The following is a 288,358-nucleotide window of genomic DNA, read 5'->3' as shown; positions in this document are numbered from 1 at the left end:
GAGAAACGTTCCTGAGTGATCAGCGGTCAGTACAGGGGATTTTCTCTCACTGTGCTGCAACCTGACCTGTACAATGTCTAAAATCTTGTATTTTTGTGTCATCAAAATAAGATACAAAATAAAACACCACATATATTTTAACAACGGTTGTTTCGATTTTTTAAATGAATCAAGTGTGTCTCCATTCAAGGATGGACGTCAGACATCTGTGCTCCGAATCGGTGAAGGTCAGGTTGCTGTGAAGCAGGGTGGTCACTATCTAAACTAACATAATATATTCTCAATAATGCATGCAGGTATTGAGGACACGTTTGTGGAGATGAACGAGCTATGTGCTTAGTTCAGGCTGGTTCACATGCAGGACAGTGATCGAAGAGGAAGAGTGATGTGTTATATTTATTAGCTGTTGCAAATACCTCTGGAGTTTTCCAGTCAGAGTGGGAACAAGGGTGGGGGCCATGTGCTGTGCGCAGTGAGGCCAAGATGGATTGGAAAGGGGGTACAAAAATGGATGCCCCGTGTCCTGCTCAGTGGTCCCATCTATGCGAATGTCAACCAAAGTTAACATCACATAAGGGCAAGGGGCGAACCCACTAATGGAGGCACTTGGTCCGAGTTTCTACTGAGAAGTAAAGGATGAGAGGGGCCTGATGGCCCCTCGCTCTCACACACTTGCCTGCATGCCCACTGGCCCATCCATCCCACCCCCTCTATCAAAGGCGGTCGGTTCGCACCCGGGGATGAGCGCTGGCATGGGGGGCTGTCACGGGCGCAAACGGCCAAGGTGCCAAACAGCATGTACACTTCAAAAGGTATCCCACGTCCAGGGGCCATCGCTCAAATGGCCTCCTCAGACCCCGTGTCTCCAGGCAGACCTCCCCTGAGGCAGGCCGACCCCTGCAATCCACATAATACCACGACATACACATGTCATTCATTCACAAACACACCCCTGTTTCTAATACTTTATAAACCACTTGATATGTCTCATGAGAACATCTTTGTGCTTTGCAAGTCAACTCCTGAACCTTCTACCTGAAAAGCACTGAGATCTATGCTAATCTGCTCGTCGTCGCGCTGTCTGTGACCGCTTCGAGCAAACTCGTCAGTGTGCTTCCTTTGGCCATCTACCTGTTCTCCTGCAACATACTGCTCGGCCTGCTGAATCCAACTGTTTGTTGGTCAAGGTAAGGCCATGTATCCTAGTCATATTTCGGTCATATTTACATTTCTATCTATTTGCGATTACAGTACCCAATAGAGCTAAGTTCATTGGTCTCATTGCTATTGTCTTGAGTTTCAATTGTTATGCTATCAATAGATCTATTTATTTTCATCTGTGTCAATTGTCATAGAATTGCATCCTTCGGGGGTCCAGTCTATAATGTAAGCATGTTTCCTTTTCGTGCAAGACAGAACATCCAAGGGATGAGTCACATGTTCAGAGTTTAGTCACATAATTTAAAACATTTCTGTAACTTATGCAAATACTAAGCCGCACATGATGAACTGGTATAGTTCCGGCGACCAAAACAAACCTTGCATTGAGCATGGTATGGTTCATTTACTTTTTTATGACATTTTTATTCATCAAGGTTTTATAATAATCTTGATATTTACTTTTCAGAATTTTCAACAATGCCTGCCTGTTCGATTAGCGGTTGCTCTTCGAAGACCCATGCTAAATCTGAAGGCACTACAATGCATGTATTCCCGAAAACTGTTGATCGAATTAGAGAATGGGTCTGACATTGCGGATATCCACTGGATGAGCTGGAAAGTAGAGTCCAACAAGTCTTAGAGGTCAAGAGGGGTGATCGATACCGCATCTGCAGTCGGAACTTTTCCTCGAACATGTACGCCACATCTTGGGTAACAAAGAAGAATAAACGGCGAACGACACGAAAATTGCTCGCAAACGCTATTCCAATTCTATTCATCCACATTCCGCCACTGGTGAGTCAAGTGTCCGGATTTAGCTTTAGTCCTTGCTTTAATTTGTAGGTAGCCGAATGGATTAATTGATATTTTAGGTGTTGTGTCCCTTGTAATACTCCCTTGTAATACTTTCGATATTGATATGAGTGTATAGTTTTTTGAATAATTACATTTATCAATAAATTATTTTTCGATTTTATAACCGCCAAAGGAAATCTATTTATGGGCACAGGGAACTGTACTATATTGCACATTTTCAATAGCATTATCCTCAAGTAATCTGTCTGTTTACATGGCCCTTTTTTAATATTTGCATTTCATCATCAAACAATAATTTACCTTTACAACTGCTTGACTATCCACTGAATCTCAAGCAAGAACATTCTACATCCATGACGTACCCGCAGTTATCAACCACTTCTAGCGCGTATCAGGTAATCATACCTGGCTATTCAGCTACAGACTTGTTTTATGCATGTCAAGTAATAGTTTTTATGTATCGTGCGCTTATTTTACCAATTGTTTGGTTAGTGCTTTCTAATTGATATACACCTTAGTTGTCGTCCCCTGGTGTTTGTTTTCAGTTATAATTAGTGTTATCCATACTAATGCAAGCACTGTCTTTCAGGGAGATGCTGAAGCATCCACCACATTGACAACAGCCCTAGATGTTCTTCAGCAGCAGGAGGTATGGATACTGACAGCTCCATCGACCTTGATCATCAGGACTGGAACACTTGTCGTTTGATTGTTCTACACCATGTTTCATTCGTGGTTAGCCATTGATATGTACCTGTGCGGTCGACCCCAAGTGTGTGTTGTGTTTTCAATATTGTAATCCTTACTAATGCAAATACTATGTTTCAGGCAGCTGTTGAAACGTCAACCCACGCACTTGATGCGGAGCCTGACATTCAAGTAATTCCAGGGGAAGTGGAAGCGGGACCATGCGGATACGAATCAGCGCAACAGCTTTCGGAAGTGCGAACCACATTTACAACATCCATAGATATTCTTCAGCAGCACGAGGTATGGATACTGACAGCTCCATCGAGCGTGATCATATAACGTGATTCCATTTGCTATACTTTCTTCCCTATTTACGCAAGTACTGTGTTTCAGGGAGACGATGGAGCTTCCACTACAATCACAAGATCCCATTTAGATGATGCAGATGTAAAGAAATCGGAGAAATAATTTGATTAAATTTGATCCTATTTAAATATTCCTTGATTCTTTTAGACAATGCAACATTTGTGGTTATCTCTTTATATGCACCTGTGCCGTCGACCCCAAGTGTGTGTTATGTTTACAATATTGAAAACCATACTAATGCAAGTACTGTGTTTCAGGGAGTTGCTGATGCCTCCTCTTCAATACAATCATTCGTGGCAGTCCATGCAGAGCCAGAGGTATGGATACTGACAGCTCCATCGAACTAGGTCATCAGAGCTCGAATACTTGTCGTTTGATTGTTCCACACAATGTTTAAATTGTGTTTGGCTATTGAGATGTACCTGTGTGTTTGTCCTCACGTGTGTTTTATGCTAACAATATTTTGATACACAGTAATGAAAATACTATGTTTCAGGGAGTCGACGGAGCCTCATTCCGTGCTGTCTATGCGGATACAGAAAATATAGTCGTTGCAGCGCAAGAGGAAGGGGAGAAATGCGGATACGAATCGGAGCAACAGCGTGCAGATGTTGAAGGTCGAGTCAAAAAAGTTGCAAAGAAAAGAAACAAAAATAAGGTTAGTTACAAACAGTTCATAACTTTAGAAATGTCTTTGTGCTGGGGACTATTTTATGTTTTTTCCAGTCAATTGTACTATACTTTATCTTGTGTTTAAACTGAACATCCCTTTTCCAATCTGTCCTCTAGTTACCCGTGGGTGTCTGAACTATACATACACAGACAGTGAAGCGAATGAGAGATGTTGCTTGCCAGACCATTTACACTATGGAGGAACTATTAATTCAGACGCCGCGTGTTGAGACTAGAGATGCTCATGTTCAATGGCCAGAACATGAAATGAATGTGTCCGGAGAATCCAGTAAAGTTGTAAAGGACCATTGCTACAGTGCGACCGCACCACAACAACAACATGATACTGGGTGCATTGAAGATAGCTCTGAAGTAGTCGCAGATCAATTCACACAATCTACACCCACCAAAGAATTGCCACCAAAAAAGCTGTCGACATTGTTGTGTTCTCCCATCAATGTTGAAGTAGCAGATGTTGAAATGACAGAGAATGAACCAGCAGCAGCATTCACTGACGCATTAGAACTTGATAGCAGCAATATTTCTTTCAAATGTGGTGATATGTCCTCAACGTCACAGGCCGAACTTTGACGCAGGATGACAGTCTAATGAAAGAGGGCAAATACATAGTATTCGACAGTTGTTTGATGAATATTATAAATATGCTGAAATGTGGGCATTCCGTCAGAGGGAATGTTTGTGGGAAGCCATTGATTCATGTGACTCGTCAAAAACAAGGCAGTAACGTCACAATACATGCCGCCTGTAGATTACATCATACGTTCTTATGGTCTGCACAACCGATGCTGGGGAAACTGCCAGCAGGCAATCTATTGTGTGCAGCTGCATCACTTTTTAGTGGCTCCAGTTTTAGAAAGTTAGAGTCTTTCTTTCAGTTTGTGGGACTCCATTTCATTTAAAAAACACAGTGCTACAAATACCAACATGATTATCTGTTTTCGGCCATTAGTGATGCTTGGAAAATTGAACAATTTTATCTAGCAAGTACATTCGAAGGCAAACTATTCAGGCTAGCCGGCGATGGACAGTGCGACAGCCCTGGATTTTCTGCCAAGTACTGCACCTACCACTTTCCGGACCACTTTCCGGACATCGATAATAAGAAAATTGTGAGTTCGGTGGTCGTGCAGGTAACACAATGTACATCCTCAGTGGCCATGGAGAAACTAGGATTTATAAAATCAGTGGAATATCTACAATCGAGGGGAATGCACATCGACCTCATAGCCACGGACAGACACGTTTCAATTGCTAAAAAAATGAGAGAGCAGTTCCCACATATTAAACTCAATTCGACGTATGGCATCTTGCTAAATCAATCAATAAGAAAATCTCGGCTGCAGGGAAAAAAAAAGGTTTGGAAAGTATTTCAGAGTGGTCCCAGTCTATCAGCAACCATCTTTGGTGGAGCTCCAAAACTTGTGAAGGGTCAGTGGAAATACCACTTGAAAAATGGCGGTCACTGATGCACCACTGTACCAACGTGCACCGCTGGTCAGAAAACCTACATTTCCACCAATGTGAACATGGTCCTTTGTCCCCAGTGGAGGCAGGGAAGAAGAAGTGGTTGAATCCATCTTCACCGACACACAAAGCCATTGAGAAGATTGTTTTCGATAAAACTCTATCAAGAGATTTGAGGGGACTGACAGAATTCTGTCACACAATATGTGCCTAAAGTACAGGCCAAAGCGCTTGCATTTCAGCATACAGGGCATGAGACATAGGACTCTACTTGCCGTCTTGGCCCATAACGAGAATGTCGGCCGTGAACAATCTAGGACTACGGGTAATGTAAGGATGCCTCACTACACTAAGGCCTTTTCAAAAAGAAATAAGCAATGGGTGATCAAACCCGTCTATGAGGAAATGGAGTTCGACTTTGTCAAAAGCCTTATTGTTGCTGTATTAGAGAAGCACAGATATGGAATTTTGAACGTTTCTGTCCAGAGCACTGATCCATTGCCACCCAACATTGCCACTGTGCCATGTCCACCCAAAGGAGAGCTGGTTGTGAAGTACAAATCCCGGTTTAAATAATTGTAATACGATTGTCTTTTTGTAAATTAATGTTATTGTACAGTGTACATACAAAGTGCGCTAAACTTAACCCCTACCTTCACCATCCCGGGTGGCGAACAACCTGGATGTCATCTTTGAATTCTCTCTCTATTCACCTCATATTGCTGACCTTGTCTATATGTGTATGTATATATTTTTGTTGATGTAACTAATTTTCGCAATCTCATGTAAATGCTGCGCACTGTTAACCGAGGTCAGGCTTGCGTATTGCAAATAATAAAACAAACAAACAATAAATCTCACTTTCAACTCAACTCCTCGGGTACTTTATACTTTCCCTGACCTTCCCCAAAAAATTAAAAGTCTCAATAGTTATGGTTCTTTGGGGCTTCAAAGCTCGCAGACAACGAGGACAAAATTGGGGGCCTTAGAATGCGCCAAGCGAGCCGTTGCAGATGGGAGAGAAGCCAGTTCGCATTTGCACATTGAGGCGCAGTACATAGATGGATTCAAAACTTCAAGTTCTCACAGATGGCTTTACTACGGGATGTTGCAAAGAAAGAATGTATGCTCATTTCTAGTGAAGGTCAGTGGCTTTGATTTTCAGCTCGCGCCCTGAAGAGGCCCACAACTCGCACTGGCAGTATAAGGTTCTATTGTTTTTTGACCTTGAGAGACAGGGACCATGCCGAAAGAACTTCATTTGAAGGGGGGGTGCAATAACGTAAGAGATGATAAGGCAGAAAATTCTGAAACTAGACTGAGTTTCATATTAGTTCAGTATACGAAAAATCGTTGTCAAGAGCACAGTGGGATTTACGAGCTGCATTACGCAGAGACACAATGGAAGTTGCAAATATAATGTAAGTAACTCTTTAGACGCTTTTATACCGGAATGAAGAATTAATGAATGGATGCATGAATAAATGAATGAATGAAGAGCTAGGAAAACGTTTGTGGGATCGTCCTTGTAGCGGGCACATGGGCATGCAGGTCCACATTCCACACGCATGTAGACAAAAAGTCCTTTCTCATTGTGTACTAACCTTGATTTATTTAGTTACTTTTCACATTGATTTTAGAGCCGAACATACTCCACTGCACTATCCTTGAAAGCAAATAGTTTCCGCTCGGCCGTAATAAATAAAATGAATAATATTAATAAAGATCGGCTGGCGAGACTAATTATACATTTTATGTTTTCAAAACATGTATATCCTTCCCTACTGCTACTGCCACCAGTTTCAGACCCCGCCAGATGGTTTTTTCAACCGCCAGCTGCAGCTTCTTGTAAACAACTGCACCACTTTGATGATTTTATGAGACGATCGCCAAGGGCCCATATGCCCTTACGCGGTACTAGCGGCTAGAAGCAACATATCAACCTTTACGCTGGTCTAGTGCCTACTTGATGGAACAGCCTTGCGGTTCAACGTGCGACCAAAGTGCTTCTTTTAACGAAAACCAACACCCTGTGTACCATAAAGCAACAGCGCGTGACTCACGATAAACTTTTACGGATTTGCGGATAGAGATAAAAGAAAATAAATGGCATTCGGAGTTCATATGGCAATTGCTGAATATTCTATAAACATTTAATGTCAAATAAATGTACTTTATCAAATGTACCGTGTTGCTGTTTGATTTTAAAGTACAGTTTCATATTCCAAATTGTGGTGCGCTGTGTTGTGAGTTGATCTGTGTTGGTTTCCGGGTTCTGTGTGAAGTCGCGTAGAAGACGACTGGGCGCGTTTGCCTACGCAGCACAGAAACGTCACGGAGAGAGGCGGGGAATATGAATGTTTTGATAATGTCAGGCTCAGGGGCGGGGCATATGATTTAGTGCCGCAAAAGCAGGTCAGCCAGGGCGATGCGGCAAGTGATAGGATTATCACAAAATGGCAGCTCCCTGGTGCCTGTTTTCGCGTGCGTTTAATGGATGAAAACTCGGGTAAGGTCCATAGGAAATTTTTCTAAAATCAAGCGACTTAGGCTTAAAAACACATGGCCGACCCGTAGGGGCAATAAAAAATGTTGACCGAACCATTCCTTTAATATTAATCTAATATGATTAATCAAACTAATGATTATTTTTTGTTTTTTTCTCTTTCGTCCTTTCTCTTCCCGTTTGCATTCTTGAAATAATGTGCATATATGATGTGTGTTTTCTTATACCCTTGAGTCCTCCCTTTCATCAATCCTTGTTTTTCTGCCTTCTTTTTACATTGTTTTCATACTAATCTGCATATTCTTATTGCGGCATGATGGAATAATGCCCGTTCAACATAACTAATTACCAAACTGGTTTTAGGTTAACACCATGTTTTTGTTTGAATTTACACATAATTATGCTAAACAATGTAATACACTTATGGTGGTTTGTTTTTGTTTATTGAATAGCCCTGATTTGAGAAAGGCTCGGAGAGCTGAAACATGTGTTATCGTACATGGGCTTTTACTAAATGTGTGATTTTCCATCAAAATTAAACATATACACATCTTGATGGCGCTGAGTCCTAGAGTCTCTTTCATGTTGCACTGTTTATGGTGATGGTTAGGCTTTATTACCGTCCGGATACAGCGACCTGCGACATCCTTTCTGTTATGTCAATGGCCATAAGGGTATGGCCTCCTATTACTTAAGCAATATGACTCGAGCGGTGGGGGCATTACCGACTCTGGCCCATAGTTATAGGCCTGAGCCACCGCCGCGATGGTCATATTGCTATTAGTACCCCGGCCCGCATTATATGCGTGACCGGGGCACTAAAAGCATTTTTTTCTCTTCCGAAAAGCTGCGATGTTTCGGGACAGAAAAAAATAAATAAAAAAAAACAAGAAAATGGCCGCCGGGAAAGGGAAAACGGGAGTCCGTTTTCTCTTTCCATGGCGGCCTTCGGGAGCAGACGCGCTCGTCCGCTCCCAAAAAAAAAAAGAAGCAGAAGGTAAGTGGGGTTGGGAGGGCTGGAGTGAGGGGAAGGGAGAGAAAAAAACCCCAAAAAAAAACGTACCTTCGTCCCTGCCAGGGGACGATGGAAGCATCCAGCTGTGTGGAGGCACGGAGTCTCCACACTGCTGAAGGCTGCCATCGTCCCCCACCAGGGACGCAAGAGCAAGAAGTTAAGTGGGGTGGGGTAGGGAGGAGGGAGGGAAGTAAAAAAAAAAAAAAGCTAACCCGGGTCTCCAGCGGGGGGGCGGAGGCAGCCTGTCTGCCGTGGGGAGGCTCGGAGCAGGGATGGCCCCCAATTCGAGCCTCCTCATTGGCTGAGGGGCTGCCATGCCCCCCCGCCGAGGACAAGGCAGCTGGAGTCCCGGCCGAGAGCCAATCAGAATGCGTGTTGCATTCTGCTTGACTCTCGCCAGGTACTAATAATCAAAACAGACATTAATTCAAGGGATCGTAAAGCGTCGCCTGCCAGACCATCGTACACAAAAGCCAACCTTTTCCAGTTACTTTTTTTTTTACTTCGACCACTCGATGGAGGACTGTGGCGAGCTGCATTAGTTAGGACCCGGCCCGCAGGCCGCCCTTTTCCTTGGGCTACGGTAGCCCAGTAGGCCTTTGTGTTGCTATTCAGACATAATCTCCTGGTGGTCCAGATAGGCGTACCCATCAGCGATACCTAAATACAAGTAAGTGGGGGAAGGGGTGGGTTACGCTTAGGAAGGCCCATCTGGACCACCAGGAGATTATGTCCGAATAGCAACACAAAGGCCTACTGGTCTGCCCCCAGTAGACCATGGCCATTTATTAACAGGTTAATAAGAGGAAGCTAACTGTGTAGGCGCCCACTAGACCACCCAGGAATTTTGGCAGATAGAGTAGTGGCAAAGGCCCACTAAACCACTGGCTGCATTGTGGGGCACAAAGGTTTGGAGGGAGGTAGTAAGGGGGATAGTGGCCACTGATCCAACAGGAGATGTCTTTGTGGATAAATAAGGCCACATAGTAGGTGACTATGCACCCCTGAAACACATAAGAAGATTTAACTTTCAAAAGATAGGACTCAGGGAGAAAAGCCATGCCCTGAAACAACAATGTGAATTAGGAAGGTTCAGGGAGAAGCAAAAGGAATGGGCGGCGGAGGTGGTAAAGTGAAGAGAGAACGGGCAAGAGACTGATGGAGAGCAAAGAGAAAAAGTGATATGAGAAAAAGAAGAGGGAAAGGGGCAGAGAAAAAGAAAAGAGAAGGTTGATAAGGAGAACAAGAGAGACTGTAAAGGGAGCAAGAGGAAAGCAAGTTGAGGGTTGAGGAAAAGGATGAAGGGTTAGAGGTTAACAGAGGAGCACGAGAATGAAAGGGGAAGGATTGGCAGCGAAGAGCATTTAACAAACCAAGGAAAGGACCCATGATCAAAGAACAGAAGGAAAGTTAATGGTAATTTAATGGTAGTGAAGGCCAATGGGGGTGCTTTTGAGATGGCTGTTTTTGATCCCGCAAAGGAACAAATTGAAGGGATTATGATGGCATCGGACGTGAATGTGGAGCCGCAAGGGCCAAAAATGATCTAAAGTGCCAGATTTCTCTCCGAAGGGCTTCTTCTTTATAGTGTACCAATAAGGTTGCCACCTCGTGGTGATAGACAGGTGTCGCGGTGTGCCAGAAATATGTATATACGGATTCCGTACATGTTATGACTCCTAGTTTTTAGAGGAGTGTAGGGCAGATTGTTCAGGTAATGGGTGGGGGTTTAATGTCATGGCAACCGTGGCAGTACCAGATGAGGCAGCGCATGACACCAACCTACCTGGAGTCAGTAGGCTGTTATTTAGCCACCAGCTACCAGGGTGGGCATGTTAAGCTACCAGAACCGAGAGGTCTCCCAATGCTATTATCTGGTGTCTGTAAACTCTTATTTTGCTAGCAACTATGGTCTGCCTGTTGAGCGGAACAGTACCGAGAAAGGACAGTGAGCTCTGATAATACATGGCAGACTACAATATCAATATAAAAGCCTGGAAATCATTGTCTTATTACAGGCTAGGTGTGACAACACAACTGGTCTGTAATAAGAAAATAACATCACTATTGCTCTGTAATCAGTTGTTATGCTTCAGTTGTGAAGTTGCAATGCCTGCTCCTTGAGCCAGCACGGGACAGAACTGTCAGTATTAAAGGGGATGACAATGGGTCTCATTCCAAATCCGGCGGGTTGCCGCCGTTCTTTAACACTGTTTCCGCCGCCTAAAATCTTGGTGCCACCGGGACAGTACAAGTCCCGCTGGCCCGGGATATCAGGCGGTGGAAAATGTTAGTTCCCATTCCTCTGGAGTCCCATAGGAATGTGGACTCGGAGCACCGGCACCGATAGTAACGGTGCCGCTGCCTCCATGACAACTCTGCCTACCGTGGCCGATGCGCCCGGCAGTTCAGACCTGTTGGGCGCATCTGCTCCGGCAGGCACAGTTGTAGTCTGCCGGTCGGGAAAGTCCGGACCGCCAGACCCGTAATGAGGCCCAATGTGTGGCCATGTATTACAAGGAATAAAATACCCCCTACCGTATATAAAACAGATACAGGGGGTACTTTATCCCATATATTGCAGCGTTGAGCAAACCGCGCCAATTTATAAGTATTGAAAACTGAACCTGAGATAGGCTTGGGGGGAATGATGCTAAACGCAGGAAGGAATGGGGTTTCATCCCAGAAATGGGTCAAACCTCCAGACATCCCTTAGGTGTTCTTCATCTTGGCAGCATGGGAAAGCAGGAGCACTCTTCTAAGGCTGGCTCTTCCACCTCCAACATTGATAATAATGGGCAGGTTGCAACTTAGTTTATACCCAAGCTTAAGCAAGTGGACATATTTTTGGGTCAAAATGTCTGCATGTGCATATGCTATTGTGTGTGGCAGGGCACGGATTGTGAAAGGGTGAAAGGGCGGATGGACATGATCCTATCCCACCCCGCTAGGTGCTTCCAAATCCGGCGAACACCATATGAGACAATATAAACTACAAGGGGGGAGCGATCCCCCCCATCAGATTCTACATATCAGCTTTACAGTGCATAAAAATAGGCACGCAGCACTAGAAAGGCCCAGAATCCGCGACTCCATTTTGTTTTAGGCCCAAACAAGGCATGCTGCAGTCTCATAATGCTCGTGTTCTTGGGTCATGAAGGCTGACAAAGCCCCAAGCCCTGCCCATCAAGTTAGCTCCGTTTGAGCCTTGTTCCCACAACAGTCCACTTCCTTCTCTTCCCCTTAGTGTTGCAAATCATTTGTCTCTTTCACTGGAATGTGCTCTGCGAGAGCGTGAGACAGCAGCAGGCTCTGCGCTGCATCCCACCCATGTCTACCAAACTGCCATCAGGCCACTAACTCCCCGCCCAGCCAGGCCGGAGCCGGCCTCACACCACTGACTCGATCCCCACACCTTTGCATTCTTGATACAACATGAGACCCTTAGTTCCTAACCTCCATAAAATGTCCGCCAACGATCTAAGCCCATGTGACTGTATTTCTTTCTAACATCAACACACATCCTCTGTAACGTGAGGCACTAGAGGAGGTAAATTAAAGATCAAACCGCAGGGGGAGACTTTGGGTGCGGGAACTGCAGTATCAGTGAAGCCCTAAATGTATGGGTCGCCATGACTGTATTTTATCCTCCCTTTTCCCTGGCACCATTACCCGTGCCGCCCAGGTGCCTGCCACCATGAGTTAATATTCTGTCATAGCTTGTTTAGTTTAGATAGGAAACTTTGTAGTTTAAACATGACCTGACCTTCACTGGGAGGATGAGCCCAGCTGACCCCCGTGGATCCAGATCGAGGGGGAAGAACCAGCCAATTACTGCTTGGCATCCCCTATGGAGCAAGCCCATTTGTGGGGTGCCTCCAATCAGTGGCCCCGGATTGAAACCTATGCTGTGATGATTATTTAGTTCATAAGCCATTGTTCATAATTGTAAGACCAGAGCACTGTCGAGCAGCAGATTTCTTTGCTGGCATTTGTATTTTGAATAATTAAACCTTGTTATCCTTGCAAAGCTATCTCTTGGCCTATTTCCCTAGTGGGTTGTATTTACTCTGGAGTGTGCACATAGAGGGACGTGCCTTCATTTGGTGACCCCTGTGATGCGATTCCATAGCTCCCGTACTCGCAGCGATATCCAGGTGGCCTCTCTAGAAGGGACGTGCACACCTACAGTGACCAGTCCCTGAAAATGTGTACGCTGCAGAAGTGGCCTTTGTGGGTGCCGTCTTTGCAGAATTCCCGCCTGCTCGTTGGAGTGGGCTGCGGCCCCAGGGAGAGGCCCAGACCTGTTGTGGATTACCCGCGAACAAAGGCTTTCTAAAAATGTGGACACGTGAGTATAGATTGCAAGGAATAACAATGTTGGGGTTTGGGTATGGAGCGGTATGAAAGAAGGAACACTCAATGAATGGAAGTGAGAGTATAGTTTGTTTGATTGATTGTAGGAGGGTTTTTTCATGGCCATTTTTTCCGTTTTATATACATTTTTATATGTAAGAGATAAAATGAGTAAAAGGACAGGGAGCCCTCACCGAGTGAGGGTGTGAAGGTGGATCCACAGTGCACTGTCCCGACCAGTGCAGGAAATAAAGATAAGAGAAAAAGTAGGTGCTCCATATAATTAGAGAGCTTGGGAAAAAGTAGTGGTTGTTGTTTTCGCTTATTATTTTAGTTTGTTTCGTTATCGTATTTTTTGCCCATGTTAGGAGGCCCAGGAGGGGTGTGTATGGTGTGTGTGCATGTTTATGAAGAGTATTTTTGAGAGTGAAAGAAGGTGCTCTAGTGGGGAGGGAAAGAAATTCAAATAATTGTTTGGTTTTCGTTATGAATATTTCCAACTGTACTGACTGACTCCTTAGATATGGCCAGATTCTGATAGGGCGGGGGTAGAAGTGTTTTGCATTGTTTTTTACCTTGAAGGGGGAGCACACACTTCTGACATGACACTGGCCGAAGATAAACTTGGGGACAGATACGGCAATAGAACATATATGTAAAGTGTTACCCCTACACTGCAACAAGATTAAGAAATACCACAACCAATGGGGGACTGAGATGAAGGGGGAAGGGATGCCTCACTCCTGGCCAGAGGGGGGGGATCCTTCCACAGGTGTGCCCTAGACCACATGTCCACATATCTAACTGCTAAGTATAAGGGGAGACCACTACAGAACAGATGAGAGGTTCTGGACCTCTGGAGGATGTTTGCGGAGACAGTGACCCCAGAGAGTGGAGCGATAGAACCGGACGAGGAGAAGACAAATAGCACAAGGGAAAGTGAGAAGACGCTAGGAGACAACAAAGAGGATCTACCCATTATTAATCCGATCAGCAGAAGGGTATGCAAATCCGACCTACGTGTCAGGGGGAACAATTCTGGCAGACAACAGCACAGCCCCGCCCACTCCGTACATTGTACCTACAGCAGTGTCTACCCACACAGCGGTAAGCGACAGAGATCTAGAAGTTGCGTTAGTTACTACACGCACAGAATTAGCTAGATTGAGAGCTGCTTGTGAGACGGCAAGACAAACAGAGATTCCAATGTTGCCCCCCAGTATCCATCCCATCCCACATGGGGAGGAGGGGAAATCAGGTGACGTTCTGTTCAGGATTGACAGTGCACCCATGAGAGCGGTACATGTGGAAAGAGAGGGGGAGGCGGACAGCTTGGGTTACGAGAATGTAGGGCCCAGAGAGGGGACGGTGAGTATTGGAGGATATAGAGGAAGGGGCGGTGGGGGGAGCCGGACCAGTACCCCCAACCACCCGGAGGGTAGAAAGCTTGTGGGATAGGAGGTTAAGGGACTGGTTTCGTAGAATAGCATTGGCAAAGAAAAAAGGAAGTGGAGTAAAAACTGGCAAAGTGAAAATGAAGTTGCAAATGCCCTTAATCCATAAGGGCGCAGATGGATAAAAACAACCTCCTCAAGGCCCTCCCCCAACTCACTGCGGGGGCGGGGAAATGGATTTATGCTTTTGAGAAGCACACTGCAGGGGTGTCCCTCGCTATAGGAGACATCAACAGCGTGTTGGCAGTGGGAGATCAGGCAGAATCGGTATGCGTGAAAGTGGGTTACCCAGGAGTATCACTGAGTAATGACTCACAAGACGGGGCATCATTTAATAATATCAGGGCCCGTGTTTGGGATGCATTACGGAGGATCTTTCCGGATACTCCCGATTAACAATCGATTATGCAATGTACCATGGGAGATGGGGAGGATGCTGCAGAGTACATTCTTCGGGTTCAGGAGATGTGGAGCCTCCCTAAGGAAGTGCAAAAGGTGCTTGATAAAATAGCGGGGGTGGAAGCAAAAGGTTGGCCTGAAATTCAAAGTATCATTGTGTATTGTAGAAGAATCAAAGAGCACGAAAAGGAAACTATTGAAAGAAGGAAGGCAGAAGGAGCGAAACTAGTCCAAACTAGTCCAAAATAAGGTAGTGAAAGTAGCAGCGGTGTCAGTGGCTCTGCCCCAGAACAGATGGGAGAGGAAGGATATGCCTCAGTTGCCACACAGGAATGGATGGCAGCAGTTTGGGCAGACAACGGGCAAGGACAGTGGGGAGGAAGCCAGCATTATACAGGACCACAGTGACAAGGGAGGCCACAATGAGGATGAGGTGGGTCCCGGGGGCAGAGTGGAGGAGGATTCAGTGGTCAGGGGCCCAGGGATGGAGGACAGGGACAATGTTGGTCATGTGGTAGGTGGTGGCACTTTTCAAGAGACTGTGTAGTAAACAAGGGGAGAACTATACTTATAATCAGCAGGCATATGGAAATCCCCACCCGGGGAGCCCACATGGGCCTATCCAAGGGTCGTCCATGATTCCATATGAAATACACCAAGATTACACTTAGTTACCTTCCCAAATCCCTGGCCCATATCACCATCCACAACAGCAGCAGGCCATGCAGCAACACCAAACCAACCCCTCCCTGGCCAAAGGAAACAGACATCCTTTCGCTACCGCACCCAATGGTGCAGCAGCCCCCTACCAAGGAGCAACTGTGGTTGGAGGGAACCCCTTCTCATTTCCAGGGACTGACACATACCCCGACTAGGACAGCCCACACGGAGCACTTGCGTGTCCAGTACTTTTGATGACCCTGCAACCAGAAGAGGAATCGCTGGTGGGGGCAGATATAGGAAATAAACAATTCATCTTTATGGTGGACTCAGGCACGGAAATGTCATGCATCAGTGAAGGTGACTTCTCGTTATCAGGAAAAATTCTCAACACACAGGGATTCTCTGGGGCTATCGTCATGGTTCCATACACAGACAATTTAGATGTTAAGATAGGAGGGAAGGTTGTGTGGGTGCCCCTCCTCTACTACGAAAGGTCCCCTGGGATGAGACCTGCTTAGCAAATTGAACATGACCATATCATTTACAGACAGAAGGGTTGTCTGTGCCACCCTGGCATGTGTTCCCTCCGAGCGATGCTAGTGTTACATGCAGTAGCCAATGAGATGGTGGTGAAGGGAATACCTGTGAACCCAGATATGTTCAAGTACGGCATTAGAGTACTGGCTACAGCAGTGCCCCAGCTCACTAGGCAGGATTGGAGGGTCCCATCAGATTTCATTTTCTGCCTTGTTGCACTCCCTGAGGTGGTGGCTGGCACTATCCTGTTAATAGACTTAGAGGGTCTGCAAGTGTCCGCCAAGAGGACTGTAGACATACACGGGTGCCAATGGGGCACTGTATTGTGCATAGACCTTAACTGATGAAGAATTGTATGAGGACGCCAATAATGATGGAAAAATAGTACTTGAGATCTGTATACCTTGTGACATCATGGTACAATATAGAAAGGTTCCGAGCCCCCTGATGGCTATTGTTAGTGGGCCACCCCCATTCTGTGAAAGTGATCCACAGCAGGTAGCACCTCACTTATGGACCACTAACCCACATAAACGTTGGGGCTTTAGCTGCTCCATTGGTCCGCGATGGGTTGTCTTTGGCGTGGATTTCTAATCTAATCTAGTTCTGTGTGGGAGGTTCAAAGAGGGGGGAAATGTTATGTACATTTTTGAGTTACTCATCACTGCTTGGTAACGGACATTTTGACACAAAGGGTTAAACATGGAGATATGTTAACTCTGCTAGGAAAAGGGGGGGAGTTTGCTAATTAGTTTAAAGGAGTATGTCTGATGTTACAAATCGGGAAGGGATGAAGAATCTCAGTGTAATTACTTGGAATGTACAGGGCTTGAATTCGCCAATGAAATGAAAACTATGTCAGTCTTGTGCAGGTTATTAGATTTATCCGCTGGTATAGTATGCCTGCAGGAGAAACCTTTATTGAGAACGGCCGAACATCTATTGATACATAAATGGTATTATAGAAGATATTTTGCCTCTGGTAAGAGAAAAAAGGGGAGTGGCAATAGTATTGAGCCGCAAAGTCCAAATCACAGATGTCACAGTAAGGAGCGACTTGTTGGGGAGATATACTCTTGTGAAGGGATTCATATTTGGGCGATGATACACTTTTATATCGATTTAGGCACCCAAAAGCATCCGGGACCAATGTTTTAAAATCACCCACTCCACAAATTGTATCTTTTAGCGAGGGCCACACAATGATTGGGGGGATTTCAATCTGGTGCCTGATCCGGATAGTGACAAAACGTTGGCCCCCTCCAGTACTGACTACAGGAATTTGCCCAATTATCACCGGAATTTGGTGTGGTTGACGTATGGAAACTGTTTAATGGGGAGGTACACCATTTTTCCTTCTACTTTCATGTCCACAGAGGCCTCTCGAGGATAGACTAAATATTAATGTCTGGCCCACTATTTCCATGTCTCAAATAAGTTTATATAGCGTCACGGGTAATCTCGGATCATGCCCCTGTGATAGCACGAATGAGAGTGCATGATGTGCCAAACCCACCAAAGGGTTTGTGGAAATCATATGTTCCGATTTTAAGGAATGCGGTGCTATGTAGAGAGATTTCGGAGGCAATTACAAATTATTTTATGGAGAACACGACATCGGGTTGTTCCTTGACTATGGTCTGGGACGCAATGAAAAAGGTAATCAGGGGCGAGATAATGGCTTGTACTGCTGCCTTTACTAGGACAAATTAGCTCAATCCCAACTCGAGGACTCGGTCCGGGAATTAGAGAGGGAACATAAAACTACGCAATCTCAGAAAATATGGTGGAAATTAAAAGGGACTAGAGCGCAGTTGGATGCTTATTTAGCTGACAAATCAGCACATGCCTTGTCTAAAACTAAGCAGCGCTCTTACGCACACGGAAACAAAGTAAACCGATTATTATTCTATAAACTAAAGAAGATTCACTCCCGAAATAATATCCAAGCAATTATAGGGAAAGATTGAATCCTGCAATATGATGAGAAGGGGAAGATAGATTTGATACATGATTATTTCCAGGAGGTAATGTCATGATTACCCAATAAAATACATTAGCTGAAGGATTACTTGACCAAGGTGGCCTTGCGTCGATTACCAGTAGGATTAGAGGACCCCATCTTGCCTTTGCAGGCGGAATGGGCTATAAAAACCTTGAAGAATACAACTCCTGGTCCGGATGTGTTCATTTTATAAAACATACTGTCATATTTTGGTTCACCATATGACTAAATGATTTAATTAATTTCTGATTATGGGTGGCATAATCGTTAACGGTACTCATTCCTGAGCCAAGGAAAGACCATTGTGACACCTATAGGCTCAGGTCCGCAGAAGCCCCACCACCAGGTGTCACCTGCAGAGTCCCTCAGGGCTCCTGGGTCTCACCGACACTGTATAAAATCTTCACGGAGCCCCTCTTCAACCTACTGGATGAGCAGGGTGTCTCCTATACCAACTACGCGGACAACACCCAAATCCTCCTGCCCATCTCTGGCAACTACAATGCTGACACCGGTACTGTGGATAAAACATACCAAATCATCCAAGCCTGGATGGCCCAACATGGTCTATGCTTAAATGATTAGAAAACAGAGTTACTCCTTGTAGGTACTGAATCATGTCTAAATAAACTACATAATGACTACAAGGCCTTCTTCATAGGCAGCAATCCTATTTCAGTCTCCGAAGAGGTAAAAACCCTGGGAGCCTACCTGGACTCGTCGCCCTCATTAACACGACATGTGAATGCAATTTACTCAGCGGCAGCATACACGACAAAACTCATCAATGCTTGCCGACCGTTCCTCATCCTCCAAGAGCTGCCTCACACTAGCCAGAGCACTGATTCTATATAAAATTGACTATTGCAATTCCCGCTTTGCAGGATCAACCATCCGCAATATCAAAAACTCCAAATAATACAGAACAATGGCCTAAGAGCAGCATTGAACATACCTAAAAAAGAACTTATCTCATCTGCCAGACGGACAGTCCACTGGCTGACTGTTCACGACCGCATTGTGCTTAAAACCCTCTCACTAACACATAAATGCCTGGCCAAAACAGCCCCACCATACATCTCTAACAAATTCTCCAAATCACAATACACTAGACCCACCAGGACGGTCCACGCCCACCTCATCGCTGTTCCCAGATTCAAACATAAAAAGTCTGGCGGCCGCAGCTTCCCAGTGGTAGCAACTAAACACTGGAACTACTCCACCCCATTAGCACTAAGATCAGAGGCATCCATCTGGTCCTTCCGAAAACATCTCAAAACATGGCTTTTTGCACAAGACCAATAATTCTCTGGGAGATTTCCTCTACTGTACACTTATGCTTGCCTTCATCTATGCAACTGCTAGCACTTTGGGATCTGGGCACGCTCCCTTGTAACTAGCCACCACACCCTTGCTATTTGTTAATTTTCGATATCACCTGTCGTTCTGCCTCCAAACTTTGTCTCTATTGTACACAGAACACAGATGCCCCGAGGCTGGGAGCGCTATACAAATGCTAAATAAATAAAAAAATTAAAATTAAAAATAAAATTCCAATCATGACTAATGATTACACAAGAATCCTGGCCCAGAGATTGATTGGAGTGTTGAGGATAATGACTGATCCTGCCCAAACGGGGTTCATAATCAATAGAAACACCCAAGACAATGTACAGAGTGTGCTGAACATTATCGAAATAGCCCCCATCAATAATATTAAGATGGAGATCATATCTTTATATGCGCATAAAGCGCTTGTTAAATTAGATTGGGGTTATACTAGGTCAGCATTGAACCACTTTGGGCTTGTTCCTCACTTCAGTAATGACCACAGTAATTAGGTTTAATGGGGTAATGACACCGACAATATTGATCTCCAGAGAAATCAGACATGGTTGCCCCCTATCTCCCCTGATATTTGCTTTATCTATGGAACTGTTTGCCTCTAGGATCCGGGAAAATAAGGACACACAGGGAATAGAGGTCAAAGGGAAGACATATAAAATATCCCTACAGGCGGACAATGGAATGCTTACAATAATAGAGCTGGAGACGTCTTTAAAAGCAATGATGGCAGAGATCGAGGAGTTTGGTCTTGTTTCCGGCTTCTCAGTGAATTACACTAAATCTAGCACCATTGGGGTCCTGGCTTCTAAACAACGGCAAGGAGAATAGACCAAACTCCAATCAGCTGGGTCAGGATATCTATGAATTCACACTGTCTACCACCCTCCAGGCCCAACAGGAGACTTCCAAGCCTCTCTCAGCCACCTCCTCTCTGACAACCTAAAAAAACAATCAAAAGCCATTTTTCTTGGGGACGTCAACCTAGGTCTCCTGGACAGTAGGGACCCAGCTGCCAAATCCCTTGACTCAGCCCTCAAGGCTCTAGGCTACGAAAACACCATCTTTAGCCCAACTCACACCCAGGGCAGAACTCTCTACTGGATCACACAGCATAATTGCCCACTCACCATCACTGGAAACACTCCCACCCCATTGTCTGACCACCACATCATCACCTTTAGCATCCTCACCACTAGCTCCTCCACCCACTCACCCCAACCCCTGCCACCCTGCTTCGACAGAAGCTCCCGCCAGCTCACTAAGGAAAGGCTACTGCCCTTCTTCCAAGGCCCAGCCTTCAGACCTCCCTTCTCCATAGACCCAGAAACACTAGCAACAGCCTACGATGTTGCCATCAAATCAGCTATAAACTCCATTGCCCCACTCCAACCCCGTAAATCTAAACCCACCAACCACTCCAACTCCTTGTTCACCCCGGACCTCCTCTCACCCCGCAACAAAAAAAAGGCTGCTCTTACACAATGGCAAACGTCCCACTCGGACAAAGATAAGATGATCTTTAAAGCCTGCTCCACTTAATATAAAAAAGCAATCACCCAAGCAAAGGCCAAATCTTTTGAATCCAGAATCTCTGAAGCCCAATCTAGCACAAAAGAAATCTTCGCCATTTTTAGGGAGCTAGAGACACCCACTCCCGCCCCCCAGAACTTCACCAAAGACAAAGCCTGGTGTGATGATATACAAAAAGCCATGCAAACCAAATTGAGCCTTCTCCAAAACAAAATACTAGCCACTAAACAAGCCTTACCCAATACGCACATCCCTGTCCCACCACCAGTCCTGGAACCCCCCAACCTTTTTCCTTCAAACCCATTCAGGAAAAAGACATCATCAACATAATGAGGAACATCAAACCCTCTAACTGCAAAGGTGATGCATGCCCAGCCACCATCATCAAGGACTGCACTGAAGCGCTAGCTCCCTTCCTTACAGCCTTTGTAAATGCCTCCTTTGCCACAGGGAAAGTCCCCGCCTCCCTCAAGGAAGCCTGGGTTCGCCCTCTCTTACTCTCTTAAAAAAAACAACTCTTGATCCCACCTCCCCCAACAGCTATAGACCTATCACCACTGTCCCATTCCTCCTCAAAATACTGGACAAAGCAGCCTACCTGCAGGTTCAACACTTCATTGAAGAGAACAAACTCCTAGGACTACGCCAATCTGGTTTCCGCCCCAGACATGGGACTGAAACCGCCCTACTTGACCTGAAAAACCAGATGGACAATGCCAGAGACATGGGCAAACCAGCACTCCTCTTACTTCTAGACCTATCCGCGGCTTTCGACCTCGTGGATCACAGCGTCCTATGCCACCACCTCTCCTCTACTGCTAAATTCTCCCCTGACGCCACAGCATGGATCACCTCCTTCTTACAAGACAGACCATGCAGGTATTCTATCACCTAGCCTCCGGCTCTCCAACCATCATACTCTGTGGTGTGCCCCAAGGCTCCTGCCTCTCACCCATCCTCTACAACATCTTCACACGACCCCTCTTCCTCATCCTCGATGCTATGGGCATTTCCTACAACGACTACGCCGACGACACACAGATCCTCATCACCCTCATCGGTAACTATGACACTGATTCCTTGACCCTCAACAACCTCTACAACACCATCCAAGCCTGGATGGCAGACAATGGACTATGCCTTAACTCCGCTGAAACTGAACTCCTCCTGGTAGGTTCCCCGGACACGCTAAAAAATCTATATTTCCAATTCAGTCATTTCACCATCGACACCATCAAAATACCTGTCTTAGAATCTGTCAAAACTCTTGGAGTCTACTTGGACTCCAATCTATCCATGGATACAAAGGTCAACGCAATAGCCTCTGCAGCTGCATATCATGCTAAATTAATCAACGCAGTCAGGCCCTTTCTCTCCAAAGAGAACTGCACAAACATAGCCAGAGCCATCACTGGCTCTAGGCTTGATTACTGCAATGTACTCTTTCTAGGCACCTCCAAAAAAACCTAGAGAGGTTACAAGTCATACAGAATAGTGCTCTCCGGGCAGCCCAAGGCATTGCCAAAAGAGAACATATTTCGAAGGCCAGAAAACTAGCCCACTGGCTCCCAATAAAGGAAAGGATCATTTTCAAAGCTCTGACACTGAGCCACAAGTGCATTCACCTCACTGCTCCCGCTTAACTCTCTCAAAGGATCCACCCCGTCTCCTCTTCAAGGCCAACCAAATCACCATATACCAACATGCTCTCTGTGCCACTAGTAAAAAGAGCCAGAGCAGGCGGATCCAGCTTTCCATATCTCGCACCCACTCACTGGAACAGCCCTACCTCCCACAATCCGAGGTGAGGCCTCCCTCAGCGCCTTCCACAAAACTATGAAAACCATCCTCTTCACATAAGGTGCTTCGCATCAGTTAAATACCTATCATATGACCCCCTGCATAAGCTGTAATGTAACGACAAATTGTACCAGCTGTAATATCAGTATAATGCCTGCAGTATTCATATTGTGCCATTGAATGCTACTATTCCTGTGTCCTTGTAACTAAGCTCTTGCAAGTAACAGCGCCTCAATGCCCTTGGGCTGTTTGCGCGCTATATACATATAAACAAATAAATAAATAAATATGAAGTACTGGGGGGTCTTAGGGACCTAGGTGATGATTTGTAGTGGCGGGACAAGCAGGAAATCTCAGGGTTGGGGAGAATAACAACAATACATATAAACTTAATCCCGAGACTGCTCTATCAATGGAAGAAACTGCGGGGTACAATAATGGAGTTCATCTGGGGGTGGAAAACAGCTCCGATTTCCAGAAAGGTGATGCTGAGAGGGGTAAGAAATGGGGGTCCCGGGTGTCTATAAATACAATATGGCAGCACACATATCCCATATTTCATAAATGGTAGCAGGCGCCCCTCTCCAGAACTAACACGGCACGATAACCTGTTCAGTGGTTTTTTTCCCACTATGAGAGTTCGCAGCCATCTGCTGTTTGCTCACTGTACCTTTCACAGATGGGAAATATCCATTTGCATATCAGTCTTTGTCCCACCCACACAGGCAGTCCAGCACCGAAATGCTATGGCAATTCCCTTCTGAACCCACATGGGCAGTCCTCATCAGTGGGGTGGAGCTGTGCTTCTCTGAGCAGAGTGAGCAGGGAGTCCACGTCTGGTTTCCCTCAGGTAACTCAGGGTGACCAACCCCAAGTTCCTTGCAAATATTTCAGTGCTGGACTGCCCATGTGGGCGAGACAAAGACTGATATACAAATGGATATTTCCCATCTGTGAAAGGTACAGTGAGCAAAACGCAATGGCAGCAAACTCTCATTCTCAAAGTGGGAAAAAACCACAGAACAGGTTATCATGCCTTGTTCTTTCTGGAGAAGAGCGCCTGCTACCTTTTTTTTTTAATGTTTTCAGGGAACTTGGGGTTGGTCACCCTAAGTTACCTGGTGGCAACCAGACGTGGACTCCCTGCTCACTGTGCTTAGAGAGGCACAGCAACACCTCACTGATGATACCCAACAAGGCTGAAACACGTGTATGGGGTTGCTGGTGGTACTCTTGTTTAGAAAGGAATTGCCATAGCATTTCGTTACCTGGACTGTCCATGTGGGTGGGACAAAGACTGATATGCAAATGGATATTTCCCATCTGTGAAAGGTACAGTGAGCAAAACGCAATGGCAGCAAACTCTCATTCTCAAAGTGGGAAAAAAAACACAGAACAGGTTATCATGCCATGTTCTTTCTGGAGAGGAGCGCCTGCTACCTTTTTTGAAACACATATCCCATATGTTTGCTTAGAACAGAGAGAGTAGAGGAGCCCAAATGGAAGCATATCGAGAAGACCTGGTCCTCAATGTCTCTTTCCCATCTTCCTCACTTAGATGTGATTTCACGAGATGATAATGATTTGTTATTCATTTAGCGCCTCAAGCCAAAGCGCTTTACAGAGAACATATTTATATACATTTATCACCTCAACCGAAGTTGGTACTCATTTATCGACGGAAGGATGAAAGATTGAGTTGACCTTGCCGGCATTCGAACCTGACACCTGCAGATTACACATAGATCGCAGCTGCGAGTGCTCAACTCGCTGAGATATCTTACCACCTATATTGAGCAAATATCATTTATTATTGGCAAAGCGCCATTCGTAGATGGGGAATAAGGATGGCTGTGGGGCCTCTCACCCCAGTGTGAAACAATTCAGACTTCCTTCCAGGTAATGACAGAACTAGATTTCCAAGCTGGAAAGATGGTGGCCAACAACACTTGGGTGACTTATATGTGAACGGGAGTGCCCTAATGTTTGAGGAATACATGACTTAGTTTCAGGTTTAGGAGATAGAAAGATTCCAGTCTTCCCAATGAAGACATTGGGCAACGCTTCCTAACACTAGAGCATGGGGGGGGGGTGGGCTGGGGGAGACCCTGCAGCATAGGAATTGACAATAGGATCTGACATACTATTAGGAAAAGCCTCCACTCTATAATTTACTAGGAAAACATGAGCCGACGTTTAAAGAGGCATATTTGAAGACATGGAAAGCGGATCTGGGGAAGGAAGTTAGCGAGGAGGGTTGGAATCGTGTCTGGACGCGCACTGTGTGACAAAAATAAAGAATACCTGGTGAAATTGTGTTATGGGTGGCGGAGAAATGACAGTAAATAAACTCCTCCTTTTCGCCATTCTGCTGGAGAGGCTGTCTGGGAACAGGAACTATTCCCTACTTGCTATGGACTTGTTGAAAAGTCCCACAATTTTGGAAAGAGGTGCTATCTCGGTGATTACGATTACGATTGACCCATGATGGGTTGTGTTGCTGGGTGACGCTGGGGGTGGGGGCCTTTCCTATGACGGGTTTAATGACAGCGGCTAAAATCATGATTGCCCGTAACTGGAAACATCCAGAAGGCAGTGATGTGGTGGGTAAAAATGTGGGAATCCGTGGTAGCCGTGAAACTCACTGCCCTGAGTGCAGGGCTATCTGGAAAATGCGTGATAATGTGAGGCCCGTTTTTCCGAATACAAACAACAAGTCTTGGGGGGGGGGGGGGTAGTAAATCCTCTTCTTCCCAGTGGTTCTTGGGTGTATGAAGGGTGTGGACATTTTTGGGGCAAGTGCTATGGTTAGGGATCTCCAAGATTGGGGCGGGGATTCTTGGATTACTTACAGTGACGCTTTTTGTACGAGATCTTTATAGTGTCACGACATTGAAACTATTACAAAATGCAACATCTGTCCTGGCAGTGGTCCCATTTCGCTGAATAAAAATAAAAGGATTTGGTTGAGAAGCAACTACCAAAGGCTGTGTGTGACTCCTCAGGAGCACGATTTGGAAGCAAGACGATGCGGAGCAACACAGGTTCGATCCCCGGGTCCGCCCTCAGAAACCTCTGGGTATTAAGCGTGTTATAAATAACCAATTATCATTATTATTATCAATCTTCACGTCCCATACCATAAGTTTGGGCTTTTAGGCAGTGCTTACAGTGTCACTCAATAATCAAAACCGAAAACATAGGTGACTACTGGCCCACATCACGTGCAGTATGACCAGCCAATCTGTTTCACGGACAGCGCTTTTCATACCAAACTTAAAATGTCAGAAAATGAAACTATAAAGTTACCTTACTCAAGGCTAATACCCTCTAACAAAACCTCCTCTCTCACACGGTCAGAGGTAGACCCAACACATTTATATATAAAGGAGAAAGAGCATAAAAACTAATTCCAGATTTTACAATTTCACTGATCTATACCCAAATAGACATGTGGTTGAAAGCCTCCCTATACTTGTAGTCCTGAAAAAATAGACCAAGTATGCACACTATGTACACAATAGTAAAAATATTTTAATAAAGATTATGAATGAATAAAATACTCATAAAAATGTTCTGAGATGAACATGACCCAACATTTAACACATGGTGAAAACACAATGAAAAACAAATAACCACGAAAATACTTAACAAAAATAAACAGATTAGTACAATATAAATAACATGAATACAATTAATACACTATTTGAGTATGTAACTCAAATGACATAAAATCTCGACATGTTTCAGTTCTTCAAGGCTGTAATTGCATGAACTTTCTTCAGGGGGAAAAACGCACATAATTTCTTGATTGTCACTATGCAATCCTGGGCCACATGTAGGTTTCCAAATTCGAATCGGGGATTACTCCTACAACAACAAACGAAGGGGGCCATCACTAGACACCACTAACCAATTTATCGTATAGTCAGTACTCTGCTCAAATCATAGCATCACATTACTGTCCCTCTACCCCCAAATGTAGAGTACCAGAACATGGTCCAAAGATTGTGTTACAACCCTGCCAGCCAAAGTATCAAAACTAAATACCTCTTAATCAATATTTGTAGTGCTGATGCCTTCGGTATATCCACAAATAGCTCTAAACTTCCTCAGTCAAGTTTATTTCTGTTTCGTAAAAGCTCTTAAATAGCTCAGAGTCTCAATTAGATCTGCAAACAAACACAGAAGAACAAAACACGTTGCATGTGAGAGTGTGTAACCAAAGGTACAAAGGTACAAAAACCCATCACCATCTCCACTTATGGTGCCCTGCTATTCTCTAACATCACCCGTGTAACCAGAAAAAGCCTCATAGGCCACTTCTTACCTCCACACTACCCAACTAAGTAGTTAAAAGTGTGGCTCACAACCAGTAACGGTGAAACACACACCTCCAAATACTCATAGTGTCAAACTCCTTTCTTCCATCACCAAAGTGTACCAGAGAGTGGCAAAGGAATTCCTCATAAAGGCTTCTAATATCCAAAGACTTCAAAGGGATTTTATTCATTCATAATCTTTATTAAAATATTTTTAGTATTGTGTACATAGTGTGCATACTTGGTCTATTTTTTCAGGACTACAAGTATAGGGAGGCTTTCAACCACATGTCTATTTGGGTATAGATCAGTGAATTTGTAAAATCTGGAAATTAGTTTTTATGATCTTTCTCCTTTATATATAAATATAGAAAATGAAACTACACATCCCAGAATGCAAAGTGATTGTTTTGAAAGTAGCGCACAGATACCTCATTATGAGGGGAAGTAGTTTATTCGTAAAGCCCCCGTAGAGCTGCCTCCAGGGTGGACAAGCAAACACAATGGTTCTGGAATGACTGCATTCCGGAACCATTACAGCATTGGATTCCACACACTACGCAGTGACACCGCGTCGCGTGTGGAACTCCTACATAACATCCCCCTTACTTATATTATTAATGTTTAATTAATAGTGAGTATGCAGTGCAACATAACCATGAAATGACCAAAATATTCTGGAACTATAATAAAGGATACACAATGTCAGCAACGTGGTAGGACACTAATAATATATGTAGTCATCTTTGAAATTCTGTATAATTCTGCAGTTTGTTTTCGATAAACCACTACTGGTGGGTATGCTGCTACATCCTGTCTCTTTGACATACATCTCTTGACTTTTGTCCTGTGTTCCATAGTCATTAGCACCCCTTGCAACATTTTTAGTAGAGTTACTGGGGCTAGGGCATTCAGCATCGTTTTGCACCCACACAATGTCATCAATAGACCACATCTTGCCATCATCCAACACAACCGATTTGCCGGAACAACTGTGTACCCTCTGTGGTGGTCTGAATCTGGATTCACCCTTCATTATCTCTTTAGGTTCTTTGACACAGACCAAATCTTCTCAATTACTCCTTTCCTGCGATCATAGTACTCTTTGTACTTCTCTTGTTTTTCACTTACTCTCTTTATGATTTGTTCCATATCCAAATGTACATCTCTTGTTTTAGAAAAGAACCAAGCAGGTCTCAGACGATGGAACGCTTGCCTGCCCCTCATCATGGTAAAGGGTTCAATCTCCGTGGCTGTATGTGGAGTGGTCCTATACGTGCAAAGGGCTTCTTTGAGAGCTTCCTTCCATGGGAGCGAATTTGAAACAGCTAATTGGACCACTCCCTTCACAAACTTGTTCATCCTCTCAATAAGTCAGTTCACAATGGGATGACATAATGATGTTTTTATCTGGTTGATTGCTCGTTCCTTAAGAAATTGTTGGAATTCCAAAGAGGTGAACTGGGGCCCATTATCTGACACTATTTTCTTTGGGTGCCCTTCTCTGTTCATAATTTCACTTAGAAAGTTCAGAATACTTCTGGTAGTGACATTCCCTTCTACAATTCCCCCCTCCACCCACTTTGAGGTGTAATCTACTAAAACTACAATGTATATTTTAACGACCTCCAAATTGTCCTATGGTCCAATGATGCCTATAGCTAATTAGGACCAGACTTTGTCAGGAATTTCCACAGGTTGTAGCAGTGTCTTTCTCACATTCTTGTTTTTGTCACTCGTAGCACATGCAACACAATTCCTAACACTTTCTTCAACTTCTCTCCACAAACCCGGCCACCAGTATGACCTTCTTACCCTTATCTTGGTCACATTTCTACCCAAATGTCCTTCATGGGCTAAGGCAATTATCTTACTTCTCAGTCTCACTGGAGGAATTACTCGGTCTCCTCTATATATGTGTTCTGGGTCTATCCAAATCTCATCTTTGATTTGAGCATAATCTCCAATACTTTGGTCATATTCGTGCCAGTCACTCTTGATCGCCTCTCTGATGTACTCCTGTTCCTGATCAACCTCAGCTATGCTCCTCCAATCCGCCTTAGTCACACCCAGATTTATGGTGGCAATGATGTCTTTATCTCCCAACTCTAACTCTATTTGTGCGTTCTCTATTTCATCACTGGTCCTAGTACATTCGCCTGGCAATCTGGATAAACAATCAGCCACAAAATTCAACTTACCCGGGGTGTAACAAATGCAGATGTTGTACTGCATTTTGTCCAGGATCCACCGTCTGATTCTTGGGGAGATTAAATGTGGCGTTTTGGATTGCAACACATGTACAAGTGGCTTGTGATCAGTCTTGAGGACGATGGGTAGTCCCCATACTAGGTTTCTAAAGTGTTCCAATATCGCACAGACACCTTATTATAAGGGGAAGTAGGTTTATTCGTAAAGCTCCCAGAGAGCTGCCTCCAGGGTGAACAAGCAAACACAATGGTTCTGGAATGACTACATTCCAGAACCATTACAGCATTGGATGCCACACACTACGCAGTGACACCGCATAGCGTTATGCCGTTATGCCGGCTATAAATCCACTACGTGCTCAAGACCTCTTGTCAGCCAGTTTTGGTCACGGCCTGCTTCTGGAAGAGAGAGGGCTTCCATGCACAGTAAGGCGGGAGGCTGCTTCTCCAGCCCTTGATCATGTGACTGAAGCTGCAACCCAGCTGCCCATGGACTCTTGCCCACCTCCTCCCACACCTCCCTGCAGGTGTTAAAGATGTGGGAAGCGGGAAGCACAGGAGTGCGACAGTGGGCGGTTGTGGAGGAAACACAGCACCCGGCTTGCTATAAACCTGACCACAGGCCTGTTGCGGCGGATGAAGAGTGGAATACGTTCCGCAGCTCAATTGCGAGTTCCTTAGAAAAGTTTCTAAACCTGGCGTTAGGGCAGCCTTGACAGTTCCACAGAGGCCTGTAACATTCAATTTTAGAGGCAAGAAACACCCAGCGGTCAATGATCGACCGAAGATTGCCCGCCGTCCAGGCCTTATGAAGCCTTCTTCACGTCCCTTCAGGCCTTGCGCTTCAATAGGGCAGCTCTAGATGGCAGAGGAGGCGATAAAATGACACTTCACCCCAGGTGAAATCAACTCTTGCACTGTCCTGGTGTGTCATGGGCTCACTGACAAGACACTGACAACAAGTGCACCAGGTTAGGTTGTCACAGCAGGCTTGATGGAGGCAGCATTTGGTGCCCGGGTGCAGTGGGCTCCCGAGAGAGCATACTTGCCAACATTCTGTGACCAAAAAGATGTAGGATTTTTCAAGTAAAAAAAAGTATTTGCATAACAATGACACCACAGGAAAATACAAAACACATTGTTGGCACCATTGAAACATTCTAAAACACACAACCCATCAAACAGCACAACATGGAAAGATGCTCAAATGTTAAAAATGTATAATTCTGAATGGTAAGTTAACACCAAATTCAATTACACAGAAGGTATTCACACAGAGCTGGTAGGCAACGTTTGCCACTGCTCTGTAGCAGCAGCCTGGGCAATACATATTTATTACTGCAGTGCAGGTTGAACACTGAATGACATGGAGACTGATGCCCCCCTCAGTCTGATAGGCAGATGCTGTGTGACGGTGTTACACTCTGCCACTTGCCTTCACTGGTGCTTCGCCTAAGGTTTGTAGCGGCAAGAGTGCAGGATAGAGTCATGTAGCTGTCAGGTCAGTGGATTGGTCTGAGCCCAATCTAAGTAATCACCTTCCAGCCCACTGTACAGACAGACTCATTAATGTGTTGCATGCTTTGTCGTCCAGCCTGCCTTAGAGTCACATACATTACCTGCCACTGTAGAAAGCAGTAGGATCTGTCACCCAAATCTGAAGGCGGTAGGACTGCTTAAAAAGCAGTAGCCTACTGCCTCCATCAGTAGGGTTGGCAAGTATGAGAGGGTTCCGGCAGTCTAGATTAGGGCGATCCGTGGCTGTGGATGATGACTTATATGGTGGTGTGTTAATAAATTCCTGAATCGGCTCAAGTGACCGAGCACAGTGTGGGAGTCCTAACCACCCTACAGAGCTTCTCCTCTTGGGATGATTTTGTTGAAAAGTTGAAATGTTCCACTTTCAAGCACACTTTTTGAGAAACATCGGCCAAAAGCCATACAATTTACAATCATGTATGAAGGGTAACACCTGGAAAAATCGAATAAATCCCACATAATCAACAGTACCCCAGAGAATTTGACATGCTTGCCAACCCTACTGATGGAGGCAGTAGGCAACCACTTCTTAAGCAGTCCTACCACCTACAGATTTGGGTGAGAGGTCCTACCACTTTTTAAGTGGCAGGTGATGTATGTGACTCTAAGGAGGCTGCTTGAGACTGGGACTAGGACAAAGCACGCAAGACATGAATTAGTCTGCGCAAGGGGGAGGTGGCCGGGTGCATGACTACTTTGATAACCTCCGATCCACCCGCTGGCCTGACGGCAACCTGGCTGTCCTGCATTCTTGTTGTAGGAGACTTCAAGTGAAGCACCAGCGGCAGCGCGCAAGTCTCCATATCGTACATGGTTGCACTGCAGGGATACATATCTACTGCCCGGGCTGCTGCTACAAAGCAGTGGCAAACGCTGCCCCCCAGCTCTCTGCGACCATCTTCTGTGAAGTTAGGTCATTGATTTCAGTGTTAACTTATTTGAAGACCTTGCCCTTCAAATAAATCACTCACACAAATCATAGACCATAACTTCTCACGCCTATATGTTGTCCTGTCAGTCCTGTCTGCATGGAAGCGCTTTGATGCCTGCGGCCTGCAGCGCTATACAGACATAATAAATAAATAAATAAATAATAACTTAAACATATTTGAACATCTTTCCATGGGGTGATGTCCGATTGGTGGTGTATTGCATTTTAGAATGCTCCAGTGGTGCCAACAATGTTTTTCCGAATTAACCCATAAGGCTAGGCAATGAAGTCAAACCTATTTGAAAAACTGTTGCGAAAATGAAAACAAAGAAATCTGAATACATCAAACACGAAGTGGCTGCAAGGTCCAGAGTGGCCCTCGAGAAGCAGGCTGGTCCAGTCTCTGCAGAGTCCTGCACTGCTACTACTTATCCTGACAGCCTACTGTGCCATGGTGAAGCATCATTAATACATGAGAAATGAGCTAATAGGCACCAGTTTGTATGGACCCATAGGCAACTCACCCCACCAATAACACATTCTCTGGGGCTCAAAGGTTTGGGGCAAGCAGCCTTCAAGCCCCTGTGCTGGCACTAGCATTCCCCCAGCCCCCCATGTTTTCAGGGATGCTGATGTGTGTAAGTCACTGGAGGTCTACCTTTCATTTTCTAATTAAGGATGGAGAATGTGTCCATGCAAGGGAGTTACAGCCCAAGCTCTTTAAATAAAGGTTAAGGCAATGACGTCCTGACAGGGCTCAGCAGGCAGCACACTCGTGTTGCTTCTTTTACGCAGCCCATTTGGCATCTCTTTGTTGCAGGCTGCCGTAGACACCTGTGAAACCATACAACTCGCCGAGCTGGCTCCATGATCATTTCGTGGTATACGGCAGAGTTGCCAAGCAAACGGGTCCACTTTTTTTTTGCAGGTTTGTACATTTTATTCACATCATGCATAGCAAGATGCGTGCCAGGATGAAACATTAACTAAGTGACATCTGTGGTTGTCTCATGGTTGAGGCATGAAATAATTAGCCGGTCCTGCCTTTCAGGCTCGCCTCATATTGCCTTCTGCTACTTGTAGGCCGAATTTTATTATGGCGGAAAACTAAAATATACAGGAATGCAAAATGACATGCACTAAAGAAAGTGGGATTTGCAGTACACAAAGTAAGTGCTCTATCAATCCTTATTTTAGACAACTAAAGGTGTGATAAGACCCACGTTGCTCCATGTTGTGTTCCCCTATTGTAGCTTGTGCCCGATTCTCCCTCTACTGGGACATGAGAGAGCAGGCCAGGGAGGCCCAGCACAAAGGTTATTTTCCAATTAAATGAATCACAGAAAGGAAACATCTATGCCTTTTCCTAAAAACCAAACTTTTTATAAGAAAGGAAAAAGAATCTTGGACACTAAATGGTGGCATTTGTATTTTCAAGTGTAAGGATTTGTAATGGACATCACTAACTCATTGGTTTTAGATGGGGCGGGGGGGGGGGGGAGCGGGGCGTTAAATGACTTTCAGAAACAAGGACATTGGTGCTTTCAAAGAATGAGGATGATGATAGGTACTACCATAGACAGAGTGCCAACCACCGCAGGCTTGATGCTGTAGTGGGAAGCGCTCCTCGAGCCGAGTCTTCCTTACCTGTTCCAGACCTAAACCCCCACATTCCCAGGCCCAAACCCACACATTCCCAGGTGCAAAACCCCACATTACCATGTCTCAATGCATACATGTCTGGCCTGCCTGTTGCCCTTGATTTACTGATAGAGCAAGAAAAGCTAAAATCATACTGCTTTTGCTCAACATTTTTCCATAACGATGTATACTGTCAGGTTGGTTAATTTTGTGATATCTGTACTTTCTAAATTCATCTCTAAAAAACACATGCTATTTTAGCCCTAGGAAGTAACTTGCGTGGTGGAGTTAGAGATAAGGCCGAAAAATTAGGCAGTGGGCAGAAGCTTCAAACATGAGATTGCATCTGCGATTAAAGTCTGCGTTCATACGATGTTGATCAGCTGGAGCAGATTCCCTGGCAGCTCATAACACATGGATTCTCCCGGCACTCTTTTTCAGTGCTTTCATGTCATTTCCAAAACCCCACCAATACATTTGTGAAGTTGACATCCATGAGCTCTGGTGTCTGTCTGCCTTGCGTGTTTAGTGCATAAATGTACTTGTGACAGTGGACAACTAGTATCGTGCCTTCTGGCTCTGTGAGATCCTCTTCTGTGCAAGTTTAGTAAGGTTACTCATTCAATTTTTCATCAAAATCCGGATAACCCAAATTTGAAGCGGTTGCTAGGTCCATATGTCCGGGGATATCATTTCATGTGATGACAAAAAGTCAAAGGCAGCCTGCCACTATGGAGCATTGAATGTAGGCCAGTCTATCCACGTAATAACACTTATCTCTGCTTTACCCATGATGTACAGTTTTTATCCCGTTTTTCATAAAAAGTAATGTAAAATGCACCATTTTGTGATGTAAAATATTTTAAAGGTTTGAATTTAAACCAATAAAATAAAAAAATAAAATAAAAAAATGCACCATTTTAACCCATTATTTTAAAAATGTTCATGGGGGAGAACCACCCCTTTCCCGAAACCCTACTTTTTTGGTTCAGGCTCCCTTGCTGCGCTTGGTCACTCACGCATATTAAGCACATTCATTTAGGCCCCTCCAGTTACAAAATTCACCAGCCACCGCTGATCAAAGTACATGGGCCTCATTACAACCCTGGCGTTTAGGGGTTAACGGCGCCGTAAAAGGCGTTAAAGTCCAACCCGCTAAGGGACCTTGGTGCTAATTACGGAACCGTAATTTACGGTGCCGTAATTAGCGCCTTCCCCATTCCCATTGAGCCCTATGGGCCAAAAATGGGAATGGGGAAGGGGCCATGGTTAATGGGGATTTAGCGCCCCGCCAACCTTGGAATGGGGCGGTAAATCCGCCATCCACCATGGCGGAATCCGGCATGGACCATGGTGTTAATAGCACCATGGTCCAACGCCAGGGTTGTAATGAGGCCCCAAGTGTTGCGTTGTCGTATGATGTCATCGTTATGCAACATTTTTTTCAACTTGCAAAATCCTACCTCTTTTTGGTCACAGAATGTTGGCAAGAATGATTTTACAACATTTGCGTGATGTCTGTAGCCACAATATATGGCAACATTGACATGGTAAAACACACTTTCATGATGTCTGTCCTCACAATATATATGTCAGCATTGCCACTGCAAACAGACTTCATGATGTCTATGCCCGCAATATAATCAACAATTACCATTGTAAAACACTTTCAGGATGTTGCGCCCCCAATATTGCCCAGCATTGCTACTGTGAAACATGTTTATGACCACCTGTCCACAACATATGGCAACATTGCTGCAGTAAAAAAAAATCATGATGCTGTGCCCTCAAGAAAGGCCAGCATGCTGCTGCAGAACCCATTCATGCTGCGGACGCAGCCCTGCCTCCCAGGCAAACAAACACACGCACCTGTATGCATCTCTCACAGTCACTCACTCCTCTCTCACTCGCTAACAACACACACGCATACATGCACACATGCAGACAGACTCGCTCACATGTGAGCAAACTCTCTTGCGCACACATATTGCATACAATTTGCAACCCAAATGCACAATTTTGTTTTGCAAAACATACCTTTCCAAGCGATGATGGGTCATTCATTGATCCCTGTCTGGGGCAACGTTAGCAGTAAGGCCCTGCTAGGCAACTGTAGAGAAAGAGATGTACACGTCACTCGTGGAGCCCGCTCCCCGCACCTTGGTCATATTGGAAGAACAGTAAGAAAGCACCGTGCATGGCACCTAGTATCGTCCCAATACTGCATTGAAGATATGAAAGACGTTATGCGCTCAGACAACCGTATCAAATGTACCCTCAAACTGAAGTGGTAGAAGGAAGTCTGCAGACACCAGCAGACGGCGAAAAGCTCTACGTAAAGTCTGACAGGTGTAAAGTGATGTTATGAGGAGAAGAGATGAGGGCGCACTGAAACGATGTATGAATACTCAAAGAATGAAGGTGTAACTGAAGTAACAAAGTAAATGAACATGTGGATATGAAGACATTATATATACTGAGAAAATAAGTAAGAAGAAATGCAGTAGATGTATATAGGCAGAAACGCAAGGTAGATGAGACATATAGAAGCTTGCTACAGTAGACAATATAACATGAGTAAAGCAGCCATGACGAGAAGATGGATGTTGGTTTTAGTATAATAGTATGCTAAAATCCCCAAGGAGAGAGACTGAGACTGCAGAGCTGACAGGCACTGGAATACAGATTCATGCAAGAACAAAGAATGTTTATTTGGCTAAGGATCAAGGATGCCAAAGTGAGAAGCAACTGTGAAGTACAAAAGGATTAGAAGAAAATAAGCCATGTTCGTAAGACATATTGCTCTCAGATTAGGCAAAGGAGTAAACATATGCGAGTGCCAAGTGTTGGACAGTTAAAAGTGAAGAAAGCATATATAAAACGTAGCAATCAAGTCTACAGAGGCCAAGAAGAGTAATAGCACCCAGTGTACATTAATCAAATAGCACTAAATAGGAGGATAGAATGGACAAATCATGGTCTCCACACACGTGGTGCAAGACCAGAAAACAAGGCCTATTCATAACGCTCCAGACGAAGGTAGCAATGTACTCTCACTCCCTTAAAAGGTCGGGAGAAGAGAACAGTCAGCAAGGTCAACTACAAAGAAGAGGCCTTGGCTTAGTGCTTAAGTGATGAGAGATGGTAAGGCACATTTTCCAAGTGGGAAGTTGTCTGGCATTGTTCCCCGCAACTGGGTTTTGTTTTGCTTACGTGCTGCTAACGAGCCAAATATGCCAGGTTGGAAGAGGATGCCAACCAATCAGGAGGGCCTGTGTGATGATGGACCATACATTGTTGCAGAAGCCAATCTGCTGCTGTTATTCTCCTACTATCTATATTATACGTAGTTAGAGGTTGTTCTCGGCACGTCTATCTGATAAAGGGCAGCCAATGATGTTACTAACACCTAAATAATCTATAGATATATATGTTCCCCTAACCAATCCCTCCGCCCAATAGGTTTTTACTATTTGCCACGTAGGATGACGTCATAGCTGACTCATATTGAGATATAAAGCTGTTGAGTAATGGAAATGTATTTGAGAGTGGGTAAGCTACGACTTGTTATGCCTGCCAGATTTCCCTCCTTCATTGACCTGATACTAAAGTAGTACTTTGCCATATTCTTTGCATCTGTTCGGTTATTAGGACCTGTAGTTAATTGTTATGGTAATCCCATCCAGCACTTGATACACTCCAGATGCTACTGCACGCAACAGAGGGAACATGCATGGGGACCAGAGAAGGTCCAGAAATGAATCCAGAGCTTAGTTGCCAAGTCGCTGAATCTGAAGGCTGGAGTGTACGACACCAATGTGCTGCTGCTCTGCTCATGTGCTCCTGCTGCAGTTTTTGAACATAGTTGGGTGCAGGTTCTGATATGTGGATAGCAGGTGGGGGACAGCAGTACCTAGAGAAGGGGTCTGCAACCTTTGGCTCGCCAGATGTTTTGGAATACAGCTGCCATCCGCCATAGTCTGCATAGTCAATGGTTATGATCAAGAGAGCCATAGTCCAGAATATCTGGAGTGCTGCAGATTGCAGACCCCTGACCTAGAGCGAAGGGACCAAATGTGGTCACCGCCATCACTGCCCCCACTCCCAGATCTTCATTGGGAACTCTGTGCCCAATTAAGGCATCATGAATCCACACATATATTGGTGAATTTTCAAAACTCATGGGAGGGGGGCAAGAGCGAGACCTGGGTTTCGGTGAGAGAGTCAACCCGCTTGGGTTATTGTCCATGTAAAAGGGGGATTAGGGGATTTAATTACCCTACATATATTAAGCATATAAAAATGTCAAGCCAGGAGTTAGCAGAGAATATTTTCAGATATGAATCAATGGTTTCCTTGGAGCTTTCTACTGTAGCTAAAAGGAAACTATGTGCAAGGAAGCCACAGGCTGCAGCCACCTGAACAGCTGAGCTATGGGATCACCCCCATCAGAGGTATTTATTTTGGAATTATGGCCTGGCACCATGAGCAATGCCAGTGGGACAGGTCTTTAAGCTAGCGGCTTATAAACCCAGAAACTGTTCTGCGGTGAGTCTCTATAGCACTATCAGCATGTTTTTGCTCTTAGGTTTGCTAAAGTCACACCAAGGTGGAACTGTATGCCCAGATGAAGGTCCTGAGCCTGGTGTTACTATGGACAAAAGCTACGCCTCACCTATGATGCCCCATGAGGCCGGAATAAGTCTGGGTCACGTGTGGTCTCATACAGAAGATTTGTAACCTAGCAGTTCAGGCTGGACTGCTCCTTTTGGAGAGGGACAAAGCATGATTTCCATACGGTCTTTCCCCTTCTGTACTGGCGCATCAGACTGAAAATTGATGTTTTGGGGTGTGTTGTCCAGGGCAGTGCCCATGGTTATGATTAATTCAAACCCCTTCCGGCCATCACTCATTTTGCTGGAATTGAACCTTTATCAGGAAATATGTGGACAAATCACATCATTCGGGAACTTACGAAAAGCACTGATGTGTGCACCACCCCTGTAGTACAGGATATCCAAGCTACCATCACATGTAACCTCCCCGTCCACCAACCTTTGTTAACCCCAGATTATTTTTAGAGTATTCTGTTTATTCCTATCTAGGTTCACACTCTATAAACCCAAATACAAAAACAAATGGGCCACCCATGGTGGAGAGCATCAATTTTAATCAGCATCACTGGACAATCATCAGCACCTCCTCAGAGGTATTCTTCCTTTCCTCTCCTTCCCCCAGAAGCCCACTGTCTCCAGAGCTCTGCTTCTCTCTAGGCTGGACTATTGCAACAGCCTCTTTCTAAATCTGCCTGCTTCTACTCTCCGCCCGGTGCAACTTATCCAGAACAGAACTGCGAGACTTGTCCTTGGCCTCAAGCCCAGGGATCGTATCTCTCCAGAACTGAAATCTCTGCACTGGCTCCCAGTGGCTGCGAGGATTAAGTTCAAAACCCTCTGCATCGTCCACAAGGCCTTCTGGGGTCTGGGGCCTCAATACCTTCAACTCTCTCTTCCTTCTCGAGCTCTTAGCTCATCTGCCTCCAATTCCCTCATGGTCAGTCGCTTCTCCAAGCAACAAGTTGGTGGTAGATCTTCGGCTGGGGCCTCCCTCTGGAACAGCCTCCCTGCCTCCCTAAAACTTGAGGAGAACCATCTTCGGTTCTGTAAACACATCGAAACCTTTCTCTTCACGTCCGCTTTTTCTCCTCCTCTCCCTTGCTGATTTCCTAACTGACAGGGAAACTGCACTGGTTACCGGTCCACCCTCTGATCTCGGGCCCAGGTCCACTCCCCCGCCAGTCGCACTCCTGCATTGCTTTCCTGGCAACCCCCGCACTTGGTGACTGTTTTCTGTATCCCTATGGTCCCACTCCCTGCACTTACCATCGGACGTCTGCACTTACCCTTTCACTTGACAACTGCTGGCCGTACTTCTATTTATTGTTTATTTATTTATTGTTTTTATTCCATGTACTGCACTGTCCTCATCCCGCCTCGCACTTCTCCTCCATCCCCTTACCATGCACCTGTGCAATCTGAATGACAACTGGCCTAGTAGGATCATTGTCTGTCTTCCCCTTATTCACCCTCCCTTGCCTCGTCGCGCCTTGAAACACTTGTGTATAGGCGCATTATGAATGCCATATCATATCACATAATATCATATCACTGTTAGACTACTAGATCATAAAAGACTCCTAAATTATCAATCCCGAATGGCCATTGTCCTCTCTGCTGAGAAGTGCCAAGCATGTTGCCAACTGTTTCAAGGTTTTGCAGTAGAGATTGGCCTATGACAGGTAGAGAGTCCCTGCTCATTGAACATGGCAAGTGACTCCCCGGGCAAGTTGGGTTCAATCTTGTAGACTGTGTCTATCCAGAAATCAACTAGCACGGGTAGGATATCTTCAAAATTATTAACCCATGAGGACCGTGGCATCCGACACGCAGGTCCATGAAAGATCAGGGGCTTAAGCCAGGTGGAATACATGTGGAGAAAGCCAGAGCATGTCATGGTTACACCAGACGCCTTGGTCTTGTCTTACATTCACTAAGATTGGCAATGGAGAGTTTTCAGGGGAGCCTAAGATTTGCTTAATGTCCCTTTGAAGTTGCTCTGAGTGAGTGAATGAAGCTTTGGATATCTCCAAATGTGACCCACTGCAAATCTTGGAGAATGAGTAAGCCTACTTGAAACAGCTTGAGGAAACCTTGAACCAATCACATTTCTGGTGGTTCAAGGTCCCTCATACCTTTTGTTGTGATTTGGCTTTAAAGATTTGATGGCTCAAACAGGCAAGGCCTCTGAGGATGAGGGTTGGCTGCCATTTCCTGCAGGCCCAATTTCTACAGGGCCCACCCCATTGTCCCACCTAGGTGTAACAGGCACCCACAGGGCATGTTTTTAACCCTGGTATGGAAATACATGCTCCTGTTTCTAGTTCTAGCCGGCCACTCAAGCTGGAATTAGAAAATAATACTTCTTCTATTTCTATTGCACTGAATTTAGAAAAAAGACCACATTTGTTTTTATTTCTAAGGCAAACAGGCCAGTTGGTGCTGAAAAAAGAAACAATTTTTCTATTTCCATTGAAAGAGCTGGATCAAGCTTAAGATAAAACAAACGTGTTTTTAAGTGCTAACGCGGATGAGCATCTAAAACATTTAGTGTTCCTGTTTCTAGCATGGGTTATGCATTAAGGATATAAGACACAGAACGTGTAGGGCCCTAGGCGCCACACCACAATTCGTGCAGGGAGAAATAAAGAAGTGTGGTATTGAGAGTGGTCAGAGGTCTAAGAGGTATTAGTACCCAGCGAGGGTCATTCAGTTTGTAACAATCAGTCTGATTGGCCCTCGCCGGGTGGCGTTACCCAACAGGGAATACCTCTCCCCACTACGTTCCTTCTTTCCCCTGCGGAGGGCGATGTGTGGCAGCCACTCAGCCAATGAGGAGGCTCAGAACGGGGTAAACCCCGCTCCGAGCAACCACACGGCTGGAGGCTGCCATCTTCCCCCACCGGGGTTCGAGGTAAGTGTTGTTCTCCCCCACACCCCATTCCAAACAATTCCCTCGCTGCCCTCCCAACCCCACTTACCTTGTTTTCTGTCCATTTCCAAAGCGGCCATTTTTTTAATTTATATTTTTCCCTATTTTTTGAATGGCTGCCATGGAGATGGATAAGGGGCTATTTGTAGTCCTTTCTCCCTATTCATGCCGCCCATTGAAGATGTTTGTCAAAAAGTAAAGAAACAAAATGGCCACCATGGAAAGCGAAAACGGACTTCCTTTTCCCTTCCCTGTTGAACATTTTTTTTACGTTTCTTTTTTTCTGTTCTGAAATGCCAGAGTGTTTCGGAACAGAAAAAAAAAGGTTTCATTACCCCGGTTTTACGGGCCGGGGTACTAATACCAATTGGCCCCTCGCAGGGGGGCATTTCCAGTTCAGGTAATGTCCGGGGGCTTCATTAACTATGGACCCTGCGGAATTACCTGAAGCGGTAATGTCCCCCCTGGTCGGGGCCTATTGCTTAATTAAACAGGGCACTTGAGTGTTTTGGGGTGAGAAAGCTCTAAGCGCTGTAAATGACCAGCAAAGAATATTCATGCATCAGAGAATAATTTGTCGGTCGTTTTCTGGACAGTTCGAGCTGCACTAGAAATGAGGGATAGGGCAGTGAAAACAAATATTGCCAAATTTTTGGAGTGCATATGCTTATGATTGTTCTTTTATAACGCGCTTAATACCGGAGACCAGTTTCTAAGTGCGAGACCGGGATTTGAACCCGGTTGAACTAAGTTTGAGGTAATATAAATCTTCTACATTTGTGTCGCACTGCAAAAATCTTCATGCATTTGCTCCGTAACACATTTTGCAAGCAACAAAAAAAAGTTTTGTTTCACATATTTGCACTAGTGAAAATTCCACTAGGAATGCTTCGACAATCACCTATTTTGTTCCAGAGCAAGTGTCTGTGAGTTAGCCCCTTCCAAGAGTCATTACATGCATGTATGTAAAATCTAATTTTTATTGTAGTACTTATTTTATTGCTAATAGCGCAAACCCAGCTCAAGCGCAGCAGAGTGCTTTACAACAGGAGGGTACCAGGAGTGGGCGTGGCATTTTATACAGTAACGCAGTACCGCTGGTGGACGGAGAGAGGGATTTTTATCCGCCCAAGAGTTCTTCAACAGAACATCAGCGAGGCATCCCCTTCTCAAACATGAACCTGGAGAACCCTCCTCCCGGTTGGATCCTGACTAATAGCTTCTTGGCTACAGCCCACTGGCAATTCCGATCCCTCACACGGGTCAGGAAGTCTGGCAGCGTGCTCAAAATTAGCGGAATGTTGACATGAGTCCACATTTCCCCGAACTGCTTCACCTGCACTGAACTCTTCTGGTAGATAAACTCTGTGCAGCTTTTATTTTCCCGAATATGCAAAGCTTTTCACCCCCTCTGTTTGCACCGCCATGACCATATGTTGACCCCAACCCCACCTGTTAATCTGGGGTGTTCCTAACATTTCACAAGCACCCGGTGCACTGCAACGTCCTGCCGGACCCGTGCCCTCAACCGGTCGCAGCTCAGATTTCTTTGTATTGATTTTCTTTACAAGTCTATCTTGAAAAATAACATTGATGCCTTCGGGTTTAGTGTGCTTAACAACTTGGACCCAAGGGGGGAATTTAAGGTGCAATTACCATGTGGTAATATCGCCGGTGGTAATTACGCTGTGAGCTGAGCTGGGGGTAAACACGCCAGGCTCGCAATTGGGCAGAGCGGTAAATGCAGCGCTGACCCCATTAACGACGCATTTAAGGGCTACCGGGCAACTCGTCATGAGACTCTATGCGTAAAAAAAAATAAACTAGCAGTGGGGAAAAGAGAGCCATTGGAGTGCAGCCAGAGATGGAGGAAGTAAGCCAAGCAGGAGGACAACAGAATTACAAGTAGACGAGAGAGAATCAAGAACGTAGCCAGGAAGAGCAACAAGAGGAGAAGGCCTACAGCCCGGATGTGGACATTCCAAGGGGTAAGAAACAAGCAAGAGTGGATATGTCATAAGGAAAGGAAAGCTCTGAGCTAAAGATGATGCCTAGAACTGACCCGAAAGTGAAAGAGAAAATGAATCAGGTTAAGAAGTGATAGATGAAGGGAACAAGCATGAGACTTGGCAGGGGTGGGGGGAGACTCACCTTTAGAGGGAGTAAGGTGAAGTGAAAGAGAGAGCATCCAAAACTTAAACCTTGGCAGTCGGAAAGGGGTGTCTGAAGAGAACCAGAGAAGAAAGAGAAAAAGAATCCCTGAGAATCATCAGTGTAAAAGTGAATATAAAAGGGAAAGGTTTGGATGCTAAAAGAGAGAGGAAGAGTGTACACAAAGATGTAGGGGGGTGGGGTGGCAGAGAGAGAACAAGAGGATTTCCCAGCCCATGAGACAGAATATGTGTGATTAGAAAGAAGAGAGGGAACCCAGGACAGCGCAATTCCAGATATACCAGGAACCAAAAGAGAAGAAGCAAGAACGGGGAACCCCGAAGACACACCAGGGATGGAGGGAAAAGATGAGAAGAGGAGAGACATGCGTTCCATTCAGTAGAGGGAGCAGGACAGAACACAGATTGCAAAGGAGGAAGAAGTGAGGAGGCAGCATGTCCCAGAGGTTTAGATAGACAAGGAAGAGGAGGAAGAGGGTGATCATTAGCATGGAGAGAAAGATAGAGTTTTCTTTCAAGAGAATATAGAATAGTAGCATGTTTGAAAGGGGATGGAAAAATACCAGAGTTAAGAGAAGAATTGAAAAGAGAAGTCAAATTAGGAAGAAAAAGGTATATACCAAAAGAATAAGAACAGTGGAAACAGAATCAATGGAAAAGTATTGAAAAGAGTAACAGTAGGGTTAGTAGTAGGGCTTGTAGGAAGCAACAGTAGTATTACTAGGCAGTAGCGGTGGGGTTAGCAGAATGGTTGGTAGGGAGCAGCCATTGTGTTAGCAATAGGGTTAGTAGCGAGCAGCAGTAGGGCTAGTACGGAGCAGCAGTAGGGCTAGTATGGAGCAGCAGTAGGGCTAGTACGGAGCAGCAGTAGGGCTAGTACGGAGCAGCAGTATGGCTAGTACAGAGCAGCAGTAGGGCTAGTACAGAGCAGCAGTAGGGCTAGTACAGAGCAGCAGTAGGGCTAGAACGGAGCAGCAGTAGGGCTAGTACAGAGCAGCGGTAGGGCTAGTACGGAGCATCAGTAGGTCTAGTACAGAGCAGCAGTAGGGCTAGTACAGAGCAGTAGTATGGCTAGTTACAGAGCAGCAGTAGGGCTAGTACAGAGCAGCAGTATGGCTAGTACAGAGCAGCAGTATGGCTAGTACAGAGCAGCAGTAGGGCTAGTACAGAGCAGCAGTATGGCTAGTACAGAGCAGCAGTAGGGCTAGTACAGAGTTGCAGTATGGCTAGCTGTAGGGTTTGAAAAGAGGGATCTATGTGAATACTGTGCATCCTTTACAACAAATCTGTGCGATAATTAATGCGGGGGGCAAGGCCCCTGCATCCCCTTCCCACTTTCCCCGACTTTAATAAATACCTTAACCCAGCCCCCCTATACTTTCAGCTGCGCAGTAATGCTATGCGCAGTAAACGATTGATACCAAAGGGAGCAGCAGTGAGGTTAATAGGGAGTAGAGACAGGTTAGCAGTAGGGTTAGTAGCGAGCTGCATTAACGTTAGCAGTAGGGTTAGTAAGGAGCAGCAGTATGGCTAGTAGGGAGTAACAGTAGAACTAGCATTAGGGTTAGTAAGGAGCAACAGTAGGATAGGGAGTGGCAGTAGGGTTAGCGGTAGGTTTGGTAGGGAGCAACAGTAGGGTTACCAGTAGGGTTAGTATTGAGCTGCAGTAAGGTTACTAGGGAGTAGTAGGTTTAGTAGGGAGCAGCAGTAGGGTTAATAGGAAGTAGGGAAGGGTAGCAGTAGGGTTAGTAGGGAGCAACAGTAGGATTAGCAGTAGGGTTAAAATGGAGCAGCAGTAGGGTTAATATGGAGTAGAGAAGTGTTAGCAGTATGATTAGTAGGGAGCAGCAGTAGGATTAGCAGTAGGGTTAGTAGGAACATCAGTAGGGTTAGTAGAGGGTAGCAGCCAAGCCAAGGGAGGGAACAAGGGAAAATACAATGACATTCTTACAGGCCATGAACAATAAGAATGTGAAATAACTATCGTACTCTGCCTGACGACATTTCAGATAGTGCAAGAGCTAAGACACAGATAAGGAAGGGAGGGGGTGAATGGGAGGGAAATGGGAAACATACAGGCGACTACCGTACTAGGCCTGACGACATTTTTGGTAGAGCCAGAGATTAACAAAAGATGAGGGAGAGGGGAGCAGAAAGGAAGGAGAGGAACAAAAGCAACTTTCGTACTAGGCCGGACGACATTTCTGGTAGAGCCGGAGATTAACAAAAGGTGAGGGAGAGGGGAGCAGAAAGGAAGGAGAGGAACAAAACAAGCAACTTTCGTAATAGGCCTGATGACATTTCAGATAGTGCAGGATGGGGGGGGGGTAACAAGTAAGGGAAGGGGGAGGAGACAAACATGGTTGCCATCATACCAGGTCCAAGGACAATTCTGATAGAGTAAGTGCATAGAAAAAAGGTAAGGAGAGAGGGAGAAGGAAGAAAGGGAGAGGAGAGAACAGACTAGAAACAGTGAAAAGGGAGAGGTGACGCAAGAGGGGAGAGCGAAAACAGTTGCAGAAGTCATGAATAACACATATGTTGAAGAGACAGCAAATACAAGCCAGGATTCAAGATGAAGATGGGCACAGCAAGATTCAGGGCCACCAGGAGTACGAGATGCAGGGGAAGTCCAGCATGAGAGTTGAGAAATGTTGAAGCAACATGAGTCAATGAGTCCATAAAAGTCAAATCCAAGCATTGGCCACCAAGACGGAGATGGTGAAAATATAATGTATCAATACAGACTCCTGCAAAGGTTAGATGTAGGAGGGGGTAGAAGGGGAGGGTTGAAGGGGGGTAGGGAGCAGGGTAGAAAAAACAAGCAACCAGGCAGCACCTGTATGCGAGAGGGGGGGGTACACGAACATCACAGGAAGCCAGAGGGAGGGGCACAAGGGACATCACAGGGGACCAGAGGGTGGGAGGGGGCAAACGGGACATCACAGGCAACAAGAGGAGGGGGTACAAACGGACATCACGAGGAACCAGGAGGGGTTGGGGGGTACAAATGGACATCACAGGGGACAAGAGGGGGTGGAGGGCACAAACGGACATCACAGGCGACCAGAGGGGGGGTGTGGGGTACAAACGGACATCACGGGGGACCAGAGGGGGGTTTGGGGGGTACAAAGTGACATCACGGTGGACCAGAGGGGGGATACAAACAGACATCACGGGGGACCAGAGGGGGCAAGGGGGTACAAAGGGACATCCCGGCAGACCAGAGGGGGGTACAAACGGACATGACAGGGGACCAGAGTGGGATGGGGGTACAGAGGGACATCACGGGAGACCAGAGGGGGGTGGGGTACAAACGGACATCAAGGGGGACCAGAGGGAGGTACAAAGGGACATCACAGGGTCAAGGGGGGTTTGGGGGGTACAGAGGGACATCACAGGGGGGCAGAGGGCGAAGGGGGGAACAAAGGGACAACAAAGGGGACCAGAGGAGGGGGGGGTGGGGGAATCTGATCAAATGCCTGAACGAGGTCTGAGGTCTACGAAGGCCATAAAAGTACTCGGTTTGCCTTCCACAGCTCTACCCTTCAGGATACTAAGAAGTAATATGTTTGCTGCTGTTCCGATCCCTTTAACGAACCCGGTTTGGAAAGGGTCATTACAGTCCTCTTTCTGGTTCCACTCCTGGAATCTCTGCAGTAGTAGGGAAGCAAAGACTTTCCCAATCACTACGAGAAGTGTGATCGGTCTGTAATTTCTCGCGTTTTTCTTCTTTACTTTTTGAAGATAGGACGACTGTAGCTGTTTTCCAAGAGCTCGGAATTGCATGATTTTGGGTGATGTTTTTAATTACTTTATCAATGAAAAGAGCCCATTCCTCCAGATTTTCCTTTAAGGTTGCGTTAGTGAGCCCATCCGGGACTGGGGCTCTTGATGTACTTAGCCTCTGCAATTCTTGACGAATGTCGTCCATTTCATGTGGTATATCCCATGGGATATAACTAGGCCCCATCCTTTGAGCTGGTGAAGATGAAATATTTAGGCAGAGTGACGAAAAGTGCTCTATCCAAGTCTTTTCAGAGTCATTATTTTGTTGAAGGTCCATCTCATTAGTTCTGGTTTCCTTAACTAGAGACCAAAAATCTTTAGATTTTCTCCCAGCAGAGTCTTTCTGGTACAATTTCAGTCGATAACTAATAAGCCATGATCTATTTTTCTTTACAGCAATGTTTGCTTTTTCCACATCCTCAGGAATTTTGTCTTTACAGCTAGTCTTTTAAGTCTTCTCATTTCTCCTCTCCTTACTACCACTAATACGTCAAAAGTATGGATGAACAATTGATGGTTTTAGTTAGTATGGCATAGTAGGGACCAGCAGTAGGCATAGTAGAGATTAGCACTAGGGTTAGTAGGTGGGTTGGTAGGGAGCAGCAGTAGGGTTAATAGGGAGTAGAGACAGGTTAGCAGTAGTGTTATGAGGGATCAGCAGTAGAATTAATAGGAGTACCAGTAGTGTTATGAGGGATCAGCAGTAGAATTAATAGGAGTACCAGTAGTGTTATGAGGGATCAGCAGTAGAATTAATAGGAGTACCAGTAGTGTTATGAGGGATCAGCAGTAGAATTAATAGGAGTACCAGTAGTGTTATGAGGGATCAGCAGTAGAATTAATAGGAGTACCAGTAGTGTTATGAGGGATCAGCAGTAGAATTAATAGGAGTACCAGTAGTGTTATGAGGGATCAGCAGTAGGGTTAATAGGAGTACCAGTAGTGTTATGAGGGATCAGCAGTAGGGTTAATAGGAGTACCAGTAGTGTTATGAGGGATCCGCAGTAGGGTTAATAGGAGTACCAGTAGTGTTATGAGGGATCAGCAGTAGGGTTAATCGGAGTACCAGTAGTGTTATGAGGGATCCGCAGTAGGGTTAATAGGAGTACCAGTAGTGTTATGAGGGATCAGCAGTAGAATTAATAGGAGTACCAGTAGTGTTATGAGGGATCAGCAGTAGGGTTAATAGGAGTACCAGTAGTGTTATGAGGGATCAGCAGTAGGGTTAATAGGAGTACCAGTAGTGTTATGAGGGATCAGCAGTAGGGTTAATAGGAGTACCAGTAGTGTTATGAGGGATCAGCAGTAGGGTTAATAGGAGTACCAGTAGTGTTATGAGGGATCCGCAGTAGGGTTAATAGGAGTACCAGTAGTGTTATGAGGGATCAGCAGTAGGGTTAATAGGAGTACCAGTAGTGTTATGAGGGATCCGCAGTAGGGTTAATAGGAGTACCAGTAGTGTTATGAGGGATCCGCAGTAGGGTTAATAGGAGTACCAGTAGTGTTATGAGGGATCAGCAGTAGGGCTAATAGGAGTACCAGTAGTGTTATGAGGGATCAGCAGTAGGGTTAATAGGAGTACCAGTAGTGTTATGAGGGATCAGCAGTAGAATTAATAGGAGTACCAGTAGTGTTATGAGGGATCAGCAGTAGAATTAATAGGAGTACCAGTAGTGTTATGAGGGATCAGCAGTAGGGTTAATAGGAGTACCAGTAGTGTTATGAGGGATCAGCAGTAGAATTAATAGGAGTACCAGTAGTGTTATGAGGGATCAGCAGTAGAATTAATAGGAGTACCAGTAGTGTTATGAGGGATCAGCAGTAGGGTTAATAGGAGTACCAGTAGTGTTATGAGGGATCCGCAGTAGGGTTACGAGGGAGCATCAGGAGGCTTAACCCATTGGAACAAGAGAGATAATGAGGAGAAGAAGAGGATGAAGAAAAAGAAATTAAAGAAAACAAAGATCGATTATCAATTTAAAAGTAAAATAAGAAACAAAGTTTGTAGCAGCAACTAGAAAATTTGGTGAGGGACCAGGAGAATCGGAGGGTGAAATAGGGCTACGAAGGGAAAATAAACAGCGAGGATGAGATGAAAGAGTAGACATCAGGTACTGGCAGTAAATTGGCCAAACGCTAAATCCAGACCATAAAACACATGAAAGGAAGAAAGAGCAGCACCATCAGAAAGGAGGCGAGGTAGGTTCAGCTCTCTTCACTTCATGTAGCGCTTTCTGAGTGGGCTGTGAAGAGGAGGGAAGTCATGGGATAGAAGGTTTTGGGGAAAGAACAAAGGGGAAAGAAGCACAGTGAGAGTCCAGCATGAGAGACATAGTAGACAACAGGGTAAAACTATCCAAGAGAAAAAAGAAAAGAAATTAGAAGAAAATTAGGGTGTGCTAAACAGACGATGGACGGTACACAGCAAAGAAGCCATGGAACAAGCGGGAGGAATCAGGGATGGGAGGATACAAGCAAAAGAGAGAACACGATGATCAGCAAGAAGAAAAAGAAATACACAAACAGGAGGGTGAAGGGGGTGCAGTGAAAACAAGGTCAAGTAAAAAAACAAAAAATATGAGAAGGAGGAGCTGGAAATTGGGACAAATGAAAAGAATCAGTAATGGTGAGATTAATTCAGAGGAATGAAGATGGAAAGGTGCAAGTTAACGTCAAAAAGAAGAAAGAAGAGAAAGTAAGGAGTCAATATCATCACAGGTCACGGCATCTATAAACTATCAGAAAAGAAAGGAATAAGCAGCCAAATGGCATTCACAGAAAGAGAAAGGCGGTAGGAGAAGTAGAATGAGAAGAAGGGAACTATCGAGAAGGAAGAAGAATCACAGGGCCACCACCAGTGCCGGCTTAAAGGGGAGAGTGAGAAAAAGAAGTGGAGGAAGAGGTCAAACAGCAGGAGCGGCAATTTCAAAAGAAGAAATCCAATGTTATATAATGTAAAAACATTTGTAAAGCTCTAAACTATGGCCCAGAGGCATCTAGGCACTAAGAAACAGCCGGTGAGATAGAGCCTGTATAACAAACAAACAAAAAAGACCTAAATCAAAATTAGAAAAGATAAGTCTTGAGAACTTTCCAGAAGCCCAAGTGGTAACTCACTTCCCTTAATTGAGCCGAGAGAGAGTTCCACATAGAAGGTGCAAGAATTGAGAAAGCTTGGCCCCCTGCCCTTGCTCTGCAGAATCTAGGAACTATTGGAATGTTCTGGGAGGCGATGGAAGAGACCTGGGTGGTATGTAAGGGGTCAGCTTAGCCGGCAGATTCTCAGCGCTAGATTCATGAATTGCACAGTGAGCAATGCAAAGGATCTTAATTGTAATGCGACTGCTGACCGGGAGCCAGTGAAGCTGCTGAACAAGACCCTGAGATTGAGAGAGATGGTTAGCGCCAAGTGCCAGCCAGGCTGCAGCATTTTGAAGTAGCTGCAACCACTGAATTAAGAAGGCTGGTTGGCCCAGGTAGATACCATTGCAGTAATCTAAAGACCCCAAAATCGCCACCGCCACCACTTTAGCTCGGGATTCCAGCGGTAAGAAAGGCAGTGTTATTTTAGAATTTTCAGCAGCAGAAAGCCTGAGTTACATACCGACGAGATTAGTAGGTACTGAGAGCCTAAGGGTAAGAGTTTGACACCCAGACTAACTGATTTGCTAGATTTGGGACAGGGTCCCAAAGAACCTGGCCACAAATCATTGGTCCAAATTGACTGCAGTCCAACAGAGCTAGTTACCATGACCTCTGTTTTCACTCTATTTAACTTGAGCCAATTTGTGGCCATCAAGTACCTTACTGCCGCCAAGCAGCTTCTAAGCTTAGAAGGGGGGTCCATTTCGTGAGAGTCCAGGTGAAAGAGCAGCTGAGCATCATCAGCGTAAGTATAGAACTGTACCTTGTGCTCGTGGATGAGGTCTGCAAGAGGGTACAGATAAAGATTAAAAAGAAGCGAGGACAATGAAGACCCCTGAGGGACACCGCAATAGAGAGCCAGCAGAAGCGATTGGCAAAGGAAATAAAGCCACAGTTTGGGTATGCTCCGAGAGGAAAGACATCAACCAGGCTAAAGAGGGACCATAGATCCCCACTCTCTCGAGGCATCGAAGCAAGATGTTGTGATCAATAGCATCAAAAGCAACAGAGAGGTCAAGGAGGATTAAAACGCTGACCTCTCTGCGGTCCTGGCGTAGGGCAAGATCATCCACAACGAAAATCATTACTGTCTCTGTACCCTTAGCCGTGCGAAAGCCCAATTGAAAATGATGTAAAAGAGCCTGAGATTCCAGGTAATGAGAAAGCTGAGGGGTAACAATAGCTTCCTTGAGCTTCATAATACAAGGTAAAAGTGAGGTAGGCTGATAATTGGCAGCGAGGGCCATGTCACGCTGTGGCTTCTTCAGCAATGGGGGAGAGAAGCACATGGATACTGAAGCCAAGTTTCAGTAAGTCAGAGAAACTCTAAGTAAAGACCCCGGAAAGGGTAAAATGTAGAAGACGCTTTATTCCACAATCAGCGTGTATCCCTAAAACCAAGTGAAACAGTAGGAGGAGGAGAAGAAAAGACCGGGCTAGGTAAGATTGTCGGAATTGCGGCTGTTATAATGAAATGGGGGGGGAGGGAGTAGGATTAGAGGGAGTAAAAGGTCACATGGGAGAAAAGCAAAATAAAAAACATTTTTCAAAAAACAAGAAACTTCAAAAATGAGACACCATAGGAGGCAACCCATAATATCCGACGCGTTCGTTTTCCTCATTATTTGGGGAATTACGTAAAGCGTAGCCTGCCCATGGATTGTGAACATTTGTTTCGAAAATCCGCAAAATAGAGCAAGATGAAGGGGAACATGAGTGAACTAGAACCAGGGAAAGAATAGCAAAACCAAAACATTGTAATCGTCAGGAACAAATCTTGGAGATCCATGTCTGATCACGAGGAGATCATTGGTAACCATGGTGCATTCACTCACAATTACGAACATGGGGTTCCAGGACCGGGCTATTTCCAGTGTGAGTACGTCAAAAATCCTTTTGACACACTCTAAATTGGGGAAGTAGGATATTCCAGAGATTGCTGTCAGCATTTACAAATTACCTTCCTCCCCTAGTGACTCATCAAAGAGACTTTGCTGAAGACAAGGGGCTTTTCAAAATTGGGTTTTGGGGTCCTAACTTTATCTTTCCGAACGACAAGAGCAGGCCCGGTGGATTGAGCCCAAGGGAGATGTCGGTCTCTTTCATTTAAGGTATTTTATTTCAATTTTTTATTCCGACCCAGAGGGTCTCTGAGTGCCTTACAAATATCGAACGTTCAGAAGGTGGGGTGTGAAACAGAAGTTGAAACATTTTTCAGGGCAGGATAGAAAGAAACGATAGCCCGGCGTAAACAGTAGTAGTGGTGTAGCTGGATTAGGTGTGGGGAATGAGGTATGCTTTGAGGGTTTTTTGGGAAAATGACGTTGGAGGGTGCAGTACAGATTTTAAGTGGTAGCGTGTTCCAATCTCTGGATGCCCACAGGGTGCATGCTTTGCTTTTGTGCACATGTTAGTTTGCGTGGTGCTTTTGCCAAAGTGCTGAACATACAGAAAGACACGGTACAATCAAGAAGGTAATGATGGCAATACAATATTACATGTCACGTATTAAGGATCATACAGGTGCGATAGAAGATGAGCTGTGACATGAGTTCAAAAATATGATAGGTAGAGGATGAATGGATGGTAAGAGGGAGATAATTCCAGTGATAGGGCAAGTGAGGAAAAAGAGCGAACACAAGAGGATGCCCAAGGAGATTTGGGCACAACAAGGAGGAAATTGGACTGTGAGCAAAGAGGACGAGAGGGGGAATAGAGGGAAACTAAAGATGGAAGATAATAAGGAGCAATACCACAGACACATTTAAAGATGATAGAGAGAAAATTAAACAGAAGATGTGATTCAAAAGGTAAAATTGAGGCAGAAAGAAGTGAAGATGGAATCGATGCACGAGGAGGAAGGCAGAGGAGAATATTAATGGCAAAGTTATAGATAGAATGAAGGGGGGTGAGTCAGGATGCGGAAGGGCCAATCAAGGGAGCAGCCCAAGAGTGGGAGAAAGGCAGAAGTGGAGTGAATAGAATCAGGATGTAAATTAAAACCACCAAGAATGAATAGTGGGGGGACTGACGGAAGGATGGAAGAGAGCAGGGGATCGAGGTCAGAGATAAAGGTTGAAAGAGGACTGGGAGGGCGGTGAATAATAAGAAATGAAAACAAAAAAGATATCAAGGCTGAAAGAGGACTGGGAGGGCAGTGGATAAGAAAGGAAATTGAGGTCAGAGATAAAGGCTGAAAGAGGACCGGTAGGGTGGTAGATAATAAGAAAGGAAGTTGTGGTCAGAGATAAAGGCTGAAAGAGGACTGGGAGGGCAGTGGATAAGAAAGGAAATTGAGGTCAGAGATAAAGGCTGAAAGAGGACCGGGAGGGTGATGGATAATAATTAAGGTTATTGAGAAAGAGATAAAGGTTGAAAGAGGACCAGGAGTGCGGTGGATAATAAGAAAGGAAATTGAGAAAGGTTTAGAAAAGGATGAGAGATGCCATTCAAAAGTAGGGAATGAAGGGAGAGAGAAGGAAGAAAGGTGCAGAGTCCAAGAGGAAAGAGCCATAATACCAACGCCACTGCCTTTGCCAATGGGACAGAGGCTCTGAAAGAAGTTAGAGAAGGGGGAAGAGAGAGAAGCTGGATTAATAGTATTGGAAGGAGATGTCAAGGTTCCTGTAAGGCAGAGGAATTGAAGATTGAGCCATTGAAAAAGGTCAAGAGTGGAGTGTGAATTGTTGGCGATGGAGTGAGCTTTTCATACTCTGATGGAGATAGGGGAGGAAGGACAGGAAGAGACAGGAGAAAAGATGAGACTTGAAGGAGCGAGAATGTACAAATGCTGATGAGGGGCGAGAAGAAGGATAAGGTGGGGATCAGGGATTCAATTAGAGAGAAAGATATGGAGATGAAAGAGAGAGACTTGATAAGTAGATGTTAGTTAAAGAGTAGATGTTGGCTAGCTTATCTGGTGTTTGTGGGTGATGGGTTTCCGTTAGTTGTGGCGGTGGGATGGCTCTGTATACAATGCAGAGTTATTTGAAAGCAGTTGTATGGTGTATGTCGAGCCAGTGGAGTTGAGCAACAGTTGGGGTAACGTGTAAATGTTTGGGTAGGTGAAGGGTGAGTCTTTCCACAGTTTTTTGTATGGCCTTCATGGGGATGGGGATGCTTTTGGGGAGTCTGGTGAAGATAGTGTTCCCATAGTCCAGCTTCGACAGAACGTGTGCTTCCATTGCAGTGGAGAAGTCTTGAGTAGGAGGTACAGTTGCAGGTTGCAATTTTTGTTGATGGCAACTAGGTGGTGTGTGATGGCAAGGTGGGGTTGATGGTAAATCCTGTGGATTTGACAGGTGTGGAGAGAGATGTGTGGGTTGTCTGTGCTGAGTTCTTTGATCCATGGTGTAAGGTCAGGTTTCTGCCTTGAGGTATCCTGTTTTGGAGGAATTGAGTTTGAAGAAGTGGGTGCTCATCCTGGTGGTGATGGTGGAGAGACAACATTTGTGGTTGCAGAGTTGTGAGGGAGGGGGTGAGATTTGGAAGTATATTTGTGTGTCATCTGCATATTGGTGGAAATGGACGTTGTCTTTGCTAAGGGTCTGTCCAAGGGATTCTACGTATAAATTGAAAGGAATGGCAGACAGGGAGGATCCTTGTGGGATCAATAGGGTGTCATGGAGTCAGTAGGCGCCCTATCAGTATAAAAGGAGGTGATCCAGTTGAGAACAGTGCCTGAGAGTTTCATCCTGTGGTGCAGGATGTTTGAGAGAATCATGTGCTCGATGGTGCTGAAGGCTGCAAAGAGATCGAGGAGTCGAGGAGGGCTGTGCATCCTTTGTCTGTGATGCTGTGAGGGTTATTCGGATGTGAAGGGTAGCAGTTGCGGTGTTGTAATCGGGTTGGGGGCTGGATTGGAAGAGGTTGAGGAGGTCATTGGCTTGTGATGAAGTGTTACACGAGTCTGAGGTATGGGAGGATAGTGATGGAACTGCAGTTTCAGAGAGTCTGGGGTCGAGGGATGGTTTATTGAGGAGTGAGGAGATGTGTCCTGTTTTTTGGAGGGGATTGTATCATGTGTGAGACAGGAGTGTGTGATGTTGTGCCAATGTGGAGTCAGGGTGGGAATGCAGTTGGATGTGGCATCGAGTGGGCAAGCATAGTCCAGGAAGGTTGCTGGTTTTGTCTTTCCTGTGAGAGTGATGAGTGTGTCATGGTGGACGGGTTGGATGGGTCCCATGTTTGCCAGGTTTGGGAGTAGGGGGCGGGAGCAGGACGGATTAGTAGAGGGCTTGTCTTATGTGTATTTTAGAGGTGAAATAGTCCATGAAAGAGTTGCAAACTGTGTTGGATGAAGGTGTGGAAGGTCTGATTTGGAGAGTGACTTGATAATGTTGAAATGTTTCTGTGTGCGACTGGTGGTGGATTGGGGTTCTTGGAGGTGTTGTCTGCTTTAGCGGGGAATATGGCCATATTGCATTTCTTGCAGCAGTGTTTCAGTGGTGTCCTGCTGCCAGGGAGCGCGTTCTTTTGCCAGGCTCTTTCAAGACACCTAGCTTCCTTTTTGGTGGAGAGGAATGAATGTTTGAACCATGGTTTGTGGTGGTGGATGTAATATTTTAGTATTTTGAGAAGACTTTTGTCGAGAGCTTGAATGATGGTGATGTTATAATTGTTGAGGAGCATGGAGGGATTTCTGTGAGGGGAGCATAGGGGTGTCATTAGTGATACTAAGGCTGAGTCTGTAATGTGTTTGACTTGTCTGTTTGGTGGGTGGAGGGATGCCTGGCAGGTGGGGATGATATTGTGTTGCAGAGGGAGTGTGAAGGAGATCACAAAGTGGCCAGACCATGACCCCCGTATTCGACTTTGCCCATAGATGTGACTTTTGCTAGAAATCAGGTCATGGGTTTTGTCTACTATGTGTGTGGGCTAGGTGATGTGTTGGGTGAGGTCATAGGAGTTCCGTGGAGTGGGGATACTGTTCAGTACGGAATTGCTATCTTGAATGGCCCTAACTGGGTTGAAAATGCCAAGGTAGATGTTCGTGCAGGGGGAGCTGTGGTTGCCAGTAGTGAAGGCCGGCCAATCAGTGTGGCAGTTGGGGTTGTGGTAAATGAGGTGGATGAATGTGAGCTGTGGGTGTGATGGAGGGGAGCAGCCGAGAGAGAGGGCTTCAAATGATGTATGGCGGGTGGGATTGCTAAGTGTGAGTGAGTCTTTGGAAATCATGTCATTGTCGTCACCTGTTTTGTGTGTGTGACCCCTGTGGTGGATAAGATAGAGTGGGGTGAGCATGTCAGGGATGATGGATGTGTGGTGTATGTCTGGGGAGTGTGCGGTAATGAGGTGTGTGTGTGTGTGTGTGTGTGTGTGTGTGCGCGCACGCGCAGAGTGGCAGTTGAGTTGAGCAGAATGCATGCATATGTAATTAGTTGTTTCAGTGGTGTGCTGTGCTGAAGTTTTCAATTTTTTTATTTTGTTGAAATAGCGAAAGAAATTAGCTCTTACCTTTAGCTCTATCCAACGTTTGCTCTGTACACTTGGATGACTAGACATCAAAAGGAGTGCGCTTATATTCTCAAATGAACCCGGAAGTAGTTCAACAGGAAACAGATATAAAAAGGCAGTCTGCTTTTCAGTCTCTCTGAAGCAGCAGCAGGATTCCATCATGCAGGTTATGGTGCTGCAGCCAGGGTTGTAGTGGGAGATTCCAGGCCGCGAAACAGTGGCTTCTAAGAAGAGTGGGGGTTAAATGATATCCCTACCCGTTAAGGAGAGAAAGAGAACAATTGCTCTGAGCCAGCTATATATTTTGCAGGTGAATTTTTGGAATAGATGTACTTCAGTAGACAGCATGTTGGCAAGGTCCGCATAGAGGGTGTTCAAGTGCATATTTTGGTAGACGTGCATATAACAATAGACGGCCACCACGAACAAAGACATCTAGGGGTCATAACCAAGTGTTCAAAAGGACAATTGTAACTAATCACACGGTTTCATTGCATCTGGGTTCAAATGTCAAATGTAAAAGGGCGACCTCACGAAAAGCCTCCCGGTAAAGGTACCTTCCCCCCTGGCAAGATCACTCTTTGACTTCCCCTACCATCACCTTTCACCATTTCCAGATGTCACGCCTGGGCCCCTTTTCTGCTGCATGGCCCTTGGAGCCACTTCCCTTTGCCCATTCTACCTCTAATCCTCCACTTCCCTTACTTAACTCACCGGTCCCTTCTCTACCTTCATTCCAGTCTACATTCTGCTGACCCGAAGCGCTACGTACTGTGCGTCGGCCCGCGCGCAGTGGTCTGTGGTGCGTCGCGCTTCGGGTCAGCATTCTGGAGTGCACTGTTGGTTTTCATTAGCCTGCACAGAATTCTCAAGGGAAGGTAGATGCATTCTTGCGTATGGATTATTAGACTATGCCATCAACCTGACGGAGAATATTCAAATATTTAACACTAGCTGCTGTTGTCAAGCACTCAGGGGTTAAGGAGTGCTGCCCCCACTGTTGTGGGGGCGGAGCTATGATACGGCGGGAGGAGGAAGAGAGAAGGGGATTATGGGTAAGGCGCGCTGAGCGCCAGTTAGAGTTTACGTTGGGAGCAATAAAGAAGCAGTTTATAAATCTCCGTGCGTGCGCGTCCTCCTTTACGAGGCCTCCACGAGGCAACACTGGCGACGAGGACCATCCCCGTATGCCCACGGAGTCCTCCTTCGGCAATCCGCCGTCCTCCTGTGGTCCTCCACCGTCTCCTGTGACACGAGCACATCCGCGACATTGCCGCCAGTCCGCCGGCTCTCCTCCGCTTTAAGCTCCTGCCACCTCCGCGCTGCAAGCGCATTTGATGTCGCTCCTGAGCCTCCCACACGGCCGGGAAGCGCAGGCCGCTCCACAGGCACCCTGCAGCTGCGCCAGAGCACATCGTTCGTTGGAGGCTCGTCTGAGCCACACGGTACTGTGAAGAGCCCCCCCCCCAGGAACTGCCCAAGGGAACTTCAGCGCGGCGTGTCGGCACAGCCCGCCCACGCCCACAAAAAGAAAAAAAAAAAGAAAAAAAAAATATATATATTTTTTTTGTTTGTTGCACTGCATCAAGAACAATTGGGGCAAAATTGTAACAAGGACGTACTTATTCGTACACAAGTACCATACCCAGCTCCTGGCACCATGAGCACGCCGGCATCTGCCTCTGGGTCCAACCCTGGATCGCCCACACCAGCCCATATTGTACAGCCAATTCAGCTGCGACTTCCACCGCCTTTCACCATGACTCCACAAGCCACGAAGGGGCCCAGATGGACCGACTGGATGGAAGATTTCCAACACTACGTCAGGGGATCTGGGGATGGAAACTCCCCCAATATCAGAGACATCTTCCTTAATCTGGTGGGGGGCGAGATAAAGACTGTGGTCAAGACTATTCCTGCAGCTGAACAGAACACTTTCAAGGACTTAATAAAGACCCTAGACAAACTCCTCATCATAGAAGTCAATCGCGACTATGAACGCTACCTTTTCAACAAGTGCACTCAAATGCCACAGGAGACAGTTGATGAATTCATAACCCGCCTGAGAGTAAAAGGTGCAAATTGCCAATTCGACGCATTTTCCCTGGAAGAAGCCATTAGATTAAGGGTCATTGAAGGTTGCTTATCCCCTGCCCTCAAGAAACAGCTCTTGAAAAAACCCCTCTAACTTAGGATGAATTTTTTAAGAATCCGCCTTAACATTGTTCACACAAGGGAAGTCCTATTCCGTAGAAAACTGGCCCCGGACGAAGCATGCAGATTCTGCATGAAGGTAGAGATGGCGGAAACCACAAGACACCTCCTGCTCAACTGCTTAGGCGTCACAGGCCCCCGCCAGAGACACCTCGGACATTTGTTTGAAAACCTATACACCTACGAGGAAGAGGAATGGTGGCGCCGGCTCATAAATGGGGAAAAGACTACATGGGTGATTGCAGTGGTAGGGTTCTTTCAAGAGATTGGCCTACTTACCTGACCGCAGTCATGGATGGGCAGGACAGCCAATTGGGTGTTCCTAACCCCCACTTTTGTGGGGGTCGCGGTCCCTATGCATGATCACGGTGTAGAATTGGAGTGGGAACTATGTGCGACAGCAACACAGGTTAAAAGAAGACCTCACGCCACTCTGTTAGTGCTCTTCGAACAAGTGAATGGGAGGATTATACTCTTACTTTGTAAAAATTGTATTATACAATTAAATCAAATAAATAAAAAAAAAAAAAAAAAAAAAAAACCCCTCTCCATCCAGGAAGTGAGCGAGCTCGCTCGCATACATGAGAGGGTCGATGCCCAAGCTACATCCATGGCCAGTCCAAGCAACCCCAAACACGACGCAGCGGAACTGGTCGCAACCATACAACCATCTCGTCCAGGTGACAGGCACAGCCATACAGAACTCAAAACATCCAAACACCCCGCCTACAGAGACAATGCTATCGCTGTGGGATGTCTTTTCCGCATGCAGGATCTTGCCCGGCTCTGTCTCAACGATGCACAAACTGCGGAAGAGAAGGCCATTTGCACTCGGTGTGCAGGGAAGGCGTACCATTTCCTCCCGCGAGACCCCAAACGCCAATCAGGACGTTTGTCCAGCCGCCACCTCCTAGACACTTTCAACCCCGATACTACCAACAAAGCCAAGGACAGAGACGGTACGTCAGAGCCATTGACGAATACCATACGCCAGGGTACCCACCACAGCCAGAGCAGACTGATCGGACCAGATACTTCACCGATGAATATGACCATCCACCAGAAGAATATGGGCCTGAAACTCTCTACCAGGAGGTGCAGGGAGCCGCATATGACATACTGTATGACTCATACGACCAAGATGAGTTTGTCAACCTCATACTCGACACTGAAGAGGCCAGAGAAGCCCCGAAAATCCCCATCAAAATGGGAAATAGACAATTCCAATTCATGATTGACTCAGGCGCTACTGTTAACATCATGGGCGAAAAGGACTATGCCATACTACCGAACCCACCTGCACTTCAACAGTCCCGCTCAAGGATATTTCAGTGGGGCGCCACCACCCCCCTACTGACAGTAGGATGTTTCACACAACGCCTTCTCCTGAATGGCCGGAAAGTGGACACAACAATACACATCATCCGGTCACTTGCTAGAAGCCGATGCCTCCTCAGTTATCACACGGCGTCCCGTTTGGTTTTAATCGAAATACACGTGAGGGCGGGAGACTCCATCACAGCTACCTCAGAGCATAAACACGAGAGATACCGTTGGCGCCATCGCATGCTACCAGCTGCAGAACCTGGTCACACAGGCTGACATCACAAGAGAATTCCCCAACCTTTGCACGGGGCTGGGCAAACTCAAGGCCCCTCCCATCCGACTCCACATTGACACATCGGTGAGGCCGGTACCGCAACATCCCCGGAGAGTGGGTTTCCACCTGCAAGTGGCAGTATCAGACGCACTCCAACAACTGCTGTTTGATGGCATCATTGAACCAGCCACAGGTCCGACACCATGGGTTTCCCCACTCGTGGTTGTACCAAAAGAGGGAGCAAAGATCTGTTTGTGTGTGGACATGAGGGTGGCAAACACTGCCATTCAGCGCGAGAGGCATCCGGGCCCTTGCATCGAGGACATGATAGTGCAACTGAACAACGCCCAGATGTTCTCCAAACTCGACCTCAACCAAGGATACCATCAGCTGGAGCTGCATCCGGAATCCAGACCCATCACGACGTTTGCGACCCATGACGGTCTATACAGATATCGGCGCCTGAACTTCGGCATCTCATCAGCCGCAGAAATCTTCCAAGAGGCCATCCGGCAGGTGATCAGACCCATCAAAGGCACAATGAATTACAGCGACGACATCCTCGTCTTTGGAGCATCGAAAGAGTCTCACGACAAGGCCCTGCTCACTACATGCGCAGCACTCCAAGAAGCAGGCCTCACCCTCAATATTGCAAAATGCCGTTTCAGCAAGACCAAGCTGAAATTTTTTGGACACATCTTTTCCAGCGAGGGTATGATGCCGGACCCTGATAAGGTTGACACTATCACCAACCTAGAAGAACCGCGACAGGTTGCTGACGTCCGCTCGTTTCTCGGCATGGCTGGCTACTGTGCGCGGTATATACCGCACTACGCGTCCCTCACCGACCCTCTACGGAAACTCCTCCAGAAAGAATCGGTGTTTGAATGGACCCCTGCGTGTCTCCGGGCTTTTTCCGACATCAAGCGGGCCCTGATGGAAGCTCACCGCCTGGCATACTTCAATCCCGCATGGCACACTGAAATAGTGGCGGACGCGAGCCCGGTGGGCCTTGGTGCCATCCTAGCCCAAACCAGCGGGGCGGATGTTCCCCCGAGACACGTTGTCGCGTAAGCGAGTAGGGCCCTGTCCACCCCAGAACTGGCCTACTCCCAGGCGGAAAAAGAGAGCTTAGCCGCCGTCTGGGCGTGCGAACATTTCCATGACTTCATCATTGGAAAAAAAGTTTACTTTAATAACGGACCACCAAGCCCTGCTATCGCTCTTTGGCAACCCGCACACCAAGATGCCTCCGAGAATCGAGCAGTGGGGAATCCGTTTACAGGAGTATGACTATGACATCGTGCATCGTCCCGGGGGTGACCTTAACCCCGCTGACTACCTGTCACGTCACCCAGTTGGGGCCCCACTGACCCGTGAGGGAGACATCGCCTATGTACAATACATAGCGTCAAACTCGCTACCACCGGCGCTGTCCCTGGAGAGAGTCGCTGCCGCATCAGCTGCTGACCCCACCATGGCACTCGCCATCAGCCTCACATTGTCCAGCAAATGGAGGGATCACCATAGAGCAACGCTGGCACACCCAGGAGCGTGCAAACAAGAAATTGAAAGGTTGGCCAGGGTACACAGCAAACTGGCCGTCAAGGACAACGACATCCTCCTCAGAGGGTGCAAAATCGTCATCCCCGCCACGCTCAGAAATGAAGTAGTAAGCACGGCCCATGAGGGTCATAGAGGAGCAGAAAACACCAAAAGGCAGCTGAGGCGTCATGTCTGGTTCCCGTTCCTGGACGCGGCAGTAGAAGAATGGGTGAAGAACTGCCACGCCTGTCAGTGCACAGCCCCTGCGGAACATCCACCCCCGCTCCAACACACACAGATACCCGAACGACCATGGGAACGTGTAGCCATGGACTTCTATGGACCCACGGAAGAGGGTGACTACCTCCTGCTCATAATAGATGAACACTCACGTTTCCCAATCGTCAAAACGGTCACCACCACCGCATTCCCCCAAGTAGCAGCGGCAATAGAAGAAGTGTTCAGCGAGTGTGGGATCCCCAAGATAGTCAAATCCGACAATGGGCCCCCGTTCAGTGGACATGAGTTTGGAACACTAGCAGAACACCTTGGGTTTGTACATACGGAGATAACTCCTCGCCACCCTCAAGCGAATGGGATGGCTGAACGATTCATGGCATCAATCAAAAAAACGAGACAAAGAGCCAGAGTAGAAGCGGTCGACCCACACCAAGCGCTGTGCCGACTCCTACGGGACTACAGAAACACTCCTCACGAAGCCACCAACAAGACACCTGCCGAGCTCATGTTTCGCTACAAAGTACGAACCCGCATACCGTACAACCCATCTGATGAGGAGCCGCTTGACATGGACGTGCTCCGAAGGGATGCAGAAGCAAAGGAGAGAGCGAGACGAGAAACAGACGCCCGCCGCCATGCAGTGATACAAGACTTCCACATTGGAGACGAAGTACTCGTACAGCAACCAACGCCCAGAAAGACAGATCCGCGGTTCGCTCCAAGTCCCATGAGAGTAACCGCAGTGAAAGGCACGATGGTGACAGCCGAGGATCAAAGTAGAGCTGTCACTAGGAACTGTCAACAATTTAGACACTACTCCAGACGAGAAGGAACAGAGCCGCCACATCGATCGGCCTCTCCAGAGCCGCGAGAGTCGCGGGACGACTTGTGGGTCCCACCAAGAGGAGACCCAGGAGGGACAAGCAGAGAAGTGAGGACCACGGAACTGCAAGAGGCAGGTGACCAAGAGGAGAGGCCACGGAGAACTGTAAGAAAACCTATGAGACTTGTTGAAGAATGTTGATCTCGATGTTTGAATATATTGTTCGGGGGTGATGTTGTCAAGCACTCAGGGGTTAAGGAGTGCTGCCCCCACCGTTGTGGGGGCGGAGCTATGATACGGCGGGAAGAGGAAGAGAGAAGGGTATTATGGGTAAGGCGCGCTGAGCGCCAGTTAGAGTTTACGTTGGGAGCAATAAAGAAGCAGTTTATAAATCTCCGTGCGTGCGCGTCCTCCTTTACGAGGCCTCCACGAGGCAACAGCTGCCAAACATCGGAAGCGAGTACCAAAGAAATGCGGTCGTTTAATCTGAGATGTTGTAACTGCTCTTAACAAACATCTAGAAACTCAAGCACATGCAGAGCTCAGGGTACTTCTGGTCTGAGCACATCAACACAAAAGGGGATCAAGCAGGGGTGTTGCTAGGGGGGGCTAAGGGGGCTATAGCCCCTGATCTTTTGGTTGTAGCCCCGGATAGAATCTCAGGAGCTACAGCCAAAAGACTAGCTAGCCCCCAGTCCCAACAGTTCCGACATCAGCTTAGCCCCGGGTCTTTTCCAGACCTAGCAACTCCCCTGGGATCAAGCTTGCACTTCCCCTCTCATCCCGACTAATCACTCCCCTAATGCCCTCTTTCAAAACTGCAAGAGTGCTGTGCCTGGAGGCCATGGAAATGGCAGCGGTGCGTGGTATGGATCCTAATAACATAACATGGCCACGTCAAACATTGTGCAAATGGGACGGCTTGGGGAAGAAACATTTCACCCGCAGTAACTCGATCACAATTCAACAAGCGGAAGCAAGACTAACGTGCAGATCCATTATACGCAGAGCACGTACTGCAGGGTCCGCCCCCCACACCGCCGTCATTCCAGAACGTGGGCGTGCACATGCGCATTTCTTAACTTCTTGAGTGGGACTGTGGCCAACAGTAAAGACGTCAGAATAATGGCAAGCGAGTGCCTCAGAAAGCTCCTCCACCTTTCTCTTTTCAGGTGCTATGGAGGGGTCGCGCTGTATTCATGAAGTGGTGGCCCGAACACATCTGGTACAACAGTGTGATTATTTTTACAACAGTGGAAAATAAAAATAACAAAAGGAAATTATTGCAAACCCTTTTGAGCAAACAGATCCCCACCTTTCAGGGTTGCGGGGGCACACGTGAGCATCAAAGAACTAAAAGGACCAAACACATCCCACAAATTCTACTTTAATTAATGTGATGACAACTTCATTGGTTGTTAATTATTAAGGTTCTGGAAGACTGTTTTTTTCTGATTTTAATGCTGCTTGCTTTGTAATTGGTTATTTATAACGCACTTAATACCCAAAGGTTTCTAAGCGAGGACCTGGGGATTGAACCTGTGTTGCTCCATGTTGTCTTGCTTCCAAGACAAATGCGTTACCCCTGAGCTATCCTCCATCTCGTACCTTGTGCAGTTTGCTTCACACGTGAGAGTCTGATTCTGCCCAACACTAAAACAATGAGGCGTCAGAGTTGCGATTGCCTTCACGAGAAGAGTCTTGGCATCCTCCAAGGGCAGTGGTATTCAAACAAATGTATGCTGAGCCCCCCCGGAGTAAAAAAAGTGTTGTCGAGTACCCCCTTGAGTAAAAATAGTGTAGCCGGGCCCCCACCCCCAGATGTCATATCTGCTTATATTGAAAGCAGTCACCATATTGCTTTTGTGAAGATCCTTGGGCCGTGCAACCCACCACCCCGATCCTCCTTTGGGCCCCTTTCACGTGGGGGGCAAGCCCCACAGTTTGAACACCACTGTCCTAGGAAGACTACAAAGGAGCTACAGGAACCTATTATGGGCAGAGTGATGTTGGCTAATATAGAGTAGTTGGACATTACCCCCACATTGAAAACAAAATCAAACACTGAGTAAAACTATAAAAGAGTAGAACAGAGGGAGGTAGATTTGGAAGGTAGTGCGGTGTGGCCTCTACGATACCACAAACCCCTGATAATAGAAAAATTACACTTCTTTAGTCCAACTATTTTCTCTTACATGTGTAAGATGTGCTGTATAATGACTTGATTCAATGTTCTTTTATGCATGTTCATTTTGATATTTGTAATGACAAAAGTGCAACCTAAATTCCCCAACTCTCCTGGCGTGTAAGTTAGATGTGGGATCTATATATTAAAGGGAGACCAAGGTGCAAACGTGTTTTCCTTGACGGACGCGGCGAAACAGATCTCTTACTTTTTTTTTTGTTAGAACATTTTTATTAAGCATTTGAAACATACAATAATAATATACAACTTGAAGTAGTGGATAAAATGATCAAGGTGATTATATGCAGCAATAGAAAGTACAGTTAATAAATGTACACTAAAATTCATATAAATTGAGAACAGTGTATCATGGTTAATAACTACTAAAATACGTTATGTACTTAAAAATTCATACAAGAATAATTAAAACGTATACATCCATTTAACATGAAGAATGTGAATAATGAGTTGTTAAACGACAGCAGTAAACAGACAGGGTAAAGATTCCCTCAATCGGACACCACACATAAGAGAGGGGACATAAAGATATACAAAAGGGGTATATAACATAGTTACCTGACGAAGAGGCATCAAGATAATCAATAAGGCATTCCATGTTTATTTTACTTTTTAACATCACCGTTTTTCAATCCTACGGACATAACAGATATAATTCCACCAAGCAGGGTATGATAGACGATCCAGGCATTTCCAGTTTCAGGATACAATAATAACAAATAAAATAAACAGGCTACAAGAGGAAATTCCAGCAATATCAGATCACCCATGTGGTCCAATAATAAGGTTATCCAAATTCAATAGCGCAGTGAAATTAAATTTCTTTTGTAGTATTATCTAAATCTTTTCCCAAAATGGAAGTATACATTTACATTGAAAAATACAGAGCTTAAAATCACCATTAAAATATTTGCAGGACCAATAAGCACTGTGCAAATTAGGGGCAAATTTCATAGTGCATCTTGGAGTAAGATCACCTCTAGTTTAAAAAAAAGCTGTTTGAGTGAGATTACGGCTCTAAATATTTTTAAAAAACTGTAGCCAAACTTTTCCCCAAATTGCAGAGGAGTAAATGGAAGCAAGGTCTTTCTCCAAACCATTAGTATCGAAGGAATTCAAATGGAGGTTGATTATTGGTGGATATAAGCAATTTATAGACTTCGGCCAATTTAATTAAATTCTTGATGAGAAGACCTTTTTACTTCCTTAGATGTAGCTTTTTAAACTAAGTTTGGTAAGGAGATGCCTACAATGTTAGCAATCTCTTCATATACTTCATAATCTGAATTGTTGAACTTAAAAATGTAAGTCAAGGTATGAAAATGTATTAAGGAGTCTTAATAGACCAAATGGTGAATATATGAAATTCCCTTATTATACCATCTATGAATCATTTTGTAGGTACTTTCATTGGTGAATCTCTATTGAACCACAAACCAATATTAGCACGGTCTAGCATTACTGGAGCAGAGTTAATTAGGTCAATCAATGCAATTTTAAGAAAGGGTAGGGAATAATTCCGAACAAGACCTGGAAGACATGTTCAGAAATTCTAGTACCTGAAAGGGGGCAATTAGATCAAGTTCCATTTTACACCAAGTAGGAGCGAATATCCAATAAATCAATAGTGTGTAAACATACAATTAGCTGCCTCAGCATAAAAGTTTTATGGTAAGTATCAAAATCTGGGAATTTAACTCACCCCCCCCCAATTCTTTCGTAAGCTTATGTTTTTTTTAAAGTCATTTTCAGGTTTTTTTATTCTATAAAAACTTAATAAGTAATGAATCAATTCTTTTAAAGAATGTTTTGGGAAAAGAAATAGGAATCATTGACAAAGCATAAAAAAGTGTAGGTGCCATCATGATTTCATTGGTATCTAGTCTACCCCACCCAGTGAGATTTAATGGAGACCATTTTTGACACATTCTTTATATAGTCTTAACCAGCGTATCTACACTCCTTTTTATGGACTGTGGGATATCTGTTGAAAATAAAATTCCAGGTTATGTGTTTTTTAAGAAATAATGACATCCCATATAGATCAAGATCATCAGGCCTACGTCCATTATCTAGAGGAAGGATCTCTGAGTTATCAAGATTCAGTTTATAACCTAATACTCCTGAAAAGCATTTGATAGAAGCCAGTAGATTAGGAATAAATATGTGCAGCTTCCAAAAGTTGGATAGTTGTTGAATTGATAGATATTCCATAAATGTTATAATTTATTCTGTTTTTCAGAAAAAGTTCTAAAGCTAATACAAATAAAAGTGGTGATAAAGAACAGCCTTGCTGGGTACCTCTTAAGATAGGAAAAGTTGAAATGAACGTTCCATTGATAAAGATTTAAGAAGTGAGAATAGAATAAAGTATGTTGTTAAGGTTTATAAAACATGTTGGAATTCTGTGCCATTTGGGAGATTGGCGCATATAATGCCAATTAACAGGATCAAATGCTTTTTCTGCGTCAAGTGAAATTAGTAAGCGTTGATCTATAGAAGAATTCTTAGAAGCAAATAAATTAAAAAGAAGACGAGTATTGGAGGAACCATACTGTTACTCACCGCACCTTCACAGCCAGGGCGTTGTGATCCTGTGATAGAGGAGCAGAATAAGGGCCTCGGCAGTGAGCCTGATCCACCACGTCCTCTCCGTATACAGGCCTCCTCAACTCAAAGGAACTCTATTTTACGATACACCCCTCTGCTGTTAAAAGAAGACAGTCAGAGGAGTTGATCCCACAAAAGAGCAGGGAACACACGCACCGCTTGTACCAATGTTGTAAAGAAAGAACAAGCATTAATAGAGTCACAAGACAGCAAATACAGATCCCTATCCTTCAGCCGTAGTTATGGAACACCTGTTAGTTATCTTGTTAATGGCAGAGAGTCTGAACCAGTTAATACTAAGGGCTAGATGGAATATGGCTCAACCCCCCCTACCTAATGCTCAGATTTTACCACCAAATCAAGAGGAAGTCAAGTTGTGAGTCAATGAAACTACGACAGGAAAAAATAATAAACAGGTAGGTTAGTATGGTACAATCTACCCCGGGCAGCACGAGGGACGCGCTGGGTCCGGGATGGTGCACTGGCAGCTGTGCACGCAAAGAGCAGAAGAGACACAATACTTTAAAGGATTGGTGTTCAGCAGCAAAGGTAAGAATAGGGATGGTCTTTGGAAATGCAGGACAAAGAGCAATGAAAACCTCTCATAGAGAAGGGTATGTCTTACTGAGTTTTCCGGTACACACGATTCCAGGAGAGGGTGTGTGTAGAACCAGGAGGAGTCCCAGAACGCTGAGGAAGTAAGTAACGGTGTTTCCAACCAGGTACGAAGGTTGCGTAGGACTCGATAAACAGGTATGAATGAGTCCGGAGTAAGAAGGCTTCGTAGCAGAATCGAAAGGCGAGGCAGGGTCGGGGCGGTCCGCGTTCTGGTAACCAGAGAAAAAAGCTGTAACTAATTCAAAGAGCGGGAGCAAGTCCAGTAGGCGGTGCAGAGTCAGGAAACACAGGAAGGTAGTTCGAAGAGCTTCTGAATAGACAAAAGAATTGTCTCAGAGCAGTCACAACGTAACGCTAAATAGAAGCACCAAAACAAGAAAATTAGAGGATTTATATTTCCAGCAGGGGTGGAGTCTGTACGGACGTAGCCCGATTAGGAACGTCGGCGTCCCACGTGACACGGGAGGTACACTTTGTTTGCCAGTTTCCAAGGCAACCTCCATTTCTTCCACAAGGGAGTGCTGCCACAGCGAAAGAAACCGCAAAGTCGCTGTAATCCACTTGGTCCCTGTAAGCGTTGCGCAGAAGGCGCAGGGCCACGCGTGACAGCATCTGCCCCCAAAGGCACTGACAAGCCCCTGGAGGCACGGAAAGCATGCAAAAGGCGAGGGGCATGAATATGTGCCAACGGTTCCCATGTTCTGTCCTCGGGACCGTAGCCCTTCCATTCAACTAGATAGTAGGACATGCCCCAAGCAATCCTATGAACCAGGATACGTCACACTACAAACTCTTTTTCACCATCCACCATCACCCGAGCAGAACGCGCAGGCAAATGAGTGTTGGTTACACATGGCTTAACAAGTGACACATGGAATACTGGATGAAGATGCCAAGACACTGGAAAAGTTAATATTGACAGCCGCAGGATTGACAACGGACTCTACAACATAAGCACCCACAAAACGTGGCAGCAAGGCACGTCTGCCAGGAATGTTCAGATGCCGAGATGACAGGCAGACTTTCGAGCCCACCTGGTATTGCGGGCCAGGAGACCTATGAGTGTCGGCATTCCTCTTAGCATGAACCTGTGCCTGTAGCAAATGTAACCGAACGTCCCAATGTACTTGATCCATGTCCCGTACACAGGCGGTGGCTGCCGGATTATCCAATAGTAATGAGGGATCTAATGGTAAGGTCCTTGCCCAATAAGGCAAAAAATGGAGATACACCTGTTGAGGTATGCAATGTATTGTTGTATGCGAACTCTGCTTGGAACAACACCGACAACCAGGTCTGCTGGAACTGTAGACATAAACAACGGAAATATTGTTCCAGCGTGGCATTGAGCCTCTCGGTTTGGCCATCTGTCTGTGGATTCTAAGAAGAGGAAAGCCGGTCATCGATACCCAGGGACTGGGTGAGTGCTCTCCCGAAACGAGAGGTGATTTGGGAGCCCCGGTCCGTAACGTAGATAGCCGGTAAACCGAAACGTCAAAAGACGTTGGTGAGAAAAAGTTCAGCCAACCTGGGAGCTGATGGTAGACCTGCACAAAGTACAATGATAGCATACTTTGTGAAGTAGTCCACGACCACCCAGATAGTGTTAAGACTCTTGATGTTTGGTAGTTCCACAATAAAGTCCATGGAGACCATCTGCCATGGTTTATATGGAACAGGTATCGGTTGCAATAGTCCCTTGGGTCTGGAACGTGAGGACTTGCATTGTGCACAGATCGCCGTTGTAGCTATGTGTTCCATGACGTCGCGAGTCATGGCGGGCCATCAAGACCAACAGCGTAATGCTTCCAGTGTCTTTTGCTGACCTGGATGGGCCGCCACTATTGAATCATGAGCCCACTGCAGAGCCCAGGTACGAGGTTGTCCCAGTGGTATAAAGACCCAGCCTTGAATAAAGGAAAGGCCGTCCACCACATTGAGGTTCAGGTCCGCCACCTCCTCAGGATGGGAAGAAACCCATCGTTCTATACATGTTCTCATGTGGGGTTGGACTTAGCAGCCACATACCACGTTAGAGGGCAATAGAAGAAGTGGTTCAGAGTGGTCACTCTCCTCACTTCAATGGAGTCGTGAGAGTGCATCAGCGGAAACCTGGGACTTGGCAGGGCAGTAGGTGATGTAGAAACGATAGTGAGAGAAGAAAAAATGCCAACGGGCTAACCTGGCGGTGAGACACTTCATTGACAAAAAAAGGCCCACAGGTTGCGGTTTTAATGTTTTAATCTCAGATGCAAAAACCTTGGGCTGCTAAAATGAGTACAGGTAGTCATGGTCATGGTGACAAACATGTATAAAGCTAGGGAGAGTGTTGTGCAAAGACAAAATTAACGCTAACCTAGAGTGTTAAAGTGTACACCTCTTTTAGCACTGACTATAGGGCAACAGGCCGAATGATGCCCTGAGCCACGGGTCCTTTTCATTTATGGACCAATATTTCCTGCACTGACACCTGAGAGATAGGGCAAATGCGATGGTTGAAATGAGCAACATGTAATTAATGGTCGGTAGGAAAAATGTGATTGAATGCAGTTTCTGGTGAGTAGGTGAGTTGTAGGCTTTATGGCGCTGAGGCAAAGGATACACTCACATGTAAAGCCTGTGATTTATTTATTAAACATATTGACATTTTATACAGCAACCATTGCCAAAAAGAGTTACAGCATGTGCGTGCTTGTGGGTGTAACTGTGTTGCTGAAAGGGATGGCCCACCCCTGAGCGGCTATTTTAGAAGTTTTCATAGAGTTTATCTAGGGTTTGCTTGCAATATTGTGATTATAAAAATCTCTCTGTTTTCTTGACGGGCACTGTCTGTGAATGTGCATGTGCCGAGGTGTGCATTTACCAAAACACTTACCTCTCTTAACACCCTTTGGCAGCAGCACCATGGAATTATCACATTTTAAGCCGGGTGATGCTGCCCCCATCCACAGCTTTTGTCTACTCGTTTAAGTACTTTACAATGGTATCATACAAAACCAACTGTGCCAGCAGTCTTATAATAAATTGTGAAATGCATTCTAGACTGTGACTCGAGATTACGGAGTAAGGCTTAACATTCTTTCTGCGGGCAGTTGTTTTGTGAATAACACAAGTCGGGGCTTGCACTGAATTAACACGAAGCATAGCTCAAACATCTCCCTCATTTGGAATGTGAAACATGTCAGAGTCATTCGCAACCAAACTCACAAGCAGACCAAGGACTTGTGATACCTCTGATTGCCACATACAGCTGCGAGTGACATGTATACTCAGTGGTGAAAAATGATCTCTGAAGGCCTTCATCACGACAACCCACACACACGGAACAAAGACACAGGTGACACTTTGTGACACCAGGTCCACTAGGACCATTAGGACCACACGGGGAAGTTGAGACACTTAATATTTATAAAGTGTGGACCAGGGGCGTTGCTAGGGGGGGGCCAAGGGGGCTATAGCCCCTGATCTTTTGTTTGTAGCCCCGGATAGAATCTCAGGAGCTACAGCCAAAAGACTAGCTAGCCCCCAGTCCCGACAGCTCCGACATCAGCTTAGCCCCGGGTCTTTTCCAGACCTAGTAACTCCCCTGGTGTGGACCCAGCCAAATGATTGTGGAGAATTTAGCGCGTGTATTGCTGTTATACATGAGGAAGCACGAATATTCGGGACCTGGGAGATATTCTGAGCGTACTTTGTGCCTTTTTACTTTGTTAAACTTTGTTTTATTACTCAGTTCTTTTATACGTGTATCTTCTACGCCCCTGTAATCTTTTCTTATATTCTCAGGAAGCAGTTCAAAGGGAATGCAGTCCCCACAGTCAACGCTATGCAGTCAGTCCCAGTGATCCCAAGAGAAATACTGTCCCAAACAAATGATGGTCGGTTAAGCAAGGTACTGAATGATTACAAAGCCAGCCCAGCTACCAGCAATGCCAAAGCGTGCAATCACAAGAATGTAATTATGCAATAGCACAAAAGACAAGCACTTGCACTGAAAATAGAACATGATAAGCCATGTATTTGCATCCTTTAGTGCACCCCACAGTAATGCTGCTGTACCACAGTCTGCTCAGGATCCGGCAAGGGCACAGATTGTAGTTGCCAGGCTGTAGTTTACCAGTGTGCAGCCACTTGTATAGCTGCAACCACTGTAGGGCCTTAGCATACACAACATACACAACAGAGGCTCTTGCAGTGCCAAACGCCAAACTCCAAAGTGCCATTGCATCCAATACCTCCACTGCCTCAGCTATGTGTAGGTGAGTCCCCTTAGTCTGGACGCCACCACCAGCTCACCACCTGACAACTTTGCCGGCCAAAGGTCGATCTCTTGGGATCTCTAGGGTCTCTAATACCGATGCTGACCAACAGCCAAAACCTCCAGGCTCTTCAGAGCTTGTTGCTCACAGCGCCATCTGCACATCATGCCAAGGCGATCGAGGTCCGAAGCCAGGCTAATGCTAGAGTAAGGGACCTCTTAACGTGAGCTGCTCGATCGTCAAGGCTTGCTGGCAAGCGCCAGACGCACCTCTAACTGCTTCCAACTATCAGCACATCTAGCTTTGAGAATTTGCTGTACAGTTGTAAAAATCAAGCTTTATTTAATTGTACTTCTCCAGAGCAGGTTGACCTTTGATTCTGTACTTCAGCCAGGATTGGATATTAGAGTCAGCTTGCACTGTGTGGCTGAAGATCCACTCGCCTCCGTACAGCACTTGTTTCCACCCATCCTTAATCTATGCCAACATAAGGGGGCAGGCCATGCCCCCCCTCTCAAGTTGCTTGTGAAAAGACTTTCCTTTCAGACCACAAGGCCCAGCCAAGCACTTTGCCCGATACAAAGCCACATCCCTCAAACCTGGTGCCCCGATGTTCAAGTTGCTGAAAAGCCCTGAATGCATTGGGGTTCACTCAGCACTGCATCACCCCGTTCTGAATAACCCTAAATAATAAAGTGAAACTGCATTATCAGCAATGCTATGTGTCGCCCTTTTTCCCATGGGACCAATGCCCACCTGTACAGCATACAGGGATCTGTAGACCTTTTCTATCTGCCTTGGCACCAGACACATTGATAATGTCCGTTCTCCTTCTCTGCTGCGCTTCCACCTGTGCCTTATTGTGCCCAGGACGTCCTAGGCAAACAAACAGAATACATTGCATTGGTTTCCTTTTTAAATGAATGGCTCCACGCATAAACTTTGTGCTGCTCCTGGACTGAGGGTGCTTGTATCTTTTATTGAACTTAGTAACATACGTAAATAGCCAGAATCATGCAGCAACAATCTACATCCAGTACATGGTATCCAGACTCATCTCAGAACCACAAAGCTAACAACAAGGCCTTCTATGGATGTGGTTCAATCTCTGACCTTGATCCTACAGTGTGGATGTACTTCACCACAGTGCAGTGCAAATGGGAGGACAGTATCCTAGTGCAGGGATCCCTAAAAGCGAGGGCTAGCACCTCTAAACAGAGCGGCAAAATGGGAGGTCAGGATCCTACCACAGAGATTCCTAAAAGGGAAGGCAAGAACCTCTACATAGAATGGCACAAACTGGAGGCCAGGGTCCATCTTTTGGGATTCCTAAAAGGGAGGTCAGCACCTCTAAACAAGGCATTGAAAAGGGAGATCAGGATCCTCCTTCAGGGAGTCCTAAAAGGGAAAGCGTGCCGCTCCAAACAGGGCATTGAAATGGAAGATCAGGATCCTCCATCAGAGATTCCTAAAGGGAGGGTGAGCACCTCTAAACAGGGCATTGAAACGGGGGATCAGGATCCTTCTTCAGGAATTCCTAAAGGCAGGGTGAGCACCTCTAAACAGGGCATTGAAACGGGGGATCGGGATCCTTCTTCAGGGATTCCTAAAGGGAGGGCGAGCACCTCTAAACAGGGCATTGAATGGGAGATCAGGGTCCTTCTTCAGGGATTCCTAAAGGGAGGGCGAGCACCTCTAAACAGGGCATTGAATGGGAGATCAGGGTCCTTCTTCAGGGATTCCTAAAGGGAGGGCGAGCACCTCTAAACAGGGCATTGAATGGGAGATCAGGGTCCTTCTTCAGGGATTCCTAAAGGGAGGGCGAGCACCTCTAAACAGGGCATTGAACCTCTAAACAGGGCATTGAATGGGAAGGCAAACATCTCTACACAGAGCAACACAAATGGGAGGTCAACATGCAAGTTCACAGATTCCTAAAACGGAGAGTGAGCATCCCTACACAGAACAGCACAAACGGAAGGTCAGGACCTTAATGCAGGGATTCCTAAAAGGGAGGGTGAGCATGCACTGCACTGCCCACCTGGCTCTGAACTGGAGGTGAAATTCCAGTGATGTCTACTGGGTGATGATGTGCTGTGTGTGACATGGCTAATTCTACCTTCACACTGTAGGTGGACGGTTTTTGTCAAGCTTTACATACCCCCTATAACCTTTCTGGTGTTTTCTACGTGTCTAATCTATATGTTTATCAAAACTATTCTCTGCAAATACAATGGGTATAGGTTGGTTGTTCATTTGTGGTGGAACACACACTCATCATATGACACCTTGTGCCATGACACATACTACTCGTCTGCATGCATGTGCCTGAAAAATAAAAAGCATTGTTTTTTCTATAATGTAATGTAAGTGGTATTGTATAGAGTCCTTCTGACACTGTTGGCAGCCTTGTTGCACTTGATCCTGTAAGAAAAAGGAGGGGGGGGGGGTCATTAGTGGGACAGTGAGAGGGGCAGATGCGAAACATGTGTGGTTATTGGGTGCAGGTCAGAAGTACCCGGATCCTGTGTGCCAATCTGCTTTCTTTGGGTTTAGCGGAGGAACTTGGGAGTATGTACAAGAGCGCAAGATCTGATAGACTACAGCGCTTTGAGTCTGGTTAGCCACTGGTGTGGGAGAGTGTGATAGAGGCTAAAGAGGTGTACTTAGTTATGCTTCGGTTAGTGTTGATGCGCTAATGGCTAGGCCCGTGGCAGCTGTCTGTGGGGGGTGGATATCTGCAGTGTAAGTAGTAGGTGACCTTGGAGGGAACTCGGTTAGTCAGGAGAAAGGGGGAATAGGTCTTACACGACAAAACAACCTTCAACCCTGCACGGCTCTTGCAAATCTGATTTCACAAGTGCACATTGCCAATGTCAATCCCCCTCTCTCTCTCCCTCTTAAATTGATCATTTGCATCCCATATGCAAGATAACAAGCATCAGCAAGCTGGCAAATGAGGAGGGGAAGGGGCAGTCTGGCAACCCCATTCAGTCCTCATAAGCTACTTGCTAAGGGCTATGAGAGGCAAGAACCTTTGATTTAGAGAAAGGGCTACTTGGCATTTGAGCGCTACAGTCACCCTTTTGCCTTCATTAGTATTCTGGTTAGCAGGCTGAGAGATGCCTCAAATTTCACTCTTGCATGCTGAGGGACTGTGTTCCTTGGCCTGCTGGGAATTCTGCCCGTCAAGTGCAGGGCCAGTCTCGGGCAGGGCAAGAGGTCGTTAGTCAGGCGTTCATCAGGTGGTTGGGGCAGGGACCATAATCCCTGCGTGTTCCTTCTGCTGACCCCCACAAGCCCAATACATGCAAGGCTCCCTGATTTCTGTTTTTACTAATTTTAACACAAAAACACAGATTAAAATCACTTTGGTCCCTTTCACTGTGCATTTGTAAACATGGAGAAAATCAGAAATGCAGGTGTTTTGCTCATCTGTTTTTGTTGTCGATCATGCTTTCCAAGCCAATGGGTGTGCAAAGTAGCACAACAGTGAGAACATTTTTTTTTTCATTGAGGTTGTTTAAGTGACTGTAGAGATGTCATGGTTGGCAACAGCAGCAGGGAGTTTTTTCCTAGTAGGATAATGGAACTTGGCTTGACCTGCAGGAACCTAGCGCTTTGAACACCCAATTCTAGGAATTCAAGCATTACATTTTTTATTTCAGAAGTTACAACAAAAAGTTGCAGAAAAGAATGAATGTGGCTAAAGACCAAAAATACATTTGGAAAAATACAGATGGATATTATGAAAAAAAATTGTTCTATCTGAAAATGTCCCCAGCAAAATGTAGTCATGTGAAAATGTAGCCAGCAAAAAGTAATTTTCAAAAATCTAGTCATTCAATACAATCAATGCAAACTGTGAAAATGTTGGCAGTAATAAGGCCGCCAAAATACACAAAAGTACAAGGCTGTAACCCTAACCATGACCCAAACCTTTAATAAAACCTCCACAGTCACATCACTCTGTTCCTAAAGCATCCATCCCCTAAATCTAATTACTACCCTGAACTCTCACAGTACACTAACCCTTCAGCGTGCTAAAGCATTTTATTTCCATGGTACTCAATTCAAAATCAATGGGAAATGAACAGTGAACCTAATTCCAACCTTTTCACCAGCTCCCCACAAATGACGTAGCCTTTGCCCTAACCCAAACCCTTGCTCTAATCCTAACCTTAGCTTACCATAATGGCAACTCCATCACTTACACTAATGCTTACTTTGCTCTAATCACTAGCTGTATCCTAACCCTTATACTACGTCAACATCACCCGCCTTCCCAAGTTTCTCTAGCCCTTTCTTTAACACTTGCCCAAGTCATCACTCTACTAGCCCTAGCCTTACCACCCCCCTACCCTAACACTTACCCTGACACTTAATCTACCCGAAAGACTAACCCAACCCAGCGTCACCAGCTCTACAGCATTCATCCTGGCCCTAACTCTTATGCTAATTCTACCAAAAATATTTACTGTAACCTTTACCACTATCCTTACCCTTAACACAATTTTAACCCTAAACCTAGCAATCACAAGCCCACAAAACCCTCTGTAACTCTTGCAATTACCCTATCAGCCCGACATTTTTGCTACAGTTTGCTTGGCAACTTTTTCACTGCAGAGGTATTTTCACCACGACTTTTTCATTGACTACATTTTTTCTGGCAACGTTTCACTGGATACTGAAAAAATGAAAACCATAAAACTGGTAGCCTTTAGAATATGCTAGTAAATTTCAGGCAAAACAAATTCCTTTAAAGACTCCCTCTAAAGGAGTTAAGAATAATGAACTCCTTTATGAGGAAGTCAAGCCTCTCCACCCCTCCCCAAGGACTTATCAAGTCTTTGAGAGTAAGAAATTGGACTTTTATTTTTGGATAACCAATCTTTGATTAAACCCCACCAACAAAAAGATAGAACTTGTAAAGCGTGAGACCCGCACCAAGACTGGAAAGAGCACCAGGGATGTGAGTACACCCTACTGGTAGAGTCACGCCGAGCAACCTTCACTGATGTTGCTGCCTCCTTCAACAACCCTAGGCCTCAAAACCTCACTTCTCAATTTACCCGCTGTCAGTCTGAGGTAGGATAACTTCAGGATTAGTACTGAGGAATCCTTGACAAGTGATGGACAAGCGGGACAGCGAGCTCCTGAGTTGCAGCTAACTCGAGAAGGAGCTTCAAGGATGTTCTTCCTGGCCAGCATGGAGCTACCAGAATCAAATCTCCCCTCGCCCCTCCCATATCAATGTCCTGAGGACTCGAGGGATTCATGGGCATGGCAGCAAGGCATATACAAGGGTTCTTGGCAATTGAACAGCCAGTGCTACTGTCCCCCACACCAGTGTTTCTGCACTCCGGCTGCAGTACTTTACCACCTCCACACTGGAATCCGATGCCAATGGATCTATTTGTGAGGTTCCAGACATGTCCCAAATGAGCTGGTATGCACTGGTAGAAAATGCCCTCTGACAGTAAGAGCGGAACACTCGACTCAAGACTTGCTGCTGCCTTGTCGAGGGGCCCCTGGATGTAAACTGCTGATATTGAGAGTATCAGTAGAGTTGACCTCTACCCAAGTAAACATTTCTTCCAATATCTTTGATAATAACATTGCTCTCGTACCCCCATCCCCACACTGGCGATTGATATAGGCTTCAGTAACCATGGTGTCCATCTGAACCAAAGCCGCTTTGTTCTTCAGCATTGGAGAAAATGCCAACAAGACTGTGCAGATCGCGGATAACTCCTTCCAGTGGGATGTCTGCCCTGTCTGTGGAAGAATATAGTAAAGAGCAAAATTGAGCAAGGTCATAGGATACCTGGCTGATTAACGAAGGGTGAATACACACCTAAGGGGGTTACACCTTCGTAAGTGTGTACGAGTAACTCTGAATGACTTCTGACAAAAATATATCAGGACAGTTCTGAGTACTGCAGTTAGATATTTAATAAAACTGCAGTTTACGTGTTTTTAGATACACTTGATTGAGAGTAACACAAGATACAACAGTATTTACACATTTTGAATGTATAGTAACCAGTTTGTGAGTGACAAATTTCAAATATTTGTAACGTCTTTTCAATGCTTACACATCCACTGAGTGATCCTTGGGAAGGAAACCAGTGGATTTAGTGAGGTGATAGCATGTGATAGTCAGCACATATACATCAAAACAATGAGGGGTTGAACAAGGACAATGCAGACAATATAACAGTCAACACGACAGCGATTCGGCCAGAAAGTGAGCTTGGATGAGCTCTGATGGTGTGGCCTTTATCAGGACGAGATATTCCAAGGCAGGAAGTATCTTGTGAGGTCGGAACTTCGGAGCGCAGTGGTTCAGGGAGTGGCAGTGTCAGCAGTACACTGGAGGATTTTTCGAGATCCTAGAAGTGGCTGTTCCTTGAGGGCCTGTTGCCGCGCATAATATGGGTAGAACAGGCTGGTGTGATGAGTACGCTAGAGTCAACCGCAAGCGTGAGGGGCTGCGGATGAAGGAAGGATGAGTGCTGCAGAGCAAGCTGTCAGCGGTCGCGGTCCCTGCTGCGCCCTTTTTGATAAACACTCTGTGGAAGAAGCCATTTCCCATGGGTGGAGTGGAGTTCTAGCATCCCTCTCCACCCCAGAAGACGCGCATTTGTTATCACCACATTCGGCTGTAATGGGGTCATTGAGAACCCCTCCTGCAATTTCCCGACTAACAACCACCACTGAAGTTCTGTCTGATTTCCATGGTGACAGGGAATAGCTTGTTTGTAATGCCCCTACCACGGTCTCCAGTTGATCCATATACAGTTGATATGTTTGACATATTACCTAACCCAATGTACCAGGAAAATGGTGGTCGCCTTCAACCCCTGAACACTTAGCCAATGCCTCGCTAAGTTGTAAGTACGATACAGGCATTGACACTGCCGGGCCGGAGAACTGCAGCCCTTTTTGGAGGGAGAAACACTTTTCCTACATCTATCGCCAGTGTAGCTCCAATTAAATCCAATTGTTGGACTGAAGGGATTTGAGACTTCTTGCAGTGGATGAAGAACCTGAGGCTCCTGATCAGCTGACAGACTCTGCTGACATGTTTTGTCTCTGACAATGTGGACTCCATGAACAGCCAGTCATTCAGATAGGGGTGGACCCTTACCTTCCATTGATGCAACAGAGCCATAATTGGATGACCTATTTTTGTAAAAATCCTTGAAGCAGATTTTTGGCCAAGTGGAAGGTCCCAGAATTGCGAACCGGACTTGTGGTGAAGAGAACCTGTTGGGGCATGATGATATGTGTCCTATGGGCCCAGAGACTTAAGCTACAGACCTTGTCTCACCAGTGGAAATATTCTCTGGAAGGACACCATCACAAAATCATTGCCCTGAACTGACAAGTTGAGCTTCTTCAGGCTCAACAAAAGCCTGTGCTCCCCACTCCTCCGAGTTCTTTGGAATGAGGCATATTGTGAAGTAGAACCCACAGCCTTTAGTGCACTCTGGGACTGAGGCCATCACCCTCTTGCAAAGGAGTTCCTGAATCATCTTGGCCAGAGCTAGACACCTGTGCAGGTCCGTTGGTATAACAGTCTGCCCGTTCCCAGCCTCAGAAGGTAAAGTCGCAAATTCTATCCCATGGATCAGCAGCCTCGACCGTTATCGTGTCCGTCTGATATACATGATGACAGATGCATAAGGGACATAAATGTGCTGATGTCTGTATTCTACCGTCCCGGAAACCCGGGCGATTCTGGGCCTTAGGAAATCGTCTGGTCTTTCTGAAGGGCTTAGTTTGCCCCTGCTGAGGCCTCTTATCTTGAGACCTTTTATGTGCCCCAGGATAACAGATACACAAGGGACATAGTAGTCACAATGTCTGGGTTCGACCGTCCCCGAAACTGGGGTGATTCTGGGGAATCTTCTGGTCTTTCTGAAGGACTTATTTTGTCTCTGCAGAGGATTCTTATCTTGGAACTTTTACGCCGTCCCACGATGCCATATCCTCTACTGACATTGACGGATTCCCTAACAAATTTGGGACTGAAACATCGACCAACACATGTTCCGACAGTAAGGTTTGCCGCCTTGCACTTGATAGTGCTTTACAATGAATTGTGGATTGATTTTCTTCGTGTGTTGCCATTCTCTGGTTACCGCCTTCCTAATGGTCTTAATTATCGGTACGCGAGACAGCCCATGATGTCATATCGCTTAAGGAAGTCCCCTTCGTGCTCCAGGTTCGTTTCTTTTTTAGAAAATGCTGCCTCCCAAATCTCATGCAGCAAGTTGGCGTGGCTAATTTCGATATATATCCACGTTTTGATTCTGGGACGGTTTCTTCACTGGGAACCTGCAAAGGGGTTTCATTATTGCGCTCCCTATGCAGGGTTTCAGTAATGGTTAAAACTATTGAAGTTCATAAATCTGCTTTTGCTTCAGGTGGGCTAGGGGAAGGAGATCGTTTGACCCTACGTTTGCTGGGCGGGGCCTACCTGGAAAAACTGGGCTGACATCTCTGTCCCTGGATCAGTGGAGGCTCCTGGACCTTGTGGCTTGCCTCTGTCTTTTCGGAGATGGGAAGAGAGAACGAGATACGCTGTGGTGCAAAATGCTGGGCTTTACAATTCAACCGCACACAGAGCTACACTTCCTTAGCAGCTTGTCTCCTGGCAGGCCGCGGTCTGGTGTGCAGCATGCTGTGCAGTACTTCGATCTAGCTTTCGCCAGGAGGCCTGACCTCTCAAGTATCTAACGTGTGTGGGCTCGGGCCACACCGCCGTCCTTTCCAAAGCCACCCTGTCTCGCCAGGAGTGGCAGCTGGTATAGGATCCTGTGTGTGCACCAGGCACTAGCCAAAAACAATAAACCTGCGTAGGTTCTGCGCACCTGCGATGGCCTTTATGTTAATGTTAAAGGACATTTATGCTGTGCACTATCACCACCGTAGTTGTCCCCTGGCGCTCTGGCGGATCTGAAAGGTAAGGTATTTATAAATGAAAGAAACAGGAGGAGTGAGTGGTGAGTATGGGAGCACCTTATTGGCCCAGGAAGGTTGAGGGACTTAAAGGGGCACTCGGGGGGGGGGGGGAGAGGACGTGGGGGGGGAGGTAGGGCTCATGTTAGAGGGATACATTAGAATCTAAAAGTTTTTTAAAAGTTTCTAGTGAGGAGCAAGGGCCTCAAAGGTGAAGAAAATGACGGGAAGGGATGCAGGAGTAATTTATGTTAAGTTATTGGTTCTTGATATAGCACAGCTTTTGCCATTTGAATAGCCTCTTCGCGTCTTGAGTTCTGCATGTAAAAATGCGGGGTGATGAGGGCGTTAGTGGGTGCAGAAAAGAAGTGTATTTGTTACTCTGTGATGCAGGCATTATTTGATCATTGCCTGTGTGTGGTGTGAGAGTATATGTTAATGTTTTGTTGCTTGTTGCTGGTTATCCGAAATCTTCCACACATGGTGACCATTTCGGGTGTAACAAGAGGAGTCTTGTAAGAAGCACCTTCCACCGGCGGCACAGGACACACTTCTTTGCAACGCTCCGTAAACTGTGGGTTTCCGATTTCTTACAGGCATTAGGCTCAACTTCCTGACAAATGGTCGGAAGCGTTCAAGGTCACCGCAGGCCAGAGGGCAGCGACGGCCCTTCGCCTTGATTTACAGGCCCGGCCTCACAATTGCTCCCTTCACCGGCGTTTCCCTGCTCGGTCCCAGGGGAGCAGGAGCGCCTCGCATTTAACCCCGCGGCCAGGTGCCGGGCCTGGCGAGGCCTCCACGCTTCTCCCGCCCTGGCAGCCCGCCAGCCGGATGTGTCCCTGCGTCAGCGACGTACGCTGGGCCCTGCTACGCTGCACCTGCGGCCATGTCACCGCCACTGGGCCCTCTAGCCAGCCCCCTCCAGGACCGCACTGGACCGTTTATTCTAACACCTGTTCTCCTTCCTCTCTTTGCTTTTCTTCAGCTTATACTGTTTTCCTTCGCCAGACATTCTGGAAGTCCGAGTAATCCTGAGAAAGCGTGATTTGCACAGCATTAGCTCCCAACTGGCTGCTGAGAGGTGTAGCGCCAAGTGTTAGGCAGAAACCTGTGCAGTTCCCTTGGGGAACACTGCAAAAAGATTAAGACTGCAGGTGTTTGGCAGTAAACCCAATTGGTAGCAGTCTGTACCACCCATATTTACCTGGTAGCTGTGGCTGAGCAGTCAGACTTCTCTCAAGAAGAGTTAGGCAGTATACAGAGGATACACAATAGGGCTAAAAACACAGTAGAACAAGCAAACACTGACCAGAGCTTTGTATCAAAATATATAATTATTTATTTAACATGCACTTTAGAAAATACACTAGCACTATTAATCAAAGCAAGTTAAAAACACAATCAGAAAAAGGATACACATCTCCCCTAGCAATTACTAGACAAGTCTAAGTCAAAACACCACTTTTTGTCAAAACAGAGGTGAGCGCGTAACTTAGATGGCACTCCAATAATTAAATAAAAGGGAGAGAAAAAGGCACGTCATAAAAATAAAACAGTTTCCAACACTTTTAAGAGACCAAAACAAGTTAGTGAAGGCAGAGTCTACTGTAGAGCCAAAGTTCATAGGCCAGGCCCACTTTAAATGGAGCAAGGTGAAATGTGCCCAAGATCACACAGTTGAGAAGTGCATTCAAGTCTTTGTAGCGAGGTTCAAAAGAGGTTGGGGTGGTTCAAAAGATAAAATTGGATGGTCTGGGGCCAACCCAGTTGGAAACCCAAGGATTTAAGGGTCACCTTTATCAATCCGAAGAAAGGGAGGCCAGGTGGAACACAGTACCTTTAAAGTTGAGGAAGCTCCAGCGGTGGCAGTTGTTCCTGGCAGCGGGTGCAGTTTGTGATTTTGACCAGGGGAAAGAGAGGATCTCGTCGAGGAGGAAACTTGGAGTCGTTGCACTGCCCAGGGAAGAAACCAGCCGCGCAGTTCGTCGGTTAAAAGGTGCGTTCCTGGTATTCTCAGTCACAGTGGTGAAGCTTGGCTATCCGGCCGCCGGGGTGCTTGGTACAGGTGATTCGACCAAGAGACCTCCTGGAAGGCGAAATGTCGAACTGGTTGATCCCACCAGCTCAGAGGAAGAAGACTCTTTCAGCAGAAGATCTTCTCTTGTCGTCCGGGAAGTGGTGAGGTCGTTGCAGCAGGGCTCCACCGGTGGTGTCGTCGTTGCAGATGGCTCAGCTTCTGTCCTCTTCGGATTTCGTAGGACCTGTGGCGACTTCTGAAGTTCCAGTCCCAAAAGCCCTGCTTTTATGCAGAAAAACCCCCATTCAACAGCCTAGCTGTCACTCAAACATGCTAAGTGGTGAGCCAGGCGGCTCACCACTGGCCCAATTAGAAAAGAGTGTGACTTGGGTTGCTAAGGCAACGCAGTCCAGGGTGCCAATTCCCCAAACCACACATCCTGTGGAACCCAGACAGAGTGACACCAGTTGGAGGGCTTCTGTGGAGAAGCCTGCCAAAAAAGTGGAACAAAGGGCCCGACCTTGGTTGGAGTTACAGAGACGGACACGAACACCATTTTAGAAAAGAGTTCTGGCAAAAGGACCCAACCCGGTATTTAATATTAAATAAATAAACCAGCGGTATCTTTAACATTGCACCAAAAAGTGGTGTGTTTAAAATCAATGGGAAAATCCCATAGGAAATATTCCGGTGGAATATTTTGCGTGGTAACCACTGCCACCAGCCAGAAACTTGACATGGGGGGACTGGACAGTGCCCCCTTGGAAACAGACCCAGGGGCAATCGAATTAACCCCTTCCAGTACAATATGATGGTTTGTACTGGTTCTGTTCACAATTTTGGACTAGTAAAGTCAATGGTGATTTTACATGCCCTGGGAGACAGTAGTCAGTCCTAGGGTATGGAGTCTATGTTTGGGGGTCACTATGACAACCCTGTGTTACTGAACTGAGGGTGCTGTGTAACACATACACAAAAACAGATGATACCATGTGGAGTAAAAAAAAACATAGCCCATAAGCACACAAAAAGTCAAAGACATACCTCAAATCATGCCTAAGAGTGGGAGGAAAAGAGTCTCACTCTTAGCAGGAGAAAAAAAAACAAACCCCAAAAATCCAGCAAAGCTGCTGGGGGACTCACTAGGTTTGGGAAATGAGCCTTATAAGAGAATTCTCCCTAACACCAAGAAAACCACCTATGGTGATCGAGCGCTCTAGAAAGCTTACAGAAGTGCAGGCTAAATAGGATGGTAAAATGAAGCATCACACTGCACCGTCACTGAGCGCCAGGGAGATGAACAGATGTGCAAGAGCAGATGTGGAATGTGTCCAGGGCTGGTCCTAAGATTTGCGGGGCCCCGGGAGGAATATAAGTGTGGGGGTCCCCTCCAATTTTCACATGTGGTGATGTCATAGGAAGGGACACAAAATCTAGCAACTTAATAGAAAAAGTCCCCGATGTCCCTGGCTTGAAAGAACAGTTTGCACTTTGCTCTACTATTTGCAAAAACATGTGTCCCTGTTTTATATTATAAGCTTTATTGGTTATCCGTTATAATGGTGCAAATATTCCTCTTCTATGTTCTCCTCTTACCCCAACAACCCCCACGCGCCATTCACCAACACCCCTCCCAATAAACAATTCTCCATCACAACTTGCACTCCCTGAACCTCTCGCTCTGCTGGTAACGTGCATCCTCACTTGCTCCGTCACACGTCCAAGTCGCAGGCCGCAGGCCCCAGTCTCTTCCACGCTCCCAACTCCCACTCTGTAGTTCCTCCTGCAATCTGCATCCCTTCATTCTTTGTAGCTCCTTCAGCATCTTGCATCCTTTCTCCCAATCTGCAGCTCAGACCCTTTTTCCGTCGTCCTGACCCCCCTGCTTTCTGGCCCACAAGTCTCCCGCTAGACTACCACACCCCCCCTCTGCTTTCTTGCACATCGGTCCTCTGGCCCACTGCTCCTCTCCTAGCCCACTGCCCCCTCTCTGCTTTCTTGCCCTCCCACTCTTCCTTCTGGCACACCGCTACCCCTCTACCTTCTTGCTAACCACTCCTCCTCTTCTGGCCCACCGAGCCCTCTGTTAAACCCCCCACCCCTTCCTCTCTGCATTCTTGCCCAATGTCCCCCCCTGGCCAACTGATCGCCTTCTGCTTTCTTGCCCACCGCTCCCCACCAGACCCACTGATCCCCACCTGACCCACTGATTCACTTGTGCGCACCACCGCTCCCCCCTGTGGGTACACCATTCCCTCTCCCTTTCTCATTTTCCCCATCATATTGTGACATTAAGAAAAGTACATTTTTGCCCAAATAACGTTTTTGCAGTTTTTAAAAAAAGAAATACAGATTTGTGGTCTTTAGCTGTAAGCATTGGGTGGTCTGAATATAGTACATTCAACTCAAAAGGCTGCTTATGCTAGTGGCGGGAAGAACACTTACCTTGGGGGCTGAAGTCAGACTGTGAGGTCAATGTGGCAGTAGCATAGGGCGGAGCAGGACACAGAAGGCGCGCAGTGGGAGGCAGACTGGGCAACATACAGTTTCTAATTGAAAGCTTTCAGCTATTTAAGAAAAGAAAAAAAAGGAAGAAGAAAGGAAAAGACAAAAGGAAGAATAGAATAAAAGATAATGATAATGGAAGATAATAAGAGGATAAGAAAAGTAAACATAAAACGAAATACAGCACTTTCTTTGCTCGCTCTAACCATTAATTGTTGCTTCGGAGATGTGACAGCAGGGGCCCGTGATGCTCCCGGAGATGTGACAGCAGGGAGCCGTGATGCTCCCGGAGATGTGACAGCAGGGGCCCGTGATGCTCCCGGAGATGTGACAGCAGGGAGCCGTGATGCTCCCGGAGATGTGACAGCAGGGGCCGTGATGCTCCCGGAGATGTGACAGCAGGGAGCCGTGATGCTCCGGGAGATGTGACAGCAGGGAGCCGTGATGCTCCCGGAGATGTGACAGCAGGGAGCCGTGATGCTCCCGGAGATGTGACAGCAGGGAGCCGTGATGCTCTAGGAGATGTGACAGCAGGCGCCCGTGATGCTCCCGGAGATGTGACAGCAGGGGCCTGCGATTCTCCCGGAGATGTGACAGCAGGGAGCTGTGATACTCCCGGAGATGTGACAGCAGGGAGCCGTGATGCTCCCGGAGATGTGACAGCAGGGGCCCGTGATGCTCCCGGAGATGTGACAGCAGGGAGCCGTGATGCTCAGGGAGATGTGACAGCAGGGAGCCGTGATGCTCCCGGAGATGTGACAGCATGGAGCCATGATGCTCCCGGAGATGTGACAGCAGGGGCCCATGATGCTCCCGGAGATGTGACAGCAGGGAGCCGTGATGCTCCCGGAGATGTCACAGCATGGAGCCGTGATGCTCCCGGAGATGTGACAGCAGGGGCCCGTGATGCTCCCGGAGATGTGACAGCAGGGAGCCGTGATGCTCAGGGAGATGTGACAGCAGGGAGCCGTGATGCTCCCGGAGATGTGACAGCAGGGAGCCGTGATGCTCCCGGAGATGTCACAGCATGGAGCCGTGATGCTCCCAGAGATGTGACAGCAGGGGCCCGTGATGCTCCCAGAGATGTGACTGCAGGGGCCTGTGATGCTCCCGGAGATGTGACAGCAGGGGCCCATGATGCTTCTGGAGATGTGACAGCAGGGAGCCGTGATGCTCCCGGAGATGTGACAGCAGGGGCCCGTGATGATCCCGGAGATGTGACTGCAGGGGCCTGTGATGCTCCCGGAGATGTGACAGCAGGGGCCTGCGATGCTCCCGGAGATGTGACAGCAGGGAGCCGTGATGCTCTAGGAGATGTGACAGCAGGGAGCCGTGATGATCCCGGAGATGTGACTGCAGGGGCCTGTGATGCTCCCGGAGATGTGACAGCAGGGAGCCGTGATGCTCTAGGAGATGTGACAGCAGGGAGCCGTGATGATCCCGGAGATGTGACTGCAGGGGCCTGTGATGCTCCCGGAGATGTGACAGCAGGGAGCCGTGATGCTCCAGGAGATGTGACAGCAGGGAGCCGTGATGCTCCGGGAGATGTGACAGCAGGGGCCCGTGATGCTCCCGGCGATGTGACAGCAGGGAGCCGTGATGCTCTAGGAGATGTGACAGCAGGGAGCCGTGATGCTCCTGGAGATGTGACAGCAGGGGCCCATGATGCTCCCGGAGATGTGACAGCAGGGGCCCGTGATGCTCCCAGAGATGTGACAGCAGGGAGCCGTGATGCTCCAGGAGATGTGACAGCAGGGAGCCGTGATGCTCCCGGAGATGTGACAGCAGGGGCCCATGATGCTCCTGGAGATGTGACAGCAGGGGCCTGCGATGCTCAGCATGGGCCCGTGATGCTCCCGGAGATGTGACAGCAGGGGCCTGCGATGCTCCCGGAGATGTGACAGCAGGGAGCTGTGATACTCCCGGAGATGTGACAGCAGGGAGCTGTGATGCTCCCGGAGATGTGACAGCAGGGGCCCGCGATGCTCCAGGAGATGTGACAGCAGGGAGCCGTGATGCTCCCGGAGATGTGACAGCAGGGGCCCGTGATGCTCCCAGAGATGTGACAGCAAGGGCCCGTGATGCTCTCGGAGATGGGACAGCAGGGGCCCGTGACGCTCCCAGAGATGTGCCAGCAGGGGCCCGTGATGCTCCCGGAGATGTGACAGCAGGGAGCCGTGATGCATAAGGTGAAACTGCACCTGTTTGCTGTCAGCCGGAGCTTGCGGAAGGTGTTTTTGAAAGTGATTGCCTGTGCATTCGGATCGAAGTGCATATGGGTCAGATGTCCAGGGGGCCACCGCTGCTGCGGGGCCCTGTGCCACCGCACACACTACCCCTGTCTCAGGCCAGGCTCTGAATGTGTCAATTGACTTCTGCCCTGCAGGAGTACAAGAATGAGCAGAGGTTAAAGCGCTTGCTTAGCCGTCGCACCTCTACAAACGAAGAGCCAACATGATCATAAAGGTAAGCCAGGCACAGTCAAGAGATATCCCTCCTTCACCTTTTGTGGTAACGTGGGCAGGGGAGGTATATACTCTCAAGAGGAGTGTGTATGTGGTTCAGTTGCAATCCAAACAGCAAAGTATAACAGTCCAAAATAAAAGAATGTCCAATCCAGGTACTATATATATGTGTATACTTTAATCAAACACACCATGTACAATAACTAACTAGAAAACACTGTAAAAACCCACCCCGGAAGAAGGCACACAATATATGCAACAATAGAATAGACACAGCACTCTGGGTAATGAGACAGGGGGAGAAAGGGCAATTAAAAGCCCACAATCCTCAAAAAGGATATTTCGTGGAAGTTGCAAACATGGATCAAGGTGACCTAGACAGTCTTTAGGGTCCAGAATGGATCAGGAGGGCAGTTTCTAGCCAATAGTACCTTTTAATGTCTTGGTGGTTAGATGCAGTGAATAGGGCTCTTCAACACTGTTTGTGTAGTTCGAGCCAGTTTGAGATGCGGCAGTCGCTGTTGTCCAACGGTGTGCAGGTGTCAAAGCAGGGTCGAACTAGAAGAAGGCTGCAGGTCGAAGCGGCTCGAGCGATGTTCGTCGAGGTCACCTTGCTCCGTTTGACAGTCGTGGTTCAATGGCGGATGGGCAGATTGCGGGATGCGCTGGCGAGGTGGTTTGATGCAGCTCAAAGTATGCAGTTTGAGAAGAACCCCAGCCGTGGTTCGGTCAACGACTCGATCAGCGATGAAGAGGCTGGTGGGGTGAATGGAGGTGCACACAATGCGAAAGCAGCAGCACTTCTCTGTTTGAGCCGAGGCAACAAAGCGATTCAGCAGGTGCGGTCCAGTGGTGAACTTGTTCAAAAGGGCGCACTGCAGTTCAAAATCCAGCAAATGTCAAAAGTAGCTCCTGAGTGTCCTGGTTGTTTGATCAGGGTCTAACATGCACAAATCAAGGCTCACATGTTACGCTCACCTGGCTCCCACAGGGGCGTCGATCTGAACTGGACAGCTGCGGCCTCCACCAATGTGATGCGTAGTGTCGAGATGATGGACTGGACTGGCCCACCTAGCTTCGTTTGCTTGGCCCGTAGGAATATTCTTCTGCAAATGGAGAAAGGGAATTAACCACCCGTGGAGTTGAGCGTAAATCCCCCCACCCCTGCTGTTCTCCCCACAGATCACCTTTGATGTCCCCTCTTATAGTCTTACCTGATGGTTTGAAAAGATGAGCCCTCCATCCTGCTTTGAGCGCAGGGGCGCGTTGATAACCAGTTGCTTCACTGGCTCGACGGAATTGGTGAGTTCCAGAACAATATTGACTCCGAGATTCCCGGCAAGACGCCGTAAGTATAAAGTTCGTAAGAGTTCAAATGCCTGACTTTCACTCTTGTCCGATTCCTTGCAGGTTGCAGCTTGACCCTAATGAAGAGTTCCTCATGGCAACCGGTAGTATTCTGGTAAGGATTTGTATTTTCCAGCACAGTTTGATAAAATAATATCAATATGTAACCTGTTGCTTTCTCCCTTATTCAGGCGCTGAGAGAAAGTATGAAGTCTCGGGGAATAATACCTCCGGCGGTAAAATCAGGTAAGTCTATTGTGGTGAGGAGGGTTCCCCTTTGTTTCACCTTGCTGTCCTTTTGTTTCCCCTTAGGAGCCGGGGTTCAGAGAAGATGCAGTGGAAGCTGCACCGACCCGTGAAGAGGAATAGTACCCCCGGTGGTAAAATCAGGTAAGTCTATGGGGGGGTAACTAATATTCCTCTGTGTATTCCCTTGGCTCACCTTGCTGTTCTTGTCTTCTCCTTAGGTGCCGGAGTGCGGCGGGAACATGCAGGAGGATGCGGTGGAATGTGAAGATTCTGCGAAGGCCGGTGAGTTCAGCGCGGCGCTGCAGCAGGTGAGGCGACGCGCATAAAATAACTTCTTTCTTCCAGCTCGAAGGCGCGATGGATCGGGAATTCAGGTAAGGATCAAAGTTATTGCTCTTGTTCTAACCTTTTCTCCTTCTTCCTCCCTTTTTCTAGGAGCTCCAAACTCGAGGCGGGCGTGGCAGAAGGCTGGATGCAGACTTGCATGCACGGTGAGCGTTACGCTGCTGGATGCAGAATAACGCAAAGCGTGTGCTGCTCTTCGGGCGTGGTTTGAATAGCCTCCAAAGTAGTCCCAGGTAAGTATTCCTCCCCAACCCCGCCCGAGTAAAAAAATAGTCCCTAAGTAAAGTAGTCCCTTCCAAGCCTCCTTTGGCTTGGAGCTCTTGCAGCATGGTCTGCATCAGGTAAGTTTGCAGCATGGTGTGCATCAGGTAAGTTTTAATCTATGAGCCTGGCGCCTACGGCACCAGGACTGGACGCAAATAGCCCCTAGCAGGGGTTGTTGTGCTTGCTTAGGATAACTTGATGCCTGCTTCTGGGGTTGCTGGACTTGGTCTGGGTCCCCGGAGGTAGGCATCATGACAGCACTCCCCCCCAAGGCCCCTCCTAAAGTCGTTCTTCCCTGTGGTTTCGGTTTGTCTGGGAAATTTCAGTCGACCTTTTTCACCAATCGGGGTGCATGAACATGGTCACTAGGTTCCCATGACCTTTCCTGTGGTCCGTAACCTTTCCAGTCGATTAAATAAAAGAGTTTTGACTTTATCAGCTTGGAGTCCAGGATGTTCTTAACTTCAAATTTGGGTTCTCCGTCTACAAGGATAGGGTCTGGTGGCTTGGTTAGTCTTGTCCCTGGTTGCACTGGCTTCAAAAGAGACACATGAAAGACGGGGGGAATTTGCATATTAGCAGGGAAGTCCAACTTGACAGCCACCGGGTTGATAATGGCCTTAATAGAGTAAGGTCCCAAATATCTGGGGTTAAAGGTCCGTGTTCCCTTTAGAGGTATATGTTTTCTGACTAACCATACTTGGTCCCCTATCTGGTATTGTGGAGTATCACTTCTATGCCGATCAGCATCTTTCTTGTATTTTTCTTTCGCCTGTTTTAAATGTGTAGTAGCTTCCTTAAAGGCTTGTGTAATCGTAGCGTGCAGATGGTCCACTGCGGGCATTTCTAAGTGTTGGGGTGAGTCAAGGTCTGAGGTTCGAGGATGGTGCCCATATAAGGTATAAAAGGGGCTTTGTCCAGTTCCAGAGTGTACTGAAGTATTGTATGCATATTCGGCGATCCAAAGAATGTCTTTCCAATTACTCTCAGTCTGATGTAACATACAACGCAGGTATTGTTCGAGAGTCTGGTTGGTCCTCTCCGTTTGACCATCGGTCTGGGGGGGGTGACTGGTCGATAACCTCACATCGATTTGCGTCAATTGACAGCATTTTTTCCAAAAAATGTGAAATGCATTGACTGCCCCGGTCAGAGACCAATATGGACGGAAATCCGTGTATGCGAACAATGTTTTCGAGAAACTCCTTGGCCAGGATTGAAGCTGAAGGTAATCCTTTTAAAGGAATAAAGTGGGCCACCTTGGAAAAAAGATCCACAATAACTAGAATGGTGTTAAATCCATTGCATGGGGGTAGATCAGTAATAAAGTCTAACGATAAGGTGTGCCATGGTGTAGGCGGAATGTCTAAAGGTTGTAAGAGTCCAGCTGGTTTTTTCTTTTGACTTTTGTTTTGGGCGCAAATGCCACAAGACATCACAAATGATTTAATATCCTTTCGCCAGGTGGGCCACCAGAATTGTCTTTTAATTTTAGCTTCAGTTTTTGCACTACCTGGGTGCCCCTCCATTAGGGTATCATGATAACGGGAAATGACTAGCTCTTGTAGTTCCTTGTGTGGCAGAAATAGCCGCCCTTGGTAATAAGGCAGATCATTAGTGACAGAGTAGTCCGGCCTTTTTTAACCCAGTCCTGCAGGGCTGTAGGATCAAAGAGTTGCTGGATCTTTACCTGAATGTACTCTAGTGTCTGTAGAGTAGTCATGCCAAGAATTCTTTGTTCGGAAATTATAGGTACTGGTTCTGGGTTCACTTCTGCCTCTCCCATCCCTATTCGGGATAAGGCGTCTGCTTTACCATTCTTACAACCTGGTCGATAGGTTATTACGAAATCGAACTCGGCAAAGAACAATGCCCATCGGAGTTGACGTGACGATTGGGCCTTGGCTGTCTTTAAATACTGTAAGTTCCGGTGATCGGTGATCACAGTAATGGTATGCCTGGCACCGAGAAGATAGTGCCGCCAAGCCTTGAAGGCAGATTTAATGGCTAATAACTCCTTGTCGGTAACCGCATAGTTTAACTCGGGTGCCGAGAACTTTCTGTTCTGGACCAAAATCCTACTGGATGAAGCTGGCCAGTTTCAGGGTCCTTTTGAGACAGGACAGCTCCCATGGCTAGACTGGATGCATCAGTTTCCACTATGTAGGGAAGTTCAGGGCGCGGGTGCTTTAATACAGGTGCAGACGTGAATTTCGCTTTCAGCTCTTGGAAGGCATTTTCAGCTTCTTCAGTCCACATAAAGCGTTTATTTTTTCGCAAGAGTGCTGTGATGGGATGTACAACATGTGAAAAATCCGGGATGAATCTGCGGTAGAAATTGGCAAAGCCGAGCATGCTTTGTACTCCTTTAACTGAACTTGGTGATGGCCACTTAAGGATTGCGTCCACCCTTCGTGAGTCTATTTGGACTCCCTTTGGGGTCAGGATAAACCTAAGGAATTCAACATCTGTGGCATGAAAAATGAATTTTTCCAGTTTTGCATATAGTTTGTGCTGGCGCAATTTCTCAAGGACTGCTCGGACGTGTTTCACATGGTCAGATTCTGAAGAGGAGTATACTAGAATATCATCGATATATACAACAACACAAACGTCAATGAGTTCATGAAGGAAATCATTCAGGAAGTATTGGAAGGCTGCTGGTGCATTGCACAACCTGAAAGGCATCACCTGGTATTCGAATAACCCATACTTAGTGCGGGAAGCAGTCTTCCATTCGTCGCCTTCTTTTACACGTACCAGATGGTATGCCCCCCGGAGATCTAATTTAGTGTATATACAAGCGTCCTTCACTTGGTCTAGTAGTTCAGGGATCAGAGGCAATGGGTATTGGTTCTTAACAGTTATCTGGTTCAATGCACGGTAGTCTATGCACGTTCTGAGGTCACCTTCCTTTTTGGGCACGAAGAACAAAGCTGAAGATGCAGGGGACATGGATGGGCGAATAAAGCCATTGGCGAGGTACTGGTCTAAGTATTGTCGTAGGTGAAGGTTCTCAGGTTCGGTAAGGGCATAGATCCTGCTACTATACAATCAATACAAGGATTATGTGTTTCCAACCAAGGTATCCCCTGTATTATTTGGAACTGTGGGGCTTTGATTAGATCAAACACAATAGTCTCTCGATGCCCATCCTGATCCAATAGTGTCATCTCTGCGGTGGAATGAGTTACAGGCCCAGAGGCAATTTCAGTTCCATCGACTGTGGTGATGACATCTGAGGTGGTTTTTCGGCAGAGAGGTAGATTCATCCTGGAATCCAACTCATAGTCCACATAGTTTCCTATGGCCCCGCTATCAATGTATGCCCTTACTGCGTGCATACGCAATGGCTGCCCTGGATCTACGAGGACCATTGGTATGATGAAATGCAAGGTCTGAGTATCCTTCTTCAAGCTCGGCAAGCGGACCTCTACGCTTGTCGGGCGTGGTCGTTTCCCGAGTCTGACTCCATATGGCTTTTATCAGCAGCTCCTTCTACCTTCTTGGGTGGTTTTACAGGGCAATCCCGTAGAAAATGCCCAGAAGTTCCACAATATAGACACACTTGGATTTGCCGTCTCCTTTCTCTTTCCTTCTGGGTTAAGGATCCTTTAACCCCTCTAATTTGCATGGGTTCTGAAGCATCTGCTCCTTTGGGGTTAGCGTGGGTTTTGACCAACACCCGATTCTCAAACTTGGCTCGATCAGCCTTTCTGTTCTGAAGTCTGTGATCTAACTGGACCACTAAGTTTATATATTCAGCGCAGTCTTGAGGTGGGTTCACGACTTGAGCCAATACATCCTTGAGTTCTCCTCGAAGCCCTTGATGAAATAACGTGATTCGTTTTACCTCAGGCCATCCAGTTTCCACTATCAACCTATTAAAGGTTGTGATGTAGGATAGAAGGTCCTGGTTGCCCTGTCGTAGGGACAAAAGTTCATTATCCAGGGCCTGTCCTTGGGAGTGCCGGGCAAATACACTTTCCATGCTCGTTTGAAAGCCCTGAAAATCCCGAAGAATTGGGTCATCCTGAGTAACTAGTGGAATTGACCAATCAGCTGCACTGCCGCTGAGATATGACAATACAAAGGCTACCTTGGCTTGATCATTTGGGAAGGCTCCAGGTCTGCATAAAAAGTGCAAGCGGCATTGGTTCCTAAAAACGGCAAAACTTTTGGGATCTCCGGCTTCGCGTTCTGTTACGCTCACAGTGGTGCGGCAGCGAAATGGCAGGAATCCTGTCTGTGTTGGCTGTCAGAAGCTGTGAGTCCCAATCCAGGGTCCCGGGGACAAGAGGAGTCCTTTTTCTTGGGGATGCAACATGAGGGAGGTTGGCACACCCCTCTCAGGGGTCCGACAGCACATTGAGACCCTGGTCAGCAGTGATGCTGGCAGAGATGCAGGTGTTGGTCCAGCAGCAGTTCACCCCCAATGGTCCCTGAGGATGGTTTGGGGACAGAGCTTGCTTCTGCCTCGGATCACCTGCATTCACCTCGTAACTGGAGGACTCTGGAAAGAACTGCTCTCCCAACAGGGACCAATGAATTCTTTGAAGTCCAGAGATGATTCAAAAGAAGTGCTGTGAGACCCCCTTTTTTAAAGGTAAAAGTCCACAGGTAATTGGACTAAAGCTAGCCTGCTTTAGGGGTCCAATCTCTGTTTTTGAAATAAAAGTGGACTTTGCGCTTCTGACATCACACCCAAAGTGCTTGGTCCTAGGAAGTGGAGGGGACAGGAAGGGGAGGCAGAGGCAGAGAGAAGCAAGATGGTGGAAACGTCCCTAATTGGAGGCCAAGCCTTTTGTGAATGGGGGAGCCCTTTGATTCCTGTTCCCATGCCAACTTCCTGTGGAGTGGCGGTCCCTGGGAAAGGATGTTACCTGCCCTTACAATGGAACCAATAGAGGCATTTAGCCTAGGCTACATTCCTGCCAGCAGGGCAAGGTCCAGTCTGTCTGGGGAGAATACACACAACCCCTTCATGGCTGAACTGGCCCTGCAGGGCTGACACAAGTGCAATATTCATTTGATGTGGCTGCAATGATTATGAGCAGTGCCATACACCATGCCTTAACTCAGGCATAGCTTATGTTTAGAGATTACCCTGCCACCACATGGGCTACATATCATCATCATAGTTTTGGTACAGGGCTGCATATCTTAAATGCAGCCCCTACGCTGCAGCAACTTGGCTGTTGCTGCAACTGCCAAATGGGCTCCTGTGACCTATGAATCTGCTCTGTGCTACTGGTGGAGCAGAGGCGCTGCAGATCAGGAGACTGACGCAGTAGGACACGGGTCCACACTATGCTTTTGCCCTGGATCTTATGAAAGGGGGATCTGATCAGCAGATTACCCTTTCAGAGATGAATTAACTGCATTATTAATTAAAATAAATCAGAAAGCCAGGCCTTTCACGCTCTTGCCAGATAGCAGTTCATCAAAGCTTGACCATTGCTCTACACTGGTTCTTATTCCCACTTTCTTCCCACTCCTCCCTGCTTTTCTTCTGCAGCATACAACCTTCAACTTCACTTGGTGTTCTCAAAGACAGAGTCATTATGAGAGAGGGTGATTTGCAGAGCAAGATCCCCCAGCTAGCCGCGCACAGGTTTATCACCAGGATACCACCTGCAGTGATCGAGCACTCTACGAAACCTCTAGAAATATGCTAAATAAGAAGTTGAAATAATGCATCACACTGTGGCTTGGCCTGTGTGTGTTTGCACCACATTTTGGCCAATAATTCAACTGAGACCCAATGAGATGAAACAGATGTGCCAAGAGTGGAAGTGGAACATGTCCCCGGGTATGCCACTAGTTCTCAAGAGCGGAAGTGGAACATGTCACCGGGTATGCCGCTAGTTCTGAAGAGTGGAAGTGGAACATGTCACCGGGTATGCCGCTAGTTATCAAGAGCAGAAGTGGAACATGTCACCGGGTATGCCGCTAGTTATCAAGAGCGGAAGTGGAACATGTCACCGGGTATGCCGCTAGTTCTCAAGAGCAGAAGTGGAACATGTCACCGGGTATGCCGCTAGTTATCAAGAGCGGAAGTGGAACATGTCATCGGGTATGCCGCTAGTTCTCAAGAGCGGAAGTGGAACATGTCACTGGGTATGCCACAAGTTCTCAAGAGCGGAAGTGGAACATGTCACTGGGTATGCCACAAGTTCTCAAGAGCGGAAGTGGAACATGTCACTGGGTATGCCACAAGTTCTCAAGAGCGGAAGTGGAACATGTCACTGGGTATGCCACAAGTTCTCAAGAGCGGAAGTGGAACATCTCAGCGGGTATGCCGCTAGTCATCAAGAGCGGAAGTGGAACATGTCACTGGGTGTGCCACTAGTTCTCTTATTTTCAAGCAATTGCGCTGCTTGATTTTTCAAGAGTTCAGGCAACATCCTACAAACCTAAGTAATCCTATGTGCATATTTCTCTAAGGTTGTCTGTGCACCCACGTTCCCTCTCAAGCCCTTCCCTTCTCGAAATCTGGCTCCATTAGGTGCTTGGATCCCAATGCGGTGACAAGATGTTGCAGCATTTAATCTTCACTTCCAAATTCCAAGGCTGTCTGTATGATTATGTGTGGTGCATGGTTGCAGACACTTTAAACGGGTTGGGGAAATTGAAATGAACACCAAGACGAGTGTGCATTATGAATTTAGTGATCCAAGCATGAAACCCTTTCATCATAGGCATATTTCTCAAATACAAAGATCTTTGGTGAGTCTCAGGCCCTTTGAGTTCATGCAAAGTGGACAGGAGCCCTCATTAATGTTGTTTGGCTCCTTACGCATTCTAATCAAGGCTGTTTGTAAAGAGTACAAACAGAGTGAACCAAACTGTCTGTCTTGGAATAATAACCTTCTATCAGAAAATAAGTTAAATGGTTATTGGAGAAATTTGATAATGTGGTTTATTCACTAAGACAATTGTGATTTGATTTTCTCATGTCTACAATATATACCAGAATATATACTAGAAGTGATCATTAGAAATGAACAATGCAACGTTTTCAAAAGAGACAGTTGACAGTGATAGTACAATTAAATAATGTCCTTTGATAGCTTTTTGTGCTGATAATATGAACCATTTTGTCTCCCAAAAATCCCCCCTTCTTGGAAAGCTTCATACTCAGATTAAAACCAATAATGGGTTTCTTCTGTGAGCACCAAGGCAACGTTTAATTTTGCGTGCTGGCCACTGATTGTTTGGTAGTGTTGTTGAAACCGTGCATTAGTCGTAGTATGCACAAACGCTAATCATTAACGAAAAACGAAAATAAGAAACACGGTTATAAAACCTGCAGCCTGTTTCTCTGGTCCCTTACACGGTCTGTGGCCCTCATTACGACCCAGGCGGTAGGTTACCGCCTGGGCCGTGACTTTACCACCATGGCGTAAACTACGTTTACGCCATGGTGGTAGGCGGACTTACTGCCCCATTCCAACCTTGGCGGGGCGGTAAATCCCCATTTTCCCATTTTCCCTTCCCCATTCCCATTTTGCCCCATAGGGCATAATGGGAGTGGGGAAGGCGTTAATTACGCCACCGTAAATTATGGTGGCGTAATTAACTCCATGGTCCCTTAGCACCATGGATTTTAACATCTGCTAAAAGCAGGTGTTAAGTCCGCCATGGCGCTAAGGGACCTCGTACTCAGGCGGTAAGGGTCGGCGCTGTTTACGCCGCCGTAAAACCCTTACCGCCTGAGTTGTAATGAGACCCTGTATAAACCTGGCACCCGCCGCAGTCCCTGTGCCCCTCCTACCCACATTCCCTCTACAGACACTGGGCCTCATCACGAGTTGGGCGGTAACCCTTAAATGTGGCGGTAACAGTGTTATCACCACAGTTACTGCCCCGCCCAATCTCGAGTCTGAACGCCAGGAAAATGCCAATTTTCAGCGCAATTACCACTGGCGGTGTTACCATGTGGTAATTGCACCAGAAATTCCCCATTGGGTCAGGGATAGGAGTCATGTTTAGCGTGTAACCCATGATCCGGCGGTAATACCACAGGACAGGTGGGCATTAACACACTAAAGTTGGGCCGTATCCCAATCGGGATACCACCCAACTAATGATGAGTCCCACTGCCTCTTAGTGTGATGGTGACATTCTCTCATGACACACGCAATAGCAGGGGTGGAGTCGGTGGCGAAAACGTGACATCAGGTAAGGCAGAGGTCAGCCTCCCACCCTGCATTACCGGTGGCTTCATCACCGACCAGGATGATGAAGACCAAACTCATGATGCCCATGAAACAATCGCAACTTTTGTTTGTGAACAAAGACAAACCCCCCACGGAGATTGGCCGGACCACAGCCTCCACCCCAGAGATAACATCCTCATCCTCTGCGAGGAGAGAGACCGTTCAAGATGGGCTGGATTGCTGTGACTTGGCCCAAACACCAAAAAATGGGAAGGAAACCCCAAGGGTTGGAGATGGACAACAGTCCCCTCTGCAGCCATTGCACGTGGAGGCATCCGAGGGGGTGTTGGAAATATGTGACTTGGCCCAAACACCGAAAAATGGGAAGGAAACCCGAAGGGCTGAGGAAGGACCACATCTCCTGGTGCTGTCCCTGACCATAGACATAGACCAGGAGGAACGTATTGAGGTAGATGGAGCTGTCCAAGCGGTAAAGACAAAGTTGTCGGAAGACAAATATTCTGCCGCCATCTGGACGGCAGAAAGGGCCGAAAAAACTGTAAATACCCTATCCGTTAACAGGATAAGTGAGGATACCCTCCCGGTACCGTCCCGGATACCCTCCCGGTGCCAACAGTTAGTTCGCAAATGACTATTGATGAAGACTCCTTGGAGAAAATAAGAGAGCTGTGCAGTAAGGGGAGAATGGATGATTTCGTGCATACTCAGAATGTGGTGATGGCTGCCCTGAACATTGCAATTGCCCCCTTCCTTAAGCTCTATGAAAATATAAACGAATCCCTGCAAACGGTCCATCCGTTAAACTCAAAAACAAGGGAACAGATACATGAAATTGAAGGGTCATGAAAAGATTAGGACTGCGAATGGATAAGGAATCGGATCAATCAAATAAATGGCAAGACCGCCTAAGTGATATAGCACGCCGAGATTCCAATGATAAGCAACTACTCACGGAGGCGGTGTTAGAAGAGCACAGTGGATAAGTGTGATGCTGGAAATGCATTGGAGGGACAGGGCCTCCCTGTCCTTGTCCTGTAGTCCTTTTTCATATTGTGTTCTGTGTTGTTTTCTGCCCAGGAGTCCATATGGGACTCCTGGCAGTGCAGCTCTACCTAGTTTTGGTTTGGTGTACAGACCCATGGGATACATACCCTTATGGCACCCATGGGTGGGGGGGCAACCCTGTGCCCCTAGTGTATGTTTTTGGGCACCTGTGTGTGACCCACAGAGCAGGGTATAGGCTGGTTTCAGCACTATGCTGAATGTGACAGGTGCTCTGAGTGTCCTCCATTTTGGGATACCCAGGCCCTGCCATTGGGATCAGTTGATTCCTGATAGGAAACAAGATGGCCCCTGTGGCCTTTTGCTTTCTATTGCCTGTTACCTTGTTTTCCCAAAGTCCTAGGAAGCCCTGACTCTGTCCCTTCCCCCTGACTGGCTGTTGGGTGGAAGTTCCATATATGGTGTTGTTGTGAAGGCCCAGCTAGACTGACTGGAGCCTTCCCAGTGACTGTATGTTGTGGGTACCTCCTGTGGGTGGGACCTGGGTGAATGGAGTGTGTGACCAATATACACTCCTTGTTGTGGTTGTCTGGTTTCTGGCATGAGAGACAAAGACTGAGACAGCCCTGCCCGAAACTGGCCTGAATGCAGTGTGTAGTGTTGAATGGCTGGGTACTTGTCCCAATCCACATTCCCTGTTGTGAGTGTCTGGAAGGGAGGAGTGTGGCCTGAATGCCCTGTGTGCCTGATTGGCTGAGTGACTGCATGAATGCCCTGCAGTATGATTGGCTGCTGAGTGTGCGCCAGCAGTGTAGATGAGAGACAGAATAGTATATCTGGGGACCTCTCACCACTGGTAATTGTTCAGAAGCATTCAGGAGCTGAGTCTCCACTCTAAGAGTAACTGGAACTGCTGATCCTCGACGTCCAGCTGGAAGAAGAAGAGTTGCTGCTGCATTTGCTTCGACCGATCCGAAGGCTGCCGAAATCGTCGAAGACTGACCCGAGAGAGGACCTGGTAAGGCGCCCTCTTCCCGTGCTCCGAGGGACCATCGAGCACCGCTCCATCTTCGCCGAAGCACCCTGGAAGTCAGACCCTCGAAAGGCTGCCGACCCAAGACGGGACCGCCGAGGAGATCGAAGTGAAGCACCCGGACATCGCTGCTGTCGAAGTCCATTGCCGTCAACCAGGGTTCGCAGGTTTGTGTAACCGCTGGAGGCCCGTCGAAGTTGTGTTGCCCAGCCATGGGGACCACTTGACGCCGTGCCGCCGACGACCGGAGCAGCCCGCTCCTTTGCCTAAGAACATTCGAATCGAAGGACTCCCTCATCCGCACCGTCGACCGCTTTATCCTGCCGGAGAAAGTCGAGGACGACCAACGCGCCGAGGAGAAACCTGCCGGTGGGTTTCCCGCCACCCGAAGACCACAAAGACTCGAACGACTCGACGCCCTTGCTGGGCCCCCGTCTCCACAATCTTTGCGGTCCAGAACTATTGTCACCGAGGTGCCCCGCACGCCTCTTCCTTGCAGGACGCCGACGCTCCGACGCCGACGAGCACCGCTCGGACAAAGCTACCGCCTCATCGACGCCGTTCACCCGTGTTCTCCGTCGGACGTTCGACGACCTGTGTCTCCCGCTTTAAAGGGCAGGCACTCAAGAAGGGTTGTCGATTCCCCGACGCTGAACGCCGAGTTCCTCGACGGACATTCGACGCCCTGTGTCTCCCGCTTGAAAGGGAAGGCATTCAAGAAGGGCCGTCGATTCCCCGCCACTGAACGCCGAGTTCCTCGACGCTTCTCGACGCCTCTCGACGATACGTGACTCCCGCTTGAAAGGGGGTCGCTCAAGAAGGATCTGTCGACGCCTCTTCGAAGTACTCGACTCCACCAGGTACATTGGGGGGGTAAAAACATTATAGGAGGGAATAAGACTTGCAGAACAATATATGGACTGGGCTTGTGCTATATCTTTATTTTACAGGTTGCCCAGGTGGGGGGATCTCCACGCAGAACTGTGTCTAGTGGTAGGGGCCAGTATTCTGCCTATTGCTCAACCATCTTATTTTCTCTCCTCTCTCTATTGCTGGTTTCCCTCTATTGATCTGTGTGACATTGTTACAGTATTGTTGATGCACTTTAAGGAGATCTAATACAAAGGGTGGTACCACTTTAGAATTGTATATATTTGCCATTGTTGATTTTCCTAAGTACAAAGTGAGTTATTATGATAAGTGTACATAACCTTCAATATTGATTATATAAAGACTGTGTTCTAACCAATACAGTGTGTGGACATTCCTTTGTGGGGGCTTGGGGACTACACTGTACTTAAGAACCAGCCTGCATCACCTCCTGAGAAGCTAGGCCTTGATTGCTCGACCTTAGCTACCGAATAGAGAATCTAGGCTGGGGTCCTCTGTGCCTCCCCTCTACCATATAGAGAGCAGAAGTACAGACCACCCCCTACTAGTCTCTACAATAAGGAAGATATGCCAGCAAAATACTCTCATATGTCCGAGGGCTCAAGAAAGCGGAAATCGAAGAGTGGAAAATGAAGAATCGAAGGAAAAAAGACAGACCGCCGCTGAGAATAGGAACCAGGGCTCAAAAAAGGGGGGCCCACTGTTACTAGGAAGAGGTCTGGACTTAACTAAAACAAGTCAAGAGGATTGGAACTCACTATTTACTGAGGTTCCCCAAGTGTCTACTCAGGAAACTTCTCATATTGAAGACTCTCTATATATCGAGTTATGCAATATTTCAAGATCCATCTAATCCTGTCAAGGAGCCACCAGTAACTGTACCTAAGACGTCTCAAAAAGACCAACAAAGCAAATTGCAAAAGAAAACAAAAAATCAAACAACCAAACGAAGGAATGTGGCTCAAGATTATTTTTAAGGAACATTAAAATACCAACCGGTGAGGAGACGAACCACCCAGCAAAGAAGCCAAGGATGGAAATGAAAATATGCAATCCATCCAAAGATCTGGAAACTCCTAAGAAATCAGCTATAATTGGAATTGATAGTGAAACAGAAAATGAAATGGACCGGGAGTCAAATGGATGTCTGAGCGATCTAATTGAAACAATAGAAAATCACAAGGAGGATGAAAACTGGGAAAACATCAGCATGTCAGACTGGCAAGCCATTGACAACCAGCCACATTTCTATGAAAGGGAAAAAAACAGAAAAGGAGAAAAACCACGAAAAAAATCTGAGACGGGGGAAAAGAAGAGGAAAGACCTTAGTACCCGTATACTCAGTAATCAATCTCGCAGTGAAGAAAAAAAAAGGATGGATGTTTTGTGTTGTCTAGAAGAAAGAAGGGAAGTCAGACTCCAAACTGTGGGAGAAGCCCCCAGGAAAGATTCCAGGGACCCGACTGAACGACAAAGAAATACAAATATGTAAGGACACACGGAAATCAGATGGAGAGGGATGGTGGAAGAAAGATCGCCCACAAACTTATAAATTGAAGCTGGAAAGACTAGCGAAAGACTCTAAAAGGATAATTCTGAACAGAAAGAACTTGATGACTATATTCAACCAACTCTCATCATTAAGGAAGGTCTCATCGGACGACATCGCAATTGTCGAATTTCTAGATGACAAGAGGCCAGATGTGATAATACTCCATCTGAGATCACAAAGGATAAAAGATACAATGATGAGTGCAACGGGAAAGCTGGCGGACGCTGGCTTTAGACTAACGGATGAGTCATTGGAAGAGAGCAGAAGGCAAGACAAACATGTTCGACTGAGAAGTGAGAGAGATGAACCTAGATATATTGCACCAAAGTCAAACTCCCGGGTAAAACACTATAAACATCCAGAAAGAGGGTGTGTTAAAATCTGGAGCGTCGAAAGCCAAAGAGACTTAAGGCATGTACAGCGAGGAGTCGAGAGAGAGGCATCAAAAACTAAATCTGTTGAGCAATACCCTCGGGTAAAACACCACAAATATTTGGAACGAGAGTACCCTAAACCAGGGCCAAAAGAAATTTAGAGATCGAGATTGGAACATAGAAATACTCTAGATTCCAAAAGAGAGGGAGAAGGCCATCGGACACTTGCCGATAGTAAAACGGCGAAATCTGAAATTCACGGTGGATAACTCTAGATCTAAGGCAATTCACCCAGGAAGTCAGAACTCAGGAAGAAAAAAAGGAATGAACAACTTAAAACCAGGGAAAAAGATACAATAGATTAATATAGAGGCGGCAACGAAAAATTCCCTATTGGCCTCATGGAACACCAATGGCTTTAATCACCTCTACTCTGGCGAAAGTGCCTTTCTGGGGAAATTTGAAATAATTTGCCTACAGGAATCTTGGATAAGATTGGCCCCTTTGTGTGATGGTTACGAAATATAAATGGATCCGGCCAGAAAAGGCCCGCTGGGCAGACCTCGCGCTGGATTGTTGACGTTAGTAAAAGGTGATTGTGACCTTCAAGTGCTGGGCCATCGTACTCCAAACCTGTATGTCCAGATATTAAAAATAAAGAAAAAGATGGAACCAAATGACATCAGACTCCATTTAATTAATAGATATTGGAGTCAAACGGACTGCGAAAACGAAAAATACTTGTTTGACATTATGGAGGCAATAGACGAGTCTATGCTAGAGGAAAAAAATAAACTTATCATCATATGTGGCGATTTGAATTTAAAACTGCTAGACAAAGAAGGCAAACAGAAATCAAATTTGCTGGTAGCTGGACGGAAAGGAAAAACGATGGATGGAAGAAATGGAAATCAGAGAAATTAAAGTCTTAAATGGGCGGACAAAAGGAGATCTCCAAGGAGCCAATACGTGGTCAAATGATATAAGTAGTGCTGTTTCAGACTACTGCTTTGACGCAGGGAATACCCAGAAGTGGAAAAATACTCGTACAGTTTCGAAACAGAAGGCCAGTGACCATGCCTTACTGGAGATCGAACTCAACTGGGAGTCTGGAGCGACAGCTAATCCTGCTTTTCCTATTTTAGAAGTGTCATGGGAAAGAAACAGAATAAGAATTAAGCCACAGGCTACTTCAAAATTAGCGAATGGCTTCAATGCCCAAGTAAAAAGAAACCTAGAGGAAGTAGAATATAGGTGGCTATTAAAAGAGTACGAAGTAAAGTCCGATGTAAACAAAAAACAAACAATCTCAAGGAAACATGCGTACAACATAGAATTGGTCGCCAAAAGGAAGACACATCGTACTGAATTGCGAGACATATGTCGAGGCTCTCTACCCAACAAAGAGGAACTGATGTGAAAATGTATATATACGGGCATATCAAAACTAGCTGACCTCGGCAAAGGTTTGGAGAGCACAATGTGATGCAGAGAAGAATTTGGCAGCAATTCAGACAGCAAATGCGCGCAGCCTTTGGGCGATCATCAATAAAGGCGACAATTTCCAACCTGCCGTGACCATTTCTCAAGTGTTAGAGGACCAATGGGTAAAGCACTATACAAATCTATTCCAGCAGAACCATGCAGTGAACATGAAGACCCATTTGAGGAAAGTAACTCCCCGGCTCATCGAGTGTGATTACGAAGACATCTTGTTGAAGATAAAAAACTAAGCTCCTCAAGAGCAGCCGGGCCTGGTGGCATATCAAACCATATGCTCAAAGAAAATGGGGAAGCCTGGGTAAGTTTCATTCTCCTGCTCTTTACTCAAATAAAGAAAACTCAAACTATCCCTCTGTCATGGAAGGAGGCACTGATATTCCTAATATTTAAAAAAGGGGACCATGGCGATCCTAAAAATTATATGCATATTGCCTTATTAGACTCAATCAGAAAGATCTTTGCCTTCATCCTCTTGAGAGATCTAAAAAAGTGGGCCATAAAGACAGGTCTTCTGGATGAACGCCAAACGGCCTTTGTGAGTGGAGGTGGAACTTCCCTGAATGTATTCATTCTGAACAGGCTGAAGCTCTGGGCACTTGAAACAAAAACAAACATCTATTTGGACTTTATTCACCTAGAGCAGGCTTTCGACGGAGTCAGCAGAGAACTGCTTTGGGCGAAGTTAAAGAATTGGAACTGCCCGGAAGATCTTTTAGAAGCTATCCAGGAGTTATATACGGACACATCAATTCAAATAGTAACCTCCGAGGGAGGTGATCCCACTGAAAAGATCCTGACATTTAAGGGAATCAAGCAAGGTTGTGCCTTGGCACCCTTTCTATCGTTTTATACCTGGCTGACATGATCAAATCCCAGTGTAAGATTAGAGCCTTTCCACCAATAATCGAAGATGATCAGCTGGCCTGGATCCAATATGCTGATGATGCGGTTTTTGTTGACCAAACTGCTATAGGTCTCCAGAGACGTAACACTGAATTAAAAAACTACTTGGATAGAAATCATATTACGATCAACATAAAGAAATCAGTGATCTTAGTGATGAAATCAGCTCGGGGACAAGCTTAGAAAAAAAAGAGCTTTGTGTGGACCATAGACACCCAAAAACTGGATACAGTTGATTCCACAATCTACCTGGGAGTAAGAATAAACAAGAATGTAAATGAACAGTGCCAGTACACTCTTATCAGAGGAAAACTGGTAAAATTGACAAACCAAGGGCGAGCTCTCCATCGAAGATATGGGACATATTCAATGATCCCAATATTAACCTTCTACAAGCAAAAGGTGGTGGCGGTTCTGACGTATGGAGCGGAGGCTCTGTTAAACCTCCGATGGGAAATTTGGGACTAGTCGAAGCCTTTTTTTGGCTGAAAATACTAAGTAATTCATAGAATTTAGCGCACAAGTGGCGCACGCGGCTGGCGCACAGTGTGTGCGTACGATAGTCTGCGCCAGCCGCATGCGCTAAAATCCATTTCGGCGCACAGCGTATTCATGGATTTTAGCCACCAAAAGCAGCCGCGGCGCAGAGTGGCACAGCGACCCTGCAGCAGCGCCAGTAACGCCCCCAAGACCGCCCCTCGCGCAAGGAAAAGCCATCAAAATCCCCAATCCAGCGCAAAGGGCTGCGCTAACCCTGGACCAGTATACAGGGCCGCCACACAGCACACGGCAAGCGGGGAACGTGTATTACTGGGGTTTGCGGGAAGTTAAACCCGCAATTTCAGCAGGGTATGTGTATTTCTGGGCTGCGGGGAAGTTTAACACGCGATTTCAGCAGGGTACGTGTGGGGTGCGGGGAAGTTTAACACGCAATTTCAGCAGGGTACGTGTATTTATGGGGTGCGCAGGAAGTTCCACACACAATTTCAGCAGGGTACGTGTATTTCTGGGGTGCAGGGAAGTTCCACACGTGATTTCAGTAGGGTACGTGTATTACTGGGGTGCGCGGGAAGTTTAACACGCGATTTCAGCAGGGCACGTGTATTTCTGGGGTGCGCGGGAAGTTCCACACGCAATTTCAGCAGGGTATGTGTATTTCTGGGGTGCAGGGAAGTTTAACATGCGATTTCAGCAGGGTACGTGTATTTCTGGGGTGAGCGGGAAGTTCCACACGTGATTTCAGCAGGGTACGTGTATTTCTGGGGTGCGGGGAAGTTTAACACACGATTTCAGCAGGGTACGTGTATTTATGGGGTGTGCGGGAAGTTCCACACTCGATTTCAGCAGGGTACGTGTATTTATGGGGTGCGGGGAAGTTTAACACGCGATTTCAGCAGGGTACGTGTATTACTGGGGTGTGCGGGAGGTTCCCCCCTGGTCATGTCCCGCAGGCAGCCCATCCACCATGGGCATGCCCCCCCAGCCAAGCCACATGTCACCTTGCACTAGTGATAACCAACGCATTACCCCCTTGCACCCCGACCCACCAGCTGTGCAGGACACCTGCCTGCAGGCCCCCACTCATGTCCCCCAGCACCCCCACCCCCCAGCATTCAGGGGCACCTGCCTGCAGGCCCCCACTCATGTCCCCCAGCACCCCCACCCCCAAGCAGTCAGGGGCACCTGCCAGCAGGCCCCCACTCATGTCCCCTTGCACCCCCACCCCCCAGCAGTCAGAGGCACCTGCCAGCAGGCCCCCACTCATGTCCCACTCATGTCCCCTTGCACCCCCACTGCACAGCATTGCGGGGCACCTGTCAGCAGGCCCCCACTCATGTCCCCTTGCACCCCCACCCCCCCAGCAGTCAGGGGCACCTGCCAGCAGTCCCCCACTCATGTCCCACTCATGTCCCCTTGCACCTCCACCCCCCAGCAGTCAGGGGCACCTGCCAGCAGGCCTCCACTCATGTCCCCTTGCACCCCCACCCCCCAGCAGTGCAGGGTACCTGCCAGCAGGCCCCCACTCATGTCCCACTCATGTCCCCTTGCACCCCCACCCCCCAGCACTGAGGGGCACCTGCCAGCAGGCACCCACATATGTCCCCTGCACCCCCACCCCCCAGCAGTCAGGGGCACATGCCAGCAGGCCCCGACACATGTCCCCCAGCCAACACGTCATCACAATCTAGATCCCTGGCCCTTATGGGCAGCCTCCACATGCCAAAGACCCACCCAAGTATTGCATCCACCCACATAGAAATGCCAATTACATGATACAACCCCAATGGCAAGTATGTAAATGAACACATGCCCGTCACACACACACAATGGGTGCAAGTGAATGCCAAAACCCATCATGACATGCATGAAACCAATGAGATAATACCACAAATGGAAATATAAAAAAATATATATTAAAGATAACATGAACGTAAATCAAATCAAACAAACAACAATGTGAATAAAAAAATAAATGGTCCATGTCCGATAAATTATGAAAATCAAGAAAACATAAGCAAAAGAAATCCCAAAAGAAATGTTGTCCGAAGTCACAGTCCAAAAAAGCAAATCCAAGGGAAAATAAAAACCATTGCTCCATGGTGAACACAAAAAAAATATTAAAAAAGATGAATTCAATGTAGAACTATGTACAATAGAAGAATCCCAGGTCCATGAGACCAACTTAAGAAATGAAACCTACCAAAAACTACCTAATAAAAAACTATATGCAAAAATGTGGTCCATTGTCCAAGCGGTCCAAAATAAAGAAAAAACGAAAGGAAACCTAATAGTAACTAACTAACTATTTACAAGGGCAAGTCCAACGGCTCACATGTTGATGTCCCGGACCAGGGCATCATCGAACTCCTGCTCGATGTCCCGGAGGCGGTCCTCTTCCATGGCCCCGAGGGTTCGCAGGGACGATGACATCTGGAACTCCAGGTCCCTGCGAATGGTCTCGAGGCACTAGGCCCGCCTCAGGGCCCTACGCATGGAGTTCTCCCCACTGACCAACGTGAGCCGTGCCTCTTCCGCCCACTGCCGCTTCGCATCTATCGCATGGCCAAACCGCTGCCACACGGAAGACACTTCCCGCCCAGGGTCCTCCTGCCCTCCGGCCGATGCCTGCTCCTCCGATGTTGATGGCCCAGAGCCATCATTGCTCCCACCTACAGCCTGCTCCTGCTGTTGCTGCTTCTGTCCATGTGCCCTGTCCGATGGTGCCTGCACATCCTCCATCTGCTGGTCTCCAGTTGTGGTGTCCACCCCTGCTGGACCGCCAACTCCCGACTGTGGCAGGGATGGGATCTCCACCAAGCTGGCTGTGTTGGTCAGGCCAGGGCCACAGGGGGGCCTGTTGTAATCTGGGCCGGAAGACGATGTGGAGAACGACCGGCGCATAGCCTCCACAGAGGAGGAGAGGTCCGACAGAGTGCGCGTCACAAGTAGGAATGCAACCATGGCCCCTCCCAGCAGTGCCACGTCACGATGCTGCTCTTCGTGATGGCGTGCGTTCTCCGCCCAGGAAGAACGCACGTCATCACGAATGGCACGTGTGCGCAACGCAACGCCCACCAGGATGGATCCCATACGGTCGCGGGACCCCTCGTCCGCAGGTAGTGGAGAGGCAGGTGATATGGCACTCTCCCCTACCTGCGGACGGGCCTGGGACAGGGCCTCCCTGCTGGTGCATGATGGTGCAGTCACAGGGTCAAGGACAGCGACATGCACAGGCCCCTCTGCGGTGACCTGTGCTGCCTCCTGACCCTGGTCCTGGACTGCACCACTTGCACCAGTGGTACTACCCCCACCAGGCCCCATGTGCGGCTCAGTAGCGGGCTCCTCCTCCTCTGTGGAGACCACCAACCTGGATGTCTCCACACCGTCTTCCGCCATTGGAAGCCCCTGTGGGGGCTCACCCGGCCCTTCCGCCACAGCCGTTGTGGCAGACGCGGCATCAGCCCCCTCGCTCCCGGATGATGGTAATTCCTGGGAGGGTGGCTGGGCCATGCATCGCCGCCCGGTGGAGGCATCCCCGCCGCTTGGCTCCACAGCGCTGTCTCCGTCTTCTTCTTCATTTGACGCTGCGTAGAGGGAGACATAGAACACAAGCATCAGGGTACAGCACAAAATACCCTAGACAGGAAGCAATAACACATGAGTGGCACTGTCAAATGTCACTTCCATCCTGTCCACAACACATGGGTCAATGCATGCAACGCACATGCAGAACCACTCCCGACGCCTGCAATCAACATCAACACCCATGTACAAGTGCCCCTGTAAACAAAGATGTTGCCTTCAAAGTCACATGCATCCATGGCGTTTCAAAGTGAAACACACACTTCTCTGGCGCACACCCACACACACACACACACACATGTGCACCATACATGTATATGACATCAGCACCCATTCCTCATCCCCCCTCCATGTCCAGGAACAGAGACTGGCATGTTTTCAGGTGTGCATTCTGCATCGAGGTCCCCATGTTGCATGAAAACACATGCAACTACCATGTGCTTCACACATAACTGGTCCCACATGCATGACCATGATGTCCCTGCACACACACATATCCTTACATGGCCTACGTCACACATGCAGGCAAGTATCAGACTACCAGCACACTGCAACATGCCCTGTCTCACACAGCAATGCTTGGCCACTTACTGCTCAACTCCAGACGGGTCTGCCTCCGAAGGATCTGGGCATGGAACGCTGGGCGTACGCGTTTCAGGACCCTCATCTGGATGTTGCTCAGGCTGACCCGGCCCCCCTCCGCGAGGCGCCGGGCCTTGTTGAGGGTCCTGGACCCTCAGTCCTCCCAGCGCTTCTTGACATGATGGAATTCGCGGACTGCCACCCCCTCCGCGTTGATGGCAGCCACGATGTCCGTCCAGATCCTGGTCCGTCCTTCCTTGTTGGTGCGTCTTGTTCCGAAGAGGGCATCATAATGCCCCAGGACATGCACCACCAGGACACCAACTTCGGTGGCAGTGAAGCTGGTGGCCCTCTGCCTCTCTGGCTGGGAGTTGTCGGTGGTGCCAGATAGAGATGTGCCCGACATGGCAACCCCAGAGGCAGGGGTGGGTGGGTAACTGGGTCCTGGGGCTGGGCTGTGGAGCGATGGTATCCCAGTCGGGAGTCTTCAGTTCCTGCAGGGGTGGTCACAGCAATTGCACCCCTGGCTGATGTGCAGGCAGCAAATAGCAGGGCACGTGGGCAGCAGGCAGTCAGACAGCAGCAGATGGCAGGTGGGAGCGTGCTCGGGGCTCTGGGGGGCAGTGATTCGGCCTTTTGGGCAGGAGTGTGGTCTTCCGTGTGTTTTCACGTCGCCAGCTTCATACGGAGTGATTTGGCACGTGAAAAATGTGCACGTCAGCGTGTAATTCGTGGAAAGGCCCCTAGCGCGTAAGTGCGTCAGCACTCGTACACGCTTTCGTTGGACCAAAGGTCCTTCAAGCGTAAGCGCCTCTGTGACGTGACGCGCGTGGGCATGCGCGGGCGTTTCCCTCGTGACATTAGCATAGTGGGTCAGCGCGCGTGAAAAAACTGCACGTCCGCGTGTAAATGCGTGTAATCTGAGGAAAGGGCCTATGCGCGTAAGTGACGTGACGCGCGCGGGCGTTTACCTCAGCACGGGTTAAAGGTGAGCGGGGGCAGCAGTTCGCTGTAGGTGCCTTTCTTGGAGACCGACGTGTGTTGCTGCTTCCTGTTGTTTTGCGCGCCATCACAACTTCACAGCTATCAAGGACGTATCTCTTCATTTGGCGGGGGTATTGGCTACGCGTGTTTTTATGCATCGCGCTAGTCAGTCGGTGAGTCGCACACGCTATTTTTCCCACTGCGGGTGCCCCTGTGTATCGCACCCATTTTCGAGGTCATAGTAGACTGCGTGTTTAAGCATACGCGTTATTCGTGTTACTGGGTGCCACCGCGTACTGCGGGAGGTTGATTCCACGCACGTAGGCTGCAGGGTTGCGTTCACGGTTTTACTGCAGTTTTGGGGTGCCTGAGCGTTGCGTGACCCGTCACTACATCACCGGGGTCACATACAGCCTTGCAGGTGCAGGGGGGCTGTTAACATCTTGCTTCCCACCCCCTTCACCCCAATTGCCCAGGTCAATTGTGGTGTACACCTCCCATTGGCACTACTCCATCTGTGCCGGCACTACTACATCTGTGCCATGGTTGGGAGGCCACCAAAGGTGAGGGGCGCCTCAGCTGGGCGTACTCTTCGTGGCGGGCGTGGTCGGGGACGTGGCCGTGGTGACCAGGGAGTAGGGGGACTCCAGGGTGTCCAGGGCGGCCACAGAGGGGGAAGAGGCAGGGGTGCGCCACTTGAGCACAATGTTGTGGTTCCGGGAGATGCAGCTTCTGCATCTAGCACTGGTGCCCGTGTGACCCGGCAGTCCGTTCCATCGACTGCCACGGGCCCAAGGGTAGTGGTAGCTGCAGGTGCAACTGTGGACACCGCCACCCAGGCTCAGGGTCTGCCAGCGCAGTCTGCGTTGGCACTTGAGGAGCCCTTAGAATATTTCCAACAGGACAGGAGGGAAACCGTAGGGGCACGCAGGGCTGCTCTGACCAAGACACGTGTCTCTAGGGCAGTTATGTCATCTGCTGCCCCGAACAGTCGGGTGTTGGCAAGTGCAGGGGCAGATGCACCCAACAACACCCTGGTTGTGAGTCTGCCAACCAGGACCGTTGCGGTCAATGACCCTGCCACAGCGGATTTTGCTGTGCAGGGTCCATCAGAGGGCACCCAGCTGCCACTGACACAAGTCAGGCCTTTGGTCGTCCCTCCACCTGCCACTCCCTTAGCTCAATCCACCGAACCCACTGGCCATACTGGTCAGGGCGGCATTAGCCAGCCAGGGTCTGCGCCGCAGTCCAAGAGGAGGAAGGTTGCACCTGCAGCACAGGCTGGGACCCCACACACAGCCACGACCTCCTGCACATCGAGGAAGAAGCCTTTCTGCAAGCAGGAACTGGACTTCCTTGTGGACTACGTGCGGGGCCACAGCCGTGACATGGTAGTGGGTGCCAATAGTCAGCCTACGGCTGCCCACCGTAACACCCACTGGAAGTAAGTTGCGGAACATGTCAGTTCATTCGGTCATGAGGTGCGCACGGCGCAAGAGTGCAAAAAGCGTTGGAATGACCTCAAACACAGCGCTAAGGCTAAGCGTGCCTCAAATTACAACTTGACTCTGGTGACTGGCGGTAGGCCTGCACCAGAGGAGGAAGGGCTCACTCTGCATGAGTCACTCGTTGCGGAGTTCATACCATCTGAATCGGTCGAAGGAGTGGGAGAGATGCTGGACTTTGATGCCCAGTCCAGTGAGTGTTGATGCGTGTTTGTTGAGGACGTGTGTGTTTTACTTGTGGGATGTGTTGTGCATGATTGCCACTACATGTGACGTGTACATGGTTCTGATGTGCAAGTAATGCAATGCTTCCGTGATGCATGTCTGCTGTGCTGGATGGTGGACATGTGGAGCAGACGGGGAGTGTCTGCATCACCACTATTGCACCCTACTCACATGCTGGTTACCAGTATACCCCTACGGTCCATGTTCCAGCTCACTGGCCCTTCTACATGTAGCGTGGGGTGACCTTCCTCTCAGCCCAGGCACAATGTCATAGCATGACTGACGTGCATGTGTCCTCTGCCTGCATGCGGGTATTCCATGTAGGCATGCTCCCTTGCCCCTCCTCCGCCACTCTGCACCCCAGTTCCACCTTTGCACTGGTCTGCTTCAATCTTGCCATTGGGTACTTTCCTGTTCATGCGTCCTGTGTACATGCTAACTTCCAGCGGACAATCTGCCAGACATATGCTGTGTGGTACAGCCTTAGTACTTGATGCAGGGTATCTCACTTGTACTGTGCAGAGGTCAGATGCCCCGCAGGGACATGAGTGCCCATTCATGCTCCATGTGCATTGCACGCATGCCCCTATGTGTCCTTGACTGGATGATCACTGTAATACAAGTCCTGGGTGACATACATTGCATGGCATCTCATCAGCCTTCCCATGTCAACTGTGGCTCAGTACTGCGTTGCACACATGTTTAGGGTCTGACAATCTGTGTGGGTCACAGGCCTCAGCCTGTTTAATGGCCAATGACTCTGTCCGACTGTTGTAGTGTCTTCTTCACACGTGGGTGGCCTCCAGACGTTTCATCATGTGTCCTGCTGACGTTTCATCATGTGTCCTGCTTACTGTCCCATCATCATTTGCAGTGTTGTCACTTGACTCACATGAAGCTGTTGATGCTAGTCAACACTGTCTGTCAATACACAGGTGTATGGTCAGCCTTTTGATACCATGCTAGGCATCCCTGCTTTTGCACTCGGGTGGAGGGGTGCTATGCTTGTAGATATGCTACCCATTGAATGCACATTGCACGTGATGCCTGAAGTGGACCTTGCACTGCCGTCACATTTCCTGACACACACCATGAAGTCCTTGTACATGTAGGTAGTGAGTGACATACACATTTGCTGCACTGCATAGACCCACTTCTATGCAAACTGCCACCTTTCAACAGGTCTGATCACAGAAGCAATTCAAAGTTGACCCAGCATGCATGCCAGGTTCTATTTTGTGTGTCACATGTCTGCCTGATGTGTTTGTTGTCGGTGTGTCTGTGTGTTGTGTGCTTCTGACATGTGTAGTGACCTTTTTTCTTTATAATTTTCAGATGATGACGCAATGGAGCCGGAGGATGGTGTTGTCATGCCAGACACAGGGTTGTTACCACTACATCAACCCGGCACAAGTGGGGGTCGTGGGGTGGTAGGCCACGAAAACCCCCAAGTGCTACAGTCCATCTTGTCTCTGGCTGCCTATGAGTCCAGCCCTGATGACGCCTCTGACGTCCATGTCGAGTTGGATGAGCATCAAGTCCATGTGTCAGGGGTGAGTGATTCTAATGTGGACACTCCTCTGTCCGCGACACCTGCACTGAGGGGTCAGACAGTCTTGGTACCTCCGCCCGTGGTGGATCGGGACGCAGGGTCACCCTCCACACCAGTCACTGATGTGCCTGGGACATCACGTCGACGGGGGCATGTAGTCGTGCAGCCGCGGGCGGTGCCAACACAGCGAGGATACCCGGTCCTTGGGTCCCGCAGGGGTCAAGCCCAGCAACCGCAGTATGCTGAGTGGGAGCAAGACATGACTGCCAATTCTGAACGGCAGAGGAGAGCAATGGAGAACATCGCTGAGAGCATGGAGCGTGTGGCCCGATCTGTGCTCCCCCCTGCTAGGCAGGTGCTTCTCCAGCAGCAGGCGGCACGGTCCACGGCCCGCTCGCTCAGGCTGGGCATGGCGGCCTCAGACAGGGCACGCCAGGCTGAAATGTCGTCTCTGCGTAAAGCAATTGCTGCTCACGCAGAGGCGCACATGGAGGCCCTGAGGGAGGAGTATGCTTCCCTCAAATCCACTCTGGGTGTCCTTCTGATATCCCAGAGGCAGCGGCCAGAGGAGAGGTTTGCACAGCTTGAGCGTACCATCTCGGCTGAGCTACAGGCTTGCCGGGAGGTGCAGCGGTTGTCCAGCCAGGCCTTGCAGGAGGAACTCCGTGTTACACGTGCTACCTTGCAAGAAGAAGCACGTGTATCACGTGAGGTTCTGCATGCAGACCTACGTCACATCGCCACACAGAACCAGGCTCACCCGTCCGGCAGACTTGCTGCTGTCGAGGGGCAAGCTGCGGCTAGGCGTGGCCAGGCTACTGTGCCACGTCCTCCTTTCCAGGATGAGCCAGACTCGGACGACCATCTATCTCCCACATAGGTCAGGCTGTGCAGGCGTTGAGTCCATGGAGGTTTTTTATTTGGCTCAGCATCATCGGATGTGGGTGTTGAGCAGCACCCTGTAACTCCCCCCTCCTGGGTGCCCCCCCCCCCGGGACGTATGTGGCCATTTTTGATTTTTCTTTTAGTTTAGTTAGTTAAGTTTCTTTTTGATAGTTAGTTTAATTAGGTAATGTAGGTTTTTCATAGTTAGTGTAATTAGTTAATATAGTTTAAAATTGCTTGTCTATTGTGCTTTCATGTGACGGTGCGGTGCTTTGTGGCTTTTGAAAGCATCCACTGTCTGTTCCAGCTGGGCCCTTCAGGCTTGTCTTGTGTATGTGTTTGCTGCTTGGGGTCCTTGACTCACATATGCCACTCCTGCTTCCCTTATCCATGGGCTCGCAAGGATGGTTCGGTGTAACAGCCTATTACACAAGGGCTTTGGACTGTCATATCTGTGGCATGTCTGGTGCTGTGTAACTTGTGTTAACACCCCTAGTGGGGATGATTGCGGTGTTATTGACCACTGTTCTGCTTTTGCTAGATGGGGTGTTTCATGATTAATGTGTACATTCATTGCTATGCATTGTGTAGTATGTTTCCTATCTTTACTGTACATGTGCTTGTTGCAATTCATGCCGTAGATAGTGTGTTCCACACTTTGGATGTGAAAGACGGACGGATGGTGTGATTTCTGATGTACGTCTCTGACATGGTCCAGTAATGAGATGCCTGAAGAGACACACACAGATGACTCTAAAGCATTAATCATGTGTTTCATGCCCTTTCTGCAGGGGTATGAGCCTCCAGACCACCTTTGCCAGCAGACATGGCCCATTGGACGTCTGGATTCTGGACACGTTTGGTGGTGCCCACATGCACATGTGTGCGCAAGCAGAGGCACAGGGATTGCAGACATACATCCTAGAACTGCTGACGTGTTTCAAGGGACTCCAGGCAAGGTGAGCAGCACAGGGGGGCCACAACACAGCAAAGCTTCCACCAGGCCAGTTGCACATGCATGCTTAGTAGCAGCACTGACAGTGAGCTTGGACGAATATTGGTGTTGAAGCGCACAATACAGCTCAGATGTGTTGGTGGACTGATGGCTAGTTGATTGTAAGGTTGTCTGGGGCACCTGCAGGGGCAGTGGCACATAACCTCCGGTCCACCATGGGCCATTGAGGCACTTGTATCACCCATGTCGCCTTTCCGAGACATGGAAAGGAGCAGCTCACAGGGACATACAGCAAGGGACAGACTCGGGTGCAGTGCATTTCATTTCCATGTACATTTTGAAACATGCACTGCCTACTTTGTTGTGTGTTTGTGTGTTATGGGCACGCACAGATTATTAACTGTGGCTCTCTTTGCAGCATTGAAGTGCTCCTGTAACCGGACCTGAGAGTGCGCAGGCAGGAGGCCAGCACTCAAAACCAGAGCTAAGTGTCCTGTTTTTTTTCTTTCAAACTGCTCTGCATAGGCTTGCTGGGGGGTGCACTAATGCATGGATGAATGTGTAATTCAATTTGTTTTGTTTTTTTCCCTAATCACCCGAGTCCTATCCAATTCTAAACCCTGTACCCTCTACCCGGTGTTCCTGCTTCCCGTACCTATCCAACCAACATTCCCTAACCCTCTTTCCCCGCTGGGGTTGCGGATGCCTGTGTAAGCCCCAAGCTTGCAGGCGCCAAAACCCTAGAGGGGGTGGATGGTTCGTGCCACTCCTGCGCCGGGACTCCGGAAGGCCCTGACAATGATGTACAAGTTTGTTATGATTGTGTATGTGTTAATGCAAATACTAAATTTTAGTGCATTCCCTACTTTCACGTGTCATTCCTACTCCCCTCTCCTGCCCCTCATTCCAGTTATCCAGTGTGCCAACACCTGTCCCGACTGCATATCCCTGACCCTCCTTCCCCACCAGGGTCTCAGAGGCCTGTGTGAGTTTGACCTTGCAGGCACCCAGGCCACGGTGGGGGTGGTTGGTTCATGCCACTCCTGCGCCTGTACACGGGACCTGTGACAGTACACATCCGTTCGTGGTGCATCATTCTATGTTATGTACCACACATGGTTCACATCCTGTTGTGACATTGTTTTACTGTGCTACCTTGGTTGTTACAGCATTGTGGTAGTACTTGGCCTTTGTGAGGTACTGCTACTTCAAGTCATGTACTGGAGGCTGTTCTGGTTCGTTTTTCTGCCTTGGATTTTGTGTTTTTGCAAATGAAGGTGAACTCTGAGGGTGCAGGCAACTTTTTACACACAAGGTGGGAGATGGTGACGAAGGGGACGGGTGATCCTGTGGCCAGGTGAAATTGACGTTTGAAGGCTCCATGACCCAGGTGCAGTTGTTCAGTGGTTCATGATCATTTGTGAGGAGGGGGGGTGTTTTGTTGTTGATAGTTGCCTTGCCCTGCAGTGTGATGGAAACCCTGACATTGTAATGGTGGTATCCTATGTACATGATGTGTTCTGCTGATCAATGCCTGTTCATGTGTTGTGTTTACCTTTCAGGTGTGAGGGGATAGTTGTGGTTTGACATACTGGGGTGTACACATGGTGAATGTTCACATGTGATGTGTAGAGGACACTGATGGTCACTTGATTGCACATGCTTATGTTGAGTGCATGTCCTTACTGACCCACACAGTCGCACTATGATGCACTACATGTACAACCACTCTTTGGTATCCACGTGTACACTCTGTTTGCCTTCTGCTGCCCACTGTGTCCCTGCAGCACATGTTTTGTGACCAATTATGGATCCTGTACATGCCTAATTTGCTTTTTGATGTGGTTTGTCACTTAGATGTGATGCTCAGGGTGTGCATCACACACAATGGCTGTTCACTGTGCTGTGCGCTGAGCAGTGTGTTGCAGGAGTTGGACACAGCACACAGAAGCTGCAGTGTTGATTTTGCAATGCACAATGTGCATGTAGACAGGCATTCATTGTTATGTTACGGCTACAACTTTTGTAATGCATTTGGGAATGACTTATTTTGGGTGGGAGGTTGTTGGTCAGTCATTTCATCTGATTCCATGTCAGGCATCATTGTCTGATGCCAATTTACATTTTTCACATGGCAATGTGTACCTTATTGGTACTGTGTTGGTGTATGGCTATTGCTTGCCATGTCATGTTGTGGTTTGGGAGGGTTTGAGTGACATAACAGTGATGGTCATGGCCTGTTTTGCAGGTGTGTGTGATTCACACCTTGCATGTCAGGGTCAGCCGCTTCTCGAAGCAACAAGGTGGGGGTAGATCTCTCTCCGCGGCAGGGGCCTCCCTCTGGAACAGCCTTCCTGCCTCCCTGAAACTTGAGGAGAACCATCTCCGGTTCCGGAAGCACCTCAAAGCCTTCCTCTTTGCTTCTGCTTTCTCTCTCCCTCTCCCTTGCTAATTTCTTCACTGAATCTGCAACTGGGCCACTCTCACCGACCTCAGTCCCTAGCCCAGCCGCTCTCCACTTGCACTGCCTCCCTGGCAACCCCTGCACTGCGGGACTGTCTCTGTATCCCTACAGCCCCCCCCCTTCCCAGCACTTGTCTGCACTTAACTTTGCACTTGCCACCAGCTGGCTTATTTATTTATTTTTTATTCTACTTACCCTGTACTGCACTCCCCCCCCTCCCCTTCCCCTTGCATTTTTCCCTTCCCCCTACCCCTGCACTTGCGCGATCTAAATGACACCTGGCCTAGTAGGATCGCTGTCTGTCTTCCCTTGTTCCCCCCTCCCTGCCTCGTCGCACCTTGAAACACTTGTGTATAGGCGCGTTACAAATGCCATATCATATCATATCACATATCATATGTGTGCCTTTTGGTCACACAGGATAGCTTGTGCTTAAGTAGCTAGGGATGCACACAATGTGGCACTTCCATGGCAACAATCTCAGGGTGGTAAGGTTGTGACAGTTGACTGTCTCTTTGTCATCATCGATTGTCACCTGGTATGTGCCAGGCCTGTGTGCACTCCGCAGGTGTGGGAGATTAGGTGAAAAATGTGGCCACAAGCTGGGTCCGGGCTTCCTCGCCACGTGTCGTATCCCCTCCCATGGGCAGAGCCTGTGCCTGTGGTTGGGGATGTGGGGGCACCACCATGTCCACCGGTACGCCCTGCCGTGTTGCAACATTGTGCAGGACACATGCTGCCACAATGATCCTGCACACTGCTGGGGGTGCATAGAGTCTCTGCCCGCCAGAGCGGTCAAGGGAGCAGAAGCGTGACTTGAGCACTCCGAATGTGTGCTCCACTATGGCCCTGGTTGCAATATGGGCTGCGTTGTATCTTACCTGGGGTGGTGTGGTGGGGTTCCGGATTGGCGTCATCATGTGGTTGCTCAGAGGGTAGGCACTGTCCCCTGGGGAGGTGAAAATGGTTGTGATTATTGGGGTTTGTGTATTTGTGTGTGTGTGTGTGGGACATGCATGCATGTGCAAGGGCATTTGTACTCACCTAGGAGCCATGTGTCGCCATGCTGCCCAGCTTTCAGGGCCCGGCTCAGGGCGGACATTCTGTATATGAAACTGTCATGGGTGGAGCCAGGGTAGTTTGCATAGACAGAGGTGATGATTCCCTTTGCATCGCATACCACCTGTACATTGATGGAATGCCAGTGCTTGCGGTTTCGGTAGATGTGCTCAGTGGCCCTAGGTGGGCGTAGGGCCACATGAGTGCAATCAATGGCACCGAGCACTTTGGGGAAGTGTGCCACCCTGTAGAAGTCCAGGACTACGGCCTGCCTTTCTGCAGGTGTTCTGGGCATGTATATGTGCCTGCGGACTGAGGGGCGCGCTGTCATGATTGCCAAGACCTGGTATAGGCAGCGTGACTGCGTGGCCTGTGAGACCCCCCCCCCACTATAGCAGTAGTCCGCTGAAATGACCCAGTGGCCAAAAAATGCAGGACATTGAGCACCTTCTCCAAGGGGCTCAATGCTTGGGAGCAAAGGGTGGGGGATGTAAGGTCATCTTCCCACTCCCTGACCAGGTCTAGGATGATATGGGGTGGAAACCTATACCTGCCGTAGACCTGGTCGTCAGGCATCCCAAAAAGGCTTGTCCGTGGTGAGAAAATGCGTGCCCTGGCTATTCTCCTCCTCCTGCGGTGTCCCATGATCAGTGCTGCGACAAATGGGGCATTCATCGTAGCTGTATATATGTGTTTGTTGTTGGCCCGCACTTTTATACTGTGCGCGGGGACGCTTCCGCCTTCCTTCGTGTGGTGGACGCGTTGACGCCTGTGCGCGTCTTTTGCCGTGCGCGGGTTTCCCGTATTCGAATCCATGAATATGGGTTGTTCGCGTGTGTGTGGGCGTTCCGTGTAGTTCCCTGCAGTACTTCCCCAGTTACGCCTTCTTTTTCACGCGTTGTTCCCCATTCCGCGTGTTACGCCCACTGTTCCGCCCACTTTTGTTGTGTGCGCCGCGCTATGTGCGTTTTTGCTGTGCGCGTAGCTCACGCCGTTTGATGACGTGTGTGCCCATGTGCGACATGCATGGATTTGGCGCACGACCAGCGGGAAACAAGCGCAGCGCCTTCCTTGAATTGCACACGTGCGCTTGATTTCTCACGCTTGCGCCACCTTGCGCCTGCTTGCGCAGGGATTTTCGGCTCAAGTTTGTTCCATGAATCGACCCCTAAGTCTGCCAAATTGCCTGTCTATTTCAACAACAAGGCATGAACTCAGGCTACAGTCCCTAAGATCGATAGTACTGTGGAAGACCATCTCGTTCTACAGGAAGTGTATTTCGGACTCGCCACCACCCCCCTTTGAGATTATGGCAAAGATAAAAGTGGTAAAGCGGGATAAAAGCCTTAAATTCTGGAAAACAAAATGTCAAGAAGTTCTATCGCACTATAACATCAAAAAAGAGATATTACAGACAAATCCTGATAAGGCAAAGAAAATCTTGCGAGAAAACTGAAATACTAAAGCGAGCAAACAAATTCTGCCATAACATTATATGGGGGCGCAAAGCAGTGAATGATCTGCCTCCGTATTTGAGGAAATGTCCGTGGTCCCGCTATAGGGACTTACTGACCCTACCAACCAAAGAAGTGACATTTCTAAGAAAGCAGATTACGCTCCAAGACGCCGGACGTCGGCAATGTGGAAACTCCAGTATATTAGAAACAACCAAGCGTCTGACATTATCTTGTCCGAAACTACTGCCATAAAGGAGAAAGTGCCTGGGAGCCTACGTACTTTAATTGACCCAAGCACAGAGGAGGAATATTGGGAGAGGCTTTCAACTGTTGAAAAAATTGGCCGGACACTCGACGCTCTTAAGTTCATAGAACAGATTTTACGTTCTAATTGGGACACGGAACAATAGATGAACAGAGAGGGGTATATGCTCACTTACTGGCATGGGCAGTGACCTACTTGGACTCGAAGATGCTTTCTCCTCCTGCTTCTGTTCCTTCTCCAACAGGGACGGACCCTTAAATTATTCTGAAATTGGAGAATGGATTCAGGGACTTATGTTAAAGGTTGACATTTTTATTATTTAACCAATAAAGCAAAAACAAAACAAAAACAAAACATTCCACCATGGGGGCTCGTTTCAGAGACGCCCCCCAAGGACCAAGATGCCTCTGGCATAAGCTGCGCGCATGAGCATTATTCAAAACCTGCAGCACAACTGGTTCTCTGTTTGTGCACTTCGACTGCTCGCTCTGCCCAGGATCACACGATGTGGTCAAAAGAGGAATCCTGCACTTGAAGGCATGTCTCCTTAGTGTATAGTCGGCTGCGCAGCAACCCGACCACATCCTCTGTCTGCTCCATACAATTCAATGGCATTACTCAGGGGCACAGAACAAAGGCGACCAGTGGCTGCATTTGTCATTATTTTGCCATTCATATGTTTTTGCAAGCTGGCAGTGATTCGATAATGCACACAGCCCCTACGGGGTACACGCCCTTCTAGTTTGTCATTATCACAAACCTCTGCGGGTTTTGTTAAGGGTGCTTCATACAGCGCCAAATCACCACCGTGGCAGCCTTCGAACCACTGGCTAGTCTGGAGTATTATGCCCTCATCCAGGGCATAGACTGTGGAAGGAAAAGGAAGAGTGGGGCAAAATAGGAGGATGAGGAGTGGCAGACAATAGGCGGGGAATGCAGCCAGGGGAGGGGGTGATTGCATTCGTGCGGGTGCCTGTGTATCTCTTGGGTGGGCAATGCCCAGTTACGCAGAAGGTTTAATATATATGCTTAGGCTTAATTCTGAATCAATTATCTATGCAAGACATTTCCAAGGATAATATGTAGACAGCGTTCTTAGGGTGTTGTGTTGTGTGTTAATAATAACTTGTTATTTTTATAATACTCTTATCCAAAGTGCTTTGCATAGAACATTTTTATATACAATTATTAATACCAATTGGTGCTCACTGTATCGGCCCCGAACTCTCTCCCACTTCATCGAAGATCTGAACAACCCTAGTGGACATCCGGAAAGGCACTGAAAACGTGGTTGTTCACCTAAACCACTTCTTGACCTGTCTGCCCTCTCCCTATATGCACGTGAGTGTAACTGGCTGTAACAGTGCCTTGACGCCAAAGAGTTTTGTGTGCTTAACAAATTTTAAATAAATAAATAAAAGGCTGAATCAACCATGCTGGGATTTCATCTTGGAACCTGCAGATCACACACAGCTCTCAGCAGCAAGTGCTTAACGCGCCGAGCTATGTTACCAGTTTAATAGGCCTTCAAAGTGCTCAAACCACCTGCGTCTCATGCCCTAATCACCACTTGTTAGACAAGATTGTATGCAGTAACCCTGTGGGAGTCTACACCAGTCTTGTCCTATTGGTATTGGGTAACCCACCTATTGGTATAGGTCTGTACTACACAAGTTGGTAGCGTGACCGAGCAGCCAGACTTATCTCAAGAGGGGTAAATGTGAGCTGTAGAGCTGTAGCATCGAAATCCACAAATACAAGTATTCAAATAACACACTCAAGGTTTTCTAGTAATTTGATCATTTATTTAACGGTCAGTTTTAAATAAGCCTTCTTTAAAAAGGGCAATATGCAACAAAAAAAATATACTTCATAACACGTTCTCAGAATCAAGGTAAGCAAGTAGATACTCTTTAGAGATACGTCATACACACTTCCTACACCCTGGGGTGACTTCAATAACTAGGACAGTATTGGCATTTATATATCACTTTTGTACTTGGTAAAATTCTGAGGTTTTGGAAAAGGCATTGTTAAAGGAAGGAAAAGATTAACAGATTCTCAGGTTCCATGTCATTTCATCGGGGGATGTTTTTTGAGGGTTTTTTTACCGCGAATGTTTTTACGAAAAAAATATCTAATTTTTTATTTTTGGGGGGTTTCCCCCTGAACCCCTCCATTCTCTTTAAATGTTTAGCTATTGCCTTACACCCACACCCCATATATATAATTTTCTATACCCCCCAAAAATATTTCGATGGGTTCTTCGTAGAAATATTTGCGGTAAAAATTCCAGCGAAAAAACATCCCGCAATTAAAGGACGCTGTACCGATTCTCAGAGCATGTGAGCACTTTTAAAATCTCCCAAGGAAGTCTGGATAGAACCTTTGTCAGCAATATTAGTTAAAAACCAATGTATCACCTACGAGGGACAGTTAGAATCAAAGTCAATGGGTTAGAATAGTCTCCAGGGAGCCAGGACAGCCAAAGTCAAATCGGAGCAAAGCCTATGGAGCTGAGGCACTTCATAGATAGCCAAAACGTCTTGCACAAAGATAGAGAGTTTGTTGCAGGAAATCACTGTTGGGCCACAAGCTGTTGCACTTGTGAAAAGTTAGAGTTATAACCAACTCTAGAAAGGCAGCTACTGCAAGTCTCAAGTGAGACAAGCAAGCTCCAGACACAGAGGTAAGTACCCCTCTGTCAGCACAGTACCTTAGGTTAGAAGAAGAGGATCCCGCTGGCTTCTGCTCTGGTTGCATGGATGCAGATCCTGTTTTCCTGGGCCTCAGTCGTGGGGGCAAGAGTGAGGACGCCTGGAGGACTCCTGCACAGCAGTTTGGAGGTCAGCGGCAGCCACAGGCTCTTTTCGGTACAGTGGCACTTTGCAGTTTCAGCTACCAGCAAATAGCACCACTGCGGATCTTGGACACTAGATGGGCTTCCTTCGATCCCTGAGTCCAGCACTTTGGAGAGGTGGCTTGAGCTTTGGTCGTCCTGCTTCGGGAGGGTCCTCAGGATCTTCCTGAAGCTTCGGTCTGACTTAAAGACGTTGTACTCGACTACGGATTTCTTGACCCCTGGCACTCGGTTCCAGCACCAGCAAAGAAGTACAGCCAGTTGGGGAAGGTCCTCCAGCAAAGTTCGTCTTGGGGTTAGTTGGGTCGCACCAACCCAAGGGAAGAGGTTGTCCTTTCTGGAGCTTCTCTTGTCGATTAGGAAAAGCTGTTTCAGCACAGCAGCAGGGCTTCACCGGGCAGTTCAATGGTCCAGCAGGATGCAGCAAGCTTCACTTCATGATTCCTTTGTCGGATGTTTCGTCCAGTGGTCGACTCTGTCTTCAGTTCAAGAAGCCTCGACTTTTATGCAGGTTTCTCCCATTCATGCAGAGCCTAGCTGTCACTCACACAGCAGGGTAGCACATCACAACTGGGTGCATTCAGGTTACCAAGGAGACTAAGGACAGGGAGTTTCGGGCACCTCCCTCGCTTCCTGCCCTTCCAGACACACTGGAGCCAGAGGCGGGTTTCACTACTGAAGCCGGCCAAAGGCAAAGCGAACAAAAGGGTTAAACCTGATTTGGCGCACAGAGTCAAATCCAAGAAAGACCTCACAAGCAAGAAATGGTGAAAAAAGAAGTGCGGGCCCATTTTGACAAAATGGTCACACATGGGTGCTACACTGCAGATGAGGATTCAGCCTGAGGTAGAAAAGCACAATGGTAGGAAAACTAAACCACTGCCACCACCCATTAAAAGTAGTGAGGGTAACATCATTTCTTTTTACACGAGTATGTAGAAAAAGGGGCTACTAAGTAACCCCCCCCCCCCCCCAGCACTCCACATAAGAAGGTGTGTGCTGGATCTACAAAGAGAAAAGGTAAGTAAAGTCGATTTCACTTTACTATTCTTGGGAACTGTAGTTCACCCAAGGAAAGGTATTTAAACCTTTAGAGAAATCTAAAGGATTTGTCTGTGGCACTGCACTGAAGGTGCTGTGTGTCACTATACAAAAGGTAGATGCCTATGGAGTTTGTCAGACCCCAAAAACAAAGGAAATATGAATCCAAATCATATCAAAACACATGAGAGAGTGAGAAAGGGGTCTCACTCACTCCAGGGTTAAAAAGTCCTGAAATCCAGCAAAAGAGCTGGGGGTCTCTAAGGTTGAAGGGAATTAGCACAGAAATGAAAAGTCTCCCTAACTCCACTCTCAGTGGGTGTGATGCACTGAGTGTGTGTGATGGCCTTGTGGGCAGTATGTATGGATTCAGAGCCTTTATCACCAGTCAGTATGGACTATACTGCCTAATCACCAATCACTAGGTGTGCAACAGTCTCATCACCAATCACTAGGTGTGCAACCGTCTCATCACCAATCACTAGGTGTGCAACAGTCTCATCACCAATCACTAGGTGTGCAACCGTCTCATCAACAATCACTAGGTGTGCAACAGTCTCATCACCAATCAATAGGTGTGCAACAGTCTTATCACCAATCACTAGGTGTGCAACCGTCTCATCACCAATCACTAGGTGTGCAACAGTCTCATCACCAATCACTAGGTGTGCAACCGTCTCATCACCAATCACTAGGTGTGCAACAGTCTCATCACCAATCACTAGGTGTGCAACCGTCTCATCACCAATCACTAGGTGTGCAACAGTCTCATCACCAATCACTAGGTGTGCAACCGTCTCATCAACAATCACTAGGTGTGCAACAGTCTCATCACCAATCACTAGGTGTGCAACCGTCTCATCACCAATCACTAGGTGTGCAACAGTCTCATCACCAATCACTAGGTGTGCAACCGTCTCATCACCAATCACTAGGTGTGCAACAGTCTCATCGCCAATCACTAGGTGTACAACCGTCTCATCAACAATCACTAGGTGTGCAACAGTCTCATCGCCAATCACTAGGTGTGCAACCGTCTCATCACCAATCACTGGGTGTGCAACAGTCTCATCACCTCTCATCACCAATCACTAGGTGTGCAACAGTCTCATCACCAATTACTAGGTGTGCAACCGTCTCATCTCCAATCACTAGGTGTGCAACAGTCTCATCACCAATCACTAGGTGTGCAACCGTCTCATCAACAATCACTAGGTGTGCAACAGTCTCATCACCAATCACTAGGTGTGCAACCGTCTCATCACCAATCACTAGGTGTGCAACAGTCTCATCACCAATCACTAGGTGTGCAACAGTCTCATCACCAATCACTAGGTGTGCAACCATCTCATCAACAATCACTAGGTGTGCAACAGTCTCATCACCAATCACTAGGTGTGCAATGGTCTCATCACCAATCACTAGGTGTGCAACGGTCTCATCACCAATCACTAGGTGCGCAACAGTCTCATCACCAATCACTAGGTGTGCAACAGTCTCATCACCAATCACTGGGTGTGCAACCGTCTCATCGCCAATCACTAAGTGTGCAACAGTCTCATCACCTCTCATCACCAATCACTAGGTGTGCAACCGTCTCATCACCAATCACTAGGTGTGCAACAGTCTCATCAACAATCACTAGGTGTGCAACCGTCTCATCACCAATCACTGGGTGTGCAACCGTCTCATCGCCAAACACTAGGTGTGCAACAGTCTCATCACCTCTCATCACCAATCACTAGGTGTGCAACAGTCTCATCACCAATCACTAGGTGTGCACCAGTCTCATCACAAATCACTGGGTGTGCAACCGTCTCATCGCCAATCACTAGGTGTGCAACAGTCTCATCACCTCTCATCACCAATCACTAGGTGTGCAACAGTCTCATCACCAATCACTGGGTGTGCAACCGTCTCATCGCCAATTACTAGGTGTGCACCAGTCTCATCACCTCTCATCACCAATCACTAGGTGTGCAACAGTCTCATCACCAATCACTAGGTGTGCAACCGTCTCATCACCAATCACTAGGTGTGCAACAGTCTCATCACCAATCACTAGGTGTGCAACCGTCTCATCAACAATCACTAGGTGTGCAACAGTCTCATCACCAATCACTAGGTGTGCAACAGTCTCATCACCTCTCATCACTAATCACTAGATGTGCAACAGTCTCATCACCAATCACTAGGTGTGCAATAGTCTCATCAGTGCTCTCTTTGGATTTGGATCTCACACAGAACCTATTTGACCCCATATTTGACTAGCACTCTCTAAATAACATGTATACCTCCATTCTTCAGCACCTAATCACGGTATCAGTTGGTGCTGTTGCCTCGTTGCCTGCACACAACTTCACATTCACCCACACTCACACTTCCCCGGAGCCAGCTGATGCCACACAACTGTCAAATCCATGAAACATTAAAGGTCCTGCATGATACCACGTTTTTGTCATATCCAACATGTTAAAGAAGTCGCTGCAAGGCAGACACTCTCAACTCACACACTTTTGGCGGGTGGCAGTCCGGTAACTCACCCGCCAAGCCCCTAACCCACCATTACAATTTAATGGGCTCTCAACCGCCAAAAAGGAAATCTGTTTTCATCCGCCCCTTTGGACAGAAAAGGTTGAGAGCTACGTGCAAGCCCCCCCTCCTCTCAGCACAGGGTACCACCTCCCGCCCACTGCCTATGCCCAGTGACTCCCACCAGCACACGGTACAACCATCTCCAGCAGGGCTCAGCGTGGGCCGAGCCCCTCCAGATCATGGGACACAGGTAACGGAGCACAGCGCGCCCCTGCAGCTCAGGGGGCACACAGGATCATACCTGCCAAGCCTCTGGGTTTATCCTGGAGACTCTGGGTTTTTACACTCTTTTCCATGTCTCCGGGGAAGAGTGTGGAGTCTCCAGGGTTTCCGTCCCGGTCAGTAACTCTACCGACACCTTGATGCAATTGGCTACAAGCAGATCGATAGTAGCCAATCACATTGAGGTATGGGTAGATGAGCATAAATCTCGCTCAAATTGGCGTCATTTGATGGTGATCTTTGTTTTGTTTTTTAAATAAAATGTGGGTGGCGCGTGTGGGCGGAGTCTTGGAGAAAAGGGGTAATTTAAATTCCTGATTTAGCCACATACTGTCCTGAACTCAAATTGAAACCTTCCTCCTGATTAATACGCCCATGTGCCTATATGTCCAAAGTGACACTTAACCTAGCTTCTCCTTGCATCACTCTTTCACCAGCAAACGTATGGTGCATGAAGAAATGGGAAATGGAGGATGTTATAGTAGTCAATCAGTAATGTTGGTAGAAAGTATGTCATAGAACTGATACACGTAAAATGGATTCCGGAATGTAGAATCTGGAATGTGGTTTGCTGAGGAGGTTTTCCCGGTGGCGTACGCTCCGGGGGCTCTTATATTAAACCACTTATAAAACGTACTACTTCTTAGGTATGACGGAATACTACTCTAAATTCGTGGATGACTACACGAATAAAACCAAGAACATGAGAGATCTTATGAAAAAATCAGCAAAATACATATGGTCAGATGAATGCAAGGACGAATTTGAACGAATAAAAACTGCCATCAACCAAGCACCAGCATTGGGAATGTTTGACTGCAAAGCAAGAACAATAATTTCAGTAGACGCCAGTAAAGTTGGCTTGGGAGGGGTGCTGGAACAGCTTCAAGAGAAAGGTATGGTAACCATTGCATTTGCATCAAGAGTGTTAAGAGGGGCACTATTGAACCACTCCACCATAGAAAAGGAAGCCCTAGGGGTGAAGTGGATCTTAGAACATTTTAGAAATCTGATTTGGGGTTTACCCATTCTTCTCAAGACTGATCACAAACCACTGGTAAATGTTCTACAGTCGAAGGCACCCCTCCTGATATCACCGAGGATTAGGCGGTGGATTCTGGATATAATGTAGTATAATCTTCATATATGTTATACACCTGGTACACAAAACCAGCTAGCTGATTGTTTTTCCAGATTGCCAACCAACCATGGAACTGAGATTGCGTCCATGGATGAAGATATCATTGCCACCATAAACCTGGGCATTGCTAAGGCAGAGTGGAAAAATATGGCTGACACAGATCCAGAACAAGTAAAGATCAGAAAAGCCATAGCTAGTGATTGGAAAGAGTATGAACAAGGTCTGGGAGATTTTGCACAAATCAAGGAGGAGTTTTGAAAGGACCCAGAACACATCTATAGAGGTGATCAAATAATCCCTCCTGTACAAGTAAGAAACAGATGACTTGCTCTGGCCCATGAAGGGCACCTAGGAAGGAGTTTAACAAAGAAGAGAGCGAGAAGTAACTATTGGTGGCCGAGTATGTGGAGAGAGGCGGAAGAGATTGTTAAGAATTGCACTGCATGCGCCGCAAGTGATAAATCAAAGACCTTAAGGAAAACACCACTGCAACCAGTGGAGGCTCCCAGCAGTGTGTGGTCCAAGTTGGCGATCGATGTCATAGGGCCATATGAAAATCTTGATACAGTTAAAATATACATTATAGTCCTTGTAGACTACACCTCCAAGTGGGTAGAGTGGGGAGTATCCGAAGGGAGCATTACAACTGAAAAGGTTCTGAATTTCTTGATTGAAGTTTTCAGTAGGGAAGGTGACCCCAAGGAATTAGTTTCTGACAATGGTTCTCAGTTCACATCATTAGAATTCCAAGGATTCCTGAGGGATAGAGCAATTGAACATATAACAACCTCGCTGTATCATCCTATTGCCAACGGACTCGTAGAGAGAATGAATACATTCGTAAAGAGTGTGATTCAGTTAGCCATAGCTAATTCCCTTCCATGGAGAGAAACGCTCAAGGAAGCCGTGTGTGCTTATAGGTCAACTCCACATTCCACCACAAATGTTGAACCATGCCTGGATGTTCATGGACACAGGTGAGGCAAGGTTGGATGTTGATCAAATATTAAGAAATGTAAAAGAGAAACAGGCAAAATACAAAAACTATTATGATCGCAGGAACGGAGTGAAGGAAACGACTATCAAAGAGAGAGAGTGAGTTTGCATTAGAGAACCCAGGAAAACATTGAAAGGTGAATCCAGATTTAGATCGCCACAGAGAGTAAAGAGTTGTCATGGCAAATCAGTGGTGTTGGAGGAATGGAAAAGATGGTCTTGAGATGATGTTGTGAGAATAGAGAAAGATTTCAATAGACCAAGCACAAGTAAGGACATTAACCTAAGGACATCAGCCGGTCAAGTGGCACAGTGAGTAGAGCGCTCACTTTGACATTCGTGCAGAGCCTGCTAACGCAGGTTCGAAGTTCGTAGCGCTATATAAATGCCAAATTATTATTATCAGGCCAAATGAACAAAGAAACCTTCAAGAGACCAAGCACTAGTAAAGGCAACGACCCTGGAATGTCTGACCACATAAACAAGGAATCTGTAAACAGTCACCATGATGGAAGAAGTGAAGTTCTTAATGGTGGACTATCTAAGAGAAACCGGAAAATTATTCAAAACTTTAACAATTATTACTTCTACTACTAGTATTGGCCAATCATCATGGCCTCATGTATCCTTTTGCATAATCCTAAAAGAAATGTAATTTATACCTTATTCAGTTCACCTTCATCCCCTTCTTTTGCTATACCCCCCTATAACCCATCCTTCCTTAAATCGTTTGTTTTATTTTACATAAGGGAGGGAGATGTTGTAGTAGTCAATAAGTAATGTTGGTAGAATGTATGTCATAGAACTGATACACGTAAGATGGATTCCAGAATGTAGAATCAGGAATGTGGTTTGCTGAGGAGGTTTTCCCGGTGGCGTACGCTCCAGGGGCTCTTATATTAAACCACTTATAAAATGTACTACATGCCTCTGTTATTTTATTACAGAGGATTTAAGGAAACACCTTAAGGTGCCCCTAGCTGGATGGTGCGGTGACGCAAGGTTGATCTTTGAGTCTTTTTATGAAAGTGAGGTGGTGACCTAGACATGGATGATCATAGGGAGCATGTTCTACAGCCCCATTCATTCATCTGGAGAATATCAAAAAGCAATTTAACCTCTGAGCATTCCTCTTGGCAGTTCTCCAGGCCATCATCTTTCAGCTCACCTGTGCCAATACTAAGGGGCCCAACTGTGACGAATCAACTTCCAAGGTACCAGTGGTCCAGGGGTGATTATCGGTTTCTAAACCATCAATCAGCCCCATATCTCTAATACACCAGAAGGGATCCAAAAGATTGGAGTAACAAACAATTTATAAATCTCCTTGTCCATCTTTGGTAACGTGGATGGAACGGCAGGCTTATCTCCAAAAAGTCATGGATCGTTGGTTAGTTGCAACACAGAAAAATACAGTTATTACTCATTGATAAAAAGAGTGTCCAGTCAAGGTTGTACTAAAAATATCTACTATATTAACCACAACAGACAGTCTAACAACACTACGGAATGCAACCCACCCTGTAAAGGAATACAGGGGACAGAACGTTTCAAAGAAGGAAAAGGGATGCACTCTGGATAATGACAGGAGGGTAGTCGGTGTGGTTAATAACCACAACAGTTTAAGGTTTCTTGGCTTTTGCATCAAGAGAGTAATAGGTCTTAAAATGTTTCAAGGGGCCTTCTGGGAAGGGCCCGGGGGACAGAACCACAATGTACCTTGTGCTGAGTTCTTGGTGGTCGGCAGGATTGAGTCGGCTTCAGAACGCTTTGCAGGCTTCTGTTTGGTGAGCAAAGCAGGATGAACAGCTGCAGGCTGGCCTACGCAGCGGCTCAGGCTCAGGAATCATTGTCTCAGTGCTGATCGGCCGTTCTGAAGCACTGGTTCGAGATATCTCAGGTGCCTTTAAGCAACGGCAGCTTGACAATGGTCAGCATTCCCGTCCTTTGCAGATTGAGGAACTGGACTGGCTCGAAAATGTCCTGTAAGGCAGATGTTGGTAGATGCTCGTCTAGACACCTCTCCCAGCTTCTTCAATGGGCTTGTTTCGTCCTTTGAGGCGGACAGCATAAAAGCTGAGGAGTGTGTTGCATGCAGCTGCCTTGTCCGTTGTAGGTTCAGAGACCTTCTGGCATTTCCTATCCAGAAAGCTTGCTGCAGAGACTAACAGGGCACACTGTGTGCTGGCTGGGTACCGGTTCTGGAGTGGCTTGAGGGTCCTCTCAGTTCTCTGGGAGATGTTATTGGAGGGATTTTGCTTCCCTCTTTGGATATACCGGTGGAAGACGAAAGCCAGACTACCTTCAGGCAGGGTCCAAAGTTGAGTTCTCCTTTCTTACTTCTTATGAGGTTGTGAGATGATCTGTTTAAAGAGGGGCTCCAGCCCTCTTTTAAAGCCAAGTTGGCCACGGTGATTGGTGTCGGCTAAGCTTACCATAATGAACCAATCCTGGGGTCCCTACCAAAAACCTCCTATATGTGTGAGGTCATAACTAGAGTGATTTACAACAGGAAAGGTAAAAGGGTAAAAAACAGAACAAGGTGTGCCCAGAACGAAAATGGTGTAAACAGAAATCTCTGGCCACACTCTAAGTTACTAGGGGAATCCAGACGTGGACCCCTTGCTCACTATTCTTAGAGAGGCACAGCTCCTCCCTACTGATGAGGTCCAACCAGACCGAAACACGTGTCTGGGGATGCTGTTGGAACTCTTGTTCAGAGGAGAATTGCCTAGCATTTCGGTGCTGGACTGCCCCAGGGCAGGACAAAGACTGATATGTTTAGGATATTTCTACTCTGTGAAAGATAGTGAGCTAAAGACTCTGGGTAAGTCTCTCGCAACCAGGACTAATGCCTGGCAGAGGGACTCCCAGGACCCCCCTTGTTAATTTGCATATGCAAGTAACTTTGGGTCTCACCCTAAGTTACTAGGGGAATCCAGACGTGGACCCCTTGCTCACTATTCTTAGAGAGGCACAGCTCCTCCCTACTGATGAGGTCCAACCAGACCGAAACACGTGTCTGGGGATGCTGTTGGAACTCTTGTTCAGAGGAGAATTGCCTAGCATTTCGGTGCTGGACTGCCCCAGGGCAGGACAAAGACTGATATGTTTAGGATATTTCTACTCTGTGAAAGATAGTGAGCTAAAGACTCTGGGTAAGTCTCTCGCAACCAGGACTAATGCCTGGCAGAGGGACTCCCAGGACCCCCCTTGTTAATTGACACTAAGTCCCATCCAGCTTCCTGTCTGTTGTGTTCAAAGTGTTTCTCTGGTTAATGGTCCTCTCTATGTTGTCCCTGTTAAAGCGGCAGGTCTCCCTTGAAGCTGCGGCAAGACCAGAAACTCTGGCTCCTGCAAACCACATTCTCGCGACTTAAGAAGGGGTCCCCCCAGCGGGGTGGCTTACTGTAAACAGCAGTCCCAGAGATGAAAGCTCACTGACATTGATACTGAGGGCAGGAGCTGGCTTCAGGCTGACACAGTTACATATGAAAGGTTGTTCCATTTCCTGTCTCCTTAGTTAACCTCTGCAGCCAGGCCCGAGACTGTTTTAAGTACCCTCAATTGGTATGTTAATCACTGCCACCAGCTGCAGTGTTCATCAAAAAAGCAGGGCAAATCCATGGAGCCTTTGTTAGTTAATCAGGCTGGCAAGGGTGGGGGGAAACGTGGTCCTCCCCCTTACTGGAGATGAAATTGTGCACTCATGGCTGTCACATTCCAACTAATTATGACAGGGCAGACTGTTCCTGTAGGCTGTGTCCACCCAGAGTATACAGGTCTATGCATTTGTTGTGGTTTGAGCATAGAAATATGTGTGTGGAATAGCTCCACACATTTTCCTGAGGTTGGTCTACCATCATTCCATTTAATAAAGAATTTCAAAAATCCCTGCGAGCGCACGCCCACCATGCGGATGGTCGAATTCCCCACACTAACCATGTTCAAATCAGTCTTGGACCTGTCCTCTAACTGGGGAAGTCCAACCTGTGGCTGCTACAGTAGGATATGCCCCCCCTCAGGGGCGTTGCTAGGAGGGGGGCTATAGCCCCTGATCTTTTGGTTGTAGCCCCAGATAGAATCTCAGGAGCTACAGCCAAATGACTAGCTAGCCCCCAGTCCCAACAGTTCCGACATCAGCGTAGCCCCGGGTCTTTTCCAGACCTAGCAACTCCCCTGCCCCCCCTAATGAGGATACACCCATGGGCATACATGTGTCATCCTTGTTGGGCCTCATCAGTGAGGTGACATATGAGTCCCTACTCACAGTGTACTTCATGGTGCATGAATGATCCGCTTGTGTAATGTCACAGATGGAATGTAGGAGTCTAACCAGGGAAATTCAGGTGAAGAAACACGGGCTCAAGCATTGGTTTCCTTATGGGGTGAGATATCATGCAGAGCTGAGTGACAAATATGGGTGATGCATATATAGAGGAGCAGCTGTACACATCTGCAGGAGATCCCACCCCCCTGCCTCCCCTGCATTGGAGACATGAGACTGTGCCGTTTTGACACCAGCCATCGTGCCAATACCGTAGCGAGTGTTTGGAAAAAGATACCCATTAAGAGAACCTTGTCGATTGTAACCCCCAAGTGACGATAATCTGCAGGAGGAATATGAGACGAAGCTAAGAAGGGGAGCTAGTGACATAAAGAAGTGTGAACGACGTCTCGAGATACTAGCTGAAGATGATGAATAGATCCTGAACGCCAATGATGAATTAAGGATCGTGCAAACTCACAAGTGTGAAAAAGAAAACGATGACACGTGCACGAAGTGCTGCAGAAAACAACTCTTCAATAAATGTACAAACGTTGAAACGCAAGGTAGATTAAGTCATCATAGAAGCTGGCTATGAGCAGGGGTGTTGCTGGGTCTGGAAAAGATCTGGGGCTATAACCCCCTCAGCCCCTCCTAGCACGCCTCTGGTTATGAGTAGTGAATAGAATGCAGGCAAAGCCGCCATTTTACGGAACTGAACATGGGTAAAACAGAAACCATGAAGCGGGAATGGAAAACTGTGTCGCAGCAAGAATAATAAGTTCATGGAACTGCGTGCCGAGGCTGCCTGGCCTAATGTCAAGATTCTAGAAGGCGAGGCCAACTATCTTTTCTGAAGAAGAACGAGTATGCAGAGGATGAACCGTCTTGCAATAAGGTGCAAGAAAGAACACAAAGGATGCCAAGCTTAAATTCATTTAGAGCGTTTAAAGGCTGCAAAATGGACCAAAGAGTGGTCTCCTGTCACGTGAGCCAAGGATGGAAATAGAGTTTGAACTTGGAGTTCCAGACATGATAGCGAGTGCCCTCACTCCCGTGCATTCCCAAAGTCGAGGATATTCTGCAAGGCCAAGTACAAAGACAATTTCATGGCAGAAGGAATTGGTGGTGAGTGATGCTGGGCTAATTGGGTGGTGAGGTAGTTTCATATCCTATCTCCCTACACCTGGGGCTGGGCTTACGTGCTGCTAAATGAACCAAATGTTCCACACATGGCACCAGCATGCCAACCAATTGTATTAGTCCATATAACGAAGGACCTTATAGTTTGAAGACCAATGAGAAAAAATATATCTAATATTTCTGAAATTACATGTTTTTGGAGGTAGGCATACGTTGTCCATCTGTTACCGGGAAGCCAATAACAATCCTAGCTCCTATAGAAATGTATACTTAGATGTGTCCCTTGTCCAATGCCGACCCTTGATAGGTTTTTCACTATTGCCACGTAGTACGACATCACTCTGACGCATTCTTTAGTATAAGGAAAATATTTTGTGTGGTGATCATTGAGAGACTGATCGTCTGTCCGTTGATGTTCGTTGTAACCTCCCTGTTTTAGACACGTGTTAATAAAACAGATCTTGCCACATTCTTGAGTTTGTCCGGTTATTTAGACTCAGAATTATTCTGGTGTAATCCCATCCATTATATATGCACGGGCCATAAACTCACATACATTAAAAGTAGAGTTACCAGGTAGTGAATATCCAGTAAAGGGTCCTTCCTGCACACCCCCTTATTGTTTTCACACCCCTCCGTGGGCTTCACCCCCCACATTCATTTCGGGTGGGCTCTTACTGCTTTCCTCTGAGATATTCAGCACATGTGCGCGGGACAATTTAACATAGATGTGTCTTTCGGAGCTATAAAGCCAACATTCATATTTACGAAAATATTTTCCTCGCCTTGATGACCTGCAAATGATGGCTAGATGATTGCAACAGGAGCTTTCACCCACTGAGCTAACCGGTCACTTGGTACACAGGTTTAATGGAACAGCTTCGCCGATCCCCTCGCACTAGTACAATCCTCTCCCACACCTTAAGGATCTTGGGCCTCTTGCATCTTTTCAGGTGCTCCCAGCCCCCACAACTTCAGCCTTCATAATCTTGTTCACAGCCTGTCCTATACTCGCTCTCTGCTGAGATCTGTGATGGACGTGCAGGGCAGTCTCCGAATCTTATCCTACCCCTCTTCCTGACTTCAGTGCCCTTGAATTAGGCAATAGTAACACCTGTTATTTATAGCAGTATAACACAACTTAACTGTTGTAGCTAAGATGTATAAATAACACGGTATTGTTGATATTGTACAGCAGTATCCATGCCAAGCCAGTAAAATGGCTCAGCGGGTTAAGCATTCATTGATGTGATCTGTCTTTGTTCTGCAGGGCGTGGGTTCGAACCCTGGCAAGGTCCACTCAGCCTTTTTATCCTTCCGAGGTTGATAAAGTGAGTATCAGCTTCGATTGGGTAATACTAATGCATGTAAATATGTGCTATGTAAAGCGCTTTGGATCAAAGCGCTATACCCATTTGAAATCATTAGAATATATTCTATTTTATTTAAGGCTGCACTCCTGTCTGTGCTTGTGGCACGCTGCCCTGGTGCCGGGCTGCGGTGTTGGCATTACTGTCGTATCAACGTCATCAGTGAGCAGTGAAAGCACCTGGGCAGTGGGGTCACTCCTGTCATATACTGAGCGTGATTCCGGAGCGTTTTTCAATGGAAGGTCTCATTGCAAAACGCTTTGTGAAGCCTTTTGCAGCAGGGGTGCGGCCGCCTGCACAGGCATGGTTTCTTCCCCGGCCCACTATGCTTCATTCTTGGGTCTGTGTGTGATGTGTTACTGGGGTTTCCACCGCACGGAACCGCCATTGCTGGCTGCCTGCAGTGTCCACGCGCCCACTGGCAACCCCCCCCCCTCCGCGCACAGCCCACCGCGAGCACCTGCTGGTATTTTCCCTGCATTTGACCCCTGCCACTCTCCCCCTGACCCCTGCGCCCCGTCCTGTACCTGTGAGGGGAGCAGCTTCCTCGGTGTGTCAGCTGTGAGGGGCCGGGTCCCTCATGCCGTCTGCACGGCCACCTGCCCGGCACCGCGCCTTTGAAGCGCTGTTGTGTTATCAGACACCAGCGTCCTTTCAAGGTGTTACTTTAGTTTGTAACTAAATGCACAGCCCTGAGCACCCGTGTCAGCCTTTGCAAACCTCCACACATGACGTTTGATGCACACACCACTCAAGTCAGCTGGAATAACACATCACACCCTGGGCCTTGGTGGCGTTCACGGCACCTGCTGCTGCGGGACACATATAAACATAAACAAGTCCCCATCATTCTGTCGGAGTAATTACTAGAAATAAGCAGCCGCTGAGCGTGTGACATGCGCACTGCTCACTGTGGCCAGCATTTCTTTGGAGGTGTTTAGGTACTGTGGTCAACGTGTCACCAAAAAAAACTAGTAGGACGACGTTCCCTCTGCGTCGGCTCTTTTCTGCTCCCTCCGCTCCCCCATACTCACCGCGTCACCCCCACAATTCAAACCCCGACCTGGGTATTTTCCCCCACCCCACCATGCTGCGTTTTACAGCAGTTCTAGCAAGACTGGACTAAAGGCGAGAGAATATGCATTTAAAGGTCCGCCATTAGCGAGACATTGTCCCCCCAGAGTGTTCAGCTTTGTTCAGGCCCCCACTTCCAATCATTCGCACGGAGCTTTTAAGGGACATGCCCCTGCTCACCCCTACCCCCCCTTATCTACAAACACGCTGTCCCTGCAGAGCTGGGAACCGGCTTTATGTCCCAAGCGGTCAATTGAAATTAACAAAGCAGAACCAGAACCTGGGAGAGAGCACTGTTTCTAATGGCAGGAGATACACACTGCGATGTGACGCTGTTTCTAATGGCAGGAGATACACACTGCGATGTGACGCTGTTTTTAATGGCAGGAGATACACACTGAGATGTGACGCTGTTTCTATGGCAGGAGATACACACTGCGATGTGACGCTGTTTCTAATGGCAGGAGATACACACTGAGATGTGACGCTGTTTCTAATGGCAGGTGATACACACTGCGATGTGACGCTGTTTCTAATGACAGGAGATACACACTGCGATGTGACGCTGTTTCTAATGGCAGGAGATACACACTGCGATGTGACGCTGTTTCTATGGCAGGAGATACACACTGCGATGTGACGCTGTTTCTATGGCAGGAGATACACACTGCGATGTGACGCTGTTTCTAATGGCAGGAGATACACACTGAGACGTGACGCTGTTTCTAATGGCAGGTGATATACACTGCGATGTGACACTGTTTCTAATGGCAGGAGATACACACTGAGACGTGACGCTGTTTCTAATGGCAGGTGATATACACTGCGATGTGACGCTGTTTCTAATGGCAGGAGATACACACTGCGACGTGACGCTGTTTCTAATGACAGGAGATACACACTACGATGTGACGCTGTTTCTAATGGCAGGAGATACACACTGCGATGTGACGCTGTTCCTAATGGCAGGAGATACACACTGAGATGTGACGCTGTTTCTAATGGCAGGTGATAAACACTGCGATGTGACGCTGTTCCTAATGGCAGGAGATACACACTGCGATGTGACGCTGTTTCTAATGGCAGGTGATACACACTGAGATGTGACGCTGTTTCTAATGGCAGGAGATACACACTGAGATGTGACGCTGTTTCTAATGGCAGGTGATACACACTGCGATGTGACGCTGTTTCTAATGGCAGGAGATACACACTGCGATGTGACGCTGTTTCTAATGGCAGGAGATACACACTGCGATGTGACGCTGTTTCTAATGGCAGGAGATACACACTGCGATGTGACGCTGTTTCTATGGCAAGAGATACACACTGAGACGTGACGCTGTTTCTAATGGCAGGAGATACACACTGAGACGTGACGCTGTTTCTAATGGCAAGAGATACACACTGCGACGTGACGCTGTTTCTAATGGCAGGAGATACACACTGAGATGTGACGCTGTTTCTAATGGCAAGAGATACACACTGAGACGTGACGCTGTTTCTAATGGCAGGAGATACACACTGCGATGTGACGCTGTTTCTATGGCAGGAGATACACACTGAGACGTGACGCTGTTTCTAATGGCAAGAGATACACACTGAGGCGTGACGCTGTTTCTAATGGCAAGAGATACACACTGAGACGTGACGCTGTTTCTAATGGCAGGAGATACACACTGAGACGTGACGCTGTTTCTAATGGCAGGAGATACACACTGAGACGTGACGCTGTTTCTAATGGCAGGTGATACACACTGAGACGTGACGCTGTTTCTAATGGCAGGTGATACACACTGCGATGTGACGCTGTTTCTAATGGCAGGTGATACACACTGCGATGTGACGCTGTTTCTAATGGCAGGAGATACACACTGACATGTGACGCTGTTTCTTATGGCAGGAGAAAGCACAATGATGTTTGTTACGGCAGGGTTCTGGTTCGAATCTCACCCAGGGGTGAAGTTAAACAAATTAAAAACGAAGGTGTCTTTCACTACCGTCCTGGTGATGAGAGATTGCCCTGAGAAGTAAGGGAACCTTGTACCCTTACGTTCCCACCCACTTTGACCTCTGGGTATTCACATTTTGAGTTTTAGGTGAGTAGCTATGAACTACAGGGGTAGTGCAGCAATGGGAGACTCACTGCAGGTAGGGGAAACTCAATAACGGGAGGTTTGGCCGCAGCAGATTTCATCGAGGGAGAATTTGTTTTGCCGCATTTTACCACAAATGTATGTGGGGCAGAGGCGATGCTAGGGGGTAGCTGAGGGAGCTGTAGCCCTGGGGCTTCTGCTTGTAGCCCCAAATAGAAGCTCAAGGGCTATTACCAAAAGGCTTGCTCGCCCGAGTCCCGACATTAGCGTAGCAGCGGATCCTTTCCAGACCTAGTAATAACTATGATGTGGGGAGCGGGTTAGGGGAATTATGAAGGCAGGGGGAGATTAAGGGAGGGCTGTGGGGGTTCTCCCCCTGCATACATTTGAGGCAAAATGTCCTTAAAGAAAAAAAAAAACATTCAACCAATTCTGCCTCAATGAAATAAATTCGAAGAAATCCAACAGAACCGACAAATCTTGATTCACTTTGAGAAGGGAAGGAGAAAAATGCCACCTTCAGATGCTGCTCAACCCTTTCCTCTCTGCCTACTACTCTCTCTCTCTTCCTCCTTCCTCTCTGCCTAGTACTCTCTCTCTTCCTCCTTCCTGTCTGCCTACTACTCGCTCTCGTCCTCCTTCCTCTCTGCCTAGTACTCTCTCTCTTCCTCCTTCCTCTCTGCCTAGTACTCTCTCTCTTCCTCCTTCCTCTCTGCCTAGTAATCTCTCTCTCTTCCTCCTTCCTCTCTGCCTAGTACTCCCTCTCTCTTCCTCCTTCCTCTCTGCCTAGTACTCTCTCTCTCTTCCTCCTTCCTCTCTGCCTATTATTCTCTCTCTTCCTCCTCCCTCTCTGCCTAGTACTCTCTCTTCTTCCTCCTTCCTCTCTGCCTAGTACTCTCTCTCTTCCTCCTTCCTGTCTGCCTAGCACTCTCTCTTTTCCTCTCTGCCTAGTACTCTCTCTCTACCTCCTTCCTGTCTGCCTAGTACTCTCTCTCTTCCTCCTTCCTCTCTGCCTAGTACTCTCTCTCTTCCTCCTTCCTCTCTGCCTAGTACTCTCTCTCTCCCTCCTTCCTGTCTGCCTAGTACTCTCTCTCTACCTCCTTCCTCTCTGCCTAGTACTCTCTCTCTTCCTCCTTCCTGTCTGCTTAGTACTCTCTCTTTTCCTCCTTCCTGTCTGCTTAGTACTGTCTCTCTTCCTCCTTCCTCTCTGCCTAGTACTCTCTCTCTTCCTCCTTCCTCTCTGCCTAGTACTCTCTCTCTTCCTCCTTCCTGTCTGCTTAGTACTCTCTCTTTTCCTCCTTCCTCTCTGCCTAGTAATCTCTCTCGTCCTCCTTCCTCTCTGCCTAGTAATCTCTCTCTTCCTCCTTCCTCTCTGCCTAGTACTCTCTCTCTTCCTCCTTCCTCTCTGCCTAGTAATCTCTCTCTCTTCCTCCTTCCTCTCTGCCTAGTACTCTCTCTCTCTTCCTCCTTCCTCTCTGCCTAGTACTCCCTCTCTCTTCCTCCTTCCTCTCTGCCTAGTAGTCTCTCTCTTCCTCCTTCCTCTCTGCCTAGTACTCTCTCTCTTCCTCCTTCCTGTCTGCTTAGTACTCTCTCTTTTCCTCCTTCCTCTCTGCCTAGTAATCTCTCTCATCCTCCTTCCTCTCTGCCTAGTAATCTCTCTCTTCCTCCTTCCTCTCTGCCTAGTACTCTCTCTCTTCCTCCTTCCTCTCTGCCTAGTAATCTCTCTCTCTCTTCCTCCTTCCTCTCTGCCTAGTACTCTCTCTGTCTTCCTCCTTCCTCTCTGCCTAGTACTCCCTCTCTCTTCCTCCTTCCTCTCTGCCTAGTACTATCTCTCTTCCTCCTTCCTCTCTGTCTAGTACTCTCTCTCTTCCTCCTTCCTGTCTGCCTAGTACTCGCTCTTCTTCCTCCTTCCTCTCTGCCTAGTACTCTCTCTTTTCCTCCTTCCTGTCTGCCTAGTACTCTCTCTCTTCCTCTCTGCCTAGTACTCTCTCTCTACCTCCTTCCTGTCTGCCTAGTACTTTCTCTCTTCCTCCTTCCTCTCTGCCTAGTACTCTCTCTCTTCCTCCTTCCTCTCTGCCTAGTACTCTCTCTCTTCCTCCTTCCTGTCTGCCTAGTACTCTCTCTCTACCTCCTTCCTGTCTGCCTAGTACTCTCTCTCTTCCTCCTTCCTCTCTGCCTAGTACTCTCTCTCTTCCTCCTTCCTGACTGCTTAGTACTCTCTCTCTTCCTCCTTCCTCTCTGCCTAGTACTCTCTCTTTTCCTCCTTCCTGTCTGCTTAGTACTCTCTCTCTTCCTCCTTCCTCTCTGCCTAGTACTCTCTCTCTTCCTCCTTCCTGTCTGCTTAGTACTCTCTCTCTTCCTCCTTCCTCTCTGCCTAGTACTCTCTCTCTTCCTCCTTCCTATCTGCCTAGTACTCTCTCTCTCTTCCTCCTTCTTCGCTGCCTAGTACTCTCTCTCTTCCTCCTTCCTCTCTGCCTAGTACTCTCTCTCTCTTCCTCCTTCCTGTCTGCCTAGTACTCTCTCTCTACCTCCTTCCTGTCTGCCTAGCACTCTCTCTCTTCCTCCTTCCTCTCTTCCTAGTACTCTCTCTCTTCTTCCTTCCTGTCTGCCTAGTACTCTCTTTCTTCCTCCTTCCTCTCTGCCTAGTACTCTCTCTCTTCCTCTTTCCTATCTGCCTAGTACTCTCTCTCTTCCTCCTTCCTCTCTGCCTAGTACTATCCCTCTTTCTCCTTCATGTCTGCCTAGTACTCTCTCTCTTCCTCCTTCCTCTCTGCCTAGTACTCTCTCTCTTCCTCCTTCCTGTCTGCCTAGTACTCTCTCTCTCTTCCTCCTTCCTCTCTGCCTAGTACTCGCTCTCTTCCTCCTTCCTCTCTGTCTAGTACTCTCTCGCTTCCTCCTTCCTCTCTGCCTAGTACTCTCTCCCTTCCTCCTTCCTGTCTGCCTAGTACTCTCTCTCTCTTCCTCCTTCCTGTCTGCCTAGTACTGTCTCTCTTCCTCTCTGCCTAGTACTCTCTTTCTTCCTCCCTCCTCTCTGACTAGTACTCTCTCTCTTCCCCCTTCCCCTCTGCCTAGTGCTCTGTCTCTTCCTCCTTACTCTCTGCCTAGTACTCTCTCTCTTCCTCCTTCCTGTCTGCCTAGTATTCTCTCTCTTCCTCCTTCCTCTCTGCCTAGTACTCTCTCTCTTCCTCCTTCCTGTCTGCCTAGTACTGTCTCTCTTCCTCTCTGCCTAGTACTCTCTCTCTTCCTCCTTCCTCTCTGCCTAGTACTCTCTCTCTTCCTTCTTCCTCTCTGCCTAGTACTCTCTCTCTTCCTCCTTCCTCTCTGCCTAGTACTCTCTCTCTTCCTCCTTCCTCTATGCCTAGTACTCTCTCTCTTCCTCCTTCCTCCCTGCCTAGTACTCTCTCTCTTCCTCCTTCCTCTCTGCCTAGTACTCTCTCTCTTCCTCCTTCCTCTCTGCCTAGTACCGTCTCTCTTCCTCTCTGCCTAGTACTCTCTCTCTTCCTCCTTCTTCTCTGCCTAGTACTCTCTCTCTTCCTCTTTCCTATCTGCCTAGTACTCTCTCTCTTCCTCCTTCCTCTCTGCCTAGTACTATCCCTCTTTCTCCTTCCTCTCTGCCTAGTACTCTCTCTCTTCCTCCTTCCTATCTGCCTAGTACTCTCTCTCTTCCTCCTTCCTCTCTGCCTAGTACTCTCTCTCTTCCTCCTTCCTGTCTGCCTAGTACTCTCTCTCTCTTCCTCCTTCCTGTCTGCCTAGTACTCTCTCTCTCTTCCTCCTTCCTGTCTGCCTAGTACTGTCTCTCTTCCACTCTGCCTAGTACTCTCTTTCTTCCTCCGTCCTCTCTGACTAGTACTCTCTCTCTTCCTCCTTCCCCTCTGCCTAGTGCTCTGTCTCTTCCTCCTTCCTCTCTGCCTAGTACTCTCTCTCTTCCTCCTTCCTGTCTGCCTAGTACCGTCTCTCTTCCTCTCTGCCTAGTACTGTCTCTCTTCCTCCTTCCTCTTTGCCTAGTAATCTCTCTCTTCCTCCTTCCTGTCTGCCTAGTACTCTCTCTCTTCCTCCTCCCTCTCTGCCTAGTACTCTCTCTCTTCCTCCTTCCTCTCTGCCTAGTACTCTCTCTCTTCCTCCTTCCTCCCTGCCTAGTACTCTCTCTTCCTCCTTCCTCTCTGCCTAGTACTCTCTCTCTTCCTCCTTCCTGTCTGCCTAGTACCGTCTCTCTTCCTCTCTGCCTAGTACTCTCTCTCTTCCTCCTTCCTCTCTGCCTAGTACTCTCTCTCTTCCTCCTTCCTCTCTGCCTAGTACTCTCTCTCTTCCTCCTTCCTCTCTGCCTAGTACTCTCTCTCTTCCTCCTTCCTCTCTGCCTAGTACTCTCTCTCTTCCTCCTTCCTCTCTGCCTAGTACTCTCTCTTTTCCTCCTTCCTCTCTGCCTAGTACTCTCTCTCTTCCTCCTTCCTCTCTGCCTAGTACCCTCTCTCTTCCTCCTTCCTGTCTGCCTAGTACTGTCTCTCTTCCTCTCTGCCTAGTACTCTCTCTCTTCCTCCTTCCTATCTGCCTAGTACTCTCTCTTTTCCTCCTTCCTCTCTGCCTAGTACTCTCTCCCTTCCTCCTTCCTCTCTGCCTAGTACTCTCTCTCTTCCTCCTTCCTGTCTGCCTAGTACTGTCTCTCTTCCTCTCTGCCTAGTACTCTCTCTCTTCCTCCTTCCTATCTGCCTAGTACTCTCTCTTTTCCTCCTTCCTCTCTGCCTAGTACTCTCTCCCTTCCTCCTTCCTCTCTGCCTAGTACTCTCTCTCTTCCTCCTTCATGTCTACCTAGTACCGTCTCTCTTCCTCTCTGCCTAGTACTCTCTCTCTTCCACCTTCCTCTCTGCCTAGTACTCTCTCTTTTCCTCCTTCCTCTCTGCCTAGTACTCTCTCTCTTACACAGCATGCAAGCACTGCATGACAGCTGGTGCCATGCCTCCCCATGCTTCTAGTGGACGACCTCTTACTGCCATCATATGAAGTCCGTGAGATATGCCGGCTGTGGCTTCGGCTGCAGATGAAAAGGAACCTGTTGGAATATGGGAAGAGTCAGAAATGTTATTTATTTATTTATTATTACATTTGTATTGCGCATCCGACCTTCAGGCATCTGGGCGCATAAACTTACGAAAATGGTTATTTAAATGGCATGTTAAACCTTGGATGAATTCAGGGTTTGTAGTATCAAAAAATGACATCACAGTTTTATGGGAGGGTGAGGTTTCCCCACAGCTGGCACCATGGAGCAAAAAGCAGGATCACGTGATGGTGCCACATTAAGGGGTTTCTTGCACGGGTGTGGGAGAATCTGGGGGAAATCGGAGGAATATTGAACCTCTGTCTAATAGAAAGGCGCCGGAGACTTGAAGTTGGGGCTGCGTGGTCTAGAGACGTCATGTCCCGGTAGACCCTTTCTTTCCATTAGCGTTATCTCCTTTGTAGATCCCCTTCTGAGATTCACCAGGCAGTGCTGTCCATGCACACTTTCTACAGTTGAATGCACCTCTCTTAAGACCCACCCAGTAGTGCTTTGTGAAATGGCCAAAATTCGCTCTGCAGGGAAATGTACACATTCTGTTCAAAATCTGCACCCATTTTAGGCACTTTACAACCTGAAATTATTTTATGGAAGTTTTTGTCCCAATTTTGGCCAATTTAAGGAACGCAAAGTTGACAGACTTCCTATTTGTGTAGAATTTCAGGAATCCAGATCAAAACCGCCCAGAAAATGAACTTCCCCCAAAAGGGGCAAATCAATGAAGATCTCTGCTCCACCGGCGAACTGACGATGGAGACGAATTTCACCACTGTTGCATTGTCGACGGTCATTTCGCACACCCCTACTCCTCAGCTGTCACAGAGAAAGGTCTTTGTAGACCAGTTGTCGGCTGCCACTTTATTCGACTTCGTTTGGCATCATGAACTCCCTGCCTGCTGCTTCTGCAGTCTTGCTGTCAATCAAGTTAGCCAATGTCCCATTTGCCTTAAAGTTGGAAGGGAATTTATGTATATATGATTATTTAATTATTTAGCTAATATTTCTAAAATATTATACATTCCTTCAGAATGTAAGTGAACAATGAAAGGTCAAGGAACTGATTAAGCGTCTCTGTATTTGCTGAGAAGGCGCAGTATGCACGGTGGTGGCACTTAGGTGTGGTCGCGATGCTGGTGAAGAGAGCAGATTTATGGTGTTCACTTATTCATCTTGTGGGGTTGTTTTAATATTGGAAGGAACCCCAGTGCTGAAAATTCCAAGTAAGTGGTATCTGTAATTCATTTGAATGGATGGATGGTGTAGATATTAAGGTTAATAAATCATTTCTTTTTGTTAGGTTTAAATTACCCTGGTGAAGGTGCAACTCACAAACTGTAGTGTTACACCGAAACCGGTTGGGATTGGCACAGAAACATTTAATATAGGCTATTATTATGATTCAATTTGTGTAATATCAATGACTACAGAATTAATGGATGTAGGTGTTGGATTTTTGTGTATAGATGGATGAATGTATAATTTAGTGACGTGGTTTGATTTGCTTAAACGTATATTGTATAAATATGATAATTGTGTGTTTTTGTTAATGTGATGTTAGGTTGTTTTGTAATAGGATTTTTTTCTTTTTTCTACTTCCCTATCATACATTGAATATTACCCTGGAAATTACAGTAAATGATGTCCAAACATCTTGCTGAAAGTAGCTCAACAGCTACTTCTAAGAAGCACCTAAAAACGTTCCCGTTTGATGCGGGACATGTGTAATTCATAATGGTGCCTTTGATGTCCACCCTCTGTATATGCCTACTCTTTAATAACATCTACTGATATCTTTGGCTTTCGAGGGTGGTCTCGTTCCTTCATGTCCTCTGGTTTGTCCAACTGTGTTTGTCTGTCTGTCTGTTGTGTGCGCCCTGAGGCTTGCGGGTTAGTGGCTCAATACAAAACTCAGATAGACAGACAGACAGACAGACAGACAGACAGACAGATCGATCGATCGATCGATAGACAGACAGACAGATCGATAGATAGATAGACAGACAGACAGACAGACAGACAGACGATCGACAGATCGATCGATAGATAGATCCAGCGGATAACATTATCCTGTATGGCCATTGTTGTTCCCTCGTTACCCTGGGTTACGGAACCTCCTCCTTTCGATGAAGTCCTTATCAGACTAGGAAGTGCATAAGGTTATCCTGAGCAATGCATTTCATGTTTCTGCACCAGGTGCTCAGAGCTGGGGTTCGGAAAGTGTTGGGTAGCGAGAAGAGCATCCCCAAAGGGAGAAAGGCGAGCAGTCTGCGATGGCCAGGGGTGCATGCTATGTGAAGATAAGATTATGGATGTTGCTCATTGTCTGGTTTACCATTCCCATCGCTACCGGAAGTGGCGGAAAAGGTTGTAGAAATGAAGGTGCCATAATCCATTGAATGAATAGGAAGATGCCAGCTGTTCAGGAGAGAGAAAGCTCCTTTAGGTGGGGGCTGTCTCAGGGATGGAAGATATAGGCGCCAGGTCTGCCAGGACTCACTGAGCCATCGCTGCCTGTTCCAATAATGGGCACGCCCATTAAACCTGTGCAGAATCCCTTAGCAGTGATGGACACATGTAGACTCAAGATGTTGGCGCCTTATTGGAATAAAGCATGGCCTGAGCCAGCGTGCCAGTTCAGTGCCCATGTAGGGTACAGGCGAAGAACTCTGTCCTCGAAGCAAAGTGCCCATTGATTACCGTGCAGCCAGCTTAAATTACTGGTATTAGACACAAGCATCTTACACCAAGACTGCGGAAGCAGCAGGCACGGAGTTCAAGAGCATGCAGCTTGGAGCAGGCGAGAACAGGAGGGTAGAATGTCCAGCAGGAAGCAGTCTTCTCAGGGAAATAATCCAGAGAAACCATTCGAGAGAATCGTTGCAAACAGTCCCAGGAGTACAGTTGTGAAGCAAAGCATATTTGATATCACCATACCTACATAGAGACCACGCCCTACTATCTAACGGCTTCACCAATCGCATCCAGCTACCAATCCCACAGTACGATATGCGCATGCTCAGGAAAAACGTGCGCGGTTGCCCAGCGGCCTGTGTCACAAGCTCTAATTAGCTGAGCAATCTTGATGCCAGTTCATGGATTTAAATCCTGGAAATAGACTTCATCCCTTTCCCCTTCCTCCCTTCCCAACCGGTTCTGGAAATGGTACCACAAAGTCACATCATGCACCGCTGCCATGCACTGTATATACCCAACACTGCATGCCCGGGTAAGAACCCCCACTCCCTGTGCCTCCGGCATGATGAGACAAGCAGGAACTGATCTGTGAGGGCAGTGAGAGCACTGCAAGACTGCGTAGGGGGGACCAAGAGTGGGAACCTCATGGACAGAGCTGGAGAACCAGAGGGTACATAGCGTGGACCCAGCTAACGTGTGTGCGTGCGTGTGTGTGTGGGAGGTGCACATAAGCAGCCTGCAAAGCACCACAGAGCGCAGGGAAAGGGTAGGGAGATGATATGATAGGTTATTCATAATGCACTAAATGCCAGCGCGGACCCGGGGATCAAACCTGTGTTGCTCCGTGTCGTCCTGCTTCCAAGGCGAGCACGTTGCCCCTGAGCTATCCTCCTAATAGGGAGAGCAGCTATGAGTGGGAGCAGCTGCCTGAACTGGACTTTGGGGAACATGAGAGTAAGATATCATTTGATGAGCTATGAGTTTATGAAAAACGTAACAACGGAGAGTGAACCTGATGTTGTGAGAGTGGTCAGGTGGGTTCCGCCAGTGGTGCCGGAAGTAACTTGATTGCAGTAAATGAAGGTTCTGCAACCTGTGGCTCTCCAGATGTTTTAGACTGCAACTCCCATGATTATTCACCATTGACTATGCTGGCTAAGGCTGATGGAAGTTGTAGTCCAAAACATCTGGAGAACCAAAGGTTGCAGACCTTTGCAGAAAACCATAAGGCCCACTGGGACCGGAATATAACGAAAAGGAGATTCATTGAAGTAGTTTGTAGCCTGTCGCTTATTTTGGAGTGAAGGTGGTGGTAAGAAGATGTCAAGCTTGCAATCCGTGGTGTCAAGAAGATGTCAAGCTTGCAGTCGGTGGTGGTATGATGTTAAGCTTTCAGTCGTGGTGGTAAGAAGATGTCAAGCTTGCAATCGGTGGTGGTAAGAAGATGTCAAGCTTGCAGTCGGTGGTGGTAAGAAGATGTCAAGCTTGCAGTCGGTGGTGGTAAGAAGATGTTAAGCTTGCAGTCGGTGGTGGTATGATGTTAAGCTTGCAGTCGTGGTGGTAAGAAGATGTCAAGCTTGCAATCAGTGGTGGTAAGAAGATGTCAAGCTTGCAGTCGGTGGTGGTAAGAAGATGTCATGCTTGCAGTCGGGGGGAAGAAAGCAGCCTCTTCTTGTTGCAGAGCTACCTGGAACAGTAGGGGAGGAACTAGCCGTGGAGAACATGGGCCTGCTTAGCGGGTTGGTCTAAGACCAGAGGCACTATGTTATGTCAGCAGATTATTATTTGTGATGCGTCAAAATGGAGAGTTTGGAGGAAGTTCACCACCACCCGCTCCACAGGTGTTTGCACCCCCTATAGATAGGCGGGGTATCCATGAGTTCCTCATAGAATGCACTGATCAACACAGAGAAAGGACTCCAGCAGACCGCAGGACAGGATCCGCACCAAGTCAGCGGAACAAGAAACCGGCAGGACTAGCGGGTATGTATCACACTCCATTTTGATTGGAAAGTAGCCGCAGGGAAGGCCACCCACCCGATCACATCTGCAATCATATGCTACTACCTGACACATCACACAACACCTCTGCCACTAGAATGCAGCTAAGTGTGACGATGAATATTCGGTCTAGCTGGACACCTAATCAGTCGCCTGGACTCACATACTCTCCTGACAGTCTTCACAGCACCCACCCACAAGCCCGCTCTACATGGGTCCCTAGCAGGCACTCAGCCACCCGTAAGTATCTTCATGCTGGCTAAAATTCACACGCGCATTGTGATCTCCGGTTCCATGATGTTTGCTCGAGAACATTTGCTTGAGGCCCATTTGTTCGCAATTTTTGTTCACACATTTCATCGCAAATACAATTTGGGGGGAGACCTCCCGCAACCCCCACACATCCTCATACCTAAACCCGACCCCCGCCTATATTTGCAAGGAAATGTGGTAAAAAAAAGGAGAGCAAATGGGCCTGGAATGAATGGGCCTGCAGGGAAATGGGCTAGATTGCAATAACCTCTGACCAATCTCTCATACCTTGGACTTCAGCCCTCCAAGGGCGTGCAACCACAGCGCTTTGAGGCCATACCAATGGCAAAAGGCGCTATCCAAATGCTGTATTACATTACCTGGCGGATTTTCATGTTGTTCTCTAATGTGTTCCATCGTGAAGGGGGCACCAAGAGAGGGTGTGATAGGTAATGGTGTCCAGTCCTAATCTGATGAAATTAAGGAATTTTTGCCCTCTTTTTTTTCAGAGTCTGGTGACAGTGTTTAGACTCAAATTCAAGTACCATTGTAATGCTGAGGGAGAGGGTACCATCTGGGCTGGGTAAGGCGAAGTGGAACACAGATGCGATTTTGCAACACGTTACACTCACCGAGACATAGGAGGTAGCATGTTGAGACAATGTAAAAGAGTATTCCCTACACATGAAGATGACTGCCCAAGAGGAAAGAGATCTGCCAGGGCGATCGGCTTTCCGCCCATTGACTGGTGGTTCGCTGAAGACCCATCTCCCTGCTCTCCCCCACACTCCATGTCTTCCCCGCTGCACAGCAGTCCTCTGCTCCATAAATCCCATATATGCGTTTCCCCAGATGCATCTGCCAGTGTGGGAAATGGGATGGTAATATGCGGACCATGAGCCAAGTTGTTCAAATGTGTGGATGTGGAGCAGGTCATGTGATTTGAGCATGACGGCTGCTGCACAGATTTATTTATTGTATTGTTCATTTATAATGCGCTTCATACCAGCAAGTGTTTTCTAAGCGCCGGGCTTGGGATTCAAATCTGTGTTGCAGGGCGTTGGCTTGCTTCCAAGAGCTATCCTCCCTCCCCTAACCATCTAGATCACTGAACCGGATGGAGATGGTTCTGGATCACAGGTGAATGGTGGGGGGGGGGGTTGATGGTGTGCTCAGGGGTGCACGGTTGCCTAAGGTGACAACAGTGGCTATCCTCCACAGAGGGAATGCCAGGCGTCTAAATTATCATACTGTACATTTAATTCGTGTTTTTCCTTTGCATTTTTTAGGTCTGTGGAGGCGCAGGTATGCTGTGTTCTGGGTGTGCATGAGTGATGGCGATCAGAATGCCAGTGGCGAGGATGACATTGGAATGTGCATGGGTGATGGCGATTAGAATGCCAGTGGCGAGGATGACATTGGAAGTGGTAAAGGCTTTTGTACTGTCTGTTGTCTGCAAGTTGCTGTTTTCCGATTTCCCTGCCTTGATGTGAGGAGTATCCTCTTTTTATGTTGTGCTACCCGGAGTATCCTCTTTTTATGTTGTGCTACCCGGAGTATCCTCTTTTTATGTTGTGCTATCCGGAGTATCCTCTTTTTATGTTGTGCTACCCGGAGTATCCTCTTTTTATGTTGTGCTACCCGGAGTATCCTCTTTTTATGTTGTGCTACCCGGAGTATCCTCTTTTTATGTTGTGCTATCCGGAGTATCCTCTTTTTATGTTGTGCTACCCGGAGTATCCTCTTTTTATGTTGTGCTACCCGGAGTATCCTCTTTTTATGTTGTGCTATCCGGAGTATCCTCTTTTTATGTTGTGCTACCCGGAGTATCCTCTTTTTATGTTGTGCTACCCGGAGTATCCTCTTTTTATGTTGTGCTACCCGGAGTATCCTCTTTTTATGTTGTGCTATCCGGAGTATCCTCTTTTTATGTTGTGCTACCCGGAGTATCCTCTTTTTATGTTGTGCTACCCGGAGTATCCTCTTTTTATGTTGTGCTATCCGGAGTATCCTCTTTTTATGTTGTGCTACCCGGAGTATCCTCTTTTTATGTTGTGCTATCCGGAGTATCCTCTTTTTATGTTGTGCTACCCCGAGTATCCTCTTTTTATGTTGTGCTACCCCGAGTATCCTCTTTTTATGTTGTGCTATCCGGAGTATCCTCTTTTTATGTTGTGCTATCCGGAGTATCCTCTTTTTATGTTGTGCTACCCGGAGTATCCTCTTTTTATGTTGTGCTATCCGGAGTATCCTCTTTTTATGTTGTGCTACCCGGAGTATCCTCTTTTTATGTTGTGCTACCCGGAGTATCCTCTTTTTATGTTGTGCTATCCGGAGTATCCTCTTTTTATGTTGTGCTACCCGGAGTATCCTCTTTTTATGTTGTGCTATCTTATGTTCATTTTTTAATAAAGCTGCAGCTGCCACCTTAGCGGCCTAACAGCACCAAGGCTTGTCCAGAAAGCGGTGTATTGCGCCCCTGCCAGCGGTATCCAGACCTTAGATGGCAAAGGAATTTAAAAGGGCATCAGAGGAGAAGACGAAGGAGGGGCAGTGTAACACAAACATCAAAGATTCATAGAGGTAAGAGAGGGAACAGAAGGTAGAGGTGGAGGTTCGGACACTTTGCAGGCCTGCAGCATCAGTGAAGAGCGATGAAAGTATCCCACCAATCAGGGAAAGGGATAATGCCCAATGCTCCTAAGAACAAGCCAATGGCCAGTGAGGACAGTTGCTAGGATTTACTGCAATAGGTCAATTGCTTGATGGGCTGCAGTTGTGCTCATGCGTACCCTTGAAGTAGGCAGTCTTGCTTGGCTGTTAGGTGTTACCCTAACCTGTCCGACACCCGAACGCAGCCATCATTGGACAGCCAGCTGTCAGGGGTGCCAGAGCCCAGAGTGGACTGTGTGAAGGGGGGAATGGCGTGACGCAAGAGGGGCCAAGGAAGGGGCAATGTGCATGTTCTCTCAATCTGCCATACCCGCGCTGGGACCCGGGCGTGAGTGCGACGGGTTGGAGGAATTTATTGTAAGGAAAACATTTAGATTGAGGAGGCAAAAAAAAAACATATAAACTGTCAATAGTTGTTTTGGGCATGTGGGCACCCTTTGATTGCCTGTTCATTTACAAATAATACTGAAATGGCGTGTGCGCCCTGACGGCCACGGGCATGTGGCGCGGTACAAAAATGTAAATAAATAAATAAATCATGACTATCTCCACGAGGAACATAGACACTCGAACCACGTCCCATAGCGCTCGGCTTGATTTGACCCTGGCAAACAAACAGCTTTGATTCAATTTCCCTTTGCCCCTGACACATGAGGTGAATACTGTTTGCCTCTCGAATGCCCTCTACGAATGCATCTTCTCAGACCTGTCTGGAGGAAGTCTGTCGCTTAGTTCATTATGCAAACTTCGAGCTTCAGGCAATCACACTTTTAAGGTGTCATTCCTCCTCGTTACTCTTCCCTAATGGCGAGGGACTGTATTTGGACACATACAATGTGGTCTTGTAGAGTTTTATGTGTTATGCTATGGTGTACTACATTACGCCATTCGGCTATTATGCAAATTCTGAACTTCCCACAAATCAACCTTTCAATCTGTCGTTCCTTATCAGTGCACTTTTGCTGGTAGTGAGGCACTGCATTTGGACCTCTAAAAGAACATCTTATAGAGTTGTATGTTCTTAGTATGTTGTACTATATTATATTAGTTACTCGGCTTTTATGCACATTTTGAACTTCCACAAATCGAACGTTAAGGTGCCTTTCCTTATCAGGATACTTCACTGATCGCGAGGGACTACACTTGGAGCTCTAAATGTCATCTGACAGAGTCGTATGCAGTATTTAGTGCTATGTGGTCCACTCCTACCACTGGTCTTTGCAGACAGTTTCATTTCACACTCTCACGTTGCCACTATGGCTCAATCATCTGGGAAGTGGCAGCAGTCTGGAGACTCCCCTCATTACCATGCGCCGAGTGCTAAGGCTTATGGGAGGCATGAACCATTGGTCCAGGTATGGAAGGGCTGCCTAAGCTATTAAAAGCCCAGCCACTCCGGTAAGGAGTTAATTGTTATCATTATTATGATATTTATTGAGTGCAGACCTAGCTCCGAGAAGCAAGAGAGCGCTTTACAGAAGTAAACAACAGTACAGATGCACAATGGAGCACTTTTCAGAGGTAACAACAGAACAGATATACAGCGGGGGGTAGGAAACAGAGTGGCACTGAGGAGGGGTACAGCTGTCCCGGTGGCAGGGAGGGGTGAGGCGGGCGGCGTCTAGCGAGTCAGGTGGTGCAAGGGGCGACATGATGGCCTAGGTGTTGAGGAGGAGTGACTCCTTGAAGAGGTGGGTCTTGAGTTCTTTTCTGAATTGTAGGAGCGTGGGGGCGAGTCTGATGCTGACGGGGAGGAGGTTCCATATCCCTGTTAGTTGGGAGGTCAGGGCCTGCCTCAAGCCTCACTCTATGTTCATCAAGTGCTGTGGTTGGTGGACCTTTTGCCCATCGGGGCAATGAATGGTGTTTGTGGGGTGTTCCTCAGGCATTCGCCCCAGTGCCTAGAATGCCTTGTCGTTCCTCCCTGAAGTATACCCCAGTGTCTCCAAAAAGCATCAATCCCATTTACTCATTTACCTTCAACAAACGTGTGGCGCTTTCTTCTTAAACAGCATGGCGAGTCCCCTTAGCGTAATAACGTGGGCTACGGTTCCCGGTCACGGTGTGTATTCGTTTGTGCCTAATCCTTTTTATTTGTATTCTCCATGAGAATACTTCCTACTTTTCAGAGGTTTTGCCCTTGCTTCCCCTGTTTACTCTGGATATATATGTTGTATGCACACACATGGGGAGTAGCGCATGCATTAAGTCCACCAAGCTTGTGTTTTCTTGGCGCATGTTGTTTGTCTTACTAACTCAAGAATGATACATTTGGTGAAGTCTGTCTGGGTTGATTTCATCCAGTAAACCATCATAGAGATGGCGTGAGTGAAAAAGGCGCGAGGGGCCGCCATTGAATCATCAGAGGTCAGGGTTCACCGCAGTTCTGAATCCAGCCAAAGCTTTGTTCAAGAGAGGCTTAAGACCCCTATTCCAATATCCCTTTTTACAGAAGACCTATGCCTGCTGATCTCGAGTATGGTGGTAACTCTGTGATTTACGAGTGCTAATAAAGACGCGTTAATCCCCTTTTTTTGAGTCCATAAGATTCCATGTGAATTTGCCGCAAGCTATAATTCTGCCACAATAAATCAGCCAATTTTTGCAGGTGAACTTATTTGCTAGCGGTAAATCCTCCACTTCATCTCCAAATTCTGAGTTGGAAGTGCAACTGCGGTAACGTTGGTGGTGAATCTGTTACTGTAAAAATGGGAGGCCTTGTTGTGATGCTGGAAATGCATCAGAGGGACAGGGCCTCTGTATCCTTGTACTTGATTGCTTCATCATGTGTGTTCTGTCTTGTTTTCCGCACAGGAGTTCATGTGTGATTCCTGATGGAGACAAGATGGCCCCCGTGGCCTCTTGCTTTCCATCGCCTGTTACCTTGTTTCCCGAAGTCCCGGGAAGCTCTGACTCTGTCACTTGCCCCTGACTGGCTGTTGGGTGGACGTTCCATATATGGTAGTGAGGGGAAGTCCAGGCTAGTCTGGCTGGTGCCTTCCCAATGACTGTATGTTGTGGGTACGCCCGTGGGGTGGGACCTGGGTGAATGGAGTGTTTGACGAACACACATTTCCTGTTATGGGTGTCTAGTATCTGGTGTGTAACACAATGACTGAGATAGCCCTGCCCAAAACTGGTATGAATGCAGTACGGAGTGTTTAATGGCTGGGTACTTGTTGTGAGTGTCTGGAGAGAAGTGAATGGCCTGAATGCACTGTGAGCCTGATTGGCTGGCTGCCTGCCTGAATGCCCTTACGAGTGATTGGTTGCCTGAGTGTGACCCAGCAGAGTGGATGAGAGACCAAATAGTATATCTGGGGACCTCTCACTGCTAGAAATCGTTCAGAAGCTGAAGTTGAAAATGACATTGAAATGGATGCTTAATCTTGAAGCCCTGTTGGAAGAGAAGAATTGCTGTTGCTCTACTTCGTCGATCTGAAGGCTGCTGTGTCTCCAAGAACTGATCCAAGAGAGGAACTGGTAAGGAGACTTCTTCCCGAGCTAAGAGGGACCATCATGCACCAGCTAATCTTCAACAAGGCTCCCTGGAAATCAGACCCTCGAAAGGCTGCTGACTGGAGAAGGGGGTCGCAGAGGAGACTGAAATGAAGCGGCCGACATTGCCGTCCATCACCGTCGACTGAGATCCAGGAGGTATCGCTGTGACCTCGTCGACCGGAGCTGCCGTGCTCTATTGCCTAAGAAACACTTTGAATCAAGGACTCTCTTGGTCATCACCGTTGACCGCTTCCCTCCTGCCGGAGAAAGTCAAGGTTGCCGCCGACCGAGGAGAATCCGTCGGTGGGTTTCCCGGCCATCCAAAGACCTCAAGGACGCCAGAGAAGATCCTGATGCCAGCCGTGGTCATGTCCCGATTGCCGATGCTGACGACCCGAAGCCCTTGCTGGGTCAAAGTTCTTCATTGACTCTTTGCGGCAACAAACTATCGTCAAGGTGTATCGCACGCCTCATCTGTTGCAGGACGTTTTCGACCGATCTTCAACGAGCACTACAAGGACCGAAGCTGCTGCCTCAACGACAACGCTCACCTTTTCTTCATCCAGGAATCTCGATGACCCATGGCTCCTGCCTTAAAGGGAGTGCACTCAAGAAGAGCCCGCTGACGACCCGACAAAGAACTCTACAACACCAGGTACATTGGGTTGCAGAACTATTAGAAAGACCTGAGACTATATTAAGCATATCTGGACTGGGCTTGTCAAATACACTTTATTTACAGGTTGCCCAGGTGGGGGGGATACTCGCACAGAACGATCTCATGGTAGTGGGATAGACTGTTCTGCCATTGCTTGATTTAAGTGCGTTCTTTCCATGTCTGTCGCTGACACATCTTGCCATTTGATTCATATGTCATTTGAACTGTTAGCAGTTGATGCATTTCAAGGGAATCGATAGTTAAGAGTGGTACCACATAGACTTGTATATATATTTGCCATTATAGTATTACCAACGTACAAAGTGTGTTATTGTGATTGTGTACATAACGTGAACCTCATTTATATAAAGAGCTGTGTTTTCACTAACATAGTGTGTGGACATTCCGTTGTGGGTGCTTGGGGACTACACTGTACTTAAGAACCAGCCCTCATCATCTCCTGAGAGCTGAAGCCTTTTATTGCTCGTCCATTGCTATTGCATAGAGAATCATGGCTGTGGTCCTCTGTGCCTCTCCTCTGCCATACAGAGAGCAGGAGTACAGACTCCCCCCTCCAGTGCTTTACACCTGTCCTCTAATTTAACAACTCTATGTGACGTGGCATGCGCCCAAGTGCTGGATCTCAGGCATGTAGGTGACCTGCCAGGCAGAACCTGCACGGGGCATCGCGTTCAATGCTTTTATCATTATTTCTTTTCAATAACTACAGAGAAGGTTGCGGGTTAGGATAAGCATTTTTAGGGTTACCCAAAAAGGAAGGAATAGCAATGTCATTTTTTTTACATAGTGTTTCGAACGGGGTGCCATGGATGGCATGTGCACCGAACCGAGCTGTTTGTGGTAATTCCTTTGCGTGGTGGAGAACCCGTGCAGGGACAGCAAGGAATGGGTAGTAAGGTTGTGAAGCCATATGCTGATGGCCAGGTGGGCATCACGGAATGTCTCCTGCTGCAGTTTCTCTGGGAGCTTGTGGGCTCTGGTAGATGCTGTTGCAATACCCCTACCGTGACATGAACGCTGCAAACGCTAGTGCGATATAGTGATGATTAGTAGGAGATGGGTGCTAGCCGGGGCGCATGAATTTGAACATGTGTTTGCCTGCAGTTTCCATATGTTCGTAACTCTGTGACCTTCCATCAGTGCACAGAGATAAATGCACATATCATGTATGGTTAAGTATTAGAGCTCCACTAATGTATTGATTGTGCATTTGTTAGGCTCTTATGCAGTAAGTCAATTCTGTTTCAAAGTGCCCACAGGGCAACACAGAGGGAACATGGGATTATGGCAAAAAATACAGTGGAGGATGAGGATGAGCCTACTATGCCTTATGTGTATTCGTAAAATGTAGTATGATATACGAACATACGACAGCACAGAGAAATGCCTGCACCTTTGCATGTTGCACTGTATCTGAATTTGTAATTTGTACCTTGGAACAGGAAGTACAAAAATGACATCTGAGGGATAGAGACCCAACGCCATCTTCATGTACATGTACACAGATCATATTTACTAACAGGATGTTTGCGATTAACTTGCAGGACACATGCACTGTGTTAGCCAGTTGCTGATAGGAACTGTTCTCACCGACTCAGAACAAAATGTGTGAGAGTTATTGTTAGGAAGAATTCTCATACATGTGCTAATTCCCTTCACCTTAGAGACCCCCCACAACTTTGCTGGATTTTGAGAAGTTGATTTTTTTTACCTGGAGAGAGTGTGAGCCTTTTTTCCCACTCTCTCATGTATTTTTATGTGTGTTTCACTCTTGTGTTCTTTGATTATGGATTTGTAGACAATTCAATAGGCATCATCTTTTCATGTGTCACACAGCACCCTCAGTGCAGTGACACAGCGAAGCCTTTTAGGCTGTCCCAAAGTTTAAATACCTTCTCTGGGATAAACTACTGTTTCCCAGAGAAAGTAAGGTGAAATTAACTTTACTAGTCTTTTCTAATTCCTAGACCCAGCATACACTGTTTTACAATAGAGTGCTGGATGGGTTACTTAGTATCCCCCAGTCTGTTTCTGTAACTAAGAGAACTCTGGTTGCCCATTAACATCTGAATCAAAACTTCTTACAAATTCTTGTAACAGCATCTCAATGCCTCCGGGCTGCAAGTGCGCTTCACAAATGCAAATAAATAAATAAATAAATACATAAATAAATAAATAAATAGAAACTCAAGTAGCAGTCAAATGCTACCCTTTACTCTCAAAATGGCTGGTGGCAGTGGTTTTACAAAGAACTACCATGATTTTTTCCGACTGCGAACACTGGTAGCGTTAAATCGCCAGAGCCATGTTTTTCAAGATGGCGCCTGAGCCTCCTTTGTTTAAACGGGTCCCGGTCTTTTTCCACCGTTTCTTTTTGGAAAGGTCCTTCTAGAGTTTGTCTCCCTTTTTTTGGTCCCTTTGTTCCTATGCCTTTGGCGGGCTTCAGGACTGAAGACCCCCTCTGGCACCTGAGTGTCTGGGGTGGGCAGGAAGTGAGGGAGGTGCCCAAAACTACATGTGTTTAGTCACCTAGGAGACCCAAATGCACTCTGGTGTGATTGGCTGGCTGACTGTCCAGCAAGGACAGCCACCCTGCTGGATGAGTGGCAGCTAGGCTGGAATGAATGGGAGAAAACTGTTTAAAATGCATGTCTCTTGGCTTGGAAGGCAGAGTCGACTACTGGAACGAAAGAACCGAAGACGAGCTGGAAGAGGATGCCTGCTACAACTCCTGGACCGTTGGTTTGCCCAGTGAAGCCCTGCTGCAGGTATGAATCGCCAAATTGATCTCAACAGAGAAGCCCTTCAAGGACCACTTCTCCCTTTAAGTTGGTAGGATCAATCAACTCATAAGACACCTGGATACTATTCTCGGAGCTGGTTGTATTTTCTCAGAGTGCTGCAGGAAACCGAATAGCCAGGGAGAAGGACACCAGTTTTGTGCTTGACTACAGATAACGGAATTGAAGATTTGCCGTTGCCAGCTTTTTGATCAGTCCCCATGCAGTGCAGGGGTCCCCTGACATCCTTCCTCTTGTCCCCACGACGGAGGCTCAGAAACAGAGAGATCTGCAGGAACTGCCAGGAACAGACGTCTTCAGCTGCATCTTTTTCTTCATTGTAAGGTACTGCGAAAACCCGACCTGAGAGAATTTACCACTCACTACGAAAGTGCTTGAAACTTTGGCAACTTGCAGGAATAGTCAGCTTGTGACCCAACATATAAATCTTTCTTTTACAAACTACTTCTGAGATCTTTGGCAAAGACTTTTCCGTTTAAGTTCCAGAACTGCTTTATCCTATACAAGACTTTAGCCCATTGACTTTGGCCTGACCTATTGCGTTGAATCAACTCCTCTGGGGAACTCAAACTATTTGCACTGTTTAAGAGTAACTGTATTATTCGTTTTATTAACTTATGCCTTTTTGCTCCTCCTTCAAATGCTTTGAATGCCATTTTGCTCCTCCTTCAAAGTAGTTTAAATGCCTCAGAACCTGATAGTGTGAAGTACTGAAGTATATTCTTTTGTAATATAGATTGCCTCCTTCTAGTGAATGTTTTATAACTGACTGTGAAATAAATTAATAAGTGTTTTACCAAGAAACCTTGAGTATAAGAGTCTATTTGGATACTTGTAATTATAGACCTCTGTGTAACACCCTTACAGCTCACATTCACTCTTGAGATAAGCCTGACTGCTCAGCAGCGTTACCACAAAGCAGTGTAGTACAGACTTATACCAAAGGTTGGTTTTGCTTACACCTGTAGTCCTAGTTGTGTGTAGTGGTCCCAAAGGGTACTGCACACAAACTTTGCCTGACAGTTATGTTATGTTCGGTTATGTTATTATTCTGTTATACTTCACACAGCACCACAATAGGGGACTTAAAGGGTAGAGACTTGTCCATGTAGAGGCGAATGTTGACTACGCCTGGGATGGCAGCCAGACTGAGGTCTGTGGTGTGAAAATGAAACAAGGCCAAAGAGAGTGGCAAAGGGGAAGAGTGGGACAGGTCAGGGAGACAGAAAGGTACAGATGTAACTCACAACATGTACTGAGATTTAAAGCATACGAGTGAGTGGTAGGTGAGATGAATGTACAGTTTTGGGGTTGTAATCAAGAGAGGGGATGAATTTTTCACTCATTGGCCCGCCAAACTGTCATAGTGGCAGTTACTACTCTGGTGGTGTTATTACGTTAAGTCCATGTTATGGATGTGTGATGGCCATGGGATGTGCTCAAGCTTTCATAGGGTTGAGGGGGGCTACTCACCAGATCATCATACTGGATTACATCTTACTGACAGCCGCAGAGGATATGGTAAAGCTGAGCCAGCCGACGGAGGTTGGCTGTGTGCACAATGAGTACTGGGGGACACAAAAGGAGAGTTTAGCAGAGGATCTCCCTAAGCCATATCAGGCTGTCTTGTGTGGAGAAGGGAGGAGGGGTGCCACCTTTGCGTGCAGTGAATAGCCACTGGAATGCAGTGTGAGAGAATTAAGTTAGAGGTAAGGTTGAGAAACAATGCACGGCAGGCTCACTACGTCAAAGGAGACATTCACATTGAGTACACACCTCTATGAGAGCAATTGTCTATGAAAAGGCCTGCATGCAGAGACTGCTGGCACCCTAGGCACATGCTTTGAGTCCCTCCTGCACTGACTAGGTGTGTTCAATCGATGGCCAAGGGAACAGGCGAGCACACGCTCTTCTACTAACTCTCTCGGCGTGACCGGCCATGAACAGACAGGTCCCGTAGACGGAAAATCTGGGAGGAACTACAGGCACTCTTACATAAGAGGGTGAGTGTTTGATCCGTAACTTCTCTGGGAGAAGGGTCCTCTTTGGGGTACAACATACTTCCATTGCGGGATGTTTTTTCGTGGGTTTTTTACCGCAACATTTTTTATGAAACAACCCATCTAATTTTTTAGGGCAGGTTAGAAAATTACATATATGTGGTGTGGGTGTTTGGGAATAGATACAGAATTAAAGGGAATGGGAGCCTGGGAGGAGCACCCCAACAATAATGTTTAAAATATTTGATAGATTTTTGCATTAAAAAATGTGCAGTAAAAAACCCAGCGAAAAAACATCCCGCGATGAAATGAAACGGATCCCTCTTTTCTAGTCCCACTTATGTATATATTACAATAATTTATGCAAAGTTCATACTATGCTACAGTTGTTATTATTGTATAGTTTTGTTGTGTTACATTTGTGAATCAATGGGTTCATTTCAACCCAAATGTTTTGGCTGCATATTTTAATGAACTTACCAATGTCTATGTAGGTGGGGGGGGTCTTTATTTGGAGCCCATGTTTTTGAAAATGTAGCTGCAGCTTCGACAGCGTCAGTAACCATCTATCTTTCTGTTTTTCAACAGAAAAGGGAGGCTGTTGGCCTGTGTGGTGTTAAGAGTACATTTTTTAAGGTTCCACCAATCGATAGTGTTTGCATTTCCAAGTTTTGCAGGTGATTGGATGGTTGGTTGGATTGTTCTGGAAGAAGCAACAATAAAAGTGTGATGCAATGCTGTGTGTGTTTGTGTTTCTGACAAGTTGGGCATATGCCTCCACTGGGATATGACACACGCATGGTAAGGGCATATGTCTCAGGAGGATAGCTCAGGGGCAACGTGCTCGCCTTGGAAGCAAGACGACAGGGAGCACCACAGGTTTGACCCCTGTGTCCGTGCTTAGAAACCTCTGGGTATTAAGGGGGTAATTCATAGAAATCAGCGCACAAGTGGCGCACGCGGCTGGCGCACAGTGTGCGCGTGCGAATCCCTGCGCCAGCCGCGTGCGCCAAAACCCATTTCCGCGCACAGCGTATTCATGGATTCCATCCACCAAAACCAGCCGTGGCGCACAGTGGCGCAGCGACCTTGCAGCAGCGCCAGTTACGCCCCCAAGAACGCCTTCCGCGCAGGGAAAAGCCATCAAAATCCCCAATCCAGCGCAAAGGGCTGCGCTAACCCTGTACCAGCACGGCAAGCGGGCTACGTGTATTTCAGGGGTTCACGTGAAGTTTCTCACGCGATCGGGCCTGGGGGAGCGGGCTACGTGTATTTCAGGGGTTCGCGTGAACTTTTTCACGCGATCGGGCCTGGGGGAGCGGGCTACGTGTATTTCAGGGGTTCGCGTGAAGTTTCTCACGCGATCGGGCCTGGGGGAGCGGGCTACGTGTATTTCAGGGGTTCGCGTGAAGTTTCTCACGCGATCGGGCCTGGGGGAGCGGGCTACGTGTATTTCAGGGGTTCGCGTGAACATTTTCACGCGATCGGGCCTGGGGGAGCGGGCTACGTGTATTTCAGGGGTTCGCGTGTCGGGGGGAGCGGGCTACGTGTATTTCAGGGGTTCGCGTGAACTTTTTCACGCGATCGGGCCTGGGGGAGCGGGCTACATGTATTTCAGGGGTTCGCGTGAACTTTTCCACGCGATCGGGCATGGGAGAGCGGGCTACGTGTATTTCAGGGGTTCGCGTGAAGTTTTACACGCAATTTCAGCAGGGTACGTGTATTTCAGGGGAGCCGGGGAGTCCTACATGTGATTTGACAGTGTGGGTCCTCCCAGGTGTTGCCTGTACACCCTCCACAGCCCCTGCAGGCAGCCCACACCACAGGGGACTACCCTGCATCCCTGGTCATGTCCCGCAGGCAGCCCACCCAACATGGGCATGCCCCCCAGCAAAGGCACATGTCTCCTTGAACTAATGAACACCAACTCATGTCCCCCACCACCCCCACCCCCCAGCACTGTGGGGCACCTGCCAGCAGGCCCCCACCCATGTCCAACTCAGGTCCCCCACCACCCCCACCCCCCAGCACTGTGGGGCACATGCCAGCAGGCCCCCACCCATGTCCAACTCATGTCCCCCACCACCCCCACCCCCCAGCACTGTGGGGCACCTGCCAGCAGGCCCCCACCCATGTCCAACTCATGTCCCCCACCACCCCCACCACCCAGCACTGTGGGGCACCTGCCAGCAGGCCCCCACCCATGTCCAACTCATGTCCCCCACCACCCCCACCCCCCAGCATTGCGGGGCACCCTCCACCAGGCCCTCGCCCATGTCCCATCCATGCCCCCCTGCACCTGGGTCCCAACAATCCCCAATCATGTCTGTAATGGCCATCCTCCCCTGCCAAAAGGCCCAACCAACTATCACATCCACCCACATATCAAAGGCAATTACATGTTACACACCCAATGTAAATAATGCAAATGAACACATGTCTGTCACACACAATGGCTGCAAGTGAATGTTAAAACACCCAACATGACATGCATGAAAGTAATGAGATGATACGACACATTGAAGGATGAAAATAAAAATGTATTGAAAATCAACTAGAATGGAAATGAAATTAGAAAAACCACAAAGCAAAACAACAAAAAGAAGATGAATGTCCATGAAAAAAATCCAAAAAATCAAAAAATCCATAGAAGAACTATATACAAGACAATCCCGGGTCCATGAGCCCAACCAAATGAAACCTAACTATGTCAACTAACTAAAAACTGAACTATATACAAAAAAGTGGCGCATTGTCCAATCGCAACCAAATAAAAAAAAAATAATTTAAAGGAAACCTACCACTAACTATATAACTATATACAATGGCAGCGGGCAAGTCCTGCGGCTCACTCTTTGATGTTGCCGGCCAGGGCATCATCGAACTCCATGTCGATGTCCTGGAGGCGGGACTCTGTCCTGGCCCCGAGGTCTCGCAGGGATAACCCCATGTTCACCTCAAACTCCCTGCGAGCTTCCTCGAGGCATTCAGCCCGCCTCAACGCCCGACGCATGGAGAACTCCGCCCTGACCATGGTGAGCCGCTCCTCTTCCGCCCGCTGCTGCTCCACACCTATCCGCTGGACCAACTGCTCCCACACGGAAGACACTACCATCCCAGGGTTCTCCTGCCCTCCGGCCGATGCCTGCCCCTCTGATCTTGATGGCCCCAAGCCATGATGCCTCCCACGTCGAGCCTGCTGCTGCCTCCGACGCCACTGCCTCTGCCAGCACGACGGCATCCAGGATGATGGAAACCACCGACGCCGTCGTGCACGTGCCCTGCCCGATGATGCCGTCACATCCTCCATCTGCTGGGGTCCAGTTGCTGTGTTGTCCACCCCTGCTGGACCTCTGACTCCCGACTGTGGCAGGGATGGGATCCCCACCGAGCTGGCTGCATTGATCAGGGCAGGTCCACAGGGGGCCCTGGTGGCATCTGGGCCGGAAGACGGCAAGGAGAACGACTGGCGTATAGTCTACACAGAGGAGGAGAGGGCCGCCAGATTGGCCGACACATGCAGGAAACCCCCGAACATGGCCGATCCCAATTGGGCCACGTCGGCACGGTGCTCTTCGTGATGACGTGCGTGCTCCTCCTGGGAAGCACGCACGGCATCACGAATCACAGCCGTGCACATCGCGACCCCAATCAGGACCTTCTCCACATGGCCAGGGGTCCCCTCGTCCGCAGGTGGAGGGGAGTCAGATGACATGGACATCCCCTCTACCTGCGGACAGGCCTGGGACGGGGCATCCCTGCTGGTGCAAGGTGGTGCACCCACAGGTTCAGGGACAGCGACATGCACAGGCCCCTCCACGGTGACCTGTGCTGTCTCCTGCCCCTGCCCCTGGACTGCACCACTTGCACCAGCAGGGATGCCCCCACCAGGCCCCATGTGCGCCTCAGTGGCGGCCTCCTCCTCCTCTGTGGAAACCACCAACCTGGATGGCTCCTCGCCGTCTACCGCTGTAGCAGGCCCCTGTGGGGGCTCACCCACCCCTTCCGCTGCAGCCGTGGGGGCATCCCCGCTGCCTTGCTCCACAGCGCCGTCTCCGCCCTCTCCTTCACTAGCCACTGCGTAGAGGGAGACATAGAACACAAGCATCAGGGTACTGTACAATGGTCCCCTCGACAGGAAGCAATAGCAAATGAGTGCCACTATCAAAGTACACTTCCATCATGTCACACCACAACACATGTGTCAGTCCAGGCAAAACACACACAGTGACAGTCATGGTGCGTGCCATGGACATTTCAATGCATGTCCAATGGACTCTCGATTCATACAATGTAATGGGACTCACATGCATCATGGGTCATGCCTATCACATGCACACACTTCACCTCAGTCACATCCATCTGGCCCCGTACACCCCAATCACAGTGCATACAAGGATGACTAGGCTGCATCAGTGAATCTGTACATTGTCACAGACATGTGTCATGCATCCATGGCACTCACAAGTCACAGACACGCAGGTCAGGCACACAGACATGGATACCACATATGTATCTGGCATCAGCACCCATCCCTCGCCCCCACCCATGTCCGGGAACAGAGACTGCCATGCTCTCATGTGTGCAATCTGCACAGGGCACCCATGTCGCATTCAAACACATGCAACAACCGTGCGGTTCACACATTACAGGTCGCACATGCATTCCCATGATGTCCCTGCACACATACATGCGTACATGGCCTATGTCACACATGCAGGCAAGTATCAGACAACCAGCACACTGCAACATGCCCTGTCTCACACAGCAATGCTTGGCCACTTACCGCTCAACTCCAGACGGGTCTCCCTCTCAAGGACCTGGGCGTGGAGCGCTGGGTGTGCGCGTTCCAGGACCCTCAACTGGATGGAACTCATGCGGCCCCGGCCCCCCTCCACGAGGCGCCGGGCCTTCATGAGGGTCCTGGACCTCAAGTCCTCCCAGCGCTTCTTGACCTTCTGGATGGTGCGGGTTGCCACCCCCTCCGCGTTGATGGCAACGACACCGTCGGCCCAGATCCTATCCCGTCCTTCCCTGTTGGCGCGGGACGATCCGAAGAGGGCATCATACTGCCGGGGGTTGCCACTGGGGTCAGATGTGGATGTGCCCGACATGGCAACCCCAGGGGCAGGAGTGGGTGGGCAACTGGGTCCTGGGGCTGGGCTGTGGAGCGATGTTATTCGAGTCGGGAGTCTTCTGTACCAGCAGGGGTGGATACAGCAACTGGACCCCTGCAGATGGGTGATGTGCAGGCACCAAATGGCAGGGGACGGTGGCAGCAGGCAGGCAGGCAGGCAGCAGCAGATGGCACGTGGGAGGCTGCTTGGGGCACTGGGGGGCAGTGATTCGGCTTTCTGGGCAGGAGCGTGGTCTTCCGTGTGTTTTCGCGTGGCCAGCTTGATACGGAGTGATTTGGCACGTGAAAAATCTGCACGTCAGCGTATAATTCGAGGAAAGGCCCTTAGCGCGTAAGCGCGTCAGCACGCGTACGCGATTTCATTGGACCGAAGGCCCTTACAGCGTAAGCGCGTCTGTGACGTTTTGCGCACGGGCGTTGCCCTGGCAGGGCTTGGAGATCCCGCGTGCCTTTATGTTCTGCACGTGCATTTCGTGCGGTGCGTGTGTTTTCCATCCGTTGGGGTTCACACGCTATTACTTCACAGCGGGTGTTGGCTACGCGTTCTACTACACGCAAGGCAGACGGTGAGTGGTACCCCGCTCCCCCAGGCCCGATCGCGTGAGAAACTTCACGTGAACCCCTGAAATACACGTAGCCCGCTCCCCCAGGCCCGATCGCGTGAGAAAGTTCACGCGAACCCTTGAAATGCACGTAGCACGCGAGAAAGTTCACGCGAACCCCTGAAATACACGTAGCCCGCTCCCCCAGGCCCGATCGCGTGAGAAACTTCACGCGAACCCCTGAAATACACGTAGCCCGCTCCCCCAGGCCCGATCGCGTGAGAAACTTCACGCGAACCCCTGAAATACACCTAGCCCGCTCCCCCAGGCCCGATCGCGTGAGAAAGTTCACGCGAACCCCTGAAATACACGTAGCCCGCTCCCCCAGGCCCGATCGCGTGAGAAAGTTCACGCGAACCCCTGAAATACACGTAGCCCGCTCCCCCAGGCCCGATCGCGTGAGAAACTTCACGCGAACCCCTGAAATACACGTAGCCCGCTCCCCCAGGCCCGATCGCGTGAGAAACTTCACGCGAACCCCTGAAATGCACGTAGCCCGCTCCCCCAGGCCCGATCGCGTGAGAAACTTCACGCGAACCCCTGAAATGCACGTAGCCCGCACCCCCAGGCCCGATCGCGTGAGAAACTTCACGCGAACCCCTGAAATGCACGTAGCACGCTCCCCCAGGCCCGATCGCGTGAGAAAGTTCACGCGAACCCCTGAAATGCACGTAGCACGCTCCCCCAGGCCCGATCGCGTGAGAAAGTTCACGCGAACCCCTGAAATACACGTACCCCGCTCAATCGCGTGTGTAACTTCCCGCGCAACCCCGAAATACACGTGCCCCGCTCGCACAGGCACTATTGCTGTATGTTGCCACTTTTGTAATGCGCAGGGACGCTACCGCCTGCCTTCGTGTGGCGGACGTGTTTGGGCTTGTTTGGGCTTGTGCGTGTCTTTCGCTGTGTGTGGCTTTGCCCTATTCGATTCCATGAATACGTGTGGTTCGGGTGCGTGTGGGCGTTCCGTCTGCTTCCCTGCAGTACATCCCCAGTTATGCTCTTGTTTTCGCGAGTTGTTCCCCATTCCGCGCGTTACGCCCCGTGTTCCGCCCACTTTCTAGTGTATGCGCAGAGGTTGTGCACTTTCACTGTGCGCGTCGCGCACGTCTTTCGGGATGTTGCAGTGACGTGTGCGCCATGCACGGGTTTGGCGCACATCCCGAGGAAGACACGCGCAGGGACTTCCATGAATTGCACGCGTGCGCGTGCGCCTCTTTTTTCCGCTTGCGCCTGCTTGCGCCTGCTTGCGCGTAGATTTTCGGCGCACGTTTGTTCCATGAATCGGCCCCTAAGTGTGTTATAAATAACCCATCATATCATGTGCGTGTTTGTTGTTTCTGCATGACAATGATTGCATGCTATGATGGTGCGTGAGTTTTCTGTTCTTTGGGATTCATGTTGTGGACAAGTCGTTGTGGGTCGTTTTGCTTGATTTGCAATATTCTCCTCTTTTCGTTGTGTACCTTTTACCATATGGTGAGCTTTATATTTGTTATTTGTTTGGGCCATGTGACCATGTTGCTTGAGGGCCGCCGATGTTTTCATTTCTTGGTATGTTCTTCATTTGAATTTGTCCATCCAGACCAGCCGGATAGCTCAGAGGCAACGTATTTTCCTTGGAAGAAAGACAACTTGGAAGCAAGACGACACAGGGCAACACAGGTTCGATACCCCGGTCTGCGCTTAGAAACCTCTAGGTCTTAAGCGCATTTTAAATAACCAATTACAATTCTCCTGTGTGCTAAACGTGGAGGTCATTTTGTCCGGGTTTGTGGAATATTTCGTTGTGCAGTATGTTTTTTTATTTTGTATTGTATTGTATTCGGTTATTTATATAGCGCTCTTTCCCCATTTGTATGGCCTCAATGCGCTTTAGAGTTTTGTCCCTCCAAGACAGCACGAGTATTAACCAACTTTGCCCCACTGTATTTTGCTCCTCAGCACTGTATGAATTGTTTGCTCTAGTTGAATTTTTTGACTTAGTTTAATTATCGCTCCACTGCATCTACTCTCTAGCAGCCTAGATTGTTTGTGAACGGCATGCCTTGTTTGCCCCAAAACCGATACTCTCTTCTCTGTGCCCAAGCAAATTCTATGCAGACCAACTATGCCACTCCATCAATATAACATCCCTCCCTACAGACACCAAATAGCAGAACTGTACAGCGCTACAACCAAATTACATACCACTGCCCGGACCAATGCACCCTTACACCATGGGCACAGAAGGTTTCCATCTGAACACAAATGCCTCCAAGCTAGCGGTGGGTGTCCTGCGGCCTTCCTGATCTTAGACCTACATTTCCCATCAGCCCCAGCCAGCATCATCAATGGTTGGAGATGATGGGATTTGTGGTCCAGAGCCCCTGGGGGGGAAGGGGCGCAGCTTGCCCATCACAACTCTATGCCCTCAACACAGACCACCTAGGAACAGCCACGCAAACAGTGCCCAGGTTCATCGGTACTGCACGCAGCAGCAAAGCTATCTTCCATTTTAACTCTCCCCCTACTCCAGGGGTCTGCAACCGTTGGTGCTGTTTTGGACTACAACTTCCATTAGCCCCTACCAGAATAGTCAATGAATGGGGAATATGGGAGTCGTAGTCCAAAACATCGGTAGAGCCACATGTTGCATACTTCTGTACTAACCTAACTGACCCCCCTCTCTCCGCTCTCTCTTTCAGGCCCGTGGCAGCGGAGCGCGGTATTAATCCTAGTAACACATAGGATCATGTAAATCATGTGATCAGCTCAGAAGGATGAAAGTCTGATCAGCCTTGCCTGTGACTGCAGGCCAACACAGAGGCGCGTGCTAAACTCACTCAGCTATCCTACCTGTAAATTAAGAGAAATAAAGGGGGGGAGAAATAAAGAAAGGAGGACAAGAAAGAAGTGATGGGTTTACAGTGTGGGAAGTGGACAGGAGAGGGTGGCTGCAGGGAGAAAGTTATCAAAGTAAGAAAGGATTCTAAGACAGTCTGGATAAACATACTTTTTGTCAAATTCAGGTGAAAAAGCGATAGTGCATTATGCAAGCAAGCTGGCGCAACAGTTTAACTTTTAATTCGATTTTCAAAGCACTCCTAAATGCCCTGCTGCTGCAGCAGTGGTTGCTGAACACCACCTGTACCCTCTAAGTGCCCCCCTCCTGGGAAGTCCGGGCTCGGACGACCCTTGGTGCAATGGAAGATGGCATGTTTTCATGCCCCAAAGTGGTCTGGCTCTAATTTGCCTGCCGTCCGTACGGGCGATTTCTGTGTGTACACCCCCGCCCCATGCAGCCCCCTTTCATCTCACACCCTCTACACATCGCACTGTCTTGTCGCTCTCGCGTTGCCCTCTTTATCCCGTCGTCATCAAAGGCGCCTTTCATGTCCGCCCAATTAGCCAGATTATGGCCGGGCTCCAACTGCGGCATGAGGCTGTGCAGGTGGCTGGGGCGTGGGAGCCGTGCGGGCTGGCCACAGCGGGCCCCTGACTGGCTTCAAGGCCAGAGTTTGAGCCAAGTCCCGCAGCGTTTCTCCTGCGCCAGGAAACGGCGGAAGCGGAAGTCGCCCTCTGCAGAGATGGCGCCTGGACACTGTAGGCTGTGGCCTGTGGGCCTCTTGAATGGGCCGCTTGGGAAAATTGGCCACATCTGGGTTAGGAGGGTTTCAGTATGGAAGACACATGAAAAGATAGCAGCAGAAACCTGCAGCACAGATGTCGAGTGGAAGTCGGAAATGTCATAAGTTGTATTTCAACACTGGAGGCTTTCCTATTACTTTCTTTATTTTAACTTATTGTAGGGGGCTTCATACACCAGAATTGTGTTACAAAGCGCCACAAGGCTAAATGGGAAGGGAACAGGGGAAATAATAACAATGGCAACAACAGTAAATATACAGTCGTGGCCCTGCTAGGCCTTGTGGCATTCGGACCTGCAAGTGCATTGAGGAGAAGTGATGGGGATGGAAGGAAGAGCAGAGGAATGGGCAAGTGCCAGAGGGCAGCCAGGGAGCAGAAACTCAGGCTCAGGCTATGCATTATAATCCACTACACACACTCATACATGCCAACATTCCAATGCGCCGGGGAGGGAGATTTTGTCGGAGAAATCGGGATACACACACTCATACATGCCAACATTCCAACGCGCCGGGGAGGGAGATTTTGTCGGAGAAATCGGGATACACACACTCATACATGCCAACATTCCAACGCGCCGGGGAGGGAGATTTTGTCGGAGAAATCGGGATACACACACTCATACATGCCAACATTCCAACGCGCCGGGGAGGGAGATTTTGTCGGAGAAATCGGGATACACACACTCATACATGCCAACATTCCAACGCAACGGGGAGGGAGATTTTGTCGGAGAAATCGGGAGACATACATGTTCCCATAGCAATGCATCGTGGCTAGAATTATGAAGAGAATGTGAAAACTAGCGATATGTTTCACTGAAAAATCAGGAGTCTCCGGCCTAAATCGGGCGGGTTGGCATGTATGCACACTACCAGCAAAGAAATGAATCCATTCACGCACCTCATACCGTGAGCCGTTAGGTCCCTGGTTGAAGCCTTCACCCATTTTCCCATTGCTGCTTTCTTTCAATCCCAGAAGCGCTGTTGCAGTGCATTTTATACACTACTCATTCTTCTCGGTCTCCGAAGGCCGGGATGTATTGTTTTACCGGACACTCAGAATTCAAGCATAGGCGAGCCCAGCGATTTCTGGTGGCAGGTGGCAGGTAACTTGGGTTTTATCCTCAGGATAGCTTCTTAAACCACTTCTAAAGTCCCAGGTACACAAAAAGATAGGAAACACCCACCAGCCACCTCTCTCGGCCTAGCTCAGTCGCAACTGACACACACATAGAACATTCATTCAAACCCACTCGGTTGACCATTCACTCTACTCACACCAACATTCCATCTCACATTTACTGGCCAGCAGGACAGGAACCAATACTATGTCTTCTTTTCATCTCGGGAGGATAGCACAGCGGCAACGTGCTTGCCTTGGAAGCAAGATTCCTCAGAGCCACACAGGCTCAATCCCTGGGTCCGTGCTTAGAAACCTCTGGGTATTAAGTGCGTTATAAATAACCCATCATATCCTGTTTCCTGGGCCATATCTTTTTTAAAAGAGCGGCTCCCTTTATCCCAACATAGTCTTTCCTAGCACAATAATAGCGCCGGCAGGTTCAGCATGTGTATTACTACCCACAGAGTGGTCTCAAGCTGAGCTCCCTCCCTACTCAGGGCCACATATATTTGAACCTCTCAGAAGGTAGCAGTGAGGGTGTCCTTCCACAGGTTAGTTTCAGGGACCCCATTCCCCTAGGGATATCAATTCACTAAAATGCCGGGGGTAGCATAAGTGACAACTGAGTGCAGAGGAAAGGACCTCATGGCATTAGGCGTCCATACACAGCCGTCAAGCCGCACCAGTACAACGATGCCCACGAGAGCCACTAACATACTACTGCCCTCTTCCGAAAGCTTGTTGACTGCCTGGGCAGAAGGTAAGGTGTCAAGAGCACTGGAAGGGTGACAGTCTGACACAAAAGTGTTTTTAAGGTCTCAAAGGGCCATATCTATGCTTTTGTATAACCCAATGTCCCCAAAGGAGAATGCTGGGATGTCACTAAGTAGCAGCCAGGAGTAGCAACCGCGACCTTGGCTGCTTTGATTACAATTTTAAATGAATTTATTGTAAGCCAATGTAAGTTGTTTTTAGACCACAACTACACTTTTGGATATGTCATCAATAGCACGGCGGCCATATTTAAAAACACAATCCATTGCCATCCTCTTCAACCAGTGGACACCTGACCCCCACATCCTCCACAAACCTTCTCCTACACCCATTAATCATCAGAATGCCTAAAGTTCTGAATAAAATCGGAGATCGGCTGCGGCAGGAGCGCTTTTCTAGGTAGGAGTTAAATATGTTGGCTGAAACCCTACAAGAGCATGCCGATGTAGTCTTCTCAACAGAGATGACCAGACCGGCGATCATGAGAAAGAAGGCCATATGGGCCATGGTAGCACAACACCCCGAAATGCCAGACAATGCAGAAAAAGGTGGGACGATCTACGTCTCCGCGTAAGGAGTGGGAGGTGATGTCCTAATACATCTGACCCTGGTGACATCACAGAGAGTTGACACTTGCCTATTGATGACATATCCAAAAGTGTAGTTGTGGTCTAAAAACAACTTACATTGGCTTATAATAAATTCATTTAAAATTGTAATCAAAGCAGCCAAGGTCGCGGTTGCTACTCCTGGCTGCTACTTAGTGACATCCCAGCATTCTCCTTTGGGGACACTGGGTTATACAAAAGCATAGATATGGCCCTTTGAGACCTTAAAAACACTTTTGTGTCAGACTGTCACCCTTCCAGTGCTCTTGACACCTTACCTTCTGCCCAGGCAGTCAACAAGCTTTCGGAAGAGGGCAGTAGTCGTTAGTGGCTCTCGTGGGCATCGTTGTACTGGTGCGGCTTGACGGCTGTGTATGGACGCCTAATGCCATGAGGTCCTTTCCTCTGCACTCAGTTGACTCTTTCACGAAGAAGAAGCAGGTTGTGTGTATTACGCAACTATCGGTGGAGGTTGGTCTGGAGGTGGACCCAGCTGGATCGCCCAGCCTACTGTTTACCCCTCGAGTGCCTCCTTTGAAAATAACCCTAGAGGTTGTGAGGAGGTACTAGGGCGTTGCCCCATCTGGGGAGACAGTGCAACATCCTTACAAAATCCAGATTTGTGAGGTTGGCTGTAAGTCCAAAGGGCTCTGTTGAAGGGCGTAGGAAGTGTCGTGCCTGGTGTCACATGCAATACGTTTTGTTTAGAGCTACCTCTATTCCATTACATACAAGTATTGTAATGTGGTTATGGCGTACACGCTGATGCGCTGAGAAGTAAAACAATGCCGGAAGAAGCTCAGAGTGTGTCAGTGAACCACTTGGACACGCTTGTATGTGAAGAGCCTTTTAACAAGCCCAAACCCCACACTCACTGCCCGTCTAGCGGGGATGGTGCATTTGCCATCAAACTGGTTACCGATTGTGGAAACCATGACTTAATACTTACGGTGGCAAAAAAGTTCTTCTCGAATGATGGTGGTGAGGGCAGTCAACACACTACGGTGGAGTTTGAGAGTTGTAAATATCATCCTTTGATGAAGTCGCCTTCCTGTTCTTTGGAGCGCATTGATGAAACGGGTTTAGGAAATCATCCAAACATTGATTTGATCTCAGACGTTTCTATTTTGGCACCAGTAATCTCTGATGAGTTGGCAAAAAGGGCCCAGCTTTCGCTAGACTTGAGACCTACTTTTTCGCCATTACCGGATGTCAGGGATGAGGCAAGCCTTCATAGGACGATGTTGTCGCTTTCGATTGAATCATCGCCAGTGCTGTATGGGAGGGGAATTGTCCTGAACAGTTTGCCAGGCATTATGTCGCGAGAAATGGCTGACTCAGCCTGCTCTCCAATCTTGTGGTAGGGTGGCCCCTAGCTAGCTTCCCCTTTAGGTCCTAGTACTGACGATGGAATGTTTAATATCAACAGTACCTCTAATAATATTGAGGCGGAACAGGTGGTGGAGGCTTTCTCCTTTCCGTGCTTTCCCATATTCTCGACTCTATGGATAGGGGCTACGATACCCTGAACTAAGTATGGATGGTTTGTAAAGAGACGCGTGCTAAAATGTGTTTCTTGGAAGCATTTATTGCAGCAAAGGGTAAGGAGGGAAGCACCTGCTGTGGAGGCGGGTCTGTGGATCCTGGCACCGATCCCACACCCGACATGATATGATATTTATAACACGCTTAATACCCAGCGGTTTCTAAACACAGACCCGGGGACCGAACCTGTGTTGAACCGTGTCCTCTTGCTTCCAAGGAAAGCACGTTGCCCCTGAGCTATCCTCCCGAGACAACAGTACCTCTGTAGCCATTTAGGGACTTTGAAACCACGGCTAAGTTCCCTGATGGCAGCCCAGTAGTGGTTCCGCCTTAGTCTCAACTGGATGATTGCCCTGTGAAGCAGACCACCCAAACAAGTAAACCACTCTTATAGTTATGCTATGGTAGGTTTGCCTTCCTCGTTGCTACCAATCTGTCCATGCTTGAGCACGTGTACACTCTGAGTCGGCTGTGAACTAATCTGAAGGGCAGATAAGGGTAGTCTCTGCAGTCAACCCCCGGCCTGTTGGAGGACGAGGAGGAGCTACTACCTACTTTCCACCTTGCTCTCCATAAAATCATGACTCTCTGTGAAGCCGCCGCGAAGAGGTTAGCGGCCGCCAGTCCTTGCCGTAGGTCCGCCATTATGAGCTGAATGCGTGTTCTGCATCTTATGCTGGGATAAGCTCATATCAATGCTTGATGTTGTAGTAGCATTTCACCTCTTACAAGTGTTTTTATGTTTTTATTATTCAGTTTGATACGGCTGCTCATTACCTGCATAGAAGGCACCTTGTATAATATTGCCGGATTCTGCCCACATCCAGTCCACCCCCCGATGCGCTGCGTGGGGAGGGGATTTCTTCTGCCTGTCCTTGTCCTCGCTGTTCACTTCCGCACAGCGAGCATTACGGAAGCCGAGCGTATCCACCTGCAGTTTCGATGCTTGCTTTTCCCTGCTTCTGCGATGCATTAGTGCTTCGTGGAATCCCTATACGCCATCCTATGAGGCATCCTACTAGTGTTCCGTGGGAGATTACTTTGGCATACTGGGACACTGGCAGCTCTTCAGTAGTTGTTTGGACTTGTCTGGACAGACTCCATCCCCCATCTCTATTGCTAAAGCTCCTGGTGTTCAGGAACTAGTGAATTCAGTTAAGTGTCTGAACAAAAATCAGGAGAGCAGAGACCCACTCACTGCCTTACCCCTGTTATGGTTGAGTTCAGCTCTAAACTGAGGACCCCTGTCATGAGGATTCGCTCGAAGCCCAAATCTAAGTGCAACTCTTGGTACGATTCCGACCTCACTGTCCTTAAACGCAAGTGCAGGGTGGCAGAGAGTAAGTGGAGGTCATCGGGCGCACCCCCTGACAAGCTGGTCTGCCGCCTGCTCTAAAGGCAGTTCAGATTCTCTGTCCTCTCTAAGAAGAGAGCCTACATCAAAGCCCGCATCTCTGCAGCATCTAAAAACTCGTCTGAACTTTTCAAAATCTGCAAGGAGCTTGCAAATCCTGCTGCAGTCTCTACCTCTCCTGATCCCTCCCAGGCCCTCTGCACCTCCTTGGCCTCTCATTTCACCACTAAAACTCAGGATTTTCTGTCCACTCTCTCTTCCTCTTCCTCCTCTACCACTCCTGGCTCGCCTGAGGCCGTCTCTCCTCCTCCTTTCTCCTCCTTTTCCCTGTCCACCTTTGACGATGTTTCTAGAGAAGTCCGATCTATGATAGTCTCTTCAAAGCCGGTTTTCCCCTGTTCCTCTAAAACCATCAAGTCCCACATCGACACCCTTGCTCCAGCCTTGGCCGATTTCTGCAATCACTCCTTTGCTACTGGATCTTTCCCCTCCCCCTTGTGTACCCCCTTCGAAAGAAGCCCTCAGCCGATCCTTCCTATCCGGTAACTATCACTCCATCTCCATCACTCCATTCATGGGAAAATTCTTGGAAAAGATTGTTATCTCCCAGCTTAATCTACATACTGAATCTGTTGGTTGCCTCCATGACCACCAGCCGGCTTCAGAGCAGCCAGAAGCACGGAAACTGCTCTCCTGAACACCCGTGAAGACATAATCTCCAATCTTGACTCTAATCTCCCTTCTGTCCTCACTCTCCTCAATCTATCCTGTGCTTTTTACATGGTCAACCATGCATCCTGCTCAATCGCCTCTACGACAACCTTGGTATTACTGATCAGGCCCTGGACTGGTTGATCTCCTTTCTCACCGACCGACCCTCTCAGGTCCAACTGGGGTCTTTCCTCTCTTCTATCTCTCTCTCTACTTGTGGTGTTCACCAGGGAACTAACCTCTCTCCCTGGCTCTTCAACCACTACCTGGGACCTCTTGCCCACCGCGTTGCTACTTTCTACTCTAAATTTCAATGGTATGCAGATGACACTCAGCTCTCTTTCAGGCTCCCATCAGCCACCTCTGCGTCTTCTCTAATACTAGACTGTCTGGCCACAATTCAGGAATGGTGGGCCACCAATGATCTCTGCCTTAATGCTAGAAAGACTGAGATCCTCATCATTTGGACACCCGCTCCCTCCTTTGCTCTCTCTCTCTGGCCACCCACTCTGGGCCCTCATCCTGCTCCTTCCTGGAGGCTAAGAACCTTGGTGTCAGCTTTGGATCCACCTCCTCCTCCTCACCTCACATCTCCGACGTCTCTAAGAAGTCAAACTATCAGATGCACCTCCCCAGAGGTATTCTTCCTTTTCTCACTTTCCCCCAGAAGGTCACTGTCTCCAGAGCTCTGGTCCTTTCTAGGCTGGGCTGTTGCAACATCCTCTTTCTAAATCTTCCTGACTCTACTCTTCGACCTTTACAACTTATCCTAAACAGGACTGCGAGACTTGTCCTTGGCCTCCAGCCCTGGGATTGTATCTCTCCAGTTCTGAAATCTCTTCACTGGCTCACCGTGGCTGCAACAATCAAGTTCAAGACCCTCTGTCTCGTCCACAAGACTTTCCGGGGTCTGGGACCGCTCTACTTCCAACTTTCTCTTCCAAAACATCTTCTTTCTCAAGCTCTCCGCTCAGCCACCTCCAACTCTCTGAGGGTCATACGCTTCTCCAAGCAGAGAGTTGGGGGCAGATCTATCTCCTTGGCTGGGGCGTCTCCCTGGAACAGCCTCCCTGCCTCTCTCAAACTGGAGCAGCACACCTCCGGTTCCGGAAGCAACTCAAGACCTTCCTTTTCACTTCCGCTTTCTCTCTCTCTCCCCTGCTGATGCACCTAACTGTTCTGCGCACTGGTCACCTGGTCACCCTCTGAACTTGGGCCCAGGCTCCTGCATGTCCAGTTGCCCTTGCACTGCCTTTGGGATCCCCAGCCCTTAAGGGTCTGTATCTGCAACCCTACAGTCCCTTCTCTCTGCACTTATGAGCCACTTGCTGGCTGCACTTGTGAGATAACTGCACTTCCTCCCTCCCCTCCCCCTGGCACTTCTCCCCTTCCCTCATCTTCACACTTGCACGATCTGAATGACACAAGGCCTAGTAAGATCGCTATTTTGTACTCCCTTGTTTTCCTCTCCTTGTCTTGTGATGCCTAGAAACACTTATGTACAGGCGTGTTATAAATGCCACATCATATGATATCATATCATCCCTCGCAATGACACAATGATTCCTCACCTGTCTGGTGCAAATGTAAACCCACTAAGACAGTAGCCAGAAACACTGAGTTTTAACTCTCAAATTGGCCCTCATAGAAATGGTGAGGCGGCCATTAGGCCGTCTGCAGTGATGATTAATGTCCCAAAGCTCCCTTTGAATGCTTTTGAGGCTACGGAAACCCTAAAAAAAAAGCATATTCTGGATTCATAATAAAAGAAGTTGTCTTTCAATCATGAGAGACGATATTGTTCACAGCACGAGCGGTCCTGCTACCAATTCAAATCAAGATTATATTCGTGTGTTCTTGGTGTCTCAAAGTTTTGTCGATGGTCTCTTATCAAGTGAATTTAGTGCCTATTCTCCAGAGGCATCAATTATTGGTATCAGGTCATTTGAATTTTTCAAACACTTTATTATAATGGGAGATTGTTCATCTGTTAGCAACCGTGTTAACGGCCTTTATATACGTCCATCTCTGCCTAACTGTATTGGTCACAATTTCAAGAGAGTAACCAATGTGTTCACATCAAATTATCTAGATTCAGTGGAGTGACTGAGAGGGGTGTCTCATCAGCCTATTGAACCCAAAAATGGCTACAAAATCATTTCTTGGAACATAGCCAGAGTGAAGAGATTATTGGAGGACCCCGGTTGGTGTTCCATAATTTGTGGTTTTCAAATGATAATATTGCAGAAAACATGGGCTGTACATACTGTTTTTCTCCAGGGGTACCAGGCTTTCACTATAGCCGCTATAAAAGGTGCCCATGGTAGACCGAGATACCCAAGGTGCTCCTGGAATTGGTGGACATTCCTCTAGGTTGGAGTTTTGAAGTTAAGGATACTAGTTGCTTTTTATTTGGTTGACTAACGATATTTTGATGTATGTTTTTATCATTTATAACAGATCCACTTTGTGATTGGCAACCATGGCTCATCTACAATATATAGGCACTCATTACGACCCTGGCGGTAAGTAACGGTCATTACCGGCATGGCGCATTTAACGTGTCCGTGCTGGCCAGATACCGCTAAAAGCGGCACATTACGACATCTCGGGCACGAGCATTGCGCCATGCCGGGAATGCAATCACTGCCATGCCGCTAAAGTCCTTAAATAGCACGTCCGCCACCCTAGCTATCGATAGACCGCGAATAGCGGGAACCGCAATTAGCGGTGACCGCAAATAAGCGGATCCGGAAGTTGCATCACCGCACAGGAACAGGAAAGAGCATGGCGGCCATCTTTAAAAACACAATCCATTGCCATCCTCTTCAATCAGTGGACACCTGACCCCCACAACCTCCACAAACCTTCTCCTACACCCATTAATCATCAGAATGCCTAAAGTTCTGAATAAAATCGGAGATCGGCTGCGGCAGGAGCGCTTTTCTAGGTAGGAGTTAAATATGTTGGCTGAAACCCTACAAGAGCATGCCGATGTAGTCTTCTCAACAGAGATGACCAGACCGGCGATCATGAGAAAGAAGGCCATATGGGCCATGGTAGCCCAGAGGGTCAGTGCAGTTGGCACAACACCCCGAAATGCCAGACAATGCAGAAAAAGGTGGGACGATCTACGTCTCCGCGTAAGGAGTATACTGACAGCGAATAGAAATCTGAGCATGGCGACTGGCGGAGGTGCTGAGTCGCCCATCAAAATGCAGCCGTGGGAGGAGATATGTGCCGCAACCATAGGCACAGAGAGCATAGAGGGGGTCGGAGATATGGAGAGAGGAGCCCGACATTAGGCGACGCAGGTAGGTGCCTTAAATCCAGCCATGCAAAACTCACTGAAGTCCAGATTTTTGGGAAGTGCAATGATGCCTAACAGGGTCAACACGACACATTAGCAGAAGACTGCCTGCAGGCAGTGCTGACCTCCACCTTGTACACATGCATTATGCACACCCTTTCTGTAGCCACCCACATGCCTCCATGCTTTTACCACCTAAGAGGGAGACAACCTGTATGTCATTGCCTCCAATGTGCACCATCTAGTAATCAAAATGAATGCAGCCATCTGAATGCCTGCTCAATGTCTGCAGACCCATCACTAACCCTTTCCCTCCTTTGGTCTACCACAGGCTCTCATTCGGACAGTGCCGACGAAGACACTGGCACTACACCTGCCAAGAAGGCCAGGCCCGAAGACCCAAAACACCGTCCCTCAACCTCTGGTGCAAAAATCAAACCCCCACAGCAGCCAAAATCAACAAGCACTGATGTGCAGCAAGTCAGTCACTACGGCACCACCAACGACAACCATCCGCCCAGTGGTGTCTACTGAAGGCACTGGGTCTGCGAGAAGCAGCACGATTGGTGAGACTGCTGCCACCACTGCCAGCTCAGACAATGGTGAAGGAGATGTTGATGTTGTTGTGGGTGCCCCCACTGCCCCCCTTCATTCCCCCTACCTGTCCCCATGCAGCCAGCATGACAATGGCATACAGGGCCAATCTCCTGATAACTCTTGGCCGGCCACTCCATGCCCAGTGGCAGATGTGCAGGAGGGGGGCAGCTCAATGGACACGCCAGCAGCATCATCCACAGGCCAAAAAACCCAGGACCCGATGCATGAAATTATCACGCAGCAACAACTGGCGTCCCTCTTGACACAGCATGTGGCAGAATGCACCAGCACAAGCGGGGAAATGCGCGAATGTGCAGAAACTGTAAAGGCTGCCATAGAGTCCACCTCCAAGGATATTTGTGCTCAACTAGCCGCGGTGCGGCACGTACTCTCGGAGCTTGTCCAAACTATGAGAGACATGCGTCATTGTGAGCAGCCCAGTTCCTCCTCGGCTGCCAGTTCTACCCGAACCAGCTGCGTCCGCAGATCGGGCAGGAACCTGCGGCATACAGACAGGGGTGCACCGGGTGCCGGGAGAGGGGGGTGCCAATAGAGGCCGCCCTGTGGAACGATCCCACATGATGCACTTGAGCACAGACATCCACACCATGTTATGGGGAGTTGAGGGGGGAGTGGGGAGTTGAGGGGGGAGTGGGTGTGTTGGGGAGTTGAGGGGGGAGGGGGGAGTGGGTGTGTTGGGGAGTTGAGGGGGAGGGGGGAGTCGGTGTGTTGGGGAGTTGAGGGGGGAGGGGGGAGTGGGTGTGTTGGGGAGTTGAGGGGGGAAGGTGGAGTGGGTGTGCTCACTTAAATTTTCCATTTCAAAACACTTTTTGGTTATGCACAAATCACATGTGTGGATATTGTTCATTGTGTACGTGTGCTTTATTGGTGAACAGTCCACAGTGTGCATGTCCCAGACACACCCAGTGCCCCAAGTGCCATCTCCATGTGACACCCCCCGTCCATGTGTGCTAGAAGCATTGGTTAATCAGAGTCTGACGCATGGCACGTCCCTCCTGTGCATCGCTTCCTCCCTGAGGTGCTGCACAATCCCCATCCTCCTCATACTCTTCGTCAGGTGGTTGCAGTTCAGCGTCAGGGGGCAGGGGCACATTCCGTCTGATGCACATATTGTGTAGCAGTACACATGCCATGACGATCTTTGCCACCTTCTCATGGCGGTACAGGAGTGCCCCACCAGACCTGCTAGGCACCGAAACCGTGCCTTCAAGAGGCCAAATGTCTGCTCAATCACCAAACAGGTTCGTGTATGTGCATGATTGTAGTCCTCCTCGTGCAGGTTTTGTGGGTTCCGGACTGGGGTAAGGAGCCACCTCTTCAAGGGATAGCCTGCATCACCTGTATGTGGGCAACAATTTATGTGTTAGTTATAACATCAGATTTTACCTCATCAAGTGACACCATGGAATGCATTCATCTCTTACTTTGAACCCCATTTCAATGCATGAATGGAGTCACACGGTGTGACTGCTATATGCGTATTGCTCTTATAGACTGTTTTGCATGCCATCAACTAGTGTACGCAGGGGGGTCCAGTACCTTGTGAGTGCCCATGCACTGTGTTAGTCCACAGTGGTTGTTTTAGTGATCTGGCAGATGTCCAGTGATATTAATGCTTTCCTCCTGGCACCATTGCTGTCAGCCTCATGATGATCCCTCTGAGCACTTCAAATGGTTTTATGCTATTTAGTTGGGCCTCTGTGTCAGTGTAGTGGTGTATTGATGTTTATGACCGTCATGTGACTCCTTTGTACGCAGTGATGGGGGACTGGCCTTTCAGTAGATGGTGTTTGGTGCTGTGTATTGGCTAAAGTCATTGCATGTACCTGCATTTCGTTGAGGGTGGATGCGGTCCGATTTGGTATAGTGCACATGCAGATGGCTGCGGAATAGTTGGGACATAGCTTCATTCACATGGTAGGGCTGCTTACATCTAGCATTATGTGGTCAGGTGTCAGCTCCAGTCTGGGCTGCTCTGGGGTATGAGCTTGCTTCATTCCCTCTGGTACTCGCAGCCAGGTGAAGTATGCATCTCCCCCCCATATCAGCCAGGTAAGGTATGCATCTCCCCTCCCATATGAGCCATGTAAAGTATGCAGCTCTCCCCCCTCCCCATATCAGCCAGGTAAAGTATGCATCTGTACCTCAATCACCTACACACTTCTCATTAACATGGCTTTGACATGCGACTCACCGAGTAGCCAGGATCTCTGCCCTGCATGTCGCTCCATGTAGCGTCGTATTGTGGAGTTCCGTAGGACCATTGAATCATGGGTTGATCCGGGGAATCGGGCACAACAATGGGCCTCATTACGACCCTGGCGGTAAGGGGTTTACGCCAGCGTTAGCTGCGCCGACCCCTTACCGCCAATTACGAGGTCCCTTAGCGCCATGGCGCTTTTAACACCTGCTTTTAGCAGGTGTTAAAATCCATGGCGCTAAGGGACCATGGAGTTAATTACGCCACCGTAATTTACGGTGGCGTAATTAACGCCTTCCCCACTCCCATTATGCCCTATGGGGCAAAAATGGGAATGGGGAAGGGTAAATGGGGATTGGGGATTTACCGCCCCGCCAACCTCGGAATGGGGCGGTAAGTCCGCCAACCACCATGGCGTAAACATAGTTTACGCCATGGTGGTAAAGTCACGGCCCAGGCGGTAATTTACCGCCTGGGTCGTAATGAGGCCCAATGTGTGATGATCCTGTATGAGTCACATACCATTTGCACGTTGATTGAGTGGTATAGTTTACGGTTGCGGTACGCTACCTCCATGGCATGTGGGACCACCAATTCAACATGGGTGCAGTCGATGGCACCAATGCAACCAGGTATGCCGGCCAGTGCATGGAAACCCACTTTGGTGTTTGGAATCTCCTGGGCAGACAGTGGTAAGGTAATGTGGTCGTCTGTGTGCTTGAGGAGGGCATCAAGCACTTGGTTCAGCGTACGTACGTGAGAATAATGGTTGTGAAATTCCATGCAAGTGCCCCACTGTGTGCTGGTAGGTGCCTGTAGCCAGGAAGTGGAGCACGGATACTACCTTCAGTAGGGGGGGGGTGGCAGTGCGTGTTTCAACCATGCTGACGATGTTGTTGTGTATCATGTCCACGATGGTGGTGATGGTGTCCCGGTCCAAACGGTACAGGGTGTGGATCTGCTCAGCGGTGAGGTTGAATGGACTGGCTCTGATGCGTGGGATTGGGGGCTGCCTGCGTGGTGGCACTGGCTGTGCTGGTGGGGCTTGCTGGCCCTGCCTTGCCCTCCTTCTGTTCCTGCGTCTCCTCTGTGCTGCCTGTTGTGCTTGTTGGTGTTGATGTTGTTGTAGCACTTCCATTGCAATCAGGTCCTCCAGCCCCAACATTGCTAGTCCTATTGGAATCATTGTGAAGTGTGACTGGGTGTGGGAAGGGGTGGGCTGTGCTCCTTTTGTGCTTGGCCAGTCTGTATTGCCTCCACCTGTGCTGATTATGTGCACCTGTGTCACTTTGGAACACTGCACATGGGCGTTTACGGTTGGTCCGCGATGGCGGTATTAGCACCATGGCGGTAAGGTACTTTATGGCCTTTGCAAGGGCGTTAAGAGCATGTCCGCTTGACTCGTACTCATCCCCACTTTACGCCATGCCGGTATTTACGGCATGGGAGGTCGCGTGCCCGTGCCCTTGGCGCAGTTAGCGGCACCGTTGATTACGGTGCCGCTGATAGCACTATCTCGGGTCATAATCGGCCCTAGCGGTAAGGGATGCCGGTAATCCTTTACCGGCATCGTTTTTAACTCACCGCCAGGGTCATAATGAGGGCCATAGTGACTAATATGTTTTGCTCACCCTTCCAGTTTGGGTTTACTCTTGTGGACAATGATTTTAACTTGCAGTTTGAGCCGCTGAAGGAGCTTGTGGATTTATGGGAGGATCAGGATATGGCCTGGAATGTTCCTTCCTTAAATGCCCCAGTCCCTTCTCGAACTCATCGTTTGGCGATAGATGCGGCTTGTACTATAGACAATTTCAACTTGAGACCCTGCAATGGGAGATGGGCCAAGGATCCGCCTGCAAGGAATACTTTTCACGGCCATAATGGTTCCACGCTAATAGATGATTTGCTGATTTGTGGGGAGGATTGAGCAAGGCTGGAGGGTTTTCGAGTTGGTGATCAGTTGGAGAGTAATCACTATCCCTTGGAGTTTGAAATTGTGAGCAGATCAAGGGAGAATGTCAATGCTAGAGTGTTTCTTCATGTTCACTCCTTGGAACTCCAGGGACATGCGCGTCAATCTATCAGATGGTCGAACGTGCTAAATCAAGCCCAACCTTGATATTTATGCACCATTATTAGGTAATGTAGCTATTATCAGTAATGGGTAGACAAGCGACAGACGTATACAGGAAGAATACGTTAACCTAAACACGAACCGTATTCCACTAATTTCCGCCAGGCCCAGAGAAATTTGGAACTGGCTAATATGTAAACCAAGGTGGTTTGACAATGACAAATTGAACAGCATATAAAACAATTTGAGGCAGTGGATAAATCCATCTTATGCATATTAAGATCCATTTACAAGAATTCAATTATAGAGCGAAAAAGGAAGTTTATTAATGAACAATGGTTTCTATTGGACAATGCGCTGAATTCTGGAGATGTGTACCTCTTTTGTAAAATGGTTTCCGGGAAGGTGTTAAATAGGGATAGGGTCTTACATTGTAGAATAGGGGAAGACACTGGAGTCACTTTTGTAGCCTATGTGGAGCAGGGCACATACAGGGCCCTACTTTGGCCACCATGAGCTTATCTCCAAGCACCAATCCTGTTTTTTCAGTTAGTGAAGTAGCTGTTGCCATTACATCACTCAAAGATCATAACGTTGCTGGACCAGATGTGAGCCTGGCAGACCTTTTCAAAGATGTATTAATTATTTGGGCTCCGGTTCTTTGCAAAGCGTTCAATGCGATTCTGTTCAGTTGTGAGATACCTATTTGATGGAGAAAAGCTATTATAGTTCTCATTTATAAAAAGGGGGGTAAGGAACAACCAACAAATGACCGTCCAATCTCCCTCTTGGATGGTGCAGGAAAGCTTTTTGGTCGACTGTTACTAACACATGTTCAGGATTGGGCGGATGGGGAGAATGTGAATAGCGACCTCTGGCTGGGATTCCAACAGAATAGAGGTACCTTGGATCATTGCTTTTGGTTACATCTGCTGATTCAAAAATACACAGTATTAAATAAAATGTTCCTCTATGCAGCCTTTTTAGATTTAAAGACCGCATTCGTCTCAGTCTCTAGTGAGCTCTTATGGCAAATCATGCCATCACACCATGCCCCTATTGACCTGGTCTCTATTACCTCTGCCCTGTAGTCCAGCAACAAGGCTAGAGTTCGCTATGGGTTGGGTGGTGAGACGACAAAGGAGTATGGCGTCTGTATGGGTGTCAGGCAGGGTTGTGTCCTAGCACCCCTCCATTTTAAAGTCTACATTCAAGAAATTATTGATGCATTAAGGGACTGGTGCGTGGACCCGCCAAGAATGGCTTCTGACAGATAGCCTGCACTCTTCTATGCAGATGTTGCAGTGTCACGTGCCCCCTCCGCAGCTGGCCCTAGAACTGCCCGACTATTTTCCAGATTAAGTGCAAGTCCCTCTGTTTAAACCTAAATTCCTAGAAATCAAAAGTGATGGTGTTCAAGCAACCCTTTTCTAAAAAGAGATCTATATCTATAATTGCTGGTGATACTGTTATTGAGCAAGTTACACACTGTGATTATCTGGGTGTGCGTTTTCAAGACAACAGTGGATGGGGCGCCCAATTCGCCAGGTCACTACTCACTTTGGAGAAGTACAGTGGCGCCATTTGTTTGTTCTTCTAGAGGCCTGTGAGCGGTGCCATATCACTGGCCCTTGACTTGTTGAAGACTCGAGCATTGCCAGCTGCCCTGTATGGCGCAGAATTGTGGGGTGATACTAACTTAAGTAAACTGGGTGCTTGTGAGAATACATTTCTCAAAAAAAATACTATTTCTTCCCGTTAGCGCACCCTCTGCTATACTTCATTTAGAACTTTACCATTTGCCAGTAAGAGGCCAAGCCTCACCCAAACCTGCTTTATATTGGCTTAAGGTATGGAATTCAGAGGATGTGGTAAAACCTTGTGAAGGGTTCATTCATATCATGAGTTCAGTGGGAGGAAAGAGTCTTAATGGCTTGCTTTCCATAGGGCTGACCTCTGGGAAAATCCCTGGGCGCTTTCTATTCAGGAAACCAAGCAGTCGAAAGCCTGCATGACCCAGAGAGCTTTGGAACATTTATTGTGGGCGTGGCCCCCCTAAAGCTGGGCTCAGATTATCTGGAATCAAGATGGGAGTGTGGGTTCAAGGCTTATCTAGATATAGTCTGTCCGCTGTTCGAGAGATCTTTGTCTCGCCGGTTTAGACTAGACATTTTACCTGTATCAGTTTCTACTTTAGCATGGTGACCAGACGCCTTAGCAAGGTGCCCTTGTTGTGGCCTTCTTAATGAAATGTTGGTGCATTTTATGCTGACGTGAAAAAACGCTTTATCTGAGCCGTTTATGCTTGTGCACATTTTTCCCTGAGGATTGGTGCTTCTGGCTCAGGCATAAACTTGGGATCGAAGGGTCTGACTATTTTTAGTCAAATCTTCTCAACTGGAATGCTCCACCTGGCTGACTGATAACTCTGGTTCTGCTGATCCGGCATCCACGATAAGTGTGTAGGTGATTTGATGGATGCATCTCATGCGCTGACCGAAGGATTGACTCTTGCAGAGATGATGGCGAACCCATTAACAATACATTGTGATATTTCTCCGCTCAAGGGTCACGGATCGGGTCCCTCCACTCATGTAACGGGTCAGAACGTATGGTGTGGCTGGCCCGTTACTCCAGTGCACAATGACAGTATCTGGGAAGACATTCCTCTCCTTGATCAGGAGGGGGGTCTCTGGCATACTCATCCTGGAACAGATTTGTGACAAATCAACTTCTGGGGTACTGGTGGTCCTGGTGTGAATATCGGTTTCTAAACCATTAATCGGCCCCACACCTCTAATACACCAGAAGGGATCCGAAGAGATTGGAATAAAAAGTAAATTATAAACCTCCTTGTCCAATTGTGGTAACGTGGACGGAATGGCAGGCTTATCTCTGAAAGGTTTTGGATCATTGGTAAGTTGCAACGCAGCGAAAATACAATTATTTCCCAATGATAATATTGGCTGTCCAGTCAAAGTTGTATCCAAAATATCTAATTTATTTACATCACAAAAGACAGTTTTAGCAACAATACAAAATACAACCCACCCTGTAAAGGAATGCAGAGGACAGACAGTATCCAGAGGGCATCCCATTACCTTATTTGAAACTGACAGGAGGGTAGTCGGTATGGTTAATAACCACAGCAATTTAAGGTTTCTTAACCTCAGCACAAAGGGAGTAATCAGTCTCTATTGGCCTTCTGGGAAGGACCATGGGGACAGAACCACAATGTACCCTGTGATGTATCTGTTCTTGAAGGTTGGTCAACAGGGTCGAGTCAGCTTCAGGATGCTTTTCAGGCACTGTGACAGAGTTCAAGATGGGAGTCAGCTGCGGGTAACAGGCGGCAAGAAGGTTCGGCGAGCGAAGTTGGATGAACAACGCAGGCTGGCTACACCGTGGCTCAGGAATCGTTCTCTCAGTGCTGGTTGACGGTTCTGAAGCACTGGTCTAGACGTCTCTGATCTCTTTAAGCGACTGCGACTTGACTGCAGCATTGCAGTTGGTTGCAGTTCCATGAACTCGACTGGCACCAAAATGGTTTTTAAGGAAGATGTTGGTAGATGCTCATCTGGGTTTTTCTCCCAGATTCATCAATGGGCTTGCGTTGCCGTTTAAGGTGGATGGCCCAAAGCTGATGAGTGTGTTGCAGGCAGCTGCCTTGTCCTTTGTTGTACGTTCAGAGATGTTCTGGTGATTCCTACCTAGGAGGCTTTCTGCAGAACCTAGCAGGGCATGCTGTGGGCTGGCTGGGTACCGGTTCTGGAGGAGCTGCAGGGTCATCTGAGGTCTTTATCTCCTTCTGTTCCCTGGGAGATGTTAAGGGGAGGGCTCTTGCTTACTTCTTTGGAGGTCCTGGCCTTCCCTCACTGGCGGAAGATGGAAGATAGGCTGTACTTTCAAGGTCCAATGCTGAGTTCTTCTTATTGAACCAGTCCTGGGATCCCCCCACCAATCTCCTGTATGCACGATGTGATAACCAGAGTGCTTAGCAACAGGAAAGGTAAAGGGGTGAAAATGTGTGATACTAAGTCCCACCCATCTTCCTCTCAGTTGCTGATCAAAGAGTCTCTCTGGTTAATGGATCTCTCTGTGGTTCCTGATTAAAGTGGCAGGTTTCTCTTGAAGCTGTGGCGAGACCAGACTCTCTGGCTCCTGAAAACCACATTATTATAACTTATGAATGGGGTCCCCGTACCGGGGGGGGACTACTGTAAATATGCAGTCCCATTGACAGCTCATTGTCAATGATACCGAGGGCAAGTGCTGGCTTCAAGTTGACAAAGTTACATATGAAAGTTTGTTGGGGTTTCCTTTCTCCTTTGTTAACCTCTGCAGCCAAGCACCATGTGGGTCTTTTTGAAGTACACTCTTTTGTTCTGTGCAGGGATGGAGGTGCATGAAGTTACCTCAGTTACAGAAGCAGTGTGCGTTAATTACATCTAAAAACATTACTGGGCCTCTGATAAGGTCAGGGTGGTAATGCCAGTCTGTTCTATGGCTAATACATTAGTTTAGTCCCACATGGCTGCATCCGACCTAGAAGGGATGATAAGAAACGGTAAAACATCTCAGGCACGGGCCCTGATGGCCTGTGCAATGCATCCTAAAAATGGATACTCCCTTTTGGGCCGCTCTGCTGAACTGCCAGTTTCTACATATATGTGAAGTGGGTTTTATTCCTAGATCATGGCAAGAATCCTTGCTGGTACCGGTATTTGAGCAAGGCTCCCAAATTGATCCAGCATGCAATAGGTTGCTCTGGCATTTGTTTACGTGAATATTTTGCAACTTTTATCAAACCGGGCCCTGCCCGTCCATCTATTACGATCCCACCAATCCCACCAATCGGGCTTTCGTGAGGGATTTGACTACTCCCATTCTATATGGATCCTACAGACCCTTATTTCGGATGCGTAGCACTACAGCGTGGCCTTCGATACTGTTATTCACTCTTGTTTATGGGAAAAACCGACTGCATGGGGCATTGATTATTCTTTGTTATACTTTCTAAAACTATTATATGGTGATACATGTGTAAGGGCGAGACTCTCTCAGGAGGTGGCACTGTCAGGGCATTCCGACACACATGTGGGATTGAAGCAGGGTTGTGCACTAGCGTCCCTGCTCTAAAACTCAGTCTCTAATTTTCCTCCCCAATTTGGCAAAACTAAAACGGTGTGCCTAATGTACGGGAACGATACTGTGATCATGGATAGGACTGAAATTGGGTTACAGCGACCCCTGAATGCATTGTCATCTTATTCTTAACTAAATGGGCTGAAAACTAATACTTGTAAGACAAAGGCCATGATTTGTGGCAGGAAGTATAAGGGTAGGGATCCCTTTATCTGGATCATAGACAATAAAAGGCTAGAATCTGTCGTTGCATATAAATAGCTAGATGTCCATATACAGGCTTGCTCGTTCTTGGCACATCTTGAGGAACAGCTAGTAACAAGAGCATGTGGAAAGTGGTTGGATATTAGGAAGGTTATTACCCAAAATGGAGGGAGATCAATTGAAGCACAAGTAATGGCATATAGGGTGTCTATAGTTCCCACCATCCTTTATGCATTGGAGGTTTATCCTCTCAAGGCAGTACATTGGCTGCCGAAGCTCGAGGCAAAAATTCTTCACTCATTTTTTTAACCTTCCGAGCGCTGTGCCTGTTGAGGCACTAAAATTAGAACTTGGTCTCCAGTCTTTAATATTCATTTGGAAAACCGTTGCCTGCAAATTCTGAGACGACTTAAAATTCAATTGGATTCCAATGCTCTAGCAATCCAATTTAATTTTGGGCATTGGTGGCAATGGAAAGGCTAACGCATAACCTGCAGGGTTCGGGGGGGTACTTCAGGAAGGAATGGGGGGCAGTACTGGACTACCTCCAGTCGGACTACATGGAACAGTGGTGCCCCCACAAAATCAGGATCTTTGACATATTTTCAACTTAGTTGATTGCCTTTTTGATACAAGAGACTCAGAGCTTCCGGGGGCGATGAGGGGTGGGGAGTTGGGATTGTTGATGTTATGTTTCTACGGTTAGAGTTGTATACATATTTGACGCCAATAAAAAGAAGTTTAAAAAAAATCAATTGGATCTCTATTGATTCCTTGGTATATAATACCCAAGCACATAATAATTGGCTGTGTAAGAGCACTTGGTTCCGAGATCTGGAGCATATGGTGGTTAGACACTGTCAAGAGATGATCTTACCATGTTCTGGGATCTCTGATATTCCTTTATTCTTAAGCAAGGTAAATGGTGAAACCTGTAATCTTGATTGCTCTGTTTCTCTGAGTAATCTGGCTGAAAAACGCAAATATGCAGTATGTAGTCGTCAGGACCAATTTGGGGATTCTCAGAGAAAATATCTAATTATGCTTCGCTCCCCGGTGCTAATACGTTTTATGCTTTGCCTACATTTTGATCTTCTTCCTGTATCAGTGAAAACTGGGACCTGCCGGGGAATTAAAAGAGAGGAGCATATATGCCGAATATGTTTAACCCAAGTGGTGACAGCTCGGCATGTACTGACTGATTGCCTTCACCTCCTGGACCTCTTTCTAAGGGGTTACACCAGATTTGGTAAATATAGCTCGGCCCAATTCTGGAGTTCCCTTTTCTCTGCAGAATCGTGTCATCACGGTCGCGGCATTTTATGTCTGGCTCAAAGTACATTCTTTAACCTAATCAAGTAGTTCCTCTGATGCATATTACTGACTATGAAATGGTTCTTTTTTAATCATGGGATTATAATTTAGACATCATGGCCCTCATTACGACCCTGGCGGAAAGTAACTGACATGACCGCCATAGCGTAAATAGCGTTTCCGCCATTGCACGATGGAGCAAAGTGCGGCCAATTCCGACCCATCGGGCACGAGCACTACGCCATGGCGGAAGTGCAAAGTCCGCGATGGCGGAAATGACCCCAAAACGGCCCATACCGCCGTCGTACGGCGCCCTCGGTGCAATTCCGCCACCCATCTTAGCGGTCACCGTAAAGAGCGGTCAGCGTAAATTACGGTCACCGTAAATATACGGAAACGGAAGTAAAAACATGGGGCCGGAACGGGAAACAGGACGCCGTACACCTATAAAATCAGAATCCCAACACAACCATTAAAAACCGACCCTGAGACACATCCCAACCCGTTAGCCACCCCATAATAAAAAAGAAAAATGGGAAAAGTTGCTAAAAAAGCGTGCGATCGCAAGCGGCAGATCCACTTCTCCCATGAGGAACTCACCGTTCTTACAGAGACCCTCCAGGAGAACGCTGCCGTCGTCTTCTCCACGCAAATGACCAGGACGGCACTTGCGAACAAGAAGGCCATATGGGCCCTGGTGGCACAGCGGGTAAGTGCGGTGGGGACCGCACCCCGCAACCCACAGCAATGCAGGAAGCGATGGGACGACTTACGGATACGCGTCCGGAGCATACTTTCAGCCAACCGCAACATTGCCACAGCTACCGGAGGAGGATCTGAATCACCCATCAAGTTGACCCCCTGGGAAGAAATCTGTGCCTCCACCATTGGAATGGAGAGCATAGAGGGAGTCGGAGGGATGGAGAAAGGAGTGCAGACATCCGAAGAATCAGGTAGGTGGGCCAAATTAAACAATGCTAAATCCACAAAGTCCAATCATGTGAAGCACCATGTGTTCCCATAGTGCAATAGAAACACATGTCCAGGAGAACGTCCACATACATTGCCATGATAGCACCCTGTAAAAGTCAGAATAAATACATAAATAAGTTAAAATCCTAAAAACACCCTTGGCATGTGCAGCATGCACACCCTAACTGCAGGCTGCAAAATAACTGCACCCTCAATCCACACGAAAATGAGACCTCCCCCAAGGCCCTGACCCAAATCACCCTCAGGTACCACCCCAATGCATGTGATACATTGCCATTCCAATTACAACAGACCCATAAATAACGCTTGCCCTCCTTTACTCCACCACAGGGTCCGAATCAAACGACGAGCTTCAGGACACCCCTACCAGCACACCTGCAAAGAGGGCCAAGACCAACGGCCAAAGACCCTCCACCTCAGCTGCACGGATCAAGACACGTCAGCAGCACGAATCGAGTGGCAGCACACTGGAGGGGACATCAACAGGCACCCCAGCAGCCAGCATGTCCACAACAGCAGCACCACAGGTCCCCCCAATGGATGCCACAGAAGGCACTGCTTCTGGTGGCAGCAGCACCATAGGTGACACTGCTTTCATGCCAGCATGCTCCGACACAGAAAACGGTGCTGTAGATGTAGGATCCATCCATGACCTGTCCCAATCCCCCTGTATGTTTCATCCCGTACACCATGAGGAAACCACGCAGGGGCACCCACAAGACGACGACTGGCCAACCCCCACAAGGCCTGTGGCAAGGCAACATGAGGTGATCAGCCCCTCTGTGACACCACCGCAAATGGGCATGGCCCAGCAGAGGCAACAGTCCCTCGAGCAGATGATAGTGCAACAGCAGCAACTGGCCACGCTCCTCAAGGAGCATGCTGATGAATGTGGGGGTTCTAAGGCAGCCATTGAAACATCTACTGAGACACTTAGGGCAGAAATGGAGCGAAGTACAGAGACACTAAGGGCACAAATTGAGGGAAGCACCGAGAGCCTGAGGGGACAAATGGAGAGAAGCACCGAGAGCCTGAGTGGGGAACTGCATGCGACGTCCAAAGATGTATGTGGTGAACTTGATGCTGTGCGCCGTGTGCTCACTGAGCTCTCACAAACCCTTAGGGACATGCATGGACGTGAGCAGGCAGAGACATCATCCGTTGCAAGTTCCGTCCAGGGCAGCCCCAACGCAGATCTGGGAGGAACCTGCGCTCCACAGGCAGGGGTGCCCCTGATACCCGGAGAGGGGGCTTGCAATAGCGTCTGACCAATGACAATGAGCATCTCTGGACACTTGTGTTCTGGGGGGAGGTAGGAGGGTGGAGGGGGTGTGTAGGGTTCTTCCGGGTGGCGGGTCGATTGGGTGTGTAATACCATTTCACATTTGCAATACATATATACACATTAATCCAATGAGATGTGTGGACATTGATCTTTGTGTACAAGGCCTTTCTTGGCGTACAGGCCACATTGTGCATGTTCCCGACACACACAGTGCCACAAGTCCCGTGTCCATGTAACAGCCACCAGGCGTGAGTGCTAGAAGCATGCATCTATGATATTCTGACGAATCTCATGGGCCTCCTGTGCCTCGCGGACTCCTTGAGGTGCTGCCACATCCCCACCCTCATCATGTCCATCTTCAGGTGCTTGCAGTTCTGCGTCAGGGGGCATGGCCACATTTCTACGTACGCACATGTTGTGTAGCATTACACATGCCATGACCATCTTTGCAACCTTCTCATGGCGGTACAGGAGTGCCCCGCCAGACCTGCTGAGGCAGCGGAAACGAGCCTTCAGTAGGCCGAATGCCTGTTCTATGACTACACGGGTACGTGAGTGGGCATGGTTGTAGTCCTCCTCATGCTGGTTCTGTGGGTTCCGGATTGGTGTAAGGAGCCATCTCTTCAGTGGATACCCGGCATCACCTGTATGTGGACAAAGAAGGATGTTTGTGGAATAACATTGCTACGTACGCATCCCCCCCCCTTCCTGCCACGTCATTGACGCATCACCTACCCCACATTCACATGCATTAAATGAGACTCACCGAGTAGCCAGGATCGGTGCCCTGCGTGTCGCTCCATGTAGCGTGGTACAGTAGAGTTCCTCAAGACCATAGAGTCATGGATTGATCCTGGAAATCGGGCACAACAATGTGTAAAGATCCTGTTGGAGTCACACACCATTTGTACATTGATAGAATGATATTGTTTCCGGTTGCGGTACAGGACCTCCATGGCATGTGGGACAACCAATTCCACATGGGTGCAGTCGATGGCACCAATGCAACCCGGTATGCCGCCAAGTGCATGGAATCCCACTTTTGCGTTTGTGAGCTCCTGCTCCGAGCGTGGTAAAGAGATGTAGTCGTCTGCGTGCTTCAGGAGGGCATTAAGCACTTGGAATAGTGTCCGTGACAATAGTGGCTGTGAAATGCCATGCAACTGTCCGACTGTGTGCTGGTAGGTGCCTGTGGCCAGGAAGTGGAGTACAGACACCACCTTCAGTAGGGGGGGGATGGCGGTTGGGCTATCTATCATGCTGACAAGGTCAGCGTGTGTCATGTCGACAATGGCGGTTATGGTGTCCCGGTCCAAACGGTAGAGGGTGTGGATCTGCTCAGCAGTGAGGTTGAACGGATTGGCACGGAGGCGTGGGATTGCGGGCTGCCTGCGTGGTGGTAGTGGCTGTGCTGGTGGGCCTTGCTGCCCCTGCCTTGCCCTCCTCCTCCTCCTCCTCCTGCGTCTCCTCTGTGCGGCCGGTTGTTGTAGTAGTTGGTGTTCGTCTTCTTCTTGAAGTTGGAGTACTTGCAGTGCTATCAGGTCCCCCAGGCCCAACATCGCTAGTCCTGTCGGTAGCATTTGGGAGTGGGTGTGGTTGTGGGAGGGGTTTGGGTGTGCAATTTATGTGTTTTCAGGCTGTATAGCCTCCACCTGTGGTGATTCATTTCACCTATGCCAGCTGCAATTACTTTTGGGCGAGCACGTCCCGCACACAACGCTGCTATTTGACGCATGGCATCTTGCAATTACAATCATGTATATGATCCCGATGGCAGTGAAATATTGGTTAATATGTTGATTCTGCTATGGTCCCATTGTTTCACATACTATTTTTGCAGTCGCGGACAAACTTGTGAAGGGTCAGTGGAATGTAGTACTCGATCAACGGTGGACCCTCATGCAGCACTGTACCGACGTTCACCGACGGGCGGGGAGTCCCATTAGTGATTGAAGCCAGTTACCATTTTCACACACAGCCGCACTACATAGATGTATTTGTGAATCCAAGCGTTCACAGATGCCTTTTCGACGTGATGTTGCAAATGAGGAATTCGAAGGACAGCGCTTTTGCTTTTCAACTAGCGGCGAGGAGACGCCCACAGGTCTGACTGGAAATGTAACGTTCTATTGTTGAATGTCCTTGTGACAGGGCCCATGACGAGAATGCAATGATTGATGTGAATTGAAAGGGATGCGCAATAGCGTAGTGGACGATGAGGCAGGACGTCCCCAAATACATGTTACTTCACTACACTAGTGAACCGGGCAGGAGCACAGTGGATTTTGCAGACTGCATTACGCACAGACTCAATGGAAATTTCAAATGTAATGTGAGTAAATATTCAGGCGTTTCTATTCCGGAATGAGGGAATGATGAATGGATGCATGGACAGATGATTTAATTGAGAGTTTGTCATGTGCATGGCTTTTTGATATCTATCCCCTTCCCCTGCGCTATGTGATGCAAAGCTGCCATAGTGGGTCCATCATCTGTCTGCCCTTGTTGAACCCTCCCTGTCTCGACGCGCCTTCAAACACTTGTGTCTGTGCACGTTACTAATCACATCTAATGGATTCTGTTTTGACAGACGCATGCACACATACACTTGTTAGTAATAGTGTATTGAGCTCGATTTATGTCGTTATGATTCGCAAGTGATGTTTTGGTGACATTAATCCTTTTGAGTGGGCTAGCATGCATATGGTTGTATGTTTAGTGTGTTGAATGAACTGAGTAATTCATATGAAGTTCGGATGCCCATGCTATTATTTTTTTCTTTTGGGTGACAGGTATCTCCTCCCCTTTTGCCGCTGCCATCTGTACGCCACTCCTGCAGATGGGTTTTTCACTCGACACCTGCAGCTTCGAGTTAATCAGTGGAGCACCATTACGATCTTATGGGACGATCGCCAATGGGCCACATGCCCTTACGCAGTACTAGTGGCTAGGAGCAACATATGTACCTTTCAGCTGGACTAGTGCCTACTTCATGGGACTTCCCTGCGGTTCTAGGCGCTTCCGTGTTGCCTTTTTGGTCGTAAATGTAGGCCCTGTGTACCATGAAGGAACAGGGCGTCACACAAGTAGAAGCTGGTCATTCATTGCGGATGCAGTCCACAGTGATGGAAATCATTTGGGAGTTAGTTTGCGAATAGCTGTATGGGCTTGGTGATTTGGATGTGCATTAAAATTATGTTCAGATATTGACCGTGTGGCCTTATTCTTTACTAGTGATGTAGCATATTCCGATTTGTGGCGTGATGTATTGTGAGATGATCTGCATTGGGTTCCGGCTTCTGAGTGAAGTTGTGTGGTACTGTACTGGCCGCGTTTGCCTACGAGGAGTTGTGCAATGTGGGCAGGGAGTGGAGTACAGGCACTCAGTAGGGCCATGTACGGTTGGTTCGCGATGCCGTAATTCTCACCATGGCGGAAAGGTACTTTCCGCCATGCTTGATGGCGTTGGGTACATGTCCGCTAGGGTCAGAATTCGCGTACCGTTGCGCCATGGCGGAAATTACGGTTTTGCAAGGCGCACGTGCGCGTGCTTGGTGCAGTTAGCGTTGGCGTTCACTACGGTGTCGCTAATGGCATCGTACTTTACGGTGACGGGTCATGATCGCAACGAGCGGTATTCGATGGCGGTATTTCATTTCCGCCTTCGTTTTTGGAATTCCGCCAGGGTCGTAATGAGGGCCCATATCTTTTTATGTATTGCTTAATTTTAGTGATTTTATCTTATTGTGGTTTTTATGGTCTTGTATTTTTTCATGATGTGTGCGAAAGGATGCCAGGTGACTCATAAATGCACCAATAAAATATAAATGTGAAAAAAGTACACCCAATTACTATGTTAATCGCTGCCACCAGCTACAGGGCTGTAGAAAAGAGCAGGGCTGATCCATGTAGCCATTGTTAGATAATCCTGCTGGCCATGGCAGGGTGAAGCGTGGTGCTCCCCCTTCATAGAGAGGACATGGTGTACTCCTGCTGTCACATCCCAACTACATATGATAGGGCGGACTGTGCCTGTAGGCTTTGTCCACCCAGAGTACACTGGTCCATGCGTTTGTCTTGGTGTGAGCATAGGGACATTTGTGTGGATTAGCCCCACACATTTTCCTGAGGTTGGTCTACCATCATTCCATTTAATTAAACATTTTAAAGAAGCCCAGGTGAGCGCACACCAACCGTGCGGATGGTCGAATTTCTTGCAAGGTTCTTCCTCAAAGGAACCAGTTTTGTTAAATGAGTCGACTGCTCTAGAGTTGTTTTCTTTTGTTACAGCTTTAAGGATGGTTTACTCTGAGAACATCATGCCTGGTTGACTTTCCCTACAAGGACAGAAGAGATATTGTAGGTCGGCACATCAAGTCTAAAATATTTTTGACCTTCTGTTGAGGGATGTAGAGGCCCTTAGAGTTATGGACTTGGATATACTGAAGTGTTCCTCGGGATCAAAGGAGATTTATGGGGTGGGCTCTGCTGCTGGGAAATCGGGCGCGTGAACATTTGGGGGTCCTTGACAGTGAGGACAGTGGTGGCCCTAAAGGAAGCAGGCGGAGTGAATGTTAAAGGAAATGAGTAGCAGAGGCTACAGCGATGTCTGGCTAAGGGTAAAACAAAGATAGGGGTCAAGTTTCAACCATAGGATACTACAGTTAAAATTGCTCCATGGAACTCCAGTGGCCACAGCCAACTTTTCATGCTCGGGAGTGACCTGATTTTATTACAAACATTTCACATTGTCAACCTGTAGGACATTTGGTTGAGAAAAGCGCCCGTGTTAGATGGTTATGGACTACATTTTGTGCTGCAGTGCAGGGGCCGGTGGGAAGGCCCAACTATTGAGTTACTATTAGAGCAAATTTAGGATGTATCTGGGTACAGATACAAACTGACCAGCCGGATATCCTAGCTGTTTCCCTCTCGTGGGACACGGAGGGCGGGGGCACTCCGATTGGGTGGATGCTGATAAACTTGTACTTGAACCCATGCTCTTCAAGGGAGGGAGATTGTATAAGCTGTGTTGAGATCTACTGGTCACCCCTGATAAGTGACTGGGATGTACATTGTGTGAATGTGGATTTTTTTTAAGGCACACCCTTTGGAGAAGACGATACCTTCTACTACAGTCTCCTCAACTACAGACAACATATGCGTCTCCCGCCCACTGTGAAATACTTCTGGCAGATCTTTAAAACAATTAATGGTGATCCCACCCTTTTGAGGTACTCCTTTTGTTGGCAAGCAAAGAAAGTGATAACCTCAAAGGCAACCAATTTACTGGTAAATAATGCAGGGAACAGATTCATCTGCAGACCAGGCACTGTTTACAAACTCAACAGTAGGGTTAAAGGTTGCCTGGAGTGAACTTCTACAGAGTGGCAAAGGGAGATATTTTCAGTTCCTAATTTGACATCTTTTATCAGAGGACATATAAAATCTTCTGCGGATAGGCAGAAGGTTGGTGGTCCAGCGGGTGCAAGATGTCAATATATGACAGGGCCATTCAAGCTAAAAAAAAAAAGGGAGCACTGAAGAAAACTGGTCCAGCTAAGAAATGGCACGGTGGGTGAAGGTTACGGTGGGTGAAGGTTACGGTGGGTGAAGGTTAGGGTGGGTGAAGGTTCGGTGGGTGAAGGTTACGGTGGGTGAAGGTTAGGGTGGGTGAAGGTTACGGTGGGTGAAGGTTACGGTGGGTGAAGGTTAGGGTGGGTGAAGGTTAGGGTGGGTGAAGGTTACGGTGGGTGAAGGTTATGGTGGGTGAAGGTTACGGTGGGTGAAGGTTACGGTGGGTGAAGGTTACGGTGGGTGAAGGTTACTTGAGAGAAAATCCAAAACGGATTCAGATTCGCAAGAATTGGATTAGGCATCAAAAAAGTTCTCAAAACCTTACGGCACATAGATACGGGAGGCTCATGGAAACTTCTGAAGGATAATCCATGGAGACAGGAAAGCGTAGAAGAGAATCCTATTGGGAAACCCCAATGGAGAGAATACATGGCTGGGATTTATGCCATAAAGGGAAACATGCATTGCTGGAGCCCGCTGGGGAGGGCAGCGAGATGGGTTTTGGCCCTGGACAGGAGTCATTTAGAACATCCCAGGCCAAACCTTCTTGGGCTGCAGGCCCGGACGGTATCTCAAATTACATCATGAAGAGAGATACTTGCCTCTGGGGTTAAATACCATATTTACTATTCTTAAAAGGAACGCGATGCGTAAATTCTGACAGCACACTATTGTAATGCCCATTTATAAGAAGGGCAATATGTTTTCTCCTTGTAATTATCAACCCATCCTCCTTCTAGATTCAAGCAGTAAAATCTTTGCTTCAATAGAATTGGAGGCCTTGAATGATTGGACTCTGGGTGCTGATAACTATGATACACATCAAGCAGGTTTACCGAAGTAAATGCTTTCCTGCTGTCTATGTTAAGTGACCACTACAAATCAGTGAAGAAACCTCTGTATGTTGTAATTGTAATTTGTTGTTTATAACACGCTTAAAACCCAGATGTTTCTAAGCCAGACCCAGGGATCAAACCTGTTTTGCTCTGCCTCGTCTTGCTTCCAACGCTAGTGCGTTGCCTCTGAGCTATCCTCCCGAGAATACGTTGCATTCGTTGACCTATCGTCTACTTTCGACATGGTCGATAGAGGCACTCTATGGAGAAAACGTAATTGTTGGGGCATACCCATTAACCTGCTGGAGATCCTCATGGCAGTTCATAATATATTGAGGATCCAGATTCGGTTGAATGGTGAAGGAGGGTTGTCGGAGCCAGTGTTCACGCAACGGGGAGTCAGACAAGGTTGCGTGCTGGCTCTGGCACTCTTCAATCCATAGCTTTCAGATCATGGGTCCTAGCGGAATGAGGAGGGAGTTTTACCACCTGACCTGAGCTTGCAGTCCTTTCTGTACCTTTTATACGGTGATGATCTGGTTATCCTCGACCAGACGCCTATCGGTCTGCACCGATCCCTGAACAAACTGACTCACTTCATGAACGCACAAGCTCTCGATATCAAAAATGTACCTTCATACGGAGATTGAGAGGCGAGCCCTTGGTGAAGGTGGATGGATACGTGTATCTGGTCTTCACCATATACAATGGTCAGCCAAAAATCCAGCACCAGGAACTACTGAAGAAGAAATGCAGAACTTACACAGCGCAGTTGAGCCAAAAATTACATACACAGAGCTAAGATTCTTCCTGCCTGCGTTACCATTTCTTGCTAGATTGCCAACCTAACTGGTGCCTACTGGAGGGCCTTATTTGGCATAAGACACTTAGGCTTTCCAATGGGGCACCAGTGGCAGTGATCAGGCAAGAACTGGGCTGAATGTCTATGAAGGCTTTCTTAGCTTCTCCCTTTTTTTTTAGAAAGCTCAGTCACCCCGAAGAGAAGTCCTTTCTTTGGAAGCTTACTCTACTGCTGGCGGATTACTCATCCAGTTGTTTCTCAGCATGGGCTGGAGAGATCCAGTCCATGCGTTCAGACCTGGGTAGATATGTAGAGACTCTTGGTCTACACGCAGGGTTCTCCAACTCCAGGCCTCGAGGGCCAAGAACCTGATGGGTTTTCAGGATATCCCTCATTAATATTATTGAGGAAAAAAATGCATACATTTTGTATCATTGTATGCAAATTTATCTCATGCATATTTATGAGGGGTATCCTGAAAACCTGACACGGATATGGCCCTCGAGGCCTGGAGTTGGACAACCCTGGTAGAGCCTGCCAAAGTCAAGAGAGTGGTCGGACAGAGGGACTGGATTCAGACTGGCGAGACTGTGTCGAATTATTCCCTATTCCAGAATGTTAGCAAATCTTCAAAGCCCCCATTTACTCCAGAATTGTATACACAAAAAAGTCTATCTCCGGAATTGAGAATGAAATGTATGCGGTTATGCTTACATCTTTATACTACCCATGAGGCAGTGGGAGCTAGAAAAGCGATAGACAGAGGTGAGAGGGTGTGTGCGGCTGCTATTCTGTCCTGTGACTACCCTTTCTCTATTTTGTGTTCAGGAAATGTTTTCTTCCTTTGTTTTTTAAATTTGAAGATAATATTTTAAACGCTGTTTTAAAGCTTGGCCTACTATTTTGTAATGTTTGTGTAAGGTGTATTGTTAATGAAACCATTTACACGATAATAATTATTATTTTAAAAAAAGAAGCTCCCTTTAAGTTCCCAATTAAACGTGTGAAGTAACACATGCTAATGAAGAGTTGGGAGGCCCTTTTAGTTCTCCCTGGGACAAGGTGCCTTTTGAAGGGGCTCTATCAAGAAAAGGAAGTGGATTGAAATGTTTGCTCCGCCCCATAGGTCGAAGAGGGTCTCTACGCTCACTCCTTGTTTCTAGTAAACCATAAACCTCTTGTAAATATATTGAGCACTAAAAATAAAAGTGTAGGCGGTGCATACTCCTCACCTAGCTCGGGGGTTGGCTAGTAGGCAAAAATACAGTTTTAGATGAGAATGTGTGCTTTGAAATCATGGGAGTCTGACTCTAGAGGATTGCCAATTTGCTGAAGAACTTTGGCTATAGGACCACTGAGCGAGAATGACTAGACAAGGCTCAGGAGTACAAGGAACGAACCACTTCACTGCCCAGAACATGGCCTTCCGCGTCCTGTGCCACTAGCCCTCTGTGTTGCCCAGAGCAGGGTCAGTCACGTCTTTGCCTCACCCACTATCATTCAGGGCACAGCACGAAAGTGGTTAATAACATTGCAAACTATCTAAAAGAAGGATGGCCGACAGAGGTGGCGCTCAACAAAGTCTTTGGGAAATTGAAGGCTACAAGGCATAGAACATGAAGGACAACTGGTCTGAGGATTATGAAACAACGAATGACAGAAGACAAATGGAGGTTGGCTGTGGATAATGAGCTCGAGGGAGTGATTAGAAATAGAACGGCGTGCGCCCAAAGTCAAAAGGTGTTAAGGACACTTGCTAGAACTGCGGCCACTAGAGGTACCCAATGCTTTGTGGGAGAAATTGGCCCTAAACATGTGTGCACCAATAGCTGTGTTGGGTACAGAATCACGTTTCACAATGAAAGTACTTGACGATGTGTCAGAATAGTTTGAGGGAGAGTTTGCTGCAGAGACGCAGTAGCAGCCATCAAACTCCTTCCAGGTGTGTTTTAGAGAAGGAGAGAGATTGCCAAAAGAACTAGTTACAGGCAATTGGGTGCACCTGGTGTCAAGGGTAAGGAAGTATATGTATACATAATACAGGTATCAAATACAGCCCCAGGGTGGACCCCTAGATGGAGTCAACCTATCTCTACAGTCTGGGGCAGACCAAACTATGTAAATATCAAAAAGAGATAGATAAATGCATCAAAAACGGATGTGTGCCGACACTTTGCTCTACCGCCGTGGCTGATGAACGTTGTACAAGAGGGCGGTGTTTCCACTGACGGGCCCATAGGTCAGTGCTCACCCTCTAGTACCTGTAACACAAGATAGCTGCACCATGTTTGGGATGGGGGTGCAGGATTCACTTACTCCAACACAACTCAATAATGAGGACTCAGTAAATTGGCAAAGGGAAGTCTGTTTAATGACAAGTACATCAAACAGAGAAACTATTGGGAATCAGCAGCATTGCGATCACCTGTCTCGCTTCAACTCCCAAATTATTCATTCAGAGAGCAACATTCATATCGAATTTTCGTTATCAATTGACGTGTAACACTCAAAGTTTGTCATGCAATATAATTGGTCGGGAAAGGTAACTTAAGTATAGGTGCTATAACTGTATATGGAAATAATGCAAGTGGATTGGATAACTCTTATCGGGTGGGCGTCTACGCCCCTCCCTCTACATCACACGTGATAGACGTCACTACAAATACGACGTCCTTTTGGTTCTACTATCTATAGGACCCTAGATTACATGATCCATTGTGATTGGGTGGGTTACACCCCCAGACATAAATCTCCACTTTTAATTAGCAGCGTGCAGAATGGACACCCGGGTGCCTTGTGCCCCAAGATTCACCCTGCCTCCGTTCCATCAATCAGTGTTTTAGGGCTATGTGTCAATTAGTTGGCTGGGTATGGCCTCGAAACTGTAGCCTCTTATCAGGAAAAGTTATGGCATCCTCAGGTTCTGGATGACATCAGGCAGTGGTACCTCTTCGCGCCTGGCTGATCACGTGTTAGTTCACCATGAATCTTCTTCAGTTTCCAGCTTTTAGTGTATTTAATTCTTCTTCGCCCTCGCCACCTGCATGGGCCCCCCTTATCTTGACCTTCAAGAGGCAGGCTGGTATGCTCTGAAGTTTCGATTCTTGTTAGCTGACGCTATCCTCCCTTTCTCTGGTTGACCTCGATTTCCCAGGCATGAGCTGCACTTTGTTGAGTTTCAATTCTGCTCTTCCTTCTGGCTTTGGCTGGGATATGAAACCTGGCCTGTTAGGCCTCTGGCCGCCTGGGCCTACTTCTGCTTTTACAAAATGGAGTCGCACTTCGATAGCGTGCCTTATTGAGGTAGATATATGGTTGGCGCTTTCCGCTCTATTCTTCTATTAAGCATTGCAAGCAGTATTGTTTTCTTAGCTTCTTGCGTTCCAAGCCTATTTACACGCGTTAACTGGTTAGCTACTTCCATCTTGCCTCATAACAACATTTTCTTACATTTCAACATTGTCTCGTTCCTGTGTCCATTTTATCCAGTTTTCATAGCTGCTCGCACTGGCGTGTTATCCTTGATAGCCATTTTCGTTCTTCCGCGAGTCTGTCTAGGCCCTTGTGTCATTTCCAATGGCCTTCCATTAAGGCTTTTTGGGTCTCTTCGTGGACCGTCTGTAGGTACTCTTCGTTTCGTATCAGCTGCTGGTATGGTTGTCTAAGAGGGTATTGTGCAGCCCATGGCTGCCTGGTTATGGGCGCTTTGACTGGCACTGCTCTTCCCATGTATACTGGGCAGAGTCCCAGTGCAGCTCTCTGTTGGTACATTTGCTCCTCATACGTCACATACCTTGGCGAGTACGCTCCTGGTACCTAGAAATGGGGGGCAGGGGTGCAGGCCATATCTGGAACCTCCTCTACAACGTGTATCAATCTACTTTGAGATTTTGGAGTGCAATTTGAATCTGATATGCGTTATACGCTAACAAAATTCTACCTATGAAAATGACAAGATTGGATCGGGCCACTTGAGGGTTGAAAAGAGTGTTGCTCAGGTGCCATTTGGAGGCGTGCTTGAAATTGTGATTCTAAGTTAATAGGATCTTGGATGTACTTCTACAAATATGAAGGACTGTATAATGCATAAATAGCAGCATTTGAACAGTACAGTGAATGATTTTATGGAAAGTTCACCCTAAACATAAAGAACTGGAAACCAATTACCAACTATAAAGGACATCCCCTGATGAACCACCGATGTGGTGCTAGGGACAGAAACATGTTGGGATTATGAATTTGGGACACAGTATTTGGGATGAGATGTTATGGTTGTCTGATTGTGTCTATGTAACAAAATGTCTAATTTTGTGTATTGTAACTGCCATGTAATTTCACTCTTTTTTCGGTTTGTGTGTGTGTTTTATTTGTGTTTTGGGTGTTGCTTATTTAAGAGTTTTACTATTATTAGAGGTGTTGTGGTATATGTCATATTGACAAAATAAATTGGATCATGATTTTTTATCTTACACTACTGAGTAAATTTTTTTAGGACGAGCAGTAGGATAAAGAGAACAGACTATCACCAAATAATGAAATTGTCATGAATATTGCATTTTCTTGACGTCAGAGGTAAGGAAGCAATTTTTAGACAATTGTGTTCCATGAGTTTTCAACGCTGCAATGTGCAATTCTTGAAACAATGGATTAGTGGCTACTACCTTATTTTTGGAATTTTTTCATTACTATATAAATAAATGTGTGATATAATCATTGTTTGCTCCACAATATTGGTGATTGGTGTGCAGGGGACGTGAGTGCTCCACAGACAGTGGACACCAATCTTTCCCTTAGTTGAAAGAGTGGCCAGAATTACCATGGAAGTGGACAATTGTTTTTAGCGAGTAATTTAAAATTGAAATCGTTATTGTTGTACAAAGAGAAGCATCACACTGGGTTGTGATTTGATAGCTGCTGGAACCGCATAGCAAGCTCTGAAAGTGCTAAAGCCGGTTACGCCTTCCTGTACCAGCCCGGCAGCTTCTCCTGAGGTTTTGATGGCAGAGTGGGGGATGGGAGGAAAACTATTTTTCGGCTTCGTGCTTCCGAGTCCCCTGCAAAGCCTCTCCACTTCATGCAAGCATGTGATTTTCCTGCTGGCCTAACACTAATGGAGTCCCATGAAATCCGTCTGCAGTCAGCACCTGCTAAAGGCAGCCAGACTCCATAGGATTCCATTTTAAGGGCTTCATTTGGAAAAGGAAACGTAACTGTGAGGCGTAATGCATTTATGTCACCGTTTCCCGCTCTACCTCATTTTCGCGGTGGAGGGGGGGCACGGAGCGTTGATGAGATTTCCTCCGTACTCCCTTCCACTAACTCGTGTTAGCACTTTGTTTTACTCCTGCATGGTATGTTCATGTAGGTGCAAAACGAATGGATTCCTATGAAATCCTCCTTGGTTTTGCACCAGGTTAGAACAAGGTGGGTACGATTCCGATTTGGTTTGATTTGATTTTTGAATCTGTAACACGCATATCCCACAAGGGAACCTGGCAGTGAACTGCATCTAGGCGCCCATGGATTTGGAATGAGCGAATGACTTCCGTATGCCAAATGACTCCGAGAACTACGCAGTTTTGATTTTGATTTTGAATCATTATTTGCAGGTTGTATTTGCTTTTTAAGAGACGAGGAGAGGAAAATAAAAGTGTCAAAGCGCGTTCACTTTTCTTTTACTCTTTCCTTCTCCCCTCCAGCTTGTGAGGGTTTCAAATTGCAATCAGGGAACCTAACAGAAGGTATGTGATAACGTTGACAGTTAGCATTTGGTTTATAAAATGACCCCCACTGTGTCACAGGGATGTCACAGGAATGTCACAGGGGAGTTGCTTTCTGTAATGAGAGGTGGAGAGTCATGCTCTTCTTCAAATCCCCCATGGTCGAACATTCAGAATGGGGAGACCAGGTGTTAGGTAGAATCCTGGCCAGTGCCCTTATGGATCACTACACAAGATTAAGACTACGGGTGGTAGTACAATTTCACCTTTGGTACAAGCCTGTACTACACAGTTAGAGTGGTAGCAGTAGTGGAGCAGCCAGACCTATCTCAAGAGAAAATGAGCAGTAGTAGAGATTACACAAAGGACCACAATTACTGTGACTCACGCAAACACTGACTCAAGGTTTTTGGTTAAAAAGTAAAAGTACATTTATTTCTAGACCATCTGTTCACAAAACACTTCACTTCTATTAAATTAAAACCACACGTAAAATACACTACACACAACCAATTCACTTTGTGCAGTACAATTCAAGGTAAGTACCTTTGGATTTGACAGACCGGTGTTGTGAAACAAAGACGTTACCGGGGGTTGTTACGCAATCACTTTTTGACAGTAATGACAGTTCGGTCTTACGAAAGAGACGCGTACATGCGAGAAGAAATGTTACCGTAGTCAAACACACTTAGCACATGAATTAACACAAGAGAGTTGGGGTCAAAAATCATAGGCAATACTTTTGTCAAGGCAGATAGAATCAAGAGACACTTTCTAACACCAAGATAAAAGTCAATAGCCTGCGCCAGTGCCAATGGGACAGGGGTCCTGTTGTCGAGGATCACAAGGGTAGCACAGTTCACGATTCGAGATTTCCAGGAGTACTTAGATATTGTCAAAAGCGAGGCAAAAGTTACAAGAGGGCAGGAAGATAAGGACAAGCCTTTGGTGAGGAGAAAAGGGTTCACCCTAGTTCCTCAAAGTCAGACACAGTACCTTATTTGTCTTAAGTAGAACGGCAATTGTTCCCGGTAGTTCCCTGCAGACTCACGGTTCCTGAAGCTTCACTTGTGGGGAAAAGAAGGAGGACGTCTGGGGCGATCTGCACTACCCAGGGATGAAGCCAGCAGCAACAAAGCAAAGGTGAATAAAAAGTGCACTCCTTTAAAACAGGAGAGGCTCTTCAGATGGCTATCCGGACCACTACAGCTGTGTGCAGCGATTTCGACCAAGAAGAGGATCCTCTACCGGTGGAAGTTGAGCTGGTTGATCCCACCAGGCTCAAGGGAAGAAGACTCCGAACTGGATCTTCTCTTGTCATTGAAGGGTAGATAGATCAGGACTGCTGCAGGGCTTCACCGGGACTCGGGAGTTGCAGCAGCCGTCTTCCTCTCTGCTTCTCTTCGGTTCCTTGCAGTTCCAGAGGCGAATCTGACTTCCAGCCCAAGAGTCCTGTCTTTTATGCCAAAATCCCCCATTCACAGAGCCTGGCTGTCAATCACTCAGCAGGGGGGTTGTCCGGCCCGGACAACCACCTCAGCCAATCAAGACAAAGTGCGACCTGGGTCTCCATGGAGACCCTGTGCAGGGGGTGACTACCCACCTCCCTCACATTCAGCCCACCTAGACACCCAGACGCCAGAAGGAGGGCTTCTGGACAGAAGCCCGCCAAAAGCCGGCGAACAAAGGAGGCAAACCTGGTTTGCCATGCAAAATAAAACACAAGGACTTTAACAAAAATAAATGGCGATTAAACCCAACCGGAGCCGAAAGAAATAGTATTTGGTCAAGCGGGTTAAAGTTCGAGTACCACGTTTATATAGTATAATCGCGGTAGAAAAGTTAGGGTAGATACCACTGCCACCAGCCAAGTCTAAATGTTAAAAAATCAAAACAAAGCTCAGAGAGGCACAGACAAAAAGGGATAGGAATTAACCCTTTCCAGTACTCCATGTAAGATGGGGTGTACTGGGTCTGCAGTTTCAAATGACCACATAAAGTAAATGGCACCTTTATCTGTTTCTGGGGGACAATAGTCAGCCCCAGAAAAATGGAGTCAGTGGGAAGTCTCAAAGACAACCCTGTGTCACTGCACTGAAGGTGCTGTGTAACACACAAAAAAAGTGGGGCACATGGAGTGGTGTGCTCCGGAGCCCAAGATCACACAAACAGTAGAAATACACAATGCAAAACATATGTAAGAGTGGGAAAAAGGCTCACACTCTTACCAGGTGGATAAAATAAACCCCTGAAATCCAGCAAAGCTGCTGAGGGACTCACTAGGTGAGGGAAATAAGCCATAAATGAGAATTCTCCCTAACACCAGGGCTTTAAGTGGGCCGGGGCTAGCCAGGATCAAGCACCGGCAGTCTCTGAGATGGTCTCACAAGCCGGGTCCCTGCCGGGGCTCACTCCATCTAGCCCCAGCCACGCTGCCTTCTCAGGCATCCGTTAAGCCAATCGCTGAACGGGTACACGGCCGCCTGCAGGTGTCAGCATTTTGGATTATCGCCTTTTCTTTTTTCTAATCCGAAATGCTGACACCTGAAGTCAGCTCTATAACCGATCAGTGCTTCAGCTAAACCTTCTGTGTGATGTCTCTTTATTCAGAAACAGGAACAGGCCAGCCTCAATTTAGTTTCTGAGTAAAGAGCTAACATGCAGCAGGAAGCCCATTAACCGTGCTTGGTCAGCGACCCTCACAGGCAATTCTTTAACCACGGCTCCTTGAGTGCAAGGGCTGAGCGGAGGGCTCTTGTTGGGGGCGTGGTCTAAGCACTCGTAACTAGGCCATGCCCCCTAATGACAGCCCCCCTCATTTTACCACCCCACTGAAAGCTCTGGGGGAGAATTTGGCTGTAAGGAGGGCTAGAAAGAGAACACAAGGAACAGATCAAGGGCCTCATCACACGTTGGACGCTATCTCCGGCGGTATTACCGCCAAACCCCCGGCGCTATTAGCGCCGGATCACGTGTCTGGCAGAACGGTAAGTCCCCATTCCCCATTGGGCACATTCGGGAATTCCCCATTCCCCTTTGGGCCCAAAGGGCAATTTTCGGTGCTACTACCGCCAGCGGTATTAGCGTGGCAGTAATAGCACCGAAAATCAGCAAAATCGTGCCAGATTTGCCCCCAGCTCAGATCTGGGGGTAAATCCTGCCAAACCCCTGATTTGGCAGACCCTTAAATGTGGCGGTAATAGCGTTACCACCGCATTTAAAGGTTACCGCCAAACTCGTGATGAGGCAGCAAGTGTTAATCCTATTATATAATTCAGGAAAAAAAGTGAAAGAAGTGAACATAGATTGAGGTGCCTATATCAACATACCTGACTCTGTATCAGTACACAGAGGTTTTCCCAAATGTGTGCCCCCGCGGCAGAAGGCAATTAAGGTTGCCCTCGTTTTAAATACTGTGCCAGGACATATAATAGCTGTTCCTATGGCAGTTAATAAAAAACAAATCTGAGTTGGCAGAAAATAAGTTGCTTGTGTAAGCAAGGCTGCTGCCATGACATGACAATGCTGTTGAAATAATGCGGGGTGCTACTGTTAAGAATGCCCAATGTGACGTTCTATCAGGGCGCTGCTCAATCAACAACATGGTGCGCTAATTGTGCAGTCCTGTCAATTTCAGAATTATTGTAGTGTATTGTTAATGTGGCAATAAGCCACGAGACGGCGGGCCAATACCGCCCCAGGTAATGTCCCCGGGGCCGTAGTTACAGGCTCGAGCGTAGCGAGGGCCTTAACGAAGCCCCGGGGGCATTACCGCAGGCAGTATTGGCCCGCCGTCGAGGGGCTTATTGCCATTAGTACCCTGGCCCATTAGACCGGGGTATTAATTGCATTTATTCCAATCCGAAACACGTTTCGGGACAGAAAAAAAAATGTCCAAAAAAATGGCTGCCGGGAAAGGGAAAACATAGTCCATTTTCCCTTTCCATGGCGGCCATTGGGAGTGGGCGCGGTGGGAGCACTCTGTTCCCAGCGCGTCCGCCCCTGAGAAAAGAAGAAAAAAGAAGGTAGGTGGGGTGGGGAAGGTAGAAAAAAAAACGTACCGCGGTCGCCGTTGGGAACGATGGAAGCCTCCAGCCGTGTGGAGGCTTGGCTGGAGGTTTCCATCGTCCCCCGCCAGAGACTGCGGGATAGTTGGTAAGTGGGGTGGGGTGGGAGGAGGGAAGAGGAAAGGGGAAACAAAAGAAAATTTCTAACCTGAGTCCCCGGCGGGGGACGAAGGAAGCCTCCAGCCATGTGGTGGCTCGGAGCGGGGATTGCTCCGTTTCGAGCCTCCTCATTGGCTGACAGGCTGCATAGCCCCTCGCCAGGAACAGCGTACCCGGCATGCACGGCGTACAAGGGAATACCGTGTGGTATGGCTCGCAAATGAGCCAATCACCACGCTGTATTCCCGTTGGGCCGCGCGTGCCGGGTACTAATATTGTTTAGTTATTTATAGAGCCTGCTGGGCCCTCAGGCATCTGGGCGCTTTACAATTTACAGGGGTTACAGGTGATAGGTACAGCAAAATAAGAAACATTACAGAATATATACAGTAGCATAATTAATGGTGTACTATACAGCATCATGTGGTAATTTTTGAAGTCATCATCAGTTCATAAATCACGAGGCAATCCCAGGACTATGCCAGCTCTGCAGGTTATTGCATTGACTTTTTTGACATTCAGTTATACCTTAAACATCCCCTCTCTGTAGGTTCTACACTACTCCCAGAAAAGTTCTTTGCCATTTTTACACTGCGCCCTAAACATGCTCATGCAATGTTCACATTCCGCCCAGGACAGTCTGAACAGTGGCACGGTAATGCTGCCCAGGTGGGGATATTGACTTGCCAGTTTTCCCCTTGCTACCTGAAAATTGTCATGCCCATTTTTTATAGCTCCATGCCGCCTTGTCCAAGATCAGCACATTGTCAGGCTAGTTTCAGCCTGTTTCTCTGACGACTGCCCTATGCCACTGCCAGATTGCTGTCATGCCACTACACATTGCCCCATGACGATTACCCATGCCCTTACCCTCTTTCATATTTTAATTTTGTATTGTATATCTTGGTTCATACAAACCATTATACATAAATAAATATATGTGTTTTTACATGAATCATTACACACCCAATTCAGAATAACAACAGGATCGCGAAATAACCGTTCCTCAAACAACAAACATTAATTCTATGATTTCTGATTCGCTGAATGACCAAAATCGCACACCTGCCAAGATTAACTTGACATCAATGCTGCTTAAGAAACACAACCACAACCCAGTTTTGGCAGTGCTTGAAATGGCAAAATAGAAGTACCGGTACTCACCAAGCTACGAAGGTGGACATTCTGGCGCAGCACTCCCGGCGCCGGCCGGTGCGGCACTTTGGGCACAGGTCCCTTTTAGGCACACCCTGTTGTTTGCAGCCAATGCTTAGTGAGATTGAAGTATGTGCCAAGGAGCACACACTTTGGTAAAGCAGTGTATCTGAGAGCCTTTCACACACACTTCCAGTTTGCTGCTATGCATTGTGTTAGAACGTTTGGATATCTGTATTAAATGAGACTTTACACACACTTCCAGTTTGCTGCTATGCATTGTGTTAGAACGTTTGGATATCTGTATTAAATGAGACTTTACACACACTTCCAGTTTACTGCTATGCATTGTGTTAGAACGTTTGGATATCTATATTAAATGAGACTTTATTTTTGTGTATCACACGAGCAGATATCAGGGCTGTAAACTAAGCTTTAGAAGGGGAGTTTTATTACTGCTCGCTTTCATTGCCTAATAAGAAATTCGGTAGGTAACTGGAGCTGTGTGCGGGTTTTCAGTCGAAAAAACGTTCCAATACAACGCCAATTACTCTAACATTTACATGTTAGACTCGGCGCTGCTAATACCACGGAAACATCTTTAAAAAGTAACTTCCCAGTATTTCCAACTCAGTCCCTGCTCCATCAGAGGACACCGACAGGTGAACCCCACTTAGGAAACCCTGATCGGCGCCTGGTGTGTGGAGAGCACCGCGGCTGCGGGTTTGTCCCTCCTTTTGTTCCGCAGGGTGGGCCCTGAAGAAGAGATGATGGGCACCGCGGGTGGTGGAGAGAGGAGGAGGGAGCGGGAGCTGCTTTGCCCAGCAATGGCCGCAGAGGCTCAGGCCTTTAAGTTGCAATAAAGTGAAATGAGAAGCTTTCATTTTCACCTCGCCACATAGCGGAGTACCGGTACTCTCTTTCAGGCGTTGAGAAGTGCAGGCACTCAAATGCTCAATAATAAGTGCAGGTACTGAGAGCCGGGTAGGACCGGCTCATTTAAAGCACTGAGTTTTGCATTCAGTAGCATCGTTCACAACTAGTCCACAAGGCCCGAGGTAACTAGTGTGCTCTGTGACCCAGGCCTCAGAGTCTTCCATGAGATGTTTCAAGCTCTCAACAGCAGTTTAAATTCTGCATAAATGCTGCATACAACAGCTTTCAGCTCTGGGTAAATTTAACCCTGGACACTTTAAACATTTGTGTTTTCATTTTACAACGGTACGTCCTAACATGTTCTGGAATAATATAACTAGGAGACATATGTTTGAGGTATTCAGATCAGAAATGTGCTTGAAAGTCCCCAAATGGGTATGATTTTTAACACCACACTGCATCTTTTGGGAGCAAAACCTAGCACTCTTCGAGCGGCTTTGCCCCTTGCATCTGTTTGCAGGCGGGGTCAAAAAGCCAGCTGTGAATCCTGGCCAGAGCTTCCCCGGTCGGCCTGACTTGGCTCTTCCTGACAGACTAGCTCACTTCCTGCCCTCTTCCTGGTTGTCGCTCGCAGCGTGACGATTTTGGGTGGAATAGTGGTGCACCTGCGCAGGGCTCTGATTCACACCATTTCTCGCCAGATGAGCTGGGTTCTGCTGCCAGGTGAGCCAGTCCGGAGGGGCCCCTTCCCCCCTCCACTGTATTTCCTGCTGTCTGATGGAAGCAGCCCAAACTGTTTCCTTCAGAATGAAAATATCGGCTTCAAGAATTCAGCGGCACAAGAAACAGATGCAGGAAAGGGTATGTCTTGTGGAACGTGTGTCTCTAACACTGAGGTCCACAAACCCTCAACTCCCCACCGTACCTGAGACTTGGTGATCTGCGACCCACTGTTTCCTCCCCTGGTTGCTTGTAGATCCTTTGCTGCCAAATTCCCTGCCCTCCACCTCCCCTGTTTTTAGCTCCCTGCTTCCTGTTTCTTTGGTTCCCGCACTGTGTTCTTCCCCCTATGACTGTAAAGTGCTCTGTTGCTTCCCGAAGAAGGTGTGTGCTCAATAAACAGCCAGAGAGTAAAAAGTCATGTTTCCGAATTATCAAAATATATCCAAATTATATTCACTGAATGAAGGTATATGTAAATATTTGTCATCCATAGTCAATGTACATATCCCGAAACCCAACCGGATAACTTCCTGTAGGACTGTAAAGCCATTTTTTTGTTACAACTGTGCTATTTCCTTGCCTTATTTGATGTCATCAAGCAGTCTTGTATCGCAATTTAGGAAAACTCTCAAATGATGTCAAGCATTTATTAAAAGCTGAATAAACTGTTAGCTAAAGATGACACAATCTAAGGCACACGAGATGTCAACCGATGACATTGAAAACATTGATTTTGAAAAATGAGTTGAAATACTTCGATAATAAGTGAGATTTAATGAATGTTTGTTTTAATGAGAGATGAATGTAGATGTATTTTAAAAGTTTGTAACAAACTGAATTAAAAAAAATAAAAAAAAATAAACAAAAAAAGCAGAGCTCTTGCCAGAATCTGGTGCATCAGGAAAACACAATGGGCCTCATTACGACCTAGGCGGTAGCCATGCCGCTATTGGCGGCATGGCTGCCGCCGAAATCGCGTCCGGGTCCGGATTCCCAGTAAGGGGAATTACCAGGCCATTCCGAGCTTGGAGGGCCCGGTAATTCCTCCCTTCAGGAACCCGGGCCCGGAATTCCCCATTCCCATTTCAGCCCCATTAGGGCTGAATGGGAGAGGGAGCAAACAACGGGCCGATTACGAGTGGCCCGTTGTTTGCTCCCTCTTCCCCTCGCGGGACCCGGTAAGGACGCCTGGTTTTAACAGGCGTCCTTACCGGATCCCGCGAGGTGACCTCGTAATGTGGCGGAACCGGTTTAACGGGTCCGCCTCCTTTTTCAGAGCCCGTTAACCCGTTCCGCCAGAGTCGTAATGAGGCCCAATGTCTTCAAGCAGAAGTCAAGAAGGGGCAAAGGGAAGTGGTGGGCAAGAGCCTGTTGGATCGGTCCCCGCTCTTCTGAAAGGGGGGCCCCACAGCTCTGCCCCTTCTGCTTCATGTATCTCTTCCTGAGGTTGGCCAGGGGTATGGCCTGAATGCTGACTGCCTGCGAGTCTAGTTCCTTCACAGTCAGCACCAGCCATCACGGGTCTTCGTGGCAGGCTCCCAAATTGCCTTCACTGTCCTAGGTCACAGAACCGTGGGTAGGCGGTAACAATTTCAAAAGAGAGCTTTTATGCTAATGCCAAATACTGACCCATCTGACTTTGCATCTTGAGATGGGCTGCTCCGAGTGGTATGTCTGCCCGACTTTAGAATGAGCTTTAGTCGCAGAGGAATTGCATCTATTCCCAGAATGCATCAGACAGCAGCCTCTCCTCTCCGCTCCTGCCTGACTCACGGCACTCACACACTGTGTCCGACGGTCCCAGGACCTCCTGATCCCCAATGCACCCTGGAGCACAGCACGCTCTTTTGATTCTCCACCCTCCTTGCTCCTCACCATAGGAACTCCCAGAAACCGAGGCTAATCCTCCACATTAGGCTTCAAGATCACCCTCAAGAAACACCTGTTCTCCCTTGATTGCTCCCGGATTTTCTCTACAGCATGATCACTGCCTCCTATGTGATCCCCATTATAGAGTGTGGTGGACGGGAAACCTGAGTGTATGCGCTTAATGAAGGTATCTTCTAATGTTGTCCTATGGTGTTTTTCATTTCCGGTTTTAGATCTCCGGTACTTTACGTACTTTGTATCCTTGGTGAAGGAATCTTAATACTGGTTCTTTAAGGGACTCTGATTGGGATGGGGTGGTGGCCGGTGGGCCGCCCAGATCACTATTATTAATATTATTATGGTATTTATTGAGCGTGGACCTAGCTTCGAGAAACAATGGAGGGCTTTGCAGAGGTATACAACAGTACAGATGCAGAAAGACGTGCCCTACAGAGGTACACAACAGTGCAGATGCAGAATGACGTGCCCTACAGAGGTATACAACAGTACAGATGCAGAACGGAGTGCTTTACAGAACTATACAACAGTAGAGATGCAGAACTGAGTGCTTTACAGAGCTATACAACAGTGCAGATGCAAAACAAAGTGCTTTACAGAGGTATACAACAGTACAGACGCAGAATGGAGTGCCCTACAGAGGTATACAACATTGCAGATGCAGAACGGAGTGCTTTACAGAGCTATACAACAGTACAGATGCAGAACAGAGTGTTTTACAGAGGTATACAACAGTACAGATGCAGAATGGAGCACCCTGCAGAGGTATCCAACAGTACAAATGCAGAACGGCGCACTTTACAGAGGTATACAACAGTACAGATGCAGAATGGAGCACCCTACAGAGGTATATAACAGTACAGATGCAGAACTGAGTGCTTTACAGAGGTATACAAGAGTACAGATGCAGAACGGAACGCTTTACAGAGGTATACAACAGTACAGATGCAGAATGGAGCTCCCTACAGAGGTATACAACAGTAAAGATGCAGAACGGAGTGCTTTACAGAGGTATATACAACAGTACAGATGCAGAACGGAGGGCTTTACAGAGGTATACAACAGTACAGATGCAGAATGGAGCGCCATGCAGAGGTATCCAACAGTACAAATGCAGACCAGAGCGCTTTACAGAGGTATACAACAGTACAGATGCAGAACGGAGTGCTTTACAGAGGTATACAACAGTACAGATGCAGAATGGAGCGCCCTACAGAGGTATACAACAGTACATATGCAGAACGGAGTGCTTTACAGAGGTATATACAACAGTACAGATGCAGAACGGAGGGCTTTACAAAGGTATACAACAGTACAGATGCAGAATGGAGCACCCTGCAGAGGTATCCAACAGCACAAATGCAGAACGGAGGGCTTTACAGAGGTATACAACAGTACAGATGCAGAATGGAGCGCCATGCAGAGGTATCCAACAGTACAAATGCAGACCAGAGCGCTTTACAGAGGTATACAACAGTACAGATGCAGAACGGAGTGCTTTACAGAGGTATACAACAGTACAGATGCAGAATGGAGTGCCCTACAGAGGTATACAACAGTACATATGCAGAACGGAGTGCTTTACAGAGGTATATACAACAGTACAGATGCAGAACGGAGGGCTTTACAAAGGTATACAACAGTACAGATGCAGAATGGAGCACCCTACAGAGGTATATAACAGTACAGATGCAGAACTGAGTGCTTTACAGAGGTATACAAGAGTACAGATGCAGAACGGAACGCTTTACAGAGGTATACAACAGTACAGATGCAGAATGGAGCTCCCTACAGAGGTATACAACAGTAAAGATGCAGAACGGAGTGCTTTACAGAGGTATATACAACAGTACAGATGCAGAACGGAGGGCTTTACAGAGGTATACAACAGTACAGATGCAGAATGGAGCGCCATGCAGAGGTATCCAACAGTACAAATGCAGACCAGAGCGCTTTACAGAGGTATACAACAGTACAGATGCAGAACGGAGTGCTTTACAGAGGTATACAACAGTACAGATGCAGAATGGAGCGCCCTACAGAGGTATACAACAGTACATATGCAGAACGGAGTGCTTTACAGAGGTATATACAACAGTACAGATGCAGAACGGAGGGCTTTACAAAGGTATACAACAGTACAGATGCAGAATGGAGCACCCTGCAGAGGTATCCAACAGCACAAATGCAGAACGGAGGGCTTTACAGAGGTATACAACAGTACAGATGCAGAATGGAGCGCCATGCAGAGGTATCCAACAGTACAAATGCAGACCAGAGCGCTTTACAGAGGTATACAACAGTACAGATGCAGAACGGAGTGCTTTACAGAGGTATACAACAGTACAGATGCAGAATGGAGTGCCCTACAGAGGTATACAACAGTACATATGCAGAACGGAGTGCTTTACAGAGGTATATACAACAGTACAGATGCAGAACGGAGGGCTTTACAAAGGTATACAACAGTACAGATGCAGAATGGAGCACCCTGCAGAGGTATCCAACAGCACAAATGCAGACTGGAGCACTTTACAGAGCTATACAACAGTACAGATGAAGAATGGAGTACCCTGCAGATGTATCCAACAGCACAAATGCAGACTGGAGCACTTTACAGAGCTATACAACAGTACAGATGCAGAATGGGGCACTTTACAGAGGTATAAAACATTACAGATGCAGAACAGAGCGCTTTACAGAGGTATACAACAGTACAGATGCAGAATGGAGCACCCTGCAGAGGTATAAAACAGTACAGATGCAGAATGGAGTGCTTTACAGAGGTATGCAACAGTACAGATGCAGAATGGAGCGCTTTACGGAGGTATACAACAGTACAGATGCAGAAAGGGGCACTTTACAGAGCTATAACAATAGTATAGATGCAGAACGGAGTGCTTTACAGAGGTATGCAATAGTACAGATGCAGAAGACAGGGCTTTAAAGAGGTATACAACAGTACAGATGCAGAATGGGGCACTTTACAGAGGTATAAAACAGTACAGATGCAGAACGGAGTGCTTTACAGAGGTATGCAACAGTACAGATGCAGAATGGAGCTCCCTACAGAGGTATACAACAGTAAAGATGCAGAACGGAGTGCTTTACAGAGGTATATACAACAGTACAGATGCAGAACGGAGGGCTTTACAGAGGTATACAACAGTACAGATGCAGAATGGAGCGCCATGCAGAGGTATCCAACAGTACAAATGCAGACCAGAGCGCTTTACAGAGGTATACAACAGTACAGATGCATAACAGAGTGCTTTACAGAGGTATACAACAGTACAGATGCAGAATGGAGCGCCCTACAGAAGTATACAACAGTACATATGCAGAACGGAGTGCTTTACAGAGGTATATACAACAGTACAGATGCAGAACGGACGGCTTTACAAAGGTATACAACAGTACAGATGCAGAATGGAGCACCCTGCAGAGGTATCCAACAGCACAAATGCAGACTGGAGCACTTTACAGAGCTTTACAACAGTACAGATGCAGAATGGAGTGCCCTACAGAGGTATACAACAGTACAGATGCAGAACGGAGTGCTTTACAGAGGTATATACAACAGTACAGATGCAGAACGGAGGGCTTTAAAAAGGTATGCAACAGTACAGATGCAGAATGGAGTACCCTGCAGAGGTATCCAACAGCACAAATGCAGACTGGAGCACTTTACAGAGCTATACAACAGTACAGATGCAGAAAAGAGCATCCTGCAGAGGTATAAAACAGTACAGATGCCGAACAGAGTGCTTTACAGAGGTATACAACAGTACAGATGCAGAACGGAGCGCTTTACAGAGGTATACAACAGTACAGATGCAGAATGGAGCACCCTGCAGAGGTATAAAACAGTACAGATGCAGAATGGAGTGCTTTACAGAGGTATGCAACAGTACAGATGCAGAATGGAGCGCTTTACGGAGGTATACAACAGTACAGATGCAGAGGACAGGGCTGTAAAGAGGTATACAACAGTACAGATGCAGAATGGGGCACTTTACAGAGGTATAAAACAGTACAGATGCAGAACGGAGCGCTTTACAGAGGTATGCAACAGTACAGATGCAGAATGGAGCGCTTTACGGAGGTATACAACAGTACAGATGCAGAAAGGGGCACTTTACAGAGCTATAACAATAGTATAGATGCAGAACGGAGTGCTTTACAGAGGTATGCAATAGTACAGATGCAGAACACAGGGCTTTAAAGAGGTATACAACAGTACAGATGCAGAATGGGGCACTTTACAGAGGTATAAAACAGTACAGATGCAGAACGGAGTGCTTTACAGAGGTATACAATAGTACAGATGCCGAATGGAGTGCTTTATAGAGGTATACAGCAGTACAGATGAATAACACAGCGCTTAAAGAGGTATACAACAGTACAGATGCAGAATGGGGCACTTTACAGAGGTATAAAACAGTACAGATGCAGAACGGAGTGCTTTACAGAGGTATACAATAGTACAGATGCAGAATGGAGTGCTTTATAGAGGTATACAGCAGTACAGATGCATAACACAGCGCTTAAAGAGGTATACAACAGTGCAGATGCAGAATGGGACCCTTTACAGAGGTACACAACAGTACAGATGTAGAATGGGGCACTTTACAGAGGTAAAAAACAGTACAGATGCAGAATGGAGCACTTTACAGAGGTATACAACAGTACAGATGCAGAACGGAGTGCTTTACAGAGATATACAACAGTACAGATGCAGAATGGAACACTTTACAGAGGTATACAACAGTGCAGATGCAGAACAGAGTGCTTTACAAAGATATACAACAGTGCAGATCCAGAATGGAGCGCTTTACACAGGTATACAACAGTACAGATGCAGAATGGAGTGCTTTACAGAGGTATACAACAGTACAGATGCATAACGGAGCGCTTTACAGAGGTATACAGCAGAAAAGATGCATAAAGGAGCGCTTTACAGTGGTACACAACAGTACAGATGCATAATGGAGTGCCCTACAGAGGTATACAACAGTACAGATGCAGAACAAAGTGCTTTACAGAGCTATAGAACAGTACAGATGCAGAACGGAGTGCTTTACAGAGGTACAGGGGTTTACAGAGGTATGCACCAGTACAGATGTAGAATGGAGCGCCCTACAGAGGTATACAACAGTGCAGATGCAGAACAAAGTGCTTTACAGAGCTATACAACAGTACAGATGCAGAACGGAGTGCTTTACAGAGGTATACAACAGTACAGATGCAGAATGGAGCGCCCTACAGAGGTATACAACAGTGCAGATGCACAACAGAGTGCTTTATAGAGCTATACAACAGTACAGATGCAGAACGGAGTGTTTTACAGAGGTATACAACAGTACAGATGCAGAATGGAGTGCTCTGCAGAGGTATCCAACAGTACAAATGCAGAACGGAGCGCTTTACAGAGGTATACAACATTACAGATGCAGAATGAAGCACCCTACAGAGGTATACAACAGTACAGATGCAGAACGGAATTCTTTACAGAGGAATACAACAGTACAGATGCAGAATGGAGCGCCCTACAGAGGTATACAACCGTACAGATGCAGAACGGAGTGCTTTACAGAGGTATATACAACAGTACAGATGCAGAACGGAGGGCTTTACAGAGGTATACAACACTACCGATAAAGAATGGAGTGCCCGGCAGCGGTATCCAACAGTACAAATGCAGACCGGAGCGCTTTACAGAGGTATACAACAGTACATATGCAGAACGGAGCGCTTTACAGAGGTATACAACAGTACAGATGCAGAATGGAGCACCCTGCAGAGATATAAACAATACAGATGCAGAACGGAGTGCTTTACAGAGGTATACAATAGTACAGATGCAGAACGGAGCGCTTTACAGAGGTATACAGCAGTACAGATGCATAACACAGCGCTTAAAGAGGTATACAACAGTACAGATGCAGAATGGGGCTCTTTACAGAGGTACACAACAGCACAAATGCAGACTGGAGCACTTTACAGAGCTATACAACAGTACAGATGCAGAATGGAGCGCCCTACAGAGGTATACAACAGTACAGATGCAGAACGGAGTGTTTTACTGAGTATATACAACAGTACAGATGCAGAACGGAGGGCTTTAGAGAGGTATACAACACTACCAATACAGAATGGAGTGCCCGGCAGAGGTATCCAACAGTACAAATGCAGACTGGAGCGCTTTACAGAGGTATACAACAGTACATATGCAGAACGGAGCGCTTTACAGAGTTATACAACAGTACACATGCAGAATGGAGCACCCTGCAGAGGTATAAAACAATACAGATGCAGAACAGAGTGCTTTATAGAGGTATACAATAGTACAGATGCAGAACGGAGTGCTTTACAGAGGTATACAACAGTACAGATGCAGAATGGAGCACTTTACAGAGGTATAAAACAGTACAGATGCAGAATGGAGTGCCCGGCAGAGGTATCCAACAGTACAAATGCAGACCGGAGCACTTTACAGAGGTATACAACAGTACATATGCAGAACGGAGCGCTTTACAGAGGTATACAACAGTACACATGCAGAATGGAGCACCCTGCAGAGGTATAAAACAATAAAGATGCAGAACAGAGTGCTTTACAGAGATATACAATAGTACAGATGCAGAACAGAGCGCTTTACAGAGGTATACAACAGAACTCATGCAGAATGGAGCACACTGCAGAGGTATAAAACAATACAGATGCAGAACAGAGTGCTTAACAGAGGTATACAATAGTACAGATGCAGAACGGAGTGCATTACAGAGATATACAACAGTGCAGATGCAAAATGGAGCGCTTTACAGAGGTATACAACAGTACAGATGCAGAATGGAGCGCCCTACAGAGGTATACAACAGTACAGATGCAGAACTGAGTGCTTTACAGATACAGAGATATACCCAGTACAGATGCAGAACGAAACGCTTTACAGAGGTATAAAACAGTACAGGTGCAGAACGGAATGCTTTACAGAGGTATACAACAGTACAGATGCAGAACTGAGTGCTTTACAGAGGTATACAACAGTACATATGCAGAACGGAACGCTTTACAGAGGTATACAACAGTACAGATGCAGAATGGAATGCTATACAGAGGTATACAACAGTACCGATGCAGAACAGAGTGCTTTACAGAGGTATATACAACAGTACAGATGCAGAATGGAGGGCTTTACAGAGGTATATGACAGTACAGCTACAGAATGGAGCGCCCTGCAGAGGTATACAACAGTACCAATGCAGACCAGAGTGCTTTATAGAGGTATACAATAGTACAGATGCAGAATGGAGTGCTTTACAGAGGTATACAACAGTACAGATGCAGAATGGAGCACTTTACAGAGGTATAAAACAGTACAGATGCAGAATGGAGTGCCCGGCAGAGGTATCCAACAGTACAAATGCAGACCGGAGCGCTTTACAGAGGTATACAACAGTACATATGCAGAACGGAGCGCTTTACAGAGGTATACAACAGTACACATGCAGAATGGAGCACCCTGCAGAGGTATAAAACAATAAAGATGCAGAACAGAGTGCTTTACAGAGGTATACAATAGTACAGATGCAGAACGGAGCGCTTTACAGAGGTATACAACAGAACCCATGCAGAATGGAGCACACAGCAGAGGTATAAAACAATACAGATGCAGAACAGAGTGCTTTACAGAGGTATACAATAGTACAGATGCAGAACGGAGTGCATTACAGAGATATACAACAGTGCAGATGCAGAATGGAGCGCTTTACAGAGGTATACAACAGTACAGATGCAGAATGGAGCACCCTACAGAGGTATACAACAGTACAGATGCAGAACTGAGTGCTTTACAGATACAGAGATATACCCAGTACAGATGTAGAACGAAACGCTTTACAGAGGTATAAAACAGTACAGGTGCAGAACGGAATGCTTTACAGAGGTATACAACAGTACAGATGCAGAACTGAGTGCTTTACAGAGGTATACAACAGTACATATGCAGAACGGAACGCTTTACAGAGGTATACAACAGTACAGATGCAGAATGGAATGCTATACAGAGGTATACAACAGTACCGATGTAGAACAGAGTGCTTTACAGAGGTATATACAACAGTACGGATGCAGAATGGAGGGCTTTACAGAGGTATATGACAGTACAGCTACAGAATGGAGCGCCCTGCAGAGGTATACAACAGTACCAATGCAGACCAGAGCACTTTTCAGAAATACAACAGTACAGATGCAGAATGGAGCACTTTACAGAGGTATACAACAGTACAGATGCAGAATGGAGCGCCCTACAGAGGTATACGCCAGTACAGATGCAGAACGGAGCGCTTTACACAGGTTTACAACAGTACAGATGCAGAATAGAGCACTTTACAGAGGTATAAAACAGTACAGATGCAGAACGAAACACTTTAGAGAGGTATACAACAGTACAGATGCAGAACGGAATGCTTTACAGAGGTATACAACAGTACAGATGCAGAACGAAAAGTTTTACAGAGGTATACAACAGTACAGATGCAGAACGGAATGCTTTACAGAGGTATACAACAGTACAGATGCAGACCAGCGTGCTTTACAGAGGTATACAACAGTACAGATGCATAATGGAGCACCCTACAGAGGTATAATACAGTACAGATGCAGCACAGAGTGCTTTACAAAGGTATACAACAGTACAGGTGCAGAACGGAGTGCTTTACAGAGGTATACAATAGTACAGGTGCAGAACGGAGCACTTTACAGAGGTATACAGCAGGGGGTGGATAAAGGGGGGCACAGAGGAGGGGTAAAGCCGTACAAGGTGGCGGGGAGGAGAGGGGTAGACGGCATCTAGCGAGTCAGGTGGTGCGAGGGGCGATGAGGAGTGACGTGATGGCCTAAGTGTTGAGGAGGAGAGACTCCTGAAGCAATGATGCCTTGGAATGGGCTTGGATGACAGCTCTGCGACACCAGGAGGTCAGTGAAGAAGACAAGCAGCTGGATGCCCTGCTCACATCCTGAGGATGTGCTGGGCCTTCTTCACTTTCATCATATTCCTCCTCGAACCTGAGCACTGACCCTCGGAACAAGTTCCAGCAGCCATCACACGTCTACTCTTTTACTGATGAGAACACGGTTTCCCTTGATGCTTGTTTTTCAGCTGATTACACAGCCCCCCACAGAGCCTTAACATGCTCCCTGCGTCACACGCTGCAATGGAGTAATTTACGCACGCCGATTCATCAACAGGCAGAAGCCCTATTCGGTACACAGCGTAAGTTTATCCGTATACAACATGAAAAAAAATATTAAAAATATCTGCAAAAAACTAAAACCACTCAAGAAAAGTGCAGAACAAGTGCAGAACAAGTGCATGAATTTTAGAATTTAGAAAAACATTGGAAATGGATAAGAAAGCTCAAACAACTCGGAGTGCTGTGTGCTGGAGTTGGTACGCTTGCAGAAGGGGCATGGGTCGTTGATGGCCAGAGACTAAAGTACTTTGGTGACTCGAATCATCGCTATGTTTCAGGAGCTACCGTGAGGCCACAGCACACAAGCCCTGGCACCATGTGTGCTGATTAATGTGCATGCAAGAAACCTTCGTCAAGGAGCAAACTGTTATGTATGGCTGCAGTTCAGACACATGGCAAACTTAGGGTGACCAAAGTCACATGCCCGCCTTTCATTAAATCTTCTCATGACTCACTCAAGCTTTAATAGAGCCTATCATCAGAAATTATAATATTGAGTGAGAAATAATCGAGAAAGAGAATATGTAAAGTGAGACATAACATTATGCAAATGAGGTTGCTCATACATGGTAGCTGCATTTCAACTAATCAAGGACCACTGTATGCAAGGCGCAATATACTTATTACATATCGAGCAATACAACCTCTCAATCTAGCGCGAAATTAAGGTGAAGGTAATGGGTGCAACTTTGTTTCAATGAACACACATTCTTCGTATAGAAGCAGTAAAACAGATGCAGTAGCGCAGCCATGGACGGTTATGAGCCTGAAAATCTGATCACAGAACTGAGAGTCAGGTTGACCGAGGAGAAAGCACAGTGCGCGGCAGGGGTGTTGCTAGGTCTGGAAAAGGCCCGGGGCTACGCTAATGTCGGAACTGTTGGGACTAGGGGCTAGCTAGCCTTTCGGTTGTAGCTCCTGAGAATCTATCCGGGGCTACAACCAAAAGTTCAGGGGCTATAGCCCCCTTAGCCCCCCCCTAGCAACGCCTCTGGTGTGCGGCCAATCAGAATCTGAGCAGACATGATCTTAGGACTACTGTGTAGCCCTTTAAAGTAAAGCCTAGCACAGGCGACTCACCATTGTGTTTCCAGCGATGCTTGCAGACATTGCAAATGCCTCAGATGGCTGGAGCCTATACTACTGGGTTGGCTTGAACCATGGCTATGTCATAGGAGCTGTCTAGAGGCCATAGAACACAAACCAACGACACCTTTTTTTCTGATCAATGCAGGAGACTAAAGACTACAATTCTGACACTTAGCGAACTCTGGGTGAGAAAAGTGACAAGTCTGCCCATCCATCAGACCTTCTTGAGAATCGAGGATCAACAAACAGCATTGTATAATATTGATCAAGAAATGGCTGGCGACGGGCCACCAGGGGGCGCGCGGATGAGTATCTCTCCTGCGTGAGCTCCGTCCCTGCGGTCCCGAAAAGCGGAATGAGCCCCCGCTGATGGAACCCCCCCCACGAAAGCTCGAAATTTCGTGATCTGAACGGACCCCCCCACAACTGAGAAAAAACCCGACGAAAATCGGACCCGCTTTGACCAAAAACTCGGCAGTCTCAGAAGTGCCTAATCACTGCGCCACGGAGGGCCCGAAGTCTGGTGTAGTCCGGCCCGTGCGACAGGCGTTACCCGCGGTGCGCATCTGTGACCTAAACTTGTGGTGGTGATCCCTCACCCGCCTGAGATAGCGTGCCCAAAGACTCCCAAGGATACCGGGCGACTGCACAGGGTGAGTGAGAGACTTTTACGCAAAACTCTGCGGCACCAGAGCCCGTGCCTGGCGGTGCCGCGTAACACGCGTGACCCTCCAACCCGACCTGCACAACATACTACGCCGGGGGAAGAAGAGCAGTCGGTTGGACTTCCTCCAATTGCGCACCCCAGAACCACACATATCCTCCGTTTAGGGTCCGCAAAACCGAACCAAGGAGCTGCCCCACATCATACGAAGTGCTGGAAACCGGAGACAATACGGAGCCCACAATCCGAGCCTCCTCATAGAGGGTAGAGCCCCCTCCTCAGGGGCGTGTGCCTCCTCTACCTAGGATTGTGTCACATGGACCTATGCCACAAACTGGCCAGATTTGCCTACGAACCGTACGTCTCGCCTTGCGGATCTACAGGTTCAATGACCACGGACCCATCAGAAGCGGGTGCCGCCGCCACCAAAGGTGACATCGCCACACTATTGAACGAAATAAAAAATATGGGAGCTAACCTCGGCGGCAAGGTCGACAAAATCACACAGAGGATGGACAGATTCGAAGAACGCTTGGAAAGTGTGGAAAATAACCAGGCCTCGATCGACACCCTTGAGGTTCAGATGGACGTACGGATCCGAAACATCGAAAAAAGAGAAGTTGAGGTGAGGCTTAAGATGGATGACTTAGAAAACAGAGAAAGGAGAAACAACCTCCGCTTTTTCGGCATTCCGGAACGCGAAGGTGAAACTGAAAAAGATCTCAAAGACACCACCCACGACATCATTAGAATATTGACCGCCGATGAAGACATCGACGAGCCCAAAACCGAACGCATACATAGAGCCGGTGGACCAACCGGCGGCCCGCGGTCTGTTCTGGCCAGGTTTCACCGATATCAAGACAAAGCTAGAATTCTGGAGAAGGCCAGGTCTGGAGGCCCGCTCACAATGGGAGGCGCTCAAATCACCATCTTCCAAGATCTATCCTCGTTAACTTTAGCCCTGAGACGCCTCTGCAGCCCCCTCACGAAATGGCTCAAGGATCAAGGCACAAGGTATAGATGGGGATATCCCTTCTAGCTTACATTCGAGCATGACAGCAGGAAAATAATTCTACGCTCTGAAGACGAGAACAAATACTGCATCGCCGATCTCCTCGGTGCGGATCCGCGGAGCAAGGAAGGTGGCGACGATGGACGACCGGGATCGCAGTGGGAGCTCCAGGGCCCGAGGCGCAAGAGGGTAAAGGGATCGAGAAAGTTTAGACGCCCCAACAACACCCCGATCATGATTAACCAAAAGAAACAGCGCTGGAATTGTATTAGCTACAGTCACATCTAAAACACGTGGCAATATCTCCCACGAGGGATGCAACATAGCGGAATCACACGCTGCGGACAAAGCACCCCCCAGGAATAGAAGATGAAGTGGACTCCTGTGGAAAGTCCTGAAAGCCACACGTAACGTTGAAACTTTCATAAGTTTATGGTTATTATTGTTAAAATTGCATAATGTTTGGGGGTAAGGGAGAAGAGATGGGGGCTCACCCTTAAGCTACGATGGTAAATTTGCTCGGGACCATAGGTCAATGGTCCCCACTGATGGTGCGCCGACGGACGGCAAATTCTTATCCAGTCTGTCCCGGACGCCATCAACAGCTGCCAATGCAGCACCCCCTGTTTGCAAGCTCAAACGAGCACCACCATTTATGGTGGAATACGAGAAAAGGGGAGAGAGGTAACGAACACTTGGGATATGTACAGATAACAATAAGTTTGCTTCGAAGTATCACAGCCAAGATGACACAGGGCACCCACTTGCCCCTCTGCTCGCTGATGGTGAGAGACCCTCGTCTCCAAACCGCTGATGGCATCACATGAGAAGTCTAAGGGCAAGGGTCTCCTAAGAATTGGGACTATCAATGTGAAGGGACTGAACTCCCCTACTAAGAGATCGCTAGTGCGCAGAGAATTCCGAAGATCCGACATTGACATTCTCCTCATACAAGAGAGAGAGAGGAGCGAGCGGTCCTGGGGAAACGGGGGGGTTTGGAATTCTGGGGCTCTGGCCCACTCAGGAAGGGAGGAGTTGGGATCCTCATCAGGAAAGGGGTAGGCTTTGAGATAGAAAAGACCTGGTCAGATGTGAGTGGACGAACCCTCCTGATAGTGGGGAAAATCGCAAGAGTTCAGGTCACGATCGCTACTATATACTCGCCTAATAACGGACAAGCTGCATTCCTTCGGAAGACAATTCCCAAAATAGTACTAGAGACTGCAGGCCACCTCATTATAGGAGGCGACTTCAATCAGTGTGTGAACCCGACTGTTGACTGGAAGCCAGGCAACCCCGACACGCGGGCCCAGCATAGGAGGGATCGCACTGAATTCGCTGCCATGATGGAACTTTACGATCTACGAGACGTGTGGAGAAAACAACATCCTGACGAAGGGGGTTTCACCTTCTACTCGAACCCCCATCGCACATTCTCACGTATAGACTATATATTCCTCGCACCTGACCTTGCAAGGTCAACAAGTTATACCAACATTATCCCGTCAACATGGACAGATCATGACATGGTCCTAGCAGACGTCGACTGGAACGACCTGCCTGCCGCTGGGGGATCCAGGCGATGCAACGAGTCCCTCTGGACCGACGCGGCGTTCAGAAATGAAATGGAAACCGAGATTGAGGAATATTTCAAGACGAATGACAATGGGGAGGTCTCCAAACAGGTGATCTGGGAAGCGGGGAAGGCCACGTGGAGAGGTATCTTAATACGTGAGGGCTCCTCTAAAAAGAGAGAGCGTAAAATTGTAGAAAACAAACTCCGCAAAGAAATATACCAGCTGGAAGCGGGAATAAGAGACAAAACGACGGTGGACCCCTCCAAACTCGACATGGCCCAACGTAAAAGAGAGGAACTACGGCTGTTAGAACAAGGACAGGTGGTGCGGAAGCTACAATTCCTGAAACAGACATATTATGAGAAGGGGGATAAGGCGGATGCACTCCTAGCCGCCAGGCTCAGGGAAAGGAGGGAAGAACGCAAGGTGAAAGAGATAAAAGAGCCCAGCAACCCCGCGATACATCCACCCCACTCGATACCCGAGAGCTTCGCCACCTTTTATGAAAACCTATACACCTCTGAGCTGCTTGCGGCTCACCCTGATATATCTGCTTACCTGTCGCCAATTACTATGCCCACAATATCACACACAGAGTCCGAACTCCTCGATAGCCCAATAACCGAACATGAAACACGAGAGGCGACCAAACGGCTTACACTGGGGAAGTCACCGGGCGAGGATGGTTATACGGCCGGCTTCTATAAGACCTTCGCCGAGCAGCTCTCACCCTTTCTCACGGAGCTCTTTAATGAGATAATGAGCTCTGGGATCGCACCAGATTCCTTTAGGAAAGCCCTCATAACTGTCATCCCTAAAGAGGGTAGGGATCCCAAATTATGTGGGTCATACCGCCCTATTTCCCTCCTCAACCTCGATGCGAAGATTTACGCACGAGTACTGGCAACCAGACTGGAAACTCTAATGCCCGACTTGGTCCACCCTGACCAGGTGGGATTTATCCTCGGGAGGCAGGGCGCCGACACAATGCGTAAAACCCTACACCTTGTCCACGTAGGGCACAGTATAGCAGATGACCCGGCCCTCCTATCGATTGATGCAGAAAAAGCCTTCGATAGGGTGGAATGGGAGTTCCTGGGTGCAGTACTCCAGAAAGTAGGGATAGGCTCAAAATTCCACGATGGAGTGCGAGCAATATACACCTCTCCCAAAGCATCAATATTTGTGAACGGGGAATATTCCAGATGGTTTGAATTGCAACGGGGGACCAGACAAGGATGCCCACTCTCCGCGATCCTGTTTGCACTTTCCCTGGAGCCCCTAGCCCAAAAGATAAGGAACGACCCCCGAATAGAGGGAATTCGCCTGGGAGGGATGGAATACAAAGCAGGGCTGTATGCTGACGATATCCTTCTACACCTAACGAAACCGATGACCTCCATACCACATGCCCTGAATCTAATAAAAGAATATGGCCAGTTCTCTGGGTTTAAAGTAAACACGTCCAAATCCATACTCTTTCCACTCCAAGGTACCCCAGACGATAATGACACCAAGTTCCTCCCCTTAGGACTCAAGGTAGAACACACAACATTACGATATTTGGGCATAGAGATCACCAGAACCCTAGGCGAACTATATGAGGCTAACTTCCCCCCGCTCCTTCAAAGCTTTGAGAGAGACCTTGAGAAATGGAGCAAACTGACGATCTCTTGGCTGGGGCGCATCAATGCCGTCAAGATGGTATGCCTCCCCCGCTTCCTCTACCCCTTTCAGATGCTACCGATAGAGATACCCCAAAAATTCTTTGTGGATGCCCGTAAGATCATGCTGCGGTTCCTCTGGCAGGGAAAAAGACCGAGGATCTCATATGACACGCTTATTCTCCCCAAGGACAGAGGTGGATTAGGGCTTCCTGATTTGAGAAAATATTACAATGCCACTCAGTTGCGCGTCCTAATCCCACACTTCAGAGACCACAAACACCTGCAATGGGTCCAAATGGACAACCACTACTTGTCCCCCGCCATGGTGGCGGAGTGGCTGTGGTCGCCACACCAACGGGTCCAGAAGAGAATTAAACACCACCCCATACTATCCACCATATGGGCTATATGGCACACTGGGAAAGAGATGCGCGAAGTCACCACCTGGCCATCCCCGCTCAGTCACTTGTGGTCTCCTGGCATAAATGAGCAAATCCCGAACCTAGACCGGTTCCAGTCATGGTATGAGGCAGGACTGGAGAGGGTGGGACACCTCCAGAAAAAAGATGAGTATATCACACTACCTGAACTGACAACGGCACTGGGGATAGGCACTCTATCGACGTTCCACTTCATTCAGCTAAAAGGGGTGTTAACGAGAACCGAATGGAGGGAAAAACTGAGAAGAGATCTCACCGCCTTTGAGAAACTCCTAGACTCTAGAGCGGAAATGAAAGGCCTTATCTCAATAATGTACCAAACGCTATTGTGTGCAGGCGGCGGGAACACGGAACTCCTTAGGGCCAGATGGGAAAAAGACCTAGGCGAAGAGATAATTCCCGAACAATGGGAATTAATGTGCAGAGCTGCGCCTAAATCCTCCATATCCAACCAATATAAGCTGCATGCAATAAAACTCCTACACCGATGGCAATACGATCCGCTTTGACTCTCCAAAATGTCCCAGTCTATGAGCCCAAAGTGCTGGAGAAATTGCGGAGAAACTGCCAACTACTGGCACATGTGGTGGAGCTGTCCGCACATCAAAGTGTTTTGGACCGAAGTCCTGGGATGTATCAAAGAAGTAGACGACATCCATAGAGAACTTGACCCACTCCTTCTTCTGTTTGGCCTTGAGAGAGTTGAGGAGGATTGGTTCCGGGTCAAAGGCCTGGCTCCCCAGCTATTACTGGCTGCGAGGGCCCTAATAGCGACCAAGTGGAAATCCCCACAGGTTCCAGGTAAGACCGAATGGATTAAATTGGCCACGAGCATTTATGTGGTGGAAACAATCTCTGCCTCCTTGCACAATAAATAAGTGAAATGCGAAACTCTATGGATGGACTTCAAGAATACATATATCACGCCTACTCATGACTCCCAACCTGAGGAGCCCCCAAAAAACCCTACCGAATGAAGCCACACCTAAGGAACACTACAAAGGACGAGACCCTTACTTCCAGCGACCATGGTACTATCGGATGCAATGCTGTGTCAATCATATGAAACTAACACTTTTGTCAAACTGTTGTACTCGTGAGATACACTAACCCAAGTGGGGGAGGGGGGTGGGAGTGGGCTTTGGCGAACAGTCGATGAGACTCTTCCAGACAACCGGGACTGTCGCACTACCAAGAGAATCTAGTATACTGTTTTTACTATTCATTGTTTGTTTGACTTACGCCTCTGGCAGATGTATGATCCTGTTTGAATACTGTTTGCTTCTTTTTCTTTTTGTTTTTTGTAAAACCAATAAAGCTAAATTTAAATAAAAAAAATAAAGAAATGGCTGGCAAAAGAATACATATGGTGAGACACATCATTATGCAAGAGAGGGCCGGGTCGCCATGTTAAGTAACTGCTTCTACAGAAATTACTGGCCACTGCGTGGAAGTCTACACGCATATTACAGCCCTTTATTCATGTGCCATACAGTACATTTCAGCAAAAGTGCCACAGTAACAGGATGCATGGTCACGTTCACAATGGGCCATGGTGTCACATGGAAGTGACACTCGATCACCAGGGGTGGGACCTGTGTGGACCAACTGGGACTCTCAGTTCATCGCCGTAATCCACTCGGAACTGTACCCATTCATATTTCTGACTTTACATTGCCTTTGCAAGGCTTTGGAATTTCCCTATTACATTGCACAAACTACATGTCCCCAAGTGCACCTTTTGGCAGTCCTCGAAATCTAGCTTTTTCTATGCAGCAATCTGAGAACTACAAAACCCAGAAGCCCTAGAGGCCAGTACTATTTTCACTTTCCCAGGTCCAGAGAGGGAGGAGGCCGATTACCTTCAGGTGTGGAATTGCAGGTGCTGCTAGTAAGCCTGTGTCAGTACAGGGTGTGTCATTATTTTAGCAGCTGACTGCCGAAAAATATTAATCTTTCATTGAGTTTGTGCCCTGCCTTTTTTGCAGTGACCAGTGGTCTTCCACTGTCTCCTGATGCTTCTATTTCCTGTAGCTGCTCCAGTTCCAGTGCCTGTGCCCTCTGTCCTGTTGCACTGTGCCCTCTGCCCTGCAACCCTGTATTCTTTGTCTGCAGTTCCCCTGCTTTGCAGCCCTTCTTGCAGTATTGTGCCCTCTGCCCTGTAGTCCTATGACCTCTGCCCTGTAGTCCTGCGTCTCTGTCTCCAGTCCTTTGCTTTCTGCCTGCAGCACTGTACCCTCTGCCCTGTACATTGATCCACTGCCTGCAGTCCTCTGTTCTCTGCCTGCAGCCCCTTGCTGACTGTCAACCGTCTTTCGTTCCTGCTCTTTGCCCGTTCTCCCTGTGATATGCCTGTAGTTTCCTGTCCAGAGTATCCTTATTACCAGTATGCAATTTAGTCTTTCCAGTTATTCCAGTAAGGAGTTCCTAGTTTCCTTCTTACTAGTCTTCAATGTAGTGCTAGTTATTCTAGCCGAGAGATTCACTCCATTGTGTCCTTGTTCCTCGTCCCTAGTTCAGTACAGTTTCTTTATTCCAGCCCACAGTACTCATGTGCTTAGTTTCATGTTTTCTTGCTTATGAGTAGTACATGGGGCACCCTTTATGTACATCATAAGTTTGACAGGTGGGATCGCCCCCTGTGTGTTCCTTGTCCTGTGCCCTTTTGATATGGGATTGATATAAACTTGATATAGATTTAATATAAAATTGATATCAAAGATGATATCTATTTTATATCAAATGTATATTTCTTGATATAAAGGGTTTTTCTAGCTTTATATGAAAAGGATATAAAGTGAACATAAATCTTATATACAAATGATATAAAGGGAATGTCAAATGTATGTAAAAATGGGACCACGCATCTGCGCACTGCCTGTTTGAGGTCGAAGTGAGTTGTGAACAAGAGAGACTGTGAATGTTAGGGATTGGTGTGGTGACGCAGTGAAGACGGGGGATTGGATTTTGCCATTAAGGCGCTAGGAACTGTGTATGCATTTTATATTGAAAAGATCTTTAAAGTATTCAATGTTCATTGATATGGATTTTAATACTTGTATATTATTTTTATATAAAGTTGGCGTACTTTTGATAAGAATGTTAATGTTTATATAAACTTTATGTAGATTTTATATTATTTTTATATAAAGGTGGTGTACAGTTGATAAGACTTGTAATACATTTTATATAAACTTTATATATATTTTATTTTTATACAAAGGTGGCGTGCATTTGTTTCGCCCTTAATACCTTTTATATAAATTAGATATATTTAAAGAATTTAAAGAAAGTTTGATACACAATTTGATTGAAACGGCCGGCTTAAGGCTAGAGTGACGTCGGGGGCGGGCTTTACAATCCAGATATATAGCTTTTGCGGTGGGATGGAAAACACTGCATTTTATGAGCTTTAGATGGGCTATTCAGGAAACAGCTATTATGAACAGCTACAGTTACAATGAAGGGAGAACACCTCCAGGAAGACCTGTGGATTTTATGCTGTATGATGGGATGGAAGATGCTCAGGATTTGATGGCCGGCTATGCACCCGAATATTTTTGGGTCAATGACGAGGCAGTTGTAGAGCAGCCATTTGCAGCCGATGCAAGCTCTGAAGAGAAGGACTGTGACGCTATAACTCTGCAGGCTGATTCGGCGATGATGAAAAACGGGATCATGTGTGCGGCGTCAGACGAAGCAGACTGCGGCAGAGCCTATCAATATTTATTGTGCTTGCTGTTCAAACCAACTTGAAAACCCAGGGTATTTTGAAAGTAGGATGTGTAAGGCCTATGTTTTGCTGATGGAGACCAACAGCCTTAAAGACAATGCTATTATTCATTGTACTTGTTGTTGTTCAAAACAAATTGAAAGCCCGGGGGATAACAGTCTGTGTAAGGAATGTAGTATGCTAATGGAGATCGATATGGACACGACAGCCACTCTTTGGACTGATAATCATGCCACTGAGGGGATTACAGCCATAGTGACTGAGGCGTGTTTAAAACAACACGTGCTTTGGCGTGTTTAAAACAACACTTTAAAACAACACTGGGTCTATATGGTGCTAGGGGCATAAAAGTAATGATCTCCAGCAGGATGCTCACGAGTGTTTGGAAGAAGCTTATACAGATAATGTGCTACATGTTTCGTGTTGATCCCTAGACATTTAGTATGTTTTTGTGCACTTGACGCAGCTGCTGACACAGCTAAGGATCGGTACAGGAAATGAGCGATGCGTGTCTAAAACATTATGGGCTATAGAATCGTCGAAAAACCCTCTTTTGAAAATGAAGCCATTTAGATGCAGGTGTCCAATGGTTGTTAGAAACATCATCGAAAAAACAGTTCCCAACTGGGGGGGATAAAGTATATGTAAATGAGCTCCTAATGGAGTGTAACATGCTTGCTTAACGAAGTGGTGGCATGCAATGTGTTTGTGCAGTTTTCGCATGTATTATGAAATCTATAACAGGCTCAATTGTTTTAGTATTTTAATGTGAATATATCTTGAATAAGAATTGCCATTTTAAATTTGAATAAAAATCTGTTGTTTATAAAAATTGATTGTGTCTTTATGTGGAGCTGTTATGGGCAAACATGTCTGGCCTGAAGCTGTTGAAAATATATTATGATGAAGGAGGTGTTGGTAGTTATGGAGGGCTTGCCAGCGTGTGCCGTAAACTTCAAAGCTATGGTTAGAAGATGTCACAGGGAGCCCACAAGATGTGGCTTGTAGGGGAGGAGGCTTACAAGCTACACAAGCAGGGTAGCAAACATTTTAAACAGTGAATGGCCATAGTATGTGACATACTCAAAAACATTGAAAAACCTATTGCACTATCCCCTCCATTGCAGCCCATGGAAAAGGACTGTGAAGCAGTCCAAACTTCAATTCATAATAAAATCATCAAGGCACGAGAGACAATCTTTAACTGTAAAGCAATTAACATTTCCATCTCAGACAACATAGGGGAAAACAAGATCGACTCACAAAGTCCTAAATTTAATTTTAAACCAATATCACTGGAAGACATGAATAAAACCCTTTCAAGTATTAAATGTACCTCATGCACCGAGAATGTGCTGCCACCAAAACTAATTCTTGACAACGCTGCAGTCTTTGCGCCATTTTTTACAAGAATGGTAAATGCTTCGTTTAGAGATGGCAAAGTCCCTGCCATTATCAAAACTGTTACGGTAACACCATTACCAAAAAAACCTGAACTCAATCAACAAGACCCCGCAAACCTAAGGCCAATTACCAACTGCAACTTCCTATTAAAAATACTGGACCGGATTGCCCCCGAACAACTGCAGGAGTTTGTGGATGACAACAATCTACTACATCCACAACAATCAGGCTTTAGGACAGCCCACAGCACGGAATCCGCGCTGTTGGATCTGCAAACAGAAATTCTCAGCATTCTCGACCATGGTAAAACTGGCTTGCTGATCCTATTGGACCTCTCGGCAGCCTTTGATCTGCTGGATCATTAGAGGCTCCGAGAGGCCCTAGATCAATCAGGAAACTGTTCTAAAGAGGCCACAGACTGGGTGTCATCCTTCTTACAAGACAGGCTATCTATGATTGTCTGGGGGAAACACTCCTCTAAACCAAAACCAGTTGACTGCGGAGTCCCTCAAGGCGCAAGCTTCTCCCCCCTACTGTGCAATTTATACATGCGCTGCCTATGCTCACTGCTAACCCAACTTGGAATATTTTTCACCAACTTCGCTAACGACACCCAACTGGTGTTTGAACTTAGTGGTAACTATGAACAGGACAGCGAAAAGCTCTCGAGAATTAATAACATCATCAAAAGTTGGATGAAGGACAATTGGATGTGCTTAAATGCCACCAAAACAGAGCTCATGATTTTCGGATCATCCTATGCTAGGAAAAAATTAAGTCTGCAATACACTGCATTTAAGATCTAAGAGACACAAATCCTTATAGCAGACAAAGAGAAAACACTAGGCATTTACCTACAGGCATCCTTGGGAGCAGAAGCCCACACGGCCTACCTCAAAAGAAACTGCCAATATCACCAGAAACTACTGATAAAAATCAGACCCTTGCTGAGCCTACAAAACAGCACATCAATAGCAAGAGCCACAATTCTCTCCCGGTTGGATTACGGAAACTCTTTATTAATGGGTGCCAGCAGCAAATGTCTAAAACAATGCCAAGTGGTCCAAAATGATGCTATCAGAACAATGACCGGGAAACCTAAGAGAGACCATATCACAAAGGGCAGAAAGGATTTACACTGGCTAGCGATCGAGGAACGCATCATATTCAAAGCCATTACCCTAGTACACCGATGTTTATATGGAAAAGCGCCAATCTACCTAAAAAAAACAATTCACGTGGTATGAATCATACTGCAACCTGAGATCTAATAAGACTGGCCTTCTTCAAGTTATTCCAGCAAAAAAAGCAAAGGGATTAGGCAGGGCTTTCACGACCAAAGCAGTCCTTAAATGGAACAAACTCCCTCCCGCACTGAGATTGGAAACCAACCATTTACTATTCAGAAAACAACTAAAGACACTTCTCTTCAATAGGAGCCCACCTTAGTTACTCCGCTAGCCCACATCTTCTTCTATATGTCTAGTTTTATGTGGGCCTCGCCGTGTCCTGTTTTCTTTACGCTAGTCTGTCTTAATGTAATGCGCTCTGGTGCCTGCAGGCTGCAGCGCTATATAAACATATAAATAAATACAATAAATCGATCAACAATGGCAGGCAACTATTATGGATTTGAGTCAGATTCGCGAAGATAACAATGGTTTTCGCTATATTCTAGCCATCATTGACGTTCTATCACAATACGCCTACGATGAGGCTCTAGGAAAAACTGTATGGTAAAAGACATTTTAAAAAGACAAAATTGATGCCACTTAAAAAGGGGGATCCTGGGTGTATCTCAAAAGACAAGGCCATCTTTACAATGGAGTATGGGCAGAACTACAGAAACAAGATCTTTATTACAGATGGAGTAGCTCACCGGGAGGGTCTTTATATATACAGACTAATTGATTATTCGGGGGAGGATGTTCAATGTGTTTTCTACAAGGAAGAGATAAAAAAAAGTCATTAAGAGTAAAATCCGGGGTGCGAAGAAGCACTATTTAGTTAAATGACCAGGGTGTCCTGACAAATTCATCAGTTGGGACCCAGCCGGATCCCTAGAGACCACCGGTGCGTAACGATGGGTTAAAAAAGGACTCTGCAGCTTTTAATATTATGCTTTCCAGCAACACTTCAGCCGAGACATTTCCAGACAACAAAATTACCAACTTTACTGTGAAGCTGGCCAAACCCAGAAATCTGGAAGGTCAATGGGCGGTGGTGCTCACTGAAGTTCAGTACGTCCAATCATGGAATACTCTAGCCCCGGGGGAAGGCCCTTTTTTCATAAAATGAACACACCCTCTGAATGAGCGGATTTCCCGAGGGGCATTATGCAGTCAAGAACTTGTGAGAGTCATCCACAAAGCTGTATCAAATATTATTTATGCATTTTTAAAGCACTCACACCGCCCGGAGGCATCAAGGCGCTGTTACAGGAACATGTCTCTTAGTTGCGTATTTATAATGCGCTTAATACCCAGAGGTTTCTAAGCCCAGACCCAGGGATTGAACCTGTGCTGTTTTGAGTCGTCTTGTTTCCAAGGCAAGCACGTTGCCGCTGAGCTATCATCCCAGAACAAATACACCCGAGTACGGAGCTACAACGCTACATCTAGACCCTCACCAGAGGAACGTTTTTCTATAGGGCCCAGACCCATCTGTTAGGTTCTCATCAGCGGGGATACTACAAAACATATTGGGGACTGTGCAACACATTGGAAGTAAAGAACCATGGGATAATACATGCATCGACATTAACCGTTTTTTTTTATAGCTTATTGCGTTACAGCAATATTGTGGAGAATCAATGGGTGGGGGATATCTACGCGATCAGCCATATTTCAGCTGAACACCCGTAATGTATGGGGCAGGATGCAGCAGTATTTTCAGACGTGCAATGCCCTTTCTACGTCGCAGCTTTGAATTAGCTAAACCGCACGTTAAAGCGGCAGCCAGCAATATTGCAAAAGACGTTGTGGGAAGCGTGACAACTGCAGTTGTTCAGCGACTCAACAAACAGAGGAGGGTCATTATGGTCAGGCCTCATTTATAAACCACATAGGACCGTTACGAGGAAGAGGTCAGCGTCCCTGCTGCGTGGCCACCCAAAACCCACCAGAAAATGTAGACCAAAAGCCCAAGGCGCACAGTCGAATAGAAAGAAGAAGCATGTTATTTCTAAAAGACACAAGGGCAGTGATATTTTTTAAAGAACAATGGCCTTTTTACGCGTAGCCTCGGGGGAATGTGTAAAAATCGGAGCTCAATCTCTTTAAGGTACCCCCGACACAGACCAGCATCGATAACAGTTTCTTTATCGAGGTCTCACCTCTGGTGGTTCTCTCACTGTTAGCCCCCATAGAATTTTATGTATTGGGCTCGACTGACAGGTATCATGATTTGAACGATATGCTGCTACTTCTAACCTGTAAAATACCAAAGGCAGATGGAACTAACATCACGGTTTCAGCACGAGTGGACACCATCCCTTACCCAGTAGCCACCATGTTTAATCAGGTGGACGTGACACTAGGCGATCAAATGATAACTCAGAGTGGTAATATATATGCCTACAGGGAGTATATAAAGAGCCTGTTAAATTATGGCCATGATGTCCTGTATAAGCAACTCTCAGTGGGTCTCTTTTATCGTGATAACGCGGGACATTTCGACAACACCGCTCTGGAAAGTGATTACAAATGATTCTCTAGACGAGCCCATCGCACCAGGGCCAGTAGTGTATTTGATGTACAAGGCCGTCTACATACTGACCTTTTCTTTCAGGATAAACTCTTGATCAACAATGTTGATCTTAAAGTACAATTATTCAGAAACACCAACACTTTTTGCCTCATGGTCGGGGATGCCAAAAAATACAAACTAGTGATCATATCAGCCAGTTTATTTATTAAACATGTAAGCGTCTCTCCGACTATTAGACTGGCGCATGCAGAGGCACTGTAGATATCTAACATGTAATATCCTGCGGGGAGAGTCACCAGCATTTCTACTGGTAGCCGTGGTATCAGTCAAGACAACCTGTTTCTGGGGCAGCTCCCAAAAATAATCATCATGGGAATTGTTGAAACAACGGCACTCAGCGAGGCATACGATAAAAACCCATTGTAGTTCAAACACTGTAACATGAACTATGCTGTACTACATTAGGACGGTGTTCTGATTCCTGCCAAAGCCTACACTCCCAATTTTGGACTTCTGAACATAATCAGAGAATACATGGGGCTGGTGGCTGTCACAGGAAAGCACATGCGTGACGTACAGGTTTCATTCACATGCAACGAGTATGCTCTCGGCTGTACCCTACTGGCCTTTGATCTAAGACCTGATAACACATCAGCGGGGCAGTTCAACCTCATGAGGAGCGGAAACCTATATTCTGAAATAAAGTTTGAAAGAAACCTAACTGCCACACACTCCCTGCTAGTGTGACGTGTTTTTATAGCGTTCTGGAGATCAATGCACTAAGAAACATACTTTTTGATATTTAATAGGTATTCTACAGATAAAAGGATTTATGCATAAGTATAGACACGCTCGGAAAACATTTTACAGTGTGTATGCCAGCGATACATGTTCCAGGTGCCTACCCACAAATTTCCTGGTTAGCCTGGTGGTGAACACTGATCCGCAGGCTTCGGGTGGAACACATTGGCTAGCTTTATGGCTGTAGGGAGATGTGCTTATGGTGTTTGACAGTTTCGCGCACTTCCCGCAACACACCATATACTCCAGAGTTTTAACAGACTATCTAAGAAGCATAGCAAAGTATTTACGTTATATTACTGTGCCGGTTCAAGACTCTAAAGCCATGACCTCTGGTCAACACTGTATATTCTTTATCAGTCAAATGTCAGAATGGAGATCGCTGCCGTCTGTTTTGAAAAGGTATTCAAGCAATTGCATGCAAAACGATCAAATGGTAACCAGATTTGTTAACGTTACCTGTTAACAAATCTGTATAGATCTCGCAAAATGTTTACAGTGTGTCAAAAATGTAAATGTGGATCGTCTATACAATGATACATGTATCAATAAAATTGCTTATTTTTTTTTAAACAAGCATTGTGCGTTATTATACATACTAAATAATGTAACATAATAAAGAACCAGTCGGTTTTATGAATTGAAAACTTTGATTAATAAAAAAAGACATTTAAGACAGAAAGAAAACATGTTATACGGCAACCATCTCTTCCCTTGCAGCGCAACACACATGCAAGGGAATTGCAAGGCAAGTGTGGTGGCAGTCTGCCGGTAGCATACTTGTGATTCTCAGATTGCCTGGTGTAACGAATCTCTGTGCTGGAGCTCTGGGGTTAATTCTTCTTGCCTGGGAGCTTGCAGCTTGGCATTCACTTGCCTGCACTAGAACTCCTTTCAAAACCCCTTGCAGCGTGAAGCACGCGTGAGGAAAGTGTGAGGCAAGTGTGGTGGCAGTCTGCTGGTAGTACGCGCAGGAAACAACGTAAGGTGCAGGGGTAGGCTTCTTTTTCTTTCCATTTGCATAATGCCTTGCAGTTAATTATAAATATATCTTGATTCCTGTGGGATATCTTATGTGCAACCACTTTGAAGTAGACTGCCCCTGACTACCTTAACTCCAGTTATGGTCGCCCACTAAAGAGACCCTGGTGTGGACTGTCTAACCTTCCTGCACCTTGTTTGTGAAGAATGAAGTGCAACGCTGCCATCCCGGTTTGTCTCCGTCATGCATGTGAATTTAGCCTCACCCGCGGCGATGAACACCAAACTGGTAACGGTAACGGTCTGAACGCCTATTGCACTTACTGCTTCTCTACATTTAAATTAGAACCGAGCACCGATTGATTTTGTTCTCTGGACGTTCTGATTCCAATCAACCCGAAGTTTCAAAGAAATTCAGGATTTGGCACTTTTGGTAGGAGTGCAAGCTGCTCAACTAAACATTGTTGAGAACTACATCAAAAGTGCACTGTAGCGCTCCTCGCAGAAATGTTTAGTTGATGTAGGGACGAACACTACAGTGAGTGATCGTGTGGCCTTATCACCAAGAGAAGGAAGACCCCCTATTTTTCAAAAACATTTGACTTGGCAAACGGGTCAGAAGGAACCTATATGTATATGCGATTTAGCAGTGCCCTTGGGTCAAATCTTTTCTTGTTTGTTGGGTGCTCCTGTGGTGACAGCATATGCCCAACGTGGCCCAAAGGTATTAAACAGTATTGATCCTTCAGAGCAAAATCTAGTAAACTCCCCTCGGGCGGTAGATTGGATATTCCCCGATCTGCCTCGCCATTTCTATATCCGGGGAGTTCTTCTGACTCCTCAATTTCGTTTGTTGACCCAACTCCGCAGAGGTCTTTTGCGGGGCACCACACTGCTACATCAACAGTGGACTCAGCTATTCGTATTTTAACTTTTACTTCTGTGCCTCTCATGAGATTGTAGGAGCCCTTGAATGCGAAAATAATTGATCAAGTTGCCGTGTTGACATTATTGAATACAAAGATTTCCTTTGTGAAGGTTTTTTAACAGCCTTCAAGCTACCTTTGTGTCCACTCTGGATAGGCAAATGGTGAATACGCAAGTGGGAACGGAGCCTATGGATTTAAGGCAGGAGTGCTTGCGGCCACCTTTCTCGCTGCAGGTTATGGCTCCAGCTCCTTTAGAATTTGTAACTTCTACCAGCTCTTCTGTTTATGATCCATCTGTGGTGCAGCAGGAAACTTCACCCATTCTACTTCCTCTTGTTCCCTACCTTGGACTGCCCCGCCTAATGATGCTCTGCTCCAACAGGCTCCTTATTAAATATTTTCTCAAAGGAGGAAGTCATGAGAAGTTGTTCAAATAAACAAAATCTAAAAACCAAAGACCTACTTCTAAGCCAGCAACCAGTGGCTTGCGCACATTTTTACAGACTCTGTTGGGGCCTTTGGTGGACGGGAGACGGCTGCGAGGTTGGAAATGGAAGACGACCAAGAAGCAGAGGAAGCCCCTTCAGTTGTCGAAGTCTGCGGTCTCATTGAGTCCTATTCTAGAGTCTCCTCAGGCAGTGTGTCAGACAGACGCATCTGTTCCAGAAGATTTGTTAAACATATCCTCATACTCTTTGGAGTTGGTAGGAGCTTCCCTGCTGGTCAACAGATTTGACTTACTACCCAGCAAACTAAATTGAACTTCAAGTCGTTATCAAAAGAGGCCTCTAATACAGTTCAATGGGTGGGGGACGTTCCCTCTCAAACTCCAATCTTTCTTACTGTGGGACAGAAAAGAACTCTTCTTGCTCAAAGACATTTGCTACATAGCGAAGATGTTCTGAAAGTACAAGGACCGTATTTAGTGCCTCTGAATCCCAATGGAGGCGACTATTTAACAGAGCCTTAAACCTGGATTATCCAGGGTATGGATTAGGCTTCACATCAAGATTTGTCGTTTTGTACGATGGATCAGTATATAACTTGTTTACTGCAGACCTGAACAGCAGTTTGGAATCTGCACATGCCCCGCCCCCCCATGACTTAATGGCCATTTTATAGAGTGGCTACTGTACGCCGATGATCTATTCCTTCTGGACCAGGCATTGGTTGGCCTTCAGAGGCAGCTCACAGCGCTCGAATCGTATGCGGCTTCGAACGGTCTTAAGATCAATGTGCCTAACTCCAAAATAACGAAATTCAAGGCAGGTGGAGCGCGAAGGAAGCTGGCTTATAATTGGTATCTCTATAATTCCCCCATCCTATAATAGACGAGTATCACTATATGGGGATATGCATACATGATCATTTGAAGGATGCACTTAATAGGAAGCAGCTGCGGTGCAAGGTGCAGGCAGCAGCCGCCCAAGCTACAATACTTTATCGCAAATACAGTTGCTATTCTATCTGTCCTGAACTTTTATAAACAAAAAGTCATCTCGATGCTGGTTTATGGAACCGGGACTAAACTGGACTTTTTTTCTGCACCATGGTATTGTATCGGGGATGCATTTTTAATAATGCCAACCTTCATGTGTCGCCATTCAAATTGTGCACTTGGAGCTGGGGCTGCTCTCTCTTTTCACCATGGTTAAGTGGAAGGTCTTGGCCTTCCTGGGGCAAACTCTCTAATCCCTCACTCTGGGATATGACTCTGTGTGACGTCACGGGCAAATGTCTGATGGCCCAGGCAAGATCTGACTCTGTGTGACGTCCTGGGCAAATGTCTGATGGCCCAGGCAAGATCTGGCTCTGTGTGACGTCCTGGGCAAATGTCTGATGGCCCAGGCAAACTCTCTAATCCCTCACTCTGGGATGTGACTCTGTGTGACGTCCTGGGGAAATGTCTGATGGCCCAGGCAAACTCTCTAATCCCTCACTCTGGGATCTGACTCTGTGTGACGTCCTGGGGAAATGTCTGATGTCACAGGCAAACTCTCTAATCCCTCACTCTGGGATGTGACTCTGTGTGAAGTCCTGGGGAAATATCTGATGGCACAGACAAACTCTCTAATCCCTCACTCTGGGATCTGACTCTGTGTGACGTCCTGGGCAAATGGCTGATGGCCCAGGCAAGATCTGACTCTGTGTGACGTCCTGGGCAAATGTCTGATGGACCAGGCAAGATCTGACTCTGTGTGACATCCTGGGCAAATGTCTGATGGCCCAGGCAAACTCTCTAATCCCTCACTCTGGGATCTGACTCTGTGTGATATTCTGGGCAAATGTCTGATGGCCCAGGCAAACTCTCTAATCTCTCACTCTGGGATATGACTCTGTGTGACGTCCTGGGCAGATGTCTGATGGCCCAGGCAAGATCTGACTCTGTTTGACGTCCTGGGGAAATGTCTGATGGCCCAGGAAAACTCTCTAATCCCTCACTCTGGGATATGACTCTGTGTGACGTCCTGGGCAAATGTCTGATGGCCCAGGCAAGATCTGACTCTGTGTGACGTCCTGGGCAAATGTCTGATGGCCCAGGCAAACTCGAATTCTCTACTCCCTCACTCTGGGATATGACTGTGTGAAGTCCTGGGGAAATGTCTGATGGCACAGGCAAACTCTCTAATCCCTCACTCTCGGATATGAGTCTGTGTGACTTCCTGGGGAAATGTCTGATGGCAAAGGCAAACTCTCTAACCCCTCACTCTGGGATCTGACTCTGTGTAATGTCCTGGGGAAATGTCTGATGGCACAGGCAAACTCTCTAATCCCTCACTCTGGGATGTGACTCTGTGTGACGTCCTGGGAAATGGCTGATGGCCCAGGCAAACTCTCTAATCCCTCACTCTGGGATATGACTCTGTGTGACGTCCTGGGCAAATGTCTGATGGCCCAGGCAAGATCTGACTCTGTGTGACGTCCTGGGCAAATGTCTGATGGCCCAGGCAAACTCTCATTCTCTACTCCCTCACTCTGGGCTATGACTCTGTGTGACGTCCTGGGGAAATGTCTGATGGCCCAGGCAAACTCTCTAATCCCTCACTCTGGGATCTGACTCTGTGTGACGGCCTGGGGAACTGTCTGATGGCCCAGGCAAACTCTCTAATCCCTCACTCTGGGATGTGACTCTGTGTGACGTCCTGGGAAAATGTCTGATGGCCCAGGCAAACTCTCTAATCCCTCACTCTGGGATATGACTCTGTGTGACGTCCTGGGGAAATGTCTGATGGCCCAGGCAAACTCTCTAATCCCTCACTCTGGGATATGACTCTGTGTGACGTCCTGGGCAAATGTCTGATGGCCCAGGCAAGATCTGACTCTGTGTGACGTCCTGGGCAAATGTCTGATGGCCCAGGCAAACTCTAATTCTCTACTCCCTCACTCTGGGCTATGACTCTGTGTGACGTCCTGGGGAAATGTCTGATGGCCCAGGCAAACTCTTTAATCCCTCACTCTGGGATGTGACTCTGTGTGACGTCCTGGGGAAATGTCTGATGGCACAGGCAAACTCTCTAATCCCTCACTCTGGGATGTGACTCTGTGTGACGTCCTGGGGAAATGTCTGATGGCACAGGCAAACTCTCTAATCCCTCACTCTGGGATGTGACTCTGTGTGACGTCCTGGGCAAATGTCTGATGGCCCAGGCAAACTCTCTAATCCCTCACTCTGGGATGTGACTCTGTGTGACGTCCTGGGAAAGGGATTGTCTACTTATTATGCAAGTGGCAGACTTTGGTTTAGAGATGCTGGTTAACACCCCTGACAAGGCTAAATAAAAGCTATGGTCAAGTGCTAAGGATGGACACGCAAATGCGATGTTGGAAGATTTTGGCCAATTAAAAATTAGCTTTAATACTCGGCTGAGGTACTTGGGGAAATGTCCTTGCCACAGCATAGAAGTACCTTTCATAGGTTGCGTTTACATTTTCTACCCATAAAAGTGGTACTAGGTACTCACTGGAATTGGAATTTAGCGGCCTGTAGTTGCCGTTTTGTTTCGAGACTCACTGAACTTGAGACGTCAAAGCGACTCCTTTTATATTCTGTGCCTAATTTTAGATCCATTTATTTGGGGAAAGATTTCAGTCGGTTCAGGGTCCGAACTGACGCCTCTGGTGGGCAGCCCTGATGACTGGCCAACATGTGAATCTAGCTCTGGCTGTAATTCGTGTTTTGAAGCACTTGGGGCTTGTAAGCATCCATTAACTTAATTGTAATTTATTGAACTGTTTTTTTTAAATTGTTTGTGTGTTATCTTAAAATGTTGTATCTATGTGTTTCGGTTTTACAATGAAATCTGTAGGCATGACAATGATGTAATGAATTTTGGAGTTTGTGATCATATTCTGTTTTGAAGTTGGAGAAAATAATTTTTGTTTGCTATTGTAAAGGATGAACAAAGTTTAACCATGCACAATTGAATTTCTTTTAAAGAAGATATCAGGTATTGTAACCCCGCACATATCCGGAAAACATTTCTGGATCTGGATCACTCACATGCTTCAGCAGAACTACAGGGGATGCCCAAAGCCCCGTTGCATATCCTTTGTAATTCTCATTGGTTATTTATAACAGGCTTAATACCCAGAGGTTTCTACGTGCGGACCCGGCATCAAACCTGTGTTGCTGCGCGTCGTCTTGTTTGCAAGACGAGCGCATAGGTCTGTTTGGCCGGGGCTCCACCAGAAAATCCATGAGTAAAGTCTGTAGTGCCCAGGACACCAACAGACATCTACTTATGAGGTGGATAAGGTTCCCCTACAACAAGTGCAGATCATCCTTCTTTAGGGTTTGGATGGACATCGTAGGTCACTTGAATCCGTCAAACGTCAGGAAATGTTACAGCTTTATCCTAACAGACTATGCTTCCTGGTATCCTGAGGCCTTTCCTATGAGGTCCAACACATTTTGAAACATCTGTTGCTGTACTTCACATGAGTGTGGTTCCTGGAGGAGATATCATGGAGCAGGGCACCCCTTTATGTCCAAGCTCCTGTCTGAGTTATAGGTATTGCTGCAAATAGACACCCCTAAAACCTCTATCAACTGACAGGTGGCCGAGTGGAGTGCTTCAACCAGACCCCCAAAGCACGTTCCAGGAATTTGGTCTCTGAGGATGCATTAAATTGGGACCAGCTGCTGCCATGGGTCATCTGCACTGTACAGAAGACACCCCACAATTCCACTGGGAACTTGCCGTTTGTGCTAGCCTATGAGAATCCCAAGATATCCTGGGTATCCTAAAATGGGGCTCGGAAGGGCACAAATACATATAAGGACGAACCCCAGAGTTTGTCTGCACCACCCTGGAGGACATCTGCTTGACCCAGAAGTTGTCTCATCAACATCTTCAGACAGCCAGAAAAAGTAGAAGCATTTGTGTGATTTATGGCTATCTTGTCCTAGTCATGTTCCCAACCTTAGAGAATAAATTGGTTACCAACTGGCATGGGCCCTAATGAGTCCTGCAAGTTCTCAGTGACCTCAGCTAACGGGGGTAGCAGGTTGATCCCTGGAGGATCTCCCAAGTTTTTCATTTAACTGGCTTAAGGCCTGGAGGAAACCAGAAGAACCAAGTTTGAAATCAACTGGAGACTGGGGACAGTGAGAGAAACACAGCATCCTTAACCGAGTTCATCCTAGAGAACCTGACTCCAGATCAGACCCAGGATCTACAGACCTAACTACAGCACTTTCATCTTTGTTGACAGGGCCACGTGGACCAGCAGATTTGTATACCCTGCATCCAGCCCTCTCCTGGAATGTCAGTCAGGCTGTGAGGCTATCGACTACATGAGGCTCAACGTAAGGCTGTGTAAAATGAGATGAAGAAGATGCTGGTCTTGCAGGTAATAGAGTCCTCACAAAGCCACTGGTCATCCCTGATCGTTCTCATACCTAAACCGGATGGGAGTGTGTAGATTTCAGGAAGGTGAACAAAATCTTCAGGTCTGATGCTTATCTCATACCAAGAGACATCAAGTAGACTGAGAAGTTTAGACGCTGAAAGTACATCTTTACCCTTGATCTAATGAAGGGATACTGGCAGATTCCCTTGGACCCAGAAGAGAAAGAGCAGATGGCCTTTGTGTTACTTATCGGTCTCTTTCAATTCACCTCTATACCATTCAGGCTACATGGGACTCCTGCTCCCTTTCAATGGGTAATGGACATAATACTTCAACAACATGAAGATTTTTCAAGCACCTACCTAGAGGGCGTTGTGGTATAGAGTCTGAACCTGGCAGACCACATGAGACTACTGTATCTGGTAACCCAAAGACTCAGTAAAGCAGGACTCATATAGAACCCAGCCCAATGTCACCTGACTCTACCACCTGGCAAGCACCTCGGCTTCGAAGGCAGAAAAGGGACCATTCAACCACAAGAGGTGAAAGTGGTAAGCATTTGAAAACATCTTCACTCCCAAACGAAGAAGGAACTGTGTGCTTTCCTTGGCTTAGTTGGATACTTTCACCACTGTATCACCAACTTTTTGACCATTGCTGGACCTCTGCTTGACCTGTTGAAGGGCTTAAAGTCAACCGCATCTAATGGACTAAGAGTACTGATAAGGCATTTAGAGTTATTGTTACTGTTATTTGGCATTTATATAGCGCTCTATACATCATTGGTATGACCTCAATGCGCTGGTAGGTTGAACGCCCATGGGGACCGCAGTCCAGGTCAGTCGAGAGAATAGGGTGTAATAGGGTGCTTGGGTGCACCGATTATGTGTGCAGCTGGTGTAATTGCCTGATGATAGCTGCATCCTAGCATTAGGTGTGGTGGTATTTGATATCAGTTGAATGTGTGCAGTCTGAGGGAGTTCACCAAGACTGGGTTTTGGCTGCGTTAGGCCTGTGTAGGACGTGTATGTGTGCAGCTAGGCCTGAATTTTGCGGATTGAGCTGCGTTTTATCAGAATGTTGAGGTGTTCATGGAGTATTGTTCATATGTGAGCAGCTATGTCGAATTGATCGAAGGGTGTAGCTGCGCTCTAATTGTGTGTTGGTGTAGAGTAGAAGGTGAGCATAGTGATAGGAGGCGTGAGTGTCTGGATCGAGTTCTGACCTAACGAGCTTGGTAGTCTGGATTTCATGTGTGTGTTTGTGTTCGCTGCATTCAGAGTAGACTCATTAGTGACGTAATAGGCGCTTTTGGTGGCGTCATTGCTCCAAATCTCATTAAACATTTGTGATCGGGTTGTAGGTCCCAGTCGCTGTAGATGGTCTTAGTTGGTTTAATGCAAATAGCCAGCTTTTTAGAGTTTTGCGGAAGGTCATGTAGTCTTGAGTGTGTCGAATATGAGGGGAGAGTGAGTTCCACGGAGTTGGGGCAAAGGTTGAGAAGGCGTAACCTCCGATCCTTATGGAATTAGAGGTTGGAATCACTACAAAGAGGGCAGTGCTTGATTTTAGGGTGCGAGAAAGTAGGTAGGGTTTTAGCTTCTCTTGTATGTATGTTGGGTCGGTCTTGTGGACTGCTCGGTGGGTAATTCAAAGGGTCCTGAAGGTGGCCATTTGTCCGACTGGGAGCCAGAGCAGGGTTCGGAGAGCGGGTGAGACATGGTCTCTGTGTCCCAGGGAGAGGAGGAGTTTTGCGGTAGCATTTTGGACTCTTTGGAGTTTATTGAGTTGGTGTGCCGGTACTCCCAGGTAAAGGGAGTTGGCATAATCCAGTCTCGGCATAACAATAGTTAATAGAGTGTTGAAGAGTATTAATAATGGCAACCTTCAATGGTCCTTTCCTCCTGCAGATGGATGTGTCTCAAGCGGGATTGAGGGTAGTAATCTCTCAGGTCAGGAATGGCACAGAACAGCCCATCCTTTTCATAGGCAGGAAGCTCCAGTCCCATGAAGAAAACAAAATAACCATTGACCTTGAGTGTCTGGCCATTGGATAGAACCACTGAGCTTGAGTGTCGGCCATTGGATAGAACCATTGACCTTGAGTGTCTGGCCATTGGAAAGAACCATTGAGCTTGAGTGTCTGGCCATTGGCTAGAACCATTGACCTTGAGTGTCTGGCAATTGGAAAGAACCACTGAGCTTGAGTGTCTGGCCATTGGCTAGAACCATTGACCTTGAGTGTCCGGCAATTGGAAAGAACCACTGAGCTTGAGTGTCTGGCCATTGGCTAGAACCATTGACCTTGAATGCATGGCCACTGGATAGGACATAGAATATCTGAAATATGATCTGATGAGATGCAAATTTGCTTGGCCTCAGATCATTCCCAACTCACGTGCTGTCTAGGAGACCAACCTTTGAGTAATGATGCGGTTCCTGGTCCTATTCTTTTTCTTTTACCCACTGGGAAGCCAAACTCCAATCCAATGTAGATTATCTCAGTAGATGAAGTATTGGGGAACTGCAGAGGTGTCAAAATGAAGAGAGAACATATGTGACAAATGCCCTTCTCCTGCTTTGGGGACATCTAATTGGACTAGCAAGTGGGAAGGTGCCCCTCCCGCAAGTTGAATATGGACCCAAGAGTGGTAAATTGGAATGAGGAACCTTTTCATTGGAGACTTATGGGATTAGACCTCAGCGCCCTCATTAAAGCAAAAGATTTGTCGCATGTGCAAGGTAACTACGGAGAAATGTTGGCTCCTCTACTCCGTTTTCAAAGAAAAAACAGTATGGTTAAAGTTACACCTCTTGTATTCATGCGCCACAGTTTCAAAAAAATAAGATCTCCACTCAGTAGGATTATGATTATAAAGTGCTATATTTATGTGCACAGGTGCCCTTTTACGATAACACGTGTTTCAACGGACTCAGCCGCCTTTTTCAAATCAGGCTTAAATGTTAAAACATCATCATTGACACATAATAACAATCAAACACAATTATATCACCATTTTGATAAGTAGATTGCATATGAACACAGAAAACAAGGAGGGGGATAGGGAAGGATTGGTGAGGATGAAAACATACCACATGTTGAAACATACAGATGAAAAGGTGGGAGACAAATCAACAAAAAGAGAGTATAATGGTTGTGGGATGTATTTACCCATGCATCCTAGCCCTACCTCAAAACTGTGCAGTACTGACATGGAAAACATCATGATGGCCAGAGCTTCCCAGAAAATGCACAGGGAAATGCAGGAAGAATAGGCTGCCACCCATTTTTGCCGATGTTATGGGCACAGAAGGACACTGCCTAAAACCACCATTGGACTACCCGCACAGTAGTCTGAAACCATTGGGAATGGCAATGCTGATTGCCAAATGCAACCTAGAATTGTGGGGAATTCATTTCTTAAATCCCAAAAATGGGTGCAGTACCAGTACTCACCACTATCCAAAAGCCGGCGTTTTAAAACCACTCTGTTTCCCTGAAGGCAAGTCAAAATGCCTATTTTCAAACATTGCAATATGTGCAAAATATTTACTGAACACCAGCAGACATTTGGCAGAATGGAGTTTTGTGTGCCTACAAAATCTGGGAAATGAAGATCATAAGACAAGGTTTATAACAAGACTGGCTGCGCTGTGGATTTCCGCAGTTTAAGTTGCACTGGATTTAAAGACACTAAAATCGAAAATGTTTAGATTAAATGAGTGAGCTATGTTTGGTGTCACATGCCTTTGTAACTGTTTAAATGTCATAGTTTTAAACTTAGAATCAGCCTTCTAGCTGCATGTGTAAAATTGCAAGTTAATTTAAAAAGCAACAAATAACATGACAGTAGCTGAAAGTCTGGCTTAAGGAACTTGATTCTGCCTGGCAACTACCCCCATCAGCAGTGAAACTTGAGTCACCACTGTGTTCCCAGGCCAACCTTCCTTTTGCTGCCCACACAAAGGATATGCCATCTATCTGATAATTGAATTATCTGTGCTCTGTAGGAGAGTGAACAAAGCCCTCTTCACTCAGGCAAAGGTTTTTATTACGCAGTCGTAAAATGTAGCTTCCTCTTGGCAGGAGCTGGGAGGGGCACTGCCTGTGAGAGCAAGCTGGCTTGGCAGAACTGGAAAGACCAGTATTTCTACCTTGTGCTGAGAGGAAACCACACCCCTTTGGAGCCAGAACATAACTTTAAAAAGATGAATAACTCATAGAGCGGACATGTGAAAATTTTATAAAGGACACCATAATTCTTGTGATTTTTCTGCCCACATTTTAAGAGGTTTTTCGACCCGGTGGCATGTTCAGGGGGGTTTTAGCGGAAAAGTGGATATAACTCTAAATGTATGCATGTTAAAAATCTGAAACTTCATCAGTTAATGTCCCTACTCCCTGCACACATGTATGTAAAGTTGGGTCCATGTCAGAAATTGCAAAATCAGTTAAAAAGTGAAATATGTGCCAGTTCTGAATGCAAGCTCACAGGAAGAGCAGAGTTTGAACAGGGGATACCTCCTGTAATGCATGATGGGTGCATATGATTTTAAAACAATATGTACCTCTGCAAATATGTATTTGTTTCAAATCTAGATTTGTGTGTAAATTGACAGGAGGAGTGGACTTTCTGCAGGCTGTAAAATGACATCACTCTGACTCACAGTTCATTCCCCAATCAAATGATAAATGGAAGTTTGACCAATTAGAAGCTGAGAGAGAGGTAGGGTCAGTGATGCTAGAACACACCCACATTCTAAACACATAAAAGCAGACAGACAGGACAGAGAGGCACTTTCCAAATCCATCTGCAGCGGGACGCTCTGCCGGAAAAATCCATACTTACCTCCATCAACCTCCAGAAAGCCAAACTAGAGACTTCAATCTATCCAGAACTAGAGACCCAGACCAGAGAACCAGAGAGAGCTGACCCAGATCACTGTGAAGTGCAGAGGCCAGACCAGACCAGACCAGAGTCCAGTCCAAAACCCTGACCAGATCCATGGCGAGGCCCATTTCACTCAAGAATATAGTGTGAGTACCTAGAAAACTGTGCAGAACCAATCTCTTAGTTAAAATAATATAATTCAATCTATTTAATCTAAGTAGAACTGTCTCCTAGCTGTCACCTGTCATTTCTAGTTGCAAGCTGCACTTGTCATTTTGAGCTTTTGAAATTTGCAAACCCAAAAACGACCTTTATTAAATCGCTCATATCTCCGCGACCGTTGGGGCTAGAGACTTGCAGTAACTTTCCTCTGATAGCTTAGAATCGTAGCTTTGAATCGCACCAAGAACCGCATTCCTACCCCTTATAGTTTTACCGCAATCGCGGAACACGCATCCACGAATTTTACCGCGATTTGCAATTTCTTCACATGTAAAAACTGCTGCTGTTTGCTTTCCATTTGCCAGAAATTCGTTTAACCTGCTAACTATCCCTGCCTCATTTCTAGTGTGAGCCTGGACTAATATTAACTAGATACCACTCACCCTGAACCTCTGAAAGGGAATTAAAAGCGTTTCCAGCATATTTCTCATTCATTGCCAGCACATATCAAAGCAATTTGGGCCTGTGATTCAAAACTCCTATCTGTTTTCTGTTGTCTAATCTTGCTGGATTGAACTGATTACATTGATTGCATTTCTGAGAACTGTGTGCTTTCCTCCCATTTCCTTGCATTGCATAAAGAGGGGGGGAGTGAATAGCCAGAGAAAAGTGATTACATTGTTTGGTTGAAATCATATTGCGTATTTTCTGTACTGCATTCATTGAATATTGCATCCACCTGAGCTTACATAAGGCATCCTCTACCACATTATACTTTTGTTCCTATTTACCAGTGTGCTACCTTATCCATTTCATGTCAACTCATTAGTGATTATAAGAAGTGTGTGAGTGCCAGATTCTCCGTTGTTGATCTTTATCATATTAGATTAAGTGTGCTATTCAAGTATTAATTTATTATAAAGTGGGATATATATACCTATTGTTTAAATTATCAAATAAACCTTTTAACTTGCAAAACAGAACTACTTCTTGGCTCAGTGGGGTCAGGGGGATTCCAAGAGAGGGGTGTTATACAGGGGTAGTCATCCAGAACGCATGAACTGGACCTAAAGATATATCAATAAGGGTTTTCATTCAGTATTCTAGACTAGGCGTTAACTTAGCTGTAGTGCTGAATTGAATCCTCTTACAAATTGGGGGCTCGAGCCGAGACGTTGGGTTAGATTTACCACTTGTGCAGCTTAATACAGTGTGCTAACTGACGGGATACATACATCCGGTCGGATCACCACGCTGCAGTACGCTGTGAAGCATTCCTCAAAAGGGACACTCCAAGAAAAGTTCTGTTCTGCAAAAATAAAATACAAACTTCTGTAAGTCAGGACAGAGACCAATCTCTAGAATGACGACCTTAGTAGACATGAAAATAGCCAGAGAGCACCTCTTGCATAAGCTATTTGTGAGAGGTGAATGGACCGAACAGTGCCAGGATGCGTGGTTGCAGGCCATCACACAACAGGTCACTGAAACAGGGTCAGATATATATAGAGATCAGGGTCCCTTACATGTGGCCCTGAGTGAACTATATATGGCTCCTAAAGCCAAAGATGAACACAATAAGATTGCCAGGGTAGCGGCGTATTTATATTTACATATGGGAGCCGTGCAGGACAAATGTGCTGAAGGCCAAGATCTGGCGAGTAGGCAACTGCTGGCATTACAGAAGGTCCAATCTGACCTGGTCTCTTCTGAGCAGAGGCTGCAGAGGAGCCAGGAGTCAGAAAATGACAGCAGACTGTACATCACTAAAATGAGGGAGGATATGGATGTGCTGCAAAAGGAAAAGTCAGAACAGGATACCAGATTTCTGGCCCTGCAGAAGGAGCACCAAGATAGTTTGGACTCCTTACTGCAGAGCCAGAAAAAGCTGGAGCAACAATTATACTTTAACAGGGCATGCACGGAGCAGGTAGCCACCCTGCAAAGTCATCTAGATAGAGTGAAGGTAGAGAGCAACAAGCTGATCTTGAAAGACCTGGATACCCAGGCAGAGTTTGATGAGGAGCGCCAAAAAACTGGTGCCCTTCAACGGCAAAGGGACGACCTGGCGGCACAAATGCAGGCTCTTAGTCAGGAAAGAGACGCCTTAGGCCAGGAAGTCTGCCATTTAAAAAGAAAAATGGAAGAAAATCACCTGGCCCACCAGGGACTGGGTGACCTCCAAAAAGAACACCAGAACTTGCTAGAGCACACCAGGAGGGTGGAGGATGCTCTAGCAAGAAAGGAGCAGGCCAATAGGGACACAGCTCCGGAGGTAACCCTCCTGCAGCAAAGACTGGCCCAGTTCTCCAGGACCAACCAGGAAGCACAGAGGGAAAACGAGGCCCTCTGTGAACACAATGATAGGCTCCAACAACAGGTAGCGATGCAGGAGAGACTGATAGAGTCCAGTAAGGCCTTAACTGAAGAACTGAAGGCACAAATGCAGGCTCTTGCATTGCAACAGGGAGCAGGGGCGGAGAGAGATGAGGTTCGCTGGGAAAGGGAAACTCCGGAGCATAACCTCAGGAGCCCTAGTACCAGAGGCCCTCATACCTCTCAGTCCCTGGACTCTGCCACCCCCATGTCCCCTGGCGCACATGAGCACAGGGCCACAGGGATGGCAGATTACTATCCAGCTAAGAGTATGGGGCTCATAGGCCAGTACCACTCAGGAATGGAGGGGTGGGCATCCGGGTATGGGCACCCAAGTACAGTACAGTTCAATGGGGAACCCCGGGAGAGTAGGCCCATTAAGGGCATCCTGAAAACCTCTGCCCAGTTAGGTCAGTGGAGGGGGTACCCATCAAATCCTGGCAGCAAGGAGGAATCTGAAGACTCCTCGGAACTGCGCAGGACACAGGAGACCAGGTCCCCACATTCTGCCAGCCATTCCCAGGCTCGCAGAATCCGGGAAAACCTGGAAGAACAGACGGGAACCTCTGGGAGCAGTGCCTCTGAGTCCGAGGAAGAATGGACAAGGGTTACCCGAACCAAAAAGGCCAATAAGGCAAAAAGGGCCTTGCTTAAGGACCCTTTAAAGCAGATTAAGGCGATCAGGAGCGTCATCACGCCTTACCATAAGAACGCTAAGTATTCTGTTTGGGAGCACTTAGAGTTGTTTGAGCAAATGATGGAGACTTTCCATATGAAGGACAGCCAAAGCTGTATTCAATATGTAAAGTGGACCTTCTCCCCGGAATACTCCAGTTTCTTTGCGGGGCTGGAGGACCAAAATCATTTAAGATGGTCCACATATAAGGCGGCCATCCTGAAACATTTTTCTGTTCACAGAAATCCTCAAGAGGCTCGCAAGGCAGCCTACAATTTGCAACGTGGGGAGGATCAGGCCCCACAAGAATTTGTGCAGGAGTTAAAGCGTGCTTTTGCACAGACCACAAGAAGGGTGCGCACAGACAGTCGAGAATTCGTTAATACATTTTTTCATGCCTTGCCCAAATATATCATGACCCAGCTTGTGAGGGATTTTCATGAGAAAAGATCTTTAGACTGGGTCATTGAACAGGCTACCCGGATCTATGAGGTGCAGAAGCCCATAGAAAATAAAAGCAATGCCCAGAAAAACCCCAAAGCCAACAGCACCCCTGCTGCTGCCAAGGTGGCAGAGGTAAAGGTCACCCCCGTTTTGGATTTGGAGATGGGGGGGCCTAAAAACCTACCTGCACCTAATAATGCTAGGCCCAGAAGGTCCTCGGGCCAGTCACAGACAGGGAGCCAGGGAGGCAGCCCCACAAATGGGGTCCCTCGCTCTCCTGATTATGTAAGTCCCCGTTACAAGGGAAATCGACCCATCCTGGGTTATGTGTGGAGTCCTCCAGCCCAAGGGGGGGGATCCAGACAAGCACCTAACCCAGGGAACTTCCCTCCAAACTTCCCACAGGAGGGCAGAAATTTACCAAACCCTGGGCAGAACTTTTTCCCCAGATATCCACCCGACTTCCAGCCCCAAAACCATCCATCCTTCTTTCCCCAATTCCCTGAGCCCAGACCACTGAATCCGGGAGAGGGGAGGCCAAGGGTGGAGGGGTACCCAAATCTTCCCAACCCGGGGTATTACCAGAGGAGGGACAGCTACCCTTCCCGGGATCAGCCCAGGGGAGAAAACAGGGCCCCGTATCAGCCTGAGCGGGTTTCCCAGTTAGAGCGCCAGGTTCAAAACATGGCGCGGGACCTGGGTCACATACTGAGGGCTCAGCAGAACCCTCAGATGGGCGTGCCGGCGCAGAACGCACCCAACTCTGGACCTGGTGCTCCAGAACAATGACGGGGGCAGCACCCCGATAACTCACTGGTTCCCAGGGAGGAGGCACAAAGGGAAGGGGGGTGTAAAGCCTTGGAGGAAGCTTCCTTCCTCACTTGTAAACAGCCCCTGGAAACCCAGGAACCGGAAACGAAATCTCTTGCCCCTGAAAGTCTGCCTCCTAAGGAGCAGAGGGGGGGTAGGAGAAACAAAAGACCCAAACAGACTCAGTTTGAGGAGGAGGTACAGATCTTCCAATTTGAGGGAGAGGGATCCTCAGAGGATCCTGGGAAAAGGATCTTCTCCTTCAGAGAGGGGGGAACTCCTCCCAAAGAAAAATGGGTCCCTAGGGATGCAAATTCAGACTGGGGAGATGTGGAGACTGAGCTACCGCCGCCCACCATCTCATCCCAGAACCAACAGCAAGAAAATCCCCTGGTTCAAACCCATCCTGGTGACTGCCTCCAAAAAGGGGGGGGCGGCCCGGAACCGGAGCCAGGGGAACCCACAATGGCTCTGATCTCCAGTTGCCAACTTTTTCTTTCAGATTCCCAAGGCTCTCCACAGAATTCTGCCCAAATCTCTTCGCTATCGATGTCCAAAACCAGAAAGTTAGCCCACCAGTTGTCCAAAAATGTACATTATCTGTGCCCCCTTGAGGAGAAGGAGGGAAGATATTATGCCCCGGTACAAGTACAGGGGCAGGGTACAATCTCGGCACTGGTGGACACTGGATCTCAAGCTACCCTTCTGTCCAGAAGGGCCTTTGATGAACTGAATGCAGGAAGGGGAGAGGATTACCAAATTCCTCTCACCTCTCTTCCGGGACAACTACAGAACTTTGACGGGAAGGAAATTCCTCTTGAGGGGACTGCAGACTTGGACATTAAAATTGGGCGACATAAGTTGAAACACCCGGTCATAGTTGTGACCCCAGAGGGCACCCCTTGTTTACTAGGGAATGACCTCCTGAGAAGGTTGTCACCCCTAATAGATTGTGTAAACAAGGTCCTCTGGACCCAGACTAGCCGACCAATAAAATTAAAACAGAGTGTTAACCATGTTAGTTTAAACGGCACCTGCCACATGGTTGAACAAAAATCTGACCAAGTAGAATTTCACTTCCAGAACAACCAGATTCCAGACGTGACAGTAATAGCGGTAGGACAACAGACTGGTGATGGGGGGTCCTCTCTATTTCTTAAAATCAACCTTCCTTCCAATTTAAGGGGGTATTCCTCGCTGGAAGGAAACACTCTGAGATTCTATACTAATCCACAATCAGAAACTCACACTCCTATAGTCCAGAAAGATGTGAAATCAGCTCAGAGCCTGGCTGATATTCAGCAAATTGAAGAGCAGTTGTTCATCCCTGTTCAGTTAAATGATGGGAAGGACTCTGTTCTCGCTCGAGTGTGTGTGAACAACGGTAAGAGCTTCATCAGCGAAGCCATGTTTCGCCAACTCCCAAAAGATCCAGCCATTCCCACCTTCAAACTGATAGACAAATGGGAAATGGACCTGGAAGCACCTAATTCCAAACATCTCCTGCCAAGCAGGTGTATGCTCAAAATCTCCATTGGCAACAAGAGCATAGTCCACAATTGTTGGGTCGTGCGAGACGTCCCTGCCGCCTTTTACTTAGGCAGTGACATTCTCAATCGCTTTGCCATTAGTTTGGACCTAATAAACTTCAAAGCTTGGTCCCGATTAGCGGATAATCCCATGGGCTTTGATGATCCAGAAAAAGCATTTAGGTCAGCTCAATTACTACCTTATGCAGTTGAAATTCAGATTAAAGAGGAAGTCACCATCCCAGAAAGGACCCGACAATTCTCCCTGGAAGTGAAAGTTAAAAGGGGACAAGAGTTGAAAAACCCTGATGCTTACATACATCTAAATGCTTCTCTCCAACAGCAAGGGTTGGGGGTAAACCCAACACCATTAGTCAACGTAGAACATGACACCATTCCAATAGAGGTGGATAACAGCGACTTAAAGAGTATTACTCTAGCCGCAGGCACCATTATTGGAATGGCGGTTGATGACCGACATTTTTCCATCGACTTAGTAAATGAACTGTTAGGACCAATCCCCAAGGACTGTTTTGACAGTGACAGTGATGACAATACAACACCAGACAGGATCTTTACCCGGCATGGGGGGAACTTCCTGGTGTACACTTCCTGCCCCTATGGTAAGGAAGATGTGACGTGTGACTTCAGGAGGGATGAGGTGATTTTCCAGGTACATGAGGGCTGCCTTTCCCACCTGAAGCCTCCGGTCCAAATCAGCACTCTGACCAGGGACTTCTCCACCCAGCTGGAGGAGGCCGCGGAGATAGCCAAACCAGAAGTCTTTCCAGGCTTCAGGCAGATGGTGGAAGAGAGAGTCAACCTAGCTGATGCCTGTGTGACTCTGGAACAAAAGCAAAAGTTGAAACAAGTTTTCTTGGATTTCCAAGATCTCTTTGCGGTAGACTCATATGACTGTGGTCGCACTGACATCCACACAACAACAATCCCCACGGACCCTGGCATGACTCCTGTGTTTGTGAAGCAATATCGCTTGCCTCTCGCATCAATGGAGTCCCTTACTGAAATAATTAAGAACCTTGAGTCCCGGGGAATAATCCGTCCAGTCCACAGCACCTTCAATAATCCGGTGCTGGGGATATTGAAGCCAAACGGCCAGTGGAGACTCTGCGCCGACCTCAGGGAGCTCAACAAACGGGTCCATACTTCCCGATGGCCTCTGCCCTACATTGACCAAGGGCTGGCCCAGATCCAGGGGTCACAGGTATTCACTGCAATAGACCTGACCAATGGATACTGGACTGTGCCTGTCAGTAAGGAGGACCAATACAAGCTGGCTTTTACCTTTGGGGGCCAGCAGTACACATGGCCCCGGACTCCCTTCGGATACCTCAACTCCGGCAACGAATTCAACATTTTTCTACACAAGGCCATGCCTGACTTGGGTGCAAGGGGTAACCTGGCTTATGTAGATGATGTCCTCATCAAAAGTTCATCTGTGGAGGAACACATAGCGGAGATCCGTTATGTTCTGACACAGTTGAGGGCCGCCGGAGCAAAACTTTCCTTTCAGAAAGCACAGTGGTGTAAAACCCGTGTTAACTTCTTGGGGCATGAGATTACTCCTCAGGGTCTTTGTCCCCAGGAAAAGAAAGTGGAAGCACTTCAGAAACTGAAAGACCCCACAACTCTGCGGGAACTAAGGAGCCTCCTTGGACTGACTAATTACAGCAGAAAGTTCATTGAGGGCTACGCAGAGATCACCAGACCCCTGATTCATCTCCTGAAGGGGGGGGTCAAGTGGGAATGGGGTCCAGAACAAGCCGAGGCAGTAAGACAACTCAAGAGAAGCCTCTCACAAGCGCCTTGCCTAGCTTACCCTGTCAGAAACAAGGAGTTCTTCCTGGAGACGGGGTTCTCTAATACGTGCTTGACGGCAGTATTATATCAAAAGCATGACAAGGTCAATAAAGTAATCTCCTATGCGAGCAAAACTTTATCCTCTGTGGAGGAAAAATTCAACGATTGTGAGAAGGCACTCCTGGCAACGGTGTGGGCATTGAAGAATTACCGCCCGTTTATCCAGGGGGAACACATCATAGTGGAGACTCCACACCAGCCTCTGCAATATCTCCAAAGTGACAGAATCCGGGCCGGAAATGTGAGTAATTCCCAAATTACTTCCTGGATTCTGTCAATGCAAGGCTTTCCTGTGGAGGTCAGATATGGCCAAAACAAGAAGAGTCCCCTCGCGCAAGGTCTGGCTGACTTGCATGATTGTGCCAGAGAAAACTGCCTTGAGGATGAAAGTCTAAAAATCAAGGACAACATGGAGGCATACCTTAATTCCCCCCACAAAGGCTTTGAAGAAGACAAGTGTGAGGGAATGCCCACTGTCTATGTGGATGGATGCTCTTACCATGTTGACAACAACGGGGAGAAAGAATTGGTGGCCGGCGTAGGGAATGCATGGGTGAATGAGTCCCCAGAACCCTCCGCTGGATACAAAATTGGTCCCCGAAGTAGTCAGGTGGCAGAATTGATGGCTGTGCATCAGGCCATCCTCACTGCTGTCCAGCATCAACTCAATGAACTGGTCATAATCACAGATTTGGATTATGTACGGAACGGGTTCATGGAGCACCTGGTTAATTGGAAAACCAGAGGCATGTTATGTGCTAACAACAAACCCTTGAAACATGGGAAGTTGATCCAAAACATTGATGATCTGGTCACCTCAAATGAGATGACCATCTATTGGAAGAAGATCAAGGGTCATTCCAAAGTAGAGGGACCAGACAAAACTGGAAATGACTTAGCTGATCAGCTGGCCAAAACCGGGGCCATCCAAGGGGATCTAATTGAGATTGAGTCCCTGTTGGGGGAAATCCAGGTCACTGCTATCACTAGGTCCCAGACAAATGCTCACAACGACCTTTCAATTGCACAATGGAGTAAGGAGACCCCCGATGCTGATTTGATTACCGCTCAGAGGGGCGTGGCCAGCACGCATGGAGTGAGGACTGCTCTCCACGAAGCTCCTGCCCATGATCCTGAAGCGCGATCAATCGCGGCCGAAATAATGCACTTTTGACGCTGAAACTCAGCTGAGCCACAGATGAACCACCTCTGGGGGACCGGCGAAAATACCGGAGAAAATCGGAGCGGGTAACACCGAGAACGAAGCGTCCCGAAACTCCCCCCAAGACGTCCAAGATGGCGGCCGGACCAAGGGACCCACGACGCTACGGCCTGCCGAGAGCGTAGGATCGAAGGGCGGACTGCGGCCATAACCACACTCCTCCACCAAGCACAGGAAGCGGACGATTGTCTGCATCGCCCCGAGGAGAAGGAGGAGGGAGAAAGCGGAGAACCTTACGACAGCCAGAGAGCGAGGGGACCCGGCACCGCCGCTAGCTGTCCCTGCCGGCCCGCCGGCGAGAGCACACGCGGAAGCAACACACCCGAGCATCGGTGTGGGCCCCAGCTGGAAACCCACGGATCACCCAGCCCGGGTCAAGGCCCGGATCAGGAGAGGCAACCGCATCCCCGACCAGCACACCAGAAGTAAGTGCCTGCCATTGCGAGCGGATACACGGCCACCCACCGGCGGGGGCCGTCGACCGTCCCATCAACTGCAGGGTGCGGCGGCGACCAACGCTCGGAACTGCTTCACACCACCTAACCCCGGGGGGAGTTATCATTCACCCAGCTACCCGAACTGCAAGCCCACGGACAATCCGCTGAGGGTCGCGCCACGGGGGGCGCCACGGACGGCCGATGACGCGGTTATAGCGGGACTGTGGAACCATCTAACCACCCCCCACGGCCAACGGGGGTGAACACGAGCACCAAGCCAGGGTGTGACTCAGCTCTGAAACGATCCCCAGAGGAGAGATCCTCATAACTCAACGTGGCCACTATCCATAAACTGGCACCGGTAAAACCAGAACCATCAGGCGGTGTAATGTCTCCTCCCAAAGGCAGATCAAAAAACATAACGATGGACGCATTTACTACCCCCAAACCGAAACAACAGATATCACACGCGGAGAACAACATGGCCGAGGCGCCAACACCGACGGCAGACCCTCGTGACTTACAGATCCTTCAGGCAATCGCGGCACTGAGAACAACGGTAGAGGACATGAGGGGGGAGATAATATCAGACCTCCAATTAATAAGGCAAGATGCCCGAAACCTGGCTGAAAGAGTCACCGCCACAGAAGCCACCACACGTGAGACCTCAGAGGCGACGCAGGGACTACAAGCGAAGGTCAAAGCGCTAGAAACAACGGTGGCAAGACTAGAAGCAAGATCCGAGGAAGCAGAGGGCCGGGCACGACGGAACAACGTTCGAATCTTGGGAATTCCGGAGGGCATGGAGGGCTCAGACCCCACAGAATTCATAGAATCATTGCTACTACAGGAAATTGGGGCAGGCAACCTCACCCAGGGGTTCTCCGTGGAACGTGCCCACAGATCTCTCCAGAAACGCCCACCCCCAGGGTCTTACCCGAGACCTATGATTGCAAAAATTTTGAATTTCAGGGACCGAGAAACTATACTGAGGTTCTCCAGAGAAGGGGGAGAGATTAAAAGAAACGATGCATTAGTAGTCATGTACCCTGATTACACGCCGGTGGTGCAGCGAGCAAGAAATTCCTTTGTACCCATAAAGGCCAGACTACGCAAACTAAATCTTAAATACATGCTGCTGTACCCAGCAAGACTTAAAATAATACACAAAGGGAAGGCGATCTTCTTGGAAACCCCGGACGCGGCAAACTTATGGCTCGAACATAATAACCTAGCGGAAGACACAGAGGAACAGGCGAAAAGCAGCAAAAGCTGACTCCGCAAGAGTCCAACGCAAGCGAAATAGAACGTAATGATTGAACCCAGATCCGCATCAAGGAAACAGAAAGATTGGGCAGGAAGCAGGAGCCCCAATCACAAGACAGCTGCTGAACCCCCCCAACAGACAAGGTGTAGTCAACGCAGCTACACACCGCCCGAACCTGAAGACCTGGAGAGGTATGGAAGGCTTGGGAGCCCCCGAGCGTTGTGAGTTTGAAACAACTGCTGGGGGCAGTTTCTTCTTGTTGTTTTGTAATGTTAATCCATTCCCCGGAATGGTAGTTGAAGTAGTTAGTCAGTCTCCAAATGAAGAAGCACAATTGGAGGGCCAGGGGGCCAGAACGGTGGCTGGGAGGGGCAGAAGTCCACGAGCAAGGGTTGACCTTGAGGCCCCAGATGAGAACGCAGACACACCAGGGAGAAGCAAGACCCTCCCGCACCTCCAACATAACCCAGATGGCAACGCACATTAAGATACTGACCTGGAACGTAAGGGGCCTGGGCACCTACCTTCGTAGAAATAGAATCAAATCCTACCTAAGCAGGAAGAAAGTGGATATAGCCCTGATACAAGAGACACACTGTGACAAGGAAGCAAACGCAAAGCTTGATGAGTACTGGGGGGGACAGGGCTTCGGAGCACCTTACTCTAAATACGCCAGAGGAGTTTACACTTGGATCAACCCACGAACACCAATCCACCTGCATAAAACGGAAATAGACCCAGAGGGCAGATACCTCATAATATGGGGCACCCTTGAGCACAAAGAGATTTGCATAGTTAACTCATACTTCCCCAATAACAACATCCCCAACCACCTGAAAACACTGGGTTCCAAGATGGTGCAGTACAGGGAGGGCCTCTTTTTGTGGGGAGGCGACTTTAACTGTGTTCATGACCCAGAACTGGACAGATCCTGGTCCCCACAGAAGGGTCCCTCCGCAGCCACTCTATCCCTAGTCACCTTATTAAAGGAACTGGATCTGACCGACACGTGGAGGGAATTACACCCAGTCGAAAGGACCTACTCATACTACTCATCACCCCACAAACTCCACACCAGGCTTGATTACTTCTTCATAAGCAGAGAACACCTACCCCAAGTAAGTGACACGCAATACCTAGGGAGGACTATCTCCGATCACTCCCCCCTACTGCTAGACTGGCGACACAATAGCCCCAGACCACCCATCCCCATGTGGAGAATGCCCACCGAGGCCCTAATAGATCCAGCTTTCAGGGAGGAACTACATGAAGTTATAGAGAACTACATAACTGAAAACTCAGGTAGCGTCGAACATGCCAGGACATTATGGGACGCCCTAAAAGTAGTTACGAGAGGGGAAGTTATAGCGAAAGCCGGAGGAATCAGGAGAACCCTAAAAACCGCCCTTGAACAGAAAGAATGTGAGATATTATCACTTGAATCCACGCCAGTGGATACCCCCGGGAGGGAGAATGACCTCAGAACTCTTAGGGAGGACTGCTCAGGGGCATGGGACAGACTAGCCAAATTTGATTTCATAACCAGAACAAACAGAACACACTCAGAAGCGGACAAACCTGGCCGGCTACTAGCCTGGCTTTGCAAAAGAGAGCACCCTAAACACATAACCACGACACTACAGGATGAACATGGTGCAGTGCATGGTACCCAACAGGGCATCAACGATGCCTTCAAAGCTTACTATGCCAGACTATACTCCCATACAGAAAAAGTCCCGCAAGAACAAATCTTGGACACCATAGAAGAAATAGGGCTACCCAGACTATCGCCAACACGATCCGAGACCCTAGACTCTGACATCACACAAGAGGACATATCAGAAGCCATTCGCTCCCTAGCCACATGTAAAACCCCGGGGACAGATGGGCTCCCCCCCGAGTTTTATAAAGCATTTGAACCTTCCCTGACCCCCCTACTACACCAGGTCTTCTTAGAAGCCTACGAAGAAGGCATCCTACCAGACAGCATGAGAGAAACCCTGGTGATACCAATGCTCAAGCCCGATAAACCTCCCGATAAATGCGACTCCTACCGACCGCTCGCTATGCTGAATTATGACGTCAAAATATTGACGACGGTCCTAGCAAACCGACTCTCCAAAGTGATTGGAGACGTCATACACATAGACCAGAATGGTTTTATACCCGGCCGAAGCACGTCCTTGAACTTGCGAAGGCTCCAACATATCATAGCCCAAACCAACGCATGTGACGAACAACTAGCACTACTGTCTCTAGATGCCATTAAGGCGTTTGACTCCATATACTGGGAGTGGCTCATAGCGGTTATGGAGGGATTTGGAATTGGCCAAAGGTTCATCAGATGGGTTAAGATCCTATACAATAATCCGAGGGCTAGGCTCAAAACTGGGAAATACGTGTCGGAAGCCTGGGACATCCAAAGGGGCACTAGGCAGGGCTGCCCACTCTCTCCCATGCTTTACGTTCTGGGACTAGAACCCATAGCAATTTACCTTAGAAACCAGTTCTTTGATGCAGGGATCAGGCTGGCAGGAATAGACCACATCATCTCATTATATGCCGACGACGTCCTGATATACGTAAACAACCCCCATAAAAATGTCCCGACAATATTGGACGTCCTTGACAACTATGCCAAATACTCTGGCATTAAGTTTAGCAAAACTAAATCCTGCTTGTTCCCACTAGCAGGATTAAAAAATAGAAGCACCGATGAACTCCCCAAGGTGGGCGTCGAGTGGCGGACGACGGCTTTCCGTTACCTTGGGATCCAAGTAATGCATACCCCGGAGCTGATGCATGAGCATAACACGAAGGCAGCGGTTCCCATACTTAGGAAATCCATAAAATTCTGGGCAAAGCTTCCATTGTCTATGCTAGGCAGGGCCTCAATAGTTAAAATGATCATCCTCCCCAGATTCCTGTACGGATTTCAAAACGTGCACTTCGACATTACAAAACCCTTTTTCCAACTCCTTGACGCGATAATCAGGGAATTTCTGTGGGGAAACGGCAGACACCGGGTGGCCTTATCTACGCTGGTCCTGCCGTATGAGCAGGGCGGAATTCAACTACCCAACTTAGAAAAATACTACCTGGCGGCCCAACTGAGCCATGTATCCAAATGGCTAGCAGACGATGTCACTTCCGAGTCCCCTCTGCTGCAAGGGCTGATAAAGCCGCTTCGGCTGAAAGAATTGATCTGGGCCCCTAAAAACCTTATGTGCAAACCACCATTCCTGGCAGACCTAGGCAAGAGAATATGGCACAGAGCTATGATGATCCAGCATCTGAAACAACCATACTACCAAGAAGTGCCGATATTGGCTGGCCTGGGCGAAACACACGTTAACCTGAACAACATCAGATCGTGGGAAAGGAAAGGGCTATACACCTGGGGCGACCTCTACATGGACGGCATATTTAGAGAATTTGCCGAAATACGGGAGATGGAGGATATCCACGCCGGACAATTCTTGTGGTACCAAAAGCTCCGGAACATAGCCCGATCTAGATGGGCCACCTGGCCCGAGGAACCGGAGGCAGATCCCTTTCTGACATTGATATACAACCTGAACGATGGCGGGAAGGTAGTATCGCAGTTATACAGCATCATGCGCAACATCCCCAACCCTCGAAGCGAAGCAATGAGGGCCCGCTGGCAAATGGACATGGGGCAGGAAATGTCCGACAACGAATGGCTCAGGGCACTGTCGTTCCCGAAGGAAGTGTCAAGGAACCAGAGATTCCGATTAATACAAATCAATGTGCTCTACCGCACCTACCTGACTCCAAGAAAACTAGCAAAGTTTAATAAGACCAACCAAGCACAGTGTAACTGGTGCGGGACGGAAGGAGCAGATCTGATCCATATGCTATGGAACTGCGTTAAGACACAAACTCTCTGGGCAAAGGTGAAGCAGACTTGCGAAGTAGCTGAAGTCACGAGATACAAATGGACCCCAGCGGAATGTCTCCTGGGTAGCTACCCCAGGCTAGCCAAACTTAAACATGCTGTGAAATTGATGGACCTGTTGTGTATAACAGCCAAGAGGACCATCGCCATGGCATGGAAAAAACCTGCGGGCCCGAGCTGTAAAGCCTGGCGCATCGAACTGGAAAGGTGGGCAAATGCTGAAACCAAAGCCTGGGAGGACAGCATAGCCAGATCCACCGAAGAATCAAGCACGGCACTGGAGGCATGGAAAGACACTATGGCTAAAATATTTCGATCCTCCGATGATAAACCCCCTTGAATAATGAACTCGAACACCCTACCGACCCACTGAAACGAATAAACATTGGAATACGGCCCCCCGTCAACCAGGCCATCCCAGAAGGATTCCCGATGGCCCCCCCAAAGCCGTGCCAACCGCCCATCCCCCCCTCCGAAGACGGACTAACCTCCAGCTAACCCCCATAAGGAGACAGTTAATGTTTTTATGTTGTATTAATGTTGTTAACTTTTGTGAATGTAATGGCATGTTACCTGCAAGTAAGTCAGTCAGCCTGAGCTAAAGGCCTGACCAATGAAAATGTGTAATGCATATAACCACAAATGCCAATAAACAAATTTTAAAAATAAAATTGATTACCGCTCAGAAGGGGGATCCAATTATTGGTAAATTTTACCAGCACCTTGAGGACCCTGAGAACTTTCCCCTGACGGATACCGATTACATTGGGAAAGAGGACCTAAGAGTGTTGATGAAATGTCCAAAAATGTTCCGGATCCAAGACGGTTTGTTGGTAAGGAAATCCAAAGCTGGCCACGATCAGTGGGTGGTTCCTACCTCATTCCGAAGCCTGATGTTAAGTCACGCCCATGATGCGGCCACCGCCGGTCATAGGGGGTTTCACACAACATTGGAAATCTTAAGAGAGGTTGCATACTGGCCACACATGGGCCAGGACCTCAACCAATATTTGAAGGGTTGTCTTGTGTGTGCACAATTTCAGCCGACATCCCTCACACACCGGGCGCCTTTACAAAAGAGGGGAATGACACTGCCATGGTCAGATTTACAAATCGACTTTGTAGGCCCTGTGATTCGCTCGGCTAGGGGGAATAAGTACATGTTGACTGTGACGTGCTTGTTTACCAAGTGGGTGGAATGTCTCCCAGCCCCAAATTGCAAGGCAGAAACTGCAGCTGCCTTGATGATTAACCACATCTTTTCCCGTTTTGGTCTACCTCAAAGGATTGAGTCAGACAGAGGTAGCCACTTCACCAGTGAAGTAATGACAAAGATGTGGGAGATACTGGGGGTCAAAAGGAAGTTGCATATTGCTTATCGGCCAGCTTCTTCTGGGGCAGTAGAGAGATATAACCGGACAATTGTGAGCATATTAAAGAAGTTTGTGGCAGATTCTGGGCCAAGTTGGGATATCCGATTACCTCTGGTCCTAATGGCCATCAGATCTACCCCTTCATCTGCAACCAAAATGTCACCATTTGAGTTGATGACTGGGCGCAAGATGGTGCTTCCGCAGCATTTGCTCTACAGGACCCAAGAGCAGACACTGATAAATGCCTCCACTACTCATGAGTATGTGGAGAATTTAAGGAAACACCTCCAACATGCTTTTGCTTACGCTCAGCGGAATCTAGAAAGATCGGCTGATAGCATGAAGACCCACTATGACCTGAAGACTTCCAGGAAGGAATATCAGGTGGGAGACCGGGTCTATCTATACAACTTCCAAAGGAACCAGGCCAAGCAGCGCAAATTTTTGCCTACATGGAAAGGACCCTTTGAGATCGTCGATAAGATCTCCCCTGTGGCCTACAAGATCCGCATCCCCAAAGGCGGTTCGGCAGAGGGGGAAGACAAGTGGGTCCACATAAACCAGTTGAAATGTTGCCATCCCAGGCACACTCTGCAACAACTGGAGGAATCCTCTGGAATCCTAGCGGGTACTGTCTCAGACTAATTCAGTTCCAATCATAAAACATACCACATCTAGTCTCTAAAATATTGTGATTTGCATGAAACTGTCTCTTAGTTATACTGTTTTTTTTTTTTCAAAATAAGAATGTAATGTTTCGTGATGATGAAATGCATATGCTGCCCCACTATCTCAACGGTGGTGGAAAAACGTCTATGAATAGGTATTGCCGCTCTTCCTTTGTCGTCCTAGGAGAAAGAAAACCTTGAGACGGGCCAAGGAGGACGATCCGGAGACCGGGAGCTGAGACGCAACGGGCTCGGGGTACCGCCCAATATTCCCATCAGGACCGGCGAGCAGAACTGATCGATCAGTACCGGATGGAGGAAAAGATGCTGAACTGTGCCATCTATTGGAAGAAGATGAGGAAACATCCCAGATCTTGCGAGTCCCATTCGTGAAATAGAATGGCCATCGCAAGAGGGGGGCTTGTGGGATGTATTTACCCATGCATCCTAGCCCTACCTCAAAACTGTGCAGTACTGACATGGAAAACATCATGATGGCCAGAGCTTCCCAGAAAATGCACAGGGAAATGCAGGAAGAATAGGCTGCCACCCATTTTTGCCGATGTTATGGGCACAGAAGGACACTGCCTAAAACCACCATTGGACTACCCGCACAGTAGTCTGAAACCATTGGGAATGGCAATGCTGATTGCCAAATGCAACCTAGAATTGTGGGGAATTCATTTCTTAAATCCCAAAAATGGGTGCAGTACCAGTACTCACCACTATCCAAAAGCCGGCGTTTTAAAACCACTCTGTTTCCCTGAAGGCAAGTCAAAATGCCTATTTTCAAACATTGCAATATGTGCAAAATATTTACTGAACACCAGCAGACATTTGGCAGAATGGAGTTTTGTGTGCCTACAAAATCTGGGAAATGAAGATCATAAGACAAGGTTTATAACAAGACTGGCTGCGCTGTGGATTTCAGCAGTTTAAGTTGCACTGGATTTAAAGACACTAAAATCGAAAATGTTTAGATTAAATGAGTGAGCTATGTTTGGTGTCACATGCCTTTGTAACTGTTTAAATGTCATAGTTTTAAACTTAGAATCAGCCTTCTAGCTGCATGTGTAAAATTGCAAGTTAATTTAAAAAGCAACAAATAACATGACAGTAGCTGAAAGTCTGGCTTAAGGAACTTGATTCTGCCTGGCAACTACCCCCATCAGCAGTGAAACTTGAGTCACCACTGTGTTCCCAGGCCAACCTTCCTTTGCTGCCCACACAAAGGATATGCCATCTATCTGATAATTGAATTATCTGTGCTCTGTAGGAGAGTGAACAAAGCCCTCTTCACTCAGGCAAAGGTTTTTATTACGCAGTCGTAAAATGTAGCTTCCTCTTGGCAGGAGCTGGGAGGGGCACTACCTGTGAGAGCAAGCTGGCTTGGCAGAACTGGAAAGACCAGTATTTCTACCTTGTGCTGAGAGGAAACCACACCCCTTTGGAGCCAGAACATAACTTTAAAAAGATGAATAACTCATAGAGCGGACATGTGAAAATTTTATAAAGGACACCATAATTCTTGTGATTTTTCTGCCCACATTTTAAGAGGTTTTTCGACCCGGTGGCATGTTCAGGGGGGTTTTAGCGGAAAAGTGGATATAACTCTAAATGTATGCATGTTAAAAATCTGAAACTTCATCAGTTAATGTCCCTACTCCCTGCACACATGTATGTAAAGTTGGGTCCATGTCAGAAATTGCAAAATCAGTTAAAAAGTGAAATATGTGCCAGTTCTGAATGCAAGCTCACAGGAAGAGCAGAGTTTGAACAGGGGATACCTCCTGTAATGCATGATGGGTGCATATGATTTTAAAACAATATGTACCTCTGCAAATATGTATTTGTTTCAAATCTAGATTTGTGTGTAAATTGACAGGAGGAGTGGACTTTCTGCAGGCTGTAAAATGACATCACTCTGACTCACAGTTCATTCCCCAATCAAATGATAAATGGAAGTTTGACCAATTAGAAGCTGAGAGAGAGGTAGGGTCAGTGATGCTAGAACACACCCACATTCTAAACACATAAAAGCAGACAGACAGGACAGAGAGGCACTTTCCAAATCCATCTGCAGCGGGACGCTCTGCCGGAAAAATCCATACTTACCTCCATCAACCTCCAGAAAGCCAAACTAGAGACTTCAATCTATCCAGAACTAGAGACCCAGACCAGAGAACCAGAGAGAGCTGACCCAGATCACTGTGAAGTGCAGAGGCCAGACCAGACCAGACCAGAGTCCAGTCCAAAACCCTGACCAGATCCATGGCGAGGCCCATTTCACTCAAGAATATAGTGTGAGTACCTAGAAAACTGTGCAGAACCAATCTCTTAGTTAAAATAATATAATTCAATCTATTTAATCTAAGTAGAACTGTCTCCTAGCTGTCACCTGTCATTTCTAGTTGCAAGCTGCACTTGTCATTTTGAGCTTTTGAAATTTGCAAACCCAAAAACGACCTTTATTAAATCGCTCATATCTCCGCGACCGTTGGGGCTAGAGACTTGCAGTAACTTTCCTCTGATAGCTTAGAATCGTAGCTTTGAATCGCACCAAGAACCGCATTCCTACCCCTTACATCCGCGAATTTTACCGCGATTTGCAATTTCTTCACATGTAAAAACTGCTGCTGTTTGCTTTCCATTTGCCAGAAATTCGTTTAACCTGCTAACTATCCCTGCCTCATTGCTAGTGTGAGCCTGGACTAATATTAACTAGATACCACTCACCCTGAACCTCTGAAAGGGAATTAAAAGCGTTTCCAGCATATTTCTCATTCATTGCCAGCACATATCAAAGCAATTTGGGCCTGTGATTCAAAACTCCTATCTGTTTTCTGTTGTCTAATCTTGCTGGATTGAACTGATTACATTGATTGCATTTCTGAGAACTGTGTGCTTTCCTCCCATTTCCTTGCATTGCATAAAGAGGGGGGGAGTGAATAGCCAGAGAAAAGTGATTACATTGTTTGGTTGAAATCATATTGCGTATTTTCTGTACTGCATTCATTGAATATTGCATCCACCTGAGCTTACATAAGGCATCCTCTACCACATTATACTTTTGTTCCTATTTACCAGTGTGCTACCTTATCCATTTCATGTCAACTCATTAGTGATTATAAGAAGTGTGTGAGTGCCAGATTCTCCGTTGTTGATCTTTATCATATTAGATTAAGTGTGCTATTCAAGTATTAATTTATTATAAAGTGGGATATATATACCTATTGTTTAAATTATCAAATAAACCTTTTAACTTGCAAAACAGAACTACTTCTTGGCTCAGTGGGGTCAGGGGGATTCCAAGAGAGGGGTGTTATACAGGGGTAGTCATCCAGAACGCATGAACTGGACCTAAAGATATATCAATAAGGGTTTTCATTCAGTATTCTAGACTAGGCGTTAACTTAGCTGTAGTGCTGAATTGAATCCTCTTACATGGTTATAATGTTCTATTGATTCATGTCATATATATTGAAGTATTTATAAAAACGTTCTTACCCAATGGTAGTGTTTTGTAAATTTGGAACGCCGCCTTTCAGCAAGTTTAAATATGTCCTGGGATCAATCCCTGCCTGCCAAATAAACTTGTGATAATAAGATGCCATACATCTTTATCTGCTGTCTGGTGATTTAGTTATTCTGAATTAGGTTACATTCTGTTATGTTGCTCTTAATTACTTAAGCTAATGTTTAAGTTACTGTTATTAATACAATGCCGTGCTGGAGGTGCCAGTAAATTGTATTCCGAAATAATTCTGATTGGCTCTTTGTCTAGGAGAGTTCATACGAGCTTGAGATTTTATTGAAGACAGACCAACAGTGACATTTACAAGAGCAAAAACTTTGAAGAATATTCTGAGTCCGTCAATGTTACCAGAACTAAAATGTGTAGAAAATGTCTCATGGCTACCACAGCTACCTAAAGGATTCAAGAAATGCGGCTCATTTTCTATGTGTCAATATGCAAGGGACAATACAGAAGTGTTTGAAGACTCATTTGGCACTAAACATACCATTACGGACTTCATTAACTGTAAAACAAAATTTGTAATTTATACAATAATCTGCCAGTGCAAAATTATATTGGAAGTACTATTCGAGAGATGCGACTAAGAATCAGGGAACATATTTCAAGCATTGGAAGTCAAAATGCCAACCTACCGCTGGCATCCCACTGGCAACAGAATCACCAACTAAGCAGTAAACGAGACATCAGATTCTTGGGCCTAAAAAAAGTGACTCTGGGACCCAGAGGAGGGAACCAAGAATTGAAACTGAGACAAGAAGAATCAAAACTAATTTGGCGATTTCAGACAGTAGAAAGAGGCCTTAACTCGGACAATGAAATGTCTTCTTTCTTATGTTATTAGAATGTGTTCCAATGCCCATAAAGGAACCATGGGGAACACTGATCATAGTGTCAATTATGTGTTTGTAACCATTTTGCAGCGCTTTAAAGTACGCATCTATCTCTCTTTTTTTAAATTCACAAGTACAATTAGAGAGCTTTACCCGGATTATTGAAAAAGAACAGCTATGATGCCGAAAAATTTAAGTTCAAATTGGTTTTGACACCATATCAGGTTTTTTGTAAATATGTGAACTACAATTCAAGTTGGACTATTAGTATGTATTTTGAGGCCCCCTCTTTTTTTCATTAATGAGTTCGAAAATTAGGAACATAAAATTAGGGGAACAACGTTCACACAATTCCTACAAAATACTTATTTTACTTATAGTTTGTTCTCTTAATATGCACCATAATTCGTACTGTACTGTAAACATGGATGTAATGTAGTTTAGTATACTAATTAGAACGAATTTCGGCAGGTACAACTCAACAATTGGGGTTGAATCAATGTAGTTAATCAATATTAAGTAGTATTTGCCCAAAAGATGGCGTCCATAATGGAAAGCGAGAAGGGACCAACACGGTCATCCGGGTAACAGTAACCACAACAATATAGTCCTCCATTTTGGATCCAAGTACAAACGCGGACAGTTTCGTACGGTGCGAACAAAATGCTCAATAGAGGTAAGGTATGCGAAACAATACGTCTGAGCCGCAGCCCATATGGCACTTTTTGCTATTACACTGCAGGCAGCATGCTATTCTGAAGAACGTGATGTGAAAGCGCATCCGTGTTTATTTAATGTTTCCCTCGCACTAGCCCGATGTCCGATGTGTAGACTGATTAACCTAGCGGAGCTCACGGGCACACTGCAACGATATCAACTAACGAAATGACAAGACTTGCCATAGAATATATAGCGGAAGGCATTTAACCATAAACTGTCATGTGCATCAGACATGCGCTTTTAAAAACAACACAAAAATCACGGCACTGTATTAATAACAGTAACTTAAACATTAGCTAAAGTAATTAAGAGCAAAATAACAGAATGTAACCTAATTCAGAATAACTAAATCACCAGACAGCAGATAAAGATGTTTGGAATCTTATTATCACAAGTTTATTTGACAGGCAGGGATTGATCCCAGGACATATTTAAACTTGCTGAAAGGCGGTGTTCCAAATTTACAAAACACTACCATTGGGTAAGAATGTTTTTATAAATACTTCAATATATATGACATGAATCAATGGAACATTATAACCATTATACTCTCTTTTTGCTGATTTGTCTCCCACCTTTTCATCTGTATGTTTCAACATGTGGTATGTTTTCATCCTAACCAATCCTTCCCTATCCCCCTCCTTGTTTTCTGTGTTCATATGCAATCTACTTATCAAAATGGTGATATAATTGTGTTTGATTGTTATTATGTGTCAACGATGATGTTTTAACATTTAGCCCTGATTTGAAAAAGGCGGCTGAGTCCGTTGAAACACGTGTTATCGTAAAAGAGCACCTGTGCACATAAATATAGCACTTTATAATCATAATCCTACTGAGTGGAGATCTTATTTTTTTGAAACTGTGGCGCATGAATACAAGAGGCGTAACTTTAACCATACTGTTTGGACCCGAGAGTGTTCTGGGGAGTATCCCCCAGTCACCCTCACTTAGTCCCCTCCTCATTGCAGGGGACGGTACAAGGGAGAGTCCTTGCACTTGGAAAGCGAGAACACGAGGGAACCAGTGACACCGTGGTCTCCCCATTCCTAGAAGTTTACTTTTTATTTATTCCTACTTTATTTATTTATTTATTTATTATGTCTAATAGCATAAATGAATAGGCCTTAGCACAGTTTGTTACATAAAACAATTCAACGTAAAATCAGCATTTAAAAGAAAAAGAAAGAATTCAATGCATTTACAATTTCAATTTTTGAATACACGAATAAGAAGCAATCCATAATGACCTTGAGCAATTGTCCGAGTGCACGCGCTCCCAGGGAGAGTCCCAGTAAGAGCCCTACTCTCCATCCTGCTTGCTGCCTCACGCGCACCCTTTTGATCCCAAAGTAGTAGGTCTGCGAGAATATTTCTCTGCACCCATTTCCTTAGTTGGCGGTAATTACCTTAACAAAATATGCCATTTGGTTACATCTGCTTGCGGGTGTGAAAATGCCCCACCCCCTCTCCAGATCACCATTTGTCTTACTAATAATGGTATATTCATAGTTAAATACCCGCAGAACCCGATTTGTGGGTATTAGTAGCCCCTACCATAAACATTACAACCTGTGAAATTTGCAAAGTTCTGCTGGGAATTGTTAGTAAAGTAGAAGCCTCCACAAAACAGCACCTATGGAACAGGTTCACTGAGTGTTAATTAGCACTGCACAAGAACTGAAATCAGCCATTTAGCGCCGGCGCTAATGGTCGGTTGTATGTAGAGTTCTTTGAGTTGCCAATGTTGCATATGCACTTTCTGCTGCTTGTAATGGTGAGCTGCTGTATACTGAGCAGGCGCCGCAGAAGGGATGGGGGGGCTGGTATTAAGTTTGCTTTCTCTGGCCATTTAGTTTAGGAGGAGATGTAGAATTTGATATCATGGGATATTGGTATACATCTCTTCTTCCTCCCAAAATCAAAATAATGTTATCCTGGTCAAATGACCTTATCTCGCCCTGCCTCCCAGTCCACAAATCTAGTCCCACCAATAGCAGTGAGCACTCTAAGTAGGAGCTATGTAAATAGGAAATCAATGTTGCTGTGCGCGGTAAGATAAACCACGGTTTCTGATTGTCCATGGAGACTGGTTACAACTCTGGACACAGACTGCCGGGTTGTGTCTGCTAATCAGTGGTCGAAGTGAGCGGGAACGGTCGGGCGGGGCATTCCACTACTTTTATTTTTTACTGTTAACAGTTCCACTACTTTTTTCACACTTCCCCACATTAACATGTGATAGCAGATGTAGCTTAAATTAGATCTGTTTAAATTCAATTAGCTGTCGTTGGGCGCATAGCTTCAAGCCTTGAAAAATGCGTTGCACGTTGCTCCCTTCCTGCCTACACTGTCCCGTGCCGGGGTCACAGCTCCACTACTTTTTTTGGTCCACATCTACCACTGCCGCTAATATCAAAACGTCTGGAAAATAAGATTAGACCGTGCCCTTTTGCCTCTTATGTCATAGGTCATCCCTTTTTCAGTGATTTAGGAGAGACTCCACCTGTTAGGCCCACATAAAGTACTGCCCTCAAGATTTCGAGCTTGACCCCAAATCTCTCTCTCATCTAACCGTGCCTTCACAGGGCACGGGTAGTATAGCTCAGTGGCAACTCGTTCAGCTTGGAAGCAAGACAACGCAGAACAACACAGATTTGAATCCCGGTCCCACACTAAAAAACAATTATAATAATTATATTTAACACTGGTCTTAGTTGGCCTCTGAAATCATCCTGAATGACTTACAAAATTGCAAGCTTCTGCTCCAGTGACGTCATTTGGGGATTTCTGTGGTCTCCCTTGCCACCCCCAAGGTTTCCTTTGCTACCCCTAAACTCCCGCCCCCTCCTTTTTTTTTAACTAACGGAAGTTCCTGGGCTGTGGCCAGCACCATGTGGCTCTTTGTATCTGGCTTTCTTGACCAGGCCGCTTAAAAAAACAGGGGGTTCCACAAATGTAACAATGACCCTAAATAAGAAAGAATAGGAATAGTAAATAATTTGTCTTTCTGGAATTCTATACCATAATTGATGGACTCATTAAAGGTTTATTTTACGCATACTTCAGGGGTTGACCAGGCGTCCAGAGCGGCACCCGCGAGCAAACTTACTGGCACCGTTGTTGCCTTACCGCAACACTCCTAATGAGGCCTACTGATTTAGTCTGTTCTTGAACACCTCAAATTCAATGAAAGGTTGTGTGCCATCGCATCGTGTGATGTCATTTCGGGCTGGGTGAAATGACACCACTTCCTGTGATGTCATCAGAGGTCAAGGGTCATGTGATGTCACTTCTGCTACCTCTGGCATTTTGGTGAAATGACATCCCTGTCCTGCTCAGGGCTACCTTTCCACTTAGTCCAGAGACCTGCAGGATCTCAGACCTGCAAAAAGTGAGCTGGAAGAACTTTGCAAACACTTTTATGTAGAGATTTCAACTTTGCACGAACCAGTCGGGACAGACCTCAGTGCGATCCAAAGGAGGGGTGTCTCTTTGTCCTGCGCATGCGCTTGCCGCTCACTAAGGTAATTGTCCTCCTCACAAGGACTCCTCACTGTGGGCTCAAGGGTCTGGGAAAGGATCTCGCACCACCTCAGAGAGCCCCATTTTTAGCAACCCTTCCACTGCCATCGGCTTATGTTTGATGTCTGTAGGTCCCATCTGGCACCCTCAAGTTACTCTTTTGTTGGTGCTTCCTAGAAACGCTGTGCAGTATAACTGTCCAGACAGCCAGGATCTTGGCGCTAATGTTGGCCTGTGCCACTGACCAGCACCCACTGCAAAGGTCTACGCTCCAGAAAGGCTGAGTCATACCGGTCAACTCTATTTATTTTTATTTATTTTTTGCATTTATAGAGCGCACTGGAAGCCCGGAGGCATTGAGGCGCTGTTACAAGAATGTGTCTTAGTTACGAGGTACATGCTCTGTTTACAGGTTACAATAAGTGTAGCAAAGTTAGGATTCATGGGTAGAGCGTACGGTACTTACAGGTGGTTTAGTTACATGAGTCAGTTACAAACAGAACATTGATATACAATGGGTGACATTTAAGGTGGGCGATGGCATGGTTTTGATTGCTTTACGGAAGGCTAGGTGGGATGCTATTTCTCCCGCTTTTAGTGGGTAACACCCACAATAGAGTCAGTTCACTCACCCACCATTCCGCTTGCCCGTCCATAGGAGTCAATGGAGCTCTAACCCACAAAAACAAAATCCTCGTTTTCTCACCCGCCTTGCCAATTGCCAAGGACATAGGATGGTGACAACATTTTCTGCCTCGGCCGTTAGAGCTGCCACCTCCTGTTTGAAACTTTTGTTCAATAACATTCTACTTCACCTAAGACTCTGCTAGACCTGGCTTAAGCTGTGGTTCACCTCTCGGACCCACTTGCAGTCAGCTTCTGCTAAAGTGAAGGAAGCAACAGGATTTCTTCTGACCTCCAAGGTAATTTTGGCAACCGTGGATAAACCATTTTTAGTTTGAGCTATTAGGTGGCGCCTGCACCACGTATAAACAGAAATTATTGCATTAGAGTACAGATATGGAAAAATGGCATATGAGGGACACAAAGCTTGTAGGTGTTGTTTGGGTTTTTTTCCCACCCTTTGACTGCCCATAGCCATGCAAATCCCAATGCCCCCTCCTCTTCCAAAACACCGAATGATGGGAACTTTTTGAGCTCACTTTAATCAAGGCGTACCATCAAACTTTAAAAGCAGTCCTCTGAGAGTTAATCACTTAATTGGAGCTGTAAACGCACTACTGACATAATAAAATGTCTTAAGCAGGTCTGCCTTCAGCCAGTCGAGCTGTAAGCACTACGCGTGTCCTTCACTGAAGTCCTGCTAAGAATAAGCACTGGCAAAGCCAACCGTTTTGGCTTCTGCATAAGTATTAGGAAGTTGCCAGGCACTGCTCTTAGATGCCCAGTTAATCACACCATTTTGCACCTGCTTCCATCAGTGGGCAGTTAATACCACCAGGCAGGTGCCTTTCTCATGCCTACACAAAAGCCCAAACTGTTTGCATTGTCAATGCTTGTTTCAGGCTTGCCAATGCTCTATGTTGCCCAGTTTGACCCATGTATCACCCCCCCCAACTCAAAGAAGTAAGGATGTGTATAAACTTGCCACTATTTTACTATCTTCGCTTCAATTTTCCTGAACTCCAAATGAGGCGCAGCATATCACAGCTGCAACAGACCAGCACGAGAACACGTCTTATTTATGTTTTTCTAGTTTCAAACCTCAAATCGTTTTTATGTTCAATGCATACATTTTCATCTATTTATAAATGCTGCACTTTGGGCCCCATAATCTTTATTTCCATATTTGACCTCACCTCATCTGTGCCTAAGTCTCGAGCTCAGGCTGCGCTACATGCAGGTGAGCTAAGGGTACTTTGAGGAGGCTTTTGGCTCGCCTATTTTTAGGTAGCTGGATTAGAGGTTTGGTTGGTGTGAGATGGAGCACACTGAGGGACTGCCATGCTGCAACTTCTGCACTGTGAGTGACTTACTGCCTCACAACGACAAGAGAAATAAAATAGAAAACCATTACCGGTAAAGCACAATAGCAAAAGCAAAATGCATACCAAAAATCATAAGTCAACATTTAGCTTTCAACATATTTTATGTGGGGTGTGGGTCATGGTGCCAAGAGAAGCCCTTGAACGCATGGGAGGGAGAGCTTTTGAGCCCCTCCTCGCTCCACCTTCCAGGAACACGCGGCTCGCAGCACGGCTTCCCACACTGGGAGCCGAGGAGGTCACGCAGTCCCTCTCTGGCGAGCCAAAGCACGTCACGTGATAACCGAGCCAACGTGACCTTGCACGTCCGCAAAGGATTCAGCCTTAATCGTGGTCAGGCCGTCCTCGAACATCTTGAGACCAACTCGGAGAACACTTTCTCGTAGCTTTCTTTCTTTCTTTCTTTCTTTCTTTCTTTCTTTCTTTCTTTCTTTCTTTCTTTCTTTCTTTCTTTCTTTCTTTCTTTCTTTCTTTCTTTCTTTCTTTCTTTCTTTCTTTCTTTCTTTCTTTCTTTCTTTTTTCCTTTTGTTATTTCTTTCTTTCTATTTTATTTTCATTTTTAATTTCCGCTCTTTTCTTTTCTTTCTTTCTGTTTCTTCCTAGCATTCGCTTTCCTTCTTACTCTCTCTTTCTTTCTTTCTTTCCTTCTTTCTTTCTTTCTTTCTTTCTTTTTTTACTTTCTATGTTACTTTCTTTTTTTCTTTCTTTTTTTCGCTTTCTTTCCACTTTTGTATTTTGTATTGTATTTATTGGCATTTCTTGAGTGCTTTCGACAAAGCACTTTGCAGTAGATTAAACAAAAAAGTGCTCCATCAGATAATGTTCATTGATAGCATTTGTATACGACAGACAGGAAATGAAGAAATAAGGCGAGCATCAAAAGCACGATTGAGGGAAGAGAGTGCCTGAGAGAAGAGCGAGGAGTTAGTTAAAAAAGAAGACGGACAGCAGCATTGAAGATAGAATTAAGAGGGGTAAGATAAGAGGATGGAATGCCCATAAGCAGGGCACAGGAATAGTCATGTCTAGATCAAATAGAGGAGAACATGATAACCCTGGTGGCAATGAACATGAGAAGGGGGTGAATTGTGCATAGGTCGAAGAGATGGAAACGACAGATGCCTGCAGTGGAAGAGATAGGTTGCGAGAAGAAGAGTGCGGAATCAAAAATAACACCTAAGCTGCGGATGGTAGGAGATGGTGCTATAGAAGATGGGGGAATAGAGCATGGGGGAGAAGAGGATAGTGGAGGAGATTTAGAAGGGTTGAGAGAGAGAGATAGCGAGAGGGCAACCAAGATTGAAGAGCTTGAAGACAGGAAGAGACGCAAGGATGAAGCGAGCCGGAGAAGGATGAAATGGAAAAGAACATCTCTGCATCATCTGCATAGAAGTGACAGGAAAGGCTAAAAGATTCACTGAGATGTGCACGAGGGATCGTATAGAGAGACAAAAAGCAGGGCACCCAGACCAGGACCTTGGAAGACACCGTAGAGGAGAGTGTTGACCAACCAAGAGATAGATACGCGCTAAGCCATTGAAGGAACGAATCCGAGCAACCAAGAGAAGAAAGTGCAGAGAAGAGTAGGTTGATAGACAGTATCAAAGGCTGCAGAAAGGTCCCAGAGAATTAGAATGGAGGAGAGCTTATTGCGACGAGCAAAGAGAATAGACACACGACACACGAAGAAGAGCAGTTTCAGTAGAGTGTGCAGAAGCAAAACCAGATTGAGTAGGTGGCAGAAGATCATGTTGGGCCAGGTACAAGGACATCTGAGAGTCGGCCAACCTCTCCAGAAGTTTAGAAAGACATTTTAGAAAGAAATTTAACTTTTTTTCTTTCTTTCTTTCTTTCTTTCTTTCTTTCTTTCTTTCTTTCTTTCTTTCTTTCTTTCTTTCTTTCTTTCTTTCTTTCTTTCTTTCTTTCTTTCTTTCTTTCTATCCAATTTTCTTTCTTTCTCTCATGACCTCCCACCTCCCTGTTCTGATCAATTACCAAAGTCAAGATCAGAACACAGGTGCCAGTTTCGAAGGTCAGCACAGTAGTCCTTCTCCTTTTTCTGGTTATGCTTATTTTTCCTCTCACACTCTTTTCCCTCAAGCTTACTTGTCGTTCTTTTTCCCCTCACCTTTCCCATAATCTCACTTTATCTTTTCTTTTTCTGCCTCTCTATTTCTCATGCTCTCAATCTTCCCTACTCCCAGCCCTCTCTTTCTCACTTTTATTATTTTCTCTGTATTTTCTGTGTCTTTGTTTATCTGTGCCACTTTCATGCTCCTTCTCATTCTCTCTCCATCATACTCTGTCTCTTGATCCCTCTCTCTCTTCCTCTGTCACACTTTTTCTCAAGGCTGCACTTCAGATCAAATATATCCCTGGAAAAATTATGTTGTGAAACCAGCCTTCTATCACACTGAGCTAGGCACAGTACATAAATGGGGGAAAAGGATGGAAAACTGAGCATTCGGCCATATGTTTTTTTTTACCTCTATACCGAATACAAGGAAAATGTTTTAGTTCATGATCTCAGCGTACTCCTTGAAATCCAGTGATATCACAATATTCCATCGTCTTTGATTTCTGACAAATGTCTGGACGAATGCTGCTATCCTACAAGGGAACTGGGAGTAAATATCCCAGTTTATAACGTTATTCATCAACTATCTGGCAACAAAGGGTATTTTACCCATTAGACTGTAGTAAAGTGATGTTGTGAAGTCTGGATAAGCCCAACAGTCAGATTTCAAAGGACGTCGGGAGTGAGCTACTTTTAAACATCATTTGTATTTGTATTTTATTTATATATAAAACGCAAAGAACCAGGCCCAGGGGCAACCGGGCGCATACTCTTGAAAACATGTTACAGCAAATAATTACATTACATTCAGTACATTAATTACAGAATTAATTAATTACAAGGAAATTACACACAATATACGTAATATACAGCGATATACAGAAAGAGTGCCATAGCAGATTGTAGTGTAAGTACAGTGAGGTGTATAAGCGTGGCCTAAAACACACAAGTGTACTAGACAGAGTGAGGGTCTCATAGATCATGGGAGAACAGCCAAGTTTTGGCGTTGTTCTTGAAGGATTGGAACAATGGTTCAGTTCTGATGGGAGTGAGAAGCGTGTTCCAAAGTTTGTAGGCTAGGACAGGGAAGCTCACCCCGCCCGCTTTTTGGAGTTTAAATCTAGGCAACGTGAGGCTGTGAGTCTCATTGGGCGAGATGATGTGTGTTGTGTGAGGCGGGCAGACAGGTAAGGTGGGGCATTGTTGTTAAGACATTTGTGAGTCAAGGCTATCGTTTTCAGGGCAATTCTTTGTTTTACCGGGAGCCAGCGTAAGTCCAATCTGACAGAGCAGATATGGGAACGTCTCGGGATGTTTAAGGCTGCCCTTAAGGCATTATTTTGTACAGTTTGCAGTTTATTGAGGTTAGACTGGCTGGTCCCTAGGTAAAGAGCACTGCAGTAGTCAATTTTGGCCATGACGAGAGTTCTGGCGAGGGTGATGCAGTTGGTCGAGTTAAGGAAGGGTCTACAAGCGCTGATGAGTTTGCAAGTATAGGCAGATGCTGACCTAACTGCATTTGTTTGTCTGTTCAAGGAAAGCGTGGAGTCACGATAGACGCCTAGGGTCTTGGTGTCTTTGGAAACCTTAATATCGTTGCCGTCGATGGTGAATGACTTGTAGGTCTGGTCTAATTTGTTAAGCTGATGGTTGGAACCTAGAAGTAGGAGCTCGGTCTCATCATCGTTAAGGAAGAGTTCGTGATGTGCCATCCAAGCCTGAATGACCGAGTAGACATCATTGAGGGCTTTGGTGTCAGCTGTGTAGTCTCCCGTGATAGGGATGAGTATCTGGGTGTCGTCCGCGTAGTTGGTATAGGAGACACCCAGATAGTCAAGCACGTCAAAGAGGGGCTTAGTGAATACGTTATTCAACACAGGGGATACACATGATCCTTGAGGAACGCCACAGTGAATGGGGGAGGGGTCAGCTGATGCCATAGGAGAGAAGACCCTCATAGATCTATTGCTCAGGAATGAGTGGATCCAGGCATTGGCAGAGTCAGAGAAATGGGCTGCGGATTTAAGATGTTGGCATAGTATTTGGTGGTTGACCAAATCAAAAGCCGCAGAAAGATCGAGGAGAAGGAGAAGGGATAACTTCCCATTGACCTTTAGTGAATCCATCTGCGTTTTTAAATCAATCAAGGCTGATTCCGTGCCGTGTTTAGGGCGGAATCCTGATTGTCTCAAGCCTAGAAGATTGTTTAGTTCGAGGTTATCCTGAATCTGCAGGTAAGCTGCACGGTCCAAGATCTTAAGCAGGAATGGGACTGTTGTGATTGGTCTGAAGTTAGTTGGGATGTTAGGGTCAAGGGTAGGTTTTTTGAGGAGTGGGATAACACAGGCATCATTTAGGTTATCCGGGACAATACCTGTCTTGAAAGAAGCATTTATGAAGGCTGTAATGAAAGGGGCTAATTCATGAGATGCTTCTTTGATAATGGGTGTTGGGCAAGGGTCACCTTGGCAATTGGATGGTTTTAAGTTGTTTAGTGTAATACAAATACAATACAAATACATTGCAAAGGCGAATTGCCTACTGGGTACATTATTAGGATTTGCCCTGATGAAGACCATGATAGAGTCGAAACACGAGTTGGCTGTTTCTGAACATTAAATATGAATAGCAATCTTAAGAATTAACTGGACAATTGGAGTTTTTTATAATAAGGAATTCTTGTGATATTCAGAGGGAGTATCTAGAGTGCAGGTGACCAAGCTGTGCAGAGATTGACAAATTACTTTGACCTTCATTACTTTACATTTGGGAAGACATACTCTGTATGTAGCAATTCTACTTGAGGTCAGATGTGCATACGATCTATAGAAGCCAATGGTACCACCGGGCACCGATCAGAACAATAGATTTTATCATGTAAACTGTAAGTGGATAAATTAACCGATTCTGGGGAAATGCCTTTTGCAATGCACTTTCAGAATAATAATATAAGGAATTTATTAATTGAATTATGAAAGAAGTACTGACTTGTTTCCTAAAATTAACAATTGTTGGGATACATATATGTATTGGGTTTGGGATACTTCATATTTTACCCGCACCCTTCTATATGTGTAATGATCACCTGGTACCCTCGCCCACACTCCACCCAAAGACTCACAAAAAAGGGTGGAAGGATGGAGGTGGCAGTAGAGGTGGCAGGAGAGAGGGAATTGAGTGAGGGGCTAAGCTTCTTTGAAAGAGCACAAGAAAAGGAGTGGGGGAAACAGAAGGATAGTGCAGAGGTATGTGGCAGGAGAGCGAAAAAGGAGAACGCTCCGGGGTGGAGATGGCGGCAGTCGCAGAAACTTAAGAAAGAAGTGCAGGTAGAGAGCGGAGAAGAGAAAGGGGTGCTAAGAATATAGGGAAATAAATAGGGAAAGGAGAGGAGAAACAGAAGGATGGAGAAGAGAAATGTGGGTGGAGAGAGAGAAAAAGGAGAGCGCTGTGGGGTGGAGAGTGTGGCAGAAACCTAGGAAAGAAGTGCAGGAGAAGAGAAGGAGAGTACTAAGACTAGAGGGGAGAAAAAGGATGGGAGTGAAAGGAGAGGAGGAACAGAAAGATGGAGCAGGGAAATTTGGAGGTAGGGAGAAGAAGCAGAGCTCTCTGGGGGGGAGCGGGTGGTCACACAAATCTAAGAAGGCAGTGCAGGAGGAGAGGGGAGAAGAGAAGGAAAGTGCTAGGACTAGAGGGAAGGACATTGATATAAGTGTAAGGAGAGGGAGAAATAGAAGGATGGAACCGAGCAGTGTGGTGGGAGAGAACAAAACGAGA

This window comes from Ambystoma mexicanum, chromosome 4q (assembly GCF_040938575.1).
Source record: "Ambystoma mexicanum isolate Mex_15411 chromosome 4q, UKY_AmexF1_1, whole genome shotgun sequence".
NCBI classification, from domain to species: domain Eukaryota; kingdom Metazoa; phylum Chordata; class Amphibia; order Caudata; family Ambystomatidae; genus Ambystoma; species Ambystoma mexicanum.
Note: the sequence above shows the minus strand (reverse complement) of the source record.